The sequence below is a fragment of the Cyclopterus lumpus genome, chromosome 21 (assembly GCF_009769545.1).
Source record: "Cyclopterus lumpus isolate fCycLum1 chromosome 21, fCycLum1.pri, whole genome shotgun sequence".
NCBI lineage: Eukaryota > Metazoa > Chordata > Actinopteri > Perciformes > Cyclopteridae > Cyclopterus > Cyclopterus lumpus.
Genome location: NC_046986.1, coordinates 17,075,853 through 17,307,516, shown reverse-complemented (window position 1 = coordinate 17,307,516; position 231,664 = coordinate 17,075,853). Strand labels below are relative to the sequence as shown.

At 40.8% G+C, this 231,664-nt stretch overlaps 12 protein-coding genes across 13 annotated transcripts; 10 read left to right on the top strand and 2 right to left on the bottom strand.

Annotated features, from left to right (window-relative positions):
• Nucleotides 1-3,967: 3,967 nt before the first annotated feature.
• Nucleotides 3,968-4,885, top strand: LOC117750667 (olfactory receptor 11A1-like). The gene has a single exon (XM_034561950.1). It carries the CDS (start codon nt 3,968-3,970, stop codon nt 4,883-4,885), a length of 918 nt encoding a protein of 305 aa, XP_034417841.1.
• Nucleotides 4,886-8,036: 3,151 nt separating this feature from the next.
• LOC117750689 (olfactory receptor 11A1-like) lies at nt 8,037-8,954 on the top strand. Its single transcript, XM_034561974.1, has one exon. The coding sequence runs from the start codon at nt 8,037-8,039 to the stop codon at nt 8,952-8,954; it is 918 nt and encodes a 305-aa protein (XP_034417865.1).
• A 3,179-nt stretch (nt 8,955-12,133) lies between these two features.
• Nucleotides 12,134-13,051, top strand: LOC117750684 (olfactory receptor 2T2-like). The gene has a single exon (XM_034561968.1). It carries the CDS (start codon nt 12,134-12,136, stop codon nt 13,049-13,051), a length of 918 nt encoding a protein of 305 aa, XP_034417859.1.
• A 3,182-nt stretch (nt 13,052-16,233) lies between these two features.
• Nucleotides 16,234-17,151, top strand: LOC117750680 (olfactory receptor 11A1-like). The gene has a single exon (XM_034561963.1). The coding sequence runs from the start codon at nt 16,234-16,236 to the stop codon at nt 17,149-17,151; it is 918 nt and encodes a 305-aa protein (XP_034417854.1).
• Nucleotides 17,152-19,995: 2,844 nt separating this feature from the next.
• On the top strand, nt 19,996-20,913 carry LOC117750607 (olfactory receptor 2T2-like). Its single transcript, XM_034561876.1, has one exon. The coding sequence runs from the start codon at nt 19,996-19,998 to the stop codon at nt 20,911-20,913; it is 918 nt and encodes a 305-aa protein (XP_034417767.1).
• Nucleotides 20,914-43,756: 22,843 nt separating this feature from the next.
• Nucleotides 43,757-84,344, bottom strand: pth2ra (parathyroid hormone 2 receptor a). The gene is made up of 13 exons (XM_034561879.1): nt 84,243-84,344; nt 77,637-77,742; nt 75,574-75,684; nt 74,722-74,843; nt 73,635-73,732; nt 67,518-67,701; nt 65,449-65,602; nt 62,293-62,353; nt 58,138-58,204; nt 55,115-55,209; nt 50,817-50,955; nt 45,410-45,451; nt 43,757-44,125 (listed from the first exon to the last, which is right to left on the bottom strand). Exons 1-13 carry the CDS (start codon nt 84,342-84,344, stop codon nt 43,757-43,759), a joined length of 1,650 nt encoding a protein of 549 aa, XP_034417770.1.
• Nucleotides 84,345-91,505: 7,161 nt separating this feature from the next.
• Nucleotides 91,506-92,755, top strand: LOC117750606 (dnaJ homolog subfamily C member 10-like). The gene is made up of 4 exons (XM_034561875.1): nt 91,506-91,570; nt 91,661-91,726; nt 91,813-91,902; nt 92,681-92,755. The coding sequence occupies exons 1-4, from the start codon at nt 91,529-91,531 to the stop codon at nt 92,753-92,755; spliced, it is 273 nt and encodes a 90-aa protein (XP_034417766.1). The 5' UTR covers nt 91,506-91,528.
• A 7,269-nt stretch (nt 92,756-100,024) lies between these two features.
• On the bottom strand, nt 100,025-114,221 carry si:ch73-116o1.2 (ras-related protein M-Ras). The gene is made up of 6 exons (XM_034561316.1): nt 114,055-114,221; nt 106,511-106,768; nt 105,598-105,751; nt 104,101-104,200; nt 102,333-102,412; nt 100,025-100,462 (listed from the first exon to the last, which is right to left on the bottom strand). Exons 2-6 carry the CDS (start codon nt 106,701-106,703, stop codon nt 100,363-100,365), a joined length of 627 nt encoding a protein of 208 aa, XP_034417207.1. The 5' UTR covers nt 106,704-106,768; nt 114,055-114,221; the 3' UTR covers nt 100,025-100,362.
• A 9,063-nt stretch (nt 114,222-123,284) lies between these two features.
• Nucleotides 123,285-125,691, top strand: LOC117751036 (zinc-binding protein A33-like). Its single transcript, XM_034562542.1, has one exon. The coding sequence runs from the start codon at nt 123,355-123,357 to the stop codon at nt 124,759-124,761; it is 1,407 nt and encodes a 468-aa protein (XP_034418433.1). The 5' UTR covers nt 123,285-123,354; the 3' UTR covers nt 124,762-125,691.
• A 159-nt stretch (nt 125,692-125,850) lies between these two features.
• On the top strand, nt 125,851-127,909 carry tmem177 (transmembrane protein 177). Its single transcript, XM_034561529.1, has 3 exons — nt 125,851-125,905; nt 126,319-126,584; nt 126,906-127,909. Exons 2-3 carry the CDS (start codon nt 126,384-126,386, stop codon nt 127,635-127,637), a joined length of 933 nt encoding a protein of 310 aa, XP_034417420.1. The 5' UTR covers nt 125,851-125,905; nt 126,319-126,383; the 3' UTR covers nt 127,638-127,909.
• A 2,818-nt stretch (nt 127,910-130,727) lies between these two features.
• Nucleotides 130,728-193,310, top strand: ptpn4a (protein tyrosine phosphatase non-receptor type 4a). Of its 2 annotated transcripts, none has more exons than XM_034562559.1 (27): nt 130,728-131,312; nt 154,145-154,299; nt 160,863-160,967; nt 161,250-161,292; nt 161,853-161,931; nt 163,354-163,398; nt 163,702-163,754; nt 166,376-166,496; nt 167,113-167,200; nt 168,677-168,765; nt 172,608-172,671; nt 173,353-173,525; nt 174,498-174,566; nt 174,670-174,804; nt 175,601-175,765; nt 179,637-179,796; nt 182,376-182,459; nt 182,650-182,706; nt 183,387-183,543; nt 184,721-184,887; nt 185,260-185,350; nt 185,499-185,560; nt 186,566-186,712; nt 187,388-187,516; nt 188,903-189,051; nt 189,162-189,297; nt 189,389-193,310. In XM_034562559.1, the coding sequence occupies exons 2-27, from the start codon at nt 154,162-154,164 to the stop codon at nt 189,797-189,799; spliced, it is 3,117 nt and encodes a 1,038-aa protein (XP_034418450.1). In that variant the 5' UTR covers nt 130,728-131,312; nt 154,145-154,161; the 3' UTR covers nt 189,800-193,310. The 2 variants fall into 2 exon arrangements, with proteins under 2 accessions (XP_034418450.1, XP_034418449.1); XM_034562558.1 differs by having other exon boundaries at nt 130,741-131,312; nt 160,860-160,967.
• Nucleotides 193,311-195,080: 1,770 nt separating this feature from the next.
• On the top strand, nt 195,081-223,757 carry epb41l5 (erythrocyte membrane protein band 4.1 like 5). The gene is made up of 26 exons (XM_034561099.1): nt 195,081-195,277; nt 196,219-196,422; nt 200,747-200,851; nt 202,198-202,240; nt 202,492-202,570; nt 203,038-203,082; nt 203,626-203,678; nt 205,296-205,416; nt 205,703-205,790; nt 205,955-206,043; nt 206,158-206,227; nt 207,625-207,794; nt 208,724-208,830; nt 209,023-209,041; nt 209,886-209,931; nt 210,185-210,303; nt 216,079-216,218; nt 216,460-216,554; nt 216,758-216,892; nt 217,223-217,290; nt 218,129-218,251; nt 219,340-219,421; nt 219,905-219,985; nt 220,615-220,677; nt 220,962-221,101; nt 221,617-223,757. Exons 2-26 carry the CDS (start codon nt 196,243-196,245, stop codon nt 221,684-221,686), a joined length of 2,331 nt encoding a protein of 776 aa, XP_034416990.1. The 5' UTR covers nt 195,081-195,277; nt 196,219-196,242; the 3' UTR covers nt 221,687-223,757.
• The last annotated feature ends 7,907 nt before the right edge of the window (nt 223,758-231,664 follow it).

Genomic DNA, 231,664 nt, shown 5'->3' with positions numbered 1-231,664 from the left:
GAGTGGCCTTGGAAACGGCTGTTTACCCTGGTGTATATTTGGATGGCTTTTCTCACATCAACCTTGACCAATTGTCTTCAACGGTTACTACTTCTAAACCGTCTACCTGTCTCTTGGACCCCATCCCGATGAGGCTTCTTAAAGAATTGTTACCGTTAATTACAGTGGCGGCTGGTGGACATTCTTTTTGGTAGGGCCATCCAATCAATTTCAGGAAACATCCCAGTATGATTCAATGCAACAAAAGTATCAAACACGAATTTCTACTTTGTAGTTAAATATTTAACATTTATTCCAACACTGACATAATAAGGACATCTTATTCATACAATTCAGTATATTAATATATATATATATATATATATATATATATAATTATCATATAATAATTTTCAGTATAATATACAATATGATTTATACATACCATATAATATAAATATATAATAAATAAATAATAAATAATTTTATAATAAAATATAAATATCGTATATATATATATATATATATATATATACACAATATAATAGAACATGTTTATATATTAAGATGCCCCTATGAACCTTGTTAGGTTTAAAGTGTGCCTGTTTTTATTCACCTCCTTATTTTGTTTCTTGACCGTAATCTTGTGTCCGTCGTCCAGCTGGTAGCGGCTTTCACTTTGCCCAATATGGATGCTTGACGGAGTTATCCATGTGTGTCCTGGTGTTCTCATGTTTTCTTAATTTTTCTGACAAGTGCTTCATGTCCCTTACTCCCGTATCTGTCCATGCTGGATCTCTCCCCATTGATTTATAAAGCACAATACGGCATTAGCACGACTGCATCCAGCTAACCAAACCTTCCGGATGCGCTGGTCTCTACAGAAGCTTCATGTGCCGCTTCCCTTTCAGCCAGTCTGTTATCTTATTAAGTCCGGTTGATCTGGGCCCAGTTGTTTTACCTGTAGTTTCTCCGCCAAAGTTCTTCTCTCAAACGGGTCTTGGAGGAGAGATTTTAGCGGGTCGGGTCTTCTTGGAACAGAAGTGCTCGCGCTGGCCGTTGTCATGTCGTTAAAAAAAGGAGCCTGATGAGAACGCGCAGCTTTTGGGCCAGACGACTTTGGCCCAAAGCTGAATCTATTTTAGGACACTGATAGGCTAAATGGTATATCACTCATTGATATCTTTAATCAGTAATAGGCTAAATCGCTTATTAGACCCGCCTCTTCTGGGCCAAAACGATTTGGCACCAGCACAGCTGAGACATGCATACAGGGACCCTCGTTTTCAAGGGGTTAATCCAGAGGTCTTGGCTAACTACAAACTGATCTCTAACCTCTCCTTCCTGTCTAAGATCCTTGAGAAAGTAGTCGATTGGCATTAAAGGTGCCGCACTAAGTGTCATGTCCAGGAAACTGTCAGGATCAGTTTTGTGTCTTGTGTCCATGTTGTCTTGTGATTTCCTGTTTTATTTTGAAAGTCAACTCTCCTCTTGTTTCAGGCAACTTGTTCCTTCCCCTGTGTGTTTCCCCTCTGGTCTGATTGTCTGCCTCGCTCCTCATTGTTTCCACCTGTGCCCTTACCCTGTGTATATATTGTCTGCGTCTCCCTTTGTCCTGTGCCAGTTCGTCTTGTCTTTTGTGCCAGAGAACCAGCCATTTTCATGGAATTCACCAGTCACTAGGTCACGATTTTATGTTACTTTGTTCATGTAGATTTTCTGTTTGTTTGTTTCCAGTTAATTAAAACTGAGATTTTTGTTGTTACTTTGCCTTGAGTCGTGCGTATGGGTTCTATTCCTTGTTCGGTCATGAAACTAAGTTGGTTTAAATCCTATTTATCAGATTGATCTCAATTTATATTTGTAAATAATGAAGCCTCGATGACCACTCATGTTAGTCACGGAGTTCCACAAGGTTCTGTGCTTGGACCTATTTTATTAACTTATATATGCTTCCCTTAGGTAATATTATCTGGAAAACTCCATAAACTTTCAGATGATACTCAATTCTATCTATCGATCAAGCCAGAAGAAACCAACCAGCTCGCTAAAATCCAAGCAGGTTCACACCAAACATGTTGCAAATGTTTTGCGCGAGTAGATCCCATGCAAAGTCAATGCACAGACGCGAATGATTGCGAATTTTGCCGGGCGTTGCGATAGATGCAAGTTGCGAAAGCCAATCAGCGTTGAGATGCACTGCTCGCCTGGCTGCTGCTGCTCTAGTAGCGCTGGAAGCGGAAGTTATCGAGACGTAGTCGGTGAAATTCCCCGAGCTGTGTGAGTCTAGGGATGATGTTATGAACCCAAACACCAGGGCGTTAGATGTTCCGACGTTTATGGGATGTCCACAACAAGTGTAAAGCAGAACTAGTGGTTATTTCTTCCGTGGTGGACGGCTGGAGTTATAACTGTTTTTACGGAGACAAACCACGCCCCATTTTCGCAAATGGTTGCGAAAGACGCAAATGAACACAACTTGTCTGGCGAGTAAACTGACGTGAGTAAAGCGTTGCGAATATTCGCAATGCGTTTGGTGTGAACGCACCATTAGAGAAATAAAAACCTCGATGACCTGCAACTTCATGATGTTAAACTCAGACAAAACTTAAGTGATTTTACTAGGCCCTAAACACCTCAGAGATTGATTATCTGGTGATGTGGTTTCTGTAGATGGCATTGCCCTTGCATCCAACACCACCGTAAAGAATGTTGGCGTTATCTTTGATCAGGACTTGTCCTTTAACTTCCACGTAAAACAAATCTCAAGGACTGCATTTTTTCACCTACTACTAAAAAATCAGTCACATCCTGTCTCAAAGCGATGCAGAAAAACTAGACTAGATTACTGCAATTCCTTATTATCAGGCTGCTCTAATAAGTCTCTTAAATCTCTCCAGTTGATCCAGAAAGCTGCAGCTTGTGTACTCACAAAAACTAAGAAAAGAGATCACATTTCTGGCCTCTTGCCTCCGTGGCCCTGACTCCTGCCATGGCCCTGCTGATGCCCCTCTTCTCTACCTCCTTCTGTTTACATGGATTGTGGAAATCTGGATTGTGGTCCATGCCTACTACTCATTATTCATCATTTCTGTCATATTCATGGAATGTGTTGTAACTCTGTAACGCTGTTCATTCTGTACACATGACATCTATTGCTTCTGTCCATCCGGGGAGAGGGATCCTCCTCTGTTGCTCTACTGAAGGTGTCTTCCCTTTTAAACCTGTGAAGGCAAATTTGTAATTTGTGATTTTAGGCTATGCAAAATAAACTGAATTGAATTAAATTTAAAGGGCAACAGCCATTTCAAAGCCGCATTTTCAGTGTGGATGAGAAAATACATACGAGTACAAGTTATGGGTGGCGACCACCACTGCCAGTATAGCTCTTTGTATAGTGTCTTTAGGGATCAACCCAAATGAAAAGGAACAAGGGAATAGCAATGCACATGTGATCAGGTTTTTTTTTAGGGAATTGGATACATCTGCCATTGTGTCACACACCCAAGACATGGCTATTCGGGGTGTAAAACAGGTGAAATTGGCCTTCGGTGTGGTCCACTGGCAGAAAACACCAGGGGCAAATTGGACTGTTCTGTAAGGTCGGCAACCTGAGCCTAGGGAGCATCACTAAAAAAGCCCCAAAAAGATTAATTATGACGTTTAGATATACTGCTTGATGGTAAATTCACTACAAACACCACAATTGCTCCAACAAATCGAGGCAAAGAAAACATGTATGACTTCATGCCTCAAGAATCAAGTTGTTTACGTAGCTCATTCTTTGGAGAGTTTAATGAGATCCATAGAGGATGAAGTAATCTGATAAAAACATCCCACCAACTCAAACAGATCACTTTACAGATCCTGTCTGCCGGATCACACCAGTGCATATCCAGGTCAGGTACTGAAGACTGAATAAGACAATCTAGTGCTGGTTACTCAAGAATCTTTATTTTATTTTATCATTCCATTTGATATATCATTAATGGATAATAGCTTAAATGTGACATATATCACTTTTGGTGGGCATGTGGAAGTGCACAAATATAGATATCTCTATTTTGTGATCATGTTTAAGTTGTATATTTTAACAATTAGCTGTAATTTAACTATTGTGTGTATCATAGTGATTCACAAAGCCCTCCATGAGCCAATGTACATTTTCATTGCAGCTTTGTTAATCAACTCTGTTCTTTTCAGCACTGCTATCTACCCAAAGCTTTTGATTGACTTTTTATCAGAAAAACAGATCATATCTTATTCAGCCTGTCTCTTCCAGTGGTTTATATATTACTCTCTTCTCAGTTCGGATTTCTTCCTGTTGTCGGTCATGGCCTATGATAGATATGTGTCTATATGTAACCCTCTGCATTATCCAACCATCATGAGAAAAACAACTGTTAATATTTTACTGATTTCAGCATGGATTGTGCCCGCTTGTCAGGTTTTAGTCCCGATTTGTTTGAGTGCTAATAAGAAAATATGTAACTTTTATTTGAAAGGAATACTTTGCAACAGCACCGTTCATAAACTTCACTGTGTGACTTCAAGAATGCTGAATATTTATGGCTTGGTTGTCTTTGTGAGTGCTGTACTTCTCCCTGTGCTCTTCATACTTTTTACATACACCAGGATACTTGTAGTATCCTATCGATGTCAAGGAGTCAGGAGAAAAGCTGCACAGACATGTTTACCCCACCTGCTGGTTCTATTCAGCTTCTCCTGTTTAATTGCATATGATGTACTTCTTGCTCGATTGGAAATTGACTTTACGAAAACTTTACGTTTGATAATGGCTTTACTAGTAGTAATATATCAACCTCTTTTTAATCCTATCATATATGGACTAAAAATGAAAGGAATATATGTACACCTCAAGATGCTGTTCTGCAAAAGGGTCTAATGTATTCACACTGATGACTGTTGTATAGTTTTGCTCAAGCAGTGGTTATGTTATGGAGGAGGTAACAAGTTTTTTAAATGTTATAGTAAAATTGAATGATTAAAATATTGTGTCTGTCAAGTGTTTATTTCATTATTGTTTACTCCATCTGGAGTAATTAATAAAATTCATTAAAAAAAGTCAAATTTGTATACATATGCTGGATTTAAAAAGTGCAGAATTTTAATAAGCTGAAAATATGTTTTATGTTGTATTTGACTGCATGTTTCTCATTGATAAACGGCTGTATGGTGTGCACACCACCTAAGTCTTGCTTGTGGGTAATTTCATTCTTTATGTCAGGATCAGTAGTGTTGTGTCGTGTTTCCTGTTTTATTTTGAAGTCCTTGTCTCTCGTGTCCTCTGTTTCTCTGCACTTCCTGTCTCTGTGATTGTCTGCCCTGTCCCTGATTGTTTCCTCCTGTGTCCAATCACCTGCACCAGCCCTCTGTATTTAAGTCCTGTTGATGTCATTCCCCTTTGTCGGTTCGTCTTGTCTAGATCATTGAAGATCATGTGTGTGAGCCTGTTTTGTTAGTGTTGAATCCTGTGGAGCAATAAAGTTGCCTTTTCCAGTGTTGACGGCGTTTGGGTCCAGTTACCTGCAGCTGCGCACATAACACTTTATGGAGAAAAATAATCATATCACATTTACTACACAATAATGTTTATATGTGTGATGAATTTTCCAAGGAGGTAAACTGGGTGGATTCAAGCTCATACTTTCAGCTTTGTTCTAATGTCCTCTTCTAATGTTTAAGCTGTATAATATTAAAAACAGACAGCTTTGCAAAAATACTATGCTTCGACACACTCCAAATGAGATCTAACATGTTGATTATTTATGAGAAGAGGGCTTGTTGACCCGCTCATCACTGTCTCCATGGCGGTTGAGCCTTCAGATCCCGAGAGATGTGTGTTGTTTGCGAGTGTTGGTGTGACGTGTGGCTACAACATATGATACTTTATGCACGACATATATTGATACTATCAGATGAGAACCATAAAAACTAAAATAACGTATAAGAAAGCACAATGCTGCTGTCGTTATTTCCTTAATATGTATAGTCAACACTTGGCTTGTCTGTAACTGCAGAACACCTACAGTGAGACACACACATTAAAACCTGACCTGAGCTCCAACAGGTGTCAACTGAAGCTGTTTGTCAAGGACATCCTAGCTGTTCAAAGAGGGGGGCGGGATCTCCCTTTGAATTGCGTCACTCAAAGTTTTTAGGTCAGGATCATTGGCGCCACTTTCTAATGCAGTGTGTAGCCCAGTGCATCAATTTATATGCAATAAACATATGATTAACGTCCTCAGGGTTTAGGCAACTACACCACTTGGTTAGGCTTAGGGAAAACATAATGGTTGGCCTTAAAATGAGTACCGAAACTAAGTAAAACGTAAATAACGTATCGTCAGCATAGAACATATATAACGTGGCTCAATAGTAGAGCAGGGTCGTCCTTCAATCGGAGGATTGGCGGTTCGATCCCCGGCTCTGCAAGCCCATGTCGATGTGTCCTTGGGCAAGACACTTAAACCCGTAGCTGTGCCTATGGTGTTTGAATGTTAAATTGTCCTGATGGGCGGGTGGCACCTTGCATAGTAGCTCCTGTCATCAGTGTATGAATGGGTGAATGATGACAAGTGTTAAAGCGCTTTGAGTGGTCAGAAGGTCAGAAAAGCGCAATACAACCATTCATTGCCCATTTCGCATTGACACGCTAAAGGTCTGTATCAGACACCGCCGGGCGTGACAATATGTGACAAAGGAAAACTGTTAAGCAAATGTCCTGTCTAGAGATGCACTACGCTATGTTCAAAGAAGCATGATGCTCCGCGGATGTATCGCCATAATACAATGAAGTAAAATACATAACCTCTGATGTACCTTTCCCCCTCCCTTACATACTCCCTATCTGTGCATGTTCGTGTGCTACCCGACCCCTTGGAAGGAAGGGTATACAACTGAGCCCAAATCCAATGTGCATTTGTACTTCTCTGCTGAACATTCATCGTTGTGCAGACCAGTTCCTTCCTGCGCAAGAATACATACGCAGAAGCTTAAAGGTTGTTTGTGGAATCTCTTTATTTCAACCATCTCATCCGAAGCTTGTGAATAGGAGTTACAAATAATTCCACCACAAAACCAATCAATCAACAGTAAGAAAAAAGAGCACAGCCCTTCTCAGCAGCTCTTTGCCACTCAATTATGCCATTCAGATAATCCCTCAAGGGAAACCCTAACGCTCCAACCTCCTAGCTAAAGCAGCAGCCCTCCGTTCTCGGCAGGACAGTCATCCTGGATGATGCATGCAAAACAGAAATGAGTATTTGCCTGGTATGTCTGTGAATATCAGTGATCACAGAATCACCTTCTCCTTTAATATACTACGTCACCATGGAGTCTAATTGCCAAAGACTCTTCACTATTCATTTCCCGATGCATGTGTAATAAATATTGTTTTCACTCTAAGTGAATTAGTCCTACTAGTGAAATGCTCGTTCAAAACATGCCTGTTCAGGACGAGCCGATTCATTGGCCTGTGGAGTGCTGCTTGCAGCTTTCTCAAAACAACTGAACATGGTGCTTCATCGGGTTTGGGAGAATTACATCTGGCATTGTGTCACACTCCCATAACGCGACTATACTTATAGTCTAAAACAGGTGAAATTGTCCTTCGGTGTGGTTCACTGGCAGAAAACACCAGGGGCAAACTGGACTGTTCTGCAAGGTCGGCAACCTGAGCCTAGGGCGCACCACTAAAAAGGCCCCAAACAGACGTTTAGATATAGTGCTTGATGGTAAATTCACTACAAACACCACAATTGCTCCAACAAATCAAGGCAAAGAAAACATGTATGACTTCATGCCTCAAGAATCAAGTTGTTTACGTAACTCATTCTTTGGAGAGTTTAATGAGATCCATAGAGGATGAAGTAATCTAATAAAAACATCCCACCAACTCAAACAGATCACTTTACAGATCCTGTCTGCTGGATCACACCAGTGCATATCCAGGTCAGGTACTAAAGACTGAATAAGACAATCTAGTGCTGGTTACTCAAGAATCTTTATTTTATTTTATCATTGATATATCATTAATGGATAATAGCTTAAATGTGACATACATCACTTTTGGTGGGCATGTGGAAGTGCACAAATATAGATATCTCTATTTTGTGATCATGTTTAAGTTGTATATTTTAACAATTAGCTGTAATTTAACTATTGTGTGCATCATAGTGATTCACAAATCCCTCCATGAGCCAATGTACATTTTCATTGCAGCTTTGTTAATCAACTCTGTTCTTTTCAGCACTGCTATCTACCCGAAGCTTTTGATTGACTTTTTATCAGAAAAACAGATCATATCTTATTCAGCCTGTCTCTTACAGTGGTTTACATATTACTCTCTTGTCGGTTCGGATTTCTTCCTGTTGTCGGTCATGGCCTATGATAGATATGTGTCTATATGTAACCCTCTGCATTATCCAACCATCATGAGAAAAAGAACTGTTAATATTTTACTGATTTCAGCTTGGATTGTGCCCGCTTGTCAGGTTTCAGTCCCGATGTGTTTGAGTGCTAATAAGAAAATATGTAACTTTTATTTGAAAGGAATAATTTGCAACAGCACTGTTCATAAACTTCACTGTGTGACTTCAAGAATGCTGAATATTTATGGCTTGGTTGTCTTTGTGAGTGCTGTACTTCTCCCCGTGCTCTTCATACTTTTTACATACACCAGGATACTTGTAGTATCCTATCGTTGTCAAGGAGTCAGGAAAAAAGCTGCACAGACATGTTTACCCCACCTGCTGGTTCTATTCAGCTTCTCCTGTTTAAGTGCATTCGATGTACTTCTTGTTCGACTGGAAAATGACTTTCCGAAAACTTTACGTTTGATAATGGCTTTACAAGTAGTAATATATCAACCTCTTTTTAATCCTATCATATATGGACTAAAAATGAGAGGAATTTATGTACACCTCAAGATGCTATTCTGCAAAAGGGTCTAATGTATTCACACTGATGACTGTTGTACAGTTTTGCTCAAGCAGTTGTTATGATATGGAGGAGGTTACAAGTTTTTTAAATTTCATAGTAAAATTGAATGATTAAACTATTGTGTCTGTCAAGTGTTTATTTCATTATTGTTTACTCCATCTGGAGTAATTAATCAAATTCATTAAAAAAAGTCAAATTTGTATACATATGCTGGATTTAAAAAGTGCAGAATTTTAATAAGCTGAAAATATGTTTTATGTTGTATTTGACTGCATGTTTCTCATTGATAAACGGCTGTATGGTGTGCACACCACCTAAGTCTTGCTTGTGGGTAATTTCATTCTTTATGTCAGGATCAGTAGTGTTGTGTCGTGTTTCCTGTTTTATTTTGAAGTCCTTGTCTCTCGTGTCCTCTGTTTCTCTGCACTTCCTGTCTCTGTGATTGTCTGCCCTGTCCCTGATTGTTTCCTCCTGTGTCCAATCACCTGCACCAGCCCTCTGTATTTAAGTCCTGTTGATGTCATTCCCCTTTGTCGGTTCGTCTTGTCTAGATCATTGAAGATCATGTGTGTGTGTGTGAGCCTGTTTTGTTAGTGTTGAATCCTGTGGAGCAATAAAGTTGCCTTTTCCAGTGTTGACGGCGTTTGGGTCCAGTTACCTGCAGCTGCGCACATAACACTTTATGGAGAAAAATAATCATATCACATTTACTACACAATAATGTTTATATGTGTGATGAATTTTCCAAGGAGGTAAACTGGGTGGATTCAAGCTCATACTTTCAGCTTTGTTCTAATGTCCTCTTCTAATGTTTAAGCTGTATAATATTAAAAACAGACAGCTTTGCAAAAATACTATGCTTCGACACACTCCAAATGAGATCTAACATGTTGATTATTTATGAGAAGAGGGCTTGTTGACCCGCTCATCACTGTCTCCATGGCGGTTGAGCCTTCAGATCCCGAGAGATGTGTGTTGTTTGCGAGTGTTGGTGTGACGTGTGGCTACAACATATGATACTTTATGCACGACATATATTGATACTATCAGATGAGAACCATAAAAACTAAAATAACGTATAAGAAAGCACAATGCTGCTGTCGTTATTTCCTTAATATGTATAGTCAACACTTGGCTTGTCTGTAACTGCAGAACACCTACAGTGAGACACACACATTAAAACCTGACCTGAGCTCCAACAGGTGTCAACTGAAGCTGTTTGTCAAGGACATCCTAGCTGTTCAAAGAGGGGGGCGGGATCTCCCTTTGAATTGCGTCACTCAAAGTTTTTAGGTCAGGATCATTGGCGCCACTTTCTAATGCAGTGTGTAGCCCAGTGCATCAATTTATATGCAATAAACATATGATTAACGTCCTCAGGGTTTAGGCAACTACACCACTTGGTTAGGCTTAGGGAAAACATAATGGTTGGCCTTAAAATGAGTACCGAAACTAAGTAAAACGTAAATAACGTATCGTCAGCATAGAACATATATAACGTGGCTCAATAGTAGAGCAGGGTCGTCCTTCAATCGGAGGATTGGCGGTTCGATCCCCGGCTCTGCAAGCCCATGTCGATGTGTCCTTGGGCAAGACACTTAAACCCGTAGCTGTGCCTATGGTGTTTGAATGTTAAATTGTCCTGATGGGCGGGTGGCACCTTGCATAGTAGCTCCTGTCATCAGTGTATGAATGGGTGAATGATGACAAGTGTTAAAGCGCTTTGAGTGGTCAGAAGGTCAGAAAAGCGCAATACAACCATTCATTGCCCATTTCGCATTGACACGCTAAAGGTCTGTATCAGACACCGCCGGGCGTGACAATATGTGACAAAGGAAAACTGTTAAGCAAATGTCCTGTCTAGAGATGCACTACGCTATGTTCAAAGAAACATGATGCTCCGCGGATGTATCGCCATAATACAATGAAGTAAAATACATAACCTCTGATGTACCTTTCCCCCTCCCTTACATACTCCCTATCTGTGCATGTTCGTGTGCTACCCGACCCCTTGGAAGGAAGGGTATACAATTGAGCCCAAAACCAATGTGCATTTGTACTTCTCTGCTGAACATTCATCGTTCTGCAGACCAGTTCCTCCCTGCGCAAGAATACATACGCAGAAGCTTAAAGGTTGTTTGTGGAATCTCTTTATTTCAACCATCTCATCCGAAGCTTGTGAATAGGAGTTACAAATAATTCCACCACAAAACCAATCAATCAACAGTAAGAAAAAAGAGCACAGCCCTTCTCAGCAGCTCTTTGCCACTCAATTATGCCATTCAGATAATCCCTCAAGGGAAACCCTAACGCTCCAACCTCCTAGCTAAAGCAGCAGCTCTCCGTTCTCGGCAGGACAGTCATCCTGGATGATGCATGCAAAACAGAAATGAGTATTTGCCTGGTATGTCTGTGAATATCAGTGATCACAGAATCACCTTCTCCTTTAATATACTACGTCACCATGGAGTCTAATTGCCAAAGACTCTTCACTATTCATTTCCCGATGCATGTGTAATAAATATTGTTTTCACTCTAAGTGAATTAGTCCTACTAGTGAAATGCTCGTTCAAAACATGCCCGTTCAGAACGAGCCGATTCATTGGCCTGTGGAGTGCTGCTTGCAGCTTTCTCAAAACAACTGAACATGGTGCTTCATCGGGTTTGGGAGAATTACATCTGGCATTGTGTCACACTCCCATAACGCGGCTATACTTATAGTCTAAAACAGGTGAAATTGGCCTTCGGTGTGGTTCACTGGCAGAAAACACCAGGGGCAAACTGGACTGTTCTGCAAGGTCGGCAACCTGAGCCTAGGGCGCACCACTAAAAAGGCCCCAAACAGCGCTAGATTAATTATGACGTTTAGATATACTGCTTGATGGTAAATTCACTACAAACACCACAATTGCTCCAACAAATCGAGGCAAAGAAAACATGTATGACTTCATGCCTCAAGAATCAAGTTGTTTACGTAGCTCATTCTTTGGAGAATTTAATGAGATCCATAGAGGATGAAGTAATCTGATAAAAACATCCCACCAACTCAAACAGATCACTTTACAGATCCTGTCTGCCGGATCACATCAGTGCATATCCAGGTCAGGTACTGAAGACTGAATAAGACAATCTAGTGCTGGTTACTCAAGAATCTTTATTTTATTTTATCATTCCATTTGATATATCATTAATGGATAATAGCTTAAATGTGACATATATAACTTTTGGTGGGCATGTGGAAGTGCACAAATATAGATATCTCTATTTTGTGATCATGTTTACGTTGTATATTTTAACAATTAGTTGTAATTTAACTATTGTGTGCATCATAGTGATTCACAAATCCCTCCATGAGCCAATGTACATTTTCATTGCAGCTTTGTTAATCAACTCTGTTCTTTTCAGCACTGCTATCTACCCAAAGCTTTTGATTGACTTTTTATCAGAAAAACAGATCATATCTTATTCAGCCTGTCTCTTACAGTGGTTTACATATTACTCTCTTCTCGGTTCGGATTTCTTCCTGTTGTCGGTCATGGCCTATGATAGATATGTGTCTATATGTAACCCTCTGCAATATCCAACCATCATGAGCAAAACAACTGTTAATATTTTATTGATTTCAGCTTGGATTGTGCCCGCTTGTCAGGTTTCAGTCCCGATGTGTTTGAGTGCTAATAAGAAAATATGTAACTTTTATTTGAAAGGAATAATTTGCAACAGCACCGTTCATAAACTTCACTGTGTTACTTCAAGAATGCTGAATATTTATGGCTTGGTTGTCTTTGTGAGTGCTGTACTTTTTCCCGTGCTCTTCATACTTTTTACATACACCAGGATACTTGTAGTATCCTATCGATGTCAAGGAGTCAGGAGAAAAGCTGCACAGACATGTTTACCCCACCTGCTGGTTCTATTCAGCTTCTCCTGTTTAAGTGCATATGATGTACTTCTTGCTCGACTGGAAATTGACTTCCCGAAAACTTTACGTTTGATAATGGCTTTACAAGTAGTAATATATCATCCTCTTTTTAATCCTATCATTTATGGACTAAAAATGAGAGGAATTTATGTACACCTCAAGATGCTGTTCTGCAAAAGGGTCTAATGTATTCACACTGATGACTGTTGTACAGTCAGCATTTGTTTGTCATAATAATGCAGAGATTAAAGATTTGTTTTTCATACAATAACGCACAGAGAATCTTCCACTTCAAAAATTTAATGATAAGTACTGAGCAATTCACTGCAGTTTGCCAAAGACCCAAAGGTAATGGTTTAGTCTAACAGATAACCACAACTTTATCATCAATTTTCCAGTTTGAGTTTAGTTACTGGTGATAACATGAGCCCTCAAATAAGTACAAGATCAGAGGAGATCAGAGCCCTTTAACAATCCCTGCAGGGCAATCCAGGGTTTTAGCAGCACAATTGAAATTTAAAAAAGTATCATGATATAGTGTGTGATGCAGTGAGTTGTGGTCAAGCAGTGGTTAGGTTATGGAGGAGGTTGCACGTTTTTTTCATTTTATAGTAAAAATTAATGATTAAACTGTTGTGTCTGTCAAGTGTGTATTTCATTATTGTTTACTGCATCTGGAGTAAACAATCTAATTCATAAAACAAGTCGCATTTGTATACATATGCTGGATTTAAAAAGTGCAGAATTTTAATAAGCTGAAAATATGTTTTATGTTATATTTGACTGCATGTTTCTTATTGATAAACGGCTGTATCATGTGCACACCATCCAAGTCTTGCTTGTGGGTAATTTCATTCTTTATGGACAACAATAATCATATCACATTTACTACACAATAATGTTTATATGTGTGATGAATTTTCCAAGGAGGTAAACTGGGTGGATTCAAGCTTATACTTTCAGCTTTGTTCTAATGTCCTCTTCTAATGTTTAAGCTGTATAATAGTAAAACAGACAGCTTTGCAAAAATACTATGCTTCGACACACTCCAAATTAGATCTAACATGTTGATTATTTATGAGAAGAGGGCTTGTTGACCCGCTCCGGACTGTCTCCATGATGGTTGAGCCTTTCAGATCCACAGAGATGTGTGTTGTTTGCGAGTGTTGGTGTGACGTGTGGCTACAACATATGATACTTTATGCACGACATATATTGATACTATCAGATGAGAACCATAACAACTAAAATAACTTATAAGAAAGCACAATGCTGCTGTCGTTATTTCCTTAATATGTATAGTCAACACTTGGCTTGTCTGTAACTGCAGAACACCTACAGTGAGACACACACATTAAAACCTGACCTGAGCTCCAACAGGTGTCAACTGAAGCTGTTTCAGTCAAGGACACCCTAGCTGTTCAAAGAGGGGGGCGGGATCTCCCTTTGAATTCCGTCACTCAAAGTTTTTAGGTCAGGATCATTGGCGCCACTTTCTAATGCAGTGTGTAGCCCAGTGCATCAATTTATATGCAATAAACATATGATTAACGTCCTCAGGGTTTAGGCAACTACACCACTTGGTTAGGTTTAGGGAAAACATAATGGTTGGCCTTAAAATGAGTACCGAAACTAAGTAAAACGTAAATAACGTATCGTCAGCATAGAACATATAACGTGGATCAATAGTAGAGCAGGGTCGTCCTTCAATCAGAGGATCGGCGGTTCGATCCCCGGCTCTGCTAGCCCATGTCGATGTGTCCTTGGGCAAGACACTTAAACCCGTAGCTGTGCCCATGGTGTTTGAATGTTAGATTGTCCTGATGGGTGGGTGGCACCTTGCATGGTAGCTCCTGTCATCAGTGTATGAATGGTTGAATGATGACAAGTGTTAAAGCGCTTTGAGTGGTCAGAAGGTCAGAAAAGCGCAATACAACCATTCATTGCCCATTTCGCATTGACACGCTAAAGGTCTGTATCAGACACCGCCGGGCGTGACAATATGTGACAAAGGAAAACTGTTAAGCAAATGTCCTGTCTAGAGATGTACTACGCTATGTTCAAAGAAGCATGATGCTCCGCGGATGTATCGCCATAATACAATGAAGTAAAATACATAACCTCTGATGTACCTTTCCCCCTCCCTTACATACTCCCTATCTGTGCATGTTTGTGTGCTACCCGACCCCTTGGAAGGAAGGGTATACAACTGAGCCCAAATCCAATGTGCATTTGTACTTCTCTGCTGAACATTCATCGTTCTGCAGACGAGTTCCTTCCTGCGCAAGAATACATACGCAGAAGCTTAAAGGTTGTTTGTGGAATCTCTTTATTTCAACCATCTCATCCGAAGCTTGTGAATAGGAGTTACAAATAATTCCACGTCAAAACCAATCAATCAACAGTAAGAAAAAAGAGCACAGCCCTTCTCAGCAGCTCTTTGACACTCAATTATGCCATTCAGATAATCCCTCAAGGGAAACCCTAACGCTCCAACCTCCTAGCTAAAGCAGCAGCTCTCCGTTCTCGGCAGGACAGTCATCCTGGATGATGCATGCAAAACAGAAATGAGTATTTGCCTGGTATGTCTGTGAATATCAGTGATCACAGAATCACCTTCTCCTTTAATATACTACGTCACCATGGAGTCTAATTGCCAAAGACTCTTCACTATTCATTTCCCGATGCATGTGTAATAAATATTGTTTTCACTCTAAGTGAATTAGTCCTACTAGTGAAATGCTCGTTCAAAACATGCCTGTTCAGGACGAGCCGATTCATTGGCCTGTGGAGTGCTGCTTGCAGCTTTCTCAAAACAACTGAACATGGTGCTCCATCGGGTTTGGGAGAATTACATCTGGCATTGTGTCACACTCCCATAACGCGACTATACTTATAGTCTAAAACAGGTGAAATTGGCCTTCGGTGTGGTTCACTGGCAGAAAACACCAGGGGCAAACTGGACTGTTCTGCAAGGTCGGCAACCTGAGCCTAGGGCGCACCACTAAAAAGGCCCCAAACAGCGCTAGATTAATTATGACGTTTAGATATACTGCTTGATGGTAAATTCACTACAAACACCACAATTGCTCCAACAAATCAAGGCAAAGAAAACATGTATGACTTCATGCCTCAAGAATCAAGTTGTTTACGTAGCTCATTCTTTGGAGAGTTTAATGAGATCCATAGAGGATGAAGTAATCTGATAAAAACATCCCACCAACTCAAACAGATCACTTTACAGATCCTGTCTGCTGGATCACACCAGTGCATATCCAGGTCAGGTACTAAAGACTGAATAAGACAATCTAGTGCTGGTTACTCAAGAATCTTTATTTTATTTTATCATTCCATTTGATATATCATTAATGGATAATAGCTTAAATGTGACATATATCACTTTTGGTGGGCATGTGGAAGTGCACAAATATAGATATCTCTATTTTGTGATCATGTTTAAGTTGTATATTTTAACAATTAGCTGTAATTTAACTATTGTGTGCATCATAGTGATTCACAAATCCCTCCATGAGCCAATGTACATTTTCATTGCAGCTTTGTTAATCAACTCTGTTCTTTTCAGCACTGCTATCTACCCAAAGCTTTTGATTGACTTTTTATCAGAAAAACAGATCATATCTTATTCAGCCTGTCTCTTACAGTGGTTTATATATTACTCTCTTCTCAGTTCGGATTTCTTCCTGTTGTCGGTCATGGCCTATGATAGATATGTGTCTATATGTAACCCTCTGCATTATCCAACCATCATGAGAAAAACAACTGTTAATATTTTACTGATTTCAGCTTGGATTGTGCCCGCTTGTCAGGTTTCAGTCCCGATGTGTTTGAGTGCTAATAAGAAAATATGTAACTTTTATTTGAAAGGAATACTTTGCAACAGCACTGTTCATAAACTTCACTGTGTGACTTCAAGATTGCTGAATATTTATGGCTTGGTTGTCTTTGGTAGTGCTGTACTTCTCCCCGTGCTCTTCATACTTTTTACATACACCAGGATACTTGTAGTATCCTATCGTTGTCAAGGAGTCAGGAGAAAAGCTGCACAGACATGTTTACCCCACCTGCTGGTTCTATTCAGCTTCTCCTGTTTAATTGCATATGATGTACTTCTTGCTCGATTGGAAATTGACTTTCCGAAAACTTTACGTTTGATAATGGCTTTACTAGTAGTAATATATCAACCTCTTTTTAATCCTATCATATATGGACTCAAAATGAGAGGAATATATGTACACCTTAAGATGCTGTTCTGCAAAAGGGTCTAATGTATTCACACTGATGACTGTTGCATAGTTTTGCTGAAGCAGTGGTTATGTTATGGAGGAGGTAACAAGTTTTTTAAATGTTATAGTAAAATTGAATGATTAAACTATTGTGTCTGTCAAGTGTGTATTTCATTATTGTTTACTCCATCTGGAGTAAATAATCTAATTCATAAAAAAAGTCAAATTTGTATACATATGCTGGATTTAAAAAGTGCAGAATTTTAATAAGCTGAAAATATGTTTTATGTTATATTTGACGGCATGTTTCTTATTGATAAACGGCTGTATCGTGTGCACACCATCCAAGTCTTGCTTGTGGGTAATTTCATTCTTTATGGAGAACAATAATCATATCACATTTACTACACAATAATGTTTATATGTGTGATGAATTTTTCAAGGAGGTAAACTGGGTGGATTCAAGCTTATACTTTCAGCTTTGTTCTAATGTCCACTTCTAATGTTTAAGCTGTATAATATTAAAACAGACAGCTTTGCAAAAATCCTATGCTTCGACACACTCCAAATGAGATCTAACATGTTGATTATTCATGAGAAGAGGGCTTGTTGACCCGCTCCGGACTGTCTCCATGATGGTTGAGCCTTTCAGATCCACAGAGATGTGTGTTGTTTGCGAGTGTTGGTGTGACGTGTGGCTACAACATATGATACTTTATGCACGACATATATTGATACTATCAGATGAGAACCATAAAAACTAAAATAACTTATAAGAAAGCACAATGCTGCTGTCGTTATTTCCTTAATATGTATAGTCAACACTTGGCTTGTCTGTAACTGCAGAACACCTACAGTGAGACACACACATTAAAACCTGACCTGAGCTCCAACAGGTGTCAACTGAAGCTGTTTCAGTCAAGGACACCCTAGCTGTTCAAAGAGGGGGGCGGGATCTCCCTTTGAATTGCGTCACTCAAAGTTTTTAGGTCAGGATCATTGGCGCCACTTTCTAATGCAGTGTGTAGCCCAGTGCATCAATTTATATGCAATAAACATATGATTAACGTCCTCAGGGTTTAGGCAACTACACCACTTGGTTAGGTTTAGGGAAAACATAATGGTTGGCCTTAAAATGAGTACCGAAACTAAGTAAAACGTAAATAACGTATCGTCAGCATAGAACATATATAACGTGGCTCAATAGTAGAGCAGGGTCGTCCTTCAATTAGAGGATCGGCGGTTCGATCCCCGGCTCTGCAAGCCCATGTCGATGTGTCCTTGGGCAAGACACTTAAACCCGTAGCTGTGCCTATGGTGTTTGAATGTTAGATAGTCCTGATGGGCGAGTGGCACCTTGCATGGTAGCTCCTGTCATCAGTGTCTGAATGGTTGAATGATGACAAGTGTTAAAGCACTTTGAGTGGTCAGAAGGTCAGAAAAGCGCAATACAACCATTCAATGCCCATTTCGCATTGACACGCTAAAGGTCTGTATCAGACACCGCCGGGCATGACAATATGTGACAAAGGAAAACTGTTAAGCAAATGTCCTGCGTAAACACGCACTACGCTATGTTCAAAGAAGCATGACGCTCCGCGGATGTATCGCCATAATACAATGAAGTAAAATACATAACCTCTGATGTACCTTTCCCCCGCCCTTACATACTCCCTATCTGTGCATGTTTGTGTGCTACCCGACCCCTTGGAAGGAAGGGTATACAATTGCCAAAACCAATGTGCATTTGTACTTCTCTGCTGAACATTCATCGTTCTGCAGAGAATACAATACACCTTCCGGCGCAAAAATACATATGCAGAAGCTTAAAGGTTGTTTGTGGAATCTCTTTATTTCAAACCATCTCATCCGAAGCTTGTGAATAGGAGTTACAAATAATTCCACCACAAAACCAATCAATCAACAGTAAGAAAAAAGAGCAGAGCCCTTCTCAGCAGCTCTTTGCCACTCAATTATGCCATTCAGATAATCCCTCAAGGGAAACCCTAACGCTCCAACCTTCTATAGCTAAAGCAGCAGCTCTCCGTTCTCGGCAGGACAGTCATCCTGGATGATGCATGCAAAACAGAAATGAGTATTTGCCTGGTATGTCTGTGAATATCAGTGATCACAGAATCACCTTCTCCTTTAATATACTACGTCACCATGGAGTCTAATTGCCAAAGACTCTTCACTATTCATTTCCCGATGCATGTGTAATAAATATTGTTTTCACTCTAAGTGAATTAGTCCTACAAGTGAAATGCTCGTTCAAAACATGCCTGTTCAGGACGAGCCGATTCATTGGCCTGTGGAGTGCTGCTTGCAGCTTTCTCAAAACAACTGAACATGGTGCTCCATCGGGTTTGGGAGAATTACATCTGGCATTGTGTCACACATCCATTACACGGCTATACGTATAGTCTAAAACAGGTGAAATTGTCCTTCGGTGTGGTTCACTGGCAGAAAACACCAGGGGCAAACTGGACTGTTCTGCAAGGTCGGCAACCTGAGCCTAGGGCGCACCACTAAAAAGGCCCCAAACAGCGCTAGATTAATTATGACGTTTAGATATACTGCTTGATGGTAAATTCACTACAAACATCACAATTGCTCCAACAAATCGAGGCAAAGAAAACATGTATGACTTCATGCCTCAAGAATCAAGTTCTTTACGTAACTCATTCTTTGGAGAGTTTAATGAGATCCATAGAGGATGAAGTAATCTGATAAAAACATCCCACCAACTCAAACAGATCACTTTACAGATCCTGTCTGCCGGATCACATCAGTGCATATCCAGGTCAGGTACTGAAGACTGAATAAGACAATCTAGTGCTGGTTACTCAATAATCTTTATTTTATTTTATCATTGATATATCATTAATGGATAATAGCTTAAATGTGACATACATCACTTTTGGTGGGCATGTGGAAGTGCACAAATATAGATATCTCTATTTTGTGATCATGTTTACATTGTATATTTTAACAATTAGCTGTAATTTAACTATTGTGTGCATCATAGTGATTCACAAATCCCTCCATGAGCCAATGTACATTTTCATTGCAGCTTTGTTAATCAACTCTGTTCTTTTCAGCACTGCTATCTACCCGAAGCTTTTGATTGACTTTTTATCAGAAAAACAGATCATATCTTATTCAGCCTGTCTCTTACAGTGGTTTACATATTACTCTCTTGTCGGTTCAGATTTCTTCCTGTTGTCGGTCATGGCCTATGATAGATATGTGTCTATATGTAACCCTCTGCAATATCCAACCATCATGAGAAAAAGAACTGTTAATATTTTACTGATTTCAGCTTGGATTGTGCCCTCTTGTCAGGTTTCAGTCCCGATGTGTTTGAATGCTAATAAGAAAATATGTAACTTTTATTTGAAAGGAATAATTTGCAACAGCACCACTCACAAACTTCCCTGTGTGACTTCAAGAATACTGAATATTTATGGCTTGTTTGTCTTTGTGAGTTCTCTACTTCTCCCCGTGCTCTTCATACTTTTTACATACACCAGGATACTTGTAGTATCCTATCGATGTCAAGGAGTCAGGAGAAAAGCTGCACAGACATGTTTACCCCACCTGCTGGTTCTATTCAGCTTCTCCTGTTTAAGTGCATACGATGTACTTCTTGCTCGACTGGAAATTGACTTTCCGAAAACTTTACGTTTGATAATGGCTTTACAAGTAGTAATATATCAACCTCTTTTTAATCCTATCATTTATGGACTAAAAATGAGAGGAATATATGTACACCTTAAGATGCTGTTCTGCAAAAGGGTCTAATGTATTCACACTGATGACTGTTGTATAGTTTTGCTCAAGCAGTGGTTATGTTATGGAGGAGGTTTTAGGTTTTTTTCACTTTATAGTAAAAAATGTGTCTGTCAAGTGTGTATTTCATTATTGTTTACTCCATCTGGAGTAAACAATCTAATTCATAAAACAAGTCGCATTTGTATACATATGCTGGATTTAAAAAGTGCAGAATTTTAATAAGCTGAAAATATGTTTTATGTTATATTTGACTTTTTCTTATTGATAAACGGCTGTATCATGTGCACACCATTGTAACATCCAAGTCTTGCTTGTGGGTAATTTCATTCTTTATGGAGAAAAATAATCATATCACATTTACTACACAATAATGTTTATATGTGTGATGAATTTTCCAAGAAGGAGGTACACTTGAAGGATTAAAGCTTATACGTTCAGCTTTGTTAACCCTCTTCTAATGTTTATGACTGTATATAAAACAGACAGCTTTGCAAAAATACTATGCTTCGACACACACCTATGCAGACATGGTGATTAAGTTACAGGTGAAATACCTTCATAATAAAAAGAATATTATGATAAAAACTACACGTATTAGTTGCAGTTTTTTTTTCATCAAGATGAGATTCCTCTATATTTCCACAGTGCTCTCTGGGAAAAAAAGTATATTTGACAATGTATTTAGAAGGTACCAACCGTCTGATTAAGGATAGCAATGAGAGTTCCTCCACATTTGTGGTGTTGTGCTTATTTACCAGTTGTACCATCCAAGGTCTCTGCATAAGGAAGCTGTTCATCAGATTACAGTAGTGTCTTAGTTTTGAATATCACCCCTGCCCTCTGTAACATTTCCCTTGAAGAACTGTGCTGCAGAGGGTGCAACCAATCCAAACAATCCAACCCTTACAAGCAATGAAGAGGTTTATGGTTCACAAATGCACATACATCAAACAGTCGTAGAACTGCATTGGGATCAAGTTCAAGATGGACTCCTCCTGTTCTGCTTTTGGGCCTAAACTACAGGATTTAGAAGTCTGGCTCAGTGCCGAAAGTGTTCAACACGCAATTCATACACTTGATAAACAGACACAAGTACAACGTTCCAGACACAAACACATTATTACACACGTTCCACATATATTCTTGACGGCAAAATGGACAAAAAGTATGTAAAAACTGGATCCCCAAAAAACAACTAAACATTACACGGAGGTTGTTGAACATGTAATTCCAAAACATGGCATTAATACGCTGCTTTAACATCCTCCACTCTTCTTGTTTCACCTCCACACATCATTCCATTTACATGACTTCCATAACTTTATTCAGTTCATATGAAACTTTTGATGGCATTTTAATGACAAATGACACTAATTGAAAGTTGAGTGCCAGCATTAAAATATATCCAAATAAAATTTAAAAATAAAATATTGACATATAATTAATTTTTTTATTTGACATAATTTGATGTAATCATCTTTTATTTCACAAACATTTTCAACCCACTTCTTTCCAGGTCATGGCTTATTGTTATTCCTCTCTGTTTGGTGAAGTCATATCATTTCTCTTGCAGGCAAGCATTTTCTTGAAAATGTGATTGCAGGATTGAAGTACTAATAATTTTTTCTGTTACTGTGTTCTTTTTTTAAATCACTTGTGCACGATGATACTGCTGATCAGCTGATCTTGCACAGAAAATTATTTAAAGATTCCCGTTTCCAATATAGACTGCCAAAAGGCATTTACTTGTTTGTGGATCTCCAGCATACTATTTTAAGTTTGTAGCCTTGGTGAAAACATTGCATTCATCCGAGATGCAGAAAGTCAATATTTCGGTCAAAGACTCCTGGACCCCAGGAACGACTTGTGACTTCTACTAGCATGCTCTGCCTCTCTAAAACCGCAATACTCTCAACTGTCAAATGTGGGATAAAGATAAATACTGCAACTTAGTGGCCCATTGCAGATAATAGTTAAATATTTGTGATTGACGACAATAGTTTGGTCTGTGTAAAAAATAAATGAAGTTCCTACTGACATATGGAGCTATATCGCAAGTTCAGACAAGAAGACCCGACCCCTCAGCCCGGCATTTATTCCTCATACGTCTGCCAATCGTTTCTCACACATGCTCACTCATTGTTTACTTGCTGTCATTGTTCTGCGCCGTCAATCATGACACCAGCTGCGCAGATCAGCTGATTCCCTCTATCCAATAAGCACACGGAAACAATGACACGGCTAGCCAATCATCTCGCTGCTGTCTCATTTAAATATGACTGTCTCTCTACCTTCAGTTCATTATGCTGCAGTTACGCACCCCTCCACCTCCCCACCTCCGCCCAGTCTTCACGGATCCATCAGCTTCATCAACTCATCATCTATCAGCTCATCACCACCAGGTCTGGACTCCACGGGGGGATCTATCTCGTTGCTGATCAGGGCAGTCGGCCCTCAATTTCAAATCTCCCCGTAGAGTCCAAGCGCCAAAGACTCTGAGGCTTCATCATTTCATATCACCTGTTAACAATAAACATTATCCATTCGTCATCTAACTGGTCTCTCCCTGATTGAAATAATGTTCACCTTTTTTCTGTTCAGTAATTACAGTATTTTAACTGGTGTAAAGCCTTTTCTTTCCCTCAGTGGAATGAGAAATGACTTCCCAGAGAAATGACATCACACACATTTGTATTGAACATTTTTTTTCTTCTTTCTGTCTCTATTTACAACAGAGGTGTTTGCTCCCTGCATTGGGTAAATACAAATACCATATGTAATACAAAATAGGGAACGAGATGGGGCTCGTGGGATGAGGGGATGTAAGGTAAGGGATGAAGGCATGAGGGTCAAAGAATGAAGGGAAAAAGAGAATGAGGGATGAAGGGTTATGGGTTGATGGATGGAGGGATGTGGGGTAGAGGGGTGGAGGGATGAGGAGGGTAAATATAGGGTTGTGGTATAATGGATGATGGAAGGGAAAGTCTCTTTGATGTGTACACCACCCCAAAATGAGAGAGAAGGGAGAGAGAAAAAGAAAGAGGGGTTTGAGGGGAGGGATGTGAACAGATCAGTTCTGCTTAAATACTTTTGTGTCGAGGAAATGGGATGTTATGTTGCATTGCTGCCAAACTACGATGCCATCTTCTCATGCTCCCAGTACTTTCACCACTTTCGTTTAATTTTCCCAAATAATAATCTGTTTATTGGCTGTTTTTTTAATGGCTTGTCCAAATGTGTGTGTTGCTTGGAATGACAATACGCACTGAGACCCATAAGAAAGTCTGCCCCTCATTGTTTCTCCAGGGTTTCATGGGCCGAGTCAGACCGACTCTGGAGTGCATAAGACCCAATACACTGGATTTAATGAGTCACGACAGATCCGTATTTGACATGGTTGAATATGTTCAATCCACTGAACTCCTGTCAAAATAGTATACAGTTGGATGTTCTTTTGTAAAGCTGACTTGTTGTGAGTGCTGTGAAACCTTAACGCGTTTACTGCCTGTTGAACAGTGGTTTGTTCCATCCTGAGGTGCTCTCTTTTTTGGCTGGATGGTTCACATATCACCTATTCAAACTTGGCAAGCAGTCCACAGCCGGGAGCAGCTTGTGGACACCTACTGTGAGACTCAAGCGTCCAATAGGAAACCGCAAGAGACTGCAACAAAAAAGTTTAGTTTGAGGGTTGTGGGATTCTTTATGCTTACAGTTGAACTATACGGATATGCTTATGCATCCAAAAATATGCAAACACTTCTGACAAGGAGGATGGTGGTTATGGGTTATTTATTAAATCAGTTAATTTCATCATATATTATTTTTAATAAAGCAAAGCAGTCACCTGTGCAGAGCAAATGAAACTCATGAAGCAGTAACAATAAAGAGATAGCGATAAACAGATCACACTCTGATGTTGTCTTGCTGTATTCAATATCCTCGTAGACTCCAGGCCTCTCGGCTGCCTGCTGAGATGATGAGGATCTGTGCTTGTCTGTTTTTTTGGAAATATTGTTGATTACAGGTACTTTGTCACATATCAGGTCATTATCTCCCCCCAGGGCCCACAATGTCAGTGAGCGCTGTTGCTGATGTTTTTGATGAGGTCAGTATAAAGTGCGTCACACATTTACCAAATGGAAAAACTTAGCATCAAGCCGAGTTCTGGAGGCGGCCACGTTATTCATCATCTTATTTACCAAGAGGTGTGAGTAGCTTTTACAGACCGACTAATGTGGGTTTAAAATAAATTACGACTGAGCCTGTGAAAACAGCTGTACAGTGTGTTCTGAGAAACTTTGTTAAGTTTGAGAAAATAACCCAAATAATGTGAACGTTTGGCTTGAGACTTGAGATTAAAAGTGGGATATTGTTGTTTCTGTGCGTTTCTCCTCAGAGTTTTGAACAGCTAAATATTTAATGAATTTCTATTAAATGATTTCAGTAGCCGAGAAACAGTGTGCTATCTTTAATTATTGTCAACCCAAACTGCTCTGAAATTAGTTCAGTCTTGAATTATTTAGGCGACTATGGGTCAGTGGTTAGCATGCCCGTCTTTCAATCAGGGGGTTGGCAGTTCAATCCCCGCCCTAGTCGATGTGTCCTTGAGCAAGACACTTAACCCTGCATTGCTCCCCGTAGCTGTGTCTACGGTGTATAATGTAAAGTGTCTTTGAATATCTTGAAAAGCACTATATAAATTAAATAGATTATTATTATTATAAATCTCCACTTTTGACGATAACAAAAATACAGATTTGACTGTTTTTTCTGTGACCTGTGGAACCCGAATTTCTTCTTTTTTTCAAGAAAGCAAGAAGAACATGTTTCTACGTGTGTTTTTCTCAGGTTGGAGAGCAGCGAGGTGTACAAATATACCAACTGAATGTACCAGGGACCCACACATTGCAGCTCAGAACATAATTACCATTCAAGAGTCCATCATAGTGTTGGTGCTGGGAAACAGTCTTTTCATGCAGCCAACCGTGAAGCCCTTTAAATATAAAAGCCATTTTAAATTCAAATGGCGGTAAAGGCAGGGAGGTGCCGACAGGACCGTAATATAGCATAATTCATCCACTCCAATAGGACAGTCATGCATCATTTGTTGGTGTTTTTATTTTATTTGAGGACGTTCTTTTTTTTTCTCTTTTCAAATGTGAACTACATAATCTAATTCATATGTGTTTTAGAGGAAATGTTTAGAGGAAGTGTTTACAGTCCTGCAGGTAAACAAACACAAATCCAGTAAACATGTCACGTTCTATCAATAAAGGAGGAACATGATGCATCGACCCATCATGTTTTTCTTCTGATTGTGATCGTGGCGTAATGTTATATATGAAGTTGACATTTGGATCATTTGATGAAGGAGTTGATTGAGGAATGAAGGCCTCTCTAAATGAAAAATGAAATGTAACCTTTAATTATCGCATCACATCCCCTAATTAGCGGCATATCTGTAAACATCCAAACACAGTGGAAGCATCACTCCTGTGATCATATCATCTCTGAGTTTAACCTGTAGCCATTAGGCTAATCAGTCTTATACTTTTAAACATTATAACGTGGTGTGAACACGTTTTATATATCAAAAGGTCCAAATACAAAACATTAAATAGAATAAAATACATACAAAGGCACAATTAAAGTACATAGACCTACAAATGACTTATAAAGAGACAGCTGTACCAATGTCTCCACAACTGGTAGCGTGTAGAACTAAACTTTATGTTTGATAAAACATTTCTGAGTCAATAACCTGCCAAATAAATGTATACATAAGCTTTCTTAAAACAGTTTGGAAAGTATTAACTCCTGCAGCCGCAAACATTTCACTGGCACTCCACCGTCTCCATCTCTTCAGTAATATTCTCATGGCATCATTATGAGCTACTTGAAGTCTCTGTAGGCTTGATTTTTTATAATTAGACCTCAAGTGTGCAGTATAGAGAAGTGTAACAGATTGGTCAACAGATTGAATGATGGGAAAACCGAATTTATTTTTATTTTCCTGACTGTCTTTTCTCACAGCAATGAAACAAACCACTTTGAACAAAACATTCTTCACATAAATATTGAAGATATAATAGAATATTAACTGCATGTGGTTTATTTACAGGATGATTAATCTTAGCTTTTTAGACTACAAGAGATCTGTGTGCTCTTATAGCACCAACGTCTTGTTATCTACTTATTCAGTGTCCATATGGTGGGTTTTGAGTTGATGGGAAGAAACCAAGGACGCTGAGCTGAGCAATCCAATTACCATAACAAGTAATTGCTTTTTTGTCCAATAAACTTATGCAACACTGACTCTAAAGGTGTGTTAGATGGGCTACTGATCCCCCCCCTTGAGGTTGAGGGTCTAACATGGTAGCAATCGGTCACTGCAGCAGGAATCCCCGGTGAAATAACAGAAATATCTTTCCCCATTTGGTTAAAGAATATTGTTCTACTAAACATTAAACTAAATAATTAAATAAATGCTTTAATGTTTAAAGGGCCCAATGTTACAGCAGTTTCATACGGTTCACTGCTTCTTGTTAATGAAGGTCCATGGGAAGGAAAAGGCTGCTTTGGCTCAGCTTTCAATTTGTATGTGTATTTGAGGCAGAATATTAGAGATGAGATTACAAAATAAATGGTACTTCAACAAATGTGTTTGACTGGAGTTTACGAGCTCCACAAGCAGTAATGAACAGCTACATTAGAGACTCCTATGTAGGAATGTAAGCGTATACATTTACGTGCAGTAGATGTGTTTGAGGTATACTTATCAAAAAAAGATATATACTGTATTTATATATGTGTGTTTTCTTTTCTTTGCTCTGTAACTGTATATGAAGATGTGCTTTTTTTATTGTATGCTTAGTCATCTGACTTTTATGGCTTTGTATTCCAGGAGAGAGGAGCACAATGGACACCATTTTTTGTTTGGGGATGATTTTATATGTATATTTAATATGTCAAATAAATCAAATCAATTTATAACCACAATGTAGGTTGCTCAGTGTATGTATTTGCTTTTTTCTGAGAGAACACCTTGAATGTCGTGAATGAAATCTTGAGAGAATTTTCTGGAACAACGTTTGCTCATTTTGACATTTTAACAATGACATTGAACGACCGATTAAAGGGCAGATTTAATAATACTTTTTCTCACTTTTCTCACACACCTTCTCCTGAACATTACTGATGCCATTTCCTGCGACTTAGTTAAACATTTTGTTTATTTCTCCCATTCTGCCATTTTTTTAAATTATCAAATTGCATGAATATTGAACATTTAATTGTTCAGTCAAAGTGGAGGTATTGCTGGTTGCCGCGTTAGCCCTACATTACATTAAAGTGGCTTTGTTAACGTTTTGGATTTTTCCGTTATAAAACATGAGCACTGAACAGTTTTAGGTGACACTCACTCAGCTGGGCACGGAGGACGTCACCTGAAGGATCCAAAGAAATGTCGCGGTGGGTGCCTTCCTGCTAACCTTTCCTCCTGGAGATCGGTCTGTGGCACAGCAACTCGCTACCTGGACGGCGAATACTGAAGTGGCAGAGACACTCAAATGTCAAATAGGATTCAGTTGTTCAGAGCTCCTGTAGAGTAACACCATTTCTGCCCTCTTTCAGGTCTGCTTTGCAAATATTTGTTATTATTTTTGTGTACTTTCTCAAGGCTGACTGTTTTGCCATTCAACAGTCTTCACAATTCTCCTTAAAAAAAAGCATTTTCTTTGCAACTCCTTCGTTCATTTACATGTGGGATTGTTCCCTATGAATGGTTGTTCCTGTTTTGACAGATGGATTTGAAGAGGTTCAGTTAAGGTAAAAGCATTGAGGTACTGGGCAGCGAAATGGTACACACAAGCACACGACTGCACTCTAAATTCTGAATGTGAAACCCAAGCAGGGATTTCTCATTTGAATTTGAATGATGGAAGATGAAATGCAATAAAATACTATTATTGTTGCTTGAACAATGCCAGCTCGGTTTTTGAAAAACATGGCAAAGTTACAAATGAAAATCAGAAGTCAGAATGTAGATCTCACCTCCCACCTCCTGACAATAAAAGTGAAAAAAGCAACCGTGACGGAGACATGAGATTTATTTGTTTAATTTCTTTATTATAATAATTGCCAGATTTATCTTTGAAGGCTATTTAAATTCATCCCTTTCTAGATTTTCAAAAGGCAATTTAAATGTGTTACAGGATGCAAAATTAACACAACACTGAGTAAACACGATCAAACCACTGAACAGCGACACTCGATAAGCTATAAGCAAGTGTTTTATTATGTATAAAGTGTTACTGCTTGCTTAAAATTAGTTTTTAAGACTTTAAAGCCCTTGTGTTCAGGGAGGCTCCAGCTGTTTTACCCTGCTGCTCTGGACCATGCTGACCAGCATCCTCCCAACAGATCTGAGTACAACATTTTTATTTCAATCAAGGAGAGACCGTTTAGATAAAGAAAGGATGCATGTTATTGTTAACAGATGATATGAAATTATGAAGTCTTGGCGTCTTGGCGCTTGGACTCTGCGGGGAGATTTGCAATTGAGGGCCGACTGCCCCGATCGGCCACGAGATAGATCCCCCCGTGGAGTCCAGACCTGGTGGTGGCTGATGAGCTGATGGAATGATGAGTTGATGAGGCTGATGGATCCGTGGAGACTGGGCGGAGATGGGGAGGTAGAGGGGTGCGTAACAGCAGCATGAAATAACTGAAGGTAGGGAGACAGTCATATTTAAATGAGACAGCAGCGAGATGATTGGCTAGCCATGTCATTGTTTCCTTGTGCTGATTGGATAGAGGGGATCAGCTGATCTGCGCAGCTGGTGTCATGATTGACGGTGCAGGACGATGACAGCAAGTAAACAATGCGTGAGCATGCGTGAGGAATGATTGGCAGGAATGTGAGGAATAGATGGCGGGCTGAGGGGTCTGGTCTTCTTGTCTGAACTTGTGCTAGAGCTCCATTACTTCAACTTATTGTGCTTTCATTTTGAGAACTTTTACATCTGCTCTTTGACCCTGTCAGGTTGCTGGCTGTTTGCTGTCCATGAAACCAACCACTACATTGTTATGAAAGCTTCAAACAGCATTTTAAGACAACAGGCATATTTATGAATTGTGGACGACAAAAACATTTCAAAATTGATGTGCAGATCCTTGGACAGCCGTACTCCGTGTTTCCTTCAGATCTTCAAATCTAAATGGAAATAGTTTGCAGAGATCTTTGCAAAGGGTAAGCATTTCAAGATAACGTCTGTTCTACTCGATTTCTTTCAATAGTCCTTTTCAGAAGCTTGATATCGAGGGTTTCTGTCCACATTTCAGGCTGTAAATGCACTTGCTGCAAATTGAATTATATTCAGTTCACTTCATCTTATCTCTAAAAGGTATTCTACTATTCAAAAGTATTTTGCCTCAAGCGAACCTCGATTTCTTTCTCTGTTGATGAATTTAACCACATAGATGCACAAATATGTGTTGACCATCCTTTTCTATGAAATGCAATGCATAAGGTGTGTGCAGACATGATGAGACATGACAATGTAAACTAATGCAAAGGCATTGAATTCTGCATAAGTATACAAACTTTTCAATTATTTTTAGAACAAAGCAAAAAAAGGGATTATCAGTATGAAAATGAAGAGGTACTTCCCAAATGAACTGTTCTCACTCCCAACTTTTTTTAATAACGCAGCATGGTTGCTGAGACGAATACACCCAAAACTGCACAAATGGTAAAATGTAGGAAATGGTGCCTGGCAAAAAAGTTGCTTCACTTTGTCTGAACACACCTGCCTTTTAAAATAATCTTGTAATACATTAAAACATGTATCCACATTTTTTATAACTGACACCAGTAACAAGAGACGCAGTTTACCAAATCAGAAATTATGTAAATGTTCAGAGGGCAGTGATGCATTCTGGGTCAACAATGAAGGAGATTCAAAAGAAAAAAAAGTGTGCTGGGAAGCCACCCCACTCAGCTACATCCAGGCTCTGCAGCAGGTCCAGGGAATGAGGGGCTTTCGTGAAGATCAGCTCTTCACATTCAGCTTCATCAACCGAGATGAACTCACTCAGAAGATGAACAGAAATCCCTCGTTAAAAAGACCACAATGGTGGATTTGCATGTGTTCACTGTGCTAAAACTGTGCATATTTATTTTTTCTTCTCCAGGATATGCCATTGAAATGTAATCGCCTTTAACATTAAGAATAAATCACCTTCATATTAATGTTCATTTGTCTTACCTATCCTATTCATCACACAGGGTAATGCCGTTGCTAATGACGACCTCTGGATGTACTTTCATGGACACACTGATTTTCAAGATAAGAAAGTAGCTGCTGAACAGCATTGTGTCCCTGCCCACAATTCTAATACCATTTGACTTAATGTAACTTTGACGTTAAATTGTGGCTTGTGTCATACATCTTTGGGGAAATTGGTTTCCTTTCTGTGTCGAAATGAATTAAATCCAATTAAAGATTGGGCAGTAGGTTTTGAAAACGGTTGGCATTATTTTTAATAGTTCAACATTTTGGGAAATTTTGGTTAATCTACTTTCTTGACAAGAGTTAGATGAGAAGGTCAATACCATCCTGATTCCACTCCATTATCCAAATCGCTTCTCCTCTTTAGGGTCGCGGGGGCCCGGCTGGAGCCGATCCCAGCTGACATTGGGCTAAAGTTGGTTCTGCAGACAACACGGATGGTGATGGTTAGAAGAAAAAGGTGTGCAGTCATGGAGAGCTACCCTAATGGTTTAATTTTGTTGCCTGGTTGTTTATCCATCCATCCATCCATTTTCAATACCGCTTATCCTCATTAGGGTCGCGGGGCGCTGGAGCCTATCCCAGCTGACATAGGGCGAAGGCAGGGGACACCCTGGACAGGCCGCCAGTCCATCGAGGGCACATGTAGGGACATACAACCATTCACTCTCACATTCACACCTATGGGACATTTAGAGATCAATTAACCTGCAGCATGTCTTTGGACTGTGGGAGGAAGCCGGAGAGCCCGGAGAGAAATTTGTGGAGAAACGCTCTGCTTGTGTTCGTGTCCAGAATTGTCTCCTTTTTTTCTTAGTCAATCACCCATTGAAGGTGAGAAGAAGCTGGCTGTCGCTTCTTAGCACATCAGTTACTCTGTGATGTAAATACAATTATTTTAGTTGGAGAATGCTCAATGTCATAGTTTTCTCACAGTTTATACTTTCCTAGAAGGATAATTATTTATGAGCACACAATAGATATTCAATTTAGAAAGGACATGCCCTTCACCACAGGTGCTATGTCCTGCAGTCTTGTTTACACTCGTGATAAACAAAGCTGATGAGGAAGATTTCCAAAATGACGTTTGACGGAATTGACAGAAATCAATTTAAATGATAAATACACTTTGTCTCACATTTTCTCAAAGAAAATGCTCTTTCATCAGAAATGTTCAGAAATAACTCTTTACCCACAGTAGATTGTAAGGATCAATAAATTATAGCATTCTCTGTGAGCCTTCTGCTCCTGCAGATATTGAGAAGATAAAAAGGAATATCACCATGGAGCAGGACATCTTTGCCCTCCTCAAGGACAGTTTGAGAAAGAAGAGATCCTTGTTCTAAAATCAATGTATGTTAATCATTTGTATTAATGCAATGCAATTATATATTTTTTCATTGACAGGCTAAACATTTTAAGCAAACATAGAATCCACACACAACTCTATCTCCTGATCTGTGACCATGTTGTGAAATAATCGCGACAAACAAGACAATACACAACATGTCCAGTCTTAGAAACCTTTGTGCTGCTCTACCATTAAAAGCCTTATTAGGACAACATGATGCCTTTATTTCACAGCAGACATGTTCAAATGTCACCAGAGCAACGCAAAGCTGCAAATACAAAATAGAAAGAAGTGATCCGTCCCTGTCGTATTAATCTTAGTAACCAAAGAATTGTGTGTCAGAGGAGCAAAGAAAGGTTTGTGTCAGGATCTGTAGTGTTGTGTCGTGTTTCCTGTTTTATTTTGAAGTCCTTGTCTCTCGTGTCCTCTGTTTCTCTGCACTTCCTGTCCCTGTGATTGTCTGCCCTGTCCCTGATTGTTTCCTCCTGTGTCCAATCACCTGCACCAGCCCTCTGTATTTAAGTCCTGTTCGTGTCATTCCCCTTGGTCGGTTCGTCTGGTCTAGATCATTGAAGATCATGTGTGTGAGCTTGTTTTGTCTGCTTTGAATCCTGTTGAGCAATAAAGTTGCCTTTCCCCCATGTTGACGGCGTTTGGGTCCAGTTACCTGCGGCTGCACATGACAGGTTTGTGGTTTTAGCATTGCTTTTCTAAATAATTATATTACACAAGCAGTTATTTTATAACTTCCACTTTGAGTTGTCAACACCTTTATGTAAGACCAAGGTGAAAGCCGTTTGAAATGTTGCTGCTGTCCAGAAAGAGTTAAACAACAACGTTGCAGCAGCCAATCAGTTCTTAAAGGATGTCTCTTTCTTAGTAGAGGCTGAATTAGACATTATTTCAGGTGGAGAGAGCACCAGGTGCTAGATTATTCTACTGGTCATAACTTCTCACTGGATAACTATCTTTTAAGATACTACAACGTGACTGTATTTGCACACAGACATAATTTATTCACACACAAAATTACCCTGTAGCAAATGACGACTTGTATTTCTACTGTTTTCAAAACTCACACGTCACAATTTGTTGCTTATTTATAACAACGTGTCTTTTTTGCGCTTTTGATTGATAAAACCACGCAGACATCGCATGGAATAAGTCTGATTTCACTGAATGAATTGCGTGTATGATCAAAGAGCTGGCTGTCGGACAATCAGTAGGATTTCTAGCATGGCAAAAATGTTGGTTGACAACTGTTTGAACAATTCCACGACCCAATTTCCATCATGTGAGCTCCAATATTACCGGAACAGATTTTCAGATGTTGCAGCTGAAACTGTATAGACGTATTGTCTGCATCTTCCAGCCATCCACGGCTCCATAGTTAAATATTACTTTCCGCTAACAGCAAATCATGCCAAACCCACTCCTGGACCCCCTGCAGTTCGCCTCCAGAGCCGGCAGGTCTACATGGCCCTTCACTGCTGATATTTCTATTTGAAATAACTTCTATATGTACTTTTTGATGTGCTTTGTCTTGTCCTGTCTTGTGTTTGTGTAATGTGAAAAAGACATAAACATTTGTCAAAAAAATATATTACTTTCCATTCTTATTAGAGTTTTTGTCATCATTGTATAGGATGCGTCGTCTTGTTTAAATTAACTTTATTTGAAATCCGACCATCCTTGCATACCGTGTGAGCACACACATATTGGCCAGTACTGTATATTGATCCATACAAGGTTCTGACCTTGCAAAAAGGCTGAATATAAAGTGTTGTATGAATTAACAAAGTGAACATAGCGGATTAATAACAATGCTGAGATAATATAGTTGTACCACTCTGTGAGAGTGTCTCTACAAACACTTCCAGCTCATGATGTACCAGACACAGGCTCAGCTCAGGGTTTAGATGTAGCTTTACAGGGGAGACGGCTATGTAGTGGAGCTCGGCTTGGGTTCACAAAATGCCAGAAGGTACAAAACATCAGCTAAACCGAAGGCAGGAATACAAGAATCGAAGATAATCTTTTCTTTAGTTACTGGACTGTAAGCAATTATCCTCAGTGGACTAAGTAGGTTCAGTGACCCCCAGATGTACCAATCAATAGAATAACATTCATAGAGGTGTAAAAGCTAGTGTGCATATTAGCTGAAGACAAGGGCAACACACTTTCTTACGCTATACAGAAAAATCTCATTAAAATGGAAAGAAACAAGAGCCCTTCAGTAAAAACTTTGTTGAATACTTCATGGACGAGTTCAGGAACACGCGATTGGACACAAGGGCGATCTTTGGAAGAGTTGTTGATGATGATACTAATATAAACCTGCTCTGCTTTGTCACATTCTTGCTGGAGACCACAGCTGTATGTAAGGTTAAGCGTTTCCTTTGAAAAGCGCCAACTTTATGCAATCCCGGCTTTAGCTGGACGTGATGCAGCCTTGTTCGAGAGGAGTTTCAGGAGGATGCAACATTATGGTCACATCGATCTGTGCGTCTCAGACCACGCTGCCAAATGTAGCTGCTTCTTACAATTGAACAGAAAGTTCTGAGATCTGTGTTTTTATTCACTTTTCCTTACTTTATATTGATATACAGTACACAATATCAGATCATGCTAATCCTATAGAATCCTGCTGATTCTATAACCTCTTAAAGACAGCTCTTGAGTCAGAGTCAGGTGCTTTCTACTGCAGTTATTTTTAGGACAGTTCCATGGAGTAATATCTCTATTATAATATGTTGGTTTATATTCATGGTTGTTGGTCACCACTGATTGGTTTCTGAGACATTGAGGTCACATTGTCTGACCCCTTGAGACTGTTATTGTGATAGCGTAATTCACAAATAACTATGACTTATGAGTGTTTTGCTTTCAGTGATACCGAAAATACTGTTTTACATTAAACGCTGCCTTTCACAAAATGTAATACAGGAGATGTATTTTAAATGTTTGCGCACATCTGTGAAGTTCATCTGGAAGGTTCTCTGCTTGTGTCTGAATGAATAGTTAATACTCATTATACTGTGCAGCTCAAAAACAAACATGGAATTTTAAAATTATAACAAGCAATGAGACCTTCAGAGGCAACTGCAAATCACACAAAGTGGGAGGAGAAAATGAAAACTGACCCGAACTGCAGCTGCCTCATTATATCCTCTAAATGCTTACTGTTTAAGGCACACGGCTGAAATTTTAAGTTTCCTCAGAGTTCAGTGAAAATAACCTTCTCATGCTTTTTCACACAATGTTCAGCTACTGCCAAGTCCAGAACCTCTTCAAGCCTTAAACTCCCAAAAAGCCTCAGTTTCACCGAGCAACTGATCGGACTTCTGCCTGTCTTGTGCTAGTAGGTGAGCTAGAGCACTGAAGAAGTTCTCTATAAACAGATTCAGGCAACGGGACAAGATTTTGATGTCATTCTGGTTTCTGTTTGTAGTGTGGTATCGACCCCATTGGAGCAGGCTTTGGTTGAATCTAAGTGAACAGTTTGTGTGGAGAGCAAAAAAGCAGCAATGCATCGGTCCTCAGCAACCAAGGACACACGCCGGGAGGCTCCACAACTACTTCTGCACCAAAATGTTGCCAGTTATTTCCTGTTAGCTCGAGCAACAACTATGAAATTAATCAACTGACTTGTTACTGCTGTAATAAACACAGTGCAAAGGCATGACAAGCCCACCTGTTATTACTGTTTTTATTTATTTAAGAATAGGGTTTTATTAATATATATTCACTGGGTTTGGTGTAACTCATTTATTTCACTCCAAAATAAAACTACAAATCAATAGACATTTTACGTAGGCTTGGAAAATAAAAAGATATTGGATCCTACATTCTTATATTTTATTCAATAAAAAAAAGAAATGCACATACAAAGTCTTTCTGAGCAGGTACTTTGTCACAAAAACAACTGTTCTATTTACAGTGCATCCAAATAATACTACTAATAATAATGCATTTTATTTGTAAAGCACTTTTCATTCAAAAATAATCTGCTACAGAGCAAGTAGATATTTAAAAACAAACTATAATAGAAAAGAAAATAACTGGCAGTGATTTAACACAAAGAAAAAAACGCCTTCTTGAATAAAAAGGTTTTCAGGCCGGTCTTAAAAGACTCCAGGGTCAGAGTGCCCCTCACGTGGTCAGGGAGACCGTTCCATAAGCGCGGCGCTGCCGAGCAAAAGGCCGGTCGCCCATGTGGCGGAGCTTGGTGTTGGGGACCCGGAGGATGGAGCTCTTTGTGGATCTGAGGGTGCGGGTGGAGGTTTGGGGAGTAATTAGTTCTGCATTTCCATTTATGCATTTATGTGTGAGTAGTAGGACTTTGTAGTCAATCCGGAATGAGACAGGGAGCCAGTGTAGTGAGGGGAGAGCGTGTGTTATGTGCTCATATTTCCGGACTCTCTTCAGGATACTGGCAGTGCTGTTTAGAATGTATTGCAGTTTCTGGATGTTCTTGCCAGTGATCCCAGTGAAGAGTGAATTACAGTAGTCCAGTCTAGAGGAGATAAAGACGTGGACAAGCTTCTTTGCATCTGACAGGGTTAAAAATAAACTCACATTCATTAAATACAATTCAAAGATCATCACGGTCTGATTTCATGCTGCTCACAGCAGTAACAGCTGGGCACAGTAAAGAAGGGGAAGTTGGAGTTGAGTGCTTGCAGTTCTTCATATAACAGCCAATGTGGCTGCTACTTTTTAATCCACTGATAAAATAAATGCATAAATTGACTTGCTGAAATTTATTGTTAAAGTACTTGTGTTTTGCCCCCCCTTAACCCCTCTAATATAAACCAGCGGCAGTAGGATGTGCCGTTTAAATTAGCAGTAACTAAATATGCAGTGTAAGATAGAGGTTGCATTACAAATGTAATAAATCCACTCTAGTGCCGTTTTGTTGAGACAAAACTGAAAGGTTTCATTGTTAAAATCAACAACAAAAAGATACATTTCCTCCATAGTGCCTCTGTGCCATTCCTCTCTCCCCTGTTCAGGTTGCAGATGTGCATCCTGCATTTCCATGCGCAAAACCCAATATGTCTAATGTATGAGTTTACTGCCCAGATTGCCACCTAATTAATGGATCACAAACATCCATTAAGTCACTCACAGCCGCATGTCACGGCACTTGAGTGTTCACCAATACCCATTATAGATTTTTTTCTTTTTCACAGTATCTCATCAAAGCATATTTAGCATTGCTGCTGTTAGCAGATTTAATCAATTATAATTAATTAAGATCAAGATATGTAACAATCACAAATAGTTCAATCAGGATTTATAAACCCATAAATTAGAATAGATGAATGATGGTACTTAGCTTTTGCCATCAGCCACCATTAGTTTAACTAATAAATGCAACTTGAGATTTCAGTTTTGGATGCAAACATCAACATTTGATATTAATCAATTATATCTTAATATCAAGGATTCTGAGGCGTTATTTTCATGGTGTACAGTACAGGGACATATTATTTCATATGCACACAAATATAATAGAAATGAAATATTTACTGGACTAACTACACAACCAAACTACTAAACAGAAATTAAATGAATAAAAAACTTGCTTTCTTGCTTCTCAGGTTAGCTGAATGTTCTCTCATCAGCCTGTGAGGGCCCTCACTATCCTTCAGTGTCGAAGTCCAGAGTCAAAAGAGCCCAGAGAGAAATCCTCTGGTTGCTTTTTCTTCTTGAGGAAAGGGGGTGCAGTTTATGGTGGGAACAGCAAAGCCACTCCCATCTCAATAACTATCTTGATTATTTCATTTAATTATGGATTTATTCAGGCCCATGGTAAATTGAGAGTACATACACTCATTGGTCCATGGGTCACGAGAGCAATTCCTAAAAGAAGTTTATTAGTTCAAGACCGCTACACACGTGTCTTTAAAAGAGACTCTATTTCACAGAGTTGTTGGATAGACCTCTCACAGTCAGCTGGCGATGTGTGTTGGAGTGAAACTTCCCCAGTGAGTCAGCATGGGAGGACAGTGCCAGTAAAGCACCAGGGCCAAGAGCTTTAATCTCGCTTCACTTTTGTGGAGAACATCTACCGGAAACTGCTTCTGCCACATTATGGCCTTTACCAGGAACAGGTGCTGCAGGACAGGAGGGCTCTACAGAAAAACCGTTGGCACCCATCGACTGAGCATCAGTGAAATTGGTGAGAAGAACAGCCTGCAAAGAGCTGAAGGGATATTAAGAGAAAATACCGACCCCAGCCACAACCTTTTCACCCTGCTGTCGGCTGGAATGAGCTAAGTATCAGCTGCCGTACCACCAGATATTAAACCAGCTTCTTTTCTATATAATTGTTTGTCATTTTAAATTGGTCACCAAGAGATTTTTAGAAATGAAATGTATGAGGATTTAGTCCATTTTCTTATTTGATAAACTGACTAGATATGATGTATAGTTATAATGTCTGGACTTTTTGAGATATTGTCAACATCATTGCCAAAACACGGTTGCTCTTCTTATTGAGGACATTAAGTATTTTCTATAACAAGGCTGTACGGCAACTTGCCTCAACATTGTCGTCCATTCTAGTTTGCTAATATATAGATTCTATGTTAGGAGCTTTGAAGTAATTGTCCATGATCTTTGAAATAAGTACTGAATTAAGCAGGCATTGTTTTTAAATAAATTTAACACATAAGCATTTTGTTCGCAATGGCATGAGGGATTTTGTTGTAGCTTTTGATTGTACAAATAGTTTTGGAAACTAGAGCTTGATTTTTATTATGAGAAATATATTTTTTTTAAATGTACTGAGAGAGAGAGAGAGAGAGAGAGAGATCATGAAGCCCAGTGTTACTCTAGAGTTTATCTCTGGTTCGCCAGTGAAGTATGAACTACACTGCAGACTGGATTTCTCTACTGAAAGTGACAGTGTGACGGCTGACTGGGTCCAACTTGCGGGTTTACTGCTCATCTGTAGAGCCGCTACATATATGTATGGTGTTATAAATGTATGTACCCTTAATGTGCTGCATTTGTATTAACTATGATAATCTGGTCACATCTCTCATCTGCATTCAGGCGTCGTCTTCCCATTTATAACATAACAACTTAACACGACAACCGTAACAATGTAACTACCATGAATAAATTCTGAATAAAATCTTACATAACGTATCATTACATAATGTTACGTTATGTAAAACAACGTTGGGTAAAACAACCTTGTGTAAAAAGCATTGAATTAACCTACAGTTGTGCTTTCATGCTGGACATGCACAGTGGAAGTCTTACTGTGTCTGTATGACCCCTCCCACCCAGCCGCTCTGGACTTTCTTGCCGTTAAAATATATTTAGATTTGTTGTACTACGTCACTACTGCCAACATTGCTCCAAAGCTGCAATCAATCCTATATATGCTGTGTTTAAAAGAAAAGTATGTAGGCTTAAATCCTTTGGACACCATTGCAATCCATCCAATAGTTGTTGACCTTTCACTAATAATCTAAAATGACAACATTTCACTTGCGACTTTTGGCACTCAAATTGTAACAAAATGCAATGTTATCTGCTCTCTACTTCTATCAGTTTTGTCTGACTCACTATGGCGCAGAGCTACAAGTACTGAATGGACTGTGTTCTAGCATTGCAATTGATGTATTATTTTTGGTACAATATCTGTGTTTCTTACTATTTACTTATCAGTTTTCTGTATAGTTTTTATTTTGTTGCTAATACGTTTGATGCTTGCACTGCTATACAATCTATATATATATATATATATATATATATATATATATATATATATATATATATATATATATATATATATATATATATATAGCCATTTATTCCCGCTTGACTTAATCTGTGGACCCATGAGACTGTAACCGTCCTAAAATTAATGCATGCAAAAAGTATTGTATTGCCTGATTGGTATCAATATGCTTTATTATTATTATTATGATGCAAATAAGCATCCAATCACATTTCCAATCACATTTCAATCACATTTCCAATCACATTTTTGTGTTTATTTTGGGAGATCAGCTCTCAGCAGTCTTCTTCGCTGCTTGGATTCATAGAGCGCCTCCACTTTATGTGGATGTCCATTCAGGGCTGATGGTAAATGTAGTCCACGGAAAAAAAAAATTCCCCAGTGTGTGTTATATTGACAGAGAATACTAAACGCACTCTACATGAACCAGGATGCATTGCTTGCGAGCTTCGATTTCGCTAATAAATTAACAAAATAAACTCACTTGACGTCAATGAAGGAAATGTTCTTAAACATAATCCAAAATGTAAGACTTTGCTCCTGGAATTCAAATTTCTCTCTTACACTGGCTTATTAGCTCACTGTAAAATGCGTCATTTAAACTGGACCAGAACACGTACTTGTTAGTCTTTCCACTGTCAACAATCAATTATTATGGTTTGGGGGCGAAATAAATGCTTAACTCAAAGACAAAATTGTGAAAATATGCTGGCTGTTTCCCCCCCGCTGTATCTCTCTGGAGGCAAAGTGCTTCACTGGGATGAGGAAGAACAATAGAACTTGCAGCTGTGCCCCAGAGAACAACAGTAACAGCTGGAGGCTTTTTTATTTTTATTTCACAACAACTCTGCACACACCAAGTCAGATAGAAAACATGCAATAAACCTTTTGGCCTCCTCACCCATGTTGTAGCATCTCAACTACTGACCAATGCTAATTAGATATGGCTAGAAGAGCAATGCGCAAATAATTGTAGTTAAATGACATACGCCTTTGTTTGGAAGAGCTCAGCCATTTGATTTTCAAGAGCAGCCAACACACGCACACGGGAAGATGTATTATTCTAAGGGCTCCATAGAAACCATGATTTGTACCGTTTGTGGTCATTCTTTTTTTCAGGTGAATTGTCCATTTTATTGACAGCTGGAATACCAACGAGTAGATTGACAGGTTGTTCTTGAAAAACATTCAACATTTATCATCATTTAACAAGGTAGTAAGATAAAGGGCAAAGGAAAAAAAGAGAGAAAGACAAACTAATTTAAAAAATAAAAACAGCAATAGCGTTTAGCACATAAACAAGACTTTTTTTTTTAAGCTTCTGCTGGAGTAGGAGGGGTACGTGTACAACAATAATCATATCTTTGCACTGCATTTAATGCATTGACAAACATGCATGCACAGGCACAAACACTTTAGGCAGCCATGATGTAGACCTTCACCGTTAGCAGAGAAGTCGATCTGGATTTGAATTCTAAAGGCTTGTCTTAAGAGACAGTTACAACAATACATATTGTTCCTCTTACATGTAATCTAATGTATAAATCTAGATTGTTTTAGTGTGAGTTGATTTGATAATAATAAAAAATGTTGACATATTTACATCAGATGGGGCTCGTGCTCGTGACACCCCAAGATGTAAACATTAATGGTGACCAGCTTGGCTGAGAAAGAAATTTATTTCCGAAATGAAACTGATCATGGATTATTTTGAGTATCCAGGTAATAATTTCTGGAAAGTGACATTGCCGGTTTAAACACCAGAAGCCGAATGTCATCTCGTTCCATTATATTGGAGAGAAAGCAGAAGCCTCTTTGGCCGATATCGTCAACAGTCGGCAGCTCACACCAAAACAATCTAGATTGATAAGTAGCACTACAGGTAAGATTCTTAGCAAGAACAAACTTTCTTTTCTTTTTTGAGGTGAGCTGTCTATTTTAATGCCACATTTGTTCTGCCATAAATACTGTATTTCCCAATGACTGACAATTGTGGCCTTGCTTATGAGCAGTAAACATAGCAAGTGAATCCACAGACGTCAGCAGTCCAAAGTAATGAAAAACCACAGATAAAAGTACCCATGCATTCCATTTAGTTCCACTGGCAGCTGTAGCTAGCAAGTTCATCTTCACAAAAGGAGCGGATTCTTCAAGCAAGCACATTAATTTACCGTGACACTGGATGTGTCCACAAAAAGGATTCATCGGGACACAACTGCCTCTTGCATGACAGATACAGTAATCAGCTGGAATTGTAATTAAGCCAACTGCTGTAAATTACATTTAATATGTCGCTTTGTAACATGGAGAGTATAAAAACATTCAAAGAAGAAATGGTCACAGCATCGACACAATCCAGGAGATGAGTTTTCTTCCACAGCTACCATGCTGCTGTTAACTATAAAATAATAAACAATCTTTTTTCTTACCACATGTTTGCCCAGTCCATATTATTTCTTTGTATTTTTCTCAAATGTTTCTGTGTACTTTTTACTAAGTTTGGCTTGTCACTTTCCTCAGTTGTGGTTCTCAAGGTCTCAGCAGGAGAAGTGCAGTTTACTAGAAACCCAGAAATTCATTTCCATAAAGTCAGACCAGCACAGTCCTTGCAACAGCATGTTTTCTTTTATTGGCATCACAGAGCACTACGGCAGAGCCCTCCCTGAGAGCTTCTAAAGGTGGTAAATGATTGTCTTCAGATTTACACAGCAACAACCAATATCAAAACATTACTTTAGATGTGTTTTGGTTGTTGAATAAGTTGCATTTCATCTTTTGGCACCTAACAGGGTAAACAGACATATCAAACATGTCAGGTTCCATGTTTGTATTAAACTACCATTGGCATCGATGTTTTCTATTTTCCAAACATATATGTTATATTCTTTTTCAAGGGGGTGCATTTTTGTTATTTCTTGTAGTCAAACATTTGTTTGCCCCTGATACCTTCTTAAAAGAAACACTGTGTACATTTTAGGGGGATTAATTGACAGAAATGGACTATAATATTAATGTTTTGATTAGTGTATGATCATCTCAAACTGAGAATCGTAGTGTTTTATTTTGCTTAAGGAATTATCTGTGTATTATATCTACATACACAGATAACGGGTCCTCATCCACGCATGTTGCAACGCCCATAACGGACAAACACTAACGAACACTGGCACTAGCAAGAGCCATTCGCAATGTTATCTAAAGTTAGGGATGAGTTCTGAAACCAGACAATAGACAATATTTAGATACATTTAACATTAAAATTCTAATCCTGTTCTGAATTTATTTGCAGATGGGTATTTTGTTCGTTGCAATCTACAACACGCCACAAGGTGCCACTAAATCTGACACACTGTTCCTTTAAGAGTTTCAATGGCTTGGAGAGGATCGGGTCGGCACAGCTCCACCATCATCCTTTTCTCAACCGCATGTTTTGACATTAGACGACTGCTACAGTGTTTCCTCCTCATCCTCAGCTGTTGCACCTGGAGTCAGAACAGGCAGATTTTCCATCAGCGAGATATCGTCCACCCGCTTGGGGCCGCTGTCCTCAGGTTCCTCGGGTATGGATGGGTCCGAGGTACTGATCACATAGCCTGGGAGGGTGCTGATCACGGGAGGACCCGTGCTTCGATGAACAGGGCTTGAAACGAGCGTGGTGGAGCGTTTGGCCCCTGCCAGGTGGAACTGGCTGCCGGTGCTGTTGTTGTTGATGCCAACAACGACGGAGCCGTAACGGTAGCTGCCGCAGACCACCGGGCCCTCCCACTCAAAGGCCAGGTTCCAACGTGTCCATGTTTTCTTAATCTCTGTCTGGACCTGTGGGGATGGAAAGAACAAAAGGATATACATCAAGAATTACACTGCAAAATAACCTTGATTTGATCCAAGCTTCTTGTTTTTTTTAATACATTTTAGGTTTCTACAAACTTTTAAATGTGGTTTATTTGTATTTCTTTTGTATCAAACCTTTGATACTTCAGTGTGGACTGTAATTCAGTATATTCAAAATATAAAAACTCCTGCACTATGACAAATGATAATACAAGCAAACAATCAAAGTATTTTTGTTCATGTGATTAACCTCTTAGCGTTCCTGTAAAATTCACGAAAAACGCCTATCCAGACGTACCCAAAGTAAATTGAAAGCTGTAGGAGAACCATTTGGAGTAAATGCATGGTTTTGGTCTCTTTTGAAAGGTAACACTCTGAAGTTTTCCCCAACAGTCAGAATCACTTTAAGTGCTGCTGACATTGAGTAATATAAGTTGGGACACATAAGTAGAAGATTTTCTATTTTCGCCTAAATATTTTTGTGAAATAGATGCCTGCAGATTATTATAGCTGTGATTTATGGTCTGGAAAAAGTAGATTATAATTTTACAGAAAATGAAGATTTGGGCTCCACCCAGTCCTGAGAAACATTAGTAAGGTTTTTTAACTTGCTAAATCTTCAATCTTGCAAATTTCCCAGCTGTGGGACTAATAATGGATTATCTAATCTTATTTTATCTAAGATCATATCTTCATCTCTTCTTCTTATTATTGGTTGCAGTCTTATTTTAAGTTATGGCTGAAACCCTTCCACATTATGCATGAGTTATTTAGTCCAGTGTTAATTACAAATTCATGCTTTCTTGAGCTTTATCCAACTGAAAATAAAAATCTGTATAATTTTGAGCTGTTGGATTGAAGTAACTCCAAACATCATGGAGGATGAAAGCAGTGCTGCCCAGGATACAATGTCGATAACAAAAGGCAAGCGAGAAAAGAACAGCGGGGGTTTTGTGAGAAATGTATTTACTTGTGTGAGAGGTAGAGGTAGAGAGAGAGAGAGAGAATGAATGGTATCATGACTGCTCTTTTCATCACATTTCATTTGAGATGGCAAAAAAAACTATCAAATGAAAAACTGCAAATTAGCTCATTTAATTCTTCAGCCAGACTCTTGAATATGTGTGCCACTGGAGTAATTATGCCCATTTTCAGGGACGTTGGTTGATTTAAAATAAAACTAGAGTATATTTTAAGTACTTTAGTTTTGTAGGGTTTTTACGTCTTCTGTGCGGTGTTCAATGGCATTTGGAAAACAGATCCACTCACCTCTCCGTTGCAGAAGCAATAGATAATGGACACAAAGAAGCCCTGAAAGGAAGAGATTGACATACAAGTTGTGAGAAAAAAGCATCTACAGTGCAATGATCACAATAATTGATCGAATGTCATTCTTATCGGAGTCCAATACAGACACGATCTAAAAAAAGGACTCTCTCTCTCTCTCTCTCTCTCTCTCTCTGAGCGTGAGGTCGGAGGTCGGAGGTTGTGAGCTGAGAGCGTTGTTGTGAGTAAATGGTGGTTTTTGTCTGTTTTTCTTGTTGGAGTGGTCGACAGAAGACAGTGTATGTTGTAGTGTGTGTTGTAGTGTGTGTTGTAGTGTGTGTGGGGTTATTGTGTGCACGAGGGGGTTTGGGGGTTTGTTGTGTGCGTGTTGGCGCAGCCGGCCGGCGCACGTTAGCAGCGTTCTAACGCGCGATGGATCTCAGCTGGTTGACTCGGGGACATGGCCTGAGAGTTGCACCGGGCTTCGCGTGCTCCGTGGAGGACTGTAGTCTGGCGGTGGGGCGGGTGGTGGGTCACGGCAGCGTGAAGTCCGCCGCCCGCATGAACAGCGCGGTCGTGATCTTCCTCGACAGCGTGGAGAAGGTGAGCACGGTGGCGGCGAGAGGCATCGTGGTGAAGGGCACGGTGGTGCCGGTGCTGCCGCCGGTGCTGCCGGCGGTGAGAGTCACGGTGGACAACGTGCCCCCGTTCATTAGGGACGAGGTGTTGCTCGGAGAGCTGGCGAGGCACGGGAGGGTGGTGTCGGGGGTGAGGAAGGTCTCCTCAGGGTGCAGGTCTCCCCTGCAGAAGCACGTGGTGTCGCACAAGAGGCAGCTCCTCATGGTCCTGAACACAGGAGTGAGGAGCTCAACCTCGTGATCAGGACCAGAGTCGAGGGCTTTGACTATGTGCTGTTTGTGACCTCTGGAAACGGGAAATGTTTCCGGTGTGGACGAGAGGGGCATCAGGCCAGGGAGTGCCCAAGTAAGCGGTCAGCTGAGCGGGACGCTTCTAGTGAAGCGGCTCCGGAGGGACAGAACTAGGAGGGTCCGGAGGGGGTCCGGAGGGGGTCCGGAGGGGGTCGGAGGGGACCGGCAGGAGGCACAGGGAGGACAGGGGGAGACGGGTGGGGCCCAGCAGGGTGAAGAGGGGGGTCGGGAGGAGCTGGGTGGGGCCCAGCAGGGTGAAGAGGGGGGTCGGGAGGAGCTGGGTGGGGCCCAGCAGGGTGAAGAGGGGGGTCGGGCTGGGCTGGGTGGGGGGTCGGGCTGGGCTGGGTGGGGCGCAGCAGGGTGAAGGAGAAGGGGCAGAGGTGGCCCAGAAAGTGGAGGACGAGATGACAGAGGTGGTCCAGCAGGTGGGGGGTAGGGGGACAGAGGTGTTCCAGGAAGTGGAGGAGGAGAGGGCTGGAGTGTCTCAGCAGGTGGAAGAGGAGGGGGCAGGGAAGGAAAGATGTGGGCAGGAGGAGGGTGTCGTGTGGTCAGACGGTGAGGTTGACATGGAGGAGGAGGAGGAGGAGAAGGGTCAGGCTCACCGTCTGAAGAGGAAGAGCAGGGAGGATGAGGAAAGCTCACGGGCCAAGAAGGGCGCTTCGGGTAAGGGGGACGAGTAGTCTGAGTCCAGTATGGAGGAGGACTCCTTCTCTGAGGAAGGTGAGGAGCACCCAGACGTGTACAGTGTGGACGAATTAAAAGGGTTTCTAGGTAGGACTAAAAACCAGAGGATTTTTATAGAGGATCACTTCTCGGACTTGCTGAGACTTGTTAAGTCCATCCGGCTCCACATGGCCAATAAGGCCGTGAAGAGTTTTACTGATCGGGAGGGCTGGAGGTTGAGGAAGATCGCTGTTACTGTCGGTAAAGCAATTAAGGAGTCTGAGGCTTATTTTAAATACAAGGACCGACATCCAGAGGACCGACGTCCAGAGGACCGTACTGACGGAGGTGGCCGGTCCTGAACTGGGAGGCGTGTCGGCGGTGGTTTCCCTGCTACGAGGACGAGACGGAGGTGCTGCAGGACGAGGACGCGATGGAGAGGGACCACCTCTCAGATTTATTTGTTGTTCTATTTAGTTAATGTGTTTACAATGTGTGTGTTTGTTCGTATATTCGTTTTTTTCATGTAAAATAAAGGTTTTGTAAAAATCAAATCAATCTCTCTCTCTCTCTCTCTGAGTGGAAGGAGTGCTGAGGGTTCGGAGCGTGGTAGACGAGAGCGTGGGCCGCAGGAGGGGAGCACGGAGGGGGGATGTGGGGTGCAGGGGGGGAGCACGGAGGGGGGACGTGGGGCGCAGGAGGGGAGCACGGAGAGGGGATGTGGGGTGCAGGAGGGGAGCACAGAGGGGGGAAGTGGGGTACAGCAGGTGGAGGAAGAAGGGGCAGAGGTGGTCCAGCAGGTGGAAGATGAGGGGGCAGGGAAGGAGAAACGTGGGCAGGAGGCTGATGTCGAGTTGACAGACGGTGAGGTTGGCATGGAGGTGGATGAGGAGAAGAGTCAGGCTCACCGTCTGAAGAGGAAGAGTAGGGAGGATGAGGAAAGCTCGCAGGCTAAGAAGGGGCTTCGGGTAAAGGGGACGAGGAGTCGCGGAGCTCGCTAGGTCCATTAGGCACCACATGGCCGGTAAAGCAGGTAAAAGCTTTACAAAGCAGGAGGGCTACAGACTGAGCAAGATAGCGCAGAATGTGGAGAGAGTGCTAAGGGAGTGTGAGGAGGCCCTGCAGAGACTCCCAGAGGCGACGGTGGCTTCCCTGCTCGGAGGACGAGGACGAGAGGGAGATGCTGCAGGAAGAGGAGAAGGACGGTACGGAGAGGCTGCAGGAGGAGGAGAAGGACAGGACGGAGAGGCTGCAAGAGGAGGAGGAGGATGAGAAGGAGATGCTGCAGGAGGGTGGAAGAAGAGGAAACTCCCGACTCCATACTGAATGGGGTCTCAGGACCACCTCTCAAGGACACAAAGGGTGTTGAGGGTTTTTGTTGTTGGGTTTAGTTAGTTAATGTGTCTGTATGTTCGTATTGTTCTATGTAGAAATAAAGTTTTTGTAAAAATCAAATCTCTCTCTCTCTTGGCCCGTTTCACCTCTTGTCCATGCTTCGCACTACGATAGGAAGTTACAGGAGAGATAGTGTCTTTTTAAAAATGGTGGTTTATGGGAAGATGTGACCGTGTGTCCAAGTATGTGTGTTTTTGTACATGTGAGTGCCTTGCTATGTTTCTTTGCTGATGAGAGACATCCATACAGTAATTATCTCTTATCTAACATTAAATCGGACAAAGGAATCACTTGACTTGAAAACATATGCAAGTGCTTGTACGACGTCTTACGTAAAGTTGTTTCTCATATTTCATACGTTCTCCTATACGCGTGTCAAGTGACACGTGTCAATTTATGCCCGTCACATGCATATAGTCTTTTTTTAAATAAATGTTCAACTAAATGTACAACTTTACTTGCCCTGAGTAAAGAGTACTGGCAGTTTGAGAGAAGTATTGGTGTGAGAAAAAAGAAGTCACAGTACACCAAAGAGTAAAATGTAGTCGTGCCAGCCCACTTTGAGCACTGAGGAAACTGGTGTAAAAAGTCAAATTCTTCATCCTGATCTACCATGGGCATTCAAGTTCTCTGTAAATAAAAGTAGTGTCTGATTCCACTTGAGTTTTGATTGTATGTCAATTAAATTAGATTTGCAGATATGTCACTTAAAATGTTTTTTAAATTATTTTAAAACACACTTATTTAGCTAGCGTTAGGTTAGCGCTCTATTAATGTGCATATGCAAGTTATTTTTATGTGAAAGAACATGTTTAGGAGACAAACAGTTTGATGTGGAAAAGTGTTGTGGAGGTAACATTATAAATCAATCCCATCTTGCCACAAAGACACCTTTCCTCATCTTTTGTTTTACGTTTCAAATTTTTTTTATTCCTGTATGGTATGTGTATTTAAGTTTGTTATAATGCATCTTTAACATCAAGTTTCCAGTTGATTACGTGAATGTTAACGTTCAAACAGCCGGTAAATCAAGGGCCATTCAAATTGTTTCATATATACTTTGTATGTGTTTTTACAAAAGAAGATGGAAGATTTACCATTATTAGTATTCACCAATTACAGAGCCGCCATCGACCAAGTGATGTAAAGGACACGTGTCAATCGTTTAGAGAAGCAAAGTGCTATGACCAAGAGTTCATGGCTCAAAAAAATACAAAAAGGGCAATTTTAACAAAAATGTTACTACAGATAATATGCTAACTTGTATGATCAGTTTCTATATGGTTTACATGGACTTCCTTTCCCTACATGGGTCAAACATATTCAGTGCAATGCAGAAATCAACTTTATAACTTTATAAAGTGAACCTTTCCTCTGCATGCAAGATAGACATGTTTCCTCTATAATTGATTTAAAATAAAATCATTTATAGAGCATGTGACTTTTTTTTAGGTCCTAATGTGTAAATTGATTTGCTCCATCTATTTTAATTTCCCCATGGAAGCTTTCTTTCAGAATTACAATAGCTCATTACTGAAGCGCAGACATATGCACTCCACAGTGTAGGCCAATGCCAAGAAGAAACCTTGTATTAGGTACAAACTGCAATTTAATTGTAATTATATTAACATATTTAATATAGAGGAAAGGTCACACTTAGACAGAATTTGAAACCGCTAATCTAAATGTAGGCATAGCCGAATTATGACGGAATCAGACTCATTATCGAGCTACTTAACAGAAAAATGAAGTTCAGTCTTGACTGACTGACAGTCATCCACCGTTAATGATGAGCCCCCGAAGTGTTTTTTTATTTTCAATCTTTAAATTGTATATTCAAGAATAGATTTTATATAATTAAAGACTTGACGTGCATGCAGCCAAGTAACTGCTGGTTTGGAGGTAAAACATTATTTATTTTCATTTGAACTGGCCAATAAATTATTGTTAACATTAAAGAGAAATAATATAATAATAATAATATTTTTGAAAGCACAAAGAAAGTCTTTTGTGCTAAACTCATTGGGTGAACGAATAGGATCAGACAGTTCCACTGCAGGATATGGCAGTCCACTATTTGATAAACATAACACTGCAAATTTCTATTAAACTATTAAAAAATGTACAGTATATGCAGTAACATTTTGGGAAAACACTTTTAAAGTAAATTCTGTGTTCTTTCAAAGTGACCAAAACAGAAGTCCTCACATGGTTGGAGTAGCCTCATAGTCCTCCGTTGGTAATGAAGGAATGTGTGTGAGTGTGAGTGTGTGTGTTATGGTGGTTGCTGTTGAATAAAGTTATGCTATGCTGACTTTGCATTCGCAGTGAGTCAAACGGGCATAGTGATTAAGTTTCAGGGCAAATTTCCACATCACATCTCAACAACTGCAGTGTTATAATAACGGAAAAGAACTGCGTACCTGAAAGGAATTGAAGAACAGCTCACAGTACATGCGGACCTCCCAGCTTGATCCTTCAAACGTATGAGGCATCCCGACAAAGATAATGTAGTGGATGCCAAACACCAGCACTAACACAAGGGTGGACTTTGCCAGTTTCCTATGGAGACACATACAGTACGTAAATATATATACAAAACAGAGCCCAGCTGCTTTGGATTATTATATCATTGGCTGATAACATAAAATAATGTAATATCAGCCAATTATTTTACATTTGTATCCGGTGGAAGACTTTATTATTCATTAGATCATCGTAACAGTATGTTATATTACTGAATTATATTTAATTAATTGAAGAGTCAAATAAGGTCAAATATACATAATTGACAGCCAAATGAATAATTCTTGACAATGTACTGCACTGCACTCTTTATCAAATCTGTAAACATATACACCAACAACACTTGGCATATAATACTGGCACTAATGTAGATTTAATGTGAATGTGGTTTGAAAATTAGCAGTTCGATAAGAGATTGGTCGAAGACGTGCACTGGCAGAATTTACCAAAAGCATTAACTTGGCCATCTTCATACTGCATGTGTGAATGCACAAAAGGTGTGACATGCGTTTCTTAGAATGAAGGAAGCCATTATTGCAAGTACATCAATTAGTAGCAAATTAGTTTTATTGCGGTTAATGGCTTCTAACATCCTAGATACTAAGATCAGTGATTTACAAGAAAATAACTTGTTCCTCAGGGAATATTAATTTGAGGAGAATTTACTTTACTTCCAATTTTTTCCAGCTTGTTGTGTAGTGTCAGTGTGAGAAACCAGCATTATACATCCTGTAAACTATCCTTCGGTCTCTATTCCCCAAAGCATATTACAGATATTTGGTATTTCTGATATCGGAAATTAACCTTTTTTCTCCAGGGGCTATTTCCCCAAAGCATATTACAGATATTTCTGCTATCGGAAATTAACCTTTTTTCTCCAGGGGCTATTTCCTGGTGGAGACATATATTTTCAGTTGAGGTGTTTTCAATGCTTTGACTAGTTTTAGAAAATTCAACATAATGCTAGAGGACGCAACGGTTATGTGACGACTCATTTGAAGGCACAAAGACCTAGCTGCTTTATAAACACAGAAAGCCATGGAAATCTCACCTTCTACAACATGGGACCTTTAACACACTAGAGGAGATAACAGGTGTGTTACATGTAAGCAGGTATCCTTTAAATCAATATCTGAAATAAATTAGCATTACAAAAAGCATACAGTACATTTCTCTCACGTTCAAACCAATAGTGTGTGTGCCACAGCAATTAAATAGTGGCAGGTAAAGCTCAGACATGCCTCCTGAGAAAATAATGCAATGTTCTTCATTTCTTACTTTTAAAAAAATGTATGGAGAACATCTGGATTGTATCTAGCAGCAGGAAATAAATGATATGATTTGGAGAACAATTTCAAGTCCAAGAAAACTCCAGGCAAAGACAATTCACTGCAAGAGGTTGACCATCCTCTTTACAGGAGCAATTATGACAACCATGTCTGCATGATGAACTGAAAATTACCTGAACGCAACATGGTGAATGAACTCACTCTCACCACGTTGCTTCCAGTCACTGAACAGAACTGATTGCAGCAATTCCCGGCAGGATGTTTACCTTTGGGACAGGGGACGGATCGGCCTTCTAAACTGTCACATATGTAGGTGTATTTTAATCAAGCAATAAGGTTCGAGAGGCAGGACTGTATTGTACAATAATGTCCTGTTCAAGGGTGTTGTTAGGCAAACCCTTGAACAGGACATTATTGACGATACAGTACTGCCTTGAGGACCTTATTGCTTTTATAATAAGTTTGCCAGCGACATTATAAATAGTAAGTAAATAAATAGTAACAAAATAGTTGTAGCCACCAAACGTATATCGCATTTCAGTAGCCTAGAGAAAATAGTCCCCGTGTGCGGGGCTGTTGCTATGAAACAGACATTGGGAACATCACGTTTGTTAGCCTAGCTAGATCTCGCACCATCTCATTCATTCATTCACATTGCTCATTTTATAAAAGTTTCCAATAAAATAACAACGATGACAATGGGACACTTGCAATACAATAATATTTAATTTAAACATTAAGGTTTGTTCATGTTGATTTGGATATCTCAATTAATTGTGCACCCATGGAAAACGTTTCTCATGTCCCCTTCGTCTCTGATGATATCGCTTCCGACCACTCTTGCTCTCCAGCGAGGATATTTTTATTATTATTATTATTATAACTCCAATGCTGTCTTTCATTGAGATTTGGTGCCCAGTAGTTTTGAAGGGAGCTTTTTTTTGTTGCGCAACATTTCATAGGTCTCAATTTCTTTCTTGGTAACATGACGTCCACCTGAAGTTCCTCTTCGGCTAACCACTCATCAAAATATCAAAGTTCACATAAAACATGTTTGGTAACTGAAGCTTGAAACAAAACTAACAGCCGCGCAAAATCTACCTGTTATTTTGAGTGTACACTGATATGGAACGCTCAGATAAATGTAAACAGGTTGTACAAGACTTTATGGCTGAATGACGTACACACCGTGACTCACTCTCAACCAATCAGAATCCTTGATTTCATCTACCCGTATTATAATTTACTATTAGAATGAGTGCTGTTAAGTTAATTACAATCAAAACATGATTTCAGCAAGGCTATGGAGCTAAATCCATGCAAATAGTTTGATAATTTAGATTAAAAGTTGAAAATATAAAATATGCTACTGAAAAATGGAGAAAAAAAAACAGAACTGAATCTAAATTATATTTAAACCAACAAAACTTTTCATACACTTATTTTTTTTTCGAATACATTGTTGAATTTTTCAATGAATTTTCAGGTTCAAATCTTTTTTTCAAACGAACAAAACTATTGGCATGGATTTAGCTCCATACAAGGCCACATTTAATTTGAACATGTGAAAAAATAATGCAATAAAGTGTACTGGAGCCATCACATTGTTAGTGGGTAAGTTTCATCAGCATTGAAATTCTTTGAGTTCTATTCGCCTTTATAGTTTTTTAAAGAATTTCAGCTGTTATCCCTCAGCTCTAACTTTATGAAAGTTTACTGCAAACAATCATTTTCATCTTTTCTGACAGTCTGCTTATCTACCCAAAGCAACCTCACTGGCAGCATTCAATACAATGCTCTTCTCAGAAAATACACGTTAATTATAGTGTTTTCATCTGACACATTGACTCCTGCGGAATAAAATCGTGTGTGTGCGTGCGTGTGAGTGCGTTACACCTTTTTTGTTCACACTACACAACTTGCGCTTAGACTCTTGAAGTCATTGTGGTTTAGACTCTACAACATCTTTCACCAGGAGGAATCCCAGGTCATCAACTTGGGTCTTGCGCTCTCATTGGCTGTAGTTCCCCGACAGACCTACCCTTGAGTCATCGGATTTGTTTACAGTGACAACAATATAGAATAACTACATATCCTTTAAGACTGAATACTACTGGCATCCCCAATATACAAAACTGGCTAATTAGTTATTGGTGTACGCCGACTAGCTGAATCTCTTGCTTTCCACTTCTTTCAGTGGGTAAACACAGACTCATTGGCATGAATGGGCCCTCCGGGTCGGGGTCTGTCCACCGATTCACTTAGTTAAATGAGGGCCTAATGGATATTACAAGCACACACACACTTTCCCTGTGAACTTAGTGACTTTTCAGACCCTTTTAGCGACTTTCTGCTGGAGTAAACTCAGGCAGCGTCTCTCCCTCTGTTCTCTTACACCGTGCGCACACAGGCAGGAGTGAGTTACCATGGTTACGGGCTTCAGTGTCGCCAGGCTTCACCCTAAACATTTTGTGAGCCCGAGAAAAATTATATGCATAAGCCAATGTGACGCTCGAACGTGAGATGGGCCTGCTCCCCGCAACATAAACAGCTGTCAGAATAAATGCAGGTCTCTACATGAACTCTGGGTGTGTCTGCTGGTCAGCGCTGAGGAGAGGGGAAATGGTAGAGCGTCACTGACATACAGACGGAATAATAACATGCATTGACACTCATACAGGTTGAGCTCATACATTACGTTTACATTGAGCAAAAAAACATATTCTGGTTTATCCACTTGGTCTTAAAAATGTAAACCTCACCTTCTGAAAATCACCATAATCACTTAACATTGTGTTAACTGAACACAACCGTTTGCACACAATTCTGCAGCACACACATTTACGCCAACCCTGGACACAAAAGTGGAGTGCTGGTTTCGTAGACGCGTTCAGTTGAGAACGAACCTGTACTGTTTCCTGGTGTTGTACCGCCCGGCGTTTGTCTCTCGTATTTTAGTGGCCAACACTCGTACGATGTTCACGAACAAGATGAAGTTGAGCTGAAACAGAAGAACAGGGATGACTGGCTCTTAATTTATGCAGTCAGTGTTCTTATTTCCGGTTACTATAATTGATGTAAACAAATAAATGATAAATAAATCATTGTTAATGACTTTAACCCTCCGTATTAATCAAAGAGCATACGTATCACTCATTTCATGTTCACAAAATATGTTTTTAATTCAATTCTATGAAAATCAAAGAAAACCTATTATTAAAGCTGAAATCTATAGATTTCCACATATTTGACTCTGGCCAACAAACCAAACCTATCAAACATTTCTTGTTAGAAATATGGACAGTTTTTTTGTGTTTTATTATCCTCCACTAAACAGATTGTAAACCAGGCAGACTTGAAACACATTCTTGATTACAACGTTTAAATGCAACAAATTATATATATATATATAGATATATCTATATCTATATATATAGATATAGATATATAGCATTTAGACTGCGAACCCACCCACACCTTAAAAACAAACAGTGTCCTTGGTATGAGATGTCTGTTCCAATATCTATAAAGATAACACTATGTGACAGGTGTTTCGCATGTCATTTACAGCAATATTAATCCATTTTAATTTGCAAGTTTCTTTTGAGTGGTGGAAAGCTGAAATGGAGATCTAAACACAGCATCTTACCTTGAAGAGCTTGTGATGCAAACTTCACTGCAAAATAAACACTTTTTGATACACATATACACAAACAGCTACCCTTTATTTCTATTTACAGGCTATCCACAGAAAAGTAACCCAAATAATGTAGCACAATCAAACTTTATATAACTATTAATATTTAAAGAATGTTTTATAAAGAGTAAGAAGAGTAAGAAAATAGTAAAGAAAGAGTAAGAAAATACAGAAATCTGTTTAGGTCGGGCTTCACAATAAAAAATTAAATTAAAATGCAAGTAAATTAAATTCAAATGCAAGTTTTAATTCAAACTTTTGAAAAAAAAATAATAATTAGAAATATAGATTTAATGACACAACATGTTATGATTAACAAAGACAGAGCTATATCTGACCTGCCAACACATACTAAATTATACAGAGTTTCCTATATGAATAAATACGTCTGTATTGCACAGGGGGGGGGGGGGCTTTTGTCCGAAGTCTCAATTCAATGTTGGAACAGCTGATAACAGCACATTCCAGAAAAGCTGTTAACAAGGTTTTGTAGATGATAACCTTTTATTTGAATGGCTTTTTGGTCATTATAAATTGCAAAATGTAACTAGTGCCAGAGGATCTGCTGGAATGATTTCTGGACAAAAGCTACTAAAAAGGGCAAATCCTTTGCATATTCATTCTCATACACAAGTTTACAAGCAAAGTGCCAACGCAGTGATGTCAGTTCAACCTGAGGGAGACATGAATAGCTGAACCAACCCATGAGTCAGAAGGATCCATCCTCTGGGGACCAAGGATGTCCGTATACAAACAGTCCCTCTGCAGTTTAAAATAGTGAGATATTTCACTCAGGACCAAAGTGGTGGACTGACTGACTGATATTTCCATGCATAGATCCGGAGTTGTTTAATAAGTTCAGGAATCACAGCTCTGTCAGTTATTAGAAGCCCATTTCTCACCAATATTTCGCAAGAATGCAAATATAACAACTTTCTTGTTAGTGAAGAGTTCTCAAAGTATGTTGACCAATTAGAAATGATTCACTGCATTAGAGCATGAGGGTTGTTGAATACCTACAACAGAGCATGCAGTCTTATTTCTGCAGGTTGACTCTTTCTGGAGCCTCAAGAGTCAGTTACAGCGAGCAGCATTCGTCCTGATAAAGAAACGCTGTCTCGTTAGAATCTGCAGGAGATCTTTCCAGTCGTTTTTCAGTGTTTTCATTCTGATGTCCTCACAGCGAGACGATGCATTAACCAAACAATCTGCCTTTATCTTCTCCTTCCTTAATGTGTGCTTTCATGGCAGGCTCCGATGCTAAAAGAAGCCCGTAGAGGAGTCGTGCACAATAGAGAGGATAGACTGTTCATCCTTATTCATTTGCAACAAATACTGTTCTTTCATGCCATAAAGCTCATTCGAATTTGAATTAGAGGAAGATTAAGAAAAGGAGCATTTTCTACATGTTGAATATTTTAGTCAATCACTTAGTCAATCTGTTGCTCCTCCCTTTTTAGAATAACCCAGAGATCATTATCGTGCACATTAGTTTCGGTCTCGTCGTATGTTGTTTGCTTTCGTTGGCCACACCCTGGTCTGCAGCCTGTAGGTGTTGATTATTTAGTAAGTGGTTCTTACTAACACATACAACACGTTCGGCTTTTCTTTAACTTAAGGTGAGTCTTGTTAGTTGACCTTTATACTCATTCTGTGTTGTGCATCAGTTGTAAAATAAATCACAAACAGAATGTTTTTAAAGTATGTATATGGACACATTATGTGGCTATTAATGTAGTTACCTTTACCACATTTGAAGAAAGCCTTGAATCTCCACTTTAAGTGTCCATGCAGAACATTAAGTGTTTTCATCACTCCTCCAGAAGGCTTCAGTATATATGTGGAGTGCAAACAATGAGGTTAACAAGCTGGAATCAGTTTGTACACATAACAATCGTTGAACAATCTGTTGGACACTCAACAAAAAAAAACATGAAAGCTGCCTGCTCAGAATCTGAAAAGGAGAGAGACAAGATAATAAGCTACTTATAATAATCATACATTAAGTCATATTGTGGATATTACTATCAGAGCATGGCACCTTTATCCTTAACTCGGCTTTTCACCTAATGATTTCATAGATGATGCGTGTGTGTATCTGCTGCAATGTCCCCGTTCAAAAGAGTTAAATCTAACTTCAGCCTCCGTAGTTTTCCTGGCAACTTCTCAAGCTACAATCGCACATGGCGATAGAAACAGAAAACTGTATTTCACTGTATTCGACTCTCTTACCCCGATGGCTGTCAGAATGGGAACCTGGTAGATCCACTTAATGTTACCGGCACTTAACTCCCAACACCTGTAATTAGCACAAATCCAGAGGAGAGGATGATGTTAGAATAGCTGGAAAAAGAGGAATGCAGTTGATTTTATTCAGAAGACACGTGAAGAGAGTACAAATGTAGCAGCACATATGATTAAAGTCAGTTGGAAGGAGAACAATGGAGGTTAGATATACAATTTTGAAGTAAGGAGTTTTGTCCCAACCTTTTTGGTTTGTCAAAAGAATCCGAGGAAGAGTGAGAACAGAGAAGATTTTGTGGCCGAAATAAAGAGGAATTATAGATGTCTGACAATAAACAGCAGGAGGGGTCATCTTGTCTATTAAGCAAGAAGTACAAAGGGGAAAAGATAAATCTAATATATTGTATGTTTTGCAGCTCATTGTCCAAGTTTCTTAACGTTCCAGTGGCCCGTGTAAAATCTTCATTTTCTGTAAAATTATAATCTACTTTTTACTTGGACTAGGTAAGGCTTTATGCTATGCTCCCATTGTGTTTTCCAGACCATAAGTCCCAGCTATAATCATCTACAGGCATCTATTTCACAAAAATATTTAGGCGGAAATAGAAAATCTTCTACTTATGGCTGTGCCAACTTATATTACTCAATGTCAGCAGCACTTAAAGTGATTCTGACTGTTGGGGAAAACTTCAGTGCGTTACCTTTCAAAAGAGACCAAAACCATGCATTTACTCCAAATGGTTCTCCTACAGCTTTCAATTTACTTTGGGTACGTCTGGATAGGTGTTTTTCGTCAATTTTACAGGAACGCTAAGAGGTTTGATGCTTTCCTTTTGTCCGATAGGTATTATTAAATCAAAATGTAGACTGCGTTACCATGTACTTCCCTGACTATGATAAAAACATACTAAATATGTAGCGAGCGACGGAGAGCGAGATAGTTAAATGTTATACTGAAAAGTGTGAAGGAGTTGGGCCTGGCACTGTCTTCACATGTGAACTGTCACCAGGAAATCGTCCATCATGAACGCAAACATATAGCTTCCCACAAATCGACTGTTTCCGGGTATAATGCAAACACGATAATGCAGATGTTGAGCGGGCGTGTACTTTGCATGTTGCACAAACATTTCTAGAAACACAACCCCAATGTCATGCGGGGAAAATTGCATGAATGTAGAGTTGCTATGCATTACACACACACACGCACACACACACACAGAGGCTTCCTAAACGTGGTGAGTGGTAGTCTGCAATATTAGAGAATATAAAGTGGATGTCGCCTTTGTTGTCTCCTTCAATTTATAAAAAGTTATGCTTCCCCAAAAGGCTGTGAATATCGTTAGGGATGATTTTCATCCAGCATCTCCTCTCTTTGAAGATAATGCTATCTTGAAGGTTATATGGACAACTTTGCTTTAAATCCAAGTTGTTCAAAACAAGTACAGTATGTTCCCTGAGGCTGTCAAGAGTGTGATATGTGAAGTGTTGTTTCCACTGTTGCTCTTTGTTTGTCTTACTCCCTTTGGGGACTGAGATAAAGAGATAAAGTTAAACCAAGTCACCTAAACTCTAAAACAAGCTTAGGGATGTCAAAGATCCGGGAACCACTCAGCTAATTGAAAAAATAATAATATTTAAGTGTAGATATTTTGCTGAAGGCCAACGACTTTAAAGTTTAAGAGAAAGAAACATTGTTTGTCGCATTTTTTTGTTGTGCATTGACAGCTACGCTTGTGGTCCATAAAGCTTCCCAAAATTCAAGAATAAGCATATTTTTAACAGGAAGCAATAATTCTTACTCAGCCTTTCAACATATTGCGACTCAGCCCAAAGCCGCCTGTCCAACTCAAAACAGTTCTCAGCAACTTAGCTGCCCTTTGCAACTCTAGAATCAGCTTGAAAGGCTTCTTCTCAATCTTTGAACAGGAGTGAACTTAATAATCAATGCTATTGGCAGCTACTTAGAGGGGGCTCATATTTAGCAGGTTATATGGTCACATCAGCACTTATTTAAATCAGCAGTGAACTCAGCGGTCTCAGCCTCTGATGATTTCACAGCAAATAAATAATGGCGATGGCCCTTTACAATATTACAAATGCAGAACAAATTAAACCATATTAGATTGCCCTGTCAAACTCCTGGACTACACATCATTGCGGGTTTCAGAATTACACTTTATACAAAATGATGTCCCTATACACACACACACACATCATTGTGTGTGTATTTGTGACCTCCTAATTTCATCAGATAAAGTACTCAGCTCTGTACTTGTTTTGTTAGACCTTAGTGCCGCGTTCAACACCATTGATCATGACATCCTATTACAGAGACTAGATCAGTCGATTGGCATTTCAGGTACCGCACTAAGTTGGTGTAAATCCTATTTATCAGATCAATGTCAATTTGTATTTGTAAACAATGAAGCCTCGATTACCACCAACGTTAATCACGGAGTTCCGCAAGGTTCTGTGCGTGGACCAATTGTATTTACCTTATATATGCTTCCTTTGGGCAACATTATCAGGAAACACTCCATAAACTTTCATTGCTATCCAGATGATACTCAATTATATCTATCTCTATCAAACCAGAATGGATGAATGTACATCTCTTCATTGCACATTACTCTACTTCTTTGTGACTTCACGTCTCATAGGGTACATTGGACCTGGCTGTGTCTGAAGCTGGTCCTGACTCCTTGCCCCTGCTTCCTGCAACCAGCCTCTGGCCTAGACCTGGCGTCCGTCACAATGGCCCTGCCTCCTTCTCTGTGCATCCTGCCTCAAAGGCCTGACCTCATTGGTCCAGCCTATTTCGTAATGCATCATGCCTGGTGGGCCGGCCTTCTGCCTCCATAGCCCTGCCTCCTGACATGGCCCTGCTGATGCGCCATTTTTGGGGGGGAGTTTTTCCTGATCCGATGTGCGGTCCTGGGACAGGGATGTCGTATGTGTACAGATTGTAAAGCCCTCTGAGGCAAATTTATAATTTGTGATTTTGGGCTATACAAAATAAACTTAATTGAATTTGGCCTGTTTGCATGGTTTGGTGAAGGCCCCCCACTTCAAGATAGGGAACTCTTAATGCTACAGCATACAATGACTTGTTAGTGTGGTGACCGTTATGGAAAAGTCCTTTTACAGGCATGTGAAACTTGCTATGCATGAATAATTATTTTATTATTGACATATCACACCCTTTGTCTGAACATTACATTTTTCTGGCAATGTTTACCTGTAAAATCATTGCCTGTAAAATCAAAAGAATTGATTCAGAAAACGTTTGAATTATTTTTCATTAAGTATATAATAATAATAATAATAATAATAATAATAATAATACATTTAATTCATATAGCGCTTTTTAAGATACTCAAAGACAGTTTACATGTTACATTATACACCGTAGACACAGCTATGAGGAGCAACGCAGGGTTAAGTGTCTTGCTCAAGGACACATCGAATAGGGCGGGGATTGAACTGCCAACCCCCTGATTGAAAGACGGACACACTGACCCACAGTCATTCCACAATATATATCAATATCATATATTCTAAAACAGTTATCACGAACAGTTAACTAATAATTGTATAACAATAGAGCTAGCTAACAACAATTATAATAAATAGAAAATAAATTTTCTGCAGAAAATGCAGTGTGAATGGTGACTAGCCTTTTAAAATATTGTCGGAAATACAGAAATGTATTGCCAGAAAACCACACTTTGGGAATAAGCGAATCCGTGCAGTCAGGTTCCAAGGTCACGTGGAAAGCCTTCCCAGAGGAGTGAAGGTTATTATAGCAGCATATTAATATCCATGAGATATTTAACAATCATGTAACGTCCAATGTTCATATTCTTCTTCATATCCAGTTTTCTGAACATATCCAGTTTTTTGGCCATAAAGAGTGGCTAAAAAAGCCCTCCTATTGCAACTTAAATCATGCATATTTAATTAGATTTCACTGGTGGTTAAAATGTCACCACAATTATGCGATAATTATATCGTCCTGAAATTCTTTGTGTCTCGTTTCATGTTTTTATTGAGCTCATTCTTCAGACTTGTTAAATATTGGCGTTTTTTATTTATTTTTGGTGTATAAAAAGACCTGCATTGAGTATGACTCGCTCTCACCTTGCATCCGCTAGCGTTGCCCTGGAAATCGCCCACACTGCCACAAAAACAGCTGGAACACCTGGAATTAAGGAAAAAAAACAAATAAACGGTGCTGTCGTCATGACCGCATGTTTTGTTTACCCGATTCATGGTTATGGTCACATTTCACATTCTCATTTAATTTATAATACATGGCGTCAAGGAAGGAGAGGTATGATGTAATAAGTCAAAGAACTTGACTCTTGAGTATTAAGTGTGTGTAGAGGGGAAGATTGCAGCATTACAAATATTGTTTCACTTTCCCTGACATTGTGAGATGGGGCATGGCCTCCCCTCTGCGAGTGCCATTACAGTTTCCAGGGTAACCTCACTCACTGACAGCATTTTGACAGGCGTCATCGCTGAAGTTGTGCATCAACGCTCGAGAAAAGCATCAGTTGCAGATCTCATCCCAGCTGCTGTCTCTTGATAGATCAGGTACGTTCTTCTGCCGTTAAATGACACATAAGCTACGTGACGCGGCCACTTTGAGACGTACTTTGCAAAAACAAATCTGCTGTGCTAGCAGTATTTCAACTTATTCTGTACAAACACCATACAAAGCCATGTCTAAACTTTTAGAAGCCCTTATGAAGTCCAGAAGCTCCATTAGATCCTATAGTTTCTTAAAGTTAGTTGAGTTGCAATTCATTTTACTTTCAGTTCACTTTTATTCCACCAATTTGTTAATTTCTAAAAAAAAAATTAACAGCATCGCTTTGATCTGTCAATGTAGAATCAATTAACCCTTCTGGATCAATTATCAATTCAAGTAAATGTATTTGTCACTTATTAAAAAGCCAAACCACTCAATGGGTATTGATGAAAACAATCTTTTGGAGGGAAAAAGGCACCGTGAAGAAATGCTGCATCTGAACAACTATGAAGACAGACTTCATATTTACATTTCAGAAATTAAAGAAACAAAGAGCATCAATAGTAAAAATGCACACATTCCACTGCAAGACCAACCAACGAGCTGAATCAACAGTGTTTACTGTTTTATAGTGGCTTGTGGAGTTGTTAATCTTACATTAGAATTCCGGTCAACGACCAGGGAATGTGATAATGCATGTAACTACCTGTGTGGCTCCTGGATATGCCTTTTAAACAGAAGTGATTGCATAGGATTGGGATTGCAAAACCGGCCTCTCAGAGGAAATACCGCTCTATCTAAATATGGCAGCTTGGATCCCCATGGTTAATCAGTGGAACTTAAACTGGATGAGACATTTCCTCATCTCCCTTTCAAGCGATAGATTATTCCACCAGACGGACACGTTTTAATTAAATGCTGCATCTTGTTTATTGTTAAAGTGGAAATAAAGAAGAGAGGGAGGGTAGCAGAGACCAAGAGAGCCTTTTGTGCGAGAGGAACGTGCAGCGATGTCACCATAATCTTACGTTGATCTCTGAAACAGCAGAGACTTATATTACAATTTCACCTTGATGACTGCTACTGACGGTAATAAGAGCATTTTAATCTATATTTTGCAGGCTAGTCAGAGGATTTGCAGGCTAGTCATCCATAAGATCTAAAAGTAAATATGTCAGAGTAGCTTCATTCATATTTTCAGCGGTTAGGGCGTGTTTAGTGTAGGCGTCAATTTCACATGAAATATGTCAGACATGTCTCCTCTTCACTGTTTTTTTCACCAGCTAGGAGATGATTCACCTCCCATCACCAGATTAATTCACACTATCGGACAAAAAAAAGTGGGTTCTTAGATCTTCAGGGAGAAAATTAAAGGGCGGATGTATAATTAGATAGAGCTGTTTTCATACCTGTCGAGTAAAATCCCATCCCAGACTTTTATAATTTTGAAAAGAAGATGACACAAAGCAGGGTTAAGATACTTTGTAGATTTCTGTGTCACTATTAGCGCTATGGAGCAACGTTTTAATAGCAGGGTCTCCATTCTGTTGGTTGTCATGCACTTGCACCAATAGTTTCAGAACAAATATATTTCTGTTTTATAAGTAAAGAAATGCATTTGATATGCAGTGATCTGTTGGCTTAGGTTTTAAAAGTTTTTTTTGATAAATTGTTGATGAAGACAGTGAATAAACAAATCACCTATTGCAGCCACAGAATCACTCTGACTTCACTCTTTGTTCCCTCTGTAGGCAACAACCCCACTGACCTTAAGCATTTATTCCATAGAAAAAATATGAAATGTTCAGAAGAATAGATGTTATATCAGACCATATGAAAGCACTGCAACTTTTTTTTTAGCCACACATTGAGTCTAATTATCAGGACGCTGCCTTTGTCAGACAATACTCCTCAAATGAGCAACCGGTTTTCCAATTATGAAACGGTAGACGTGGCAGAACAGCTCGGAAATAAAGGAGGCAATAACCCCAAAACAATACGAACATAATATCTACTCCATGTTTAAACGTTTGACAATTTAGAGAGAAATGCAGATATCCAAAGTAAAAGTAAATACTGTTGAGCTACTCGACTGCGTGTCATTCATGTAACCCGTAATCATTAGTCCTTCTCTGTGCTTCTGTCATACAAAGCCCGGTGGGTTTTCTCACGTCTAATTACAGCACAGTACACCCATCAATACGGTCACTGTTGGGATATATATGGGATAAATATGGGCAGGCATTTAGATTCTGACAAGTCAGAGACGGATGAGTCAAAGGATCTGTCGTCACTTTATTTCCCATCACTTCATGAATTTCATCCACTTGTATTGAAATAGTACCAGCAGCTCTGTTGTTTCTGATCCCCAGGTAAGTACTTTCATCCCCAAATGAAAGTTTAGCACTTTGTAGAGACGGCCTTCTCCAAAATATGCACCAAACATGAGCAGACAATATTAATGACGACCGGGGAATCATGTGTGGGGACAAGAACGCCGTTTACAACACTGACTGCCGTGTATGTGGTTTGTTGCAAAGAGGATTATGCATAGAGTATGTTAATGCATCATATTGTCTGTACATTTAACTATATTGCTGATATAGTTTAGCCTCTGTATTAACTAAATGTAGCCGATCAGCATCGGCTACATTTTTGCTGAAGTTGGTGAAGAATTGTTTAAAACAAATGATTTAGTCGCGCTGCACCATGTCGTTATGAGAATTATTCTTTTTTTTTCTTCTTTTTTTTTTACTTACCCCATCCGATGAGGGTGAAGCCCCAGAGGTAATTGGAGTCTGATCGGAAGGCCATGAAGATGAGACTGTGGAGGTAGAGGCCTTCCACCAGGATCCAGTAGTAGTTGGTGGCCAGAAAATAGATGAAGAGCAGCACTGTCACCTTGCAGCCAATCTGATGAAAAAATACATTTGCACTTTCATCACCTGACACATTATTGTGTCCACAGTACAGACTACTCGACACTACAGGCTATAGTGGAGGAGATGCTTTTAGCACCTTGCTGTATACATTTGCACAAAGATGAGGAAAAGTACAAAGTTTATCAATTAACACCCACTTTTGGCCCACACATTTTGCGAGCAAACATTTTGAGCACTATATGGCTGCACAATCGTGGTAATAAATGAATACCCCTTAAAAGACCAAAGACTGGTTATTATTGTGCATGCAATGTATTAATGAGCAAAGCTGTAATGTAGTCACATTGTATACCTCACTTTGTATTATTTAACCTAACGTTAAAGTAATTAAGGGATAATGTGGACATGGAGTAAGCAAAATAATTGCTCTCACTCTTTGAGATTTTCAAAGTTATTGGAGACCTGACACAATTATCTGACTCAAATCAGCAACAACCAAAAAAACATTCCTGACCTTTGATGCCAATTTGAGATGATTAGATTTATCTCTGAACATGATTAAATAAATACTTGTGATTTAAGCGCAACATTCAGATCCCTCCTGATTCTGAATTGGAGGGCTAGTCCCTTTCTCAGTCATAATCTTGACTGGAGCTGAGTCACTGACTAAATTAGTTTGATTAAATCTAACCAAGAACAACATTTTAGACAATGAAAATGTAAACGTTTGGAGGTGAATTCATAGGGATTTAGAAAAAAGACATCCATAGGGCTGTTTCTTTTTAATAAGCAACTTGATTTAGACCTATAAGAAGTGTACGTAGTAATCGGCACGTCACCCATTAGTTTGTGGACTGCCGTTACGAAGCCTCGAGTTCGACATTTTGCCAGTCGCCATTTTAGATTAAGGCCAGTCGCCATCTTGGATTAAGGCCGGTGCCATCTTGGCTTTTTTGCAACCAATGAACAGAAGTGATCATATATGGACACCGTATCCAGCTCGGATAGAGTCGCAACCTGTCATTCACAGTAAGCCCGATTTATAACTCAGATTTATGTTCTATTTTCCTAAATGAGACAATATTTTGCTAAATGACCATCATGCCATATTTAAAAAGACTTGAAACTAGAGATTCAGACCATAAACGCTGTTTACTGAGGGAATAAATCAAGTGGGAAGTATAGGGTCATTTTCTCATTGATTTCCATACAATCGGACTTCAGCAATTTGTCTTGCTCTTAATAAGAAGAAAAAAATATACTCACAAAAACATATTCACAAAATAACAGGATTTTAGCATCATGAAGCATCGAGAGGATAAACGACCATAACAAACCATGTGCAATACGACACAGCTATTCTGTTTTTTCTCACGTGTTGATAACTCATTTTAGGGGCTTCCAGCCACCGTCAATAATTCTAAAATGTTCCAAAGCAAGATGCTCTAGTCAGAGCAATAAAATAATTGATCAATTTACCAGTATTGCTAATTTACCTGGCTACCTGGCTGGAGTGAGATTTTAATGTATTGGTTATATTGCCCTGTAGTCTTCATCTTTTTCCTCCCTGCCTTCCCTTTATGAGCTGGTTTTAAATATGAGGTTTTCAGTAACCCTTTGTCTATACGCAATAAACTGAACCACGCCACCCGGTGTCTGCCCTTTCTCCGGCTTCCTTCTCTCCTTGTGTATCCCTTTGTGTCCACTCGCGGAGCCGACACGCAAGACTCGATGGCTTCATTCCCCAAATTGCAAGGCTCACGGCGGGGTCGCTGCTTTGAGCATGAAGCTGCTCGGAGCAGCTCAGTGGTGGCATGCTTTGCTGTGACATTTGCCTCGGCGGAGAGACAGCGTGACTCAGAGCCTGATTTACTCGGGTCTAACGGCCAAAGGAATAGTTGTTGACACTGAGAAAACAGATTCAAACCAGTAGAGCTGGTACTTACATACTGGGAATTGTCCAGTGGTGCCATGCTAACTGTATTTAAGTTGTCCAACAGGGCGGAATCGAAGTCCTGCCATCCAGCACTGGCATGGACGACTTTGTCCTTCATAAAGATGCTAAATGCCCGTAGCATGAAGGACACAAACAGGTGCATGTGGATGTAGTTCCTGGTGCAGTGAAGACGCCTGCCGTGAAAACACACAACATTCACTGGTATGAATTCATGATTAGGATTATACAATCCAAAACACTCAGACTTTTATCACATTTATATCAGCTCTGGTGGACCTGTCGTTGATGCGTGTGGTGTTAGAGGACAAATACGACTTAATTGAGGTGAAAGTCCAAGGCTACAAGTATTGCTAAGTAGATATGGAAGTAAAATATAAAAGCATTATATTGGAGGCTGTTTGAAGAAGCCAGCGCTGATTGAAACATCCCAGCTTAAGGCTTTAATCAAATTGCCCCTTTTTCTCTGATTTTCTCCACTACAATGTGGAGGTTGATTGAGAACAAGGCCTATTAAGTTGGCATGGAAATACAGCTGACCACTCTGGTAAAATACCTCAATGTCTTTCCACTGTGAGCTGGAAATGCAGAACAACCCTGAGCTGCAATATTCATCAGCTCATCAAACACAGAGGGGGTAGTTTAAATCTCTCAGAGCCTCAAACTCCAGTAGTTTCTTGGGTTACATTTCTGCACTCGCATTACTTTCACTGACTCTTAAACTGTCAGGGACTTTGTAACCCACATCATTGTACTCCTAAAGGTCCGGGAGCCACATTGTTGTCCCTGCAGAAGCCAGCACATCTCTCTCCTTCTGATGTCATTTCTTGTTTTCAATGGATGCAGAAGTATCAGAAATAGAAGGTTGTAGTGGAGGTTGCACTTCAGCTGAGGTTACTCTATACGAACCATACAAATATACATTATATTTACTTTTGAATCAGCACTAGAGTTTTTGTTGTTGCTGCTTAGAATTACTGTGAAAAAATACATACTCACAACCTTGTTTTCATTAATGATGACGTCGCCATCTTCACAGCCATATTGTTTGATCCTTAAATGAATAGGTTAATTATTGTAGGGAGCTATATTTGGGTTAAGAGTTGTAAATGTATGCCTGAACCTTTCTTAATGTGCATTTACATTACATTACATTACATGTCATTTAGCTGACGCTTTTATCCAAAGCGACTTACAATAAGTGCATTAAACTCCAAACTCAGAACAACAAGAATCAAGCAAGTACAATTTCTTCAATAAACTACAAAGTACTATCCGTAAGTGCCATTTAAGTGCTACTGAAGTGCTATCAGTAAGGGACATTTAAGTGCTACTACGGCATTTAAGTGCTACCTATTCAAGGTATAGTCGAAAGAGATGTGTTTTTAGTTTGCGCCGGAAGATGTAGAGACTTTCTGCTGTCCTGATCTCAATGGGGAGCTCGTTCCACCAATGAGGAGCCAGCACAGCAAACAGTCGTGATTTAGCTCGAAGTGAAGGAGCTACAAGCAGATTGGCAGAAGCCGAGCGAAGTGAACGGGCTGGGGTGTACGGTTTGACCATGTCCTGGATGTAGACCGGACCCGATCTGTTCGCAGCACGGTACGCAAGTACCAATGTTTTGAAGCGGATGCGGGCGGCCACCGGTAACCAGTGAAGGTCGCGGAGGAGCGGAGTAGTGTGGGTAAATTTCGGTCGGTTGAAGACCAGTCGAGCAGCTGCATTCTGGATGAGCTGTAGAGGTCGAATGGCATTAGCAGGTAGACCTGCCAAGAGGGAGTTGCAATAGTCCAGCCGTGAGATGACCAGAGCCTGGACCAGAACCTGTGCCGCCTTCTGAGTGAGAAGGGGTCGGATTCTCCTGATGTTGTACAGCATGTACCTACAGGAGCGTGTTATTGCGGCAATGTTGGCAGTCAGGGATAGTTGACTGTCGAGCGTCACTCCGAGGTTCCTGGCAGTCGGAGTCGGAACCAGCACTGAGTTGTTGAAGTTAATAGTTAGGTCGTGGGTGGGAGAGCCTTTTCCTGGAAGGAGGAGAAGTTCAGTCTTGTCCGGGTTAATTTTCAGGTGGTGTGCGGACATCCACTGAGAGATGTCGGTCAGACAGGCAGAGATTCGTGCTGCTACCCGTGCTTCAGATTGGGGAAACGAGAGGATCAGTTGGGTGTCGTCAGCATAGCTGTGGTAGGTGAAGCCATGCGAGCGAATGACAGAGCCAAGAGAGTTGGTGTACAGAGAGAAGAGAAGAGGACCAAGGACTGAACCCTGAGGGACCCCGGTAGTCAGAGGACAAGGCTCAGACACAGATCCTCTCCAGGTTACCCGGTAAGAGCGGTCGGTGAGATAGGATGAGAAGAGTGAGAGCGCGGTGCCTGAGATACCCAGGTCCTGGAGGGAGGACAAGAGGATCTGGTGGTTCACTGTGTCAAAGGCAGCGGAAAGGTCTAGAAGGATGAGGACAGAGGAGAGAGAGGCTGCTCTAGCAGTGTGAAGCTGCTCAGAGACAGCAAGGAGGGCAGTCTCTGTTGAGTGGCCTGTCTTGAATCCAGACTGGTGGGGGTCTAGAAGGTTGTTACAGTGAAGAAAGGAGGAGACTTGGTTAAAGATAGCTCGCTCTAGAGTTTTGGAGAGGAAGGGAAGGAGAGAGACAGGTCTGTAGTTGTTGACTTCAGATGGGTCGAGAGTGGGTTTCTTCAGGAGAGGGTTGACTCTTGCCTCCTTCAGAGAATTAGGGAAGCAGCCAGTTGAGAGGGAGGTGTTAATGAGATGGGTGAGAAAGGGAAGAAGGTCCGGAGCAATGGACTGGAGAAGGTGAGAAGGGATGGGGTCAAGGGGGCAGGTGGTTGGGCGGGCAGAGGTTACCAAGGTAAGAACTTGATTGGGAGACAGGGGGATAAAAGAGGAAAACAAGGGGGAAGAAGGTGAAGTTACTGGAGGTGTAGTTGAGGAAGATGGATTAGTAAATGAAGAGCGTATGTCGTCTATCTTTTTTGTAAAGTAGTCAACAAAGTGGCTTGATAGAAGGGTGGAGGGAGGGGGGGGAACAGGGGGGTCAAGGAGGTTGGAAAAAATTGAGAAGAGCTTTTTAGGGTTAGATAAAGAGGATTCGATTCTGGATTGATAGAACAAACTTTTGGCTGCAGAGATGGACGCAGAGAAGGAGGAGAGAAGAGATTGATAGGCAAGCAGGTCACTGGCGTGTTTAGATTTTCGCCATTTCCTTTCCGCTGCTCGCATTGTGGCTCTCTCGGCGCGCACCGGTTCGGACAGCCACGGAGCCGGAGAGGACTTGCGGACCTTTCGAGTCGTAAGAGGACAGAGAGAATCAAGAGAGGACGACAGCGTAGAGAGAAGAGTGTCAGTGGCGAAGTTAGGCTGCATAAGTGCGAAGGAATCGGTTGAGGGGAGGGCTGACAGAACAGAGGAGGCCAGAGAGGAGGGTGAGAGGGTGCGGATGTTGCGACGGACAGGTGCAGAGTCCGTTGTGGGAGGGTTGTCAGTTCCAAAGAGTGGGAGAGAGTAAGAGATGAAGAAGTGGTCAGAGACATGAAGTGGAGTTACAGTAAGGTTAGATGTAGAGCAGTTTCTGGTGAAAATATAGTCAAGGTGGTTGCCAGCTTTGTGAGTAGGAGGGGAAGGACTGAGAGAGAGAGCAAAGGAAGACAGTAAGAGTAGCAGGTCACATGATTTCTCAGTCTGGATGTTAAAGTCACCCAGAAGGATGAGCGGGGGTCCATTTTCTGGGAAGTTTGAAAGGAGGACGTCTAGTTCTTCGAAGAAGTCTCCAAAGGAACCAGGAGGACGGTAGAGAACGACAATGGTTAGATGAACCGGATGAGTAACCGTCACTGCATGAAACTCAAAAGACAGTGGGGTAAATGGAAGCGGGTAGAGAGCAAAACTCCATTTGGGTGAGATGAGTAGACCTGTGCCACCACCCCGACCAGAGGGTCTGGGTGTGTGGCTGAAGGAGAAGGCCGAGGAGAGAGCAGCAGGGGTTGATGTGTTGTCTGGTGTAATCCAGGTCTCAGTGAGAGCCAGGAAGTCCAGCGATTGCTTGATAGCGAAGCCAGAGATGAAGTCCGCCTTGCGGTTAGCTGACTGGCAGTTCCAGAGGCCCCCAGTGACGAGGCGCTGGGTCTGTGTAGAGCGGGTGGGATAAATAAGAGAGGAGATAAATATGCTGCTATATAAATTTAGTGTAAATAATTAATGTCCATACCATGGAAACAGTCCCACAATCTCAGTATTCTGCATTAGGTACACTGGACATCCCTTAGTTGCTAAGCACTGTAATAAGCTCACGGTTGACTGCGCTTTGCTATGGGTAGCTAAATGAAGAGTCATATTTGGTAATGCACACTATTGTGACAGTATATTTAAAGAGAATAGCAGAGAGCAGAAGAAAGCTGCTCTATGATGTCAAATAGCAGATTTAGGAACCGTGTTTGTCGATCTAGAAAATATGCTCCTTTTTGAAGTTTTTCTTTTTAATCATGCAGCTTCAGGACTTTAAGATGCTGTTGAAAAAACGTTCCTTTCTATTTCCTCCCTCCTTATGAAATCCTGCAGCTTACTCTTGCTGTGAAAATGCTGGGATTCAAAACAATAGACGGTTTATTTTTACAACAAGTGCCAACAAGTCATTAACGGAGACGCAGTGTTCACTATGATGGATTACCTTTATGTGTGGAAGGTGGGAGAGGTGCTTTTTAAAAAAAAAAAAAAGAAGTGAGCAAATGAGTGTGGCCCCAAAGGTTGATATTGCCTGAAAATTGTGATCTTAAACCACACTCATTAGTCTCTCTTCAGCTGGACATCAGTTTGTTGTACACTCGACCGCCCTTCTCTGTAACCAACACAAGCTGGAGAGACACAGGAGTTGCTCGTAAGGACCCATTAAGCTCGGTACACTTGTGGTAATATTGATTGTATTTCATATTTTTACATCAGACACCTGTGTTTAAGGTTTTTTTGTTTTTCCTTTCTCCCGTCGTTCCGTGCCAGGCTCTAAATACAGGGACCCTTCAGCTGAGGGGGCTGTACAGTTTCAAGGGGAAAGAGATTTCCAAAAGGTTTTTGAAGTGCTGATGGGATGTTTACACAAACTGTAAAATGTCTTAATAAACCCGGAGAGCCTTGCCAGTTAAGTTACTAGATTAAGGCCAATAAAAAAATATTTTTACCAACAAGGCTGTTTGTGGTGCCACAGAGAAACGGTTTTCCGTTCACTTCTCTCTCAGGAGGAATTGGATGGAAGTGATGCTTTTCTCTACATCAATACTTTCGTTTTCCTGATCTCTAAAGTATTTAAATTTGAAAATGTGCATTATCTTGACTCTGTCACAGAATGGATGTAAATTATGGAGTCAGATCAGTCTCAATAATTGCAAATGCACAGAGAGACTCACAAATGCAAACAAACAGATTTACAAATGCGCACAGAACAATTTACAAATATGTTCGATTTACAAATGCCTTCCAATGCACACATAAATAAATTACGATTTATATAAATGTAAAAGAAAAACCACAAATATATTTCTATGTGGATTCTTCTATTTGTTAATGGATTTGTGTTTATTTATTTGTCAATCGCACTGCATATGTTTGTGGATTGCTTCACATGTGTGTTTGGGATTTATGAGACTCCCCTGCCGTGGCTAGATCCGCAAATGCGTTTTTTTTAACATAGACCTATCTGAAGCCAATCTCCGTGGCTTTACTCCGTAGAAACAGTTATCATTTCCGCCATCCACCACGGAAGAAATAACCTCTAGTTCTGCTTTAAACTTGTTGTGGACATCCCACAAACGTCGGAACATCTAAGGCCCTCGTGTTTGGGTTCATAACAAAATGTATTCCATAAAGCATGCAGCAGTGAAAAAGCCTGTTTGATGATGGACACATTTGATGCAGTGCCTTTCGTGAGAAGAAGGGTTTGGGGGTTTCACACTCTGATTACAATCCCCTCTGTTGTCAGGAAATAAACCTTAGGGTTGTTTGTCGTAAGACTTTCTGGGACACAAGTTAGAGCGTGAAAATGCAGACCGAGCTGGGGGCCACCTCCCGATGATTCATTTGAACATAGAGAAACAATTTTTACCTGAAGTATCCAATGATGAAGATGGCCACCAGCAGAGAGCTGAAGGACACAGCGTAGCCAACGGTATACATGACATACAGCCGCTCGAAGAAGTCTTGCTGTGAACATAGAAGTTTGAGCTTTTCAGTCCACACAAGTGAAACAGCATTGCAGAGGAAATAGCATACATATTTCACAGCTGTTGGGATAAACAGGATGTTGCAATGAGAACACGAAGGCAAGGGAACTCATTTGATGAGTATTAAAACTCAGACTAGTAGTGATGGTGATGCTGATGCTGCCATTTAGCCTGCACATATGTCATTAAGAAATGGATCGTTAACTCATTCCCAAAGCTCCTGTTATGCCAGTCAAAAAACAAACAGAAAAGGGTAGATATATTAGGTCTTAAAGTCTGAAACCCTTAATGCTTACAAACTGGAAATAACAGGAGTTTAAACAACTAAATCTTTTCAGATTGGTTAGACTCTATTGGGCACGAGGATTCCGATGAAACCAGAAACAAAAGATGTCTGTAGCCCTTTTCCCGGTAATATCTTTGCATTTCCACCAAGCAGGTGACAGACAGACCCTCAGGCAATGTTGTTGCTTAGAGATGAATGGGTTTGATAGCAAAAGGCGAAGCTGAATCAACTTACAAGTAATATACATTTTTTTATAGACAAAAGCTAAAGCTGCAGCAATGAATTAATATACAAATCAAGTCTGTATTGTTTGATTGAATGCATACAACAAGTGCTGTTTTCACGTCATCCAACTTATACAAGACATGGGCTCATTGTATAATACACTTTACAACAATCGTGCCAAAACACAAAAAGGTACAAAAAGCAAGCTGACGGTGTGTGTACCGTTTTAAATTTCAACTATAATTCTCTCTCTCTCTCTCTCTGCCCAATGTGTCCGTACATGAGAACACACGGTTCAAGTCTTATTTCATCAGGCCTCCACGTTGCCAAAGAGTCCTGTGAGATTTAGAGCTTCGACGTCTACATATGACAACACCCTTAATGTTGCTATGCCTAGCCATGCGTGTTTGGGAATAAGGTTTAGCTAGTTAACCAAAGCAGCTGATGCCTGAACTCACCCTCCCTTCCTCATAAGTGGGATGCAGGAAACGCAGACACTCAGAGTAGTTGGTCCTTGTTTTGTTCCAGTCGTCAACAAACACCCAGGAACCGTTGACATCACACTTCCTGTAAGCATGTCCTGTAAACAAACGCGTTCACATGATTTTGGACATTTACAACACCATACAAAAAAATGCTGATAACTAAAGCATTTCATGCAGGAACATCTTATGGATTTTAGGCATTTGCCTACCAAACCTACGCAGGTGAATGACATCATTTTGATTAATTGGACCTCTTTTCAGAACAGCGTGGCAATGTAGAGACAGGGCTTGATTGACATCTCTCTCATTCCAGTGATAGCTTTGTTGCAACTGTTATCATTTTTATAGGCATTATTTTACAAAAGACAGTTTAACATGAGAGTAAAGGACTTTACACACCGGGGGCATGATAAATAAAAATATTCATGACAAAAACCACAGTTAAAAAGACCTTAATAAAGCACAGGTATAAATAGTCAAATGAATGATGGAGCCGTCCTTTAATATGATTGGGAACACCTGTGCTTTTCCTACGGCACATCATCGCCATCATAGCTCCACACATCTTCACCCTAAGCAGAGGTCTAATTAGCCAGAATCATTGAAAACACCTGTGACACCTCAACAAAACAATGTTTACAATATATGAATTAAACAAGTATATATAAGTACATATTTCAGGTAGTTCAGTAAGGTAAAGTAGAAGAATACTTATATTTCAATATATTGACTGCATTCCCAGCCTGAATCTTTATAAATAAAGTTACTTGTAGTCTTGTAGTTCTCAGTGTTAGTGTTGGTACATTAAAAAAAAAATATAATAACCTTTGTGGTTGAAGTCATAGATGTAAAACGGGCAGGGAACCATGGTAACTAGCCCAGAGGAGCCACGGGGCCAACAAATAAGACCGTCCCAATCTGGAGGGCACACCTCATCTACAGCGAGCAGGATATAATAAATAAGAAGAAGTCAACATACAATTAGATTATAATACAATTGTTATCTGGTATCTGGTCAATGTCTTTTTAAAAAATATATATTTTCATCGGATCCATAGACTCTTTATAGCTTTAAGTCTGTCACTCAATCGGCAAATCAAAATACTATACTCATATATTTGTGAAACACAGTACAAGTTATTATTTTTATGTGCATTCTTTTTGGAAAATAGTTCATTCAAAAGGACAAAAAAATACTACCGCTACGACTATTATGGAAATCAGGGGGAACAGATCAGAGACTGTGTCCATTCTGTCCTTGTGAGAGAAGGACTGTAATGCACACTTTTGTTTGTGATAATTTTCCCTTCAATTAGTATTCTCCCATATACTAACACACTCACAGTTACATATCTTGACAACATGTACTGAATCTTAGCTCGACACATGTTACTTTGACTTTTGCCAACAAAGAATATTAACAGGGAAGCAGAAACCAACGGATGTCAGTGGATTTTATTGTGTAGGATGGTTACAAAATAAAAAAACATTAGTCTGGTGAAAAACGTGAGAGCCACTTATGGACATCGAAATGGATGGCCACAAACATAAATGTGCACCTCTGCTGACTCACCTTCTCCCTGCTCTTACCACACTGACTGTAAATTGCAAATTTGAAAGAATATCTTAAAAAATGAGCCACTGGACGTCCTCTCAAGATAAACATGAATCATTTGAAAATAGTGTTTGTTCGGCTTCTGGCTGCCGCTGTGATGATGTCATGCTGCGTCGGAAATGTTTAAGATTTTAAAGAGTTGGAAACAATTTCAAGCTCACAGTGTTTTTGTTACTAAGTGACTGCAGCTTTGATGCCAAAGTCCACCAATTTAAATTGTACATCAGGTCAGATCACACTTCTTCAGTCGGCCATCTTCTAAACCCGTCTCCCTGGGCGAAGCACCCATTTGTCTTGGTTGAGATGCTGGTGCTTTTTTGTGCAACATCTAGTGGCACTGTGTATATATATAAAACCTTTAAACATTTAGGATATGACCGACCAATAGAAGAGCAGCAGAGCCACAACACAAGCTGTGCCCCGAGAATCTGCCCATTTACCATCATCACCAAAACAGAGAAGCGCAAAGAAAGCTATGAACAGTCAACCAAACATAGCAAAACCAAAAGGCAGGCAATGCACACTGTGATATGCAAATCACATGTCTTTGCTTTTCCCATTCCAGCACGTGGTCCTATTTTTCGAATTATGGTAATTTTGCACTCCCGTTTTTGTCCGTTGGTTTGCAACATCAAATTTCATTGCGCTATTATCAAGAGACAAAATGAATGCCACATTTTACATCTTGGGAGATGTATAAATGTAAGAAAATAGCTTTGAATATGCAGACTGCAGCCAGATAGCAGGTTGCAAATATGTGCATGTACTCCCTGAGGTTTGTTCAAGTGACGGCGTTGCGGGCTAAAAGAAAATGGAGTGCGAAGGTTAAAGATTAGGTTAATCGTTAACTCAGTGTGTTACATTATATTTTTTAAAAAGTCACAGCTTCCACTTAAAAAATTCGCCTTCTAGCACATCCACTGGGTAGAGTGACCCCAGTTTATGGAAGCCGATTCTGGAAGCTATCAAGCGTTTCGGCTAACGATGGCAGTTATTTATTTTTCTTTACTGGTTTTGGATAAGAGTTACGTTCGGTTAACCTTTTCTCTGGTAACATTAAAAGTAAAAACATGCTGATTGATAATACTAATAATGATGTAAACTAAGCAGCACAATGTAAACTAAGACACAAAATGTAGAGCAGTTATCGTTACCTAAAGGTTTTCTGCCATTATACCACTTGAAATTGCATTGCTTCCACGTAAACATAAAGAAAACTCAGATTAGTTGTGTAGCAGAGTATGGAAATGTACTGTCTGTGTACGTGTTGTACCTGTGGATCCTGGCTCAGTGTTGGAGAGGTTCTGGAAACACTGCAGTTTGATTTCATAGAGGATGTACATCTGCTCCTGTGCAGAGAGAGGGCCATCAAACCCCATCTGTGGAACAAACAAGATCAGATCTGTCACCCTCGATCTATATGTGTTTAAATTAACCTTTGCTTATGGCTTTTTTAAATAACATTTGGGGCATCTTTTCATATCCCTTCTGCTAACAGGTGTGGCCTCCATTGGAGAAAAGCGGAGTAAAGTCATGACAACAAAAACAATGGTATTTCTACCATAGTTTTTGTTGCAGAGAGAAATACAAACGTGTTATTGTGCATTTATAATTGTAACTTTTAAGTGTAAAATTCTTTATATTTTACCATTACAGAAGGTTATTTGTGGGTTAATTTAATTTAATTAATTGGATCCCTATCCATGAGACATTAAGTTGTAGTTGTTACATTCAAAGCACAAAGTATGTGCAACCATACAGTTTTCTGCTGTAAATAGTATTAGAGTCTTAGTGCGGTTTAGGTTATTGCATTACAAATTACAAATCTGGAAACATTGCATGAATTATATAGGTAAATTGTTTTTAACCAGTGCTTTCATCTCTCCTTGTTTACCTTTGTGCATCTTGAACTATTTCATTGAAGCCATAGTTAGAATCTCAAAACTAAACAATGCTTACTCCATTTAACACCTGCACATTAAGATGGAAAACTGTTGTTTGTTTCCAGCTTTAAATGTGCTGCAACAATTCTGGAAGACAGAATTACATGTTTATTTTGACAACATGTTGTTCAAAAGGAAATCCATTTTCAAAATAGTCTAAGATGTTATGAATGTACTGTTTTTGTGTGTGTTCTTCTGTTTTTATTTTTAGGAAATAGTGAGAACCAGAACAGTTCTGACAGTTGACTTCCTGAAGTTTCTTCACTTCTGCTCTTAACCACATTCTGACTCGCTTGTCCTATCCCTGTGTCTCACAAAGGTAACAACCAATATAATAAACTAAACTCTAAATTTTAAAAACCTAATACAACACCGAATGTATCGTGAAAACGAAGGTGCTGATGTAAGCCCTTAAAAAGTAATTGATAATGAAGCATCATGAACACAAGTGAAGTTAGAGGTTTTCTAAATGTATATATATATATATATATATATATATATATATATATATATATATATATATATGTATGTATACATATACTCTTATATTGTTACAGATTCAATACAGATTCAATGTAGAAGTTTCAGATCATTATTGTTATTAACAACATGTGAACTGCAGTCAGCAACCTTTTGCTTGCACTCACATGCGCGCTGGCGCTCTGTATCAACCAAACAGTGACAAGACATTACATTACAATCATATATCATATCTAGAATGATGTTGCATAGAAATCAGTCAAAAGGATGTTAGAGGCAACCAAGACAGTCGGGATAAGTCTCAGTTTTTAAGTTACGTTACAATCTGTTCACATTATACGAAGCGATTAATACATGTAAATTGTCACATATAGTACACTTTAATTGCTGTGGCAGTCCTTCTGACCTTTAAATAAGACTCAGTTTATGGCTGGTCTGTGAGGCTGTACTTCTAGACACAGTGGTAATTGGAGCTAAAAGCAGACAACAAAACAATGCTAAATATGCTGTTATTGAACAAGGAACACCAAAATCATTACAAACCATTATCTGGGGACAATGAATCATTGTTTGGAGATAACTGCCGGCCTACATTGTTCCAGTGCACTGGACTACATGCAACTTTTGCAAAATTATTAAAGTCCTTTGTCTTATATTCCTTTTTTAAATGTTTAAGTCCTGAGGTTTGCACACCTGCCTCTCCTTTTATTCACAATTTTTCACACAAGGCTACCTGGTAAAAGATGTTAAGCCCTTCAAGTGTAGAACAACCAAACACTGGTTGCTCATCATCAAAAGAAGCAATTACACTCAAAATATATATTTGGAATAAAGGGACAGCATGTCCACGGTTTCCATGTTTTATTCTCTGGTGTTCTGATCATTTTTTCAAACCTCAGTGATTTTTTGTTTTACTTTTAATTAGTTGTTGTTGATTTCAATCATTTGACTCACTGTTGCTGTTATTGTTCTAATATTCTGCTCAATTTGTTGCACCTTTATACTTTTATTACTAGAAGTACCAGTAATAATACAGCAGCCGAACAAAAACTACTTTGTCCTATTAAGATGTCCAGAAAGGTTCTAAGGGTGTTGACGTTAGTTCAAGCTGTAATACCGTGAGTCATGAGTCTTCCTTGTGGGAGCGCATGAGCCACGCTGTGATGTCGGGTCAGATGTACAAATGTTAACAAACAAGATATTCTTAGATTAAGCACCACAGTCAGAAATGAAATAGTTATTGTATGAACGTTTTAACCACACTGTATCTACTTGTCTGTTGAGATAGAAATAGTTCCAGACACTGTAATTCCATATATGCACCGACAAGTTGAATAAAGTCATCATTATGAATTCTTACCGTCTCATAACCTGTCAGCCTGTCATGAAGAATGACATTGTATTTATAGTACCAAGTCAAGTTCGCTGAACCGTGTAAAATATGATCCCTGGCAGGCCGTTAAGCACACCAATCAGGCAGACTGAATCTCCTCTGAAGAACTCATCATTGTTAAAATGTGCATGCTCATAAGTGTGGGTGCATTAGACACATTAGAATAGGATGCCTTGGACTGTTTACTGTAATACATGATGTCTAATGTCTGACATTTCCATTAAACTGGAAATGCTGTGGCACAACCCAGTCTCATTCATTATAACACGTCGTAGCTGTCATGATTGTGTCCACGCCAAGCCTCCAGGAAGACCGGCAAACTGTCGAATGACGATTGTCAAGTATGTTAGTGAAGCTCAAAAATAAAAAGAATTCCCAGAGACATCTGTAACTCAGTGGATCTTCTTTTTAGGTAAATCAACTTCCCAGTATATGAACATATGACAAGTACATAGTTAAATCATTAGCTCCTAAAAAATTGTAAAATGCACTAATAGCTGAATCCACATTCATGTGAACAAGCCTGAGTACAAGCGTGGACAAGGGTTTGGAGGCAGAGTTAAAGGAGGGGGGGTGTAAGGGGGTAGGAGACTCTTGGCTCTGACGTCTTCCATGATCAAAGCTCGTCGTACAGCTCACTGTTTTCCCTCTGTTTAGAGTTCCCTTTCATGAAAAAAGGATTACATTGACAATACAATGCACTGAATGGACAGTACATGCAGTTGAGTGGCAACAATCTGCTGAATCTATCAACTCCTCTTCTGGCTGCCGTTAGATGGCCATTGATAAACACCTCAGCATTCAGAGAGCCGACTGTGGTCAACAGATCAATAACGTCCACTTTCAGCACCTCATTTGACCCAAAGTGCAGAATTATGGTTTTCACAGTTGGGTGTGCAGCCATCATATGCAGGATCCTTTATGAGAAGTCAGCGGCCAAAGCCTTTGAAAAACAGAGTATTTTGGTGCGTTTTTTTTGCTGCACATGATTTTTAGATCTTTTAAAGCGAAGTCACCCACAATCAGATTTTGAGGCCCATTTGTTAGCTTTCCACGCAGCCTTTTGCTTCCTGAGTTACTTCCAGTCCTTAACTGGCTGTGTGAGGAAGATGGGATATCCAGCTCATCAGGATCACTGGAGCTGCCCTCTAGCTGCACACTTGTTTGCTGGGGAGGTTTGTCGCTACGGTTTACTTAGACAGATGTCCCCGGCTGTGTCCTCCTGACTAGAGGGGTTGAAGAGGCCCTTTGCCTGCATGACAGCAAAGGCCAGCCGGTCACATCACAAACTCCAGGGAGCTATAGGCTCTGCATGGTACTCATCCTCCCGATTCACAAACAATAAAGACAACCTTGAACCTTGCACAAGACAAGAGCTGTTTTCTTCTTCAATACTTAGAACCACATCTACAATCTACAACTAAGAACCATCTTCCATTGTGTTGACCAGTTGTGTTAACCTAAACCTTAGCACGCATTATAGACATGCCAACTGAAGTCTCCCAGGATCAAAGTTGTGTGCTTTCTACGCCCACCATCCAACCCAACTGTCTCCTGTGGCTTCTGTTCAGCAGAACGCAACCCTTAATTAACTGGAAGGCAATACTCCAAGCAGTAACTACACAATAATGTTATCTTTAGGGAAACAGGGCTGCATAGTAAAGTAAGGAGAGAGGAGAGAGGGGGAGATCAAGGAGAGTCAGAAGTGACGTTTTAAATGAGAGAGATGAAAGGCAGGCTGTTGTTTCTTTACAATAATCTATGGTGTGTAGTCACAGGCAACGATGGTGCATATCTTTCTTTTTAGCAGCAATTCACCGGTTTAGTTATCCATGGACAGACATTTGTTGATCTGGCTTTCTAAATTACCCAACAAGTCGACGAGCTGCCTCAGTCAAAGGGTCAAACTGCATTTCTTCACTCCAAACATTTTTGAGCTTCTTTCACTATTGAAGACACCATACTTTGCAGTAAAATGTTGTGCAATACGGATATGTTTTGTTTGTTGTTTTGTTTGTTGTTTTTTTGTGTAAAAATGGGGACTTGAAATGTTTCATCTCCCTCACTGAGAACTCGAGATCTTTTGATATGCAAATATTAGGATGCCTGCAGTCCTGAATATAATTTCATAAAAGAAATCACAATGTGAGTTTTATGTCTGTACTTCAAGATATGAGGAAAGGTTAGGTCTATCTTTAAAAGCCAAATCAAACCAAATCAAACATGCATATGTGGTGTCTTCACAATGAGGAGGGAACAAATCTATCCATTCTGTTATTTACAATTTTTTAATGTAATCCTTTTTCTTCAGTATTTGTAGTGGTCCTGGTGCTAAAGGTGCTGTCCATGGTGCTGATAATGCTGGAAAACTCTCCTTCCTTCAATTAAAAATAGTACACCATTCTGAGCGACTCACAGGATCACTCACAGTTCAGTCACTAATAACTCTGCATGTCTGGTGTTTAATTTGACACAATCTTACTCATCAAAGGCTTATGGTACACACTTTCATGTGACTTAATCCCTTGTTGTTGCTGTTCACCGCTGCCAACATTTAAAATGAATCATTTGGAATTCCAATGATGTGAGAGTGAAGCACATTGGCCATTTAGAGGAGCTGTTAGGGTTAACTCTTTTTAGGGGTTGTCATCATATTACATATTATTTCATTTCATTTTGCTGACGCTTTTATCCAGTGACTTACAATAAGTGCATTCAACCATGAGTATTGTGACGGTAAAAATATGTGTTATTTTGTGGACTGGTTCAAGGGCAGAGCAACAGGGAGGATGGGGAGGAGAACAGATGGCCATATGCCTTATCGAAACCAATACACTCTGTTCTTTGTTCTTCTCAATTCTTATCCAAGACACTCACACTGTTCCTTCGTTTGTCGTCATAGTGGGCCCTGGAGGGGGGTGCATGTGCTTGTATAAATCACGATGTAATACAATGTATGAATCAAGAGATTCGCTCACTGAGATACATGGCTGTTAAACCCTTTTCCCAGCTTGCCATCTTGAATAAACGGAAAGAAAACTTTGATTCCTTCGAAGACTCTGTTTGTTACAATTGAATATTTGAACCACAACTCTCCTCCTGATCAAACATAGAAATCTTCCACCACAGTACAAACTCAGAACAACAAGAATCAAGAAAGCACAATTTCTTTAAGAAGGCCAAACTACAAAATGCTATAAGTAAGTGCTACTATTGAAGTGCTATAGATCTGCTACCAGATTTCACTTGTCTGTTTAATTAAGCACATTGGCTAGCATCAAATGCTGCAAAAACAATATGGGCAGTGTACGTGTGGAAAAAATGGTCAGATGATGACTATTGATACAACTCCTTAAATCAGGAACAAACACCTCCTGGGATGTCAAGCTAATTACATACATAACAAGACTTTCTGTAGTGCTGGTATTGCACTGATGTTATGACTAAATAAAGGTCAGCCCTGAGAAGAAAAGCTGTTCATTCTGTACACATGACATCTATTGCTTCTGTCCATCCGGGGAGAGGGATCCTCCTCTGTTGCTCTCCTGAAGGTTTCTTCCCCTTTTTCCCTGTGAAAGGTTTTTTTCTGGGGAGTTTTTCCTGATCCGATGTGAGGTCCTGGGACAGGGATGTCGTATGTGTACAGATTGTAAAGCCCTCTGAGACAAATTTGGAATTTGTGATTTTGGGCTATACAAAATAAACTGAATTGAATTGAATTGAATTAAAGCTGTTGAGAATAATACACTGCAAAGGCAACCAGAATAAAGCCTTCTAAAGCACATGGCTGACCTTTTGCATGTAAGGGAAAATACCTCAACAACACTGTAATAATGAGGATATTTACAAAAGAGATGAGAACATGCTACAATATCAGTATTATGTATAGCTGGATGGTTGTGTCAACTCGGGAGGCAACGTGAGCCACGTTTCTGTGGTCAATTCTTCACAAAATAATATGTTTATAGAGGTGGTTGTTAAAGTGCAAAGCAATAAAACTTCAGTAGCAAAAATAGCAACTATACTGTCAAATATGTTTAATAGAGACACAAAGTGTCCTTACCTGTGCGTCTACAGAAGCCCAGCACAAGAACAAGTTTAAGATTAATATCCATACAAGCAAGTCCATAGTTCGTCGGTCTGCCTTCATCTCCAATGTTAACATATATCTCTCTCTATATATATATAAATGAACTATGCGTTCATTTGAATGTAAGCAGCCTTATGCTTGAGATAAACACGCCGCATCCTTGATTATTAGAGAAAGTTCACATTGTTGTTGTCCAGAACTGAGTCTTCCAGCGCAGTGAGAGACAGGTCGCGGAAGTGGACTTCATCAGAGCACAGATTCCACGTGTTGGTTTTTTTCTGCCCATTCAGGTTTCATTCGGCTCTCAGGAAAGAGTTCCGTGACATCGCCGCCCGCAGGTCGTCGGTAGTCTGGAATGCGCGCGGGGGTCGCTAAAAGCGAGCCTCGCGCCCTGTTTCGTCCTGATGAAACAAATCAATAAAAAAACTTCAGCCCGTGCGCACTCTCCATCGCGCAATTGGATGGAGCGTGAATTCCGCGTGCCTCTCTCGACCCTGTGCGAGTCGTCAGCACGTGATCAGATTCAGATGTCCTCTTTCCTCGCGCAGTAAATCACGGGAAAGGAAGCGGGGACACAAACCGAGGCGTGCGTCACTTTTGGCAGTGCAATGTGTTTTTGACGCAGATACATGCTTTCTAAGAAAGTGGCCAACTGTAAATTAGAATATGTTATTAGTTTTTATTCATAGCTTCTTTGTCAAAACCTCCAAGTTCAGCTCAAGCAACTGTAATAGTAATAACCAATGTTTGTTTTTTTTACTTGGGGGACATGAATTGTGACAATAACATATTTAATAGACTAAATTATCACCACGCTTTGTATCCATCTTATCTTGTTATGATGTATGTTAACTTATTTTAAGCAGAAACTCAGCTTGTATTTTTCACAGCATAAGCTTTGATAATATTGTGATTTAATAATTGCAATATGATGGTTTTTTTGCCCTATTTGAGGCAGGTAAAACAAGTGGTAAACACAATACGATCACCATGAACTTGATATGGAAAACATAAAGGACCCAAACGCAGATAAGACAGCCAGACTTGTGCAGTTAATGATTTATTGTAGAATAAACAATCACAGAGGGAACAACACACAGACGTCACAAAATAAAACAGGAAAATAAACAAGAAACTCAAGACCATGATGATTGAATACAAAAAAAAGAAAAGAAAATGTGCAGCAGAAAATAGCGACTGTTATAATGTCATGGCATTTTGCTTTAAAAAAACAAGCAAATACATAATGTGTCCTTTCCTGTGCTTCAACTGAAGTTGACTGTGTGGGTTTATTGTATCTCCTTTTTACTGAAGGTTGAAACAAGGAACAAGGACTTTTACACTCAACTTATTATGCTATGTGTAAGTACGGAGCCACACAAACATTATTATAACAGTGAGAATGAATTAACGCTTTGATCAATCATTCACAACATTTAACTTGAAAAGCATCCCATCTCATATTCAAGCCCAGTCAACGCAACATGTTTTCCAGCGAGAGGCCATGGTGTCAAAGCAGCTGTCCATGGTGCTGGCAAGGCACCAAATGGCAGCAGCATGGAACAAGCATTAGTGAGACACAAGCCTGTCCAATATTCTTTCTTTCACATGTGTGCTTTAGTCAGTATCCGGTCTGTTACATTAAATTACATTTAGCTTACAATACATTCAACCGTGAGTACAAACTCAGAACAACAAGAATCAAGAAAAATCTTGAAGTGCTCTAAGTAAGTGCCGTCTAAGGGCTACTAAAGTGCTACTTACTTTGAGCATGCATCGCTATGTGCCCGGACTGCAGCACAACACACAATGACTCAGTGATGAACTCATTCAGCGCATACACCACGGACCCACACTGTGCGTCATCCTGTTTAAATCCTTTAATGAAAACTGTTGACATTTGTGGGCTGTCATTTACCCAGCATGCAATGGGTGTAAAATACACCACTTTGTGTAACAATAGGGGACAGACAAAAAACCTGTCCGCCAAGAAGAGAGAAAATATGCACATTTATCGGCAAAAACCTTCTGAATGCATTTTTGCAGAAATAGAAAAAGATCCCGAAGCGAGCGCCCTCTCTCATCAACATCGATTTGAATATGCTGATTTCACACTGAAGCGCCTGTTATTTCTCCGCCCAATTAGTTGAAAAAGGGCATCCACTTTTGCCCTGCCAAGGCCTCCTCACAGCACTGAACCGATGGCCTGCTATGTCCCATCCATTCACTCTCGTGACACCTGAAGTGAAATGAATGAAGTGTCCAATCCTACGTTAGCAACCGTAACTAGGCACAGGGGGCCTGTCAATTTTCCAGCGGGGGGGCTGGAACCTGCAAAGTCCGACTGCCGATATACTCAAAGTTTAGAGGAGAGTGTCGTATTTGTAATCTTCCTGAAGCCAAGAGCGCAAGAGGAGGGATGTCGGATATGGACTGAGGAGCGTGGAAGACCAACATGATAGCAAATAAAGATGGATTTGGAATATCCATAACTTATATTGTTGTAAACACCACATTGACATGTCATGGGTTCAGGGGCTAAGCGAAGGGTCAGCTCAGCTTAAAAAGAGCACTTCGGACATCCAAAGCAATTAAATTGTTATATTTCAGTGCACTTTTTCACACAGAGCTGATGTAGACCGTACTGTATAATATTATTTATGGAGACCATTCCCACCATGAGCTAAAGTGGCAAAGGGAAAAAACTCCCTTTGAAGACACATAATTCTTTCATCGAGCGAGATAATTAATCTGTTCAAACATTTAATGAGATAAGGAAATCACATTCACTATTACATGTATTCAAAGAACTTAATGTCCCCTCCAAGTGAATACATACTCCTGGGTCAATGTGTATTAACGTGCCACAACCTGAGTGTGTGCTATTATAGACACAAATAGCACACACTCAAAAACATGCATAACAATTTATCAGAGGGTATTGAGATACCGGCAGAAAGGAGAGAGGAGGGGGAGACAAGACAGCGTAAAACTATTTGAGAGAGAGATGAAGAGTAAGTTAGAAAAGAGAACAGTTAGTGTATTATTGTAACACTGAGGCACGCACGATTCAAGCAATTAACTGATGTGACATTCAAACATGATTGGCAGGGCCGAGAATTAGTTTTTCACATTTTACTTGTATCCATATTAATAGTGGCCAATATGTTTCCGTATAGCTGGCTCATTCATTCTTAATGAAACATCAGCAGTCGAAGAAAAAAAAGGAAAGGTTTGTTAATTTCACAGATGTTTTGTTCCTAATACTTTATTATAATATGAAATAGATGGTATATTGAATCCGTATAGACCTCCAATATATTTAAGGTGCCCTCACAGCTTTCTTCAGCTCCATCAGAAGCTTCAATCAAGTGTATTATCGTCACTTTTCCTCTCAAAAGCCTCAGAGGACGCTGCTTCGCTTTCACCATGAGTACCACAACATTGATGTTTCTGCTCCCAAAATTGTAAACAAGGACACTCGTGATTTACTAGGTGAGTCAGTTATAAACAGGGAAAAGTGTTGAAAATGTGATTTTTGAATGCTGATTATTTCATGGCAGCTTTGCATATATATGAGGCTCACATGGGGATGCAGACTGAAAACCTGCTGGCGTGTTTGGTTTTACAAAGATGCTGTGAGCCTTTGTTGAATTTTCAGTAATAAGTTGTTTTGACCTCCAACTGATTCATTATCTCGCAACTCCCATAGAGGCTATTTACATTTTTACAGTTATTCAGTTTGCTCATTGGGGCTGAACATAAAAAGGTTAAGAACTGGCCTTTTAGCTGTTCTTACATTAAAGAATGTTTTTTCTAAACAGAAGAATTTACTGGCATGGTCGATGGCCAAAATAAAACCTAGCATTCCATACCATTTAAATGTTTTATTATTTTAATAAAAGACACAACTCTGTTGACGTTTTCCTCAAATTAGTCACAACACATGTTTTCATTCATATTAAGAAAGCTCAGTTTGATAGCTAATTAGCAATGAGCTGCAGCTGTAGTCAAGTCAATCTTTATTTGTGTAGCACATTTAAAAACAACAGTTGACAAAAGTGCTGAACAGGAATAACACATTAATATGAGGAAAACAACATTAAGAGCAGAAGAAACAATAAAACATAATGTGCATATAATAGCAGAAAAAGAATTGCAACACAACAGAAGACGACGTCGAACCCGTTTGTGCATCGTAATCGTTGCAGCTGGGTGGTAAGTTGAGCAGTTCGACCACAGCACCCTGCATGCTGCGGTACGTGGGTATTACATCACGGCTAAGAACCAAATCAGATTGGGTTCTTAGCCAAAGGGTGTAGTTGTGTTTTTCCCTTAAATGTCAAAGATGACGTTTACACTCCCAGAAGGGTGTAGCTAATTGTCTCTAATGAATTGACACTCTGACGTGACAGACAGAGAGTGCGGTTGCTCTCCTGCTCGAGATGAGAGGAGAGCTGATTGAGGCAGTGACTCCTGCCATCTTGCTTCCCAGCATGACGAGCGTGTCCCGATGATGTTGGGAAACACTCACTATGATTTAAATGTTACCGTTATTGTCCAACACTGAGTTTTTGATTGGAGAAAACCCGTTACCATGCCAAGTGTACTGCTAGCAGTGGTGTATAGTAACAAAGTATAAATACGTTTTTACTGTACTTAAGTTGTTTTTTGGGATATCTGTACTTTACTTTACTATTTATATTTCTGTTGACTTTCACTTTTACTTCACTAAATTTTGCAAAGAAAACTGATACTTTTACTTTGATACATTTTCCCTGAAACCTTCGTTACTCGCTACAAAATCAAATCTATCTTTTGAAAAAAAAAATGAATCATGAGACCAACGTCGGGGACTGTGGTGGAACACAGACTCCAAGCAAGCAGGTTGAATCAGTGGTGCTAGCTTGAAGTTACATCATTGGTTAATCACGTTATTGCGCAATTGCAAACAAGTGCTCTCAAAGCCGCGTTCTTTTGATACAGTGATGCCCAGGATGCTAACTTAGCTAGCGACTAGCTACATGAGTAGATGACGGATTTCATGATGGAAGCAGAAATGGAAGCACCTGCTACTCCCGCAACAAACGACGGTGGTGACGAAGACCAACACCGGATCGGAGTATATCTCTGGCTGGGGAGGGGAGACAGGTGTCTGATCTTCTAATTTAGCTATACATGGTGTACGTTCGCTATCTATCATAAATTCAATGCGACATTAGTGTAGTACACAGACCGCTAGCGAGTTAGTGAGCTGAGGAAGTGTTGACAGTTGTGAGATTGTTGATTTGAGTCATCTTAGCTATAATCATTGCAGCACTAGTTGGCTAACGTTAGATAACGTAATGTTAGCTAGCCACCACACGATTGACAGGAGCCACGAGAGCGCAGCATTACAATTTGAACCGCGTCGTAGTGCGCAGACTGTGCGTAAACGGTGCGTAAACTGTCTGTAAACTGTGCGTAAACTGTCTGTAAACTGTGCGTAAACTGCGTGAACTGTCTGTAAACTGTCTGTAAACTGTGCGTAAACTGTGCGTAAACTGTCTGTAAACTGTGCGTAAACTGTGCGTAAACTGTACGTGAACTGTCTGTAAACTGTCTGTAAACTGTGCGTAAACTGTGCGCACAAAGCTGTCTGTGAAGCTGAACACACCTCTACCTGCCTCAGCGGCCTGTGAAATGCTATTTAGCATTGAAGGACTAGTCTTCAGCCCAAAAAGTTATTTTGAAGATGAACAGGACATTTTTCAGTTTCACTGGGTTGTTACTTTCGGTGCTGCTTTAGTATTGATCATGTTTTGATATTTGAGTTGTGGCCCTTTGTTTTTTTATTAACAGCATTTACTTGCACTTTTACTTTCACTACTTGAGTACATTTAATATCAGAAAATTACTTTTGATACTTAATTACAGTAAATACTAGATACTTTAAGACTTTTACTCAAGTAGTATTAGCTCATAGGTGACTTTTACTTTTACTAGAGTCATTTTCTTTACTTTTACTCAAGTATTGCTTGTGGCTACTTTATACACCACAGACAGCATGCTGGTTGGCTCAGAACAGACCCACAACAATGACTTAAGACTCAAGAATAAGAGCAAACCCAACGAAACAGGCAAGTTAACACACGGGTGGAGAATCAAAGTCCAGGATATCAGGCAGGCAGGATCAGGTCAGACCTGCAGGTGGAGGGCTTAATAGGAGGGCAGCTGGGAGAGGCTGAGTCTGGAACAAGCCATTTAGTGAGAGTGTTAATCTGTCAAAATGATTGGATGAGTGTTTAGGTCAAATTTGTGACACCATGACCTCATATCTAAAACCTTTAGATAAAATAATCGTTGTTGATCGAACATATGTAATGCATTGTGATTGAAAAACACACAGGATTTAGACTCTATTGTAAATCTCCTTTAATCCCTACTGTTCTGTGCCGCAACACATGTACAAATTAGTTGCTCTTGAACATAATGTCATGTTTCCACAGTGTGCACATTTTTTTTGTATAAAATCCTGATTTCTTTTCAGTGGTTTTAATAAAACAACAGTTATATAAAATATTAAAAAAGACAGGTATGCATTTCCCTCACTTTAAACCATGTGGTTTTAGTGGTTGGAAATTGTGGACACAGGGTTTTGTCCTAAACTAGCACACACTGAGACATTTCAATTGAACATTATCCTGAACCCTGCTGGATACTTGAATAGCTATTACAAAATGTCATCTGCTGTGTGGAATAGCTGCAGCCGACTTATTATAACTCCATAACTCCAAAAGGTTGTGAAAGTGAAAATGCAGTATTATCAGGGTGGACTTTTAAACCTAGAGTAATGACTGAAGTTATGGTGTTCATTGAAAATATTATGAAAATGAATATTTTAGCTGCCAGTCATCCCATTTGTTGACTGTCTGAATGCATGAGAGGAACAACATGAATATCGTATTGCATTTTGGGGAATTTAAAGGCCATGGTGAAAGACAGTATAATAATTACAACATATACCTACAAGTTCCCCTTGCCATTTCCTACACATGTATTGTTTTAAAAAATGACATTTAGCTTGACTTAATATGAAAGGGAAGGTTGTTACACAAGAAAATCCCAGTATAGAAAAATAACATCTTTCTATTTTACAAGGAACATTGCATGACATGATTTTTGCTCCTGTGTTGCAGGTACGTTGGCTTGGAACCATGTCAATTATATATATAATTTTGTGTGTGTGTGTGTAGGATGGTCTAGTTAAGGTGGGTTGGATGGACTGCACCTCACAGGAACAGCTCTGTGACAGTTTCCAGGTATTTTTCAGCACTACTGATAATACTACTGATATTACCAATGTAAGATACGTACTAGTATTGGTGTCTAATCCTTCTGCGGTATTTCAGGTGACCAGTGGAGTGACTGCTTTGTTCCCACCTGGAAGTTCTCTGGATCTACAAGGCAGCATACTGGTAAGACACAGAACACAGTGCTGTGCTTTCTTTAGTCATTGTAGGTGGAGTCCTGCAGCACTGACTCAAACGTGTCTGTGTTCCAGTGGCTGAATACTCTGGACAGTAAGGAGATTTACAACGAGGTCATCAACCACCTGCCTGATCTGGAACAACTGACCAGTAACAACTTCCAGGTACACACACTCACAAATACCCTACAACCTTTAGGTACTCATACTCACAAATACCCTACAACCGTTAGATACTAACACTCACAAATACCCTACAACCTTTAGGTACTCATTCTCACAACTACCCTACAACCTTTAAGTACTTATACTCACAAATACCATACAACCTTTAGGTACTCATACTCACAAATACCCTACAACCTTTAGGTACTTATACTCACAAATACCATACAACCTTTAGGTACTCATACTCACAAATACCCTACAACCTTTAGGTACTCATACTCACAAATACCCTACAACCGTTAGATACTAACACTCACAAATACCCTACAACCTTTAGGTACTTGCATTCACAAATACCCTACAACCTTTAGGTACTCATACTCACAAATACCCTACAACCGTTAGATACTCACACTCACAAATACCCTACAACCTTTAGGTACTTGCATTCACAAATACCCTACAACCTTTAGGTACTTACATTCACAAATACCCTACAACCTTTAGGTACTTACATTCACAAATACCCTACAACCTTTAGGTACTTACATTCACAAATACCCTACAACCTTTAGGTACTTATACTCACAAATACCCTACAACCTTTAGGTACTTACATTCACAAATACCTTACAACCTTTAGGTACTTACATTCACAAATACCCTACCACTTCCAGCTACACACACTCACAAATACCCTACAGCTTTCAGTTGTACATCGACACTCTAAAATACAAAACAAAATGTTCAGTCTGTTTTAACTTCTTATCCCCAGAGTAAGCTCGCCCATCATCGCTGGTTGGTGAGTTTTATGTTTGGAAACGGAAGCCCCGCCTCCAATGCCATTTAGCTTGACTTAATATGAAAGGGAAGGTCAGAAAATCCCAGTATAGAAAAATAACATCTTTCTATTTTACAAGGAACATTGCATGACATGATTCTTGCTCCTGTGTTGCAGGTACGTTGGCTTGGAACCATGTCATTATATATATATATATATATATATATATATATATATATATATATATATATATATATAGTTACAAATCTTTAACTCAATCTTCAATAGATAATAATACAACTTGCTTCCTTATTGGTCCAATACTTGTTCTGGGACACTGGATTAATAAGGCAAGTCAAAGTCTCTTCACCTTCATATTAAAACAAAAAACAAGTGAGATTTTCATTTTTTATTATGCACTTGAATGTAATTTGTGAGCTATGTTGGCTGCTATATGCTTGCAAAGCCCTTGAAATGGTTTTATTTTTCTCTCATTCTTACAGTTGTGAAAGCTATTTTATTCTGATCGTACCTTCTTCTCGACCAGAATACTGAGGGGTACTTTAGTTTTTCAAATGTATGTTACTTAATACTTCTTATTCATTAGGGAAATATCAACTTACAGAAACCATTAGCATAGATTACACTACAACACTAACAAGTTAAATCCACTTTTTTTTATCTATCCAGCGTGGGATTTAATAAGTAAATATTGTTTAACAAGTCTGGCTCCCTGAACATTAAACTAAATGCTATGACACTGTTAAAATTATGAAAATGAATGGAGGCCAGAGGACCTCACTGTTTCCATGACAAAAAGCGTCCAGTTTGATGTGTGCTGGACGCTGTTTTTTATTGTGTTGGACAGCATTAAGTTCCAGTGCTTATATTGAATCAGTTCAGAACGAAGGCTGTGTGTGAATCCTCTCTGTGCACTATGTCACCACTCCGAGTGGAGGTGAAAAGAACAGGGCTGTATGCAACGTAATGATATTGTTATGGACATATCTGGAGCTCCCTGTAGTCCTCTCTTCTTATATGATCCCCCTTGTGTTGCAATTATGTATTGTGTGTGTCCTACTGTGGAATTGTTTTAAAACTGCTGCAAGCGTACTTAAAATATTGACATGCAAAATCAGATTTTTGGAGTGTGTTTACTCAAAATAAAAATAAAATAACTCCAGTAGCTGAACAACAAGTGGGAAAAAAAGAGCAGATGGTGAGACAGACGTGGTCAGCCAGCTGCTCAAAAATGATTGTTTTAAAATGTTGCAATAAGGAATCGCAGCTCAGCTCGCACCACACGTCTAAAGTCCCGTTACTAATCAGCAAAATATGCTAGTTTATAGTTTTTGTTAAAAAGAATGCAGTATAAGGACTTGTTGCTTGTACTAACTAACTGGTTGGTTTCTGGAGCTTCAGGCAAAAGCGTGATTCAGTTGTCTCCCCTTGAGGTGTCTGCTGTGTACACTGGATTTGATGGGTACACGGGGACGGCAGGAAGCCCAGGAGGCGGAGCAGCAGCGGGTCAGTAGGGGACAACAGGTCATTTTCTCTTGGAAAATTAATGTGGCCACGCGGCGCCCTGGTAGCTCACCGGCTGAGTCCTTACCGCAGGTTTGAGTCCAGCCCATGTCCTCCTCTCTCTGCTGTGTGGTTTCCTGTCTGTCTCTCTCACTATTAAACAAAACGGTGTCGAGCTCCTTGCATTTCATTGGCCTCCAGGTTTGTTATTTCTCTGGTATGGGCCCTTCCTTTTACTTTACATTTGTCAAATTAAAAATCTAATTAAAAGGAATTACTCTCATCCTAATAGCCCAGAGTCCTTTCTAGGGAATCAAATGCAGGAATTAATTTCCCATTTGGACCAGAATTTAAGATCTTGGACCATTATACTGTTACGTTGCGTCAGGTCTTCGGGGGCCAGGTTTCTCATCACACAAGCCAGTTGCCAGAAATCTTTTTTGTTACTGTATGTTTCTGCCCACTACGTGTTGGACGTTGACGAACCAAAAATACATTTCATCAGCACTATTCATATTAGCCTAGTATCACGAAGACATGTGGTTAACGTTGAGAAACGATTAGTTAGATTTAGGCAATAAAACTACCAGGTCAATGCTCGTGACAACATTATAGTTTAGGGTTTAAATAGTATTGTAACAATGTAACTTCCACAATATAACTTTTATTTAAATAGGAAGTTCTATTGAGATTCAAACCTCAGATAAACAACACAAGTAAACAGGTCTCCTGAGTGAAAGTCCTGTATTGTTTTTGTGACACTCATTGTTATACCATGAATGTTTAATACCACCTACCTTTAAATAACGGTCGCTCAATATACTACACCGCTTGCTTTGTGAGTTTTTCTTCACTAAGTTTTGAACCCATCATGATGAAGTAACAGAGCAAACAGGCGTAAGAAATACTTTGCTACAAGGTTGTACTTTTTAGACCGCTATTCTCTCAGCAAGTTTGCAGACGTATAAAACTCACAAGGCCAAACATGACGGAAAAATAGAAAAAGGTTGTGCTCACTAGAAAATACATAAACAAGTGGGTGTATTTCACCATGAACATGCACCAGATAAGAATAAGTTGGTGCAGCCATTTCACAAGAAAGGTTCAAACTTCCATTAAAGAATGAAATGAAATACGGTACTAAAAGGGATTAAATCAAATGCATCCTTAATAACAGCAACACAAAGAAAAACAGAGAGGTTACCAGATAGTTAAATAAGTATTGTTTTACATTGGGTCACATAAATGTTGTTTCAATCAGACATCATTGTCTGCACATTAGATCAAGTCTGTCTGAAAGGGTTTATACCTTATAGTACTTGCCTTTCTTAACATGTAAGCTCATCTTCTAAACAACTTCTCTCTCCCCTGAGTACAGTGTTTATAAATATACCCTGAACCCATTTAATCCCGCCTGCCTGCTTACTTAAGCATACAGACTAATGGATCCACCGCTGAGCTGCATGAATGTGGTACTGAATGACCCTCAAATGCAATGAAACAAAGCTCCCTTGAAATGATACTATAAGAGAAAGGCGGCCTGATAAATGAGCACCTACAGCTGCACTTAGTGGCGAAGGTTCTGCTCCTAAAAAGCTTGCAAGAAATTGTGAAAGTGAGATGCCGTTGCTATATAATCAGATGGATGTCAGTAGCACACAGTCTGAAAAGAACCCTGATCTGGACATTTATATAATCAGAAATGAGAACACCGGGTGACTGCTTTGAGGAGGTATAGAGCCAGAAAAGAACACATGATGTGCAAGATGAATGCAACGTGTGAGGTCAGCGAGGTGACCTCACGCATTGCCAGAGACTGTTGAGGAACAGCACCATTCACTTGCTCCACGTCTGTTAGCCTGCCTGTCTCCTTCAACAACAAGTCATTTCCACCTGCTGCTTATTCCTATTTAAAAAACAATCTATTGCCAAAGACCTGTTAAACCTTTTGTTGTTTCGTTCAAGTTGCAAAATGATAGTAATCGTTGAAATAGTTTCCCAGAAATTTGCATTGTAACAAGCATGCATTTGCTCTTTTAATGCAATTATTTGGCACATCTTGTAATTATGTTGCTTCTCTTTTAAATTGAAGAAAAGTGCAAACGTTTGTGTATTACAGAGGATAAGTAATCAGCACAGTGCTGACCCCTAGTGGCAAGACCCTCAAATGGCACAGAACCCATTCGTTACATTTCTGTCTCCATCCTGGTCCCCTTTTGATTGAAGATCTGCAGTCTATTAAAAAAGGACTCCGGTTTCCTCAGCTGCTTCACATCATTGCTGATTATACTAACATGGCAACGTTGCCTGATGACGTAAAGGTTGAACCGCAGTGCGTACATGAGATATTAAGCTCCAAAGCGGGTTCAGGTGGTTTCCCTTGATTCAGCGCCGGAGTGGAGACATTGCAGCCATCGAACACCTCGTGGTCTCGTGCCGAGTGCCTCTCCTCGCCACTTTCTCCCAGGACATGAATGTAAATCGATAGCAGAGACGCCGGCCGGCCTCACGTCCCCAGAGAGGCTTGAAATCAATGAAAAAAAAAAAAAAAAAAAGGGGTGATATCAGCATTCTCGGTGTTGAAATCAATGGACCTTGACGGCTCTGAGGATTAATGAGCGGAGCTTCTGCTGAACAAGCAAGATGACTCTCAAAACCTGTGTAGCCGTGTTCCCCTCTGACCACGGGCCATCCAGCAAAGTCATCTGCATTTTAATAGCATGCATACTCATCTACCAAAGAAAAGAAAGCAGAGAAATACGTGAAGTCACAATACTTGTATCTCTTTATTGAAATATAATCGACCCCTGAGGCTAGATTAAAAAAGGCCAGTTTGTTTGTGCCTCGTCTAGTTCCTCAGTCTGACACAGCCAGTTCAAACACAACAGACCTGTCCAAAAACACACGTTACACAACTGGTGCCACTGGTCCAAATGTTTGTTTTGTTTGTTATTAAAAACCCTCACTGCCACATACTGACAGCTTCAGGACATACAGGACTCAAATCAATTGCATAACGTCAACAAAACTTGGTGTCCATCTGAAAAAAAGAAATACAATTATTTCTACCTCTCCAATACATGAAAACAAACGTGCTCAATTTAGCTCACATGTAACCCAGGGTCAAATGATCGAGACATTATATTCACTTTCGGCATTTGTATTTGGTCTGCCTGAAATGTGAAGACGGTGCAACAGAGCTGCAGGTTTCTTTGTACCAGCCACGAGGATTCAGTCAGGAAAGGGAACTTTCTAATTTCAAAACTGGGATTTGGACCTCGAACCAAAAAGGTCAAAGAGTCAACTTGTGGACACCCGACTGGAACGTATACGCTCAGTCTGTGTTGAGGAGCTGTGTGCGACATTTTTTGGAAATATGCTTAGACGAGAGGATCGATACCGCTCTACACTAAATATGAAGCAAGCCTGCATTAATTGAGACTGGAAGCATAAAAGTCTTGAAACAGCTCGCCTGGCTTTTGTCCAAAAAGTAAGAAATAATCCAGCAGACAAGCCCACAGTTTGTATAGATCAGAGAAGATGTTCAGTGAGCTTCAGAGGTGCTGGTTGGCTGACATTGTTCCCCGGCCAGACTGGCGGCTTCCAGTCTTTACACTAAAGATATAAGACAACGACTGCTGGCTCCATTTTATGATTTTAATCTACCGACGTAACGCTCGGCAACGAATAGGGAAAAAACATGTAAGTGTCCATCTATTCATTTAAGAAATTTCACATTGAACAAAAACATAAAAAAAAAGGACTTGTTTTGTGTGATCATATTTTCTCCTGCGAGTCCTGCCACTCAAGTAGAGAAGAAGACCTCAGGATCAAACCGTTTCTTCTTCTTGGTCCACGACACATGAAACGTCTCTTCATGCTCATGGGTCTTTTGCCCTTGAGCACCAAAGAAATGAAAAAAAAGGGGGGGGGGGGGGGGGGGCTGGGGTAGCTTTTTGTCCAGGTCTGGGACACGCTGAGGTAACAGACAGTAATAAATTATTCAGTCGTTTAAAAAAAAAAAAATCACTTTGCAAGAATCATATCAATACTTCATATCAATAATACAAAATGGTATCAAATATACATGATGCAACATTTTCAAACACATTCAGTTTTTTTTTGTTGTTTCTTTTTTCCTCTGATCCAGAGTCTGTTGCTCAAGTACTCGTCCGTCCTTCTGGGAACTCTTTGAAAGTCCCGTTAACAGCAGACGGAGACTCTTCTTTCACTGAGGTTACTTTTTCCACTTTCATGCTGAGGTGAATTTGTACGCCATTCAATAACTGAGTGTAACATGGAACCTTTCCTTCAATACCTTTCGAATTATTAAATTCCAATTTATTTCATCTCCGTCACAACCGTCGCCGAGGCAACGGGCTTACACAGGCACACAGGGCTACAACGCAAATGGCCTCTTTGCTTGTTTTGTTATTCGATTTTTACATTCAAATAATTTTTGACCGTGCCCGGTTTGAACAGAAAGCAACATGCCAATAGGAAAGTCAGAAATTGTATTAAAAGTGCAAAAATGTATTCCTTCAAGAGACGGTATTCTTCCAGACAAAAAAAAAAAAAAAAAAAGAAGTTGTCCACCGAAACTTTAGTGCATTAACAGTACAAGCCATTTTATAGGTTATTAAATTGTCCATTCCCATCTAGCTCCCGACTGCAGACGTGAATGTACTGAATGTCTTGTTGCTTCGAGTGTTTCCTACAACTAAACTTAGTCTGTCAGGTCAACATGGCTTCACGCCCCGGGGCTACAGTATGTATCCCCAAACCAAAGGAGTGCTCTCCTTGACGGAGCATGAGTCGTCGTCCTGAATTCAGCGGTGCGGTCAAAAGCCCCTTGATTGAAATAAAGTGACATCACATTATTTTGGTTTGTGGCCAGTGCAAATCAGCTCCTTTCAGCCCACTTCAGATCTGAAACGTGAAGCGCTCGTTATCCCTTATCTATTGTCTTTTATCCCACGGATCTCTTGGAAAACAGCATTGAATTTGTTTACATGGCCACCTATAATTAGATATTTTTATATAAAAGAAATATAATATGTTTTGATAAAAAACTAAACAAACAAACAAACAAACATGGAAAGTAACTTGTTTGAAGATAATCTGTTAAGACTACAAAGACGCACACAATATCAGGGCTATTGTCCATACAGTACTGGTGAAGACTGCACTCATTATGCCATTGACAATGACTGAGGAGGCAACCGAAATAAACCATAATTATTTTTCAAACACTTGCTCTGTGTTGTTATTATGAGAAAAATAAGTGTCTGTAAACATGGCCGCTGACAGTGTTGGCAAAAATCCTGTTATGTTGACATTAAAGTGTAACCACATACACCGACCAATCTCACCGTTCTTTACAATTACTATATTTAAACACTTATTCAAACCAGCCGATATGACCACAGCGCTCAGCTGTCCGTCACACCTTTTCTCAGCGTCACGTCTCTCTCGTCACGGCCGTCCGTCCGTCCACTCTGAACTGACATTTCAAAACCAGAGTTCACGCGACGCCCACCGAAACTTCTATTTTCACTACCCAAAAACTACCCTGTCGCCACTCCCGTGTTCATCCGCCATGCCCTCGGCGAGGTCCACTCTACGCAGAGAGAACGCAGCACAACATTTCCAAAGAGCTCACAGGTTCTTCTGTTCCAGAAACTGTGAGGATAGAAAGGTGACGACCAGCAGGTTGTTGAAAAAGACAAAAAACAAGGTCCTCCCCTTTTCCACCTTTTCTCAAGAAGACAAAAGTTCCAATGTCAAGGGGATGCTGCCCCCCCCCCCCCCTCCCCCCCCTCCCCCCCTCCAGGGTCTGTCTTCTAGTGCCACATTTGAAATTAAATTGATGGCCTTGATTGAGAAACCGTTGAGTTACACTGTAGTTCTGTGTTGAATAGAGACGGAAGGGACGTTTGAAAAAGGGACCATGACTTGAGGAGAGAGGGCTCAGCTCTCGCTCCAAAGGCTCTGTGAAGGGTGAGGGGACATCGGTCCAACGTTTCAGATTCACTTTTTCCAGCCGCTCGGCGACCCTGTTGTGCTCCAGTCGTTGACCACTGCTGGGGAGTTCCCTGACATCCAAAAGGTATGTGGGTGTGCGTTACGAATGATGAACAGGACGAGGGAGGTCACAATATGGCGCAGTGGAACCGGTGGGAACCTGCAGAACGCTCTGCTCTCCATTTCATCTTCTTTTTCTTTTTCTGGTTTCGCTCCGGCACCTGTTGTCTGTGAGTGTGGACGAGGAAAAACAGAGAAGAAGCAGCTTTTAATGAAATTATATAATATAAAAACGTATAAGGCAGCATCATAGGGCCCTCAACCACATATTAAACATAAAATATACATAAAAGAAATACAACCTTCTTGATTATTTGCAGAGCATTAGTTTGAGGATAAAGACAATTTAAGACCTTTTTAAGCACAACTTTTAGACAATTGAATTGTCCAGCCCCTAGATATGCTGCTATAGGCTTATAGGCTGCTGGGGAACGTTTTAAGATACACTGAGCACCTATCTCCTCTTCTCTCTATCTCTCTCCTTATGGATGAATTTACATCTCTCCATTGCACATTACTAACTCTCCTTCCTCCCCGGAGTCTTTGTGACTTCACGTCTGATAGTGTCCATTGGACCTGGAGGTGTCTGAAGCTGGTCCTGGGTCCTTGCCCCTGCTGCCTGAATCCAGCCACTGGCCTAGACCTGGCCTCCTCCCCAATGGACCTGCCTCCTTCTCTGTGCCTCCTGCCTCAAAGGCCGACCTCATTGGTCCGGCCTCTTTCGCGATGCCTCTTGCCTCCATGGCCCTGCTGATGTGCCGCCCCCCACCCCCCTCCTCTCTACTTCCTTCTGTTTCATGGATTGTGGAGGTCTGGATCGGGGTCCATGCCTACTACTAATTATTCATACATTCTGTCATATTCATTGAATGTGTTGTAACTCTGTACACATGACATCTATTGCGTCTGTCCATCCGGGGAGAGGGATCCTCCTCTGTTGCTCTCCTGAAGGTTTCTTCCCTTTTTCCATGTGAAAGGTTTTTTTCAGTTTTTTGGGGTGTTTTTCCTGATCCGATGTGAGGTCCTGGGACAGGGATGTCATATGTATACAGATTGTAAAGCCCTCTGAGGCAAATTTGTTTTAGGCTATACAAATTAAAACTAAATTGAATTGAATCTTCTCATCCAACTCTTTTTTGCACCAATAAGTCCAGCAGCAAAATATTGCAATCACATTCACACTGATAGCTAAACAAGTGAGTCATACTAAGCTTAGAGCCAATCAATAGCAAGTGTAACCTCTTAGAGATTCTACATTAAATGTGTTATATGCAAGTTTTCAAAGCAGCCATACACCAGTACAAAGAGGATGGACACTTTCTGCCTGAACTGCTGATGCATCAGCCAGAAAAAAAGCACAACCTTGATGTCTTGATCCACCTCCTATATGACTGACCTACTCCAGTCTGACCACAAGAGGGCAATATTGATTCATCAATAGACTTCTCTTTTCTCCATAAGTACCAAAACAGCAAAGTTTCAGTTAAAGACCTGACATGAGGACAATAATAACTATTCCTAATCTGGATTAATTCGTTTTGTACAAACATAAAAGGTGAACAAATAAGTATAGTTGTGGAACCGAGTTAAGGCCCTAAAACAGAAGTGACATGCCTTCTAGATAGATGCTTATTGGTTCTTGCAGGGAGAGAAGACCTTCAAAACAGGATATGACCACATTTGAAACATGGCCACAAATCAAATTCTTCTGAAATTACACAAGACAGGAAATAGCTGTGGGATTTATTTTTCTCATCCTAAAAACACTTTCACTGCCCGTACATACCAGCATAATGCTCTCTCTGTGCCACTCACCTCTACAGAAGTGAAATACACACTGGGGAGGGGGGGCACACTTTGAGTTGAAACCATTCTATTAGATATTATGACTGTATTTAAGTTTGTAAAAGGGGCAATCACTGTCCTCAATCGGTTTAAATGCTGTTACTTCAAGTAAATCTGTCTCACATAATTTTTTTTTTTAATGCAAAGAGTTCTTCGTGTTGTGAAAGCGTAAACAAGGTGAACCCGGAGTTACCTTATGACACGAACCAGCTCATGAAAGGCTTTGTCCACATTCATTGGAGGATCCTTGGCACTAGTTTCAATATAAGTTATCTGAAGAAACAGAAATGTTCCCAAATTAGGCATGAATGGTACACACAATTGTAAAACTACATTAATACAACATATACAATATAGATGTATACAGTAAGGGAGTATAGGGAGACATAACATGATACCATTTAACCCAAACCAAATGCTACGTGGCTAAGAAACAATAAAACAGAACCTGTATCCATAACAACACCAATTAAAAACATAATTAATTCAACAACTGTTCCCTAACACATGCCTAGCAGCCATGGAAATGACTGATGAATCAACCACGTGTGATGCTAGTCAGTGTGCAAACAGCCCCAAGTGTTGTGCTCTTTGTCCAGGCTGCATATGATCACTTTAAAACTGAAAAATTGAAGAAAAAAAAAAGAAAGCGTGACACAAAAAGTCCCAAGATGTCATATCCCTGGAATAAAAGGATACTGTACGCGCCTGTGACAGAGACAGTTTCCCAGAATCCCTCTGGACCAAACTCATTCACCACCACAGGGAAAACGCAATCCTCTCAGATCAGTTAAATTGGTGCATTCTGTATGGGAGTAATCCTTTATGCAGATTACATTTCTTCCCTATGTTCAGACTAAAACAGTCTTTTCTTTCCGGACAGAGCTTTTTCAAAACGACCTCCAGAGGGTGACATCTTTTAACGGCAGCAGGATACATGGAGCTTTTTGCAAAACCGTGGTATTAAACTCAGTGACGTGTGGTTTATGTTCGCTGGAATGAAGCCGAAAACCAAAATAAATCACGTGAGCACACCTCAGCTTGGTCGTGCACCGCTTTGTCACTAGGAGCTCTTGGCTTCTCCGACATGACGGTCACAAATAGCTCACTGAGTGCTATCAACATGTCTGAGGATTTACAAAGACTCAAAATGAGTTTCTTAAATGCTTTATAAACAAGCTACCCAAAAATCGACATTTGAGTAAATATTTTGCAGCCAAATCAAATAAATTAAAAAGGATATTCAAACTTTGTTTCATTATAATGCATCTCATTCTCGACAGGGCATGTGCAAAGGTGATAAAGTAGGTCCATAAATATGAGATTTGAGTTTACAGTTCTCCTCCTTAACATTGTGAAGCGGGTTTAATGGCCTTTTGCCGGTAAAACTCTTCGTCGTCTTGCTTCTTCAGTAACTTTTTGATTGTATGCCCTCTCGTGTTTCCAATAGTAATGCAACCAACAGCGCTTTGAGCTTGAACGCTCTTGTGCGTGCTCATAGCTCGCGCCCCATCTCACGCCACGGTGCTTCGCGTGAGCATAGACAAAGCTGAATGGTTAGGGGCTGTGTAGACGACTTTTAACCGCCTCTAACTCTTATTCTGGACGCATTTTAACTACTGATATAACCAATCAAAGAGCATAACTGTGATGCTGCAGTTTTAGAGGGTGAAGAAAGAGCCGTCTTTATGTTGACGGCTGCATTTTAGACAGCTTAATGTAGTCTCAACGGTGAGTCTACAACATCAGTGTTCTTTATGTTCGCTACACAAGTGACACGCGTCTACTTTTCAGCCGTGGAAACAGAATTAACCATTTGACGTTTATTTTGTTGTATTCTGACCTCTGGGAGCAACAATCCATCTCTCTCCTTTGTCTTTAGCCTCTGTCGTGCACACAGGCTCATTTAAAAACTGTGTTGAAGATGAGAAATCGGTTCAATGCAAAAAGGCCCTACTTACATTATGTTTTGCAGCCATCTCTTGGCCCTGATCACTGGTGACCTTTCTCAGATGGACCAAGTCCACTTTGTTTGCCACCAACACCATGGGGAAGGCCTCCCTGAAAAGAAAAGGACAAACACCCACACACAATATCAGGTATCTTTGTATAACTGAATAATGCATTTCCAAACCACTTCAGTAGTTTCAAAGAGTGTTTAATAAGTGCCTAAGTGCCTTGCAGTCTAACAACCATTTTAAAGACCTGATAGGTTTATATTTGGATCAAGATCACATGGTTCACAAAATTGTCTGAGGTGTCAGATTTCTGCAACACTCGAATCTTGTAGAAAAATGAGCTACAGTAGAGCACCACTAAATATGGACATATGGCAACTTGCTCAGTTCCAGTTTCTATTTTTGTAACATCTCAAGCTCAGTTTTATTGGCTGCTGTCAGAGAACAGATGCATCTCTTCTCTCACAGCTGACATTTCACAACACTGCCGATAAGAATTTCAGAAACAAATCTGATGGTCTGCCAAATTCAACTGCAGCTTGAGGAAAAGGAAGCGGGGACGAGATCCCGATCCTCAACCGTTCTAATGCCGAAACAAGACAACGCCATCTGTCAGCACTGACCAAACCACGTCTGCTGAGTCAGCACAACTCAAACTGCCACGACTGCAGGGGACAAAGTTGGGCCTTATACGAGGATAAATATTCTTTTTAGTATTTTAGTGTGTGTGGTGACTATGAGGAACGTTTAACTGGTTGTGCTGATGCCTCTTTATGACCGACATAAGTAAATGAGACAAAGGATGTTAAATAACCGTCTGTATATCACCACAATTTCTCTGGGCCAGAGTTCATAATACGTCCGACACAAGAAAATGAAGAAACGTCCGCGTCACTTTGACTTAGCATTTAGAAAACGAGCTGCAAGAAGATTGCAACACAGCAGAAACTGTTTCCAGGGGACACTAAATAGTTATGCATTACGGCTGTTGACTTTTCATAAGAATTATGAAGTTTCAGTCAGTGTTGGAAAATTAAAACACACGGCCCCTTTGTCTTTTGTTTTATCATTGTGATGACATGATTCAGATATTATTGTAGATATCTGCTGTGAACATAATATCTGAATCAGGCGATCGCAATGGCAGCGAGCAGACTTCAATCAATAAATTCATAAACCACAAGCGTGTCCCAATCATGTGAATCACTAGTTAGTGTCCCCTGGAAATTTTCAGTCGTCTTCTAAATGCTGCGCATGTGTTGCCAAATTGATGTTTCCGCGTGTTAGTGAAGACGTTGCTGCGTGTGTTGCGTCTATCCCCATGTATTTTCTTAATTTAATTCTCAGAGCCACTGTGCCAAGGCAATTTGGGAAGATCATTTTCTTTTTCCAAAAGGGAAATATTGCCCAGGCATTCTGTGATTTGATTTTCAACGTTTACGTTACATCACAACATAAATAAACATGAGTTGCAGCAATGCCCTTATCACCGCCACCTACCGGTCTTTGACCCGTAGTATGAGTTGATGGAATCGGTCCACATGTTCAAAGCTGGCCTTGTCCGTCACAGAGAAGACGATGAGGAAGCCGTCTCCGGTCCTCATGTACTGCTCCCTCATCGCACTGAACTCCTCCTGGCCAGCTGTGTCCAGCACTGCCAAGATGGATGGACACAAATGTATTACTTTGGGAGGGGTCTCTCTTATACCGACACCCTGATGATGTACTTTATTTATTCTTATTGCACCATCACACGTCTGATTCAAGACATTTCAAAGCTGCAACAAAGTGTCAGTGATTCTAAACATTAATTGTTGAAGAACTTCTCCTAACCAAAAGCATCGTTATGTTTATTAACAAACGGATATAAACTAACCCGGTTTGCTAAAATCATTGAACAATGACATTGTCCAATTTTTTTATTGTTTTTGTTCCCTTTTCAATTTTCTGCAGGCACATGATCACCTCCACCCACACTTGCAGAATCCAGAGACACATACAGGTTTCGTTAACCCTGTGACCCAGTCATCTCTCCTGGCTGCCTCTTACATAACAACTGTGTCAGAACAATGTACAGGCCTTAGCAGAAGGCCTTAGTTAAGATCAATAGTGCATTCCCATAAACTGTTTTCTAATTAATTCCTGAGCTTCATGTGTTTCCAACCTAAACTGAATACTTTAATGATGGAAGGATAAAATCATAGAATGATGCATAATACGTCTCACGAGCAACAGTGGCGTTTTCTAAATGTCATTTATTCTTTCAACTATTTTATAGTTCGCTCAGTGGAGGAAACAGCGACCACCGGAATGTAGTTCAAAGCTGAAACATACAAATGGTCCCTCGTTGGTCAATGAAGGACATGTTTAATTGAAACCAAAGGAAAAGGAAATACAGAATTAAGAGACTCACCATCCAGTATGGCCCACTGTCCGTCTATCTCTGTGTGTTTGAGATACGAGTCCTCTATCGTGGGATCATAGTCTGGTACAAAGATCTTCTGGAAAAATTGGATGGTGAGGGCACTCTTCCCAACACCACCATCCCCCACCACCACCAGCTTGTAGGTTGGCAGGTTGTCACTTGGCAGGGCGCTGGTCGCCATGGCTACCTCCACAGCGGTGATGAAGGTGAAAAGCAGACTAGGTAGGTGGCTGAGGACACACCTGGCTGAGATGGAGGAAAACAGAAAGAAAAGGATTGACAATAGAGAGGGGAGGGGAAAAGGGAGAGAGAGAGAGAGAGAGAGAGAGAGAGAACAAGGGTGTTTAGGTTTTTGTTCCAGCTGCCCATCTCCATGGAGACCACAGACCACAGGTAAGAGTTTTAGCTCAAAGCAGATAGATGGAGGCAAAAATAGAAAAAGAGAGGCCCGAAGTAGTTTAGTGCCCTTCAAGTCCTCCTAAACCGTGTTTGTAATGTGAAGTGGAACAATTTACTTTTGTTTTCCGCTTTTTTTTTTTTTAATAGAGAGAAGCTGAAGTTTTTCCATGGCCTTAAGTACAGTTAGTTGTCTTTGAGCCAACGTCTAACAGTTTTTACAGGAACTGCATCTTATGGGATGACAGTATTGACTTGAGTATTTATGCCAAATGGGCAGAAATGAAACCACAGAACCGTGCAGAGTTCTGCAACGTGGCTTTAAGCAGCAACATAAAGCCCACCGAGAGGGAGAGGGCTCAACGGGTATTTGGATGGCTTGGTAGTCCAGTGGTTGCTACATTACCCCAATGTCTGAGTTTGATTCCAGCCTTGGGACCTTTATTGTAGTTATTATTATTATTATTATGTCATTCCCTTCTCTCTGCATCTACACAGTCAAATGAAGGTAAAACGCAAACAAAAGATGATAATTCAACAATTGTTCAACACTTTTCTTTTTGGAACTGATGCCATCAGCATCCGTATCCTGGGTCCACATGTATTTCTGAAAGCGAGGGGTAACCACACTGACCTACGGCATTATGGTCCCACTCGCTCGTGCACGTGGCCCCTTCGTGAAAAGGCTATTATTTCACTTATCTACATGGGGCAGTGACATGTCAAGATATGCTGCAATGCACCAGCACCCAAAGACAGGAAGAAGACTGCTAGCAGTTAACATGGAAGTAAAGCATGCTGGATTGAAAGAGGTTTTAAAAATATATATACATTTTATTTTAATGAAGGAAGAAAATTGTTAGAGCTCAAGGTTACAAACAATGTGTTAGGGTGAGTAACACTGAATGCTAACGTAACTTAAACCTAGTGCTGCTAATGCAAAGCGAACATTTACCTGCTCCATATTAAGACCTTCACAGGAAAGCCACAAACAGCTTTTTTTGTGAAGCAGCTACAGGAATTGCAGCCGCATTTGCCATCAAGATTATCTTACTGCTATTGTGGAAAGCATTGTCCTATTTTTCTGTAAGCTGACATGTTGGTAATATAAGGACGAATAGTAAACGATGCAGCAGCCACAATAAAACAGGTATTGTAGAAAAACTACTCGTGCCGTTCTCGCGTCATTGGTTTTAAATCAATTCCACCGACAGGTTCGGCCGAGCAGCAGAAACCAGACTACACTCAGTAACCCAGTATAACCACAGAACCAGCAGCAGAGAAATAGGATGGCTTCCACATAGATGGAGAACTGAAGCTTGTAATTATGGCTTTCTGAAAACAAAAATAAACATCCATCTTGCTAGAAGGAGAGGTTTAACAAAAGGAGAAGAGTATTTTTTCTCCCACACAAGTTTAAGTACAGTAGAGGATAAAAAAAAATGCATCTATTGAAAACATTTGCAAATAATTAAGGGGAACAGCTTGTACAGTATTTGTTGTACCAGACTGCCCTTTTTAAGTCTTACATTATTACAGTTATGCTGTATAGTTCAAATCACTGCGGGCAATGAGATAGGAGCGTTAATTTTTTTTTTGTTCAATCTTATGCTGTTGTTGCAAAAATCTTACACCAAAGCTTACCACAAAAAGGGGGGTTGGCTACAGAGAAAAGGAGTCACAGGAGGGAAGCAAGAGAACAGAGCAGGAAAGGAGGGTGAGAGATTATCGGAAACAGAAGAGTGAGGGAGAGGAAACAAGGGTACACAAGGACGAAGTTGATGGAAATGTTACAATACGGTCGATACGACAAACACTACTTTACCGCGTGCGCCCACATTTTGGCCAGTTGTTATTTCTCCTTTGACATGATATTGACAGTTCTGCTTCAAGGCATAAACATATAATGAGTGGGAAAATATTTTTAACACCAAGTAATGATGTGATTCTGACTATCGTGATCTCTTGACAGTCAACTGCGGCTGTAACTGACTCGGTTCAAGTCTCATCAGTGGCGACGTCCTAATCAAGCCAACTTAAAATACTTTTGACCTAGTAGTACTATTGGGAAATGTTTTATTAGATTTTATGAGTCAGCATGTGCGCGTCAGCAAGCGCGGACGACACACACATCATTCCTGCTGGCGGTTTCACTGTCCTGCAAGACGACCACAAGCTAGCGTACATGGATGTACACTGATTATGAATTATAATATTTACATTTTAAATTTGTGAATGTTTTTGGAGGAAGGAAATGCATTCATCCCTCTTGTAAGGCCTTAAGGAAACACTGTGGTGGAAACAACTGAATTTAAATGTGTCGTCACTTACAAGAAAACTAAACCAGCACCTTTAAAAAATCTACATACAAAGAAAAGACCTACATAATGAATACATTTCATATCTCAATCTAGTTTCTGCTACGCAGCGTTAAGCATATGCGATTCATACTGAAAACCACTGATGCAACCAGGCAAGTCAAACCATCCACCATCCAAATTTAAAATAGAAACATTTGCAATCAAACTAATCTCCTCCATCTTGCTGTGAACCCTTCAGCTCGCTAGTTCTCATTAAAGTGGTGTAACGGTTTCGGGAGCAGACAAAAAAGCACATTCACAAACTACTAGCACCACCACCCACGCACCCATTCCTTCTTCATCCACCAGGAAACAGCTGTCAGCTGGCTACAGTCCATCCTTTCCTGCCCAGCACAATGGAGGGAAGGAAGATGTTTCCTTCCCTTCCAAAACCCAGCCAGCCAACCAGTCAGTCAGCCAGCTTGGGCAAAGAATTTCCAAGACAAATTCCTGACGATAAAATGCCTCTTCAGCCCCAAAGTAAATGTCTACACCACAATTTCACCACCGTAGACAGATTTTAAGCGCTGTGCAGAAAACTAAAAACAAGAACTCGACAGCTTGAGAAGCCCCATGAAATCACAGTACCTGCCACCAGGTGTAGTTGTCACACTGTGCCAGGTTTGGCCCTTGCTGGTGCCAAAGTCAGGTCACAACCTTGTATGGCGTGTGAACGTTTATCTGAGTCTCACCTGGTGGGCGCCACAATTCACTGGGACGCCACTCACTGTTCTGAGAGACACAAATAATCCACAGACACCAATTTAAACAAAAATCCTTTGAGAGTGAAAGCTTGGTCGAGGAAATGTCAGGATGTGCCCAACCAAAGTCAGTCATGTCCTCAATGTGGCTACGGACCCTGATGTTTCAGAGGGTCAACCGAGGCCGCATGAGGACATACTTAGTGTTGTACACAACACTTACAGTGTTCACACTAATGCCGATGAATAGAAATCCTTTCCTATCGGATTTGGACTTTCATCCACACTAAGCTGCCGTTTTCCACCCCGACATCCGAGCTTTAAGAAAACCCTCTCCAGAGGAGTTGGATCTGAAAATATCCGTCTTGCATATTTGAGCTCCTCCAACACGCTCACTGTGGCTATTAACCCTCACTGGCTTGATCAAGCACTTCTATGAAGTAGCAACATTAATAAGAGGTTATTGCCCATGTTGTGTATCAATAACTGATAATCATGATGTAATAGAAGTTTATCGTTATTTACATCACTCGACCCCGAGCTTAAGGGCCTGAATTGCAGCAGTATATACATTACTCATTTCTTAAGGAGTCAGTGTTTAGAATGTGGCGACATCTGAGAAAATAAACTGAATCTGAAACTTCTCCCGTGTGCCGAGCATGTTAGGAGAACTACCATCTAAGAGCCAGCGTTTGGTTTGGTTTGTCCGATCGGGGCGACTGCAGAGACGTGGCGGTGCAACACAGCGGGCTCTGTGATGAGGACGTGCTTCATATGTAGATATAAACGGCTCGTTCTCTTCATTTCAGGGGATTACACAATAAAACACAAACTCATCACCGACTCTGGATTCAAACCCCACACTCTGTTGTCAATGTCCTGCACTTTACATCCATAACCCAGCTGATTACGATACTATTGAGTGATATATCAATGATTACTAGGAGACAGGGCTGGAATGAGAGATGACACAGTAGGAGACAATCAACTGATTATTTAACAAGCAAAATACTTATCTGGCCGTGTCTGTCAACATGGTCAAGCTACTTACCCCCACTATAAATCAAAAGTACAACTTTTGACCTAATGTTTTGTCTCTTCCATGCGAGGCAAGCAATTATCCACATTAGGACCTTTGTTTTTTATGTCTCGCTTGTTGCAAAGAATACAAATGTCCATTAATCAGAGAAACCTACATTTAAAAAATCTGCTTTCCATCACACTGAAACATAGCCATTGCAGCACGGCAGATATATGAAATTATTGGACGCCTTGTTGCATACACTGGATGTGCAGCAGCGTGGCACATCGACCCACTGCGGAGCATGTAAATCATTATATCGCGCTTCTTTTGTATGTTCACTCGTTTCCTCTGAAACGCTAATCTCTACAGATGTGTTAAACAGCAATTAGGTTTCCCCTCATCCAATGTGATGGCTCGAAAACCAGTGACACATTTCATCAATTTGCAACTCCTCCACTACACCTGCATGACTCCACATGCGTGTGGGCTCACATGTAAAACAACAGAAGCAGCTGGTGTGATTGGACTTCTTATTCTGTCTTCCCCGTGACTCCATAAAGCCTCTCTGGGTTTCTGGGAAGCAGTTAGTTGCTGCCTTGGGAAAGCATAAAAAAGGGACTTCCCTCTTCACACGGGAACAAAGCAGCAACACATCTCACAGAACAGGAAAAAGGAGGAACACGGCGGTGCACACCCCGGCCTGGAGCGTTGATATCAACACTCATCGATCATTCCAGAGAGGTGTTGAGGCAAAGTGCACCGAGTTCAGAAATGTGTGTGACAAACGCGAGTCAAACTCCAAAAGCTTTTTCTTTGTTGAGACTTTACCTTTGACTTATGTACCATTTAAGAAACGGACAGTTAAATTTTATGAATTGCGACTGATTAACCAGAATATAAACAAACATTCTTAAATACTGAAACCCTGACTTTTTGGATGGACCGGGCTTTCAGACTAAGAGAAGCAGGTTGCTGGTTGTTGTTGCTTGCGGCATCAATATTGGTCATATTCTCCAGTCGTATATGTGGTCAAAAATCAGATACACATTAATATAGTATTACTCATATTTTGCGATTTACAATATTATTCGATAATCAAAATATCTAACAATTTGAAATAAGGTGATTAGAAATCATTATCATGTCAGAATTATGCTTTATTTATGCATGGGGGGGCCATGCATAAATAAAGCATAATTCTGACATGATAATTCCTGTATTTCCATTTTGTACTTCTCTACCATCATAGCGAGCTAGACAGTTTTCACAATTATCCCGATAATAGTAATTCACCACAATTAATGTAGTGGTTTTTTTTTCACAATCCCAAACTTAAAAACTTAAAAGATGTTTTCCTCACAAAATAATACGAATCCCTGGATGAAGACGTACATCTGCTTCCCACAGGTACAACTTTAATGTGCAGTAAGATGCACTCTGCCCAGCTGAGCCACTGTTACTGTCCTGGGTGGGCAACAGTATGTTATGCTAATAGTACTGTGACTTCAGATGTCTTTAAAAACACATGTCAACAAGTAATGTGATGTTGTGCTGACGTCATTTCCATTAATCGGTTTCAGAAAATGAGGTGAGCCAAGTCAGCTGCCCCCTACACCTTTCGTCATCACATTTCTCTCCACTGATGACGGACTTCATGCACACATCTTTGAGACCCTGAGCAACATTTGGCTGAGAACAAAGTACAAATAGTCCAATAGAGGGCTTTATAGCTGATCACGAGTGGGTCTTCACCAATGACTAACTTGCCACAGTCTGGGGCTGTGACTTGTGGGAGCATTTCCTACTCTGACCTCATTAATTCTAAAAGATTTCTTTTTTTCGGGGGGGGGGGGGGGGGGGTCTTTAAAAAAGGGACACAGGATGTGGATGTGGCACTAGTGACACTGACTAAATGGTAGTTGAAGTACTCAATTTCATCACGTTACTAGTCCACTGAAAGACAAGGAATTATCATATTGAATTATTGCCAAGCCCAATGTGAAACTTGAATACAAAGTACTATATTTTAGCAGTTGTTTGATTGCTCTGGTCTATTCCTCCAGATCTGGATCCTTCTCCGGTTACCCTTTATAGTCCCAATCCCACTCTTCTACACAATAGACCAAGCTTTTGCCTCACTTTGAAGCATCACCTACAGTAGGTTCTACATATACATACATACAAGTAAGAATTTGAATGTCACACAAATCAATATTCAATAACAAGTAGCCTGATATTACCAGGCCTTGTACACATGTACAGACACACACACACACACACACACACACACACACACGTACAGACACACTGAGATTTCCGCAGGTCAAAGGTCACAATCAAACCTCAGGGAAATTGCATGCAAACGTCACCTTACCATGACTCCTCTCACAAGCAACGTGCAGCTTCAGCAAGGAAAGACGTTTCCATTAAGTGATGACGGAAGGACGAAGGGGTATCTGTCCCCAGACAACCAAATTATCTGGTGATTTCACTTCGCTATTAATAGTGATTAACGTGTGTGTGTGTGTGTGTGTGTGTCTGCAGACTGGGGTGCTTCTGAATGATCTCATCCGATGATTTGGTACATGGAGAATCTCTGTTCTCTCCGTCCAGCGGTTAAATCTGCAGTGATCATTTCTAACACACCGGGAAAAGCCACGCACTGTGTTGTTGTTTTGTGTGGCAAGAGGTAGGGCCTGTGTGTAAGCGCGCGCGCGCGCGTGCGTGCGTGTGTGTGTGTGTGTGTGTAAAACCGCCCCTGAAAAATAAAAATAAAAAAACGTATTTCAGTTGCTTCATTCTTCTCTTGAAGTTTGCCACAAAAATGAATTTCCTCAAACTGAAGCCAGCCGTGGATGCACTCATTCAAAGCGAAGCTAACTTCCCTCGACAAGCGTACCGCGCTGTCATCGTGTGAGTTAGCGAGGCGACGGTTGATATAACGGAGAGCGGTCGGTTTTACACAGACGGTCGGTCGGTGTTGCCGTGGACACAGACGCCCGCATTCGTGACCTCTTCTTCTCCGTCAGACGAGGGGGAAAAGCCACTTACCGATGTGGGTTTCGCTGTCGTTGACACAAAGAAAACGTCCTCACGCCGACATATTCCTCCTCATCTCTCTTCTTTCTCGGCTTCAAACCGCCGCCGCCGCCGCCCTTTCGCCACAGACGGGAGTGCGCTGCCCACATCGGCGAAACAATACGTTGAATAGCTAATCTTTGTATTGCAACAGCTGATGCTATAAATAGAAAAAGCCCCACAGGGGGGAACGCCGTTTTTTGGGGAAGTCATTAAACAATAAAATGTCTGGTTTCAGTTTAATATGATGTCAATGTTTGAGAGCAACTCAAATCTAACGTTTCATTTCCCTTCGTAATGTTTTTCTTGTTGTGCTAAAATTTAAAAATCTCACGAAGCAGCGACTGAGTCCCCCTTTAATGTAAAATGGACTGTTCCTCTTTTTTCATTTAGTCTTCTTTAAAGGGATAGTCCTGTCAAATTAGCCGTACCTAATTCAAGAGGAGTGAAACGAATTAATTAAAGTCTTGAGTTGACTCGTGGAAAACAAATTAATTAAATGATAGACAACGACTTGTGACAAAGAGACCCACGCATCCTTGTACGTTTTAAATGTACTCTCAGCAACAGGTGAAGGTTATCACGCATGTGAAGAAGTGATCCGCCCAACAGCTAAAATGAAATATTTTTTTCTTTAATTTTCTTTAATGAATCAGCACAACCACAAATTGTCCAATTACGGACATGTATTTGCAATTGTTATATATTTATACACCCAGTGATACAAACAGAAAAAGAGAACAATATAGAATATAGAGAAACAAAACCTTTCTTCATATTCATCCATACAAACACTTACATGTATGAACACAAATATGTATTCTTTCTTCTTTTTTTCATCACATCTCTCTCTCTCTCTCTCTCTCTCTCTCTCTCTCTCTCTCTCTCTCTCTCTCTCTCTCTCTCACCAGTATGTTTGGTTCTTTTTACTTTGCATAAATAATACCCCTTTATTTCTGTATGTGGATGTGGGTTTATCTGGATGCATGCATGAATGTATGGACATAAATGCAACCATTTTCATTCCCTGACATCACAATAATAGGAATTGATGTTTGGGAGAAAACAATAGGCCTTTTTTCACAACCGACATTTTGACTTGTCGTAGTAGGAAAAGTAGCACAGGTGTTACTCCATCAGCGCTGGCTCTCTTCTAATTGAGTCTCCCACAGGGAACCAGCATGCACAACAGGACCCTGAAACTGAAGCATCTGAAATAAACACATCAGATTTTCACATGTGAAATATGAAATTGCATGTGAAAAGGACAACCCCATGAGATCATATATGTGAAGCACATGTGGTTTTTAGAGAGACACATTTGTTTATCAGAGAGAGACCTTTTCACAAGTATATCATTATTACAAGATTTCATAACTGTTAGATGGTTTCTTTGTAATCTTTATTTTTTTTAATCTTACATAGTGAAATACATTGTGTAATCACGAGAACAAGTACAGAAGTCTTATTTACAGAAGAAAATCTCCATTTGTTGTTTTTCTGACCTATTAAATGTGAAATAATAATAATTACAGTCAACACAAAATTATCTTTATTGTGAGATGAAAGGCAATCACTTGACAGAGTGTATCAACCAAGAAATAAGGATACGATGATACTGCTCCCATGGTTTGTTTTAGCTGGAGGTCAAAGAGACAGATAAGTGTGTGATCAATCAATAGCAAACTGTGTGTGTGTGTGTGGGGTGTGTGTGCGTGTGTGTGTGCGATACAAAATAATTGAGAGCAAAAGGGCTTGGCGATACTGAGAATAGATTAGGGTAGATGCTTTAATTTCGGTTAGCAGTAAATCTGCATAGCAACAGATCTACGAATAAAGAAGGGCAGCATTGATTGTAATACTGTACTGTTACTCAGTAACAGGTTGACAAAAAACTTGAATATCTGAAACACTGCAACTCCAAGGTCTGCTGGTCCCAAATTTAAACACAGGCTGCCTTCTGACTGACTTATTCATTTATCACACTGGCAAGTAGATACTTGAAAGAACTGCTTACCAGAAACCGTGGTAATTTTAAGGTTGCGTGTGAGCATGATAAGTATATTCTGGATTTCAGCTCGAAGCCACAGAGGACCGGGTGCAAACTCTAACACGAAGGAATGCTGATATCTCATGAGATGTGATATATTATTTAAAGAGATTTGACATAGTGTAGTTAATAAGTGCACACATGCTCAAGAAGAAAGAAATCACACACACATATTTCCCACATTACTGGCAAGACTGTTTATGATGTATCAGTCCATTAACGGTAAGAGGGGCGTGTGTGTGTGTGTGTGTGTGTGTGTGTGTGTGTGTGTGTGTGTGTGTGTGTGTGTGTGTGTGTGTGTGTGTGTGCGTGTGTGTGTGTGAGAGAGAGAGGGAGTGAAAGATGTGAATAATTCAATCGAAATGCGGAAGAGGGAGCTTGCTATGAGTTTTACCTCTGGAAATAATCCAGACATTAGGCGTTTAGAACTCACGTTACAGTAAGTGATATAGGAGATGAAGTGCTCGCTCTCTGTAGGTTTGTCCAGTATTTCCGGGAAACTCTTCTTTATCTTTCCTTACTTTTCGTGTGGCCTTAATATATCTTTCTCTTGATTGTCAGCACTTTTAAAACCAACAGATTTGGGAAGACGGGAACAAACAAATTACACTTAAATATGTCACATTCAATATACAAACTGTATTTTTCACAATGAGAGTAGCACAATGGGATGTTGTGATCGTTGTTTGTCACGTTTTACACCACAAAGGAGTGCATGCACCAATTCAGGCTGACCTGAGAGTGCAGTGGCATCCCTCTATAGCTGCACTATTTTTTTTCTGAAGTTCAAAAGCATTATTTAGAGCTCCTTCTGGCGACACTATGAGGGTGTACTTCTTTGCTTTTAGCTGAAGGCTAATGTCAGCATACTAACACTCACAATGACATTGTCAAAATAATGATGGTTTGCCAATTTCATTGTCCTAAATAATGGTAATGATCTTAAATTAGCATTTTCTAATTAACAAATATAACAATTGTGTCAATGGTGGCATTGGTGGAAAAGTAAAAGGATCACCAAAAGTATTGCAATTTAGCTTAAGGGGGACTAATGTCTGACGGGAATTTCATGGCATCCAATAGTTATCAAGACATTTAACTCAAAACCACAACCTACAGTGAGATGAAAAGTCAGAGGATCACCCAAATCATGCTCCTGACCTTCTTCCCTTTCTCACCCATCTTATTAACACCTCCCTCTCAACCGGCTGTTTCCCTAACTCTCTGAAGGAGGCAAGAGTCAACCCTCTCCTGAAGAAACCCACTCTCGACCCGTCTGAAGTCAATAACTACAGACCTGTCTCTCTCCTCCTCTTCCTTTCCAAAACTCTAGAGCGAGCTATCTTTAACCAAGTCTCCTCCTTTCTCCACAGTAACAACCTTCTAGACCCCCACCAGTCTGGATTCAAGACAGGCCACTCAACAGAGACTGCCCTCCTTGCTGTCTCTGAGCAGCTTCACACTGCTAGAGCAGCCTCTCTCTCCTCTGTCCTCATCCTTCAAGACCTTTCTGGTCATCTCACGGCTAGACTATTGCAACTCCCTCCTGGCAGGTCTACCTGCTAATGCCATTCGACCTCTACAGCTCATCCAGAATACAGCTGCTCGACTGGTCTTCAACCTCCCGAAATTTACCCACACTACTCCGCTCCTCCGCGACCTTCACTGGTTACCGGTGGCCGCCCGCATCCGCTTCAAAACATTGGTACTTGCGTACCGTGCTGCGAACAGATCGGGTCCGGTCTACATCCAGGACATGGTCAAACCGTACACCCCAGCCCGTTCACTTCGCTCGGCTTCTGCCAATCGGCTTGTAGCTCCTTCACTTCGAGCAAAACACTCAACAAAGTCACGACTCTTTGCTGTGCTGGCTCCTCATTGGTGGAACGAGCTCCCCATTGACATCAGGAGAGCAGAAAGTCTCTACATCTTCCGTCGCAAACTAAAAACACATCTTTTTCGACTATACCTTGAATAGGGAAGGTAGAGCCGTAGTAGCACTTAAATGTCCCTTACCGATAGCACTTTGTTGTTTAGCACTTTAGTAGCACTTAAATGGCACTTACGGATAGTACTCTGTAGTTTAACGTTATTGAAGTAATTGTACTTGCTTGATTCTTGTTGTTCTAAGTTTGGACTCATGGTTTAATGCACTTATTGTAAGTCGCTTTGGATAAAAGCGTCAGCTAAATGACATGTAATGTAATGTAATGAGGATACATTCTTTTGGAATCACAGATATCTGCACCGAATGTCCCGGCTATCCACCAGAAGGTTGTTGAGATATTTCAGTCTGGTCCAAAGTGGTCATCTGACCGACTGACAACATTGCAGCCCGGTATCATGCAGGTCGTGAATTAGTCACGAAATGTGTGTGCGAGGACACGAGTTATATACGTTTTGTTTGTGTTGCACAGGACGAAAACAATGCTAATGGGAAGTCAATTAGGAACCTTTTTTGTGGTGGACACATTAATTAAATGCATCCATGTGACTATGCAACAGTCAGAGTATTAAATATGGAGAAAGACCACTTATGGTGGGTGGTGGGGAGAGGGGGGGGTGGGGGGTGGGGGGTGGATGGGTCCAACAACCACAGGACTTCCAACCACAAGATCGCAGTTCAGCACCCCGTTTCTCAAAGTGTTGTTGTAGTTTAGTTTCCTAAACCTAATGTTTGTAACGGGTTTCCTAAATATAATTAAGAGGTTTCAGGTTTAAGTTCATTTTATACATAGTTATTTTAATCCCAGCCATGATGTTTTGCTTAAACCTAACTAAGTGGTTTTGTTGCCTAAACTAACTTTTGTTTTGTAACTTAATATTGTCCCAAGAACGAAATCATTCCAAGTGTCAAAACAGACAATTTGTGTCCCTGTACAATAAACCAATAGATTGCATTTGCCATGAGACTGTTGGACATTGCCATCCCTGGAGCCATTCCACTAGCATGGATACAAACCTACTATGTAAAGGTTTAAAGATCACACTCCCTACTACACTTTGCCAATGTGATCAGAATTTAATTTGACATTGTTTCACTATTCTTCTATGGGAGAGATTGTAAATCAAAGGTACACAGGATGAATACTGTTTTTAACAACTCACCAATGACGCATTTGTCTCCCCTGTATGTCCATCTGGGATGCCAACGCTTGCTCCGTTTGACGTAAAAACATATTGATTTCTGCTTTGGAAGACTTATTGTAAGCAATCAAGAGGTGGTGAATTGATTGACTGGGTTAATGATTTATTCATCAATCGAGAGGTCACTCCACTGGATTGGACGACAAGTTGATGGGATCTTAATTTGAGAATTGATTGCTTTGTGTCTCCTGCGTAAATCCTAATTTTTCTTCAGATGCTGCAGACGTTTGGAGGGCAGGGTCAGGTAGAGCGAGCCTTTCTGATGGCAGCTATGCACCTATGGTCACAGGAGGGCCAATGTCCATAAATACACTAATCACACACCAAATGATGTGTTCAAAATTGTTATTTGTCGCATTTGTACACCATTTAGTGTTGATTTTCTCTTCAGGGACATTAAAAGCCCACAGTGTTCATCATGTCCATGTTGAAAAGTGGAATTTACCTTCCTTGTGAAAGGTCATTAAGCACCAGTGACTTATGTGTGTTTGTCAGTATAGATGCACTGACACTGTATCCAATGAACAACAATGTCCATGCAAACCCTCCTTGACCCCTACGTACAGGACGCATGCCCTCAAAAACATCCAACTCTTTCGCCACTTGACTTGAACACATGGACACACCAACATAGCACGCGGCCCTGCAAAGATCAGACAGAATGCAGCTTGTTTTAATTCAGTTTTAATGTATAAAATAAGTTCAATATGATCCCTTCAGGCTTTATAAGGACCAAAAAGTGCCGGTGCAAGAGGTCAGTGACACGAGCATCAGCTTTTTAAAAAATATTCATGCAATTTGGTCACTTTTTCCAGTCTGCATTGAGTAGAACGGAGAGAGGGACATTTGGAAACGCTTCCAGTCCATCACAGGACTGACATATCTCTGATACGTGACTGTCGTGAGCACACAATACTCCCCTGTATTTGTGCACATTTGTATTTGTGATTTACTGCTAAGAATAGAATAGAATAGAAAAGAATAGAACGGGGGATTTTCTCTGTCTTTTTCTCTTCAGAAACACACATAGTGCACACAGAGACACACACACTTTTATCGCCTCTTGCCTGTTTCCATGGCGACAGTAGTGAGCCGTTTCTTCACTTGAATCACACCGTCTGACTTGATCACAATACATATGCACACACACATACGTGCACACACATACACTGCAAAGTGATGAATTGTTCTTTTTTTTACACTAAAATGTCTGTGTGTCCTACATAGGCCGTATCCCGACATGTACAAGGTTGTATTAGTGATGCATAATAACTCTACATGTGTTATGGAGACAACCATATGAATACAGTCTTTGTAAGGCTCTTACTTGCATAGTTTCCCTTTTACAGATTGTACAGAATTCCTTTTTTATGTGATAAGTCTAAATATTTTTGCATGTTAAATGAAGGTACCTCAATTTTTAATATTTGTATTTTAATGAAGAGATATACTGCAAGTTGAATCGGAGTAAACTGAGCTCAAAGACCAGAGGATGAGGGTTTGAAAGGATGAAATATTATTTTTGTTAAAATGGATAACAAGGTGAACCCAATTACTTTAATGCAAATTTGTATAATCCCAGATTCCAATGAGGGAGCGTTATTGCCTTTTATCCTCCCTGCATATGTTCTTTGGTATACAGTTGTGCAATATGTGTAGTATATGTTATACTATATTACTAACTTTAACCTCATACTATATCTCATATCCCTAACTCCAATAGTATACATGTTATACTATGTTGTGTTAATGTTACACTACTTTTTGCATCATTAATCTCACTATTGTCATTTTATTTACACCACCATCACGTTACTTTGTCATTTCTGTCTCCAAATGCTCTTGTGTATTGCTATTTTATGTTTTATTTCTATTTTGGTGACATACCTCTTATATATATATTAATTTTACTTTCTCTATTTATCTGTTTTTTACTTATCTATAACAACTAAATATCCCCGCTGGGGCTCAATAAAGGTTTATCTTCTGAAGACTTTTTATTGAGAAGTTGTTGATAAAGCAAGAGTGAAATGCCTAAATAAATAAAATTAAATGAATAAAAACACAGACTTTCCAAAATGGGTTTGAGTGATCACTTAATCACAGTCTGTGGGTTTGAAAAAAGAAATAAAAAAGTACCCACTTTTAATGTGCTCAATGTGTTGCTGGGCTGTAACCTACAAGTGTACACATTCTCCTAAAAGGCCGATAGGCCACCCAACCCCATTACACCTCACCTTCAAAAACCAGCTCCATACTAGTTTGGCATTAAAATACCAACATTCATCCACGGCCCCATGTGGACAAAAACTCTCAGAACACAAAATATCTTCACTCTTTCAGCCATCGCACATTGCAATCTTACATATTGTAGTAAGAAGTCAAGACAGTCGAATGCAATAAGATGATCTAAAATACTGACAGTGTTCTCACTGCCATGCTACTGCACAACTTTCACTTCCTCCTCTACCACGACACCACCGCCATGTGTGCAGCCAGTCAGCGCATTGGAATCAGCTGTGTTGTACCTTTTATTTGCAGCCTGTGCATAAGCACTGAGCTCAGCGACACCATTACCATTTTACAGCAGCTCACGGGTACCTGTCCACGTCACAGAACTCCTCAAAAGAAACGCACATATGCGTTAGTCCCTTCCCCCTTTTTTTCTAATTTGCATGCGATTCCGTGCATGTTTGACTTGATCTGGAGAGAATTGCGCCACTTTGAACATATGCATGTGCAACAACACACAGTAATTGCAGTAGCCAGGGTCTCTTGAAAGAATGTAAAATACCAATAGGGCTGTAATGAACCGTTCCCATCTATTCATCACACCCACAGATGACAGCAGCAGCTTGCGAAAAAATAAGAGAAAAAAAGATGTGGAGGAGAGCGGCTTTAATGTTATTCCAGTGAGTTCCACCTCTTTTGTTCCTCATTTTTTCTGTTTAAATCATTCAATTTGTTGTCTACCAATTGATACTCATGGATGGAGAACTAATCAAACCTTTAGAGCACAGGCCCAGGGGCCCAAAGGGTCAGGCCTATTTATATTCTCATCTATCACAATATGTATGATTTACTGGGAGCAGAAGGGAACGTTTTCGATTTAATCTGATGTATAGCCACACATCATTACAGATGTAAAAGGGTTTTAAAGACTTGCGCTACTCACTTAAAGTTGGCCACAGTAAAGACAACTTTGAGGATGTCGTGAGAGGTGAGGTCACAACCCTTTCCGGTATCCCATGGGATTTTGTTAAAAACATACGTGGAAAACAGGCCCCCTTGTCCTTTTTTGTCTTTTTTATCAATAAATGTGTCCGAAAATATCTTTTGTGTAAATTATTTTGCTCTTTTTTTCCAGGAGAAATGTTACTTTCCAAATCTGGCAAGTATTTGTCATTATTATGTTCTAAATGCTTAACACAGTGTGTAATAACAAAAAAAGAAAGAAAAGCATTTTAATTTTCATCAAGTTTCTCTTCATAAACAATTGTAAATGAACAGAAATAAATTAAAATTATTAAATGTAACCTATTTGACATCTTCTCAAACCATGTCCAGGTTTTTGACACATTTGTTTAGCTCCCTGAACCCAACCTGGTACTCCTCACACATCCAGGGAGTGCTTTTATGACAGAGAATACACTGTTTCCTCCCCAGGCTGGCCTCCTGTATCCCAGTGTCCTTATTTGTGTTTGTGGGGACAGGAAAGTGGCCTTGAGTGGGGGGCAGGTGGTTATGTAGGATAGCCATTGGCAGAACTCTCAGAAACAATACTAATGCTAAGTATTATTTACAAAGAAAACGCCACTCAAACAATCTCACCTGCTGCTCCGCTCACTTCCCCCCTCCCCCACAGGCAATTTCGCCACTGGTTTTTACCATTACCGTAATGTACCGCATAGTAATGCGAAGCTCCGCTTCTTAGCGTTGGAATTACGCCGACAGCGCAAAAGGTCGAGGAGTTACGGTAATCTTTAATTACGTCAATTTCTGTCGCAGGTGCCAGGGTCCGTACAAAAAAACACAAACTAAACTAAACTGAACGAAGAAGTGTCAAAGAGAAGGAAATGGCTCCCCCTTGGTCGGCACGCATGGACGAGCTCTCATGTCCGATTTGCCATGATGTGTTCAAGGACCCGGTTCTCCTCCGCTGCAGCCACAGCTTCTGTAACGCCTGCGTGCATCAGTGGTGGAGTACGAAACCATGCCGCCAGTGTCCCGCCTGCAACACGGTGTCTTTGACCACGGCGCCGCCTCGCAACCTCGTGTTGAAGAACCTTTGCGAGGCTTTCCTCCTGGAGCAGAACTCCGGGGTGGTGTGCCGCCTCCACGCGGAGAGGCTCAAGCTCTTCTGCCTGGACGACCAGACGCCCGTCTGCGTCGTCTGTCGGGATTCGAGACTGCACGCGAACCACCATTTTAGTCCCGTGGACGAAGCCGCGGAGCCTCACAGGAAAGACCTCCGGGAATACGTGGCGCGTTCGCGGAAGAAATTGAAACTCTTCAATGAAGTGAAACTGGACTTGGAAGAAGTCGACGAGGCCATTTGTAATCAAGCTCTCGCCACAGAGACCGAGATAACTAATGAGTTCAATGTGCTTGTGCAGTTTTTGATGCTGGACAAAGAGTTCAGGGTCGCAGCACTGAAGGAGGAAGAGATGTGTAAAAGGAAAGTGATCATGGACAAGATTACCGGTTTGACCGATGAGATAATTGCCCTGGAAACCACCATCCAGACCATAGAGGACGGGCTGATGGACGACGATGACGCGTCACTCCTTCTTAACATCAGCGCTTTAACGAAAGCCGCTCAGCGCCCCCTGCCGGATGACCCGGAGCAGGTCACAGGGACCCGGATCGACGTTGCCAAACACCTGGGTAATATGATCTTCAATGCCTGGTGCAAAATGAAACAGATCGTGTCGTACACCCCTGTGATCCTGAACCCCAACACTGCCCACCCAGAGCTCCAGCTGTCTGAAGATTTGACCAGTACGAGGTGTAGAACCGATCTAGCCCTGGAGAGGATGGAGGGGCACCGCAGTGCCTTGGGCTCCGAGGGCTTCACATCAGGGAGACACAGCTGGGACGTGGAGGTTGGGAGCAATCGCATGTGGGCGCTGGGGGCCATGGCACCAGATGCCCAGAAGATGGGAGACGTTGTGTCTGGGTTGTGGATGCTGAGGTTTAATAAAGGCAAATTCTCTGCATTCTCCCCATCACGCCCAGTGTCTGTCCCACTGAAGGAACGGCCCAGGAGGGTCAGAGTGCAACTGGACTGGGACAGAGGGACGCTGTCCTTCCTCGATCGGGATACCGAGGCACCCATTCACACATTCACACACAGGTTCACCGACAGGCTGTTTCCGTACATCAACACCTGGGATACCCTTCCGCTGAAGATGCTGCCAGTGAATCTCACCGTGACATTAACACGGCCGGTGGACAATTACCAGATCAAAGCGGTTTGGTGATAAACCTGCCATCCAGCTGTCAAAAAAAAAGGAGAGGAGACTATCACTTAATGTTTCTTTTTTTTTGGTGGGGGGGTTCTCTGTGGGGGTCACCATCAAAGCAACAAAAGTAATGGGGTGCAATTAAAGAAGAAAGCTGAACACAACCAAATGTACACCTGCAAATAAACCTTGGTTTATATTGCAGCATTATTGGGGGAATATTGTATATTATGTTTCTAGATTTTTGTAAAAATATACTAAAATAACTTTATTTTGAAATGCAGTGTGAGTTACTAAAATGTTTCTGCAAAACTGAAAGTGAAGTTTTGATTGAGTGGATATAATATTTGTATTTCTCTGCCACACTACTAAGTGCCTTTTATTATTAAAATTCCCTTTATATATGCATACTTTGCTTGATAAACTTTTTTTTTTTCATATACAAAATCAATAAAACACTTGACGTGTGAATTTATAATACATTTGATCAGGATGTGTGAAGGTCAACAACTTACCAGTTGAGCTCTATTGGTATTGCTATTGTTCTATAACAAATCATTGCATGCATCTTTCCAATGTTTGTCAATCATACATCCATCATTGGTATGTGGTTCGACTGGAAAGGTCATATCCGGACTAAGTAAATGTTCATGTTTTACAACTCAGTCCCTCTTTATCATGGCATGATGAAGATGTTGTTTTCGTTCGTGTTGCTGTATGTCATCATATGATGATCAAATCATTGCATGCATCTTTCCAATGTTTGTTAATCATACATCCATCATTGGTATGTGGTTCGACTGGAAAGGTCATATCCGGACTAGGTAAATGTTCATGTTGTACAACTCAGTCCCTCTTTATCATGGCATGATGAAGATTTTGTTTCCGTTCGTGTTGCTGTATGTCATCATATGATGATCAAAAATAAAAACTAATATCTGCATTTGATTATTATATTATTACGTCTCAGTAAACGCTGCCTTTTGTTTTAATATCCCGTGCTCCTAAATTCATCAGGCTCTCTTTCTGAAAACCCAATTCTGACAGCCTTCAGAAGCTGCTGTCGTAAAACTGTCGTGCAGCACCTTCACGACAGCTGGTCGCTTTACGGACGGGAATGTGTGCCATGTTACGGCTGCCCTTGCGAGGATGTGGAGAACATGTGAGTGTAATTCAGTGGTATGAAGACTCATTTCAGTTGTTTTAGCCCCAATGTGTTTACATTCAGTGAGCTAAACAATAAACCGGTCGGTTAGTTCCGGTTTGCTTCAGTGTCGCGTTAAATAATGTGTAGTAAACAAACATCACACACTTTACAAGCGTCAGTGTGCAGCAGTAGAGCTACGTAACGGAACTTTCGGGGACATTTTAATGCGGTTTTCTAGTATTTATAGCTATGCCATGCTATGTTACTGCGAGGCTAATTCCAATTCGTCATTAGAAAAACAAATAAAGGCGTATTTGACTGTGTTGCGAACATATTCTGCATATAACTGGTCTTCTGGGATAACTGCAGATGAACGTGCATATCGTTAACACGCTGGTCCGTTTGGTATATACTCATGTGTTGTACAGATGCCTCCTGTTGACGTCCGTGGCACCCGACTGGCACACAATTGATTTCAAAACGAAGACGTGACATGGCGTCTCGCTTCCTCCAGTTCTCAGTGCTCCTCCAGAAGTACAGGACTCCGCTGCTTGCTGCGAGCTGTGGCGGCGTCTTTGTGGCCAACATGTTCTACCATGTTTTCCCGGACATCTCCTACCGTCAGCTCTATCAGGCCTGGTTCAAAGGAGAACCAGTCACGCTGTCTGACAAGCTCGAGGATGTCTTCCAGCAGGTCACATTGAATCACAGTTGTTTCACTAAAATAGATTTGTACAATTGTTTGCAGATGGTTCAGATACGATAAAAGACCCAGAGGATGTTACACCTTGATGTTTACTTCATTGCCCAGTATTGAACTGTTAAAAATCAATAACGCTTATGTCGTTGGGTTTACTGGTATTATATGGATGCACAACATTTTCACATTAGTTGAAGTAAGAAGACTAGTCAATACATTTCAGCACTCACAAAGCATACTTTCCATTCACAAAACAATAAATGCATAGTCTCAAAAAGTGAGATAAAACCTGAATTCCAATGTTGTCATTTGTAGGTGTTGAAGGACTACGGCATCAGCTCACCCAAGAACTTCTCTGCCTTCGCCTCCTTTGGGTTTCACCCGGTCGGCGCCGGTGTCCCTTGGCTTTCTGCCGGGGCCAAAATTGGCATACCAGCGAACTTCAACAGCACGCCCGATGACCCCAGCGGAATCAGCAACCGCTCCATTTTCATCAACGGTAAAATGGTGGACTGGAGCAGCGATACCGGCTCGGCTCTGCGGGAGGCACTGGTGTTTTCCCTCGATGCACAGAAGTTCGCCATGGCCCGAGAAGTGGCCCGCTTGCAGTCCGGAGGACCAGTGATGAGTGCTGCTGTGGCCCCGGTCTGCCTGGGTGGGGTTTGGGTGTACAGCGTGCTCATGAAGCAGTTGTTTGGGATCCACACTGGGCCTCTGCTCCTTCGCGGCGGTGTGAACATTCTGGCGCTGGGGCTCGGAGCCGTGTCCTACTTGCTCACCTCGGACGCCGTCAACCATTGGATCGACTATAACTCCGACCGGCGTGCGGCGGGAGTGTCCTGTGATTACGCCAAAGGAGGGGTGGAGTTTTATGACAAGATTCTGTCCAGAAACAAGACACTGCGCTCCCTGATGGGGCAGAAGGGAGAAGAGATGTACGCTCTGAGCGGGAACCTGTTTCCCTCTCACCTCCTTCAGCTGAAACACACACCGTACACATCCAGGAGGGAGGGGATCCTCACTCTGCTGAGGGAGGAAAAAGCTTGAAAAGAAGTGGGATGTCACCTGAACCTGTTACGACAAATGCAGTTGTGCTTATCACCGAGTAGACTGCTGGACTGATGGAGTGTTCCTGAGCTTTTATTTTTAAAGCAAAAAATCCTTACGTGTCATCCCACGTGTGCTTAATGTTATTTTGTGCGTTCTATGAATCCTGAAGTAGAACAATACACATGACAATACTTCAAGTATTTTAAATATTTAGTGACCAGCATGACTGGCGACTTATTTATAAAATAAACATTTTATCTTGTTGAATAGACGTGAGTGAAGAGTCTTTATCACGCAGTATAAGATATCGTTGTTCTTTGCCTCTAGATATTAACAGTAGAACCTGTGAGGAATTTGTTTAAAAGGTCGGGTCACCCACATTACAAAATATTCCCTTGCATATATTCATTGGTATTTTGCTGTGCATAGTTTTGTTTTGTTTTATTTGGCCAGATTTTGAGACGTCCACAAGCATGATTTCCGCCACAACCCGATCATAAGCAGGGTGAGCACAGCACTGAAAACTAACAAACAACCAACAATGTTCTGGTTACACGTGTATATTATGCATACATCTTGGACCTTGGTGAATAATCTGGAGTGACGGACACATTGTTTTGGCTCTCAAAAAATGGAACGGGGAGCACAACAGTACAGGACAACGTTCATGCAGAACCAGAGGTTTATTATTGCCTCTCAGCTCAAACATCCTCATGTATCTTCCGATGAAAGTCATGTAAATCTATTATGGAGGAAAATATGTTGGATTGTTTTGAAATGGGGCTGCACGGTGGTGTAGTGGCTAGCACTGTCGCCTCACAGCAAGAGGGCCGCGGGTTCAATTCCCGGTCGGAGCGGTCCTTCTGTGTGGAGTTTGCATGTTCTCCCCGTGGCAGCGTGGGTTCTCTCCGGGCTCTCCGGCTTCCTCCCACAGTCCAAAGACATGCTGCAGGTTAATTGATCTCTAAATTGCCCATAGGTGTGAATGTGAGAGTGAATGGTTTTATGTCCCTACATGTGCCCTCGATGGACTGGCGGCCTGTTGAGGGTGTCCCCTGCCTTCGCCCTATGTCAGCTGGGATAGGCTCCAGCGCCCCCGCGACCCTAATGAGGATAAGCGGTATTGAAAATGGATGGATGGATGGATGTTTTGAAATGGACTAGCGCTTATACTATCTCCATATCTTGTTGCATAAATATGGCAGTAATGAACCCCCCCACAATATAGTTGTATTTACTGTACATGTGTTATCATGATAGAGAACTAATTAATGCTGCATTTTCCCCACTACATTTATATAAAAGCTCATTCCCTGGTTTACTTACCTATAGCCAATAATTTGTGCTGATATGAATAAAATGCAGATGTGTTGTTCACTATAATGAACAGCAGCATTCTTTCATTCCTCTCAGGTCATATCTCAAATATGCTTTAAGGACAGTAACACTCTGCATCCACACATCATTTGCACGGCCCTCACTAATTTATTTAGCGATAATAATCTTAATATGCAGTTTATTGTGTCTCAGAACTCATCATATAGTTCCCTCAGGTCGTCTGTCTGCATATTAACAAGGTTCAGATATGGTGTTTTAATTACACGCCCAATCTTTACCCTGTGGATGGTTTTTGATATAGAAGCATATTAGTGTTGTAGATAAACACACAGTGGCTTTTTACAGCACTGTAGACCGTGCCATTGAAGTACCCACTATAAGTGGAATCTACAACAGTGGATTTTCCTACAGTGGATCAATTTAATCAAAATAAAAAAGCCCATTTTCAGATCAAATCTGGACATAAAAAGCACTCAGACTGTAGAACCGGTGGAGTAGAGGAACTGTTCTTAATCAGGCCAGCTTGGGTTCAGTGTTCTCTGATAGCAAGTCAGACTGCTTTGAGCAAGATGCAGAATTTGTTCCAGATCTACGATTATGCAGCAGATTGTGGGCTTTGACACGGCACCCTTCGTCAAGACATGCTTACAATGCAAACTACCGTATATAGATCTATATATATATTTATACATATATATATATATATATATTTCTTCCATCAGTTCCCCGGCTATGAAGTGGCTCTTGGGATATGCATATCAACAACACTGGGCTTATTGTCTCGTTCTCGACACTCCACTTCATCTGCTCACTTCATTGTGTGCCAAACAGAGTGACTGTATAATGGTCCATTGTTAGTTGCATTGTAGGCTGTTTCTTTTTCAAGCCACTTGAGGTCAGTACAGCCCACATCACCACTCTCACTACAAGTTACTCTCTTTCTTTTACAGCGTCTCATGAATGACAGGGCTACACATTCATTTGGTCTGAATGGACAGGCTTGGACTTGAAGTGAATGAGAACGAGAAGAAAAGGTTTGAACGTCACTTTCATTATTGCATTAATTTCGAAAGTTACACAATGATATTCGGGCTGAGATTAAGACTCCCGTATGGGACTTATAAATTCAAGTTAAAAATACATCACAATTAAGATCAAATTCAAGTGTGTGTGTTTGTGTGTCTCGTTACAGTATCAGGCATACTATGAATTACATGGATTCTGTAAACACTAGAAAAGATAGTCGAGAACATCTATTCTAATATATTCTATATTCTGGTGGCATTAAAAAAGAAATCAAATGAAATCAAAACTACTTTTTAGGAGTGTGACATATCGTTATGCAATATGTTTGACCTGAACACAAAAATAGAGCGTTCAAATAAATTCGAGATACACAGAAGGATTTCACAATACATATCAGAATATATATGCAAACTGCATTGTCAATACAGCACCTCATCGTCTACTATTCAGATACATGGCAGGTACTGTATGTGCAGTAGCAAATAACTGCCTAAAACTATGGTAATATTTCACTTTGTTTACATGAATGTGAAACGGAAATATCGATACATTCTGGAATATATTCTACATATTCCAGATGAGCTACAACAGAGCTGTCATCGTGTTCCTTATAGGGGTTACAATACAACGACATGTGGGAATATGTAAAGTTAGATTTTGGAGACGCTCCACCTGGGTGTGCTAAAAAACAAACAGCGCGCCTCCCGTCTGGAGGCCCCGCCCATCTGCGCTCGGTTTGCGCCATTACGTCGCTATGCTGATCGCTGCTGTGCTGCAAGGCAGGCAGGCAGGCAGAGCAGCTGCAGAGAGGCCAGGGGACGCTGACAACAACGGAGTAGGCTCGCGCGCTAGGAAAAGTCAAAAACGCAACATATTTCCTATTTTGTGATTCGGTGTCCGAAGATTTTTTTTTCCACGCGTAACCGTTTCACCGAGCAGGTCCTCCTGTATTTTTACGCATGCGTGGGAATATATTTTTCATTATCTAGACCTGAAATGACTGCCCGTCGCCGCGTCTAGCCAATGCTTACTGCGGGGGCTCCTGTCTTGTGGATTATCCGTCGTCGCCGAGCCAGTCGCATGGTCGAGCCCGGAGGAGGCCCCGCTCCGCTGGATGGACTTGTATGAGCACGGCGCTGGACTCCGTGTACTGATGAGGACCGTGATAGTGATGATGCTCGGGTTTCATCGGCAGCGGGTGAACTGATCTTGGATGTTCGGGCTACATCGCCCCTACTCAAAACATTTCCTCATACGGCAACACTTATATTCCTTAAAAACTGGACGCCTCTGGAGCAGTTTATGACGGTAAGAAAGACCTCGTTTGTAACAGCCAACTGACGTTAGCAACGGCCAACTGACGTTAGCTCAGCTAGCTAGCCTAGCTAACTAGCTTAGCGCTGTCACTTTTATCCAAGTTGGCTCCCCGCGCAGCTAAAACGCAAATAATGTGAATTAAGACCGGGATAACGATTCCCTAAAACGGCCTGTTTTGTTCCCACACGTGTATTCGAGTGGGCGAGACCTCGTACGGATACATATTGAGCCGTAATACACGTTCTTTATTCCATAACCTTTAACACCCAACGGCTGTGAAACTCGCTCCTTTAGCTAGCTGCTCCTCAGCCCATTCAACATCTTTTCAGCTTACTTTAAGGCATATGCGAAACAGTTTGGTTGTGCAGTTAGTGTGTTGAATTAATGCATACTTCGGTTAAACTTCTTTTAAAGTAGGTATTTATGAGATTTTTTTGTTTGTTTAAAAAACGACCGTTAATAGCTCATTCATTATCCAGTGTACAATAAGCCCTTTAATGACAGTCCAGTTGGCGTTCAATGGAAGCGCTGCGGCGTCAGTTACGTTTTAAAATGACATTCCTTTGATTAATTTGTGCTTGTTGAGTTATTCGCCCGTTTGACACATGCAGCGAGTACACAGACCCTCGTCGATTTAAAATGTATGCCGTTTTTATTTTATTTTTGCCATTCATTGGTAATGTTTGGTGAACAACCGTTTGTCATAACTGCCCTCATGTACGTGTCACATTCTAGAAATGTCACAGGAGAGTGCCCCCCCACCCCCACCCCACCCTCCACCATGTATGGATAAGCTGCTTATTGCGAGACTGCTTTTTTTTTGTCGCCCATGCATCAACAATGTCTTTTCTTTTTATTTATTTATTTCGCCAAGTAAATGGTTGGAAAGGACTCTCACCTAACTATGTGGTGTTAAGTAATAGATGTGAGGGGTTTTTCTGTGATGAGCCGTCCTCCTTTCTGTCGATGACGTAATCCCCCACCATCCGTGCCACATCTTTTGGGTCGCAGTCGGTTCCTCTGCTGCTTGCCAGTCTGCTGCCTCTGCCGAGATCATATGTGCCCTGCTCTGTCCGGGATGTCTGGCCGCTGTCTCCCTCCATTTTTCTATCTTGCCCCCCTCTATTTTAACTGCAAGAGTCGTAGCTTTTGTATAGTCACAATTGGTTATGAATGGGACCTCGGACAGGGGAAGCAATGGGAGGAATTGTGAATGAAATCCAGTAGCTGGTTCAGTGTTATCTAAAACCAGAAGCTCCCAACACTGTGGTTAGGGGGATCTCTTGGGATCTGTGAACCCACAACATATTGTGTATATCCAGTGTAATTTTACATTTTTTTTTTAAATCTGTGAGATTGCAATTAGTTTACATTATCTTTTTTGCTTTTCTGCAGTATCATTTTCTGCATAAACAAAGACCTGAGCAGATGGGGGTCTTTGACTTAATGTTGGTATTGACCTGAATACATTTGGGAATCCTTGTCTGAGGCTGATGGTTGCTGAAGCTGAACTATTTATTTTAGGAATTAGGCCTGTCATGTTGCATTTTTTTTAATTTGGGACACCATAGGCTGTTGATTACCACCACATATGATATATTAAAGCTGTGGTAGCGAGGATTATATTTGCAACACTGGATTTGTAGCTCAGCCAGAGTTAGGATAGGCGAGTCATGGTTCCTTTTAAGGCCCAATCCCGCATATCCCATCTCTGATATCGGAAGTAGGATTGGAGGCTGTGCCGTTGGCACTTAAACACGATTGTAATACGGATAGATGAAATCAAGCATTCTGATTACATTTATCTGAGCGTTCCATATCAGTGTACACTCAAAATAACAGGTAGATTTTGCGCGGCCGTTAGTTGTCATTTCAAGCTTGACAGTTACCAAACATGTTTCGTGTGAACTTTGATATTTTGGGGGGAATGACTTGACGAAGAGGATACTTCAGGTGGACGTCATGTTAACATAGATAAGAAAGAAATTGAGACCTATGAAATGTTGCGCAACGAAAAAAAGCTCCCTTCAAAGCTACTGAGCACCAAATCTCAATGAAAGACAGCATTGGAGTGATATCCTTCTGGAGAAAGCACTTCAACACCGAGGACTATTTTCTCTAGGCTACTGAAATGCGATGTACAACATTTGGTGGCAACAACTATTTTGTGCTGAAAGGCAGCTTACTATTTACTTATTTCTAATGTCACAGGCAACCGTATTATAAAAGCAATAAGGTACTAGAGGCAGGACTGTATCGTCAATAATGTCCTGTTCAAGGGTTTGCTGGCCCTCCGCTACACGTCAGGCCTAACAACACCCTTGAACAGGACATTATTGACGATACAGTCCTGCCTCTCGTACTTTATTGCCTAACTAAAATAGGCTGAGCAAAGTTTATTTTCTTGAATTCTGTTACGTGCAGTAGAACCAATTTTATTTACATGCACATTATAATTGACTATATTGTGTTCTGAGGGGAATCCTTGATCGAGCCACTTTGCACACTGCTTTTGCTCTCTCCAAACTCGAAGAAGAGTTTTAGGAGTGGATGGACTGGTGAGGATCAAATTGCCTGTGGCAATGGCCCTGGTTTACTCGAGCTGCGCACCTGAACCTGCCATTCCCATGGTGTACAGTAGAAGTGTGTGTGAAACATGGCGAGAGAACACATAGCAACAATTGAGGCGAAGTAGTGAGGAAAGGATATGGATAATGGGAGACAGAGGAGGCATAGGTGTGGCAGGGTTAATCTGCACCTGGTAGCAGGGGGATCCCATGGGAGCAAATTGGGAGTTAGGTAGCATCATCAGATCACAAAGCAACTTGCTCTTGTCATGGCAAACTGTAATGTTGACCAACAGTATGAGAAACTGTTGGTCAACATTGCCTGTAGCTTGACAACAAACACTCAAATTATTTGACGTTTTTTTGCGAGGAATTGTGATCACTTGATGATATTCTATTTTTTTTATACTGGAAACAAAGTAGCTATTAAGTGAGGAATATTGTTGAATAATTCCAGTTTTACCGTGAGCACATCTTTAATACATTTGTTTGTGTTCATTTGATAAGCTAAGCAAGGGCAGCAAAATCATATCCTCTTTGATGCCCTCAGACCGTGCCATTTTAATTTTTTTACAGATGTGTCACCCCAGGTTTTACTGGTGCCTATAGAGAAGATGCATGAAGATGGCGGTCTTCGGTTAAACATCGTAAACCAGCCTACATAGCGAAGTAGTCAAAGGTCGGCCATTGTTCTTGTCTGCTTGAAGGCTAAGATGTGTATACACTGTGGGATGGGCTTGGAGGAGCACAGAGCGTTAGAATGTCGGACATTATGTGCCTAAAGATTTTTTTTTTTAAAAAGTCATTGTTTTGCTGGAGAATTCAAATAATTAAATTTTTCCTCATAATTGTGCCACTTCAGTTTCTGTCTGACTTTGGTCTTTCTGACACTTCTCCTTTCTCACCAGCGTCTCACCTCTTTGCTTTGAGTTTTTTTACTCTTCCTTTTCTCTCTATCTTATTCTGACACCTTTAGGTCCGGTTAGTCACAGCGTTGGAAAGACACACCCTACCTTTCAGCATCGCTCACTAGTGCTGACGGCTTAATATTGGTGCTAACTGACAGCGTTGGTAAGAAGAAGACGACTGGCTGGGGGCTGAAGCCTAGATACAATATCAGACTTCAAAGAGGCTCACGTTTGCGTATCTTGCATCTTGGATCCATTGCCAGAAGAGCTATGAAAAAAAACAAACAGTTAATTGACTTTCACTTGTGTCATCATAATTTAAGTTTTATTTTTTGTAAATGTAGTGCTACCAAGTAGCTTATTGACACCACTCACATGTTTATAACTTGGTTATTAAGGCTCACACTTGTCAATGTTTCAAATTAAGTGGTACTTACCTTTTAAGATCCCCGATAAGATCCTCCTCTTTATTTGAGTGAGACCAGGCTGGCTGTGACCTATGCTGACTGTTGGTGACAGCCCTGTCAAAGAGCAGCCTGTTCATGTTTAACCAAGAGGACCAGCTGCCTGCTCATTCTATTATAACCCTTTGGAAAGCTCACAGTCCTATTTGCAGTTGGGAAGCGCAGTAAGCGGGGCCATTGATAGACAGAGTTTGGCGACTTGCAGTTAACAGCGGCTGCACACCGAACCGACTGTTGCCAAGTTACTGGTGATTTTTTAAATAATTTTTTTTGCCAGCTTATTCTTTGAATGTGCTTCTTGCACCAGTAATTTAATGAAGGGAATTTACTGCCATTAAGTCTTTCTAGAAAAATAGTTGTTATATATTTACAAATATGCCTAATTTGGTAAAGAATGGCACAAGTCCAATTTGCCAAACCCGGCAAATGTTGGTGGCACCCTCAGATCATCATCGTCAGCATTGTCCTGAGCTACAGTTCTTTCAGTCTGTGGCAGTCCTGAAGTGAACCAGCCAAACAGCCGCTCGTTCACATAAATATCCAGCCAGATAGCTTTCAGAAAGGCAGCTAGTTAGCGGTCTGTTGCTGGGGCGGATATGGCACGACTCTTTAACGAACACCATCTCCCAAGCCCCAAACACAGCTGTGTTTATTCTGTGTAAGATACCACAGTTACATAATGCCAGGGCGAAGGTGACTTGACAGATTCAGGCTCCCAAAATTAAATGCAAATAGTGCCATTTTAATAATGACATGTACGTTTTGATTGGCAGTAAAGAATAATCGCATGACGTGGTTGCTTCTTTTAAGCCTTGAGCAATGGGACGGGCGCAATGGCCAATATCGTTCAGAAATTAGAGAACAAGTTTTAAACCCAGACTAGAAATAATAATTTGTTTCCTGTGAACACCAGGACAAAAATAACAGTGGCCATTGTAAATTGGATACATTTATTAATATTTGGACAGTGTTGTGTTATGTTCTAAGCAGTCTTTTGTGTGTGTATTGTGTAATTTCTGTGTATGTGGTAACTTTTTCATGGAATTTTAGTTTTTAGTGGTTGCAGCTGTTAAATGTTAAGATTTCATGTTCAACGTATGTTTTTATCAGATCAGGGTCACCTCTTCCGTTCCTTCCCTCCTTACTTTTTCTCTCTATATCTCTCTCTCTCGCTCTCTCTCTCTGCCCAGTGTTGCCGTATCTGGATCATGCATAACTAATCAGATGAAATTGCACATTATGGTAATGGCGTTCTCCGTTAGTGGGCCGTAATAATGGTTTGATTAGCTGAAACAGCATATTATCCAGCTAGTCTCTTTTTCTCTCTCTCTCTCTCTCTTACACAGACCAAACCACCAGTTAAATTCAAGTTTACAAGATTCAGACAATAGCAGAGAGAATTGTGACTTAACATTTGTGCAGAATATCTGATTGTAATTTTGACACCCTTATTATTAAGTGTAGCAGAAATCATGTCTCGTGATCCCATATTGCTGTAATGGCTCTAACAAAGCTCCATTAAGCACACATTTTTGTCGCTGACATGGCAACAAATTACACAGTTACTGTCTTTTTAAATTGTTGCAGGTTTGTAGAGCATATCACATTAAAATTAACTTTACTTTCTGGGAAATCTTTCTAGCTTTTAATCTGCTGATATCCGAGTGTTGTGTGTCATAGTCCGTCTCAATTCTTTTCTCAGACCTTCATCTATAAAACAAAACATTATGGTTTAGTAGGAGAGGTTGCTGTTTTACTCCACTAGCTCCACAAGCCGTTAGGCCTTGGCAACATAGGTAGTTGTTCTAGATATTTGTTGCAATTCATAATCGGTGTCTGCCCTATTATAAGTCACTCGTGTGTTCTAACCTAGTTTCTAAAAAAATGCAGGGCTAGATTATACCAGCAGAGCCAAGTGATAAAGCTCGCTAGATTATAGTTCAGGGGCCATGTGAGTTGGATTTAGCTGGCATTGCAGAGGTTGGATTAAGACAGCGCAGCATCAAAGATTAACATGATCATTGATTATTACTGGACATGACATGGATAGACTCAGAGAGGGCCTTCAGGTAAATGGAGGAATGGGAGACAATTGTGGCTGGACCGGTGGGACAACAGCAGCAGACATGGGGCAACTATTTGGCATCAATGTGTGGATGGACTATACGGCGCAGTAGTACATGTTTTGGCTTCCTTTGCAACTCTCACAGTGCATTCCAAATGTCAAATGTTATGTATTTTTATCCTAAAGGAGGATGTGTGACTCTACCTGAAAACGTTAATTATCAAACAAAATGTAATCCCTACTGCTCCCTTCTTTGGCTCAACACGCAGAAGTGACTCTCAGCTCATCCATCCAGATGTCTGTAGACTTGTTGGGATTATTACCCAGAACCAGTTTTTAGGTATTGCTGGTTACTGATCTGTCAGAACCGTGACAGTTTGTGCTGTTGGTTGTTGAACATCATCTAATCGAACATCAGCTAAGGTTGTTGGATCTGATACAACAGGGTTCAATTTACATAAGGAGGACAGCAGTCATGAGGTGTGTGTTACAATGCTCAAAGATGTGTGCAAACTTCAGCAATGAAATGCAACTGATGTCAAGTGCTCGATCTGTGTAGTCAGGGTAGAACTTGCAACCCAGTGGAACGACATGCCATCCATTTCTGGAGCTCCCCTTGGCTTAAGTATGTTAGCAAGTAGCTCAGAAATACATACTAGCAATTTAGTTAGACAGACAAAAGTAATGCACAATGCAAGTCATCCAGATGTAAACTGACGGCATAATGAGGCTGGAGTCAAAATGGGGGCAAGATCATGAGATCAGTCCTTTCCAGACCATCACTGCTCCGTGTCTTATTGTTATAAAATAACCACTGGATGATTATACCTGAATATTTCTCATCTGCAAGGGAGGACTCCTCTCCACTGCAGCCCCACATTTACCTTCCTCAGGTATGTGAGTACAGCTGGCTCCGAACTCTTTACTCAAGAGTTATGCTCCAGAGCGTGTTTTGGCTTGTCCTTTCCTTCACTAACATCCTTACCACTATCCCCCAAAATGCACACAGCAACACATGCCCTTCTATGTATATTTACACATACACACATATTTTCCTAAAGGTGTATTCGGATTTTCTAAGCAAAGAGTTGTAGACCTATTGCCGTGTGAGTGTGTGCTTCAGATCCTCAGGTCTGCCTTTTGAAACAGCTGCTTAAAGAGCCTTGAATACCCCAGGAGGTCAAAGGACACAGTTGCTTAAGAACTGTCGCTCAGAGACAAAAATGGATGCTTATTTTTATGCCCTGAGGATGAGTAACATTGTTTTTTTTAAATCTCCTTTTGAGATGTTAAAGGAAATTTCAGAGTGCAACTTGATGCAATTACTTACAATCGTGTCTCCATAAAGTGGTGATCTCAGAGATCGTAGAACCTGTTTCCAACATAATTCCTCTCTCCTAGTCAGAAATAGGCAAATTAGCAGCACTTTGAGATACTCTTACATTTGTTACCATGTTTCTAAACCTTTAGTTTCCTGCTCTCTTTTTCAGACTTGCAGACATTATTCTGCAACATTTGACAGTTATTTCTGGAACATCAACAGTTTACGTGGTACAACCCTGTTTTATCCACTGCCTGTTTTGCTTGGAGATGTGTGGAGGAAGCGCAAAGGGATTTCATATCCAACCCAAACAAGAACATAAAGAGCAGTCTAAAAACACAGAAAATTAGTGCTGCTGTTTCTATTTCATGCTGCTTCCAATTTCTCCCCTTGAGGGCTGGATTTCTATCTATCAGTCCTTCTCTCCTTTCTTTTTTACCCTTACTGGTCTTGATTTCTGGTCCATCTGGCTCAGGACAAAGGTGTTTGTAGTTTGTTTCCAAAATGTACTTGTACTTGTTTTAGTTTTAGAGTGTCATCACTGTGCATGTGAGATGATGCAGTGGAAAAAAGCAAGAAGGAAATGATTGACAACAAGCGTATATCTGGTTACAAATGCTGATGGGCATGCTTTTTTAGAGGGTGTGTCCGCCCACGGGAGCTTTGATCACTCTGAACGACACACGCACACGCACTTCCCAGGGCCTAACCTTTCTCAACTTTAGTTCAAAGCCTGAGGATAGGGATGATCCTCTCCTCAAGATAATTTACAAAGTCCCGTAAGTTGCATTTAACAACCAGGTATAGAAACACTGCCACTAAAAGGTATAACAGTCAAATGTATGTTGGAATAGAACCACTACAGAACGTATGACAGACCTTTTGGATTCCAAAAAGCCATGTCTTGAAAACAGATGACAGATTAATTTGTTGAAAGGGGTTTAGCCTCCGAATGGTTTGCACCCTGAAAAAACAACAGGGCTTCAATGGAAGTTTTGAATGCAAGACTGACCACCAGAGTAGAGCTATGTTGCAACTTGCACTGCTGCTAACGTTTAGCTAAACATGACTGTTGCTAATGGGGGCATGCGAATACAGCAATTTGGGTCAATATATCGATTAAGTGATCAACAATCTAATAGTATCAGTGCAAAGTGATCTTGATCAAGATGTGGACACCACATACACAGTATGCCACTATCTGCAGTATCATTTTGACGCAAGAAGGTCTTGTTAAATGCAATTGTATGTTTCTTTAGACAAAGTTATGGGAAATAAGTATTTTAAAGCATTGATCAGTGTGTGTGTGTGTGTGTGTGTGTGTGTGTGTGTGTGTGTGTGTGTGTGTGTGTGTGTGTGTGTGTGTGTGTGTGTGTGTGTGTGTGTGCGTGCAGGGCCTCTGTATCTGTGTGCAGAAAGAAGGCGCGCAAAATGGACAACCATACCCTGAGAGAATCTGTGTGTCAGAAATGAGAACCTGAGAACAGGAGTGTGTGTGTGAGAGAGAGAGAGAGAAACAGGCTGCCTTGCTGCTGTTTTCTGGGGCAGGCAGTGAGGCAGCAGGAAGGGATAATAACAGAAGCTGTTACATTCTTGTGGTTTCTCTGATTTCAGCATGAGGCAGGGGGCTGGCTCTGGCTGACTCACTCTCTCTCAGCCTATTTGCCAGCAAGGAAGCTACCAGCAAGAGCACAATACATGACATTTCTCGGACACTTTAATCTAAGACACATTAATTACAGGCCTATGAATCTTTGCACATTTTAGCACCTCTTGCTCAAGCATTAACCTAGCAACTTATTAACACTGGCTAAGCTAGTACTTTGAGCAGTGGCAATCATTTGACTTTATAGTTTGTTCGGTTTGCCTTTCAAGGCCATTTTGGGGCCAGTTTCTGATGCTACAGCTGAGGATATACAATATCTGGGGACACCACCAGTTGGGTTTCAATGCAATTGCAGTGTATTGAGTCAATACATTGTTTGTCATATCCATCTGAAAGCAACACAAGTACTTTTAAGTATAACAACAACAACAACTATAATGCAGTTCTTTCTAGAGAAAAACATGCGCTAAAAAAAGCATTAAGAGTGATTTCACAGAAAAAGTTTAGATTGTGTTGAGAGCAAGTACTTGTTCATCTATTACTTCAACTGTAACTTTAACTGTACATTTTAGTCCAGATAATTACAACATGACACATATTGTAGTGTCTGTTAGTGGTTTACATATTTATGGAAATGAAGAAAAGGAAACTAACTATTAGACATAAAAACATTTTGCACAAATGGACGTTACTCCACAGCCAAACGTTACAACATCACCAATAAAGCCATGCAAAGTCAGATTGCATCTGTTTTTTTGTGCTTAATGCCCATGTTGATTATCTTACCTTTCTATTCTCTACAACATTACTAATATACTATTTACTACTATATAACAGCAGTACTCTGAAGTTGAATCTGTTTCATTGGTTCATTTAAGCCCTCACTTAGGTCTGTGGTTGCACTAATCTTCTTTTGTAAAATCTGATTAATGCAGAACAGGCTTAATCAAGCACTGTTTAACCCGTGTTTGGGAAACCCGGTTTGAGGTTGTTGTATATCAGGTCTACGCTGCAGAGGCAATGCCATCTGCTTGGTAACACTACAAACACATAAACTGTACTGGCCTACATATGTAACCTTCTAAAGCTTCAAAGAACATGTCGTCCATGTACATTACCAATGCAATTTAAACATGCTAAATGCTACATGATACACTGAATCACCCTAATAGCGATTAGCTAACACGTTAGATTTGTATTTGTACATGCAAATGTACTTGTGTGGAAAGGCAGGGCATTGGTGTTTTGCTATGTTTTTGAACATGACGACAAAGGCATTGTTAATAATTATACTATTTTTTTATATTCAAGAGGAGACGTGCACAGGCAGGCAAGTTGGAGTTACAGTTTGGTAAGCTGCAACATGACTGTATAAAAGATAAGCCAGTTCTATGAGAGAAGAACAGTCCCTCTGTGTCAGGACTTTGGCGTTGCTCTGTGCCGAGTGATGCCAGCAGAAATATACTTAAGAAGCCTGGTGATGCTGGCAGATTTGTATCCGCTGTTTGAGTTAAACACCTGAGCATGCATCTTGGGGTTTTGTATGAAGCAAACTTTGGCCTTTTAAGGGGATTAAGGGTTTCTGCCTTCATACATCAGGACTGGCACAAAAGCAACTAATTAGCATCTCAATTTTTTTCTTTTCTTTCACCAGCAGTTTACATTATTTTCAACAGGAAACATAGTACAGGCGGCGAGGTGATTGTCAGGCGGGCCCACGCTTTCCTGTTTTGGCCCTGTTTACCGTCCACAATGTGTTCCACCCACATCCATCTCTTCATCTTCACCTCTTCATACAACAAGCGGTGCAGAGATATCCCCTAACACCTCTCCCACACACATGCTTCGTGTTACATGAGCTATATAATACATTCAATCAAACTGTTTAATCATCAGCTCCTCTCTGGAAATCTTCCCCCTTTGAGTTGCTTTTGTTGCAGCAGGGCTGTTTAGCTTTGTGGTTTATAGTTTGCGGTTAATAACCTTAAGGTTATTAAGGTTATTGATTTTTATATTTGGATAGTTTATAGGTCTTCTTCTTGAGTATTTGTAGTACTGCGAACACCACACTTTTTCTTACAGCACAAAACATGTAAAGAGGACACCCCACCTGCAGAAAATCAAGGTTTTAACCGCCGCAGGTCAAAACCGGAGTAAAGTAAACGCGACATAAAAAGCCCCGTGGTAGACCGAACACGCCTTGAGCTGCAGTATGAAAAATCAGGTTTGTCTGAAACAAGTCAGAAGCAGACGATCATGTCTGTTGTTTTTTAGAGATTAGTATTGAAGTCATTATGACTTAACAAAGACGGCCATCATCACAAAATATCAAAGAGGGAGAGAGTGGTGTGGCACAAAGTAAAACTGACGCAGAGCTGCAAGTCTTCTGAATTATGCATCATGCAGAATTCTTTTTTTATAAGCAAAATTGAGCAGATTATAAACCTCCAGAATGACACACACACACACTTGTGCTGAAGACACCTGGACAATTCATTTTCAGATGTTTTAAAGCAGCAGATGTGCATGAGTTTGTCTAAGGCTGACTTCGTACTGGTGTACACTGATGTGTATTTACGTTTGTATTTTTGGTTGTGAATTACCAAAGTTTGAGGCGATTTGTCCCCGAACACCGTGACACTGTGGGTTTATACCACTCGGCTTTCAATTGACCCTTGGATGAAGGACAGGGTTAGGCAGTTGCGTAATAATGCAAATATATTTTTGCATATGTTGCATTAACATAACCCACTGTACATTTCGAGGCAAAGGTAGGAATCCTCTGGATGCGTCCAGGAAGCGCCTCCTTTTTATTTCCCCGTTGGTTACGTTGTTTGCATAGTGTGTCATATTGCATTGTTGTCTCTTCATCATTTCTTTAGTTTTAGTAAATATCTATAGTATAAATATGCCTGCAGGTTGACAATGAGAACTAATTTTTAAAATGTGAAAAATTAATCGGGCATCTATTTTCAATGCACAGTATTGATAATATGGACACATTTCAGTAAAGCTCCAGAGTTTCCTGGAAAATGGCTGTTGTATTACGTCGAAAGGATTAGGCTGATGAAAAAAGCCTTTTCCTAGTACTCTGTCCTCGCTGCCGATGTCTCATTTTAAATGTCAGCCCTGGTCTAATTCTATTTCTCTGCAAAGATAAAGAATAGAATATCCAAGGCTTCTTTGAAAACAGGCTTGGGTAGTTAGAGTTAGATACGGGGAGACGGGTAATGAACGAGATGGGTTGAAATTTGATGAGACGAGTTCTGATTGGTTTAGTGTTTGAGTACCACGGCCTGAACAGTTATAGCTTCTAAGAATAGGAATCCAGGGTTATCCTGAGGGTGCAGGGGATAAGTATATCATGTAGTCATCATGACTTTGTTACATGATGCGATCCTTAAGAGACGCCCCACATATTCATCTTCAATGTTGACAAAATATCATGCCAAAATGATGGTCGCAATAATTGTTTTTAATCATTATTGAGATTGTCGTTATTTATCGCCATTATTCGTTGATTTTTAGGGTCAAAAATATTTGTTGTTTTCCATTTAAATCCACAGAGCTTTCACTTCCATGCTGTGCTACATTTCTGCAAAGTAAAGTAAAATTGTACCAAAACTTTTGTACCCCAAATTAAATCAATAGCCCTGCTTTCATTGTCATGCTGTGCTACATTCGTGCTAATTAACCAATCCTTGGATCTAAATAAGCCCAAACAAAGGTTCTTCTTCACCTGAATTTAGTAATAAAACCAAAACTAAGATCTAGTGTGTAACTATTCTACCCTGGACTGCAGCCTCAACATTCAGGGACGTTTTTCTCAGGCTGCCACAGCAGGGGGGCTGTCTATTCGGTTAGGAAGTGCATATTAATATGCAGTGTAAGAGCGGAGCGCGCATTTGAAACGTCAATATCGTACGTTCATCTAATTGTGGGAAGCCAGAATCTTGATTCTGATTTAATATTCGATTAAATCACAGTGTACGGTAAGTCTGGTTGACTGTATTTTTCTAAACATCATTATGTTAATATTATACTAACAATTTATTCTGTTCTGAGGTGGCACTGTTTATTTAAACAGTAGTTATTTATCTAAAATCAAGTAATTCGGTCTTCTTCAACCCCAAAAACGTTGCCACCGAATTAGGCAGGAAAAGTTAGAAAAGTTCCACACTTCATGACAATCGTGTTCTTTCACCGTATGACGTGTGTGGTGCCTTCAGGCCAAAGCTAGAGCTGCTTTCACATGATCAGCATCAGAGTGCTTAAAACTACCTAACTTCTTTGTTAAGTTTGGATTGTTGACGCCCGACTCAGCAACTGCTCAAGAAAATGACTCAGACTTAAAACTTTGGCCTAGTTTGATGAAGTACATGAGAAAGTATTTTCCTGTAAAATACATCATACACATGCAAAAATCTATTGAAATATCATAATTTCAAACCAAATATTGATTTGTGCTGTGGAGACTTGGGCATGTAATATGTGTGGACCCTGGTTCACAAAGGTTACTGTCAATATTCACACAGTTCTCGTAAGCTTAAACAATTAAGATGCAAAAGAGCCAAGATCAGCGCTCCCACACACATGAATGTGTATGTGCTTGTGCACATGTGTGCGTTGTTTGTTCTTTATGGTGCGTCAAGGGAGCTTTTACACTCCGGTGATGAAAGGCTGATTAACTTACTGCTTGTATTGATCCTACACGTCGTTAAACACACAGTCTCTGAGAGCGCTGGTTAAAGTATTTATACCACCCGGATACATCTTTTATCAGGAGAATAACACCATGTACTGCGTTGGCAAAAGAGGGCAAATGTTAAAGTGTGGTTCTCATTGAATCATCTTGCATCACCTCAACTAGTCACTGTAGTTGCCCAGAAATACTCCACGGTCTACATCCATGTTACTAGGTGTGTGTGTGTGTGTGTGTGTGTGTGTGTGTGTGTGTGTGTGTGTGTGTGTGTGTGTGTGTGTGTGTGTGTGTGTGTGTGTGTGAGAGAGAGTGTGACACCTGGCCTCCCTGCTGGTAGGGCAGGAATGTGCAGGGTTGAGGTGGATGCGGGTGGAAATTTGCAACGTGCTCAAAACACGACCCCTGGTAACATTGAAAGGTGCTGGCATCAGCAGAAACTGAAAAATCAGGGGAATGTGCTGCTTTAATCAAATGTGTGTGTGTAGAGAGACCCTCTTGTTGTATAAATGAGGTAACACTGTCCCACCCCTCATGTTTCCAATCTGTGTGTTCAGTTTACCCTTTTCATTTGAAATTCCGTTACATTGTCTCCCACTTCTTTGCAGTTGTGGTAGATTATGGCCCATTATGTTTAAAATAATCCATTATGACATTTATTCTTGTCCTGATCCATGAATTCAGGTAAAGTTGACACGCAAATTCTTGTTGATGGCTAATTAAGTTAATCAAAGTAGTATAAAAGTTCTGAAACAGATCTAGATTCATCTCACATGTAAATGGCTAATGGCAGCACACGGCTGCCTGCTTGACTGGTCACAGGTTTCTTACCTGTGTGGTAGAATAAAGCTGTGTGAGAAACCAAAGAGCTGTAGACATTGAGCTGTGAATTAAATCAATGATTGAACCAGCTGTGTGCTGCAGACTGTTTGTTGACTCGTTGCACAGCACAACTTGATCACTGTGAATAAATAATTGTATACGTTAACGTTGGATGACTCACAATTTTGCTGCTGGACAACAGGAAACCAATCATAATCTGGTAAAGTCATAAAAAAACCACTTAATTTTCTTGCGTTTGTTAGGTTTTGTGTTAACACATTTGCTGAGGAGCTGCAAGTTGTTACTTGCTGAGAGCGGGAAACCCTAAAAATGTGGGCGTTCTCCACCACTGCCAGCCAGCCACCCCGGTGACATTTGTGCTGTATGTAAATTCAAAACATGAAGTGAAACCAACCTGTGCGTTTACATGGCCTGAGGGGAAGAAAAAACCTGGGTGTGTGTTCACTGTGGTTATTGTGGTGCTTACAGCAGTTATGTTCATATTGCTGTTGATGTAATCAGAGACAAAGGTTTCCACAGCTGGACTCTTTTCTTTTCTGGAATATTAAGATTGACGTGATAGACAGTCACAAGCACGTTAGTGGAAATATGACATTCCCGAGTGTATTAATGAGCAAACAGCAGGTTTGTCTTACTCTACTTTTGGATGAATTATTTGGAAATCTCTTGATGAAATAGTTAGCTTCCACAACCTTTACCGTTATTTTAATGTGAGCTGAATGTTGTCATCTTGTAGATTAAGAACCACAACTGTAAATGCTGTCAATGTAACCCATCTAATGAAATATCCGTGGCTATTTGAACAATTGCAGTTGCCGGGGGCAAACGTTTTTTTGTGGGAGTCACATTAGTTAGAGGAATGTGCTTCCAGCCAGAGGGCAGGAACAGTTTTACAGAGCGGGAGTGTAGTTGTCTCTCCACCTGTAGCCATTTGCAACCACTCTCTCTACAGTGGGGAATCACGTAAATAGTTGTAAAAGCCAGATATATCTATTGTCCTTTCTTAGAATATCCAGTACAGTGTTTTGTTTTCTCCACCATGGAGAAAAATGACAATTCAAGAACAATCTGCTCAGGGACTCAATATAAAGAAGGAATGGTATGAAGCTGTTTGAGGACAGAAGACATATCTGTGCAGTAATTTTGCTCCTCCTCTACAGGAAATGCATGTAAGCAAGGTCAAGGGTGGGGGTAGGGACAGGGACAACTCAAGCAAAGAAGGGTATAACTTGAGGGGGACCTAACAAGAAGAAAGGTGAAATCTAACTAACAAGCAGGTGTGAAGGAGAACAAGGTGTATGCCCACTTATAGGAGATCAGGTTGGAGTGGAGAATCGAAGAACATCAACGCTAAGGAGGGCAAGGAGAGAGGGGAGGAGACGAAGGTGTGGATACAATGGTGGGAGGTGAAAAGACATTTGAGAAGCATCTAAGGGAGAGGAGTCGAGTAGTACTATTAAGACCAGAATGAGCTGAAAGGAGCCGCTTCTGAAAATCTCACGTGCGTGTGGGGGGCTTCTGCCTGCCACTGATGACTATAATTTGCATAATGGCCTCACACAGTAATAAAATTAGAATGCACTTGCACTGGTAGGGTTAAAAAAAGAAAGAAAGTGTCATTGTACTGAACCGTTTCTCCTGAAGCAGCAATCAATCGAACGTTTTTGGTTGTGTCAACCTTTTTCACAAGATAAATGCTGCCTTGTCAAACACAACTGTAACTAATAACATAATGAATCGCTGCAAGACACTTTTGTCTTTACATCGGTTATAACCAACAAATGACTGTTTCATTTCCCCATAACTTTGGTGTCATCAGAGTCTTCTTTGTGTCTTTACATCAGAAATATATATATATATATATATATATATATATATATATATATATATATATATGTGCGTGTGTGTGTGTGTGTATATATTTATATTATGTTTTCCCTAATATATTAGAGGAAAAACACCCAGAACCTTTCATATTGGAAATAAGGGGCATTTCTTTCAACATGATAGAAAGTTTGAGAACCACTGAAATAACATGTTGCAATCCATTTTGCCTCCCTCTAAATCCTTTCAGCTTACTGATTGACTCACCTGGTTTGACCCTTGTGGCATTCAGTTGGATAATGTTTACTGTTTACTTGAACTGGTGTTGGCCCTCTGTAAACAACACAGGGAACCTAATGGATCAACCCTGCTATACAGTCGAAATGACAATCTAAAGCTTCTAGTTAGCAACAAGTTTACCACCTTTACCGGTGTATAAACAGTTGCACAAGTTTAGGATTTAATTCAAGTTTTTTTTTTAAGATAGTCAGTGATTGAGAATGTGGCTTGGTTGGATAAGTTGTGCAACATCGAAGCGTCAATTTAAATGAAAAAAACGTAATACAGTAGTTATTTGTCATCTTTTTTTTATCCAACTGAAATAATAATTGTTTTAATTTTTAGCAATCAAAAAACGGTGTCGAAGTGACTTATCAAATAGGACGCGCTGCCTTGTTTGTGGATAAGGGAACCCTCGCTAGAACGATCATATGAGTCGTGTCTCAGGCTGTTACTGTTTTTCTATTCACCGTAGTCAATTCTTTAAAAAAAGTATGAGTCTGTACGCAGCTGAAAACTAAATCGGACCGTCCAGTTTTTCTAATTGGTGCAGTCGGACAGGCTTTTCATTCATGCACTTGAAGAGGCTTATTCCATAAGGATTCAGTGTTAAAGGTCAAGCAGAGGTTTGCAGACGTTTGCAACTCTCTGTAACTGAATTGTGATGCATTTGAGAACAAAGATGAGAAATCTCACTTAATATTCTACTGTTATAATAATCAATAATGTAGTTATTTACACGTTTTAAAACTTGAACTGCATTTTCACATCCAATTATTCCCAAAGACAGGGTCGGGACCCACAGGAGGGTGGCAAGAGATTTAAATAGGTTTACCATTTACATTTTCAGAATTTCTTCCGTAGTATTTAACATTTAGATCTGCAGTCCACCATTTGAGCCCCATTATGGATGAATATTTTTTTTATCTGATAATTGTGGTCAATTTATATTATTGAATCAAAGAAAGGCTAGTGTACATTCTGTTTGTTTTACTAATGAGAACCCATTCTCATTTATTAAGTATTCAACATGTTTGTCTGTTTTCAATAACACATGCATAATATAAAGTTGTGATTTATCAAACATATATCACTTCAACATATCTGGTATACCTATTCAAGATAATGTAAAAAGGATTTACTCACAATTTCTCTCGTTGTATTTTTTAGATTAGGAAGATTATGAATTGGGTTGCGATGGTTTGTCATTTTTAAAAAGTGGGTCACAAGAAAAACAAGTTGGGGAAACCCCGTAATCGAAACTGGGACCATGAATAAATAAATGTGAACTTGAACTTGAATAATTTGCTAGTAAAGTAGCTGGTACGAATACAATGCCAAGTGTGAGTACTTTCTGTACTGTATGTCTAGCGTTCTGTTTTCATGCATGTGCTGGTCAGCACGAAATCTGAATTTCCTTACTCACTCTGAGAAAAGTCCACTCCACTGAGAGACTTCCGCAAACAGATACAAGCTGCACTGTATGACTTTACCATCAGCCAGGTCCACATATGGTGAACCCTGAAGGAGGTCAGGGGTCATTCGCTGCCCACATTCCTTAAGCTGCAACTTCCCTGGCACCCCCACACAGCCACATTTTAAATGCTTTGTTTGAATCTGTCAGCCACACACACACACGCCTGCACGCACACACAGACATGAAACAGCACTCTGTCTGCTGTTGTTGCCCTACATAAAATAAGTAGAATTAAAGGGATCATGGGGGGTGGTCGGAGGAGGGAGAGGAATGTAGGTGGAGGAAAAAAGGGTGCAAAACCAAACATTGAGAGGGAAAGGGTGGAGAAAACTGGGTGAAGTTAAATGAGGGGTGTAGGGGTCTGAAGAAGGAGAGATAGAACGAGGATGTAAATAACAAAAGCAGAAAAGTGGAACAGGAAGTCTTATTTTTCTTCCAGGTTAAGTTGAGATCATGGGCTTCCCATGCCTCCTTTGTTTTTGTGAAAATTGCATGTTTCATTCATATCCTCCTTTTTGAAATGTCATGTGCAGAAAGAGAGGAAGATCTGACGCTTTTAAAGTATTTTTATTTTATTTTTTCAATAATTTATTATGAAAAGCCACAGCGTTCACAAGCTGTCTACACACACAGACTGGCACACATCCCGTAATTGACCACCTGTTTGTCTGTGGCCTAGTTTCCGCTTTATGAAACGCTGCGGAGCGGGGATGTATAATTCCTTTGGGATCCCTAACTCTGAGCCTTTTATTTCTGTTGTTTTAAAGCAACACAAAGGGACAGAAATGCCAAACATGTCTTTTGATTAAAAAAACCCTGAAAACTTGAGGTATAAATAGGCACGTATGGGGCAAATTAAGTTTGTTAGTCATCCCATATATGAACTGGGAAAAGAAGTTGCCTGTTGTGAAGTATTTTCCTTTGAAGACCTTTATTCTGTTAGTATAAATAACAAATAGTTCAGTCGGAAATATTTGTATAGCTTTATTTTTTTTTACTTGTGCGTGCGTGCCTGTGTACAGACGGGAAGGCTTCAGGACCGTCTGTGTTTGCAATAAGCTGAGAGAGCCAGAGGAGCCCACCACTGAGGGAAGCTTTAGGGGTCAAGACACACACACACACACACACACACACACACACACACACACACACACACACACACACACACACACACACACACACACACACACACACACACACACACACACACACACACACACACACACACACACACACACACACACACACACACACACACACACACACACACACACACACTCCTGCCTGTTTGTAAGCTCTGCTGACTACAGGAAGCAATAATGGTAGCGTGCTTCCGGAGTTCCGGAGGCTTCTCTCAGGGGAGTGTGGCTGTCCTGTCCAGCTCAGCAGAGCAAAACTGAAAAGAAACACAGCAGAGCAGAAAAAGATAGAACATTTGTGATAGAACACAACAATGATACAACAGAATAGTGAAGAATACAGTAGAGCGTCCAATATAATAATATAATATAATGGATTGAAAACAAAATACAGCCAAACTGAGAGTATCAATGACATCGTGATGTAGAGGATCAGCACAGACGATACATTACACCAAAGCAGACTATATGGCTGAGCGAAACATGGTTAGCTTTTAGATGTATGCAAAACCTTGACAATATTTACCAGTCGTGCTTTCAAATATCTTTTGAGCATTCAGATGATTTAAAGTCACGTACAGAGGTTTCATTTTGGGGGGAAATTGTGATTTTAAGTGGTTGCGCACCACAGAGATGATCCAGTCCTGTTGTCCCCGGTCTTTAAATTGTCTTCAGCTGGATGGAAGGAAAATGTTAGAACAGGAAGAGAGCAGGGAATCCTGTGGAGAGAGAGTCTCTGTGTCAGACCTCATCATCTGTGTAGTCTGTAGCTGTTCCACAGTGTGAGCCAGTGATAGTGTCGCTCCCTCCCTCCCTCCCTCCATCCCTTCCTTTCTTTATTTCTTTCTTCCTTCCTGCCCTCCTTCCTTCTCCACGGCTTGATCTCGGCGCTCCTCGCTGCTCATCTCGCTGGTCCGTTTGCTCCGTTTCCCTCCCGTCAGCAGTGTGCATGTTTGCTCGCGCCCGTATTTGGTGTGGTTGTTCTGTTGACCGTCGGAAAACATTTATCTCAGGGTGACCCACAGCGCGACCACCATCACGCCTGGTTAGATTTCACCTGCTAGCTGTCGGCCACTGGATCCTACACTTCCTCTCATCCGGCTCAACAGCGTCTCTTTGAGAGCCTTTTAAACTCCACGCCCCCACCCAGTGTTTGACACGGGCCATGGTTTCTCCCAGGAAGGTGCCATTAGAGGTGGTAAGCACCGACACCTGCTTATCTGAATCGGACAGACGGGTGCATCTAGTGGTGTGATCCAAAATGTAGTTCCAAAATGACAACATCGACGACACCGTCTCTCTCATTATCTATGCGGCGTGATGTAACGCCTCTGCTCTTTTCCTGTGTAGGTCAATGCTCTATTCCATATCGGTGTCACAATTTCCTCTGACATGAGTAGGGGGAGATCTTGATTTCAGCAGAGGTGCGATAATGCTGTGACACACACTGAGAGAAAGCTTTCCAGTAAAAAGATCGTAGACTCCAAGCCCAAACTGAGACGACCCTGGTGACATCATTATTTCGGACCAGAGCAACAGATTCTAGAAGTGTTCCCCTCAGTCATGAAACTTGTCCTGATGTGTAAACCGGTTGAGTATCATCACGCACACCCGATATTTAAGAATTCTGATTGTTGATCTTACAGAGATATTTTCAAAGATAAATCATGAGTCTTGTAGTGCTTGAAATTCCCCCTTCATATTTTGCTGAGTGAGCATAACATGTTTAAGACGCAATTACACAACACACACAATAAATGATGCGCTTATTAAAACCCCCACGTTGAAGGTGTTGCTGCTGTTAGTGGTGGCCTCCTCAACTACATTTGTAGTTGCGTGTGTAGTGTGCACACCATCTGCCAGTGGTCCCAGGGGTTTGTGCTGATGTGTAGTGACAGGCAGCTCAGACATGCAGAGGACCCGCCATATATACTATACACACACAAGTACGCTCACACAGAGCCATCGTTACAAATACAGCCGCTCTTGATGACGGGGCCGTGACCCTTGTGGGGTTATTATGTCTCCTGTCAGGACAGATCACCAAAGAATAAAAGAAAAAAAAAAAGTAGGGGGACATAGAGCACACAAATCCCACTGCAGCGGCATATGTTACCCAACAAAATGAAAGAACAATTAAAACTCTGCTGCGACAACAGAAAAACAGAAAGAGCATGTGAGCCAATATTTTAAAATGATCTAAAAGCATTTTTTAATGCTAAATAGAACTGCCTATAACAATTATTATAAAAGAATAGTATAAAGTTTAGGGAAATAAGCGTATTCGCTTTTTTGCTGAGAGCTGGATGAGAAGACTGATAACATATTTGTGTATTTCTCTGTACACTAAATGTAAAGCTACTGTTAGCTTAGCCCAAACTAATTTAAATGGGAATCCCGTCCAGCCTGACTTTGTTCTGAGAAAACAGTCAGACTACCAGCGACTGTAAAACTCACTAATTAACTATTTATATAATCCTTTGTTTAATCTGTACAAGAAACAAAGTGTAAAAACAACACACCGTGGTGTAAAGGTTGGTTATGTGCTTCTTGGCCAGGCGCAGTGACTTCCTGGAGTTTTGTCACCAAAATGTTAAATTATACCTTTAAGTTATAGATAAAATATGTTAAACATTACAAAATAAATAAAGCACCCTGTTAAATGTTTGTACACAAAAAAAGTAGTTAAGCTGTAAAGAGTTAGATCATTGTTCATCATTGTTCATTATTGTGCTGCAGAGTAAAGATATACTGCAGTATAAGTATAACAGTCCTTTTTTAATAAAAAATTTTTTTTTGTTTGCAATCTACGGAGACAAGGAAAGTAGTCAGACGTGGCCTCAGTAAGAAGGGGCTTTGGTTGGTTGTAAATGGAGCAGCTTCAGATTGAATTATTGTTATTTTTTCCCACTGATGAGCAGACAGGGCCAGCAGACTGCTGTCATTTAACAACCAATCGCCTCGGATACTCCAGACATACCTGTTGATGAGAAAATGTGTTGATCGAACTCCTTCTGAATAGATGGTCACAAGTGTGAAGTTATTCTAATGGTGCAGTTGAATTTAAACGGTGTTATACATACTTCTAGTTGTCACGTGAAGGATTAGATACCCTGATTGTGGGTTTTGCTGACTTTCCACGTGCAATATTCCCTTCTATTGAATATCCCACACGGTCACATTTTTACATCATGAAACACGGAGGAGGATTGCACACGTTTTAAGCTCTTTTTTTTCTCTTTTTCTTATTGAATTTTATAGTAGTGATTTAGTGCTGCGCTGCTGTATAGTTTCCACATCCCCTGCTTGCCTACTCATTGACATTCTTTTCTCATGAAGCAGTCAGTCTTTGCTGCCTCGCCGTGCTTGTACAGGCTTGCCTCGCTGCGTGGCTGCCTTCTCTGAGGCAGTGTGGAAAAAAATACATTATGCTGTACTGTACATTGGCTTTTTGTGTTCTTCATACACAGATTGAGTCGTTTTCATCACTCTAGCTCGCCTAAGTTGTCACTAAGTATGTGTACATTACAAGCATTGATATGACGACTCTCCATTTATATTCCTGCCTAAACTCTTTTTGTTTCTGTCACTCATTGTTTGCTCCTCTCCGCTGTGTGTTTGGTTGCTGCAGACCCTGGTAGGAGCGTGATGAGCGCGCGCTTCCACTTGCCTGCTGGCAGATCCTACAATGTCCGGGCGACGGAGCTGGAGCGAGACAGGCAGCACACACAGGTTGTGTGCAACATACTGCTGCTGGACAACACTGTCCAGGCGTTCAAAGTCTGCGTGAGTATACTGCTTCCCTGGTCTATCAGTATCTTGCTTTAGATATTAACAGGCTGAAATTGTTCATTTCAGATGCTATAAATGTGAGAACTCATTTGTTACCCATGTACTGTACGTTTGGCATAACTTACATGATGCATACTGCTTTTCTAAAAGAACAGATGCTTTCAAACTGTGAAGCGCACCTCCCCAGGGGGGGGGCCCGGGACCAACGGGAGCCACTATTCGCTTCAAAATGCCTACTTCTTCATGGAGTCTTAACTAAATCCAATCTGAACACACAGCCATGAGACAGTTTTATATTAAATGTGACTTACTCTACCCGGGAATATCATAATCTCTGACGTCAATCATCAATAAACCGTAGAATAAAGACGCTCCTTATAAATCCAGAACTTGCTTGAGAATCTTCACGTCTTTAAGTTTTTCTTCATTTTTAAAGTAATCCAGTGATGGATATCTATTCATCCATGGTTACATTGCCAACAGGAACTGTCAATAGAAAATGTGGCTTACTTTTAATCATGTTAATTTACCAGAACGACTTCATGTTATTGTCATACAATAAAACAGCTAGCTGATGAGAACCTGGTTGAATCATCTGCTTGAAGTTATGTGACACATTTCCAAAAAATATACATTTAAACATAACTATATTAGGCCATGAAGTGAGAAGGAAATGAGAGAATAACCCTCTCAGAACCCCCTTAAAAGACCAATGTTGAGCCACCGTCCCTCTCAAAACCTCGGTGTGTCTCTCTGTTTGCAGACATTTAATAAGCAAATAATTATTTCTGTAATATTGTGATGAGACTTAAAGATTTACATTTCTTTTCTCACGCTGGTCTCTATCGGTAGCAGATCAGGCGGTCGGTCTTCATTTTGTTTTACAATCATTAAGTCACACAAAGCCAGAAGACAAGTTGGCTTGTGACCGATGTCATCTGTCGCCTCATGTGATAACACTTTATTCTTTCCCTCTTTGTCTTGATGTCTCTCTCTGCCATTGTGTGTTTCATCAGATCGATAGGGAATATTCCCTTTGTGAGTCAGAAAATATAACTCCTTTAATAACATCCCGTCTCTGACAGATCACATCCTGTTGCTGTTGAAGTCTGTGTGTGAGTGCATGCATGTATGTGTGTGTGTGTGTGTATGTATATATATGTATACTGTATATACACACACAACTAAAATAGAGAGAGATAAATGCATAAATATGCACACTACGACTCTGTCATTCAGATTGGTTACAAAACAGGTTTCTTTTTTAGAGAAGAGTGGTTGACTAAAGAGTTTTTGTTACAAGCTTGTAGCTGGTGTGCTTTTTCCACTTCCTGACATTCTTCTGCTCTTTCTTTCAAAAGGAACGGTATAACACTGTGTGTGTCAACCGCATATAAGATAATATTTTTGGAAGAATGCTCAGCGAAGTTCAACTTGCATCATACATCATACATCGTTGGATAACCACCGTAGACATTATTGTGGATCGCCATCCCACACAGTCTATTTGATAAAACCTCTCCTCTCCATTTTCTTTCTTTACATTTATTCTTGTGCTTTTCTATCCCTCTCTGCTTCCTGCTCCAACCCCCCCCCCCCATACCCCTCTCCCTGCCTCTTGAATGAATGAGTTGGTCTCTGTCAGTGTCATTGATCAGAACCCTGCAGCAGCACTAACTTCCTGGAAAGACGAGCCATCCTGGGCGCAACAATACTTCTATTGATCCTCTCGCCGGCCCGACTGGCCTTGATTCTAGCGGAGAGTGAAAATCCAGAAGCGGACACTTATTGTCATGGGAACCGTAGTGCAGGAAGGGGGGGCACATGAGGGCTTACACTGATGATCTTTATAGATGGGAAGTCTCTGGCTAAAATCAGCATCTAGTGTGGCAATTAAGGCTCGATAGATGACAAGAAAAAAAAGAAGCCCTGCCCACTTACTGACCCCACCTCTCTTCTAATACAAAAGCGGGTCAGTCAGAAGCAGGAGTAAAATGATGTGCAGCTGTAACCATAGTAACCACTAAACGCCACATAAACATTCGGGCGTCTGCAAGAGCTACTTGGTAATGAAGTAGCTCTTAATAATGAGCAAGTAAGAGCAGCAAGAGGCAAAGGATGCAAGTTATGTGGTAGAGCAGAACAATTCTTTCAAATTAATTTGCTTTTGACACTTTAACCGGTGACTTTGAAGGCCACACTTTTTTCAAGAAACTTTACCTAAAAGAAAACAAACATATTTTCCTTCAATCGGTGTTGGATCTTGACAGCCATGTGAAGCGTTCTCCAGTGCAGCGCTCCAAAAGCTAGCTCCAGAAGCTAGCTGCGTATTTCTTCCACTCCACATCCTTACTTTCCCTTCAGCTGACCAATAACCCATCATCCCATTAGCTCATTATTCTTTTAGTGCAGTCCTAATAGTAAAATATAGACTTTTGCTGTTGTGTTTTTGTTAAAATAATTTTATTTTAATAATGTGTTGACCCTGTATGAAAATTGTGGCGCGTATTTGGGTCAGCGCATTTGTGTTTGTGCTTGTTGGACAGGTGTGGCTGTGGGATAGAGCTATTTCTCCCTCCAGAAATGGGTAGTTCAGGTGGAATACATTTTGTGTATCCATACACATATTTAAGTAAATTATGTTTTTGTAGGACTGCAGTAGGAGCTGTGTTCATATTCTCGGCATTAAGTCAGACATGTTCCCGGTGGATGTTGGCCTCCGCCAGGGCTACCCTTCATCACCCTTTCCTGGATAGGATATTTATGTGCAACCGAGGGTGGTTAACGTCAGGTTCGGAGGTCTTGGGATCGCCTCTCTGCTGTTTGCAGATTATGTGTCCTCCTCGGACCATGATGAGGCCATGGTGCTCTGCCTGAAAACCGGTGGATTGCTCCCTCCAGGTGGGGACAGAATGCCTACCCCAAGCGAAGGAGTTCAAGTATCTAAGGATCTTGTTCACGAGTGAGGGTAAGATGGAGCGGGAGATCGACGGGTGGATCGGTGCGGCTGCAGCCTAAAACAGGTGCTGAGCCGGAAGGCGAAGCTCTCAATTTACCGGGCATCCTACGTGCCGACCCTCATCTATGGTCACGAACTCTAGGTCATGCCTGAAAGAACGGGGTCTCAGATACTGTCGAAATGAGTCAGCTGAGGAGAGCGAGAGAGAGAGAGAGGGAGCTTCCTGTCTGAACAAGCAGCCTCACGCATTCCTGATCTTCCATCATTGTTGAACACAAACACGTACAAGCAGCACATTCAGCTGTTTCCAGTGGAAGGAAATGAACAAGGAGGCAAATAAAAGTGACACATTTTGCCGCTTTTGTTATCCTGCTGTAAAAAAAACACAACAAAACAAACAGTGATTTTTCCCATAAGCACCACTTTGGATTTCAGGTCCCTCTGTCGTGATTGATGTTTGGGACTCTTTTTCCCTCGAACACTTTAGAGAAACCCTCAGGGGGAAAAACATATCAGAAAAACTTATCAGAGCATCTCTCTCCCACTGATTGCGCTCAATCACCACGTCTCCCTCTTCCCTCTTCACTCTCAGGCCCACGGACACTCGTTCAGTCAGTGGTGCTGCTGGGCTGATGAAGATCAACACAAAGAGCGTTTGTGTGGCACAACCGCATCGTCAATCACTCCTCTTCTCTCTCTCTCTCTCTTTCTCTCTGTGCCTCTATGACTCTGTCTTCCTCTTACCATCTCTCAGTCGTCTGTTGTTCTCTCTCTCTCTCTCTCTCTCTCTCTCCCCCACAGCCCCCTCTTTTCTTTGTTCGTTTCTCCTTAGGTTTGTGTTTAGTGATTCTTTCTATCTTTGAGTGTGATAGCCCGTGATCCATTCACAGTGTTAAGCTTGCTGCTCTAATTTGTTGTGCAAAAGTTCAGAGAGAGAGAGAGAGGACATGCCTCCCTGCGTGCATGTTGAGTTTTAACAATGGATTGCTGTTTACTCCTGCACTGGCGGTGATCGCACATTTGGCTGGCATGCTTTAAGAATACCAGAAGAGGCTCACACACACACACACACACACACACACACACACACACACACACACACACATGTATAATCAGACAAACAGAGTGGCGATGGGTTTCCTGCGAGCACAGTCTAAAAAGTACACAGAGGGCTCCCACATTAGACTTGAAAAACTGCTTCATACAAAGGAGAAGCAGTGGATACACACACACACACACACACACGCACACGCACGCTCACACAGTAACACCCACACGTCTATGAACAGCCTTACATGGGAAAACATCACATAAGAGGCTTGCATGTTTTTTCCCTTCCTCATTTGGTTTTACCTCCGTCTGCAAACTGGTCAGCTGGTTGAATTGTTCCACTTGTCAGTCGTTTTGTTACTCAAGCCACCTGGAAACTCTCTGCAATCGTGTCATATATTCAGTCAACTAGTCAGACATTTTCAGTCCACACAAGAATTTTGTGACACTTACATTTAAAAAAAAAAAAGTCAAAGATAATTTAAATTGAAAGGCTTAGTTGGTTTTGACAACACAACACAGACTTCACCAACTTCCAGGGCAGTGACTCTGTTTGTCCATTCAGTTGGATATAGTCAAATTGCTTCGCCTAACACTTCCAAAATACAGACGTATGAGATCTTTTGAACAACATTTACATAATTTGACTTAATTGTAATCATTCAAACATTATAATATAGTAAAAGCTGTAGGGAAGTGAGAAAGAAGGGGGACTTTCTGTCAAACTATATATTACGCACGCATGTGCGCTGGGCTGTAAAAGTGTGGCACCAGGGTAAAGGGGAGAGGTGGGGTGTGTGTCCTCCCATGGGAGCTCTGATGGAGTTGCACACCAACTCTTCCTCTTTCCCCCCTCAATGTCGCGGGAGGATCAGGTGGGAATTTCTGCTCCACTTGTGGTCCCACAGTGTATCCTCTCGCCCATCTTACTTTCTTGAAACAATAATAATCTGGTTAATAAATGATTCCTCACCCTCTTTCAGCCTTTCTGCCCTGTTTTCCCTCGTTCCTGTTTTTCTCAGCGGGTCTCGGAATCTAAAATCATTTTAACGGCTCCGACCGTTACTGACATTTTACCCACTGATTCAACAACAATCCTACTGTTCTTAAAGTAAAAATAATGTACATAATAGTCATTCATTTTAGTGTAAGACTATTATTATCATTATCAGTTATTAAATGAAGAACCTAAAGCATGAAGCAGCACTGAGCACTTTCTGTCCGAAACCTTACTTAACCGTGTTAAAGCACATGGTCATTGATTTACTTGGCTTTAATCACCTCCCTGAGCTCTGTCTCTCGCCCTGAATGTTCCTCTTCTCCGTGACTCTCTTTTATGCAAGCTTGACCACAGACAGACAGTGGTTTCACTGTTCGGCCTTAACTCTCTTGCTTTGGTTTTTCTCATCGCCGAGTGTTCCTACTTACTACACAGACCGACTGTTCTGTATCCGCTGCTTTCTAATCTCGTGGCCGTTTTTCATCAAACAGTTGCCCACGCATTGCGTCTGTGTCTATTGATCAGTTTCCAGTTGTTTAAAGGCAGCAACAAGTTGAATTGTGAGAGTTTAACAATGAATCTTCACTTCTGTGCTGTGGTTTTTCATTCAGTACCCATATTCCTGTTTGATGATGTTGACTTCTCATGGAGAAAACAACCGTGAAGTTGTTGTTTTCTCAAGTGTTTCTGTGCGAATGTAAGATGCTATGTTATGATCAGATGCCAAGTCACTAAATGTTACTGTTTCTTTAAGACAGCTGGTGAATGTGGCAACTGACATATGGATTTGTATCCATATGTCAGTGGCTTTAGAAGTCCACTCGTCTCTCTATGTACATTTGTAATTTTTTCGGTCTGTGTAACTTGATGTCAGATGGCGTTCCACGGTCACTGAGCAAAACATGTAGCGAAATGGATAAATATGCGACCATAGCCCAAAGCCACTCATCAACTTAATTTCTTATAAACATTCCTCCCAACGTGATTAGAAATATATAAAATCAGGATTAACATGGATTCATTTCTTTAACCAGGATAATCCCATTGAGATATTAAATAGATTTTTTGAAGAGGTGCTGGCCAAGAAAACAGCATAAAAGTTTCACCACATTAACTACAAAATAAAAACATTAAAATCATATAAAAGAGACGACAGGTTTGAAGTATATTGCGTCAATAAAATAATGTTCATTCAGTCTAAGGTCAGTTAAATTCAAGGCTCAAATGAGCCTGTTTTTAAAAATATTTTCTTATGCTTATAAACTTGTTTAAAATGAGGGTCCAAAAGCGGTGCAGCTTCTAGGGATGACGTCTACCTGGATGCAGCTACTGATAGCGTTAGCTGTCTGTAGAGAACAAAGATAAGCAGGCAGGATCTTAACTCTGTAGAAATGTGAGCCTTTAAATTATTCAGATGTCTGTTTCTACTGTGACCTTTCACCGTCGTCGAGGACTCCAGGAGCAGCAAAGAGGCGAGGATTTGATTGATCTGGACATTGTGTAACGAATTCCAACTCACTGTGTGTTTTCTGCCCCTCTCTGAAGAAGTCAGATCATGGCCAGGTGTTGCTGGATGCTGTCTTTAAGCACCTGGAGCTGACTGAGAGAGACTACTTTGGCCTGCACTTGGCTGATGACTCCTTAGATTCGCCGGTCAGTAGTGTGTGTGTGTGTGTGTGTGTGTGTGTGTGTGTGTGTTTGTGTGTGTGTTTGGACACAGCCGCGATGACTTTTAATTTATATCTAGAATGTATGTTACTGCATGTCACTGTGTATAGTATATTGAAGTGTTTGTGTCCACATGAACAGTGTTTGAGTACTTCCGTCAGATATGTGTGTGTGTGTGTGTGTGTGTGGCCTGTGGTGAATAATTTAGGCTGTGTAACCATACAGTGGAAGGTGTCTCTAAGTGTCTCTCTTATCAATATTTTACAGCGCTGGCTCGATCCCAGCAAGCCCGTCAGGAAACAGTTGAAAAGTAGGTGAAATTCACACAACATGCCACTTAAACTATCAAGTCAAGGGCTTTTTCAGGAATGAACAGCAAGTCGTGAAGCCAAGCGAGTTCACTCAAGTCCAAGTCGTTGCTTAAATCTCACTATTTACCGGCTGATTGAGGCCATGTGTGATCCAGCCCCAGTCCAGGTTAACATTTTGAATCTGCTGTAAGCAATTATTAAACTTCATTTCAACTCTGCTCTGATTTTTCATAATGAGTAATAGAAATTTGTAACATGTAGAGGAATTAAGAAGTAGTCCCCATGTGACACGCTGTCCTCCTCAAGCAACGATGTACCGAGTTTTAACTCCGAGTGATTGATTCATTGAGGAATAACCACAGGATATAATATTTTACACACATGGAACTACAATATAGGCTTGCGTATTTTACGCTTTGAGTCGTTAAGTCCACTTTGTTTATATCCTGTAAAAGTAGGACAAATAAATATAAATCCAGTCTTAGTGTATAAAGGTGTACCATTCACTTCCAGCCACGTTGTGTTTTCCCCTCTAACTGTTCGTCGTCATTTCTTCCAGGAGGCTCTCCCTATAGCTTGAGCTTCAGAGTGAAATTCTTTGTGACAGACCCCAGTAAACTTCAGGAAGAATACACACGGTAAGGCTTTTCATTTTATATTCTAGTGACTGTATATCACTTATGTAAATGTTCAGTATTATCCGGTGGAAGGGTGGGATTTTGGAAAGGTATTCATAAAAAGGATGTGTACTTGGCGCAAGGGAACAACACCAGACCGGTGTATCGTGGGCTGTCGGGTCCTTATCGTGCTTTGCGTGCACGTTTGCATCGTTTCATCCAGTTTCGGGTGAATTAGGTCACGATAACTTATTTTTGTTGGACGATGCATTGTCCCCGAAGTAATTTCGATGAACAATGTTATTGTTATATTAAGACTCTTTAATGCCACTTGTATAATGACAACATAATAGTATAGGCACCCTTTAAAAGAGCAGGAACTTCCTAAATATATATAACGATGCATCCAAAACAAATACTTTCATTCTCATTCGATTCTGGCATAATGTTGACTAAAATATTGGTTACATTTTAATGTAAAACAAAAACAACAAATAATATTGAGGTCATTACAGAATGGACGAGATCATGTCCATAACGTGTACGATAACGTCATTATAGTGGCGATCCTCGTCAAAATATGAGACGCATACCGTGCAGTCTCTTTGTCATTTCATTCAGAAATAGAGAACGCTGACTTTGAGCATGAACTTATTACTGTTTGTTTCTATCGACAGAGCCAGAGTAGAGAAACAATAGTAGTTGTTGAGTAGAGTTGAACAAGTTTACTGAGATGGGTTCTGTCATAAGTGCTACATAAGGATGCAAATTGGGTACATAATGTCCCAAAACTCATCATGCCAGAAGAAACATATTGTATAGATATAAAATGTAAAGAATCTTAAGTAAACAAGGTAATAATATTTTTACAAAATAGTTGTGAAAAGTGCTTTTGGGATCTAATCATTGCAAATTGATTCCCAGAACCAGAGCTTCAGTCTCCCGATGATGCAGGCTCATTAAAGAAAAATCAGAGACCAGTGTGTTCCGCATCAGGGCCGTGATGTGTGGACTCTAACCCACACTTCTGCAAACATAAGGCCTGCAACACTGCGCTCGGCATAAACAACATGCAGAGCAGGCGTCACAGCACCATATCGCCTTTTCCGCCTGGTGTTTATTTCAGCCTCTCAGCTTTGCCTCGCTCTCTCTGCCTTATCAACGTGTTTTATACAGCTTGTAACTGTGAATAAGTGTGGGGGGGCGGGGGGGCTTCGATCTTGCACGCTGAACCGGTGCCTTGTGAACTGGTGCGCTCAAGTCACGACAAAAATACGCTCCCGACAGCTTTGTCATACTGTGTTTATGACATCAGAAGTGTCACAATTATAATTTGATCAGCAGGCTGCATGTCTTCACGTAATATTGTATACAAGTCAAACAGGGGTAAAGGTGTACTGGTCTCTTTTCTTAATGCGCTGTGTTGTCTTCCACCCCCCTCAGGTACCAATATTATCTTCAGATCAAGCAGGATATAGTTACTGGAAGGTGAGTCTTCAGTTGTGTTTTAAATGTCTGTAAAGAGTTGGTATTATAGATGTATTATCCTTGCATTGGTTGTGGTGGATTGCGTTAGTCGGTCTTAATTCTGCCAAGAGTTGCATGACTGGAGGAGATGTGAGTTAATACACGCACATAGAGACACTTCCTTCCAGCAGAAACATTGTTGTGTTTCTGCTCTTCATCTCTCGGTTTCTCCTTTTTAAAATGTTTTTATATTACCACTATAATCAAAGATAAGTAATTGCTCTTTTTGTGTTGATCCAATACTTGTTTTCCTGTGGTTTCCAGGTTGCCCTGTCCACACAACACCGCCGCACTGCTGGCGTCCTATTCCGTTCAATGTAAGTAGCGCTCCCTGGATACAGCCACTCTCCATAACGGTGGGAAGGCAATTCATTAGGCCTCTCTTTAGCTGCACTCTCTGTTAAATGTAATGGCTGTGGTTGCTCCAGTGCATTTATTGCTGGTGCTCTAAAGCCATTATGATTCAATTAAGATTCAAGTGTGGTGTTATTTGATAGTATTTGCATTGATGTAAACATGCAATGTGATGGTGATTAGATTTTTTGGGTTTTTTTACAGTCTGCTTTAGTAAAAACTAAATCCTTCTCACTGATCAAATATGGTACAGTGGCAAATAGAAATGTGCTGTTGTGATTGAGCGTTTGTGTTAAAGGCTGACTGGGCCCCTCTGTCATCAGAATAATGACACACTGGTCCGTCTGTGTCACTCGCTCTTTCTCTTTTACTGCTGCTCATTGTTTTCATGCAGCCTCTGTCTGTTTCTTTCTTTTATCTCCGTTTAGTCTGTCTCATCCCTTTCTGCTTATCCCCCCTCTTTTTTTTTTTTCACACTCCCCCCACGCTCCCCCTCTCTTTCTCTCATCTCTCCCCTCCTCTCCCTCCTGCTTTCTGTCTCTCCACCCCTCTGGCATATTTTGTGGGGAATTTGCACTGCTGTAGTATATAGGTCAGAGAAGAGATTTGGCCTAGACCTCCACCACCATCATGACACTACTGCTTTTACCCATGCAGACACACACACACGCTCTGTTGCTGGGTCCATGTTGTCACTCTGCTCAGTGCCAGCTCGGATTATGAAGATAAATGTTTGCTTTGGGGAAAAACAGCTTGAAGCAGCTGCTATGCTGCTAATTCAGTTAGCTTGGCCCAAGTGCCGGCGCAGATCATTCTAAATCCCACATTAAAGCTTGCATTCTCAAAACACCACAAATCCCACGCAGTAGGCATATATTCTTGTTTAATATTGACCAAATACTATTTGAAAAACATAGTAACCCTTTCCTCTTGTAAAAAAGGCATTTTGGTTCAAAATGATCTTGAAATATCACATTTTTGTTTGTTTAATTTAAAGGCGCAGATGCAAGCTTGTGTAATGTAGCCTTTCATATATATATATATATATATATATATATATATATATATATATATATATATATATAGATTGCATCACCACACTTTCACATTAAATGTTGGGTTTCATTGAGTTGCCTAGTGTTGCTTTTGTTAATGTATCATATTGACAGTGGTGGATGTTTGATACAATCAGGTTTTCTGTCTCACACACACACACGCACACACACACACACACACACACACACATTCGGACTAAATTACCCACAATGCATGTTAATCCATCATCACAAATGGAGAGTTGAATGTCTCGTTTGTGCCTCGTTGGTCAATAGCATCATTATAGGGAGCCTGAGCTCCAGCTAGTGTGGATTTCACATCAGTGGATGAATATATAAAGAGAGATCAGGTTGTCAGCTCGTTTTTGAGCATCGTTTGTGTGAACGGTGAACCTTGTTAAAGTAATAACGGCAGCATGAAGTAAAACCAACGTTAGCCAACTGTTCTAAAACGTGAGCTATTGACTTTACATCAATTTCTCCCCGGAGCCGTGTGCACATCAATAAGCGGGTGAACTCAAATTGATTTATTGGTCAATATGTTTAAGCTACCAGATCGTAGGTTAGTCCAGGGACTACTTGATTAAATTGATGCTTTGGCGCTTTAACCACGAGTGAGCTACTAGCTTTGGAGATTCTTTGAGCTCCTTCTCTTTGAGGGCTCTGAAAGCTTTTCAAGATCTGAGAATCATTTCACTCTTTATCTTTCTGGCTGTTATAACAATCACTTCTTGCTACGTCTTTGAGGGGAAAAAACCCTGTGTTTTTGATCCTGCTGTCTTTTGTTATTTTGAGCCACATGTAAATGCCTCTGTCCATCTGCTTTATCGCATTGCCTGTTGGCTCTGTTGAAAATCTTCAAGGACAAAGAAACACAAACACGTGTCCACAACAGCACATTTAAAAATAATGTGATCGCTGCTGCTTGTAGTGATAATACATACTCTCTTAATAGAAGAGGTTTGTCAGGGGTTGTACGAATTTTGTAGATGAGGTGTGAAGATTCATTATTAATTTGTTTGCACCGTTGTGAGTGTGATTGTTCCTTCCTGTGTAAACGGATGTCAATTAAGGAAATAAGATAGCAGAAGGATTCAAAAGTGAGATCAATCACAATCAAGGTTAATTAATACAAACTAAAGGTTTGTTTTTAGTTATTTGAATAATCAGCCAAAGCATGCAAATATTAAGATGTTTGCCAATGACGATGGTTATGGCCAACATTGGCAATGAAAATATAATTTTGCACATCTAAGTAGTAAGTAAGCTTTCAGACCGAGGCCAGAAAATGGTACATGTGTTGGTGTAAAGGCTAATTCTATCCAGCACAGCATACAATATTATCATAATGCAAGAAAAATAAAAAAATCATTGCGCCCTATGTCATAGTGATTTTTCTGATGGAAAGCGTACCTGTGCACGTCGAGTGTAAACCTCTCTATCATCCCTGGTGTCGTCTCATTAGCCGCGTTGTTCCTCCTCTGCGAGCGATGACGGCGTTGACATTTAATCAATCTCTTCTTCTGTAGCTGAGCTGGGGGACTACAGTGAAACGGAGCATACGGCGGGCTACCTGTCGGAATTCAGCTTCATGCCCAACCCTCCGCAAGACTTCCACAAAGAGGTCGCCAAACACCACCAGCAGCACAGGTACGCACTCCCGAGATGCACAAGCTCATTAGAGATCACACACACATTCAAATGCATGTAAAAACTCACAGGGGCTGACACATTCAACTTAATTGGATTCCAAGCCTCAAATTGCAGCCTTTAGAGTAGGGCTGCACAATATTTTTTTATTTGTTTTTATTTATCGCAATGTCAACGACTTTGTTATTGCACTCACTTTTTCTAGTTGGTTGCAAGAGTAGCGGTATAAAACGGCACTTTAAAAGTCTTCTTTTATTGGTGCCTTTTGTATTCAGTTCTATAAACGAGTGTTAGAAATGATTTCCTTTCGCTCTTTTTTTAATTTATTCAACATGTAATTTGTTGTATTATAGTGCATATTGTGTTGCAGTGAACTGCACATGCCACAGTTTATCTGACCTTTTCCCTGCTGTTACTTCATTCATATCTCTGATTGCCCGTTTCTTTTGTTCCTTTTTGTGCCCTTCTCTTTCTCTCTCTCCTTCTACATATGCCTCTTTACCACATATACTCTCTCTGTTCCTTCCTACCCTGTCATCATCACTCTCTTTGCTCCAACACACAACCTCCCGTCCCCATCTGTCTTTGTACCCACCCCTTTCTCTCTCGCTCTCAGCGGTCTATCTCCTGCCCAGTCAGAGTTTAATTATCTGAACACAGCACGCACGCTGGAGCTTTACGGGATAGAGCTGCACTATGCAAGGGTAAGTAAGGTGTTATTCTGTGTTCACACTCAAGTCTGTTTAGGTGTGTTGCCGTGTCTACGCTCTGAGTCTCTGTGTTGCTGTTGGTCCCGTGCCTCCTGTTAGACAAATCTGCATGTGAACATTTCTTTCCTTCTTTTCCCGAAGCAGTACAAGATAATTTAATCCATAACCTCGTACAACCACTATCAGAATTTACATCAAAGAATCCCGATCTGCACCCCACTGTCACAACATGGCTGATTCAAAGCTGCTTTCATTCCCTCAGCAGCATCAGAGGAGGATAGAGAACCGGTTGGAGGAGCTGTAGTGTGTGTGCAGTCGATGTTGATGCCCACACCCTGCAGAAAGGCCACACATTGGCATTCAGCTCTCACTGAAGTGGCAGCAGATAGTAGCAGAGCAGCCACGTCACCATTTAGATGGATTTCTTTCATATAAAGTATTTTTAATGGAAAGTCGTGTGGAAAACATCACATGAATCTTTCACCTGGGCTGCTGAAGGGATCGGAACTATGTTGCATCAGCTAAGATGTCACGGTGAAGTGAAGATTGTGTTTCAACTTTAGAAATAGAATGGCAGTTGAACAGACATCGAACTCTTTGCCGGGGTCATTTGACCAGTTCAGAAGAAAATGGCGGTCACTGTTCTTTAAAGGCAACGGGACATAAGAAATGGCCACATCGTGCTATGTTTATTTGATTGGGAATGTCCATTCTACTCTCACTCTGATTCTTTGAACCCTGTTATGGATTGGGACTTTAACTCGTATTAAAATGTAAGAAAGGTTGCTCTCAAACTGAGTGAACCTGCTTGCTTGTCATGAGGGGATTTATTTTTTAGTTCTGAAAGCAATTAAAGAAACATGATGTGATGCTGATTTTTTTGAGAGTGCAATTAGATAAGCATGGCGTTGCATCATTTGGTTGCTTTCTATATAATAATAGTGACACTTTAGTCCAAAGAATGCAGCAATTGATTCATTAAGAAAGAATGAAAAATGTAAACGATTCCTGAGTCACCAGCTAGAAACCATCACGAAAATAAATCAAGTGAATCCGAGATGGTTCACTGTCTGGTTTTCCAGCTTAAGCTATTTATGATTATTGATCAAAACTTTAACATAATCACTTCTGATGTGTACATAAAGCAGCACAAGACAAATGTCATCATCAGTATCACGTTGCACATGCAGGATGTCCAGTGTATAAAATAAAAACATTTTAATTAGATAATCAATTGAGACTAAAGTCTATTGGACCTGAACTCTATTCTTGTCCCACACAGATTCTGATTTCCGTCTCTGTGGGTCTCATTAACCTCTACTCTTAGTTTGAGCCATGTGACCCAGAGCCAGGTCTGCTTTGTAGCAGAGAGAAAGCCTCTCTTTTATATTTCATAGTCCCGTGTCTCTGCTCGGCTTTGCTTCACTACAAACACACACACCTTCACACGCCCTGCTCTCCCCTCTTCAGGACCAGAGCAACACAGAGATTCTTCTCGGGGTGATGTCCGCCGGCATTGTGATTTACAAGAACAGGGTACGGATCAACTATTTCCCATGGTGAGTGACACACGCGCACAAAACATGAATGAACATGTGCCATTGAGTGTCCAGGCGGGAACTGCATGGTGCTCCAATGAGAGGTTGCTTTTTACTCAAAGGTTGTCAATGTGTGGGTGAGCGGAGTGAAGTTGTCGATCCTCAATAGGGACGTCGCAACAGCAGAAATGTTGTTCTGGTGACCTCTCTAATGGGGAGACGGATGTTGTGGGTGCTTTCGGTGACACCTTTAGGACCAGTAACGATAGTGTCAGATTTGAGTTTTTGAAGGTTGGCCTTTTCATCTATGATTTGCAGTTTTGGAGTGAATTGCTGTGGTGATGGATTCAGTAGATATGTAATCATCATCGGCAGCAGCCGTAGATAATGAGACCATGGAAACCCAATGAATCTCTGAGGGGGAAACATAGTCCTGAACCCGGGGGGACGCCTTGGGACTCGGGGGCAGTGGGACAGCTGTTGATGCTTGATCAGATTTTTAACACAACATTTCCACCAACAGTGTCAGTTCTGTGTTTCGGTTGGAGGGCAAAAATATTTACCAAAAGAGATGAAACATAAAACGTACAAGCATGTAACTCAAGCAAGTAAGTGCGAGACATGAGAGAAGGTTGTGGTCAGAAGTTCAACAGCTTCAGTTACACCTGCTGGAAGCCTACACACAGAGTGGCTCTAAAACCTACTCTGTAGCCAATAGCAGGAACATGGCAGCTCTCAGATGTGAATGAGTAGAACTGTGGATGAAAAACAGAAAACAAAAAGCGTTCTCCATTGATATGTTCGTCACTATTGGCAGCTCCTCTGTAACAGTTTGCTGCTTTACGTTCTGTGGACGCAGACAGCGTCTCTGTCATTCCCCCAATCAAACTCTTGATGTTCGTGTCACAAACCTCTCTGCCCCTCAAACATCTGCCAACTTCCCTTTAACTGCGTCCAGGAAGTCTTTTTACTGGGAAAATGTGCTGCGTAATATTTTGGTAACCTCAAACATAGTGATTATTGTCATCGCATGTACACGTTTAAGCCGGAGTTGATCTTTGCTGGAATTATGCAGATGAATCCACCAGATATTTCTAGGGGGAGGGCTCTATGTTGAACTCGGTTTCCTGGAAATATTATAGGCATCAAATCTGCTCACTCTCCTCCCCTCGTTGTCCTCTTTTCTTTTTTACCTCTCTAATTCACTTACTCTCATCACCCTATGTCTCTTCCTCTCGTTCTCTCCAAAGTATTGATTCTTGGAAATCTCCCATCCTCTGCTGCTGCACTGTGGGAGGCTAAATGTTAATGGTTGCCGGGGGTGGGATAGTAACAACTCAAATCCCTGTAACTCTGGAAGATAATTCACTCGTGTGGAGGCTTCACACACACACACACACACACACACACACACACACACACACACACACACACACACACACACCCTGACCAAATGCACATAGCAGCTGGTATGTATGTGTGTGTGTGTGTGAGCATCAGTGAATGTCTCATACAGTAAGATGTTTGTGATAAGAGGAGTTTGAGTGTACGCTCACCAAGAGTCTGTGGAATGAAGGCTTTTGTGTTACTGACATTGCAGGGAACTGAAGTCGTAAATCTGGGCACCCGCGTCTCATCTGGAGCCAAATCCATGACATTTTTAGTGTAAAGATTTGTTTTTTGGTTTTGGATACGTCTCCATGCAATGAATCAATGCACAGTCCTCCAAAGTGGAGAAAAAACAAAACAGTTTGCCCGCGTGAGTGTCTTCGTATCCAGTCTGCTGAGCTAAATTTAGAGACCAACAGTGGTGTCTACTACAGCTGTCCACTACCATGTGTGAGAACGAGAGAGCGACACAATAGGCCACAGTGTCTCTCAAACCTACACTCACAGATTTTTCTTCTCTCTCTCTTTCCATGTTTTTTCTTCCTCCTTCCTCTCTGAAACAAAATCTCACTATTTCGACATCGGCTTACGTCCTGTCACACCTCCTGGTGTCTCTTCTTTTGACGCGTCATCGTTCCCCCGTGCGTTTAATAAATGGAACCGTAAGATGCAGTAAGGAAGGGTCAAAAGAGAGAGATTTTTTTTGCCTCTTTCCTATTTCTCTTCACAGCAGCCTGATAGATGAGCCACACTTAGATGGGGGATGACTCACACCCTGCCTAAGCATGTGTGTGTTTGTCCATGCACGAGTGTGTGAGTAAGTATGTAAAATATATTTAGCAGTGAGCGATGAGTCACAGCAGCAACAGAGCTCTCGGAAGGGATTATGTTACTCCGCTGCTGCGCATCAGCAGACCTCGTACTGTGGCCGTGCGTGTGTGGTCTTCTGATTCAAGTATTATTTCATACCGCTTCGGCCTCTTTAGACGCATGAATAGCTATTACGCAGATTGATGGGAAAAGATTGGCATTGTTGAACCATTGAGAGACTCCAGCGTGGTCATACTCTCCCCCTCCAGCTATGGGAGGGGGAGCGGGTCGGAGGTTAAATGAACAGTTGGGATGTGACTCATGGGTCAGCTTACTTGACTAACAGGCGATTCATGGAGAAGTGTGCTTTTCAATTCTATGTGTTGATTCCTGAAAGGGACGTTTGGAATGCAGTACAACCATCTATGCTGCCAGTTATGAATGTTTTAACTCACCTGCATATTGCTTAGAATCTGGTGGACCGGCGCGAGTATGGCTAAGATGCAAATTGTGCATGGTAAAATTAAAATGCTGTGCGTCAAACATTGTTCAGACTCTCAGAAACTTTATTTTGAATTCCAGTTTCTAACCGAAGGTTTCAAAAGAGGCCAAATGTGCCTGATGTGGTTCTAGATCTCTGAATAGCCGCCCAGGGTGTGGTGTTTTGCTTATTGACAGGTGTGTCAGCATGTTTGAGATGCAGTCGACCAATAGGTAGGCGGGATAAGGAACGTCAACGTCATCTTCCTGCACACCCAGCTTGCTACCTTGAAAGATAATGACAGAAAAACATCCTTAATAATAGCGACAAAGGTGGACAAGAAGGATATAACTGTACAGGATATTGTAAGTTAACTTCCAGAAATAGCAACTGTTCTATTCAGACATAAAAAGTATGGGATTTTAATATTTCACTTGCATCTAAAGCTTCAATGGATGAAGACAGTGCTAAATAAGATAATATCCCCAACTGTAAGATGGCTGAAAGGGGGAAGAGAGGGATAATTGGATGTTGAGGAAGAAGAATCACAGTGGTGTGACCAATGACTGTTTATATCAACCTGAAAGCTGTGAGGAAAATAAAGCTGTTCTTTGTTTTGCGTTGAGTGCATTTGGGTTCAGACAATATGAAACAGTGCTTCTTTCTTCTGTGCCACACAATTGCATTTTAACACGGTGTCAATTGATTGTATTCAACTAACAAAGGCAGGGACAATTCAATGAGGTTTGATATCTGAAACAGTATTAATGATTATAATTGTGCAAAAACCATTGAATATTATCCCAATAGCTGGTCATGGCCATCAGGAGGAGCACATTTCAGCATATACAATGAAATTAAAAAGATAATGTAAAACATGAAACACTTAATCACTCAATGCCGTTTCTTCTGCACAATATTAGTCAATTTTGTTACTAGATTTCTAATTGGCTATTGAAATTACCAAAATACATTTTTCATCTACATTACTGTAAAAGAGAAGTAATACATATGTGTAATACACAATTATAATGTATATGTATTTCAAGAAAGTGCCCACTAATGATACTTTCCAAAGCAAAATGACTTTATTGAAAGTGTAAAAATGTAACATCAGTGTCCCAATACAGCTGATTGGCTCATTAACTGTGGAAACACTCACTTTATCTTTTCCTGCTTTCAGGTTGAAAATAGTGAAAATATCCTTCAAGTGCAAACAATTTTTCGTCCAGCTAAGAAGAGAGGCGGTAGGTGCACACACACACACACACACACACACACACACACACACACACACACACACACACACACACACACACACACACACACACACACACACACTAACTAGCACCTCCCTCCCACAATTGTGACGTGTGTATGTCTTTCTGTGCATACTGTTAGATGTGTGTGTGTGTATATACTTTAGATGTTATCTGAGCTGTGTCTGCATGTGTCTATAATCTGTATCGGATTAACCCCCTGCTGTCTGTGACCTCGTTGACTCTGCTCTCATCCCCCACTGTGTCCTGCATCCCTTGTTTGACACGTGGATCTTTTCTTATTCATAATGCAACAAACAATTGTACAGACAATTGACCTGTCAACGGATTAGCGTTATATAGCTGGAAGTTATGATTTTATTTGGAAAATATATCCACACATTGAGTCAGCTGCAACACCCTAACACACTGAAAGGAAATGGTTGTAGTAGATATCTAAAAGTAATGGATAAACAGTTGAAACAATTAGCTAAAAGTACTGGTTAAACAGTGAGATGGTTAGCACACACTGCCTGTCTTTACTGCATAATCTTTACTTTATGCCGACTGTAGGACTCAGATAAACTGAATTCTGGTCACATCACATGCTGAATGCCAAACTCTTATTTAAAGGCCCACTAACCATTTTCTTTCCCTCCCTGCACACAGACTGAGACCCGGGAAACGCTGCTGGGCTTCAACATGGTGAACTATCGGGCCTGTAAAAACTTGTGGAAGGCCTGTGTGGAGCACCACACCTTCTTCAGGCTGGATCGGCCTATCCCACCACAGAAGAACTTCTTCGCTCACTACTTCACCCTGGGCTCGAAGTTCAGATACTGGTGACACACGCACACACACACACACACACACACACACACACACACTATATATATATATATATATATATATATATATATATATATATATATATATATATATCCATATCCACAGTGCAAGACAGTGAGTTTCCGAAAGGTCTGACCCTGACAGCCAGACTTTGACATGGACCAGACTTGTGGATTCGTTGTCTACATTTCACTCTGTCTGCCTCTCAGTAAACATCAACAGAAGTACATGTTTGTTTGGAGGTTTATGCAGTTGTTTTTCCTTTGGGTTAAAAGGATGAAACACTGGAAGTGCCTCTCATGTTATCTTCACCCAGAAAACCACAACTTAATTATTTATGGCGTCCATGTGCACCTCTCCAACAAACTACTTTTACATTGGTGATGTTCTATACATTTTGGGGAGTTTTACATTATTATTTTATTATTTGACTATATTGTGCCTTGTGACAACTTAGTTTCACTTCATTGGCTCTTTCTCTTTTCTATGAAATGAGTGTGAGAGGTGAACTGAGCGTTTGAGGTCTTGTGATGCATTATTGAGCGGCAGTGATGCAACCCCAGCAAGCTTTGCTCTGATGTTTGGCTTGATGGTGTGTCTGTGTGTTTTTGCTCTTTGGATATTGACTGAAATTCCAGCACGATACGCCTTTGAATTGAGAATTTGTGTTATTAAAAGTGTATTATATGATGAAATATCCATGTTGAATCTGTTGCACTTTTTACTGGCAGACTCGACTGCTAATGCTGGTGTTATTTTGACTAGTTTGTAAGATTTCATTTTAAGGCAGATTTTATTTCTGGGGAAAATATGGCAAATTAAAGTAAACTTAGCATTGTAAATTATTACTATACATTTTAAAACCTTGCTAAACCCAAGAGTTAAAGATGTTCAGTCTTTTTCACCAGTTAAAGTTATATTTTCCAAGACCGTCCACTGACGGTTGTTGTTGTTTCTGTCTCCAGCGGGCGGACGGAGGTGCAGTCTGTGCAGTATGGAAAGGAGAAAGGCATCAAGGACCGGGTATTTGCCAGGTAATAGACAGCGTTCTTGTTAGTTCAATGAACTACAGGAACTTGTTTTATTGTTATTGTTTTTATTTTGGACACAACCAAATTAATGTCTCGGTCTGCGCAGATCGCCCAGCAAGCCGTTGGCCAGGAAGCTGCTGGGCGGAACTGACTGGGAGTCAGTCAGCAGGAACAGCCTATCAGATGAGAGACTGGAGACCCAGAGCCTGCCCACTCGCTCGCCACCCGGGACGCCCAATCAGTGAGTCATAGTTTCAGGCTTCACTTCAGCTTCCCTGTTAGACAGCTGTGGCTGTGGAAATGTAAATGTTCAACATGGTGGGGAATATTCAAAATGACTGTTTTACAGGAATTTAATTACACAAATTAAGTTCACTGAGATGTAAGGGAAGCCAAGTATAGTTTTAAAACAATATTGTTGTATTCATGTTTGTAGAAGAAACGCTTTGTCATTGTTTTGTTTTTGTTTTGTCATTTGTAGTTAATGTAGTCTGTAGTTCATGTTTATTATGAAACCAGCTCTGACAAGTTGACCTCTCTTTGTTTAGCGGGCAGCCAGGTCTGCCAGCTGCAGAAGAGACTAGGGAGTCACTACTTTATTGTGTCCTTGAGCAAGTCTCTGAAGCCAAACCATGACCTCTGACCTCTGACCTCTGACTTGATTATTATTTCTCCCAAAACATATCCAGAAAACATTGCATAAGTTCACATCGATTCCTGCAGTTTGCATTTATCAAGTATCGTTGAAAGGTTTTGATTCTTCAGCCAATAGTACTTCAGCGTTTCAGTGTCCAAACAAAGACAGTATTGAGCCTCACAAGTCCTTTTTCTAATCAAAACACAAAATTGTGATTTAAATCAGAAACTTAAAGAGCAAGTCAGAGTACGTTTCTGAATATGCATTGGAAAGCAGCTTTCTGTTACTTCAGTGTTTAATAGCCAAAGCAACGGACACATTTTGGTCTGTGCCAAAACAGATTTGAGGATGTTTTCTCAGCCCTTTAACGCTGTGTGTCTTTGTGTGTTTTGTTCATCAGGAACTCACTGTTTGTACAAGAGGGCACACGACTACGCCCTTCTTCCGTTGGCCACCTGGTCGATCATGTGATCCACGCTTCACCCAGCTTGCCTGTCTTCTCCTCCTCCAATCACAGGTCAGCGTCGTCCACGCAGGCCAACAGCATCAGCTTGGACTCCACACCGTAAGTCTCAAGTCTCAACTAATTTGTCACTATCGTTTTCATTTTTCCCTGTGTTCTTTTTCCCACTTTATTTAAAGCTGTTTGTCTTCGGGATAAAAAATAAAATAAAACACAAACCTTTGTACAGGGAATTACATTTCACTTAACTGCCTCATAAATAAAGCCCCCCCCCTCTTAATTTTGAAGTTTCATTTTATTCATCAGTGTTAGTGCCACTCTGTCTGACTGTACTGCTGAGTTGACTGTTTTTTAAATGTCTGTCTGTGCCTGTGGCTTCTCCAAACAGTTCACACCCTCTCCCAGTGTCACTTAGCTGGCCCCATTGAAAGATGAACCCTTTGAAAACCAGCCTGTAAAATGTGTTTATAGCGGGGAGCAGGGCGGAGAGGTTAGACAGGGCTGAACTAGGAATTAATGTGTTTGTTTTCGGCATGCCCTTATTGTGCTTGCACGTTATAAAATATCTGCAGAACGTATAAAGTTTCACATTTCTGTTTGCCTAAAAGTCTATGAGTCAAAGCTGAGACTAGACTGAATATATCTCATTCAGTTTAAGCGGGATATTAGAAAAGAAAAGGCAGTATGAGAAAGGTTATCTGTTTTGTTAACTTTAAAGCATGCACACATGTTCTAGAAAAATGAGTTCATCCTTAAAATATCATCTTTTATTTTTAAATTTAAATGTCCAGACGGAACATTTTACTGTACGGAGCTGGAAATGAGCCACGCATGTAAGATGCACATATGTGCTGTTGAACGAGGCTGTAGATACAGCATGCTTTTTCGTGTGTGTGTGTGTGTGTGTGTGTGTGTGTGTGTGTGTGTGTGTGTGTGTGTGTGTGTGTGTGTGTGTGTGTGTGTGTGTGTGTGTGTGTGTGTGTGTGTGTGTGTGTGTGTGTGTGTGTGTGTGTGTGTGTGTGTGTGTGTGTGTGTGTGTGTGTGTGTGTGTGTGTGTGTGTGTGTGTGTGTGTGTGTGTGTGTGTGTGTGTGTGTGTGTGTGTGTGTGTGTGTGTGTGTGTGTGTGTGTGTGTGTGTGTGTGTGTGTGTGTGTGTGTGTGTGTGTGTGTGTGTGTGTGTGTGTGTGTGTGTGTGTGTGTGTGTGTGTGAGAACATTTCTCAGCTGGAAGTCCGACTGGTTAAGTAACATTACAGCGGTAGTTCTGCTGCCTACTAAGCTAAACACACGCCGAGTTGTTGGCGCATCCTTCTGTTACAGAGCCAAACGATGACATAGTCACCTGCTCGCTCTTACTCACACAGCACACATTATCATCCATATTATTGAATTGGCTTTGATATGTCCATTGTGATAGCCAGTAAGGTTTTCAATACGCACATCAGCTTAATGTTTAAAAAAAAATGTAATTCCTAAAATTTCTGTTTTAATAAACTTTCACTTTTAAGCAAAACTTCTTGGATTCATATTTGTCGAGTCAGTTTGTTGACTCATGTGCTTGAAATATCAAATAGCAAAAAGAATCAACAAGAAGCCATGTGTTGATCATCATCCTCGTGAATACACGCTGCTATTGTACATTTAAATTTATTTAACCAGGAAAAGCCTCAAATTTACAAGTGTCCTGAAAACACATAACCGTACATAATCGCATTCAGCCTGTTGATGCTATAGTAAGATTAAACTGAGCTGTTTACATGATTGACTTCTCCTCTGCCAACCCCATTGGGAGGACTTCTTAAAAGATTTGGTTCCTATCTATATTCAATTTGTTTTTTGGGGAGCTATTAGTTCTGAATCTTCTGAATTCCCAATTATGTTAGTCGGCCTTCTTTGGGGAAAACCATGCATCCCTAAACTTAAAGAAGCATTTACAATAACTGTATATTTTCAATCCTGTCTTCATGTCTGTCTCTTTGCTCAGGCCCATAATCCAAATTTCCCCAATGTTCCTCCCAAGATTTTCCTCCAATAAAAACTAAATTAGAATCTGGTTTCTGTCCCACAGGCCACAGTCAGTTCAACACATCAGCAATACAACAAAGTCGTAACCCTCAGACACGCTCTATAATGTTCTGTTTTTAGTTGTGTAGAGTCAAAAGCACCACGGCACTTTGCCGGGAGGGTTTTCAAAATGCAGTGTTTATATTTTGTTGACGATGTAAGGGAACAAAAAGGGACGGTTCTATCGTAGATTGTACCAACACATTGCATGCTACTGCATAGTGTGTCACGATAGCTTACTTAGTGTTCTATGATCAGACGTGTTTCTTCACAGATGTAAAGCAAAGGTTGGCTTCAGAAATGATTTTTTGTTGAAAAACATCTCTAAAAATAGTTTTTAAATGTACTTTTTGGTTTCTTTTCTGGTTTAAGACTTGGTCACTGTGCCCATGTCGGGCTATCCTCTGTCCAGTGTTCATTCTGGCAGCTACATTTAGTCTTCATCCTAAACTTTAGATGAAAATCACATTCTACTCCTTTTTAGTCCTCATAGTTTTAGCCGACGGCAACTTCAATGGTTTTAGTCCCGTTTAGTCGACATTTTATTTTTGTTTCAATCAACATTTAGTCATTCCCTGTGACAAAATGTTCTCTCTCGTCATTTTGTCAGAAACATTTTTTTTTATCTCATCTTAGTATTGTGTCAAATGTTCCCTTTTAGTCATGAGATCATATTATTATCAGTATTAAAATTTCAGATAATCTAGTCTTGCCAAAATGATTTTGTCCATTTTAGTTCAACTTATTTTACCTGAGAAAATGTCAGACATTCCAGCAGCACAAATGTCAGGACTGAGACGAGGAGGACAGTGACGGACAGTTTGAGAGAGAGGAGGAGAATGTGCATGGTGACACAAACAGTTAAGTTAGATTTTTTTTAACTACATTTTTTCGCCTCATTTCTTCAACAGTATTGCATTTAATGACTGCAGTATCGTCGTCGTCTAGTCTTAAGAAAAAAAGATTGTCGATGAACATATTTCATCGTTGTTTTTGTTTATGAAATGTAACACTTTCTCTGTGAGGCTTTCAAAGCAAAAGAAGACATTTAAAAATTCAGTCACCTTCAAAGTATTTGACAGAAGGAAAACTAAAAAGGCGGTCTTAGTTAGAAAAAGGGTTAAATATCTTTATCCCAGGGCCTTGGCTTCATTGTGTGAATGAAGCTACTTTTACTATTATCCCTTTCACTCGAGAAAAGTGATGCAGGAGGAGGCTCAGGCCTGCTGTGCACTGCCCTCCTCTTGAGAGCCCGACCTGCGTTTGACCCATGATACATGTTCGTTTCCGTGTGTGTGTTTAAGACACAAAGTGGCACCAGTAGCAGCAGCCAAAACAAAGGCAATGCTCTTTGACTGCCGCTCCCCCAAGAGTGCCTGCACACGACCACGCACACACTTACATTCACAGACTCAGAATCAAATGACTTGCTTTTACCCCCCAGAGTGAGATCCACAATGCTGCTTGAAAGCCTTACCTGGCTGCGTGTGTCGTTTCATCGTACACACTGACTGCCTTTTACTGTCTAGATGATGGGGGGGGGGAAAGGGTTCCCTCTTGCAGCCTTTTTATTGAGGTTAATGCATTGTGACTAACACAGTGCTAAGCCTCTCTGTCTTTTGCAATCTTTTGTCTCTCTCTCTTCCCTTTATCTCTTTTTCTACCATTGTCTCCTTTTTCTTTTTCTACTAAAGCGCCCACCTCGTTAACAAACAGCACAATCTTTAGCTCGACCATTAGTCTTGTCTTTTTCTGTACTGCATGTTTTTGTCTTTGGTTTCCCACCATATTTATTTAAAATGCCACGCTGTGGTTTCATCAGTATCAACATTCACACTTCTCTCCCTCTTCTTTATTTTCATCTCCTCTCTGTCCCTGACTCGCCCCTCCCTCTGTCTTTACCTCCCTCAGGTCTCCAGAGGCGCTAGATGGCCTGCCTCCAGCTCTGCCCCCCAAGCAGCTGAGCAGGAAGACCTTGAGCCAGATCATCCAGGCCCACTCCCAGCAGAGCCTCCTGGACAACCACCTTAATGAGATGTACGACGTCCCTGTCAACACTGATAAGACCACGGTCAGTATGTCAAAACAAGACTGTAACACGGCGTACATATAAATATGCCCGGTTACATTAGGCATTTGAATGAAATACTCAACCCAGCAGTCCGTCAAAATGTGTTGCACAAGTTTTAACACATGCCCTCATTTTATTAAATAGATTTATTTTTAAATATTAATTTGCATTTTGAGGTTCTAAGCATTTTTTTTATTCAGAAACATCATTAGAAATGCAAATAAATGTATTGCAATGTAACTATTTACTTGAATAACACACGGAAGAGTACATTATGGAGCATAGAAGATACTAAGAATGGCCTGGTAGGCCCAACCATTGCCTGGGACACGGTTAAAGCAACAATGGGAGCAAGACTAATCTCTAGAACGGCATACTAAAATAAGATGAATAGGACAAAATACGATGAATTAGAGAAAGCATTGAGACAACTAGTGAAACAACAACAAAAAGATGGGGACAAAGGAGTGTCAAACCAGATAAAAGAATTAAAAAAATAAATGGAGAACACCTTGAATGAAGAATTAGAAAATAAACTGAGATTCACAAAACAAACCTTTTATGAATCGGGCCCGAAAGCAAACAAAATCTTAGCAGCGCGCGTCAGGAAAAAACAAAGTATTAATTCAATAATACTCAGAAATGAGACCCCATAACTAATAAAATAACCTACGAACCAGAAGAAATTCATACAACTTTTAACGATTACTAAGAAACCCTATACTCACAGCCTAAGAATGTCAATGAAAATAACATTAAACAATACTTGTCATCATTAGATCTTCCTTCCATAGCAAAAATACAAAATGACGAATTAACTGCCCCCATCACAAAAAAAGAATTGGACTTGGCGATTAGTAAATTGAAAACAAATAAATGTCCAGGGAGCGAGACTACGGTCGGCTGTCGAGCTATAAACTGAACATCACAAAAACACAGGTACTGTCTCTTCACACCAAGTAAGGCAATTAGGCAGAACTATAAACTGAAGTGGGAAGCAACATGTTAATTACTGAATGAACAAAATATATGAATAGGATACAGAAAGATATAACAAAATGGTCAACACTAGTATTGCATCAAGAATTGAGGTGGTGAAAATTAATGTACTGCCCAGAATCTCAGTTCACAACATGGGACAAACGGATATCCCGGTTTGTCTGAACAGGAGCAAGGCCAAGGGTCAAACTTGAGACACTCCAAATTGACAAGAACTGAGGCCTAGCACTGCCACATCTCAGAGAATACTATTACGCGGCTCAATTGAGATACATTGATTGGTGCTCCCCGGAGTATTGAGCTGGATGGAAACATAATCTCAACCCCAGGTCAGGCTATGTGGAAAAGAATATACCGACCAAAAAGGAGAACATTACATTATAGAAGAATCACTGAAAATTTGTCAAAAAATACAAATTGGGAGGAGACTGTAAACTTCTGATTTGGCCCTTTCAGACCACCAAGTTTAGACCGGGACAGATAGATAATACTTTTGTACGCTGGAGAGAAAAAAGAACAACGGCTGTATGTACATTTATAGAGGGAAAAACTCAAAAGAGAATTTTATTTAGGAAACGATGACCTGTTCAGATATTTACAGCGAAGACATTTCTATGATACATACATTTAAAAAGGAATATCAGTAGTAGGTAATGAAGTGATCGAAACTGTACAGTAGTTGACAAAAAACGAAACGGAAGAAACACACTATATGTAAAACTGAAATGAGAAGTAGAACTGAACATTAAACTGTGGAAGAGTGATTGGCGTTCCATGTGTAGAACGCAACACACTTCCATCAGCTCTAGAAGACGGAGGGAATTTGGTTGCAAGTACTTAATCTGCTTTTTCATTACACCCCACACAAAACATAAACAATTGGGTAAAGAGCAGCCATGCTGGAGAGTGTGGGCAGATGAATGCCAACCACTCACACATTTTCTGGACATGTATAAAACTACAAACATTCTGGGCCAAAGTTATTCAGACTCTGGAGGAGATCCTATGCTTCAAGATTCCCAGGGACCGATACCTGGCGACATAATTCAAAAGGAGGACATCTACCTCTTTAAAATCTCCATTGTAGAGGAAATATACTCTACATACTCAAAATGACAACGCAGGGAAAAGGGCCTAGGAAAAGATGAGTAATGTTCTGAGCTGACCTGAAAAGAATGGATCAAAAATTGTAAAGAGCGATTGGTAACCCCCTGTTAATTTACTTTATTTTTTTACCCTCATTTTGTCCTTTCCGGTGTTTTGTCACATTTTTTGTTCTGTGAAACAGCAACTGAAAAAAGAAAAAAAGAAAAAGTTAAAAAAGAAAAATAATGCAAATAAATTACAACCAGAACTGTCTTCAAATAAATAGGTTATTTATTCTGCAAAAGAAACGTTTTTTCTGCCCCCTAGTGGCCAAACATATTTATTTTGCCCTCTAAATCATGATCTTATCTTAAAGATGTGGAGCTGGCATTCCAATTGAGTGCAGATTTACTCTGAATGCAACAGTAGAATAGGGTGGATGGTCTGGAGGATAGTAGTATGTGAATTCTATTCATCTGTCTCAAATTTTGCAGCTAAATGGAGTTGTTCCTCATGATAATCTGGTCCTGATTAAGATGATTCCTGACGAACATGGACGTTTTGGCTTCAATGTCAAGGTGAGAGCTGATAGTAGTTGGAAAATGTTCTATTCTTTGTTCTGCTCTTGTTTTGGTCTTTGGTTCATCACTTGTACTTAATGCATCGGGACCAATTCCATACTCCTGGTTTGAACTGTTAACTCTTCTTTAGAAAAGAAGTGTGTCAAAGGTTTCTCGCAGCTAACTGATCTTCCCTGTGTGTGTCCAGGGGGGAGCTGACCAGAAGATGCCCATCATTGTGTCTCGAGTGGCTCCTGGAACATCAGTGAGTCAACAAGCATATGATACGAGCAGTATGGTACTGATTAGGCCAAAAATGTCATACTGATTTAGAAAAAAAATCCTCAGATAAGTCTGCCTTGCTTGTTGTATCCCACAATGCATTATTTAATTTTGTTATTGTTGTGTGCAAGTTCATCACTTAATTCACTTCTGAGAATTTGTGAGGTGAGAAATCAACTGTGGATTTAGAAATTTGATGGCAAATCAAAACTTTGTCCCAAAGTCTTCGAAGTTGATGAGCTCCACAACGGGCACCAACGGGCCAAACACTCTCACAGTGGTGCTGTGAGCTTACTAGAGCAGTAGAGTCTGATTGCATCCGCGTCAGGGCGTTCCTCGGCTGCAGCTCTCCCAAGACACCGGTCTCGTAGACGAGAGGCTTTTAATTCCCTGTTGAGGGAACACAAAAGTCCAGTTTAAAATTAAGGGAAACCTGTGGTCATCTGTCTTTTTGGCCTTGTTTTGGTGTTGAAAAGCACTTTCGGGCGTAGCTTGCTCGCCAGCCGGCCATTCACAACCGGCTAGAGAGCAAATTATTTAGCGTTCTCATATCTTAAGACATTTTCTACTATATTATTCAATTTTTGTCACACTAAAGAAGTTACTATACTACTGATGATGCTATCTCGCCATTCTCATCGTGTCTCCATTCTTCTTCTTCAGGCCGACCTGTGTGTGCCTCGCCTTAACGAGGGGGACCAGGTGGTCTTAATTAATGGGCGGGACATCTCTGACCACACCCATGACCAGGTGGTCATGTTCATCAAAGCCAGCTGTGAGAGCCATTCTGGAGAGCTGATCCTATTGGTCAGACCAAATGGTGAGTTGTCCCCATTGGTTGGATCTCATCCGAAAGTGACACAGTAGATCCAGTAATTCAACTTTGGTGAACTCTGAGTGGCGATGTCGCTCCTAAAGACCTCTGGTAAATCGTTAATAGGAAACATCTCTAGCGCTTTCCAATCAAAGCAACCAACAGTGTAAACAGGAAGTCATTGTAGCATTACAAGCTGTTACATAACTGGCATATACAATTGTTATTTATGGCCGCCAGCTACATCACCGTTACACTGCAAGTTTGGAATCAGAAGTTACATTTATGTTTTTCTTCTTTACTTCAACAAGATAAACAAACAGTATAATTTAGACACCAAATGTATCATTTATTTGTGAAAGTGATTTTGCCCCCGAAAGAATAATAATTAAATGATTCAAACTTCCATTTAGTTGAAATCCCCACAGTGTTTATGACGGAGGAGAATGCTGTTGGATTTGTTATCCAGCCATCTGACAAACTTATGTGGGAGGAGATTTCAAACTTTCCAACGGTAGTGTGCATCTGGCAGTTACTGGGTGTGAACATTTAGTGAACGCTAATCTGAACATGTGGTGCAACCCATTTTAATGTAGTGATGCATGAATTTCCACTTTATAAACCAGGAAAAGTGTAACACCCAGACAGCACACTCTTAAAGATTAACATCTACACATCTGGTCACCAGCCTTGATAATTCTTCTGGTCTTTTCTGGACTGCTAAATCTCACTCTTGTACTTTGAGAGGAGATGTGTGAAGTTACAGCTCAGCCATATATACTGTATATTCACCGTGTAGAAAGATGGCAAATCATTTCCCTTTAATCAGCATATGTGAAGCAAAGGGAGCTTTTCAAGATGATGGGGATTCTTGGTATTTTAACTCTGTCAAAGAGGGTTTTATGGATTATATTCTCTCCTACAGGAGGGTAGATATAAGATTACATCAATGTATTAAATGCCTGTCAATTCACATAATTGTTTTTGCTGTTTTTCTTAAATGTAGGCATATAGGTATTTGCCGATAGATGAACTATGTATTCCTATCGTTCAGTGCTTTGGTTGTGAATTCAAGCGTTTCTTTATCCTGCATGTTTTCTTTTTTCATTATGTAGTTCTTTAAAGGTAAATCAACTCCTCTGTGTCTATAAACTGTGACATATGTTTTATTTGTCCCATTCAGCCATCTATGACGTGGTGGAGGAGAAGGTGGACTCGGAGCCAGATTTTCAGTATATTCCTGAGAAGTCCCTTCAGGACCCCGCCCAGCTAGACCAGCATGCTTTGAGGGACTCCATGGTCATTCTGAAGGAAGGCCTGAGCAGTGGAGCCATCCTCGCTCAGTTTGATGTAAGGAGAAAGTATTTATAATAAACACACATACTGTATATAGATCCTGTGCATGTATGCTTACAGAGACAAACTTGTGAAATGGTTACAAGCACATTTGTCACACATTTTTTTCCTCGTTCACATTCCCGTAACTTCCTGTCCTTTTATCATAACCACTTAACAGCTTCCTGTTTAAGCTCTGTGTTGTGCTCTTACTGGAGAGGAATGTCGGACTCAAACACACACACATAAATGAACCCAAAGATATTGTAGTGATTTTGTAAAGTATTTTCTTACATTTTAATTGTCAAAGAAGTTAGTGTACGTAAAGCGCAAAGTAATATCTGGGGGTTACAACTTTAATATGAATTTGTGTTGCTTTTCTTACAGCAACTGTACAGGAAGAGGCCCGGGATGACCATGCTGTGTGCCAAATTACCTCAGAACGTTTCCAAAAATCGCTACAGAGACATATCTCCTTGTACGTATTTCTGTCGGCTTGTGTGTTTAAATATGAACTGACATTGGTCCTTTTTTGATACTCTCTCTCCTCCAATCTTTTCCTTCAATGTTTGTCAATTGTTTGTTTGTAATCTTACTCCCTTTATTGTCTTTTCTCCGACGTGCAGATGATGCCACGCGGGTCATTCTGAAAAGCACAGATGACTACATCAATGCAAATTACATCAATGTGAGTTTGTTTCTATTTTATCTCTCCATCAATATCTCTGCGAGACGTGGTGGGTGGGTGGTCGGTCTGTTTGGCTAACCATCAAAACACATGTTCGTCGTACTGGTGAATGAATTAGCCACATGAGCTTTACGAGCCAATAACATTGTGAGTTCATGTTTTGCATTTTTTTTTAAGTCAGCCATTTAAGCTATCAGCAGCTCAATAAATGTTATTGATTTACGCCCCTTTCAGATTTATCTTTAGGTAATGCATTTTTGGTAGTCATTCTTGAGTCTCTGTTAATGCCCTGTAATGACTGTACTGAACATGACCTTAACATATATAAAAGCACAGCAAAGATTAATGAGCTGGAAAATAATGATACGGCAGAAGAAAACTATTCTCACACGCTGCATCAAAGAAAGATTTTTCAAACATGTTTTTTAGGCTTAATTAATTAGGACACTCACTTCTCACTCGTCTAATCAACTCTTTACATCCACTAATACATTTTCTCATCAATGTCATAATTTATTAGATGGAACACATCCTGCTGCCTTTGGTCAATCTGACAGTGCCAGACGTTCTGTTGTTGTTCTCATTTAATTTCTCTGTATGTGAAGTGTTTGGACATTCATCCTTTAAGCACTCAAGTTGTCAAGGAGATGTTTCTCCTTGACAACTTGATTAACAAGAAATTAAAAATATATGAGAAATGTACGTCATTATGGGATGGCATTCAATTGCAGTTTTAGTGTCACTATAATGTCACAAGGTCTGAACTTGTAAGTGACTCACAGGCATAATCAAACAGGAGGCCAAACGCTGCTACCTTGCCAGCACGTTAAAGTATTGAAGAGCATGTCTTGATTTATTTTTTGGCCAAAGTTAAAGTGGTTCTACCTTTTCTAGAGCAACCTGAGAACATGTAGCTCTCTGCACAGCTGAAAACAAGCTGTAAAGTGAAATCGCTGTAACCGAATATCTCTGAATCTCAATGTCTGTGGGTCTCTCTCTCTGTAGATGGAGATTCCAGCCTCAAGTCTTATAAACCGCTATATTGCATGTCAGGGCCCCCTGCCCAACACCTGCCCCGACTTCTGGCAAATGACTTGGGAGCAGGGCTCTTCTATGGTGGTGATGCTGACTACGCAGGTCGAGAGAGGACGGGTATGTAGAGGCATTATTCAAAGACGAGGACAGGAAACCACATATGGTCTGCAGCATGTTGGGAAAAAAATATTGTTGTTGTCTGATCCATTAAAAACAAAAACCATTACTGTGCACGTGTCATTGATTTGAATTTTGCAAGCCTGATAAAACCCAAATTTCCCATTTGTAGCTGTTAGATAATAAAATGCATGTGTAGATAAATTCTTTGTCTTAATTCTCCTGTCAAAAATATTCATCTATTACAACACACTGCTTTTGGGAACATTTTGTCTTTTGTTCATTTGAACATTATTCATTAAAAACACAAAGTAAGTCGAATTTGTGTGTGGAAAAAAAAAGATCCATTAATCATCAAACTAGGTGGGAATTTTCAAACATGCATCGTTTGCTAATTTCTTTAAAAAGAAGTGTTTAAAGGAAAAGTTGTGACACGACATCTTGAAATCACGATCCATTCATACCACTGGAGGTTTTTAATAATTCCAGATGTATTGAGCGTATATGCTATATATTTGTGTATTAATACACAACAGTGAGGACCAGAGGGCTAGCTTAAGTGGGAGTCTCTTCTAGAGCATGACCTCTGACCCCAGAGCTGAGAATAACAGCAGTGACAGGTTAAGTATATTAACTGTTCAGTTGTCAACAGAATACTTCTGTCTATGTTTATAGGTGAAGTGTCATCAGTACTGGCCCAATCCAGACCGCAGCGCCACCTACGGAGACTTTACAGTAGCCTGCCACAATGAAGAAGGCAACACTGCCTTCCTGGTCCGGGAGATGACTCTCACACACACGCAGGTAGCCCCACACGCACACGTACAAGTTTGTTTACTTTTGGGTCACTTTTAGGGACATCACATGAACTTACATTCATTTCCTGTATCACTTACCCGAAACACTGACCCATCAGCTTTAGTACAAATGACCTGGTCTGAAATGTCTCATCAAAGATAGCCTATGTCAGGAACACACATAAAAGAGAAAAAAGTGCCAAACAGGAAAGAACAATTAGGACCAAATCAGAGGAACGAGGGAGTGGACGGGAGCAGGAGAGAGAGGAGGCTGAAGGCATGCAGAGAACGATGCCGGGTCCAATCAAAGCGAGGGACCAGTGTCTCAGCAAGGATGAGCCTGCTGAGGACACCGAGGAGGTGGGTTGCCATGGTGACCAGTGTGGGCTGTTCTTTTTCTGGATCCCGCTGCTGCATGCAAGCCACGTATTGGGTTCTGGTTACCATGACAACCCAACCGCCCCGGTCAGTCACAAATAGAGAGCGAGGGAGAGCGGAACAGAGAGTGGGACGGTGGAAGTTTGAAAAACAAAAATGAAGAATGTAAGTTTGTCTTATTTTCATGTTTGGTGCTCAAAGTCTTCCTTAAATGTTTTCGTGCCACGTAATATATGTGACATAACATGGCGGTATTGAGGACAAAATCAAATAGAACATTACCTTTCAATAGATGATCACATGTTCCTGCTGTGTGTTCTCCTGATTAGTTATCTGTGTGAAGCCCGCCATACATTGTGACCTTTGAAATATATGGCTGTAGGAGGAGGCAATTAGCATTCTCCTCTGCCTGTGATTGTTGCTATGGAGATAGATGTGTTACCATGGCGATGCAGCAAGGCAGTATAAAGGAGGAACCCAGGGGTTCTGAGTCGCACATGAAACTGGTCAGTTGTTATCGGCTGTTGGTTCTGTGTGTTTTTTGCAGCAACATAACAATTTACATTTTGTAGCAGAGCGATAGTAAATATTGTCTTCAATATCTGGCATTTGATGAAATGGGAAAAGAACAACATTAATCACCATGTGGTCCAGCGGAGTGGAGGAAATAAAACCACTGTTTGTTATTCACACTAGCCGTTTTATAATGCCTTTTAAAGGCCATAACTACACACACAGGGTGCTGTCCGCTGTTCCCAGAGGACTCAGAGCTCAATGGAACATGCGGTGGTCGCCCACATGAAATACAAGAACCTGTTTTGGGTTCTGAGGATGAATGATATCTGAGAATAATTTATTACTTGGGAAGCTTGGGTCATGACTGGGGTGAGTGTGAATGCCCTCTGTTTGTTTCCAATAATAAACAAGGCAGCGCATGAAAATATGGTTAGATGTAATTTGGCTTCTTCTTTTCACTCTATCTGCACTGTGTGTGTGTGTGTGTGTGTGTGTTCAGAGTGAGCAGCAGAGAGAGCTCACCCAGATTCAGTATCTGGCTTGGCCGGACCACGGCGTCCCGGATGACTCCACTGATTTCCTGGACTTCGTGTCTCTAGTACGGACCAAACGCGCCGGACAGGACCAGCCGATGGTGGTACACTGCAGGTACAGCGGGGAATCCATTAATCCGCTGGTTTGTGTGTGGTTCCATGGTGATTGTCTGACACAGTCAACTCATTTCCACTCCGATTCTCTCTGGTCTGTCTTATTTGCAGTGCAGGGATTGGTCGGACAGGGGTTCTGATCACCATGGAGACGGCGTTGTGTCTAATGGAGTGTGGTCAGCCAGTGTATCCTTTAGATATCGTCAGGACCATGAGAGACCAAAGGGCCATGATGATACAAACACCTGTATGTAGACTCATCCCTTTGTCTGTTTAGCTGCTCTCATCCTCTTTAAACCATCAGCCACAATATTTCTCTCTCTCTCTCTCTCCATCAGAGCCAGTACCGATTTGTGTGTGAGGCCATCCTGAAGGTCTTCGAGGAGGGCCTGGTCAAACCGTTCATGACCGTCGTCTACCAGCTGAGAGAAAATGTGGAGGAGGAGAGGGAGGATCAGCAGAAGGCAGGAGAAGGAGCCGAGATGGCAGCGGTGGACGAGGGGGAGGCGGCTGTGGTGGAGTTGCTGGAAGGAGGTCTGGATGAAGAGGATGATGACGACGAAGAGGTGGAGGTGCTTGATGTGGGGGAAGTGACAGAAGAGGGGGAGGAGGAGGATGAATATGAGGAGGAAGTGGAGGAGCCAAGCGTCGCAAGCGTAACAAGCGTCGCAAGTGCTGCAAGTGCCATCAGCGCCATCAGTGAGACCAGCGTGAACCCTGATCCTGACCCTGATCCTGCTAACCCGTGACTTTTGAACTTTGGTAGTCATGTGGGTTGCTAGGAGGAGGCCAGGTGGGCCGGAGGAGAGAACAAGAGCACTGTTGCACTTTATGCTGACAAAAACGGAAACAAAAGACACACAAACGAACATACGTGACAGTCATGGACAAGCTAGAATAAAAAAAGAAACCCAGCTGTGTTGAATAGGTACCATTAGTGGATATTGTGTGTTCGGGGCAAAGAAAAAAAGTCATGAAAAGTTAAACGTACGAGAGAATAAAATGTGGATGGGGAATTGCTGTAGTGCCATAAGTAGGAAGAGGAAGGGCTGCCCCCATGGATGGAAAGTTGTTTTATTTCCGCGACGGGTCGCCCTGTCCCCTTCTGAGCGAGTCTGCCAGACGGACCTGCCCTTTTTTTAGTGTCCTTTTAGCTGATAAAGAGATATACCTTATCTTTTGTTCCTCAGAAAGAGTATTTATTGTGTTTTAGTTTGTGTCAAACCCTGTCCACTGAACAAAAAAAATAACTTGTTTGTTTGTATGAATCTAGAGCTTCATGCTTTCCTGATTAAATCGTAGGTACTATAAAGTAGTGCGATTCCTCTTCTAACTAGTTCTTTATTTCTTTTGCTTTTTCGTGGAGAAAAAAAAAAAGAACTGATTTAATTTATTGTACTTTGGTTTTTTTTATCTCTCAGCTTTCTGGTCTAAGTTTCTGACGGCACAGATGGACAGCTGAAAGCACTTTGTGTCTCACCGCTTGTTCGATGCCGTGTGCAAGTTGTACTCCTGATGCTGCTGTGTGCTGTGTTTTTGAGCTCTACCGACACGGACGCTCTGAAGCGGCCTCGGTGTTTGCTGGGCACCTCTCTTTCACATCAGTCACAGCAAATCAGACCTCTCTGAAAGACGTAATGATGGGAAGAGTCTAACTTTCAGCATTGGAGAGACTATACAGAACAAATTCTCCTCTCACCGTAACAGTGTCACAAAGAGAGGCCCCAGTAGACACACAGAGTTAGAATCTAGCTAAGAAACAAGGCCGAGGTCAGTTCATTTCTTTATTCAAATTCACACGTTTAAATCAAACCCCGGGTCCCTGCTGAAGTGTCCTTGAGCCAGACACCGACAACAAATCCCCATTGTGTGTGAAGCGCTGTGGCTTCACTCCGACTGATCGATCAATGACACCAGTATCATGAATTAGTTCTTGAAAGCTGCTCTCAGTATTTTTGCTTTTTAGAATTGCTTTGACAGTGAACTGATCTCAACCTTAGTGTGACTTTAAAAGCTTCCTCCACTGACCTCCTTTTATATACATAATCATTTAAATATCATAAACAGGAGCAGACATGGATCTCTTCCGACACATTTGCAGTTGAGACTGGTGTGAGCCGTCGTAAGACTCGCTAGTACCCTCAATCAGACTAGTTATTTGGAAATGTCCTCATCGAATCCTTATTTTTGACTAAGTTTCATTGAGGTCCAGAGGTCACTGGAGCGGGCCTTTAATCCAACCTTTGCTGTTTTGTTTGAGTTTTTCCTCAATCTGTCTGTTGACAGTTCAAAGAAGCAGCACAAACAGAACACTCAACCGATACTTTCTTTTATTGATCTCTCCCAATGGTACTTCATTTTAAGGCGCATGTTTGGTTGTTTTTTTTCTAGCCAAGATGATGATGTGTTAATAAGAGAGAGTGTTAATGAGACTAAGTAGACTATTGTATTTTTAATTCACAAAACCCAGCATCAAGTTGCCCGTTCTTTTTTTGTGTCAAAGTACAGGTTAAGCCGCCATCGTACTTTACATAGTGGTATGGAATGAAGTGTAGCCTCGTCATAATTTTAGATATTTTTCCTATCGGCTGCTTCAGTACCTGCTGTTAAAGGAAAAACAACAAAAACCTACTGCTGTGAGTGTGTGTGTGTGTGTGTGTGTGTGTGTGTGTACACTCAGATTTCTGTCTTTATCTTTCTCTGTACCTCTCCCTCCGTTTCTAACGTATAGTTTGTTAGCTGTCTGGTCTAAGCCTGCTTGTCCGTCAACTGGAACGAAGGGTTGTGCCATAAAGCCACAAACCTAATCTAACCTGATCTCAAGTTGTTTTCTTTCCCTGAAGAATCTCAGATAGACTTTGTTTAAAGTCTGTCCTAAGAACCATTTCAAACCCAGACTCGTACCTCCCTGTTAAACAGCCAAATCACACTTTTGACACAGAGCAAGAAGAGCCTCGCTTTCCTCCTTTTTTTTTTTTAATTTAAATTTATATATCTCTGCTATATTGCGGACCTTTTCCAAAATCTGCCCAGCTCCTTCTCTCAGGCACCATCAGTCACTTCTACAGAGCCCACGCAACATCCATGGTCCATTCTTCCCATTGTTCTTCCCCAGATGCTTTTGGATCATTTTACATGGAACCCACTCTCTCTGCTCGGCAGAATACCAGAGCAGTATCAATCTCGTTTCCCACAGGACGCACTGTGGGCCGCCAGTGAATGACCAAATAACTGGTTTAAACTTGTCTTTATTTTATTTGGCCTACCCCACACGTATGAGCTTTTAATCAAAAGAACAACGTTCAGCACTCGGTGGCTTTTTCTAATCACTTGTTTGCATTCAGCAGGGGCTCCAACCGCATCAAATTTAATTAACTCCGAAGGCCTCGTGATAAAGTGGTGTCAAAAACAAGTTCCCCTGAAAAAACATGAATTTCAAACATGAAAATAAAACACGGCCCCCTGCAGTGCAAAGTGAATAATTGATTTTCCATCTGCACAATCAGCTTTCTGTGTTCAAAGTGTTTGGTTGTTGACACATAATTGGTGCACTCTGTGCGTTTAGGGTACTGATCAAAGGTGGTTTGGAGGGGACCAGACGTGGGCGTGGGCTGGAGTTAGTTGTATTTTTGTAAAGATGAAAACGGCTCGAGTTGGATAGGGAAAGGACGGCACTTTGTAGAAGGCTGAGTGGCAGGTAGTGCAACTGGGGAGGGGCGCAAAAAGATATGACGCATTGTTAAAATGAGTTGTTCTTTTTTTAGGGGGGGAGGGGGGGATTTTACATTTTTAGTTTGTTTAAAAATAAAAAAGAACTCCTAACTACACAGTGCCACTTGTTAATTTTGTGTAAATAATACTAGAACATGTAAATACAATGTTGTATATGAAAAAAAATCTTTAAAATAAAAGGGAAAATCATTTGTGAGCAGAAAGATTTTGTTTTTGTTTTCCTTTTGTTTTTTTGTTTTCCTTTTGGATGATTCAAAATGTGTCACAATTGGTGTGTTTTTCAAGACTGCTATTTCAAAAAAACAACTTTGTTTTTGGTTTGAGACGTTATCTATTACAGCGAGTGTATATACAATGAAACGCAAAACAATGAGAAATGTTTTACCGTATTATACCCTTGGTTAACTCCTACCTGTGTCATAAAAACCTTTGTCCTCAGTCGCTTGTTTCTTTCTGGTATCATGGTTTATGGTGCTTTGTCTCAACACTTGATTGTGAACTATTAAAGCTGCTCTGTGAAAACATGGAGACGTGGCCTCAGACCTCCTTTTCCACGCTGTAAAAGTGAGGTTGGGCGGATGGACAAGAGGTCTTCTCGTGCTTCTAGGTTTTTTTCTTTTTTTATGTTTTATGTTTATGTGATTAATCTTTCCCATGAGCTAGCCAAAGCAATACATGTTTGTAATGCCAGACATTAAAACAAAACAACAAAAAACATCAGAAGGCTTTCCAAGAGGAAATAATATAAAAGTAGCTTCCTGTAATGACTACCAAACGCACACAGTTTTAACACTGGTGTAAATGAAACATTCAAGGAGGCCTACTTTAATGTAAAGGTCAAGGTCAAAGGCCAAATATCTGGGCAGTGTATATGCTATCCACATGCATTTTTGTGATCATAGCACGTTGGGGTTTTAGTTCATTTGCACTATTTAAAAAAATGCAAAAACAACGGTGATTAATTTAAATTGAACAATATTCAAGAGAACACAAATTATTATACATACGGTATGACTAATACTGATGACAAATAATTTGAACAAGATATAGGATGTTTAATAACAATAATCGTCATGCCATACTGTTGCATTCCTTCACAATCAACACACATTTAATTCAGCTTTATTTCACACACCATAATAAAGTAATAATACAAAACAAAAACCACAACACAGAGGTATTATCATTGCAGTTCATACATCCACAGTGATTAGGAAACATATACATTTGTACATAACATTTCTCAACAGCATTAACATTAGTCACTGACGTGGATTGCAATAGTCCATCTCAGGAGCTAGAGCAAGATTCTGGACCATGAAATGCCACCTGAAGCTTTTTCCACTGTTGCTTTCCTGTAACTGCACAAGTGGACTCAAAAGAGAGCTGACTAACATCATCCAAACACATTGTCATCATTCCTGAGGATGTGACCCAAATATCTTACTTTGTTTACCACGTCTGCCATCAGGAGTCAAGCTAAATGTTGCCTCTGTCGCACCGCTTGAGCAGCTGCTGTAAGCCAATAAGAAGACAGGACGACTACATCATCAGCCACATTAGATGGTTATTAAGACCTAATTAATAACTTTTATAGAAAGATCATTCATATACAGATTGAAGAGAACAGGTGACACTATTATACCCTGTTATGCTACCCCGTTAGCAACTAAGAAGGGTGCAGAAACACTCTTACCTCATCTAGCTTGGGATGAACTTGAAAGCAGTGTCACTGAAAGCAATGTCATCTAAAAAACACTTACAACATTAAAATACTTGTTGGCAGGGGCAAGAAACTCATTTATTTGTACGCACAATGCTACTCTTCTGTGATGACCTCCAAACCCGAACTGGACCACAGGTCAAACAGGTCAGATCGTCTCTGGCCACATTTTCTAAACCATTATTCCCAAACTAACCAGAAGGGGACGCTGCTGTCTAATGGTGACACACAATGGTATGGCTCAGATTCAATTATTGAATAACGAGACCAATCTTCTTCACACTGTACGTTTTAAATGGCATGACAACTACTTCATGCACGTGTGGTTATTTATAACAGCTATTTGTGACTGTTTCTATCGTTATTGCATGTACAATAACGATATCTATTAGGAACCTTATTTTCTCTGGCCTTGTATTAACAAATTACACAATGAATGAAAACATTAAATGTAAATTAACATGGGCATTTAAGTTTAAAACAAAAAAATGTAATTAACAATGCCAGCTCAAAGAAAACCGCTTGTCGCTTTAAAAATGCTAATTACGTTTCGGTGAGGGATTTAAGGTGACGTCACATCCGGAGGAAAGCTTTGCCTCCTACTTTTTGTTGGGACCTGAGAGAGAAAATTATCCCCGCAGAAGGAAACGAGGTGGGGAGAAAAGAAAAGAAGAAGAAACAGGAACAAGTTACAAACATGGACATGTCCGAGGTGGCTGTTTACTCGTCTACAATGCAAGCGGACGTCCTTTCCCCTTGAATTCGTTCTTTTGTAAGTACGCCTTTATCCGGACCTCCACGGGAGCAAGTGTACGTCGGATACGGCTTTACGAGCAAAAGGCGGCGTTTGTTTTGTTGCCCGGGACCCACTCGTGCGGCCGGAGTCTTGTGCGCTGCGCACGTTAATTGCTAACGGTTAGCTCGCGCTGTAAAACAAGCGCACACCTGTTGCTATTTATGCTTAGAACACCAGTAACGTTACCTCAGGCCTCGCTCGACTGGGCACAGTTGTGAAGCTAATGGGTTAAATTGTTTATTTGTTTGGTTTAGTAATATTATTTCAGACTTTAAGAGGTTTTGTACAGTCCATTTTGACCGGTTTTCTCTTTGTAAATTAATGTTTTTTGTGCTTGCTTAGTGCTTTGTAACAAAGTAAGTAACGCTAACTGTAAAAGCAATAATACCAATTTAATTACTATTATAAGGCTCCCCCTCTCACTGGTTTTACGTTAGGGGCTCATAAATACATTAACGTTAACAGGATACATTTAAGTTTTAAAGATGAATTATTCCTCTCCCCAGGCTGAGTTAACGTTACTTTCAATATTCAAATTCATTCAAGCCATCTCGGTTAGTCATCATCTGAGTTGGTGTTTGCCACCTGTAACGGTCAGTTGACCTACAAGTCGTAGTCAGGCAAACTACTTAGTTAATATAATATATAGTAAGGCCAACTCCTGTTAATGCTGCGTAGTTTCCCTTGTCTGGTCCCAGAATATTGATTAATGTTAACTAGTTATATGATAACAAATGGGCCCACCTGTTAAAAAAAACAACCTCATGTTTCTGTGTCATATCAACACACTGTTGTCCACCTTACATACTTGTAAGTTTCACAATTTTTTTTTTCATATGCAACAGTTCTGCAGGTCTGCACAGTTCACAAACTCAAACTCAACTTTGTGTGTGTATATCTTCTCTCTTCTCCTCCAGGTGTAACCCTCCCTCCCTCCCATCATGCTGAGTTTCCTGCGCAGGACGCTGGGCCGACGTTCCATCCGGAAACACGCAGAGAAAACTCGCTTACGGGAGGCCCAGCGTGCCACGACACACATCCCTGCTGCTGGGGAGGCGAAAGCCGTCATCACCTGCCGCGTGTCCTTACTGGACGGGACGGACGTCAGCGTTGACCTGCCGGTGAGGAGGGTTGCTCAAGTTTGAGCCTTTTTCGGGTTGTTGCGCCTTCATTATGCTGCAGTGTGGACGCTAACTGTCATCAACACCCAGATGTGTGTCACAACATCTGGAAGTTTCAGCGCATGAGAAACCTGTAGGAGCTTTTAGTGGCTGCATAAGAATATTTAGTGTAAATACAGTTCAAAATTAGTTGAGGCAATAAGTAAGTAATGCGGCAAATAAGAATTAAAAATATGTTTTGGATTTAATGGACACCCACTCTCTCTGTTATGCTCTTTTCCTCTCTTTCTAATTTTTAACTGAGTAGCAAGGCTTATTCTACACTTTTACATGATTCTTGAACAAACGTGTAAAGCCGTAGACCGTTTGTCATTGATGTCAAATGGGCTTCAACCACAACCATCAGTGGCAAAAGTTCTCTGTCTGTGTGACTGTTGCTGATCACCTGTAATTCCATTATCCGATCTGGAGAACAAAGTTGATCACATGACCACATCACATGACATGTAAGGCTCATCGCCAAGAGGACACACAGCAGAACTTCACTCTCCCCCCTTCCTCTCGTCTTTCTTCTCCTATTTTACACTCCTTTTCTTTATTCTCGTGTTCATGTTAACTGTTTCTTTATATCGACATTTCCTAAACACCAGGCTTCTGCTGGTTAAACAATTGCCATCTGTAATTGTTATGTATTATTTAAGAACCTAGGGCATGAATACATGGATATTTTTTCCCTCATGTGATCTTTAGTTTTGCTACTTTGTGTTTCCACTGGCGTTCCATGTGTTTAATGTGCAGCATTCCTGAGAGGCCAGTCCGGTATCTAACTTTCCCGTATCAATGTTATCTTGACAGTTTGCTGTTTGGCGTAAATTACAAGAAATAAGTATTATTATTATTATTATTATTATTATTATTATTATTACTATATCTGTCTTATTAGTTAAACTCCAAATGTTGTTGGTTTTACACTTTCTTCTTTTTTACATCCCCTCCAATGTGTGTAGAGATTATTCTCGACATAAGTCGTTGCTTATGCGTGAGACCAAGCAGTGATGCTTAGAAGCCGTAAATGAAACCAGGATCAACGAGGATTCGAGCATTCCTTACCAGCTTATTGGGCAAGAATGCATGAACGTATTTTATTCAGCACGTCTCACAAGTGAAGTCACACATTTTTGAGTCTGTCATAGTCTAAGAGAGGCCAGATCATTATGTCTTTCCTATTCAGGCTTTCCTTTCTCTCGCTCGCTCTCTTTTGGTATATCTCTTGTTTTTGCACAGATGTTATTACTGGAATTTTGTACAAAGCCGTTTCACCAGTGTTAGTTGTTTGTTGGGAGTTTTCGCGTTTCCTATTTAATTGATGAAGTTAATTGACTTTGAACAAGCAAGTGTGCTTTAATGTCTTATTTTTTTAAAGGCATTTTTGCTGTGTGTGCCTGAAGGAGGTTTTAAAATTTGATTGGATATCTTAATGCATTCCAGCCGAGTCCTGGCCTTAAGCTGTTAGATTTCAAAATGAGCTTTTTTTCTGCCTACCATCCCCCAGGTATAGGTAGCCTCTGCAGACCCTTCTGTCTTATAATCAGTCTATCTCTAAGTGATAGGACATTGAAACCCAGTTAGGAGCATTGCTCTGTTTGCCTTCTACGTATGTATTCCACTAACGACAACATTGCTGACCCCATTTCAACACAACAAGGGAAGAACTACTGTGGAAGAGAAGACATTAAAACAACTTTCTTCCCTGCAGCAGAACTCAGCTGGGGGAAATGTCAGCTAGACCAATGGTACAAAGTAATTTGTGTAGACCACCCTTGGGGCCATTGATGCTTTTGGGTTGTTGTGGTGGTGGTGGTTGTTGTTGGGCTATTCTATCTGAACTGATCCTAAATGCTCTGGGTACGATGGGGAACTGATTGTTCTTGGAAGAAGTCCTCTGACAGTAGAAAGGGAAGCTGAGCAGATTTGCAAAAATAAATAAAAATGCTGGTGTCTCAGCCATGCTTATCATTTAGTTAACCAGACTGAGAAAAGGTTACACTTAGCACATTAATTTCTATAGCTGGGAGCCTTTCTCTGCTTAAGCATATGGTGTAAAAGCCTCCATTGATTTTGGGGTTGGAGCGATTGAATCTGGAAAGACTAAAGTTTTAGTTTTTGATTCATGTTTTAGTGTTCGTTATTGTTTGTTTTTGGGTTGATGCAACTTTTGTTAAGAATTTAGTAGTTGTCAATTCTGCTGCCCCCCACACTGTCACTGCCTCCAACTTCTTTTTCGCTCGCTGTAGATTTAAAGCTCAGAGCCAAAGTTAAGTACGTGCAAGCTTTATTTATTTTGTCACGATAAGTCATTCGGTTGCTGTTAGTCCATCATTGGAAAGTTGGGACTGATTTAGGCTACATTTGTATCTATACACTTACACAGTGTGTGTGAGAGAGAGAGAGATTGGTCTTGGATACATTATCCATTGTTTAACATGTGAATTGACGATCATCTCTTACACCTTAACCTAGCATTTTGGGGTATTCTCATTTCTTTTTGCAGCAATACTATAAATGAAAAGTCAAGAGTGTAATATACTCTAAACCACACAGCTTTCCTTCTTAAAGTGCCCGAGTCCTCCACCAATTTAGACATTGTGTTATGGCCATTTCAAAAGGATACATGACAACGTTTGTTGGTTTAACGAACTTGTACATAAGAGCATCAGCTAAATACCTCAATGTAACTGAGACGCGCAGAAAGACTCCAAACAGCTGAACAATATGCAGGCAGTATAACAAGGCTTTGGGTGCAACACACACACACACACAATGAGCCCTTTGTACTCTCTCTCCCTGGGTACTGTAGGGGTGCGCTATGCCTTGTCAACTATGCCATCTAGCATGGGGCCAGTCCCCCTGAGCTGTCCAGGAGATCTCTTGGGGTTTGTGTGAGAGAAAGAGGGACTGTGTGTGTGTGTGTGCATGTAGGGCACACAGGGATACCTTTATCGCACCCTTGCCCCTCTCCTTACCTCATGCAATTCTGGCATGCTTCTTTTTGATTACATACTGTGAATTGTCTGGATTTCTGTGAGTGAAATGTTGCACACAGTTTATCAAATGTACCTTGAAAGATGCTGATGGAACCAGTGCTGCAACATACCTGTTGCCAAGAACATCCCCATGCATTACAGCTGATCTCAATCAAGTTGTAAACAGCCATATTATAACTCTGTTGCACCTTGTGACATGCCCATTGCAGGAGTTAGTGTTTAGCTGTTGCAATGGTTAGTGCATCATTAAACAGGCGCACAAAAACCCTTCCTTACACCCCAGTAGTTTACTCGATTGATACCTTTTTGGACCTGACTAACAAGCCAGTCACAGGAATACCTGATTAGTTGTCCTTTGTTGCAACGTGATGTTGATATTTACACAATGCATTTCAGATACTTTGGCTCTAACAAACTTTTGGTGGTTTACACTCGTGAAAAAAATGAATGACTAATTTTGTGTGGGAGAACAAATATGGATTTAGAATGTATTGATTTATTGCTTTTAAAGTGAAAAGTAAAACAATTCAGCTGCAACCTGATCTTAGATGGCCTGATCTGTGAAGTGCCCAGAGAGCCAGATGATCACATGATGTGTCCAGCCACCCCACTTCCCTCAGCTCCTACACGTCTGGGGCACTTCAGTCCATGTTACCATGGAAACCCTGTCGCTGTGCCTCATGGTGGGGTTTAGTGTGTGTGTGTGTGAGTGAGAGAGTGAGAGAGTGAGTGAGTGCACATGTGAGGGAGAGATATCCCAGTCCCAGACAAACACGGGCAGTAACTGGTACGGACCTGTCAGAAAGGGCAACATGTGTTAAAACTTACTTTATGAGTACTTTGTGTCAAAGGTTTCTCATATCTCTGTATTTAAATCCATAAAACACAAATCAGAGTCTTTACATTTCAACCAACCCCACTCAAAACTATTTTTTCAGAGGTGCAAAAAGGAGGGGCCAGAGGGAAGACATTATCTTTCTTATCCATACTGGGCTGGCAGCCATGGAAATGTTGGTGTTTGAGGATTATTGACTTTCTATGACAGATTTAATTGTTAATTAGATTGACAGTCTGCGGAAAGAAACATTTAATGTTTGGCTGTTCTTTAATTAAAAAACGTCCGTGTCCAGATGTGATGGATCTGCACTGATGTAACAGTCTGGCAAGTCCCGGATGGAGTGCGGCTTGGAAAAATTAATCTGCAACTATTTTGATATCAAAAATATTATTTTTCACTCAGATATTTGTCTGTGTGTGTGTGTGTGTGTTTCTCTGATCAGAAAAAAGCAAAAGGTGAGGAGCTGTTTGACCAGATCATGTACCATCTGGACATCGTAGAGAAAGACTACTTCGGACTGCGCTTCATGGACTCTGCACAAGTGCCGGTATGACTGGAGATGCACATTACCAATATTCTCTCTGAACTGTTTGCCTTTTAAGTTTTGCGTCTTTGCCATTATGTGGATTGCTTCATTTGTTTGTTTTTGTGAATCATGTTTCAATATATACCTACTGTACTGAACTAATGAGAAATGTATCCATGTGTTCACTGTACATTAGGGCTGCAACAACGAATCGATAAAATCGATTATTAAAATAGTTGGCAACGAATTGCATTATCGATTCGTTGCCAACTTTAATTAAAATTAATGCTTTTTAAAAATCGATTAATCGAACAAATAATCGACAGATTAATCGATTATTAAAATAATTGTTAGTTGCACCCCTAGTGTACATTTCACCATTTCTTAGCTGCCATTCACAGCCAGTCTAAATCCCTATTCCGCAATATGAAGAAAGGCTTTAGGCACAGACTTTACTTCCCAGTGGGCTAAAGGGATTGGTTATGGGACTCTTGTCAGCTCTGGGAGTCAGGCTGTGGGCTGTGTTTTAAGTCACTGGTCGGCCAGTGACCCTGTTCCTTCACACTGTGAAGGCCGTGGAAGGAGGGAAAGCCGGTGTGGGGATCTAACTGAAGGAAGTGTCATCGAGGAGGGGTGGTGGAGGTTGGGAGTCAAAAGGGTGGTGGTGGGAGGGCTGTGATAAGAAATGTGGGGGAGAGGAGACTAGAGAGTGCTGCGAGTCCCTCAGTTATCTCTCTTTACATTCAGACACACAAACACCACCACTACCGCCTCTCCTTGACATTTTTCATGCCCCATAGAGCCTGAACTTCCAAGAAGAATTATAGCACAGAACACTGACGCTGAATGTCAAGGAGAGGCGTGTGGACCAATTTGAGTTTAAGGCCTTCGGAGTAAGGACATTTTTGGGAGGTGAGGACATTTTGGCCGGTCGACACTTTGGGACAGACCTTCAAAGGCCGGTTTGAGGGTTCAGACGTGGTTTAGGGGTTCAGATTTGGGTCAAGCATGTCGCTGTGATGGGGTTAGGGGCTAGGTAATGCAATACGCCATTGAGTATCCTCACAAAGACAGAAGCACAAGGGGGTGTGTGAGATTTTGACAAAAGACCTCCCAGAATTCCACTTTTCATGAATGTAACTCACCACTTAACTTTTGTTCATTTATTCAGTTGCATTTATGAATATTTAATGTTTGTAAACTGAATATAGTCAAGTATAATAGTTGATTTATACTCGTGAGATCAAAGTATACTTGATTATACTCGTTAGATCAAATTGCCATTAGTATTGATTTGTTTTACTACACCATCTCTACATTGTTGAAGCTGCTGTGTTTTTAATGTTATCACATTCATGTTGTTACAGCACTGGCTTGATGTTACAAAAAGTATCAAAAAACAAGTGAAAAGTAAGTCCACCTCCCCAGACACATGCTTACTTGCTATATGTACATTAAAACATCCTATGAAAATAAACTCTGTTCACACTTCTGTATAACAACACATTGAGCTAAATGTGTGTGAGTGTAACTTCATCTGGTGCATCTGGTCTGTGACAGTTTATTAAAACAAAATGTCACCCTGGTATTTTTGTTATCACATACTCTGATTGTTTACCTCCATAATATTGACTCGGCTGTCAATGTGATCTTCCTTTCAGTCGGCCCACCGTACTGCCTTCACCTGAGAGTTAAGTTTTACTCTTCAGAACCAAACAACCTGCACGAGGAGCTCACCAGGTGAGTTCAGCCACAAACATTTTAACTACGTTTCTTGCTTTCTTTTGAACTCTCATTTAAGGTGAAATGGGTCATTTGAGGTTGTTTGTTTTGTAAAGCCGTTTATCTCGTAAACCTCAAAAGAAAGTCTGTGTTATGTCTTCTGCTGGAACAGATTACTTTACAAGTATGTTGCTTTCTTTGTGTGTGAGTGGAGAGGGAGCTAAAAATAAAAATGAAGTGCGGTTTGTTTATATACACAAATTAGAAATGTAGGGTTCCTCCAGGGTAACGTCATTCACTCAGATAAATCAGACACTATTTAAAGTACTTTTCGGGATATTTCTCCTTTTTGATTAACAAACAAAATGTAATTTGCTTCGGTGTTCCATGCTGCAGGTTTTGCATAGATGATTGTTTCTGTCCATTAAACTGCCAGATTGATTCAGATTTCTTTACCATATCTAACAGTTTTGTTTTTCTTTCAGATACCTATTTGTGTTACAGTTAAAGCAAGACGTCCTCAGTGGCAAGTAAGTCATTTCCTGTGTTTTACCTTTCGACTGCCATCCATCTTAATGAAATACTATACACAGAATTTTGATTTATGGTACATACATATTCAGTGAGACAGACAGACGAAGAGATGGTTAACTTGTCATAACATTAAACAGACCTGGCAGTTGCATGTCAGTTACATGATTTGGCAGCACATTCATCATGATTCTCCAGTCTGATTGCTGTCATATGACCTATTGTTTTACATAACTAACTTTTAAATCAGTTCACCAACACAATGCACTCTATTGCCTGTCTTCATCAGTACATCAGCGTCTATAAGAGGCATACAGGACCACATGTTTGGGAACAGAATATAATTAATAGTCAGTAAGTGGACTGGGAATACTCTGTGTTTTTACTGCACAGGATCAGTTTTTGAATTGTTTGGCTGAATAACAAGAGGGCGTGGTAAAGACCAGTAGGCCTCAGTGAAGATCACAGGGTAATTTGCTTGGCCCATGGCAGTGCTTTCACTTCATTGATGTTGCTGACTCTTACCATGTCTGTGTTTTCAGGCTAGAATGTCCATTTGACACGGTGGTGGAGTTGGCTGCCTTCTCGATACAGGGTAAGCACAGCAGGTATCCAGGATTCTCTCCAACTCTGTGTTGGTTAATTGGGATCACCTTTTGTAAGAGCTGCCATTATTTTGTGTTTTGTAGCGTTCACAGCACAGAGCCCCAAGAGGCCTGTGGAGCAGAAATCTAGCTTGTGCGTATACCAGTTAGAGTGGTGCAAGTCAGACAGGCATTTGTCAGCTTTAGGTCGGAGCGATGATACACTCGCATCCCAAGAAGCCTAGTCTGTTTACAATCTGCATAGCTTGCATCTGTTTCAACCTTGACTCATGCCCAACAGACATTGCTCCAAAACCTTTACACTTATTTTAAAGCTTTGGGTAACGTCCGAGAATGAAATCGCAGACACATGATGCTGAGTCGTGATGTTCCCGTACGATGTGAAGGGAGAGGATTGAGCCGTTGCTCCTCTGCAGTAAGCTGAGGAGATGTGGGCAACAGGAGAAGCTGAAGGATGTTTTTGGGGAAAGATATCTTTGGGTTTTGTCTTCCTGCCTATTGCCACTGAACAGACTCGTGATTTAGATATTTTGGTCATAACACCTCAGTGGAGACTTTAAAGACAGTCTAACTTCAGACTCTCCAACACTCTACAGTGGACACATATTTGTATTTAGGTATTCTTTGGTGAATCTCCATTTATTTAAAGGCAAATCTGTTTTAATTATCTTGCCAGGACATTTAAATTAGTTCAAGGCATTTCTACGTACCTCTCACCTTCATTAATTCAGTAGTATTGGCAGTCTAAAGTCTACTATAGCAGGAATATTATCTCCTGTTTCCTACCTCATCAAACCTTCAGTTAGAAAGTTTAGAATAGGCCAGCCTGGTGTCCATTTCAGGCAAATTTCCATAGCTACACACAGTACATTTACTAATGGAGCAGAAAGTGACTGGTCTTCTACCAAATGTTGAATCGTAAAGAGCCCATAACCTTTAAACTACACATTAATAATGTTTCTAAAAGTTAGAAATGCAGCATTTAACTCCAAGAGCAATGGAAAGAGTGCTGCTTCAGAGGAACATAGTGTGAATCATTAGAGACGTTTATTGAATGGGATTGCATGCACAAACTCTTGAACGAACACACACACACACACACACACACACAGTCACTGTGGGGTAAATGCCAGCTCATTAGTGCTCCATCCTCTCCAGAGGCCCCCTAATCCAGCACCCTTTCTGACTTCTCTCTTTAATTCGGTTGAGCTTCCTCCCTTCATTTTCCTTTATCCAAAATTATGTTTTGGTCCACTGACAATTGATGGGATAGAAATAAAGTGAAATCATCTTTTCTCTTCTCTATCCTGAGGCTATACTTGCTCCTATACACCCAAACACTGCACAATGCAATCAGAACCAATACTTTACCGTCTCTATCCTCTTTCATCACACTATTCTCATTTTTTTTTTTTTTTTTTTATCTAGGGAGGATTTGTTTTTTGAACAAGGGTTTGTTTGTTATTTTGTGCATTATGATTACTACTACCACAGTATTGGACACACTTCCTAGGTTCTGTGAACACAAAAGTATTATTTCAAGTTTATTGTCCACTGAATTACTAGATGGCATTAGATACTCAGTGTTCATGGCTGTGTGTTTTCAGCTGAGATGGGTGATTGTGACCCATTGGAACATAATCGGGATCTGGTGTCAGAATTCCGCTTCATCCCCAACCAGACCGAGGACGTAGAGCTGGAGATATACAACAAATGGAAGGAGTGCAGGTAAGAAATTCACTATAACTAATATACAGGACAGTAAGTTAAACTGATGATCAATAAGGAGAAATGCTTTACAACATGGTCACAGAAAGCAGGTAACTATAATAATGGTAAAGGGATGTATTTGAGTCTGTCGCCTGTATGCTGGGTGAGTTTTTTTGTTTGGGTAATTCTTGGCCTTCTGTTTCATCCCTTTGGGTTGGAGCTGCAGTTATGGTTTTGATCACGCAGACATTTATTTCTGTTTTTGTTTCACCGCCTCCCTCCCTCCCTTTCTTCTTTCTGTCAGAGGTCAGATGCCAGCCCAAGCTGAAATTAACTACCTGAATAAAGCCAAGTGGCTAGAAATGTATGGGGTGGACATGCATATGGTCAAGGTAACAGACACACAGTCTCTCACTAGCATGCGCTCTGTACCCTGAATCCTAAGTGTCCTTCGTGATTCAGGGAAAGTTGAAAGAATGTGCATATGGATTTGTGAAATGTTCATTATCTTACCTCTTTTGGTGTCTCCTTTTTCTTTTCCATATCTGTCATGCAGGCAAGAGATGGTAATGAGTACAGTCTGGGTTTGACACCCACTGGAGTTCTGGTGTTTGAAGGAGAAACCAAGATAGGGCTCTTCTTCTGGTATGTTGGGTCACGTCACAATGTACTGAAATATTTACTTTGATGCTCTAGAGAAACAACTTTGAGTTTTCAGTATTCCTCCCTCTGTTTGTGTTGGATGTGTGTGTGTTGTAGGCCCAAGATTACTTGTCTGGATTTTAAGAAGAGCAAACTGACGCTTGTGGTCGTGGAGGACGATGACCAGGTGAACATGAGCGAGCGCACACACACACATGCACACACACACATACTGAGATGCTTGTCATGCAGTGGAATGTTGAAAATGCTCAACATGCATTCAGTCTCCCATAGTAGTCCCTCTTGATAACCGTGTCAACGACCCAATCTCAATACTCTGACTATGAAGAATGTAATGCATTTGCCACACTTGCAAGATACTCCTGTTGCAAGCAGAGGCATACAGAATAATACCACACCTAAGTGTATTGCAGTTAGTTATGGGTGGTATTATAAGCACCTCATTCAGATGTGCACTTGTGAATGACATATTCACATATAATATAGTAATAACAACGCTGACAGAACAAAGACAACATTATTTACAAACCATGCAAGATGTATTTTTTTTCCAAGTCTCTCAAAAAAAGAAGTGTTCAAACAATTAATATTGCTCCAAAAGCTTTTGTTAGAAGTGCCTGAGCCCCAAAAGAGGCTGGTTCCAATTCAAAATGAAACACGGCTTAGTATTGTACTACCCAGAGGCTAGTGTGTACAAGAGAGAAGGAGAGTCTGTTTATGTCCATCCTGGAGGTTTGTGAGTGAGGTTAATAAAGAAGCCTGCCCCCTCTGGTATTTCTGGTATGCACCATTCTCCAACTCCTACACACACACGCACGCATTTCATTTATGTACTACAATTCTCAACTCTCCTTCAGGATGCTTGTTTCTCACACACACACACACACACACACACATCAGAGATGAACCCCAAATAGCAGAGGTTGGTTCAGTCTTGTCCGTTTCATTGCATTGAACATTGTTGCACATGTTTTGAGAGTAAATTGCGTCGGTAGATTGATGAAGCAAGACAGTCACATCCCGTTGTTAAAACAGGTGTCTCGTTTGTCTAAGAGCTTGTGAGTGCTTCGGTCTCTCGATGTATGGCACTTTTCAGACCCGGAGGTTACATTCAGGTACTCTCTCAGTTGTCAGTTATGTTTGCTCTCTTTCACTTGCCACGGAAAAATCTGCTTGTTACAAGCGAGAATAATGTTGAAGTTGTAAAACGTAAACCTTTTTTTGTGGTGGTTTTACCAGCTGGTTCAGACCTGCATTAGTCCATTTAGATGTTGGTTTGTTGGTGCATTGTAGTGCAACCATCCTTTCTTCACATACAAGTCTTCTTTCACAATCAAGAGCTAGCACATGAGCTTTGTTTTACTGACAATATATTTGTTAAGACTGCAGAAGTTTCAGATGATCTCTTATCACTGGTGGGTGACTTCACACTGCCATAGTTACAGGAGCCACTCCGACTGAATATATCCATTATGCAAAGTAAAGGTTGTAAATCACCAGACTGGGAGCTTGTCCTCGCCTCTGAAACACCCGAATCTGACCGTACACCGATCCCCTCTCCAGGGCAAAGAGCAGGAGCACACCTTTGTCTTCAGGATGGACCACCCCAAGGCCTGCAAGCACCTGTGGAAGTGTGCTGTGGAACACCACGCTTTCTTTAGGCTGAGAGGGCCGGTACATAAGAACTCTGCGAGCTCTGGATTCATACGCATGGGATCACGCTTCAGATACAGGTAACGGACCAATGTGCTGGCTCAAGATGCTTTTGAAGGAGGCACTTCTTTTCTTGGCTGAGGGGCTTAAAAGACTTTACAATGCAATATATAAACTGCAGTAACAACACATCATTTTCAACTATCTTTAATTTTGATCAGCATTTCAAGCGTTCACAGTGCTTCTCGTTTCTTTACTGTTAAACTACATTAAATCCCAGTTAATTAATGTCGTATTTTATTCCACTGATAAACCGGAAAAAAAACTGACTCAATGTAAAAACTAATATCTTAATTTTTATTTCAATTAAGTACAAATATATAAAATATACGATTCTTCAATTATTCAGCCCCTTTTTTAAAAATAAAACACCAATATCATCACTCGTTTTATAAATTGAATCAAGAACAACTTTGCACAGACAGGTTTTTTACAAGCAATTCTAGTAACGTGTGTATCAAAAGGTCCGACTGTCGCTTGCTTCTCTTCGACATGTACTATCTGAAAGAGAAATGCATGAGAATAACATTGAGATAAGTGTTGGGAACAATTGCAGCTGGGCTTGCTACACAAGAAGACTTGGGGGAGGGGTGCTGCTGATGACACACATTTAGAGAGCTGGGTGTTTTGTTTCTGTGCGATGGGTTGGAACACACCAACAGAGATGGTCCCAGTTTGGTGCACAGTATCATTCTCTGTACACGCGAGTACATGCAGATACTTTAGTGGCAAAAGACGGGCACTCAATGTCAACATGCCCCAGTGGCCAGCTAGCTCCCTTCTGTGTGTGTTTAAACATTACCCAGTTGGATAAGCATTGGCAGTATTGTTGGTTTTACAGAGAGGTTACAGGGTTTGTTGTTAATAGGTTATCGCTTGGGTGAGTCCAGAGTTCAGCAGGGGTCACCGCTGTGACTTTCTTTTCTTTTTTTGTTGTTTTTGTGGCCAGTGGGAAGACTGAGTATCAGACAACCAAGGCCAATAAAGCCAGGCGGTCTACCTCCTTTGAGAGAAGGCCCAGTCGACGTTACTCCAGAAGAACCATGCAGAACAGAGGTGAGGCCGACTCTCTGGCACAGCATATGTGTGTGTATATTTATATACTGCCTAAATACACCATCAATACCGCAACTTAAAATACATGACGTAGCATGCAGAAATGAAAATATCTTAGGTGATGTAAACATGCACAAACCCTAAGCTCTATCTGAACTCAACACTTACTGTTTGTTCGTTGTGTTTTTACAGGACCGTTCCATCACCAGGAGTGAGTATACTGATATTTAAACAATGTGAATGTGCCATTGCCGGTTCAGTTACTTTTATCTAGGCTTTCATTTCAGTGCGATCGCATTCACATCCGCTGATTTGTGTGGAAATTATATCGTTTCCCAATTATCTTTCCCTCGTTTGATAAATAACAACAATGGAAAGGCTTGCACTGGAAATTGCTTAGTTTGATGCCGTGTACAGTTATTAAGTACCGCTGTGTCTCACACTCGCTCAGTTCCACCGTAAACCTTGGCATGTAATCTCATTGCAGCATTAGCGTTGTGTTGAAGGGATGTGTGTGCGGGCTAAATACATGTCAGAGCTAGTTTTAATCTGTCATGGGACCAGTTGACTCAAAGCATTGTGATGAGTAATGTTCCTGTGACTTATTTTATTTATCACAGCTCATTGTGTCCTAGACTTGGACAGTTCAAGTCCTTTTTGAGGCAACAAAGTATTTGCAATATTTAAAGCTGTGTTGAAAGGACGGCGCATTACCTCCTTATTTAAAGATGGGGATTTGCGAATTGGCTCATGGATAACCTGGCAGACTTAACAGACTTTGAAAAGAACTTGAAAATGAATGTCATAAGTTTAATTAAATTGTACAACTCCATTGCCCCAGAATGTGGTTCATATGCCGGAAGACTTCTCTATGTAATTTGACACCCACGGTGGCTGCTCAGCCGAATTAACACGAGCAATGTGCTCTGTGAAAAGCATGATGGGAGACTTTAAGAGTCCCTGGTTGATTTCTTTAGTGTTCTTAAGTGTTCAGGCGACACGGAAAATCAGTTTAGTTAAATGTGTTTGCTATTTTGTGTTCTTTCTTTGCTCAGGCTTCTTTCCTCAGGCAACGGAGTCGGCTCCAGCAGAGGCAACAAGGTGAGCAGCAGAACTGCTTTTCCATTATACAGGAAAACCAAGCAGACTTGGACAATAAGACCCAAAGCATCAAGTCAGAATCAAACTACAGGGAAGGATCAGTGATCGTAACTAGTCATATGAACACGGCTTAGTTTATTACAATGCATTGATCATGACAATGTAATTTCTTTCATTGGTTTGTCCTTTTCTCAACACCTTCCAATCTCGTCTTTCTTCCGACTATGTACTTTTTCTTTCTTTCTGGCCTCAGGCTTCTCCCAGTAGAAGTGCCTGGTCAGCTGTGCCCGTGGTCAGCCCGATGGCTGCTTCTGCCTGTGCACCGATGGAAATTGAAGCTCTACCCAGGAGTCCCGGAGGAGAAAAGAGGAGGTTGGTACCCGAGTTCAGAGTTTGCCCATTTATTTTATTTTCAGCTCACCTTATTTGTTGATAATCGTGATTAAGCATTTTAGAGACTGGGTGCTTTAAGGATTTTGATGCATGCTTTTAAGTTTAAGGCCAATTAATTTGTCATGCCAGTGGCGGCTTACTAAAGTGCTCACTGATGCTACGGAAAAAAGACCAGGTTAGGAATGGTTGACTGAACCCTGTTGGGTGCTGAAAGAAGAGGGTGGATAGCTAGGTGTCTTTTTAATGCTTTCATGGAGCTTAACAAGGCTTATCCACTGACCCTGGCTCGCTGGGACCACGGATGGCAGGAAAGAAGAAAAAAAAGAGTAGTTTTGTGCCTGCATGTCCTTTCCATGCTTGGCTGTTCTATTTCCCTATTCTCAAGTTCCAGCTCTGTTTATGTACTTGTGACGTGTACGTGGAGCTGTTCTCAGAAACACGATGGTCTGAAGGATGAAGTGACGTGTGTGTGTGTGTGTGCGTGTGCGTGCGTGTGCATGAGACGCACATACCAGCAGACCGTAATGCAGCAGTGCAATGTAGATTCAATGGCAGATTCAAGCACCAGGAAGGTGGACCGCCTCTAGAAGAGTAGTCAACAGAGACAGGACGTAGAAAGTGAATAAATGAAGTAGACCTACTCCTGGAAGGATTTATCCTGCCTTTTTAAATTTGATACATAAACTGTCCCAGTGCTCAGCTGGCTTCTTCTCAGTCCCACCTCTAATACCTTTTTTTTTTTCAATTTATTGGCAGTTTATATATTTAATATTTAGCTCATTGCTTCTGCAGTTATGCTGTATTTTGGATCTCATTCTTCAGTCAAAGTTCTGTTTTTTGTCGAGCATAAATAGCGTGTGTGTGCGTCTGTGTCCTCTTGTTATAAACCTGCGCTGTTCCTCTGTGTTCCAGTAATAAAATGTACTGAGGACCAATTGGTCTTGTCTGGAGGCAGGCCAGGTAGGTACGATCAAACACTGAACCTTGCCATTGCTCTGGCTTCAACCAATCAGTCGCTGTGCAGGCGGGCTTTCTGATTTTGGCTTCGGAGAGAGAGAGAAGGGTTTTCTTGTGACGAAACGGTCTGCTGTGATTTGCTGTGTGTCCATTTTGGTCAGCATGAAAAGCCAACCTAATCAGTCTGGAAATGTGATGATTTGGGGTGCGGTGCTGGGATCTACTCTTTTGTCATGAATCGGTGATGGGGCGTGATTTCAGCTGTGGGTGTGCTCTGTTCAAGACTTCGGTGTGTCGATGCCTTTCCTCTCAGTCCTCTCACGTCATGCTGTGAACCACCTGCTCCTCTTTCAAACCCTCACGCATCTTCTAAACTGTGACAGGGTTCACAAGATATTTCAAGAGGAGTGGAAGTTAATAATTTTATAATCCGTTATGCTAAGGACGTACCAAAAATGTGGAGAAAGCGTAATAAAACTTTACCTGCATACCTGTAGTTTCCCCCAGAAGTACTCCGGCTTCTGGAGAACAAAGCTCATTCAGATTCTGATCCTGATTCTCGTAGTAAAGTAAATTTCTGCTCAGTTGTACTAAGAGGATTGCCTGGCATTGGAGCAGGGGCCTTTTTTTCTTCATTTATTACCCTGAAAAACAGGATGCACAGATATGACCTTGGAAAGGGCCAGTGCAGACAGAGCGGTGACCTGTGGCACTCATTAGGCTGCGTTCTCCTCTTTCAAACCTTGTTGCTCAAAGGTTAAACGGTATATCCTAAAGGCTTCCTTTTCCCCGCATGTCGTCAAACTCTTGCTATCTTGTGTGGGAAACACAAAGGCTTCCGATATTTTACTTGCCAGTTAGTGTCTGTTTTAAGTGTTTTTAAACAAGGTTATGTTTACCAACAGGACCAAGTGTCGGCCCACGTTACTCTGCAGCAGACCAGTGTTGTGGAGCCTTCAGAAACTTATCCAATGATCAAAAAAACCTGCTTTGCAAACAAGCCCTTAGACCCAAGGCCTTCAAGTTCTTGTCTATGTTGTTAGTACAAGATATTGCACTGAGTTCTTGTTTATGCCATAAGCCCATGGCAACCGTTTACAACTGACTTAGTGGACTGAAGTAGGATGCTTTGAAAGAGACTATACCACTAATACTTCAGACTAATCCCTTTCTCCTCCCACTCCTTTCTCCCTTGCTTTTAGTACTTAGCAATTTTGACTTTGCATGGAGCACTTGAGCAATCACTCCGCTCTCTCCCTCCGTCTGTCATACCCCAACTTCACTAAGCACAAAAGAGAATAATTACTCATTTGCTTCAGCCCAATGCTCATACATGTACAGTTGTGATGTGATGATGCCTTCATACTGATAAGATCCAAATTATATGTAAAACAACTTTCACAAGAAAATAGTCAGTGAGAGGAGCTGCATTTGTTTTTTTTAAGAGAAAACGGTGATGTAATCAGATGTGTGCAACAACATCAGACAGTTCTGAAACAAAGTGAAATGTTAACCAATAAGAATTAATCAATTGGTAATGTTAATGAACTGTTTGCTCTCTCAGTTTTAAGAAGCCGTGTATTGTTTGTGTTTATCTGTTGCCTTCTCCTTTTGCTTTCCTCTCGTTCCTGTAAGCCACTCCCCTTCTCTACGTCTCTCCTCTGTGACATCATCATAAGTGAGAGTAGATAACACATCACTGCCATTAGAATAAATTAATTAAATTATTTCTCCATAGTTTTCAAGAGAGTAGAAGGAAAATAATGTAAGGTCAGCTGAAGTTCGTCTGCTGTAACTCTAGTCTGATCTTGAAGTGGCGATGCGAAACTCTGCTCCCTTGCCTCTCATTCTCTCAGTGGAGCCGTCATCATGAATAACGGCTTCCGGCTCTGAGCCTCCGGCACTTCATGTATAAACACAGATTTGACATAACCCATCAGGCCTCAGCTACTAGAGGTGCAGAGCCGGGTCAATGAAGCTCCAGAGACATCTAGTCCACTTCACTCGCTGTGCGTCTCTCAACACTTGTCACCACACGCTAGTATACAGTGCACCAGAGGCAATGAGTTGCATGGCACAGTCTGTATCCTGTAACTGCGAGGCTCGTCACAGCCATGAACGCCTTATTTATTCATGGTGTTTTAATGCTCACTAAAACACCGTATTTTTATCATCGGCAGCCTGATTTCTCTTGCCGTGCCTTTTTATATACAATAAAAAGATTTCCTGTGCGAATATGAAATGGAGCTCTTAGAAAATCCTGAAGGAATGCCGTTTCTCACTACGAGGTTAGCCTGCACGTCGGTGCACATGCAATGAATTACACTTCAAAGGACGACGCTCTTTCCCTTTCAGACTCCTGGTACCAGCTACCTCAAAGTCTCTTCTGCTCCTCCCCTCTTCGCGTTTCTTTAAACCTGTCAAACTAGCGGTTTCTCCTTGTTCTCTCCCTCCCTCCCACCATTCATTCATTTGCATACAATCGCCTTCTCATCTTTGCTGTTTTCATTCAATGCTTCCATTCCTCTCCCGCCAGTCCTGCTTGTTGTTTACCTACACTCCCTCACTCACTCCCCCCATCTCTTTATGTCCCCTTCCCCTTGTCCTTTTCCTCCACCCTGTTCTCCTCCCAGGTCTCCTCTCCTCCACCCTTCATGCTCATGTCTCATCAAAGCTCCCCACGAGGAGCTGGACAGATCCGAGGAGCTGACAGCGCGGTCTCCCCCTCTGTACTGACATGAATCGTCCATAATAAATGTGAATGGCTTCGCAGTGACTCACCCGTGAGGAGCTTCTGGTATTTGTGGCCGAGACTGGACCACATGGAAGGACACATTTGGTGTGAATGCAGCCTTTTCTTGACTGAAACATTCCTGACACCTCTCCGAGCTCGTCATCACACGTGATGCTGCCCTTCTCAATGATTCACTCAATTCCCTCCGCTTTTCCTTGACCCTTGCTCCAGTGAGGCTTCTGAAAGTTAGCCACCTTTTTGCTTCTTTCCTTCCCCCTTTTCTCCGTTACCTTTTTTGTCTCTCTCATTCCGTCTCTCCTCGACCCTTTCCTTCCTCTGTCCTTCACTTTTAACCTCCTGGTGAAACTGGCTGGCTGGGGGGGGGAGATGGTATCAATGTGAGGCTTAGGAATTCAACTCCACTCTCGACTCCGTCAGGAAACAATAAGTCCCATAGTTCCAGCCTGGAGGGTTTACCTAACTCCTCTTCTGCTCCTATTGTCGGTCTCTCAACATCAGTTTGTGTTTTAAAATATATATATATTTCAATCACTGTTGCTGCATTAGTTCCATCAAATTATTTTTAAATAAGAAAATATGATTTTCTCTATTTTGTATTTAATCTGTTCTGCACATTTTATGGATCTGCCGCTCTGTTTTTAAAAGGTAGTTGGATAAGAAGGTCAATATCTTACTCGTCTGTAGAGAAGTTTGTAACTTCTAGAAGCGAGGGGGGAGTTACTAGCGTTTTGTTACAACAAAGACCAGGACTCTACTCTTAATTAAACTTAAATGACCTTCTCATCCAACATTTAGCTGGAAGTCCAACAAGCACAATCCCATTTAAAATGTTCAAAAGTGAATCAAAATCGAATGTAAATTGTTTATCAGTTTTGTGGACAGTTGGGAGGATTATACTGAAATGACGCCACCACCAAGGTGGGTTTGACTGATGTGTTAAGATCAGCGTGTAGAAGTTTATAATGACTGAAATTTTTGCCTAAACCTCAACTACGTCACTCTACAATGTTTTCTTGCTCGGTTCTACCAATGAAGATGATTTCATAACGTTATTGCTTAGTGAAATGTTTACAACATAGCTTTGACCAAAGGATGTATATCTTTCTGAACTGCATTTAAAATCATTTCAGAGAATAAAGACAGGATCCCTCTTGATTGAGAAGACAATGTAGTTTTGTGTGTTATCACTTTTAAAAAAAATATTATATATATTCTTACAATAATATTTATATTTTCATTGGTTAGTGAGTCCTCGGGAAAAGTGTTGTACTTTTCTTCACATCTTTTGTGTGTGTTGTGCCTAAGCTGTTCTCTCGGCCGATATTAGTAATAAGTAATATACTGTATACTTTTCATGTTTCACTGTCTTCAGGCTAAAGAAATATGAGGTAATTACTTGGCTGCTGGAAGAGCTTTCACCTAAATCCATGTATCAAATGTTCTGCTTCAAGTGGCTTCAGATTCTCCGAATATTACAGCATATTTTTCCCTCGAAGGTTTATTGCCTGCTGTGCTGACTTATTGCCATTCACTGCATTGTGTTGTTTTTACCTCTTGGGAAGATATTTTCACCAATGTTATTTATTTTAAGAGCGTCCCTCTTGGACACGCACGTCCTTTTATTTATCTTTCTGGTAGAAGGAACAGTAACTGTCTCTGTACTCTCTCTTCCTGATAACAAACCTTTTTTATTCTAAATACGATGGATGCATGGCTATACTTGCCAAACCCACTGGAACACCTATGTACCTACATGTTTTGCTTTTGCCAGATATTTTTTCCAAAAACTGGACTTCTGTTCAACATTTATTTTCTTACGTTTGTTTTGTGGGAAGTTATTCCAAAAAATGTCTTCTGATGTATCATCATGAGCCAGTTTTGACACCTTTGCAGAGTTCATTCATGGCCTTTTGGAAGTCGCAGGTAAGTTGTGCAGCTGTAGAATTTAACACTTGCATTATCTCCTAGTGTTTTTGTTTATATTTAACTAAGATCATGCCACTTCTTTCATACCCTCCTCCTCTCCTGTTTCCTGTCTCTAGTATGCCAGTGGTTGCTGACCTGTTGGAAACGTGCATGGATGATGTCCTCCGGGCTCCTGTCGTTCCCACGGAGACGGCTACAGACGAGGCCGGACCAAGCTACGCCTACGCTGCCACTGACGATCCTCTCAGCCTCGCTGGTGAGGCCACAGAGAGACACAAAGCGGAAAACACTGAACAACGAAAAGTTATGAGATGGGTCGTCACTCTGAAATGAGAACCTGGTTTTAGAAGTTTAATCTTTAAAATAAACCACTGTAATCATATAAATATCACTACAATATGAATGAAAATGTATTTGTGAGAATATGAGTCAGTCAAACTGAGCGATTACAATGCAGTTATATCGTTGTATTTAAGTTTAACGCTGTGTCTCTCCAGAAGCAGCAGCTCGTCTGAAGCAGCTTGAGTTGGAGAGCAGTCCGCTTCTTGGTACTCCAATAAATGTCAATGTTAATATGGTCATGAACAATCAGGTGAGTTTTGTTCATATAGAGTTTAATTTTCTACCTTTTTGTGCCACGGCCTAATAAACCTAGATAAAGACAAGTAACACGTTTTATTTGCTCCAAGCCCCAACATGGAGACATGATAGCAGAGATATGTTGTCTGGTTTGTTCAGAAGTAACAACCATATTCTTCACTTGTTTTTCGTCCCCACCCGACCCTGCTCCATCAGGAGGATGTGGTGAAGCTCACAGAGAAGTGTGGTCTGAGCAGCACAGGCAGTAGTCCAGTTGTTACTCCACTGTGCACCCCAGAGGGCCTGAAGAGTAACATCCTGAAAGCACGAGTTGAGGCTGCTGCCCTCAAGGTGAGGACTAGTCCCCAAACAGCTGGCTGCATTTTATTGTTCAGCGATCATACTTTGACGCCTATAATTTGTTTGTTTTTGAAAAACTTGTATTTCTACTTAATGTATCTGAAATAATGGCATTCAGCCAGAGCCTTCGGATTTCGGACTTTCAAAACCTTTTATAAGGTCTCACAATGAGGGATTGAATGGTCATCGCTGCAGTATATCAGTAATGTTAATATCACAGTAGTCTGCTCTCCTGTGAATCTGAGATGCTCGGCTCTATTAGTCGCCCTCACCTCCATCTAGCGATTGATTCATTCTCTCTTCCCCTGCTCCGCTGTGTAGGGATCTTTGGAGGAACACGGCGTACTTGGTGGAGATAAAAACTGTAACCTGCAGGAGGCCTCAGCCAGGTATGATCACACTGGAATAATTCATTTTTAAAAGTACAGTCTGTAGATGCATAATTATAATGAATTAGTGAATTGTTTTAAAGTGATATTACCTCCCTTGTGTTAGAAATGATTAATAAAACAATGAATGTGTTTCTGCTAAGGTTCCCAAAATGTATTCAACCAAGGAAAACATTTAGTTTGTTTTGTTTGTTTCGCTTCAAATCTTCTGTCCTTTTTAAACGGTACAGTCAGAGCAGAGAAAACATGGCCAGAAGAAAACCTATTGTCACTTGTGCTCCATTGTCTTGAAATGTAACCCCCCCCCCCCCCCCCTTCCTCCATCTTCCTGAGTCATGCCAACTGTCAACACATTGTCTCAGCCAATCTGGGCGCTGCCTGCTGCTCGAGCTGATCAACTGCTTGAATATTCATGAGGATTATTAGCGTAGCTCAGGAAACATTACATCACCTTCAGCTCGTTCTTACAAGCGAGGCTCCACAGATTGTCAAGCAAATCCCTGTCGCTGCTTTGTATCCGAGGCAGTACGTGGCTCAGGGTGGAGGGGGCGGGAGTAGAGAATGAGTCACGAAGATTTGTTAAAAGATTTGTTTTTTTTAACCATATACAATGTGCATCTTTATCCCCCCAGTTCTTCTTTCCCTGTACCACATTTCAATATTGATTCATCATGAATTATTTATTTATTTATTTTGGGTATAGTTTACTTTACTGTCAAAAGATTTTACAGTAAACGTTGGATTTCTTTCTCTCTAATATTTGATGTAGAAATTGTGCAATGAGTAGAAACGCCAAATCACTTGGCACCAAACAAGAGCATGCGCTGTCTGTTTTCAGGTTGAAGGTGCGCGCCGGGCGACTGGGCAGCAACTCGTCTCTGTCCGTCAGCAGTCGCCCTGAAATCCAAGACTCCTGGGACCTGCTCAAGTCCGCCTCACTGGTCTCATCAGCAGGGGCCAGGTCAGTCTGTGTGTCTATATGCATTACATGCTTTCTTATGTTAAACAAAGTAAGAACTTCACACTGTGATTTGTCTACCTGGTAAATTCTGAATATATGTATTAATTATTCGCACTGTGGCTGAAGAAAATGAGGGAGTGAAACTGGGAGAAGAGCTTAGCAAAGGAGGGATTCGCTGCAGATTCCTAATCCTTGTAAAAAGGACAAACGCATTATATCCATTTTCTCCTCCCTTTTGATCCAACTTTAAGTCAAACAATACATTCAGTGATATAGCTCACTGTGCCTATACTTTTAAATACATTTTATGTAACCATTTCAGCTGTTAGGAATTTGAGAGTAGGAAGAAACAAAAGGCTTGGACCACAGAAAACTGTTTAAAAGTAAGGGTATAATGCAAACCTGGTTTTTCTTCAATGGTATCAACTTAAGTGCATAATTCCTGTATCCTCACTGCAATTTTACACAAGCTGGCCCCGTAACCGAGCATAAAACAAATGTAAAACATAGCTCACAACATCCATCGGAGACAAACGTGTTGCTTGTTCTTTGTGTGTGGGTGTGTGTCTCTGGGTGTGTGTGTGTCTCTGTCTCTGAGGGTGTGTGTGTCTCTGGGTGTGTTGAGTCACATGACTTGAGTTCTGCCTGGATACTTCTGGCGTCTTGGCTCAATAAGCGTTTACTGTCGGACGACACAAAATACCGACGCACACAGACGCTCGGCCGTGGGCTCATTGAGCAGCTAACAATACTTTGATCAATTAGTCAATAAAAGAAAATCTATCAAGAGCAATTTTGATAATCAATTAATAACTGAACTTATTCATCTTAAGCTGTTTTTAAACCAGTGTTGGACTACTTTTGTGCAAAAATGTGCAATTTAAAGACGTTACCTTGTGCTCTGATAATAATAATAAAGAGATTTCTTAAATCGTATGAACAATAAATATGTACCAATGAATAATGCATTAAATCACTTTCATACCAAGGAGGAGGAACTCTAAATACATTTCTGTAAATGTTTCTGAGAGGAACAGAAACCTGGAGTTCTGTGTCATTTGCTCGTTTTCTCTCTTTCTGCTCACTAGTGCCGAGAGGCTAGCTGAGGACGTAATCCCCTGTGTTCCCAAGATGCCCTCTGAGTCTGCCAGCGAAGGCCCGTCACCAAAGGTAACAGCATTGAACGTGTTGCACGTTAGTGGTGCTCGTAACCATCTCACGGTGGCAGCTTTTTAACCCGAGGGGTTCTCTGTTTGAAGTGGCAGCAGATCACGTTTCAACTTTTCTCCCCTTGCCTTTCCAAGTGATGCTATTGTATTAAAGACAATCCGATCGCTCCCCTTTTCCTTTGAGTTGGGCTATTACCATATACACAGTCGGCTGTTATTGTTGTATAGCCTTCATAAGTATAGACGACTCTGAACAACAGAATTGCGCAGTGAAAAGCGAGGTGTAATCTAAACTCTGACGGTGTCATTATTCCCCAACCATTAGATTGCGTAATCAACATTTACTTCATAATCATAAAAAACAGTCTAATGCCATGTTAATAAAGTTGTACCCTGTTTGCATTCTGGTTCCTCTTTGATCTCGTGTCATGTTCATATTGTGTGTAGGTTTCTTTGTTTATATGCTGTTTGTGTCCTTCTCCAGGATAAAGTGGAGGAAGTTGACCTGCAGAACATCACCTCACTGTGTGACAACCTGATTGATTTCACTGATCCAACCCCCATGGTAAGTCTGAGGAGAACTTTGACATTAAATCGGTGCCTTAAAAATCTATTTGTGGAAGCCCCTTTTGTAAAAGGACGGGATTTGTTGACTTGCTGAAGAACACGAAGGAGGAAAGATTAGTGACTGCAGGGAGTAAAGCACCCAACTGGATTTATTTACCCTCATTCAGAAGCTTTCATTTACAGGCATTTCTATCGGGGCTAGTAATTTATTTTTAATGTTAGTGATGATAAATATTTACACCATCTATGGCTACATGGATCAATTAATGGGAGAAAGCCAAGTGAGAGAAACTGAACTGAAAAGGAAACTTAATTTGTTGTTTTTGCAAACCCCAATACACCCCTTGCTCCCGTCACTCAGACCTCAGGGGTGAGCGTTGGTCTGATTCATGTGGCGATAGAGGTCAGATAAGGGTCTTTGGGGGTTGTCTCATTTCATTGGGGGAGAGTTCAACTCTACCCCTTGTAACTTGGTTCTGAGAAACAAATTGAAAAAGTGGGCTGATGATAAAACAAGAAATGGGATTGGCCCCAAGTCTGAGGGTTAGCAGGGATCTGTTGAAGTAAACCTGCATCCTGCATCAATTCATGTTGTCAATATAGTGTTCTGGTCATTCTGTCTCCCAGTTGGCACCAGTGCATCAGCCCAAACCTCCCATCACACCTCGCTGGATCATTCCTGCAACTGCTGTGAGTGATCAATCTCTGTCGTCACCTTCTACGTTTCATCTACGTTTGTGCTCATGTTCAACTGCCCCCGCCCCCCCCCCCCCCCCCCCCCCCCGCCCTGATTTTAATTAAATGTTTTAGATGGTTTTCATGTGTAGTTCATTACTTTGTGATTAATTGACCTGAAACCGATGACGCAAGGCTCATTGTTTTTATTTTTCCACATGCACTTGCATAGTTGCTGTTCACTAGAAGCTATGTAGAGAATGACCTCCTTTCTTCTCCCTCATCCCCATCTAATGCAGCCTCCTGGTGTCTTTACTAACGGCCTACTCGACCTTGACCCCCCTGCTAAGGTCAACCCTCTTCTCCCTGCGGATGGGGGAGCAGCTCTCACCCCAGTCCTCCCCCTCCTCGCTCACACACGTAACACCATCTTCGCCAGGTAAAACTCTTGAGATTTAAACCCGAAGCACCGAAAGCGTGTTGGTCTGCTGACCCCTGCTGGTCATGCAGGGAAATGCCGCCCTTTTAGCTGAAAACCCGACTCCGAAGAGTTCCAAGTGTACTGAATCACATGCTTGGTCTTGCTATTTAGAGCAATCACAAGCTCACTTTGAGGCTCCAGCACTGTACCGGTCTGTAAGACAGCGAGTCACTGCAGAGGTGACAGCTAGTGAAGTACTGGACTTAAATACACATTTTAGGTACTTGTGCTTTACCTGAGTATGTTCTACTTCTACGTCGGAGGGAATATTGCACTTTTTACTGTATATAAGTTAAGCTCCTTATTATGCTCTTCACCATGTGATGGATACTTTTCCAAGTTGTATTTCTGTGTGTTCTACGAACGAATGAATGGAATTAATAATTTTTTCAAGCCTAATGTTTCATGAGCCACATGCTCATAACCTCTCGGTGAACGTTTATGTCCGTCTCTGTCGCCCTTGTGTCCTACAGCACGGCGGGTCAGCAGCCAGCCGCGGAGGATGGAGCCAAACCCAGAGGTCTCCTAACCACTGAGCTCTGATGGAGAAGTGAGGAGCGGCTGTCAACACGTTCCCCGACTGCTTTCCCATCGCAACCCACACACACACACACGCACACACACACACACACACACACACACACACACACACACACACACACACACACACACACACACACACACTAGCTGATCACTGAGGTGCTCTGAGGAATGTGGAACCAGGGGAAGAGGCAGCTTACAAACACAATTTCACCCACGCTGACAAACAGATTAGACAAACTGAACATAGTGCACAGGAAAATAATAGGAATATGACGACAAGATAACGTGACGCAAAGCCTAGTTTTTGTAAAACAGTTAAAACAAAACATTTAGCTCCAGTATTAACATCTCAAGAACACTTCACTTGGGAATCTCCTGCATGAGTTCACGGATCGTGACCTGCATTTTGCTTAATCCATCCAGTCAGCCGAACCTCTGTCCCGTCATAACTGGAGAAAAGTGTTAAAGTCTTTTTATTCCACTTGTTAGCTCCAGAGGTCAAGTTGAGGCTGACGCACTAAAATCGTAAAAAGCACGAGGCTTCTGACTCAAAGGGAAGTTTGTCTCTTTTTAGCGCGGCTTTCCTCCCATTTATTTTATTCTTTTAATCATGCTGTTTTATTGCTGGTTATTCACACCAATGGATCACTGTGGCTCTGAGCTCGTCTGTACGCACACAGATCACACAGGATGTAGCTCTGCTGTGCTGAAGTGCACTAAAAGAAGGCTATAAAAATAAAAGAAAGACAATGACTTAAAATGTTGACTCCAAGAGATAAAAAAAACGCCTGGACTCTGAACATAAAGTATTGATATGATACTGTACTTTGTTTTTATCTAATTCTACTCGTGAAACTGGTCTCTTTGGCAGCCACTGGATATGAAGACGTCACTGGATTATTTTTGAAACACTGGACCTTGAAATTGATGTTTTGCATTGGATGACAATGTAACTGACCACTTTTCTTTTTTTTAATTTTATATATCCTGTTCTTACTTTTCCTTTTTTTTTGACATTTTTTAATTTGCTCATAGCAGTACTTCACACACTTTCGTACCGGCACGATGAGGGATTGACCGTCACTGATGGAAGTTCATCTCGTTTTGGACCCGTTGTGTTGCTTTGTAAACTTTTATCGTGACTTTTGAGCAAAAATTGAAGATTAAGTTTTACCATTTTGTGTCAAATGTGATCTATGTTTTCACTTTACTTCACTGACTCCACTTGCGACAATTTTTCATTTACTACAATTGTTTTATTGGCAATGTAAATGCAAGAGGCTGCTCGATTCCTTTTGAAACCAACGCGTCTGCATAGCTGAATTCATTTATGACTGTAGTCTCCCTCGTTACAGGACACGGCTCCTGGACTTCATATTTGCTGTAGCTTCGACCTGCCTTATGGAAATGAATGTATTCACACCGTCTCATCTGGGAATGCTGGCGATGCCACAGTGGCAAAACTTGTTAAATTCTCGTAACTGGAGGAAAACCTGTGAAATATCTTAAGAGATGATTTTATACGTGTTAAATTGAGGCCTAATTCTACAATTTCCTGAGTTATTAATTAAATGTATAACATTGACTCTTAAAATATATATTTTTTATCTCAATGCCCCATACAGCATAATCACCAAGTCTAGACCCTCATTTAAGTTATGTCTGGGTTTTTCATAATGATGGTGGTTTAATTCTCGGTCTTGACCGAGGGAAGCCGACTGTTCTTCTTAGCCGTTATTTATGCCACTATTCGGTGTTCAAATATGACATGATGTCCAAAAGTGTTGTAGCGTACAGTTGTAATGTATTGTCAGTATTATGGCATCGGCTGGCTGTAGATATGAAGTAGATTTATATATATATATTTCTGAAACTTGTGCTGGCAGTATTATGACACACTGAGAAGATTTCTCTGATTACAAAAAGAAGTAGGAAACGTATTACTGATTGAGCTGACTAGAAAAAACACAGATTGTGACCTTTTCAAATGCAATTTTATATCAACTTTTTATTTTATTTTTCTGGAATACCTGATCATGATTCAGTAAAGCTTTGCTACAGTAGTAGTCAATTGGTTTTCATTCATTTTTACTGTCTGATTACTGTTGAATATTTGCTTATTACTGTGCTGGGGACCAGGTGGGATCTGTGTCTTATTCAACCAGCTATTGAGCAATGACATGGCTCTGAAAAAAAAAGAAATCCTGTTTAAATCCACTTGCTCTGTGAGAAGTATGTGGACGGCAGTGGCAGCAAAATGTATTTTAGACAGCAAAAAAAAAGTTGCACCGAAATCAGTTTAAGTGTATGCTGTATTACAATTATCTTAGACAGTGAAGCCGTCTCCCCACATACTCAAAACACACCTGTGTCATCTATGACATCACCAATGTATTGTTTATGGAGACCAGTTCCTCCCTTTATACTGGATGACATCACACATTAGTGAATCGTTTCTTTTTTGTTGTTGATAAAGTTAGAGTTGTTTACGTTTATTTCTGGACTGTCTTGGTCATTTATTTTTTTTTTTTAAATGAGCGTATTTCCCCTTTAAGTATTATCTAAAGGTCATTCAGCCTCAGCTGTTGGTCTTTAAACTGTAGAGAAATTAAAGTCCCAGTGATTCATGTTTTATACAGAGTTTAACAGTCTTCTATGCATGTTAGTCAATTCACCACTGGATGGCAGCGCAGTACTATTTATTTTTTTTATCCTATTTTCCTCCAACATTAATACTCCAATTCAGATCTCCGCCTCTAATTGCAAACACATGTGCTTCATGCTAAACTAATATCTAAGCTACTGCAACACCAAAGGTGGGACTATGAAAGTAGACCCTTCCAAGAAGCCGTTTACGCCCTCAAACGTCATCAAGCTGAATAAATATGCTCATTTATTTTGGCGTAGACTCTTAAAGAAGTCTTCTCTCTGGAGCTCATTGAAAGACCTGGAGTCACAGCAGCGTGTGGCGTATGTTTTAGATAAAATAGCCTATTACGCAACTAGATTGCATTATGCTGACTTCCATTTGAATGTCCTGCCTCAGCAGAAGTGGATTTAAAAAAAAAAAAAAAAAATGTTTCTATCAAATCATTTTCTTATCTCATGGTAGAAAAATAATCCACACAAATCAAACCAAATAGTGTGTATAAACAGGTTTTCCTTGAATATTTCCCCTTGCAGATACTTTGCCACGTCTATAAATTAGTTTTTATTATATCGCCAGGTTCAAGATTAGTGTCTCGTTTTGCTTTGATCAGATTCCAGATTAGCAATGTTTATTTTGTGATAGTGGATTGGTATAAGAGGGGTTGCATAAAAACCTCAAAACAACCAGTAATGCTCATCATGCGTCTCGTTTTCTGAAGTTCAAGCAACTTATTACAAATGTCCTGTCAGTCATCTCTTCAGCTGCTTCATCAAAAGTACAAAACCCTTCATCTGCTTTTGATGCAAGATGAATACTCTTTTAAGGCCTCATTATGGACCACAGTTGCCTTTTTGTAATACACTGTTCTGTCAGGATTGCATCAGTTTAGAAACTCAGTACCAGAATATAAATAAAGACTTTGCTGTTTCTCGACGTATTGGTTTACATTACAATCTGCAGTGGTTTGAGATAATTGACGGCGACCGGTCCATACAGAGCAATATAGTTGGGCCATTATTAAACAGCAGACAGCATATAGCTCAATAACTCAGCCAGGACTGCTCCCATCAGCAGATGGGCCGACCCCCCCCCCCCTACCTTCCAAATGAATAATTGATTACGTACATGGACCTTATGCCAGGTTATGATTGCTTAAGCATGCTCAAAGCTCTGGGTGGATTCATGGAGATTTGGCGCGAGGCCCGTGCCCTGATGTCACTATAGTTCAGATCCCAGCAAAGCAAAGATTAAGTCCTCTCTTAAATATTAATATTCTTTCAGGATGAATATCAGTGTGTTTTTGTAATTCATTTTTTTATTATCAGCCTTTTTTATAGCTTGATGACCAGCTGTTAGAGATGGAATAATTAAATCAAGGGTTTAAGACCAGCAAAAGCTATAACGGGAGAATCATCAATATAATGGGTGTCAAATTAAAAGGTAAAATGTTAGCATAGCACCAATTTAAGTGCATCATAGTAATAACACTGTTATTGGTTAATTGTTGGTTGTTTACTTGAGACGAAGTGTTTGGTGCCATTAAGAGACTCACTGATATTCAGTAACTACAACCTTTCTCCCAAAGTTCCCAATAAGATGATTGACTTTTTGTTTACTTACTACTTGCTTTCTACCCATACACGTATTTATATCCGTGTTGTGTTTCCAAATTGTAATTCCTTTTAAAAAAACGGTTATCTGCTTAGTATAACCTATTTCTGTTCCCGCTACTCGAACACCAAGAATAATATGAATTTGATCTCCAAAAATAATAAGCACAGATTACAGCCGCTGTAAAGATTGAGCCTGCAGCAACTGAAAGAAACGACAGATATCGACAACTACGGTGGTTATGACTGTACTGATTTATGTATCTGAACAATGTTTGGCTCAATGTAATGTGATGGTCCGCGCTTTATGGTTAATGTTTTGTGGAGCATAAATGTAGAATTGATTAAGAGTTCTCAGATCTGAGATTAGACCAGAAACCTGTATCAAGCTGGATATGTGTCTTCCTCATTAAAACCTTTTTTAAAGCCCAGATGCCGATGAAAAGCACCGCACACCTGCACTCACATCTGTCCCGATTGGGTTTCTCTGTTCCGACTGTTAAATCCTTCTGAAGAGGGAATCCGTTAAATATGAGCCTCTCACTGGGCCACTGGATACGTTTGTCGCCTCCCCTTCCCATTTGCTCACGCTGGCCCTTAAAGAGGCCATCTGTACAATCACAGGTAGCATACATCCACTATATTATTAATCTGTGTGATGTTTACTTGCATGTGAAATAAGATATGACACTTTCACAACTGTAAGGTCTCCACATTGGATTATGTATTTCATGCCGTTTTACACAGCTGACTGAACAACGATCAGAACATGTATCAGTCTACTGGTATTATCACAGATGATATTCAATCAATCAAATTGACTTAAATGCAAATTGTGAGTATAATAAAAATTCATAAAGTATAAAATCTTGATGTGTGACAATTCTTGGTATGGCAGCATACAGACAATAGATGAAAAAACAAGACAATCCACATACATTGATTAATTAATTGTTTTGCTGTAACATTCACACAATCGGTCCATTTTGTGGGAAGAGTCGAGCACCAAACGCCTCCTTTCTCCTTCCACTGGAACGAGGCAAAGAACTCGCTTCATGGCTCACCCCTCGGGTCTGAAGGGTATCGAGAGATCCTGAATATTCAACAGGTAAACTGGTACAAAGAAAAGAGTCTCTCGCCCTCCCTCCACACACACACACACACACACACACACACACAGGAGATTCTCTGTCAGTCATTGCAATAAAGGCTATTGTGCTGTTTGGCGAGCTGTTGCAGGAGATAACATTCTCTGACAGAAGAAGCTTATACATCTCAACTATCAAAATGGCTTCATCGCCTCGGGGCGCGCGTGCGCGTGTGTGGTCGGTATCGGGAGGTATTCATAGTCAATGCTTTGAGATGATAAAGACGTGAGTGAGGGTAATTGATCCCTAAAGGGCTGCATTGTGTCAGTAAATGTCTACAATATGCATTTGAATGTGTGAGCGTGTATGCCAGGTGAGGTTTCTCACACACACACACACACACACACACACACACACACACACACACACACACACACACAGCAATTGTATGTTGTTGTTCCATCCATAAGAAAAGGTGAATTCCCTTTCCGGCATATTTAAAAAGATGGATGACAAACGTCACACAATGCACAATATGTGACGAGTTTGGTCCCGGGAATCATATTTATTCATCACGATTTAAACTACCGTACTGAAATGCATTTGTAATAGTATTTCACTTTGCATGGGTCAATGTGATTCTGTACTTTTATTTGGTGGTTGCCAACTGGCACGACGACCTCTTTTGTCACCGCCAACAATATTAATTTTTCCTGATCATTCACCTCCATTGTTTAAATCTTCCCGCTGCAGCTGTGAAGGGTTTCAGTGGAAAAGTTCTGATAAATCCACTGTTTGCTACTTCCCAGTCACTTAACAGACCAGCTGGAGCATTTATCTTCAGGAGATGGTGGAGACCAACGGAGCTAAAGGGAGAGTGAATGTTGCACTTGCGTTGGTCTGGAGGCCAGAAACTCCAAATGGATGCAGATGTTCCTCCATGTCTGTTGGATGTGTAAAAGAGGAACTGTTTGCTATCGCATTTGCCTTATTAGCTTCATGACGTGATCGTACGTGAATATGTTCCATATGTCAGTTTAGTGTTTGCCTCTCATTATTCACTCGGCCAACATTGTTGCATTAATGCTGCAGCCTTGTGTCTGGTGTTCCTACATAGAAGACACCAAACCAGTGCTTCCAAAAACCTCTCGAGAAAGTTTAATGACAGAAGATGTCACCAACGTGGGGGGGGGGGCGGCTCCGAAATCATTCCTCCACTTTAAACTAGAACTCGGCTGTGCATCACGTACACAATGTGAATAAGGCGACTATGGAAACGCCACTTAATTTTTGCCGTTCTCAATTGCTGTATTGAAATATGCCACTCCAAATGTCAGCTTGGTCTTTTCAAGCCGTCCACAAACAAGTGACAGAGATTTCCTGACGCATCAGAAGATACATATGAATGAGACTTTCCCTCCCTGCAGAGGGGAAGGCTGTTGTTATTATCAGTATAGCAGGTTCTGCATGTGTGTGTGTGTGGGTGTGTGTGTGTGTGGGTGGGTGGGTGGGTGTGTGTGTGTGTGTGTGGGTGGGTGGAGAGGATACAGAGGGGATTCTAGGCCTGTGAGAAGTCTGTTTTTGAAAGCAGTTTCTGCGTAGGTTGGGGTGTGTGTGTATTAGGCCCTATTTTATTTTCATTATGAATGCCTCCCATGGGGTCTATTTCCAGAAAGTATAATATATCCTACCATTGTTATGCCGACGACACCCAGCTGTACCTCCCTCTGCAACCTTGTGATCCATGCAACGTTAAATCCTTTTTGAATTGCATTGAGTTTGTAAAAATCCTGCACGCAGAAAAAAAGCTAAACCAGAATAACACAGAGGTCCAACTCTGAAACCACAATTGGGGCCTCGGGCCGCGATCATCGAATGTAAACTCCCACGCAAGAACATGTTGCTGTAATCTTTGATTTTGGTTAAACATTTTATGAGCAAATCAACTCAGTTGTCAGAACAAGCTTCTAACATCTCACATAACGCGCACATTTAAAATCATTGCTGCTCATTAAAGATTTAGAGAGTTTGAGAGTCGCTATTATTCCTTCTTGTCATAACTCAGTTAGTCGGCTCTATCTCGCTTGCAGCTTGATCAAAATGCAGCAGCAGGACCAGGAACAGAGAGCATTTGAATATGTGTAAAGCAGCTGCATGAACTGCAACCTGGTTCCATCTTTGAACTGCTCGTCCCCTCTTCCACCTCCGACCCCTCGGATCTGGTGGCCGATCGCTCCGCTCCACGCAGCCAGTTTCAAAGCAGAGGGGATAGTTCAACACTAACAATTAGATCATGAAAAATATATTTTTTAAGGCCCTTAATTATCATCTTGAAGGCATGCATGACCTTCCTTGTTTTTATTTGTTTCTATTTAATTGAGTTTTTTGTGTAACAATACATAGATTTAGGCAAGAGCGTAGCTGTCCAGTTGCAAAACAGTCTGATGGTCTAGACGGCGGGTCAGCCAATTGTGCGCCGTATTAATTGAATCGAACATTACAGCAGTGGTCGTTACTGACACACCTTCACGGAGACCTGCACTCTACTGAGTGCACCTTTTGTAGTTCATGTCTGGGTTTGATCAATTCTCTTTGTAAAGCACTCTGGTCCCCATTTGTTGTTTATAAATGTGCTCCATGAGTACACGTGACTTGACTTGTGTGGAGCAGAGAGAAAAAGAGTGTGTGTGTGTGTGTGTGTCTGACGGGCGGACAGCTCGACACAGCTCATCTGTGGCAGTCGCCCTCCTGTGTGTTATCAGCAACTCCCAAACGGGCGCTGCCAATCACCCCTCGTGCCGGTGGGACGCACATCTACCCACCAAGCCAGGCGCACGCACGCACGCACGCACACACTGGGAGCAGGTGTTCCTCACACTCACATGGAGAGACCTGCTTCCTCTGCACACACACACACACACACACCACAGCAGAGACACTGCCGCCCCCCCTAATACTCACTAGCTATCTATCTCAGGCTGCGACCAATAAGCTTTCGCTCTCCTCGTCCTCTCAGAGCTCGTTAGTTGCGGCACACCTGGTGAAAGTATTGCACTGATGTCACACCGTATCAGATGATGATGGACAGATTATCCAATTTTTCCCTCGTTAGACTGTCTCCTTGAAGTCGTGTACACAACCTGAATAATTTCAGAACCACATCGACATCAGTGTGCACTATCGGGGTGGCAGAAATAACAAAACGTGTATAGTTCTCACAGGGAACTCTGCAGAGGACCAGAATAACACAAATAATCACGGCATGTAATCCACTATTACAATAACTATCATTATTTAAGGGCTTTCACTATATTGTACTTGTTAAAATGAATCTGCAGTTGTTTTTTATTAATTAATGATTGTATTCTTTTATAAATTATTGAATACTTTAATGAAAAACAACAGCAACGAACATTGGTAAAGATGTTTGAATAAGTTCATAATGTTTTAATGAAGGGAATCACATGAGTAGTCGTAGTATCTTTGGGCCCCAAAACAATCTGGCTTCACATGGACCTGGATTCAGTTAAAACTTGATCAAAGCCTGAGACCCTGCAGTGATCATGAAGCCAAAACATTTTGATTTTGTGTCAACTGTGTAACCCGGAGCGGACTAACGAGCCGAGAGAACGTCCCCCGAGAGAACGTCCCTCTTGTTAACATACTGTTAACAAGAGGAAAGAAATCAAAACTGCAGAACAAAATAAAACCTGACAACGTCAAGCCCAAAGCAATTAGGAGAAATCAGGTCCGGCAGTCCCGTCTGGCCCAATCAAATGTGGGCCGAGAATCAAAGGACGCAAGGAAGCACAGAAATAGACAACAACCCCAAACCAACATTTGGACCACGGCTCGTTTTTAGGAAAATTGGCTGCAGCATTTTCCTAAAAACGAGCTGTGGCCCAAATGTTCGCTGACCATCCGCACAGCGTCCACCGCCTCCGGGCCGCTCTGCTCTGGAGCAAAGCGAAGCACTCGCGGCGCCATTGTTAGCGTCGTTAAGCCTTTGAACTCTTTAGCTCTTCCATCTTGACTTTGAATTTATCGGCTACCAGAATGAACTATTGAGAAATCCTGAGTTTGGTCTGTTGAGTCTGTTTCACAGTAAGATTAATATCTACCAGTAAGAGCGTAGTCTTGTTTATTGCCACACTCAGCTGCATTCTTGTTTATCTTTACACATCTCTGTTTAGCCTCCTAACAATCTCATTCCAATACAACAAAACGGCAAATCACGTTTCAAGGGGGATTTATTTTTTATGGGTTATGTTTTGTTTTTGACGGATCACAAATATGTTTCTTATTAAAGTCTGCATAAGTCCTCGTGGTGGAAAAAGGTCAACAAACGGGACTTTCTCTGCCGTTTGTGTCTTTTACTAAACCTAACCACATGCTTAAAACTGCAGCCGTAATCTGGACGATAATACTTTTTGTCTGGAAAAATAAATATGGATGCAGTTAAGTTACATAGGTACGTACTTTATAGGAGACCCGGTTGCAGCTAATCTTCCCAAAATAACATGGGAGAAACCTTTTCTTAATTGCGCTCTGGAATGATAATATTTACCCATATTTAAGACTTTTTAATCAGGTGGAATAATAATGCAGATTGAAATATTCATACAGTTTG

Coding starts and splice junctions, on each gene's coding strand:
- LOC117750684 (XM_034561968.1), top strand. CDS start 12,134: ATGGATAATAGCTTAAATGTGACATATATAACTTTTGGTGGGCATGTG.
- LOC117750607 (XM_034561876.1), top strand. CDS start 19,996: ATGGATAATAGCTTAAATGTGACATACATCACTTTTGGTGGGCATGTG.
- epb41l5 (XM_034561099.1), top strand. CDS start 196,243: ATGCTGAGTTTCCTGCGCAGGACGCTGGGCCGACGTTCCATCCGGAAA. Junction 202,571..203,037: donor CTGCACGAGGAGCTCACCAG/GTGAGTTCAGCC, acceptor TTTTTCTTTCAG/ATACCTATTTGTGTTACAGT. Junction 203,679..205,295: donor GGCTGCCTTCTCGATACAGG/GTAAGCACAGCA, acceptor GTGTGTTTTCAG/CTGAGATGGGTGATTGTGAC.
- pth2ra (XM_034561879.1), bottom strand. CDS start 84,344: ATGTTAACATTGGAGATGAAGGCAGACCGACGAACTATGGACTTGCTT. Junction 55,210..58,137: donor CCATTCTGACAGCCATCGGG/GTAAGAGAGTCG, acceptor CTTCTGTTTCAG/CTCAACTTCATCTTGTTCGT. Junction 50,956..55,114: donor AACACCAGGAAACAGTACAG/GTTCGTTCTCAA, acceptor GTGTCTCCATAG/GAAACTGGCAAAGTCCACCC.
- LOC117750606 (XM_034561875.1), top strand. CDS start 91,529: ATGGACTGCACCTCACAGGAACAGCTCTGTGACAGTTTCCAG. Junction 91,727..91,812: donor ATCTACAAGGCAGCATACTG/GTAAGACACAGA, acceptor TCTGTGTTCCAG/TGGCTGAATACTCTGGACAG. Junction 91,903..92,680: donor TGACCAGTAACAACTTCCAG/GTACACACACTC, acceptor TCTTATCCCCAG/AGTAAGCTCGCCCATCATCG.
- LOC117750689 (XM_034561974.1), top strand. CDS start 8,037: ATGGATAATAGCTTAAATGTGACATACATCACTTTTGGTGGGCATGTG.
- tmem177 (XM_034561529.1), top strand. CDS start 126,384: ATGGCGTCTCGCTTCCTCCAGTTCTCAGTGCTCCTCCAGAAGTACAGG. Junction 126,585..126,905: donor TCGAGGATGTCTTCCAGCAG/GTCACATTGAAT, acceptor TGTCATTTGTAG/GTGTTGAAGGACTACGGCAT.
- LOC117750680 (XM_034561963.1), top strand. CDS start 16,234: ATGGATAATAGCTTAAATGTGACATATATCACTTTTGGTGGGCATGTG.
- ptpn4a (XM_034562558.1), top strand. CDS start 154,162: ATGAGCGCGCGCTTCCACTTGCCTGCTGGCAGATCCTACAATGTCCGG. Junction 174,805..175,600: donor CCACCCGGGACGCCCAATCA/GTGAGTCATAGT, acceptor TTTGTTCATCAG/GAACTCACTGTTTGTACAAG. Junction 186,713..187,387: donor CGCAGGTCGAGAGAGGACGG/GTATGTAGAGGC, acceptor CTATGTTTATAG/GTGAAGTGTCATCAGTACTG.
- LOC117750667 (XM_034561950.1), top strand. CDS start 3,968: ATGGATAATAGCTTAAATGTGACATATATCACTTTTGGTGGGCATGTG.
- LOC117751036 (XM_034562542.1), top strand. CDS start 123,355: ATGGCTCCCCCTTGGTCGGCACGCATGGACGAGCTCTCATGTCCGATT.
- si:ch73-116o1.2 (XM_034561316.1), bottom strand. CDS start 106,703: ATGGCGACCAGCGCCCTGCCAAGTGACAACCTGCCAACCTACAAGCTG. Junction 105,752..106,510: donor ACAGTGGGCCATACTGGATG/GTGAGTCTCTTA, acceptor CCATCTTGGCAG/TGCTGGACACAGCTGGCCAG. Junction 102,413..104,100: donor AGATGGCTGCAAAACATAAT/GTAAGTAGGGCC, acceptor CTGTTTCTTCAG/ATAACTTATATTGAAACTAG.